The sequence below is a fragment of the Phascolarctos cinereus genome, unplaced genomic scaffold (genome assembly GCF_003287225.1).
Source record: "Phascolarctos cinereus isolate Bilbo 61053 unplaced genomic scaffold, phaCin_HiC Scaffold_4;HRSCAF=312, whole genome shotgun sequence".
NCBI lineage: Eukaryota > Metazoa > Chordata > Mammalia > Diprotodontia > Phascolarctidae > Phascolarctos > Phascolarctos cinereus.
The window spans coordinates 386646722-386935079 of record NW_027555847.1 but is presented as its reverse complement, the minus strand read 5'-3'; the positions used below and the strand labels follow the sequence as shown (position 1 = coordinate 386935079).

At 37.5% G+C, this 288358-nt stretch overlaps 1 long non-coding RNA gene and 1 pseudogene across 2 annotated transcripts; one reads left to right on the top strand and one right to left on the bottom strand.

Moving 5' to 3' along the window:
* Positions 1–67521: 67521 nt before the first annotated feature.
* LOC144456685 (uncharacterized) lies at positions 67522–244254 on the bottom strand. 2 transcript variants are annotated; one of them, XR_013485705.1, is made up of 3 exons: positions 243959–244254; positions 177056–177266; positions 67522–67684 (listed from the first exon to the last, which is right to left on the bottom strand). It is a non-coding gene; the product is annotated as an uncharacterized LOC144456685 (long non-coding RNA). The 2 variants fall into 2 exon arrangements; XR_013485704.1 differs by lacking the exon at positions 67522–67684 and adding an exon at positions 125081–125176.
* Positions 104322–105211, top strand: LOC144456684 (lysoplasmalogenase TMEM86B pseudogene; annotated as a pseudogene).
* Positions 244255–288358: the final 44104 nt, after the last annotated feature.

Genomic DNA, 288358 nt, shown 5'->3' with positions numbered 1-288358 from the left:
TGAGATAAGCTTTCCTTGAGGTCCTCCAACTTATGCCATCTGAAAGAAGAATCTGGTCAAATGGGTGGAACAGGCCTAGAGAAACCTACCTGGGATGATCTGGTACTTTTTTCCACTGAACAATTACATGAATGGACATAGTAGATGAAAAGTTATTTTTCCTCTAATATATCTATGGAATTCTTTCAAGGGCTGAAATGATGTTATTGTTATTAAATCAGATCAACATAATCAAGCATCTAGTAAGCATTTACTATGTACCAGGGACTGTGCCAAGCTCTGAGAATACAAATACAAGCTGAAAGAAAGACAGACTTAGCCCTCAAAAAGCATGGGGGCTACCACACACGAAAAGAAGCTAGAAAACTGGGGAAGGACAGGGTCGAAAATGAAGGTACCTAGCTTGGAGGCAATGTAGACAAGATCTGAGGGGACAGTCCAGAGTGCAACTCTCCCGGAGAAGAACGAAGGCAAGGGTAGCATGGACATTTTCCTTAAAGTATTGATTCTGGAAGGAATCAGTCAATGAGAGAGAAAGAGAGAGAGAGAGAGAGAGAGAGAGAGAGAGAGAGAGAGAGAGAGAGAGAGAGAGAGAGAGAGAGAGAGAACATAGGAGTAAAGGGTACTTCCAATGAGGGAAGTCCAGGCCTGGAGTGAGATTTCAGGGTGAAAAGATGAGGGGGTGCACTGTAGACAAAAGCTGGAGAAGAAAGTACAACTTACAGCCTGGAGAGGGAAAGACATGGATGGCCTAAGCATCCTCCTTAAAATTGAGGTTATTAAACACACACACACACACACACTCACATACATACATACACACACACACACACACACACACACACACACACACACACACACACACAGCTTAAATTCCCTGTGCAGGGTGACACAGCAAGGTGATTGTAGAGGGAAGAATAGAGCTTTTGGCATTGGCTTTTGATAATGATTTTGTGACTTAAAGAGCAAATCCCCGTTGAGTTCAATGACATTCTGATTTCTAGGAGATGGTCTCCACTCAACAGGATCTGAGGTACGTGGAAAACTTCAGAAGTGGCTTCTATGGTTGGTCCAGTAGTGAAGCTCTAGGAATGACAATATTCTTCTTCCCTTTTACTTGGCATTCACTCCGAAAGAAAGAAAGAAAGAAAGAAAGAAAGAAAGAAAGAAAGAAAGAAAGAAAGAAAGAAAGAAAGAAAGAAAGAAAGAAAGAAAGAAAAAGAAAAAGGAAAAAGAAAGAAATGGAAGAAAGAAAGAAAAGATTGCTTTTAGGAGAGCTGGCATGGGAGAAGCAGGAACAAAATAAGGAAGAGATTAGATGAAAAAAGGCTATGGTACCCAGTAACTTCATGCTATCCTCAGGGATCACTGGTTTGGTGTCTCAACCTGACCACTGACTAATCTTTCTAAAACGCCGCATGGTATCATTGAGCAAAGGCTAGACATGGAGTCAGAAGACTTCAGCTCACATCCTGCCTCTAACATTTAAAAACTCTGTGATCACAGGTAAGTCATTTACCCCCTGATACATTTGTTTTTCATTGGCAAAATGTGCATTAAAAATACCAGCACTACCCACTTTAAAGGATTGTTGTCAGATAAAATATTCTATATAAAGGAGTTTTTAGTCAGTCTTTAAAAGAAAGTATTTAATAGAATTTTACACATTATTTATTTTTAAATATGTTCCTTCTCACTTCCCTGGACATCCAGAATTTTCTGTCTGTTCTTATGAACGAAGATTTTTAAAAAAGTTCAAGCAAAACAAATAAATATATTGAACATCTGTGACAATATATGCAGCATTCCATACCCATAGTTCCCTATCTCTGCAATAATAAGAGGCAGGTTCATTTTCTTAGACTTATTAATATTATCATTGACAAGAATTTTATTCAAACCATAAGCCAATTAAATTTCCTTTTAACAGTGGTCCTTTGTTCACATGATAATCCTCACTGTATTTGTCCAAGAGATTCAGATAAAATGTATTCTAGAAGCAGTGGCTTTGGGGGGCATTGCTTGACCTATGACATGCATATCAACCCATATAGCTGTACCCACAACATTGGCTTTAGAGTTTTTCCTTTTAATATATACATGGTTTAAGTGCTTGGACATCCTACTATAAAATCCCTCTTGGGATGGGGGTGAAGGAAAAACAAATAGTAAGACATAGAGAAAAAGAAGAGTGAGAAGGAGGGAGGGAGAGAGAGAGAGAGAGAGAGAGAGAGAGAGAGAGAGAGAGAGAGAGAGAGAGAGAGAGAGAGAGCTCTCATGGTATTTATTATTTGTTGGGCACCAGAGGCTATAGCCAGCCAGAGGTCACTGGCAAGTGTGAGCACCACTCAGCTCTTTTAAAGGATGTGGCCTTTTATTGATTTAAAATGATGGCAACAGATAGCAATTGTCAGGGGTGCTCTTTCCTCCTTGTGGGTGGGGAGAGAGAGAGAGAGAGAGAGAGAGAGAGAGAGAGAGAGAGAGAGAGAGAGAGTTAGTTATATTCATGAATCATGCAAGTTGTCTCCTACCATGCCAGTGAAATTATCTTCTATACACTCCCCATCAATATCATTGACCTTTGTCATAAAATGCAGGTCGCTTATATCTATATCCCATTAAAAGCATCATCTTACAATCACCTCTTCAGTACTATTAAAGTCATGTCAAAAAGAATCATTGACTTATTGTCAAACACATCCAACCTTCTACATTAATGTATCTGGAGACACCTCACTAATCAGCAGGCAAACAATGCAAGAAGCCCATGAGGCCAGAGGGAGTCAGTGGCAAAGAGATGCTTCTGTCTCCCTTTTTACCCAGCACTTGCTGGCTGTACCATTCACTGTTGGAGAGTATTCAACCTAGTCCTTTATCATGGATTGTCTTTGCATGGTCGTTGTATTGTTTTTTTTTTTTTATTTTTATTTCTATATATGTGCTGTACTATACCTATCAGACTATAAATCCCTCCAGGGCCAAGACTACTCTTGTATCACTCCAGGCTCTAGCAGAGTAGACAGTCAATAACTACTTTCAGCTGGGATAGTGCATCTTGAATAAATATATGTGGGCATTATTAAAAAATTCAGCTGAATTTGAGATAGAATCTCCTTAAGAAATGCTTAATGTGTTAGTCCTGCAATCATTCATTCCTTTGTTCAGAAGGATTTATCCAGTCCATGTGTCAGGACTTTCCTCAAAACAATGGCTAAACATGAAAAAGGTAGGATGTAGCATCTACCCTCAAGGAGTTTACAATCTATTTGGGAAAACCAACACAAACACAAATGGAAATCAAAGAACAATACAAGTCAGTAATTGATTAACATCAGATGAACATTACAGGAATACACATTTCAGCAATTCATAGAAATTAGATTACAAAGTGGGTTGGGGTGATCAGGGAAGACTTTAGGGAGAAATGAGACTGAAACTGAGCCTCAATGGAATAATCAATTGACAAATTCTTATTAAGAATTTACTCAGTGTCAGGCACTGTGCTAAGCACTATCATTATGACAAATGTGAAATAAATCCAGTTTTCAATGACCTTACATTCTATTAGGAGAGTCAACATATAATTTACCTTAAGAATAGAAACAAAAACTAAATAAATGATTAATTGCTTAATTGATCTTGTTTATATTAACTGATGAGTTTCAGATACAGAGGGGGAGGAGGAGGAGGAAGAGAAGGAAGAGGAAGAAGAAGAAGAAGAAGAAGAAGAAGAAGAAGAAGAAGAAGAAGAAGAAGAAGAATTAGGAGGAGGAGGAAAAAAGAAAAAAGAAAGAGAGAGAGAGAGAAGATCTGAGTTCAAATCTAGCTTCAAATATTTGATAGCTTTTATCATCTACCTCCCAGGGTTATCATGAGGATAACATTACATAGTATTTGCAAAATGCTTTGCAAACCTTAAAGTCTTATGTAAATGCTAGCTGGCTAGCAGCAGCAGTAGAAGTAAGAATAGCAGTAGTGGTGGTGCTGGTGCTAGTAGTGGTGGTATGCAGGATTTGGGGAATTAAATTGCTTCTTCCTAACTAAAACAAATGCATTGATTATCAGAAGGCCTTTGTGTTTCACCAAAGGGTACCAATCTTTCTCCCCTACAACAGGTAGTCAAAAAATCCTTCTTTGCCCCTCCTTATACCATTCAAGGGAAGCTAGGTGGCACAGTGGATAGTGTGCCAGGCCTAGAGACAGAAATCTCTGAGTTCAAATTCAGCTTCAGACTATGACTAGCCATGTGAACCTGTGCAAGGCACTTAACCCTGTTTGCCTCAGTTACCCCATCTGTAAAATGAGTTAGAGAAGGAAATGACAAACCACTCCAGTATCTTTGCCAAGAAAACCCCAAATGGGATCACAAAGAGTCAAACACTACTAAAATGAAACAACAACCACAATACCACTCAAACAAAGAGACCAAAGATCCAGAGTGATTTGCCCAATGTCAACCAACCAGCAAAACACATTAATTTTCACCCTGAAACTTGGGCCACTGTAAGTTGAAAACTATAAAGCAAAATCAGCCAAACAACTTTTTTTTATCCTTGTAGATTCCTTTAAAACCCTTTAAAAACTTTGATTTCACACACACACACACACACACACACACACACACACACACACCACACACATATACACACACCAGCTTATAAGAAGAGTAATGCTTTTAGTTGAAGTCTAGCAAATGGCTGGATCCTCAGCCCCTGTGAATTAATTCATACCAGATTCCTGGGCACAACAGCAACAAATGAGCAGCTTTATTGACTGCCTCCTCTCTTCAACTGGATGCTGCAGCTGAACTGACTAAACAGTCAAGTATATCTTGTCAAAACACATGCAGTGGGAATCTGCTGCTTCTCTGGGCTGACTCCTCTGTCAGAAGCTTCAACTGGGGGGAGATTCTAAAGTCCTGGCCACAGACAGGATCTTGGGCAAACATTAACAGTTCCATCCCAGCGATCAAATGAAACCCCTTGTCAATTTCGTTGAGGAAAAGCAACATGATCCAGCTGACAAAATGATGTATTTTATGAATAATAAATTTCTCAAGGGCTTCAGTCTGCCTTATTTACTAGACAACCATAATTTGTAATGTTTACTTAAACACTGGCTCTCAACAAAACACTCAGAAGCACTTAGCATCTTGTCCTCAAGCAGTTTGCATCTGAAATCTGGCTGGTTCATTTGATTGTGCTGAAGGCATTCCATCGCCGCTGCCGATATCAGTGATGGCCCCATGGCCAGAAAAGGATTGCTGTCTGGACAGCAATACACTAAAAATAGAAACCTCAATGAGACTGGAACAAAGCATTTTCAGCCTGAAATCACTGCCTGGTGAAAGACGACTTCTTACCATGACCCTAACAGGAGCCGGAAACATTTTCCACCCATTTAGGAAAGACCCAGATGAAACATATAACCTCAGAATTCTTGTTTGCTTGTTTGTTTTTTTCCTTTGTCGTCCGCTGATATACTTTCCTGGTTACTTTAGCATTTAAAATGAATTCAGTGCTATTAAACCTCACTTTTAGGTAGTTTCATCAGTATAGCCTAAGGGGATATAAAACAAGGAGCTTTCTCTGGCAGAAATCCAAATACTAATGGTGTTAAAAATGCCTTCTTATTGCATTTAAGTCATGAGTTAGGTCAAACAGACAAACAGATTTTTATAATGTGTTTAAATAAGAACTCTATTTAGCGTTTCTCTACAAAGCATGTGCTTTTTTTCCTAATAATGAATCAGGAAGGCGATATGGGATTCCACTGAGTCATCCAGATTTAACACCTCAGAGGACCTAAAAATGATGGGGATGAACATGATAATGGTGGCAAGATAAGAAGACATGAAAAGCACAGTAGACCACATAAAAGAAGTCTCAACCAAAATGAGAAGTGCAATAGAGCACTGCCTGGAAGCTGCTGTATTAAGGAAGAAGAATGATAGAGGCAGCTTGGTATTGTAGAAAAGTCACTAAAATTGTAATCAAGATCTCTCTGTCTGTCTGTCTCTGTCTCTCTCTCTCTCTCTCTCTCTCTCTCTCTCCCTCTCTCTCTCTCTCTCTCTCCCCCCCATCTCTCCTTCCTTCTTTCCTTCCTTCCTTGATACAGAATTGTGATTTTTAAAAAATCACAATGGTGGAGAACCCTTAGTGCAGAAACTTTAGCCTAGGGGTGGGGAACCTGAGCCTTGAGGCCATATGTGGCCCTCTAGGTCCTCAAGTGTAGCCCTTTGACCAAATCCAAACTTCACAACTTGGACTCAGTCAAAAAGCCACACCCAAAGACCTGGAAGTTCATATGTAGCCTCAATGTCCCAGGTTCCCTACCCTTGGGCTATGTAAACATGGGCTCTATTAGTACAACAACAAATAGATATTTTGAAAGGGAATGGTTCATAGCACCATAGATGTAGAGTTGGAAGAGAACTGAGAAGCCATTGAATCTAACTCATTTATTTAACAGATGAGGAAACTGAGGTCCACAAAAGGTAAGTGATTTTCCCAGAATCACACAGCTAATATGGATCTGAGGCAGGATTTTTACTATGATCCTTATGACTCCATGTTCATTATTCTATGACTAGCCCATATAGCTAACTCTAAGGCAGACTGTTTGGCCTTCAGACCTTAAATTAGGACCTTTCCAACTCTGGCCTGTATTTCACCAGAATATTCATTTTGGTCATGTTATGGTCTGCAATTCTGAAAGAAAGTATATAAAAATTGACTATGGACTGACCTCAGTTAGAATATTCTCATATATTAGCTGTTTCAAAAGTCTTAATGCAGTTTTAAGCTTTGATAGCTTAGAATATCCTTTCCGGTTCAAGAATGTTGACAGGGTAAAGAAATCTAGAGACAAATGGTAGAGCATTGCTTGGAAATGAGTGCATTAGGTACCATTTTGAATGTCGTCTGCAATGGATATGGATATCCCAAACTCCAGGCCACTGAACGAAGTTTCCAGACAACAGAATATGTTTATTGTTTCTGTTATTGTTTCCCCTTTCTTGCTATCCCATTGTTGGAGGACAGGGTGGGGGGGGGGGAAGTGAAGAAACATAGATTACCTAGATATAATTTGAGACCACATATATGATAAACAAAGAATGCCCTTTCTCTGACAGAATATAAAATGTACCTACTCATTAAAACTATGCAAAGTATGCTTTCACTTTACTTCTTTAATAAAAATGAAAACTCACAGCATGGGAAGAAAATCAAAGCAGAGTCTGGCATAGTCTCAGTGGCTTGGTAAACTGGCAGACATGTATCCTTCCTTTCTATTCCAGAAACTATTTGTATTGTTTAATGCAATGTCTGCTAGCACACTTGGCACCATACAGCTCACCAGAGAAAATTATTTTTAGAATCTAAACAACTCCATCTTGATTTTTTAAAAAATGCAGATAATTTTAGGAGGAGGGGAAACACAGGTACTTTCACGACAATTTTGCATTAGTGGCGATTTCTACCACTAATTCAATCCATAACCCATTTATAACTTATTAGAGAGTAGCAAATAGATTTTAGAGGTTAAGTGACTTGACCACATTCATTCAGCTAATACATATCAGGCACAGGATTTAAACTCAATTCTCTATGGCTCCAATTCCAACACTTTCCACTATGTTATATTATCTCTCATCTAGTTTCACAGTAGGATGAATGTACTAAGAAGAACAGCTGGTCAGTTTGACCCTTCAGCATTCACCCTGCATTCTGAAGCTATATGCTAAGTGGGACAGGCAGGCACATGTGCATTCAGTAGTTTGCTTCTCCTGGAGAAGCTGAGCTTTCCTTACATGTGCACAGAATTCATTTCCTGCCCATTACTGTAATATTCAATCGGCCTAAATTATCCCATGGCAGCATTTGATCGTGCAGCTGCTGGATCCAGATTCATTTACTTTAAGGTTAGTAAAGTCACTGCTTAAATTGCTTAACAGTTGGTAGCATCAAAGTTCTTTTTCTTTCCTTTACTAAGTACTTCAGTTTTAAGGAGTTGCAAACTGACACGGAAAAAAGGTCAGTGTGAAAGAAATGCTCTTATTCATTACTTCCGAACCAAGGAGGTCAATGGGCTTTGTGGATGCAGAAGACAAAGAAGAATTCCAGCCTTTTTTCTTCTTTCTTATTATTTTTATCTGGCTTTTTTTTAGCATATTAGTTTTCAAGGGAAAATCAAAATTATATTAAAAACATGAAGATAGTAAAAATAAATCAAATCAAATAAGGAAACATATGTATAATTATTTTTCTTAATGTGGTTGATACAGATACCATGCTGCTGTTTCTATGTTGTAAAACCATATCACAGATATACTCCTTATGTTTGGGCAAACAAAAGGGTATTATGTATGTGTTCTAGGTGTGTAAATATGGTGATTGTTCCCTTCAACAGAACTGTGCTTAATAGGGGGAAAAAAAATACTGGGCCAACCACCAACTTCTTTAAAGTTTCTGGGCAAAGAAAAACCATGAAACTACTAACTAGCAGCTCTTAAGTCTTTTTTTTTCCTTCTAGGACCCCTTTGGTAGTCTGGTGAAGCCTATGGAGCCTTTATCAGAATAATGCTTTTAAATAATTGAAGGAAATACTAAATTTTGGTGAGAGACTAACTGAAAATAAAGATTCCATTTTATTTTTTTTTCACATCCAAGTTCATGGACTCCTTAAGATCTTTATAAATTATCCATCAATTAAATACCTCTAATTTGGAATCTGTAGATCTTGGGATATCTGGGAACTGATAAAGTAATTGCTATGTCAGGGCTGAGGTTAGTAGTAGTGGTAAATGAAAAAGTATGAGAAAAAGTGCTGAAAGTATGAGGTAGGTGCTGAGACTAGAAGGGCTTGTCATTTGTGAGGGGCTAACTAATCAACAAAGGTCAAAAGAGATAGAAGATATTGACCCCAGGAAGATAAAAAAAAAATATCAAAGGGTATGACATTGAGAAAACAGAGAAGCCAAGGTAGACAGCAGGTCTGGAATTCAGGAAGATAAAAGTAAGATTGAGAAGGATTTTTGTTTTAATAGATGTTAGGTCAAGAAATGATCGAAATTTCAGGAAAAGCAGAAGAAATAAATAACAAGAATTTTTAAAAAATGACAGTAAAAGACATTTAATATATAACTTTTAAATTGGCAGTGTTTTACATCCCTTTTTTTTTTCTTGAGCATGGGGAAATTACTTAACATTTCTTAGCTTTATAATGAAGGGGTTGGACTACTTGACCTCTGAAGTCCATTATAGCTCCAAATCTATGATTTTATCAGCTCCCTCTTACTTGACTCTCACAACAACTTGGTGAAAAATAATACTTATTATTACCTCCATTTTATAGGTTAGGAAACTCAAGCCCAGCAAGGGCAAATGACTTCTTCTCATTGTCTAATTACATGGTCTTCTCACAGCTAATTAAGCATCTGAGGCAGAATTTGAACCCATCTCTCTCCTTATTCTATCATATGTCACTACATCATATGAAATTGAGTTAGAACTGGAAGCGATCTTTGAAATCATCCAGAAGTCCAAAACCTTCATTTTACAAATCAGGAAGTTGAGGCCTATAGAGGCGAAATAATTTTCCTGACTTGCGTGATGTCACATAGCTAGTAAGTACCATACTTAAGACTAGAATCCAGGTCTTCTGACTTCCAACCTAGCACCCTTTACACTATGCCAGAGACTCCTGACATTTCAGGTCAGAACTGGTACTAGACAAATTGCATGGGCAGCAAGGCAGCTCTAAGTAAGATGAGTAAGTGACTATACCTTATAGGGAGAGGAGGTGTCAAAGTAGAAGATGAAGATAAATCCTAGTTGAATAGGCATTTCTAAGTTCCTTTTATGAAAAAAAAAAAGAAAGAAAGAAAGAAAAGAATTCCTTCTAGCCCATCTGGAGCTGTGTAATGGTCCTCTTCTAATACAGCTATTGAACACAACAGTTTTCATCATTATAAATATAATTTCCCTTTCCAATGAGTTTGTGCTCATATACCTGTGACCATCTCCCCCTTATCTCCTTTTCTTTTCCCTAAACTCCACAAATATAGAAAAGCACCTTCGTCTTTGAAATGCAACCACTTCTAAGGAAAAAGTTAAGAAGCAATCATGGAGAGTGATACACAGCCATTGTGCAACTGAAACTATTTTGTTCAGGAGCCTCAGGCGAAAAACCTGCTCGTGGAAAGTTCCATAGGCTCTTTATTATCCACACAAAGCACCAAGGCTGGTAATTTTGAAGGAACCATTAGAAAGACCCCTTACTGTGTTGTACTTCATTGGTCTATTTTAGGACGATGAAGGGTTGAACTCCCTTTCCTGGGATTTTAAAAGTTGAGTTTCATAGAGAGTAGCTCTTTCAAACCAGCTGCTGACATGCCTAAGAATTGATACTTATAATAATACTGTGTACTTTAGAACTGGGAGTTACTCAGGATCGAAATGGTACCATCGCATTCTTCAATGAACAGGGGAAAGAAAAGTTTTAGTAACACTAATCTAAAATCCCTCAGGGCTAAAGTTACTCACTGGCAGTATGCATGAGAACTTTGGTGTCGGCAATGAATCTTTCAACTCATGAGGGTGCTATTCATTGAGCATAATTCTCTATTCTCAGCAGGAGAAGGCATAATAACATGCTTTGCTGTAAGCATTTCTGAGGAAAGACAATACCAACTAAGGTCCATAGAAGCAAAACACAGGCATGATTTAATAGCTTACATTTACATAGTGCTTTATACAGGTTACAAAATCAGGTTGTTCACAGGTCAGCAGTGTGTATGGTTTTACCCCCAATTTTACAGATGAACAAACTGTGGGTCAGAGATTTTAAATGACTTCATTTTTGGTCACATGGCTAGTTAAGTATCAGAGCCTAGAATAAAACATACATGAGTCTTCCACTCCAAATTCAGAAATTTCTCCATTATACAACACTACTATTAAGTAGTGAATTCATGAGAAGTGCTTTTGTACACAAAGATATACTTAAGTCTGTACTTCTTCATAAAGGCCTTTTTCTTTGGCTGGAAATGTCACTGTATGAAACAGATGAATTTGGCTGGAAAATATAAGACAATTAAACATCCTATGAAATACAAACAGCTCTATTTAATGAACAGTGCTACCCAGATTTAAGGGTTAAGATGCTTACTAAATTTTTAGAAAGTGATTTTCATAAAATAACTCTCATCAGGGCTATTGAGCTCATTAGCTAGAGAATATAATTCTTGTAATAGGTGGCATTTAAAGTCTTACAGAATATACCTTAACAAGCTGGAACATGGTGAGAGGAGCTAAATCAGGATTGTGAGAGTTCAGTAGATAAGACCTAGGATAATCAAAGGATTTTGTGTGGGGAGGAAAAGACTAAAGCTCGGCATGATGATTGTCTTCAGATGTCTGAGGGCTGTCATGTCTCAATGGATTTTGACCTGCTAGAACACAATGTTGAATTTAGTAAGATGAAATTTGATAGAGATGAACAGAAAGTTTTAAAACTGGGTTAAACAAGTTGACTCTGCAAGTACAAGATGGTAGAAAGATAACTAGACAGCACTAGTTCATGTAAAAATGATCTGGGTGTTTTAGTGGTTGGCAAACTCAAAATGACCAATAATGTGATAAGGGAGCCAAAAGAGGTGAATGCTGCTTTAGCTTCCAGTAAGTGTTCAGGACTAGGGGATCGATAGTTCTGGACTTTTGTTCCCTGATCAAACTGAAATCTGGAGTTCAGTTCTGGAGTTTAGGCAGAAAGGGGATAACCTGAGTGTACTTTTCCCTGGTCAGACAATATCTGGTTTTCAGGAATGATACTGGTAATCTACAAATTACATAGAGGAAGAAGATCAGGATGGTAAAGGATGTCAAAAATCATAACACATGAGGATTAGTTAAAAGAATTAAGGATGTTTAGCTTGAATAAAGGAAGACTTAGAGACACAGGATCATAGACAGATGTGGGAGGAACAGAAAGGTCATCTATTCCTGTCTCCCTTATTTTAAAGACAAAAATGAGGTCGAGAGGTTGGAACTTGCTCAACAGGTACAGGTAGTAAGCAACAGAATCAGATCAAAATCTAAGTCCAACCCCAGAGTACATCCTGTCCTCAGATATTTGAATAGCTGTTTTGAAGAAGAAATCTTGGGATTGTTCTGCTAGTATCTGGAAAGCACAACTAGAAGTAGGTAGTAGAAGTTATAAGGAGCCATTTTTAGGATTGATAACAAGAGAATCTTCCTAACCATTATGGTGATCCCAAAGAGAAAAGAGTTGCCCTCAGAAAGTGGTGCGTTCTCCGTTCCTGGAGCTCTTCCAGTAGAAGCTTGAAGACTACTTTTTGGGGATATTCTATAGAACAGCAGACCCACGGGGTTAAGACCCACAGTTTAAGAAGTGCTGATGTGGTTGTGAATGGAAAAAGTTTAAGAAGCCCTGCTACAGAGTGTTCTAGTTCTCTGAAGTCTCTCCCAAATTTTGGATTTAGTGATTTATGAAACTGGTGTTCATTGAGGCCAAGACCACATATGCAAAGAAAGTAAATTGTAGATCCAGGATTTAAAAGAAGCTCAAATCCACCGTCAAATACTTAATAGAAAGGGTTGTTCACAAGATCATAGACTAAATGTTTAGGGCTAGAATGAACTTGGACAATCATCTAATCCAAAATCTTTATTTTACAGATGAGGAAATTGAAACCCAGAGAGTTTGTGACTACTTGACACATGTCACACAGGTAATAATAATAGCATTTATATAGCACTTTGATGTTTGCAAAACACTTTACAAACATAATCTCATTTGTACAGTAACTCTGGGAGGTAGGTGTCCCTTGTTAAAAATGAGGAAGCTGAGGCAGACAGTGGTTAAGCGTCCTACAACTATTCAATATCTGTGGTTGTGTTTAAACTCAGGTCTTCCTGGTTCCAAGTCCAGACCTCTATCCACTATTCCACTGGGCTGATAGTAGCTAGGTAGTAAGAAGTAGAACAAGGATTGGCTTCCATCTTCAAAAGCTCTGATTTCTGAGCTGATTCACATTCTACTTTATTTTCTGAAAATTTTATTTATCTTTTAAACTATGTGGGGGTTCTTACTGCTATTCTAATATCTCTGGTGAATATTCAGAATTTACTGTCTTTGTCTTTTTCATTTAAGAATTTTTGGTTCACTTTCTTTTAAATACTAATGTATCCATTATGTTGTAGCCATTTCAGATTGCTTGCTCATTTTTCTCCTTTCTTTTTGAAACATGCTATTGGTTTATCTAATATACTCTACTGACTGAGTTTGTGATTTTATAAAGACCTATAATCAAGGAGGAATGTCTCTTTTCAACAAATAATCAGCTTTAGGAAGAGAAAAGTATGCAAAGACTGAAAATGCTCAGATAGATCTGTGCTCTCATCAATGCAGTTATTCCTTGCAACTATGCCGATCACAATCCAATCATACATTTTCATCCTATGTAAATCTTGCACATAGCTTCCTATAAATTTTCCACAGATGGCTCACCCAAAATGCTAAAGTTCCCTATCCCTTTCTCTTGGCACAAAGAATGCTTACAGAACAGGCACATTGGCCCTTGATAATCTCACTTTTCATTACATGCCCAACTCAATGTTTTATCTCATAGCTTTTTAAAATAAATATATATTTTATTAAAAAATATCTCTTCTTCATAATTTCTCATTGTAAAATTTGTCCATACCTCCTATGTGACTCTCCATTGCCCTTTCCATGATCCTAAATTTCAATTTGGCAAGAACTCTGGTGTTCCATGACTTGAAACCATATGGTATCACTAAAAGAACATTGTGTTGAAAAGATGGAACTTTGTTTCAGGGAGAGGCTTGGGGTCATTAAAAGAACTTTGCAATCCAAAGGCAATACAACGTGCTCTGCTACTTCTGTCCAATTCTGTGACTACTAAATTTCTGCTTCCTTTTTCTGACCAAAATGTGCACATATACATACATATACATATATGAATATGTATATGTGTATATATGCATACATATGTATATGTGTCTATACATACATATATGTGTATGTTGATCAGAATCTTAACATAGAAAGGAATATCTATTCTACAGTTTTTGTTTGTGCATTTAACAGTGTATCATAATCTGGACAATAACTATTCTTCATCCTTTTAGTTTTTGCTGCGTAAATAACTGGGCCAAACTCTTTTGAGTTCCTAGCTCTGAAATGTACCAGGCCTTGTTGCAATTATTACCTCATCACCTATAGGGAATCTGTCTTCAACTTGGACCATACACTCTATTTCTTCCATGACAGAAGTAAGCAAATTTTGAGAGTATGCTTAGCCTATTTTATATGCCTCACTTGACATTAATGATCAGAGAGGGTTATTGATCAGAGTTGTCTCTGTTATATATTTCAAAGAATCTTGTATCATTTTGACATGTTAATAGGAGAAACAACATTGGAAGAAAGACTTTAAGGGGACATTTTTCTTTACCAAATCATTTTTTTTTTTGTTACAGTCAGCTAACAAGAAGCACAATGGGACTTTGTATTCTCTAAAAATTTCAATCAATTTTGTGATGACAAAGATGCAGTATATTATGGAGTATCACTTGTCAAAGTCTGCCTTTTCCTTTCTAATACACTCATGAAGAATGCTTTGGAATGATGTGTGGAATACTCTCACAAAAATTTTACATGCAAAGGAAAATAGACATATAGTCAGGAGATACTGGTGTTTTCTTGGTCACCTTTTTTTGGACAGAATAAAATGCCAAGATGTTTTCCATGCTTTTAGTGTCTTTATCATCCAGACACTATGAGAATCAACTTCTTAACACTCACAGAACAGTGTCATCTCTAGCACTAAATTCTTCTGTGTATATTTGTTCTAACATACTACTTTTCCCACATGTTTTCGTCAGTGTCACTCCTATTAGAGCTAAGCTGGAAGCCATGATATTAAGAATCTAAGTGTGGTGGCTCTCCTCTCCTTAATGATGAAAAACCTGCTTTATAGAGCTTTGTATATCTTAGTCTATCTTTTATATGTTTGTTATTCTATTTCCAGCCTCATCCTTTAAATGCCCTCAGGATGACTTTACTTAGGTTTATGGCAAAATTTTCTTGATTCTTTCACTGCATCTTATTATTTTATGAGTTCATATTGAATCTTCCACAATCCTCCTCACTAAGATTTTCCAAATATGTTTGTATGGTTGCTTTTGTCTGTAATTTATCTGATTGTGAAGTAAGTTAGGATGTATGGTTCTTTTTTTATGCTCTGTGTGTGTATCTTTGCTTGTGTATCACTCAAAGTTTATCTTATATTTCTCTCCTACTACCATCACTAAAGAGTCATCCCTTATAACAAAGACTTTGTTGCCAAAAGAAAAATAAAAAAGAATAATATCAACAATGTATTTAAAATATATTTTAAAAAGTGACAATATATGAATGATCCAAGCTTGTAGAAAGTGAATCTCTACAAAAGAGTAAGGATATTTTCTCATATATTTTCTTTGGGGTCAAACTTTTCTGTAATTTTGCAATATTCATTTTCAGTCTTATGGTGGTTACTTTTTTTTCAGTTATTTAGTCATTCAGTCATTTTCTTAGCTCTGCTTCTTCATTTTGCATTAGTTCATGTAAATCTTTTCATGCTTCTCTGTATTCACCATTTTTGCTATTTTTTTTTTTTTGCAGCACAATAATATACCATTACATTCATGTTCCATGATGTGTTTAGCCATTCTTCGGTTGATAATTATTTATTTTGTTTCTAGTTCTTTTTCAATCATAAGAAAGTGCTGCTAAAAAGAGACATTTCTCATTGTCTAGCATAAATAACTGATTTATGTAGTTTTTCACACAAACTATTGCCTTTATTCTAAGGGACCTCATCATACATTTTGAGGCTCTTTTAAATACTCTTAACTTCCCAGCTTCACAATGTACTCAATTAACATGTTGTACTGTTCTATTCTACCTTAGTCACACAGAGAGATGCTCATAGATTTCCTGATCCTGCCATCATTCACAAGTATTCCACTTCCATGTTCATGAACTCCAAAATTTCTTTATATGATCATGGTTTTGTTTGTTTGTTTGTTTGGGGTTTTTTTGTGTGTGTTTGTTTGTTTTACCATTACATCTTTCTCTATGCCTTATGGCTCCTAACATTTTCCTTTATCCTTATCATGACCTTACTTCTTAACACTCCTCAGTTCTTACAAGAATTTCATGCCTGCATTGTCTATACTCTCATCTCTGCTTATCTTGGTCCCTTCATGAACAGTTCTATTCTATGCTGTACTCCCTTGTTCTTTGTCTGACCACTAATAACATTTTGCCAAACTCTAATCATGGATTACTCCCATAATTCACTTCTGTTGCTCCTATTCATGTTGACACAATGTTGTTGAATGGGACTTGAGAAATCATAAAATTATGTTGATGGGTCCAATGTAAATTTATGTTATGTTATCTCAATTGGTTCTTTACTTCAGCAAAGCAAACATTCTATTCCTTCCTAATTGATTTGCTACTCAAGTCTATACAAAATCTATTCCAAATTTTCCTATCCTTCCTCAAACCTCCCATGGCATCCCCTTACTCACCCTCTAGGGGTGTGCTAATAAATGTTTAACAACTAGGTCTGAAGAAGAATGAGAAGGAGGAGGAGGAGATAGAGAAGAAGAAGAAAGAAGAAGAACAAGAACAAGAACAAGAACAAGAACAAGAACAAGAACAAGAAGAACAAGAAGAAGAAGAAGAAGAACAAGAAGAAGAACAAGAACAAGAACAAGAACAAGAACAAGAACAAGAAGAACAAGAACAAGAAGAACAAGAACAAGAACAAGAACAAGAAGAAGTACACAGAATACACTTTCAAGGTTTAATCCGTATAACAATTCTCTCCATCACTTTCTTATGTCAAGATAATCAACAGAGGGGAGCAGAGCCAAGATGACAGAGTAAAAGCAGGGATTCGTTTGAGTTCTCCCCCAAACTCCTCCAAATTTTAAATGTAAAAAATGGCTCTAAACAAATTCTAGAGCAGGAGAATCCACAAAAAGACAGAGTGAAATAAATATCCATCCCAAGACAACCCAGATGGTTGACAGGAAAGGTCTGTTGCACCAGACTGGGAGAGGAGCATAGTACAGCATGTGTGGTGTTGGCACAGACCAAGCCCTAGAAAAAATGCAGCAGGCCTCAAGGGACTGAATCATAGACAGTTGTGGTGGTTTCCAGACTTCTCAACCCACAAACTCCAAAGACAACTTAGAAGTTCAATGGGAAAGGTCTGTTGGACCTGGGTGAGAGAGGAGCACAGTGCAGCCCTGGGGCAGCAGGGCAGCAGTGGCAATAGCCTCAGGGTCTGCTTTCAGAGCTCTCAGCCCCCTGACAGTAATGGGATCTAACCACTGATTAGAAGGAGATTACATGGATCTCTTTGCTGGCACTGAGACAGGCTTCTGTTGCCTTGCCCATACTCGGATCTGAGTTGCAGTCCTGGGCCAGTGGAGAGCAAACCCTCATTTCCGGGGCAGAAAAGAGTGCATATGGTCACTCACAGACCAGAGCATAGCCAGAAGATGGATAAACACCTCTCCTTAGATCATACCACCTTGGAAGAATTGAAAACTTACAGGTCCCGAAAAGATCTCTAAAAACAGCTGCACAAAACCCCTGAAGTTTGTGACTGTACAATTTCCACCCTAGAAACAAAGCTCTAATTAAAAAAGAGTTTAAGAAATGAGGTAATTGGAGCAAAGAGTGGGAAAAACACCTCAGACTACAGAATCTTACTTTGGTGATAAGGAAGATCAAAACATACAATCAGAAGACAACAAAGTCAAAGCACCTACGTCCAAAGCCTCCAAGAAAAATATGAATTGGTCTCAGGCCATAGAAGAGCTCAAGAAGGATTTTGAAAAGCAAGTAAGAGAAGAAGAGGAAGAATTGGAAAAGAGAAATGAGAGTGATACAAGAAAATCATGAAAACTGAGTCAACAAAAAGACATTTTAGCTGCTAAAGGAGACGCAAAAAATACTGAAGAAACTAACACCTTAAAAAACAGACTAATCCAAATGGCAAAAGAGGTCCAAAAGACAATAAGAAGAAGAATGTCTTAAATAATAGAACTGGCCAAATGGAAAAGGAAGTCCAAAAGCTCACTGAAGAAAACAACTGCTTAAAAATTGGAATGGAGGAAATGAAAGCTGATGACTTTATGAGAAACCAAAAAGCAATAAAACAAAACCAAAAGAATGAAAAAAATAGAAGACAATGTGAAATATCTCACTGGAAAAAATAACTGACCTGGAAAAAGATCCAGGAGAAATAATTGAAAAATTATAGACTACCTGAAAGCCATGATCAAAAAAAGAGCCTAGACATCATCTTTCAAGAAATTATCAAGCAAAACTACCCTGATATTCTAGAACCAGTGGGTAAAATAGAAATTGAAAGAATCTACCAATCACCTCCTGAAAGAGATTCCCGAAAGAAAACTACCACGAATATTATAGCCGACTTCCAGAGTTCCCAGATCAAGGAGAAAATATTGCAAGCACCCGGAAAGAAACAATTCAAGTATTATGGAAACATAATCAGTATAACACATGATCTAACAGCTTCTACATTAAAGGATCAGAGGGCTTGGAATATGATATTCCAGAGGTCAAAGGAGCTAGGATTAAAAACAAGAATCACCTATCCAGCAAAACTGAGTATAATTTATAATTTATGTGTATAATTTATAATTTATGTGTATAATTTTGTAATTTATGAAAAAAATACATTCAATGAAATAGAGGGATTTAATGAATTCTTGAGAAGCCAGAGATAAATACAAAATTTGACTTTCAAATACAAGACTATAAGAGAAGCATGAAAAAGTAAACAAGAAAGGGAAATCATAAGGGACTTATTAAAGTTGAACTGTTTACATTCTTACACAAAAGATGGTACTTGTAACTCATGAGACCTTTCTCATTATTAGGGTACTTGGAGGGAATGTATGTAAACAGAGGGCACAGAGTGAGTTGAATATGAAGGGATGATATCTAAAAAATAAAGTTAAAGGATGAGAGAGGAATGTACTGAGAGACTGAGAAAGGGAGAGGTAGAATGGGGTAAATTATCTCACATAAAAAAGGTAAGAAAAAGCTTTTATGGTGGAGGGGAAGAGGGGGGAGATGAGAGGGAATGAGCAAACCTTACTCTCATCGGATTTGGCTTAAGGAGGGAATAACATACACACTCAATTGTATATGGAAAGCTATCTTACCCTACAGGAAAGTAAGGAGAAAGGGGATAAGACAGGGAGGGATGATAGAAAGGAGGGCAGATTGGGGGAGGGGGTAATCAGAAGCAAACACTTTTAAGGAGGGCATGGTCAAACAAGAAAATAGAATAAAAGGGGGGCAGGATAGGATGGAGGGAAATATAGTTAATCTTTCACAATAAGACTATTATGGAAGTGTTTTGTGTGACTACACATGTATAATCTATATTGAATTGCTTGCCTTCCCAATGAAGGTGGGTGGGGAGGGAGCTAGGGAGAGAAATTGGAACTCAAAGTTTTAAAAATGAATGTTAATTTTTTTTTTACCTGCAGCTGGGAAATAAGATACACAGGCAATGGGGTATAAAAATCTATCTTTAGCCTACAGGAAAATAGAAGGGAAAGGAATAAGAGAAAGGGTGAAGTGATAGAAGGGAGGGTAGATTGGGGGAAGGGGTAATCAGAATACATGCCTTCATGGGGTTGGGGAAGGGGAGAGATGGGGAGAAAATTTGGAACTCAAAATTTTGTGGAAGTGAATGTTGAAAACTAAAACTAAATGAATAAATTGGAAGGGGGAAAAAAGATACTCAACAGAACAATCAATCAATTTCTGATGTGTTAGCATTTTCTATACACATACAGCATTTCATAGTGTAAATGCTCACTCTGAAAACTTAACAATTGCCTTTCACAAGCTTGTATGAGTTGGCTATGGCATCTCCAACTGTCCCCCTACCATGTCAGCTGAAGACCTGGCCTCTTACTTAAGTGGAAAAAAAAAATGACACCATCCACTGAGAGCTATTTCTTCTTCCCTCCTCTTCACTTACATCACTCAACATCTCCTTCCACTATCTCCTCTTTCAAACCTGTCTCATGAAAATGCATTCTTCTTGCCCAAGACAACCCCTCTCAGTGAACCTCTCACCCCACATTGCTGTCTTCTCCAATAGATTGTGCTCTCTCTGTCTCTGTTTCTGTCTCTCTCTCTCTCTCTCTCTCTCTCTCTCTCTCTCTCTCTCTCTCTTCTTCTCTCTCTCTACTAGCTTCACCCAGTTGCCTACAAATATGTGCATGGTACTCCATACATAAAAAATTTTTCATTTGATCTGACAGCCCTTACCAGATATACAGTTTCTCCTCCCAGTCTTGGCTAATCTCTTTTAGAAAGCCACTTATATCAAATGTCTTCACTATCTCTTCTTTCACTCCCTTTCAAATCTTTGGCAATCTGACTTCTAAACATCATTCAACTGAAACTGCTCACTCCAAAGTTATCAATGCTATTTTCATTGACAAATCCAATCATCTAATCTAATACTCATTATTCTTGACATCTTTGTAGTATTCAATTCCTTCCTCCTAATAGATACTCTTTCCTCTATAGGTTTTGATGATATTGTTCTCTACTGGTTCTCCTTGTGCCTGTCTGACCATTCCTTCTCAGTCTGCTTTTCTTGATCTTCAGCCATGTCACATCCATTAACTGTAGGTTTTCTCTTTTCACCCTATAACATTTAGGTAACATTTTCATCAGCTCTCATGTTTTTAATTATCATCTCTCTGAAGATGATTCTCAGATCTATATATCAAACTCTAGTCTCTCTCCTGAGCTTCAGTCCTGCACCACCAGCTGCCTTTTGAACATCCTGAACTGAATGTCCCAGAGCCATCTTAAAATCCACGTGTTCAAAACATAACTCATTTTTTCCTGCTAAATCCTCACCTCTGCCAAGCAGTCCTGTTACTGTCTAGGGCACCTTGATGTTATTTTCAAATCCTCACTCTTATTCATCCCATATAACCAATCTATTGCCAAATTTTGTTGTTTTTCCCCCCTATACTCAGAAATCTCTTGTATATATGCCCTTCTTTCCACACTAACTTTCACCATCCTAATTCAAGCCCTCACCTTCTTTCCTGGACTATTGCAATAATCTTGTTATTAGTTTCCTTGAGTCATCTCTCCCCATTCCAATCAATCCTCTACTCAGCTGTCAGAGTGATTTTTCTAAATTGTAGTTCTAATCATACTTTCCCCATACTTTATATAAAAACAAACAAACAAACAAACAGACAAATGGCTCTCTACTACATCTGGAATAAAATATCTAAAGTCTTATTTTGGGCATTTACAGATCTTTACAACCCAGCCCCTTACATCTTTTCACTCTTCTTACTTTAATTTCCCTCCACACCAACTATGATCATGCTACCATAGACCATTTGCTGTTACTCACACATGATGCTTAGTGTCCTGTTTTTGCATCTCAGCACTGGCTATCCCCCATATTTAGATCGTGCTCTTCTTATTTCTGTCCCTTCGTTTCCCTAATTTCTCTTTAAGACTGAGCTCAAATCTAACCTTATGCAAAAGGTCTTTCATAATCCCCCCAGCTACCAGCTTACTAGTAAATTTTCTCTGAGATGGCCTTCCCTCTACTCTGTATTCACTTTGTGTATTCTTATTTTCATGTTGTTTATTCCATTAGAATCCAAGAAATGACTGATGCATAACAAGCCCATTATAAATTATCGTTGACTGACTGTTAAAATATAATAATTTTCACTTTTTATGTAATATTATTCAGTGATCACTATATTTGGTGCTTATTGTTCCAGCTTTCACAAAATCCTTTCCTGATGCTTCACACTTGGTTGTTGTTGGCTATCCAACAGAAAGCAATCTTGGAGACCATTCTGGAAAGTAGGAACAAATATAATATAGCTAAGCACAGAGAATCCTTTCACCAATAGGCTCTCCACTTGTTGATGAATTATTTTGTTGTGGCAGCCAGTGAAACAAAGAAAAATACAAAATTGTCTTTAGCTCTCTGTAGCCTTCTCCTATTTCTGCTTCTATATCATCTCCTCTTTCCTCTTCTCCTTCCTTCTTCCTTCTCCTTGTTTGCTTATAATTAATTATGGAACATTAATTTTTATTCTATGGCAAGGAAAAAAAAAGTACAAACACTGTTGTTCCCCAACTCAGCATCTCCATCTGACTTTATTCTCCGTGGGGGAGGGATGGAGAGGGAGAAGAAAAGGGGTCAGACTTAGGTCAGCATCCTCATGGCATTGGTCCCACCACCTTCATGTCCAAATGCAGGAATATTACTGGATGAGCCCTTGTCTCAGTTAATGCTGGGCTTGGTCTTGATGGTCACTCCTGAAGGTCACCGCACCCTGGGGCATTGGTGCTGGGGTGGATGAAAAACTTGGCATAAACTAAGATTTCCAAAAATCTGGAGACTTGCTCTTCTGACCTTTTGAAATTCACAAGGTCAGAGGCTCTCTGAAGGACATTCATATCCTTCATCTAAAATGGATAAGAAATGATGCTGAGACAAAAATATCAAGGTCCATTTCCATGTGGCCACATATCAGACTCAGTGGCTTTGAGTCTTCTCCCCTTACACCATTGTCTTTCATTGAACTTCATCAGTAAATAGTAAAACCATTCAACTGAGAGATAGTGGCCAAAGACCCTCATTATTCTTGTGAAGTGATATGGAGTCGACCGGTAGAAAAACAACAGAGGTTGTTTTGAATTACCCAGTTTTTAGATAATCTATAAATGTTAACTTAGTTATTGGTAATCTAATTGTAAGATCTTTATTCAGTGTGGGGAAGAATTTGGACATATTACTCTAGGAACTGAAATGTAGCCATCTTTTGTAATACAATGGAAGGATAGACTAATGGGTTCCTCTTAAAGAGCCAAATGTCAGAGTTGTTTGAATCTTTTTTTTCAAGAATACAAGGGAAGCAGTAGATAAAATTTCATTAAATATTTGGTTATCTCATGGTATTGCTTTAAAAAAAATGTTGCAAACTGAAAAAAGACGACTGTGAGAGTAATTGAAGTTTATATACTAACCTCTGTTGCAAAGTTTGGAGAGGCAGAAAAATACAGTGAAGAATCTGACAAAAGCCTCCAAATTAAATCAACATAAATTTTGTTACTCTGTGACTTTAATGCAAAGATAGGCATAAGCGAGGTCAACAAAAACTGTGTTTATAGTTCATGAGTAAGGAATGAGAAAAAAGACTTGTAAAGTATACAGAAACTTCACATCTATATAGCATGAGTACTTTCTTTTGGAAAAGAAGATAAAATAGCAGATAAACCATTAGTGGATTTACTACTTCTCTTTGTCAGGAATATCTGATGGAAACTAATCTTCAATTATTACACACAACTGTACACACATGAAAATACACATACACACATATTCATCATACCATTTCCTTTCTCAAAAACGTTATCTTCATCCCTATTATCTAACGAATAAAATCTAAGTTCTTTTGTTTAGTATTTAAAGACCTCTATAATCTAATCTTAACCTTCCTTCCAGGTTAATATCTCAATACTCCCCAACATAAATGTAACACAGATTACCCTGGCCCTCACTGCCTGAAGGCTTTCTATAAATAGCTCCAGTCCTCATTGGATGTTGTTCCTCCAAGAATAGTGAGTGGTCTCCTGTATTCCTATTCCACTAACCACTAACAGATAGCTTTTACACATATAATCCTGTGCCAAAGCCCATTGGTATGGGACTCATTGTCAGAGATGAATGCCCTACCCTATGTGAGGGGTGAGGTAGAGTTGTAAGAGAGTAGGAGAGCTCTGCCTTCTTCAGTCGCTTTGGGACTCTTCAAGTTTCAAGTCTTCTTCAGGACTTTTCAAGCTTTGAGTCTTTGGGGGTACTTACAGCTTCCAGCTTTGAGAAGGAAGATAAAAGAGATGAACCCCACTTCAGGTTGGTGAAGGAAAAGACTCTGGGAAAATATGAGTGGAACTGGCAATCTCTTTCATGCCCCTATCTACAATTTGCTACACCAGAGACTGTTGGCAGTTTCCACTTGGGTGAGATTAAGGACTCTCCCAGGTGAGCCAAGTTAACTCTCTCCCAAAGAAAGAATTCCTTCATTCTGTAGTATCTGGTATATATATCCTTCCATGTACATCTTCTCTGATTTCTATTTTCTACTGATTTGAATAAATGGGTTTTCTTTGCTATTCATTATTTGTGTTCATTATAAAACTGGTATTAGAGGAAAAAGAGGTCAAGCTTCAGATATAAAACTTGGGTTCCTCCCTCCCACCAACAAAAATGACAAAGTGACCCAAAGTTAGATTGAACTTGATCATAATCCCTAGACTAATAATTAAGGGTCAGATAAATATAATCCTAGCTCCATACCCTTTCTCCCTGAGGTGGGCAGAGAGGCCTCCAGTCCCAACTTCCTGGTTTCCTTCATAGCAGGAATTAAAGTCTCCCTTGGAGAACAGTGGAGGGAGAAGAGCATAAAGAAGTCCATTCTGCCTCCCTTTAAGCCACATAAGAATTGCCCTTGTACAGGTGAGCCTCACTACACTTGAGGTCTTCTCTGCGTGTAGGCCATCTATCTCTATACAAAGAAATATTTACTTCAAAATGCATAATCACAAATATACAAACTTATTCCTCCAACATGTGAGTGGCACAAGCTTCTTTCTCTCACCAACATTCTACCTTCCTTCACCATTTCAGTCTTGGGACTGGGAAAGGTGATTGGGAGCATAGCTTAACTTGGTTCCTATACAGCATAATCCCAGTTCCAAGTCCAAATCCACTTCAAGCTACAGTGTCAGGCACTCTGGCTTCTCAGGACTTCCATATTGGCCTGGCTGGCTATCTTATCCTCCTATAATCTCAGCTTCAAGGTCTTCATGGCTGGGACTCCTAATTCCTCTCAGGATCACTTGTAGCACCTGAAAATAACAAATAACAAAACAGAAACAAAGACCCCCAGGCCCATTTCTCAGAGTCAGGATAAAAGAGGGAAAACAGCAGAAGGAAGTTCACATGTTCATTTCATGGCATCTGTGCTGTGAATGCAAAGCAGCAAAGAACAGGAAAGTTTAGCAGAAAAGAGAGCAGCAGAAAGAGAGCCAATAGTTCAGTATCTCCAGTTTCAAAGACGTAATCAGTCAATCAAAGTAGACTACTCCTATCACCTGATAGGAGATGCATAGGTCTCCTTGTTAGGGAATCTTGATATACTCCAAAGGCCCCTCAAGGATGCCTCCATGTTATATGAACAGGGAGTGCCCAGACAAGTCCCAGTTCCATAAAAATCATCTGTTGATTCAGACCAATGTCCTCATATCACCATTCACTCACTCATCCACTCAATAAATCAAACATTAGTTTAAGTATCTATTATGTACCAGACACTAGGAATAAAATACACTAACTATACATTTTTCTCCTCAGATTGACTCCCATAGGATATGCATTCCCCAATTCTCTATATTCATCCAACTTTCAACCACTACTCCAAGTTCAATTCAAAATCTACCTCTTCCATGAAACATGCATCATGATCATGTCAGTAGCCAATAAATTCCTCCTCCTGTACCACTCATATATAAAATCATCTACATCATGGTATTTCTTACATGGTTGCTTATTTTCTTCAATTCTTATACTGTTTAACTCTGAAGGTGTGTATATGGTCCCTTCATTTGTTTTATACTCTCAAATAGGACAGGAATTGTATGTTACACTTCTTTGTTTCTCTCACAATATATAATGCCACCAAAATATGAGCTGGATTAATTGATTGATTGATCATCCATTGTGAGGGAGAGAGGAAGGAAAACTTATTTATAGAAAGTGTAGAATACTTATTTCTAAAAATTTAAGCCAACACTGAAGGACAAAAACTGCTGTTATATAATGCTTTGATGTCTTCAGAGGTGATTTGAATACAAGCTTGTCTGTCTTTATAATCCATAAAGACAATGTGGTATGGTAAATACAGCATTCATTTGATCTAGAGGCAGAAAGATCTGCCTTCAAATCCTACCTCAAACAATTTACTACCTAGAGTTCCTGGAAGTCACTTAACCATTTGAAACCCTCAGTTTTCTCATCTATAAAATAAAGAGAGCGGATTCACTGACCTCTAAGGTTCCTTCCATGTATATATTTATGATCTTATGAACGGTCCCTTACTACCTTGTGTCATTCTTTTATCTCCTTTTTTATAATTTTCCTTTCTACTCTGTTAGAAGGCCCATAAAATTTCTTTAAACAATAACCCCAATTCATTTGGAAAAACAAAAGGCCCAGAATATCAAAGGAACTAATGAAAAGAAATGCAGGGGAAGGTGGCCTAGCAATCCCCAGATCTTAAATTGTATTATAAAGCAGCAGTCATCAAAACTGCTTGTTACTGGCCAAGAAATAGGGAGGTGGATCAGTGGAATAGGTTAAATATGCAAGACACAGTAGTCAATGACTATAGTAATCTATTATTTGATAAACCCAAAGACCCCAGCTTCTGGGATAAGAACCCACTCTTTGAAAAAAACTGCTGGGAAAACTGGAAAAGAGTATGTCAGAAACTAGGCATAGACCCAAATCTCACACCATATACCAAAATAAAGTCAAAATGGGTTCAGGACTTAGATATAAAGGCTGATACCATAAGTAAACTGGGAGAACAAGGAATAGTTTACCTATCAGATCTATGGAGAACAGAGGAATTCATGACCAAACAGGAGATAGAGAACATTATGAAAAGCAAAATGGATAATTTTGATTACATTAAATTGAAAAGTTTTTGCACAAACAAAGCCAATGCAACTAAGATTAGAAGGAAGGTAGAAAGGTTGGGAAAGAATTTTTACAACCAGTCTTTCTGATAAAGGCCTCATTTCTAAAATATATAGAGAATTAAGACAAATTTATAAGAACACAAGCCATTCCCCAATTGATAAATGGTCAAAGGATATGAACAGCAGTTCTCACATGAGAAATTAAAGCCATCTATAGTCATATTAAAAAATGCTCTAAATCATTATTGATTAGAGAAATGCAAATCAAAACAACTCTGAGGTACCACATCACACCTATCAGATTGGCCAATGTGACAAAACAGGAAAATGATAAATATTGGAGAGGATGTGGGAAAATTGGAATGCTAATACATTGTTGGTGGAGTTGTGAAATGATCCAACCATTTTGGAGAACAATTTGGAACTATGCCCAAAGGGCTACAAAAATGTGCATACCCTTTGATCCAGCAATAGCACTTCTAGGGCTATATCCCAAAGAGATCAAACAAATGGGAAAAGGACCAACATGTACAAAAATATTCATAGCAGCTCTGTTTGTCGTGGCAAAGAATTGGAAATTGAGAGGATGCCCATCAATTGGGGAATGGCTGAGCAAGATGTGGTATATGAATGTAATGGAATACTATTGTGCTATAAGAAATGATGAACAGGCTGACTTCAGAAAAACCTGGGAAGACTTATATGGTCTGATGCTGAGTGAAGTGAGCAGAACCAAGAGGACTTTGTACACAATAACAGCCATGTTATGCAATGACTAGGATTGTTAAACTGAACCCTTCTCAGCATTATGAGGATCTAAGACATCTCCAGAGGCCTCGGGATGGAAAATGCTGCCCACATCCAAAGAAAGAATTATGAAAGTCGAATCGCTATCACTTATTTTTACCTTAAGTTGAATTTTGTTTCATCTTTCTGATGGTTCCTCCTATTGGTTTTAATTTTTACTTACAACTTCACTAATGTGAAAATATGTTTAATGGGTATGTAAATGTAAAGCCTATGTCAGATTGTGTGCTGTCTTGGGGGGGGGGAGAAAAAGGGAGAAAAAAATTTTCAACTCAAAAGCATATGGGGAAAAAAAATTTAAAAAAACCAATAACCCCAATACAACAACAGTTATAGTGTGTTGATTTGAAATTTACTGTGATTTTGACACAAGATAATCAAACTAGCTAGAGTTGTGGGTAGGAAAAAGGAATTTAATTCAATCAGTTCAACCCAACAAACTTGTTGAACTCATTCTTTGTCTAAGGCATTATTCCAAATGCTGAGCATATAAAAACAATAAATGAAAAATAGTCCTAGCCCTCAAGAAAAAGTAAGTTTTGTCTTCACATAATCAGATTAGTAAGAGCCAGAGAGCTCTGAGGGTTTAGTTACTTCTCCTGTTGAGTTAAGTAGAGATTTTTGTAGTGCATAAAATTTCTGACAGTCATTTCAGAACATTGGAGGCTCTTTTCCTGATTTTTCGTCTTTTTGTTGTGTTGTTCCTTGAAGTTAAAGTGGCTACAAGGCTGTTATGTAAATATAAGTGTGTATGTGTGCATGCACTTACTTATGTGTGAACTTAGTCAATGTGCAAACAATGTCTACCTTCAAATATCCAAAGGAAAACTTCTTGAGTATATAAAATAACTTAGGTCTATAATGAACAAACATATTGTTCAATGTTTTCCTGGTCTGAGTTTTGTGAGCTCTGGATCCTGAGTTTTATCTGAACAATATACATGTAGGTTTGTCTCTGGTTGGAAATCCAGTAGACAGTTTCTCACACCAGTCTTTGTCACTTAGCTGGAAGGATCTATGGATTCAGAGTGATGGAGCTATCAGCCCACTCTTAGTCTATAGTTCTTTCCTGATAACTTTCCTATAGACTAAATTAATTAGTAAAGATATTATTAGTAGTACATAGATGAAGTAATTGTGCATAATAAACATCATAATGAAATTACTAGGAAGTTCTCAGACATTTAGGCATGGGCAAGTTGGCCATCATGACATTAAAGAAAGGTAGAAAAACTGGTTCACATTTGGACAGAAATTATCTATTCTGTTTATATCAAATCAGAGGTAATAAATAGTTCTATTAGTTTTCAATATTTGGCCCCATCTGTATCTCAACTGGGGTGGGGAAACTGCAGCCTCGAGGCCACATTTGGCCTTCTGGGTCCTTAGATATGGCCTTTTGACTGAATCCAAGTTTTACAGAAGAAATCCTTTTATTAAGGGGATTGTGTCTGAGGCTGGATTTGAACTCAGGTCCTCTTGACTTCAGGGTCACTGCTCTATCCACTGCGTCACCTAGCTGCCCTTTCTTTTATATGTATTTCAAAAATATATTTATATATTTTTGCTTTACATGTCCTGGTTTCCCTCTCCACTCCCCCACCCATGCAGAAACCAATCCATCAAAAAATATTTTTAAGAGAAAAATAAAGAATTGAAAAAATGAGCAAAGCCAATCGACACATTGAAAAAAATCTAATGTTATATGCAATATTGCACATCTATAGACCCCATTCCTGCAAATGAGCATAGGGAGGTGTTTTCTCTTTGGGACAAAATTTTTTTAAATGTCGCAATATTCAGTTTTGATTGCTTTATGGCAGTTATTGCATTTGTTATTATAATCATTTTGCGTATATTTTCACACATCCGCTTACTTCATTTTGCATCTGTTCATGCAGTGATTTACATGCTTCTCTACATTTACCATTCTTACCTTTTCTTATAACACAATAATATTCCATTACATTCATGTGTTACAATTAGATTAGCTATTTTTCAATCAATAAACATCTAATTTGTTTGTAGTTTTTTGCTACAGACACATACGCACACAATGCTATTATATATAAAAGTATTAAGACTAGCAAAGAAGGAAGAGTAGAAAGAAGCAATACCACCAAGCTCTGTTCCACACCTACTCAATAAAGACTGAAGAGGAGTAATGTAACAATTCATGATCAGGAAATCCAAGGAGAAATCACAATGGATCATTATTTTAACCCAAAGTCACAGATTCAGTGCCCAGACAAATAACCAGGAATGGTTCTATAGTTCTGTTTCTCTGACATAGGAAAAGTATCAAGTATTTACACCAGGGTGCACACTTACGGTGGGCTTATAATTTTGTTAATCTGTTCCCAGAGCAGAATAATTAATTTAGTCTATAGGAAAGTTATCAGGAAAGAACTATAGACTAAGAATGGGCTGATAGCTCCATCACTCTGAATCCATAGATCCTTCCAGCTAAGTGATAAAGACTGGTGTGAGAAACTGTCTACTGGATTTCCAACCAGAGGCAAACCTACAAGTATATTGTTCAGATAAAACTCAGGATCCAGAGCTCACAAAACTCAGACCAGGAATACATTGAACAAATTTGTTTCCTCCATTAGGCCACTTAGGGCCTATAGAAACTTTATAGCTCCCTCACATAAACTGCCCCTGAAAAACTTGAAGAACACAATATATAATACCCAAAGATTGAATTGACAAGACTTCAAAAAATACAACCAGGAACATGCAAGGCCTCAGCCTTCCTTCCAGAAGTATAGAAAGCCTGGATATGACAAACAAATAAACAAACATACAAATAAAAAAAACCCTATTAATTCAGGAAGTAAAAATGAGTAAACCAAAATGAAGAAAGAAAGGAAGGGAGGGAGAAAGAGAAAGAAGGAGACAGAGAGAGATTCTAGAAGGGCAGCTAGATGGTGCACCAGACCTGGAGTCAGAAAAATATGAGTTCACATTTGGTCTCAGTCACTTACTAGCTGTGTGACCCTGGGCAAGTCACTTAACTCTCTTTGCTTCAGTTTCCTCATCTATAAAATAAGCTGGAGAAGGAAATGGCAAACCACTCCAGTATCTTTGCCAAGAAAACCCCAAATGGAGTCATGAACAGTCAGACATGACTGATATGACTGAACAAGAGAGCAGAGCTTGTCTTTTGCCTCATTTTGTATTCCTAGCACTTAACTCTGTTCCTGGCACATAAGAGGTGTTTAGTAAATATTTATTGACTTCTGTTATTTTAAAGAGGAATGAAGAGTTGGCTCACTATTATGAAAACTATAAATAATAAATCATATTAATAAGAACAATAAAATCATATGATTATATCAAAAGATGTTGAAATTTTAAAAAATCATCATTTCTGTTGAAAATCCATAAAAATATGATTAAATGTATGTTTCCTTAATATAGTAAGTGGTATCTGATGGGGTATGGGCCCAAGCCGAGAGACCTTTGCCCTTTGCTCCAGAAAGAATTTGGCTCCCTTTTGTCTATGGGCCCCAGAAAGCCCTTTACTCTGGTCTTAAACTTTTCCTTATTGACTCCCCTTATTTCCTTGGAAAGCCCTAGCCCCACCTTTTGATCTTATGAAGATGCCTTTCAAACTTCTTCCTTCCAGTTCCCTTCATTATCTATTCCCACTGTCTATTCAATCTCTCAGACCTTCCAATAGGAATTCTCACCTAGACCGTTTTCACAGCCCCCTCCTCTGGCCACCCAAAGTTACTTTAGTGTATATAAGATCCACCCTGGCCCCCATTCAAACACTGAGACTCTCTCATGCCCAAAAGGCTGAGACTTTCTCATGCCCACTTGTCCCCACAGGCATTACTAATGTTCAGATTCCTGAAGAGTCTGGCCTGTGTGGTTTATCTCTCATAAACTTTTTCTCTGGCTGGAAGAAGATTTGAGTTGAATTCCTTCAGGCAGGGCCCACGTGTGATCTTGGGGTTCCAGCACCCCAAACTTCTAGACCTCACAGTATCTAAAACTAAAAACCCTTATTACATGTAATGGAGATAAAGAAGATGTCTTGATGTCTTTCCAGTAAATCAAAGGTATAGCAGGAACAATAGACTAACCTCTGCCCCTAAGCAAATTATGATTTTTCTTGTCCAGAAGTTGACTGTTTTTTAAGGTTTGGTTTGTTCAGGGGTCAAAAGTTTCAGCATTTTGACGGTCTTTCTTGTTCTTCTTTGGTATGAAGTGGTAACAGATTCAAGTATTATCTGATGACCATAACAGGCAATTGAGGGTAGGAAGCTTTACACAGATGAACCAGTTCAGGATGTCTTCAATGCATATCTTTATTGAAATATTCCAAAAATTGAGCTTAACCTATCAGGGAACTAGCCAGAATCAACCCAACTCAGAACAACTGGTATAGTGGTGCTGTACTAGAACAGAATGGCCTCATTAGAGGATGGGCAGTGCAGAGAGAGGTGAGCCAGGTTGCTCCAGTGCTGAAGGTAAGGCCTCTAGAGATGATGATTGCTTTTTTTGAGGTACACATTAGTCCTCAGAGATTAGAGAGTAGGAAAGATCAATGTCAATATGCTTGGTGTCCTTAAGAACTTTTCCTTATTGATTACTGCTACAAAATGTCTTTTTGGCTCACCACCTGTATTGTGCCTGGACACCCTGGCTGAAATTTTAAGTTATCAAAGTTCTACTAAGAGGTTTCTTTGGAAATCAGTTTACCTTCCAAGCAGCCTGGAGGGATTGTATTTTGGAGGATTGGAAGAATTTCACCCTCATTATAAAGGACAAATTCAGAAGTGCTTTTACAGGAAGGAACCAGATGCCTTTGTATTGCTAATGGTCATCTCCATCCAATGGCCTCAGAGAAATCCTGCTGAAAGTCCTTCTCAGCTTCAAATGAGTCATTTTTACATGTGAATACAGAAAGAGCTATTTGGTTTTGAATGGCATTTTGGAAATTACAATGAAGTTTAGTAAGCATCCCTTAGTCATATAATTGTGTATGAACAAAATCAGCTAGTTGAAAGCTTGGCTTTAGACCCAGAATGAAAGAATTCAAAACAAGGCAGATGGAATTTTCTAACAATACTACAGAAGGTATTGTTTGAATTTTTTGTTTGTTTGTTTCATTTGTTGTTGTTGTTGTTCTAATTTGACATTTAACAGGCCAAGTAGAATTTTGTCACTTGGACTTCACTGTGATTCTTTGGTGCTAGACAATGGGGGGGGAGGGGAGGAAGCATTTAGAACAATAATACTTAAATCTCCCTAGGAGCCCAGAGGCATTTCTGGAATTGAAGATATGGACAGTGAGTCAATTGGACCCTAGTTAACTGCTGAGAGCAAGTAGAGGTGCTGCTTCAGTTTATAAAGTTTCCATTCTGATTCCCCAACTGTGAAATGTGAATTGTAACTTATTGTTTCTCTATCTCTGTCTCTGTTTCTCTCTGTCTCTCTCTCTGTCTTTGTCTGTCTCCCTGTCTCCCTCCTCTCTCCTCCCACTTTCTCTCCCCCCTATTTCCAGGAGTGAGTCCATGAAGAACTTGGACTCCAGGAATACTTCCCCACTGAAACAGAAATATTTACTGATGGAACACGGCAAATAGAAAACATTTACTGGTCTAGACGATTCTCTGGCTTTGCTACTATATTGTTTTTTGTTTGCCTTTTTGCTTTTTGTCATCCCTTGAGCATACATATGTGGGCTATCCTGTGTTGGACATTCTTAGTCTTTTTGGTTGTGTTATGAGTTTGAGATATCAAGACCATGTTGGGTCATTCAATGGGCATGACTGGTAGCAGGAAAAATCCAGTATTGGAAAGAATAGGAACTGACAGAAGAGGAAACCCACATCCTGTCAGGATTGTTGGAAATTCTTAGGAATTGTCTGAGTCTTGCTACATGGCCACTCCTGAACTCATTGAGTATGGTAGATCCAGAGACAGTGATACACTGAGCTGAAGCAACCAAACCCAGAAAGCAGACATAGAACTACACAATGTGTAAAACAGTTGAGAGTTTACCTACCAATACACACTAATATGAGAACTATATTATTAATAGAGTGATGAGACCTGGACCCCTAAAAGAAAAAGAGCACATCTTTGAAAGCAACCCAGTGTCTGAATTGTCCCATACATTGCCCAAGGCAACTGGCCCACCCCTGCCCACCTAGATTGCTTAATTAGCTCATTTGACAGTCCTTTCACAGTCACTTTTGGCCAACCCCAGACCACTTGGATGTAGAGACCTCTCCTTAATCACCTAATTAGCCTACTTGATATTCCTTCACTATTGCACCTGGCCCACTCCAGTCTACTTACCATTCCTTAATCCCATCCAGATTCCTTTCACTGTCCTTTTTTTGTATATAAGCATCAGTCTCAACCCCCCCCCCCCCATTAAGTTGCATGTTCACTAGGAACCCTGCCTGCTTCTATTGGCATTGTAATAAAACTTGCCACTGACTGGAAGATGATTTGAGTTTGTGAGTTCATTATAGGTGGACACCACAAAGTAGCCTGACATTTCAAGGTTCCCAGCAACCCCAAACTGCATCACTATTTATAGAAATAAAGTCAGAATTAAGCATTTGGAGAAGAATTAATTGCTACTGGGTAGGCTGAACACTATGATAAAAATGACGATATTACCCAAATTAATTTACTTATTCAGTGTCCTATGCATAAACTATCAAATAATTACATCATAGAATTGGTAAATATAACAAAATTAATTTAAATACAAAAGATCAAGAATCTCAGTGGAAATACTGAGACAAAATAAAGTGAAAAGGAATGGGACCTAGGAAAACCAGAATTTAAACTCTACTGAAAAGCAAAAATGATCAAAATGATTTGGTATTTGTTAAAAATTTGTAGAGGTCAATCATTTGTACAGATTAAGCATACATAATTCAAAATAAATGAAAGTAGAAGACTAGTGTTTGTTGATCCTAAAGATCTAAACGACTGGGGTAAGGATTCCCTGTTTCAATAAAAACTTCTGGGAAGAGTCGAAAGCAACTTGGCAGCAAACAAATTTAGATTAATGCAACATACTATATACCAAGATAAGTACCAATTGATATGATCTAGATAGAAAATAGCACATCTTTTAAAAAAAATACAAAAAAAATTTCTATGGGAAGAGTTTATAACCCTCAAGGAATACAGAGGGTCACAGAAGATGAATTGGAAAACACTGATTTTTTTTTTGCAAAAACAAAACTAATTCAGCTAAGATTAGAAGGGACACACTTAAAAAGGAGGGGGAAAAACACTTGTTAAAAAACACATTTATCTACTAAGGTCTCATTATGAAGATACATAATGAATTCATTCAAATTTATAAGAACAGAAATTGTTCCACAATAGTTTCTTCAACAAAGCATATGAACTAGCAGTTTTCAAAGAAAGAAATTAAAGTCATGGACAGTCATATGAAAAAAAAAATCTTTACCCAAAGGGGAGTTGCATGTTTCATCATAAGTCTTTTAATATTATGGTTCGTCATTGAACTGATCGGAGTTCTTAAGTCCTTCAAAGTTATCTTTACAATATGTAGTTATTATATAAATTGTTCTCCAGTTTCTACTAACTCCACTCTATATGAGTTGATACAAGTCTTCTTAAAGAAAATGACAACTATGAGACAACATACCAAAGAAGTTGGTTATCACCAACTCAGGGGATAAATATATGTGTTTGTGTGTGTGCATACATATATTGATCAAAGGGCTACTAAAGAAAAGATTAAAAAGTAATTGGAAATTAAATAACTTAATTCTAAAGAATGAATGAATTGGAGCAGTTAGGTGGAACAATGGATAGAGCACCAGCCCTGAAGTCAGGAAGACTTAAGTTCAAATTCAGCCTCAGACCAAACACTTGATACTAGCTGTGTGACCCTGGGCAAGTCACTTAACCCCAACTGCCTAACAAAACAAACAAACAAAAAAGAATGGGATGAATCAAAGAGCAAATCATAGAACAATAGGTTACTTCACCAAAGAAATCGATGGCAATGAGACAACATACCAAAATTTGGGAGAGGCACTCAAAAAAGTAATTAGGAGAAAATTACATATGTATGTGTATATGTGTGTATATGTATATTTATGTATAGAGACTTACTCTGTCATAACTGATGATAACAGGGTTCTATGAGAACACATGCATCATCTACCCACATTTAAATGTATAGAATTTATCCTTGTTTAGTCCCTTTTGTTTACTCATGTTTATCTTTTTATGTTTCTCTTGACTTCACTATTTGTATTTCAAAATTTATATGTATCTCTTGTCTCTTTACCAAGAATGCTTGAAAATCATCTGTCTCAATAAAGTTCCATTTTTTTTCTACTGTAATATAAGATTATACTCAGTTTTGCTGGCTAAGTTATTCTTAAGTTTTAAGTCTATATATCTTTATCTCGGGACCCCCTTCTTTAAAGTGATAGCTGAAATATCTTGTGTATGTCTAACTTCAGCTCTTAAGTATTTAAATATCTTCTTCATGGCTGGACGTTACAGATTTTGGCCACGACATTCCTGGAACTTTTCATTTTTTTTATGCTTCTTTCCGTTAAAAAAAAAATGATACATTCTGTTTTCGCTTTGTCCTTTAGTTCTAATTGAGCTAGGTAATTTTTTTATGATGTTTTGAAATATGATATTGATTTTTTTTAACAGCTAGTAAGATGGTGGATAGAGCACTGGACCTGAATTCAAGAGTTTACATCCAGTCTCTGATTTTTATTTGCTTGTGATCCTTAGCAAATCATTTAACCTCTCTTTGCTTCAGTCTGCTCAACTGTAAAATGATCATAATAATAGCATCTGCCTCCCAAAGTTATTGTAAGGATCAAATGAGATTGTACTTGTAAAGTGCTTTGCAAACCTTAAAGCATGAGACAAATCCTAGCTATTTTAATTTTGGTTATGATTATTGTTTGCTCGTGGTTTTCAAGAAGTCTAATCATTCTTAAATAATCTCTTCATTTGTTTTGCTGGCCAGTTGTTTTTAAAATGAAATACCTTACATTTTATTCTTTTTTATCATTCTTTTGGCCTTGTTTTAATATTTTTCTGTTAACTCAAGGAGATATCAGCTTTTATTTGGTCCATCTAATTTTCCAGTGGTTTGTTGTTGGTAAGTTTTGTACTTCATGTGCTAAGCTTTTAATTTTCTTTTCATTTCTTTATTCCATAGCTTTTATTTCTTTTCTCCCTTTTTCCTTCTCTTCTGTAATTTTTAAAAAATAAATACATTTTTAACTCTTTAAAAAAAACTCTAGCTTTATCTCTTTTAGGAATTCTAGTAGAACTTGTGCTCAAGCTGTTTTGTTGTTGTTGTTGTTGTTTTCTTGCTTGTTTTTGAGGCTTTAGTTCTAGGTATTTTTGAATCACTCTCCTCTGGGATTTTATCTTAAACATCTCTTTCCCAATAATAGTTCTTCATTGTCTGATTTGTTTTTTGTTTTATTTGTTTGCTCATTCTTAGAGCCTGTTCCTTGCCTTCAGACTTGTGTTTTTGTTTTTAATTTTTAAAAATGTATTTCCCAGTTCCAAATTTACTCTCTTCCTTCACCCCTTCACCCACCCATCAAGAGAGAAAGAAATGATTCCCATAATACATATGAAATCATGCCAAACACATTTCAGCATTAGCCATGATCTGGGGGAATAAAAGAAAAAAAAACATGATTCAATCTGAAATCTGAGTCCATTGGTCCTCTATCTGGAGGTAAACAGCATTTTTTATCAAGAGTTCTTTGGGGTTGTGGTAAATTATTGTATTGATTAAAGGTACTACGCTTTCACAGTTGATTATCTTTACAATATTGCTGTTACTGTGTACGTTGTTCTCCTTGTTCTGCTAAATTCACGTTGCATCATATAAGTCATTGTTCATATAAGTCTTCCCAGGTTCTTCTAAAACCATCCTCTTCATTGTTTCTTACAGCATTACTGTATTCTTTCACATTCATATGCCATAAATTATTCAGCCATTCTCTAATTAATGGACATCTCCTCAATTTCTAATTCTTTGCCACAATAAAAAGAGTTGCTATAAATATTTTTGTACATATGAGTCCTTTTCTTCTTTTTCTTTGATCTCTTTGGGATACAGAGCCAGTGGTAGTATTGCTGGGTCAGTGGGTATGGAGAGTATCATAGTCCTTTGGGCATGTTGCAAATTGTTCTCCAAAAATATTTGGACTACTTCACAACTCCACCAATAGTGCATTAGTGTCTCAATTTTTCTATTCGCCACCAATATTTGTTATTTTCCCTTTCTGTTATCTTAGCCAATCTGATGGACTTGAGATGTCAAACCGTTCAATTAGAGTTGTTTTAATTTTTATTTATCTAATTACTAGAGCATTTTTTCATGTGATTATTGATAGCTTTGGTTTCTCTGAAAACTGCCTGTTCATATCCTTTGACTATTTATCAATTGAGGAATGGCTCTTACTTTTATAAATTTGACTTAGTTCCCTATATATCTGAAAAATGAGATCTTTATCAGAAAAACTTGCTTTAATTTTTCTCCCACTCTAGTTTTTCTTCGAATTTTGGCTGCATTGAATTTATGCAAAAACTTTAAAATTTTAAGCTATCTAAATCATCCATTTTAACTCTTTTGAACCTCTTTATTTCTTTTTTAGTCATGAACTCTTCTCCTATTCATATATTTGTGAGGTATTTTTCCATGCACCCCTAATTTGTTTTTTATATCACCTTTATGTTTAAATCATGTACCCATTTTGAGCTTCTCTAGGTATATAGATAATTAAAAGCTTAGAAGTCAGTGTCTAGCAGATGTTCAAATTCTAGTCTGAGGAGGAAATAAGGACACAGTGCAAGTAACATGGCTTCTTCCCCCTCACCCCCGCCTTCCTTCCTTCTTTCCTCCCTTCTGTCTTTTCTTCCTCTCTTTTTCACATCTTCCTCCCTCCCTCCCTCCCTTCTTCCCTCCTCCCTTCCTTCCATCCATCCATCTGTCCCTTTTTTCCATTTTTTCACTCTATTGCAGACATTTGTATACATATCATAAATATTTCAATGGAAGACACTACCAGGCCCTCAATCACCAGGCTGAAAATCACAGAATCGTATTTTATTTTTCTCTTTCTCCTTCGGTTTCCCACACATGTAATCAGTTGCTAAGCCCTGTCAATTTTCCCTACTTGGCATCTCTCACATCAATCCCCATCTCTCCACTCACTCTACTATTTCCATAGTTCATGCCCTCACCACTCTTTGTCCTACATTATTATAAGAGATCCTCCTAATTCATCTCTGTACTTTTAGTTTCTCCCTTTCCAATCCACCTTCCACACAGCTTCCAAAATAATCTTCTAAGTAAGAAACAGGTCTGATCATGTAACTTCCCTGCTCAAAAAATTTCACTTGGTCCCTAATGCTGATCAGATAAAACTCAATCTCTTTGTGTTTAAGACCTTCCACAGAATGGCTCCAACTTACCTTTTCAGTCTTATGTTACCTTCCTCCCCTTTATGCATTCTAAATTCCAGTCAGACTGAGATGACTAGCTTTTCTCCAAATTTTACATCCTCCTGTACCCATTAATTCACACAGACTGTCTCTGATGCCTGGAATGATGAGGATGTAAGGATGATGATGATGACAATGATAAAATTAAATATCATTTATGTAGCACTTTGAGGTTTGCAAAGCATTTGATATATGTGATCTGATTTGATCCTTAAAACATCCTGTTGGGAGGGAGGGGAGAGGAGTGGGGAAAAAAGAACAAAGTAAAAAGTGTACAGCAGAGAACAAAAGAAAATCTACAAGGAAGCAATGAAAAGATGGACAGCTCTCAACACAACACATAGTATTTTAATATATAGGCTTTCTTGAAATGGAAATTTATTGCTATATATTTTGAATCTTCTCTTATGTTCTGCTGTGCACATGACATTTTTTTCTTTCCTTATATTTAGTTTTAATATATGTTTACACTTTGTTTCTTTTTCTTTTCTTATGTATTTGTTTTAATAATTTTTTTTTTAAATCCTGTGAGGTAAGCACAAGTAAGATCCACATTTTATGTATTAGAAAACTGAGGTTGAAATGTGAAATGAATATCCTGGAGTTGCACAGCAAAGTAGATGTCTGGTGCCAAATTTGTATTCAGGTGTTCTTGATTCCACATCCAGCCTAATATCTACTTTAACACCTAGATGCTTAGATTAATGTACTCGTTACTTCCTCTTCCCATTTCAGAATGCTCCTAAATATATGGGCATGATGACATTGTGACTAGAGTGCTGGATCAAAGTCAGGGTTCAAATTCAACGTCAGAGATTAATCAGCTATATGACAATAGGTAAATTTCTTGAATTCTCTAAACTTCAGTTCATCTGTAAAATGAGGATAATATATCCTCAAATATTTCTAGAATGTGGTGTTTGAATCTCTAATTTCCCCTCATAACTCTCAATCTTATATTACACATAAACGTACATATGTATGTTATATATGTGTATATATAATATATATGTGTGTGAATTGTTTTTTTCCTGTTTACATGCTGTATCTCACCCCCAGGATAATATAAAGTCCTTGAAACCCAGGACTGTGTGATCATCTTTCATCTTTGTATTCCTATCAATACCTAGTACAGTTTCTGGTACATAACAGATTCTTTTTTTTAGGGGTGAGGTGGAGAATATAACCAAAACTTTCTTTTCCAATTAGCAAGCATTTATTTTCTCTCTCCCACACACATTGAGAAAGAAAAAAGAAAAAACCCTTCATACACTGTAGGCTTTTCATTAATGTTTGTCAGACTGAATCAATTTGTCTGTATCCCCCTTGACCCTACTCTCTTGTCAATGCCTTGAGAACAGAGACCATTCACCCCATACCTCCTTCAGCAACTAGGAAGATCTCTTATATAAGGTAAATTCTCTGTGCATATTTGTTGAAATGAATTGAATTTTTTTTTGGGGGGGTGAGTGTGCAGTGTGGTATCAAGTACTTTAGGCAATAAAAGAGAAATTGTAACTCATACTTATGTAGTATCTTAATATTTTCCAACATGAATTCTTTGAAGTTGCTCTCTACAGATAAAGAAACTGAGATTCAGTCTGTTTAAGTGACTGGTTTAAGGTTAAATAGCTGGTGGGTATTGGACCTAAATTCAAACTCAGATTTTCTGTGATTCAGAATGCCATGTTGCTTCTCAATATGACCAACTGAAAAAAAGCAGGGGATTGGGAATCAGAAGATGCTGGATCTAGTCTTGGCTCTGCCTCTAACAAACCATGTGATCCTCAGATTGCAAGTCCTTTTGGCTCTCTGTGTTTTTTCATCTCTAAAATGATGAATATCTCTAATGTTCCTTCTAGCTCCAAAATGTGTGTTTTAAAATCTCTCTCTCTGTCCCTCTGGAAGCTAACAACCTAGCTGAGAAGACAAACACACCTGCAAACATGAAATCACTAGAAAACAGTCACAATGCTACATATGAATAAGTGCAAATGAACAGTTTGTCTCCATAAATGCAAAAGGGATTAGAGGTCAAAAAAAAGAGCTCCCTTCCTCCCCTCTATACAAATACACACATCTGCATGGCATATCGGATATAAAAAATAGCTTTGTGTCACTAGGGAAGGCAGGTTCTCATAGCTTCAGGAATGATAGGGACTTGAGATACCATCTAATCCAATTTTGCACCCCCCCTTTTGTTTTATATAGATGAAGTGACCTGTCCACAGTTATACAGCTGAAGTGTTACAGCCAGGACTAGAAGACAGATCAGGAAATTTCTGAGCCAGTGACATTCCAGACTAGTCTTGCTGACCAAAAAAAAAAAAATCCCAATCCCTAGTCAAATGCAGTAGAAATACCTCCCTAAATGGATTTCTCCCTGTTTTATTTTTTCTTGGCAATAATATAGCCTCCTGAAATTTCATGGAGTTTAAATATGTTGTAGCCCCCATTTTACAGACGGGGATGCTGAGATCCAGGAAAGGAAAGGGCGTTCTTTAATTTTTGACAGACTAGGAAGTAAGGCTGTCAGCTTCCTGGTGACCTCTGCTATGGCCCCATTGTGTCTCTGTATAGAATAGAACTATAGTATGAAGTGAATGATGTTCCTCTGTGTGTGTGTGTGTGTGTGTGTGTGTTATGTGTGTGTGTATGTCTATGTGAAAATACATGTGTTTCTGCCATGTGTTCCATAGGAATCCCTGCCTGAGGACAGAACGTTTGTTGTTACCATGATGAAATCACTGATAAACTGAATACTCTTTTCAGCCCAAGGCTGAAGGCCTTTGTGGGAGAAGAGACGATGCTGTGCTCAGAGCTACAGGAGCTGACCCCAAAGACCCTGCCAGCTGTGTCCGTCCAGCTTGCTCCTCCATTCGACCTGAGCTCTAGGGAACCACTCGGATGTTTAGTCACCGTATCCCATGGCAATCTGTTTGGGAAAACAGCTCCTGCAAGTGCTGAGGGCTGTGTCTGCTTTAGAAAGCTGCTGCCATCTAGGGATGAAGGGATGCTTCTTCCCTTCACGCTGGTTGTCATTAATGACTGCTGCCCAGGGAGAAGATGCTCTGTTTCTTCTCCCCCTTGCCCCCAACAGCAACTTTACAAGCTCTCTCTCTCTCTCTCTCTCTCTCTCTCTCTCTCTCTCTCTCTCTCTCTCTCTTTCACACACACACACACACACACACACACACACACACACACAAAGAGTCACGCACCCTCATACTGGCTGCAATCAATAGTGGCACCAGGTTGTTAGATTTCTGCCAATCTCTAAGTAAGGGAAGGGGCGGGGGAGGAAAGGGGAGATATCAGAGAAAGAGGGGAAGGGAGAAGGAGAGAAAAGAGAAAGAGACAGGAGAAAGCAAGACAGAGAGTGACACAGATACATGAAGAGAGGAATGGGGAGAGAAAGTGTCTGTCAGAGGTATGAGAATGGGTTTTGATAATGCACTGTGTGTGTGTTTATTGAACCTTTTCACTGTCATCATGCTGGCCTCCATACACTAGCTTAATGAGATCACCTATATCTAGCTACTTTATTATCCATCCCAGCTCCCTCTTCAGAAACCCCCACCACCACCACCAACCCTTTACCTTTAGTATTCCTTATATAAGGAATCAGGAATGAAGGGGCGTAAGGAAGACATATGGAGTTAACTCTGTGGTATTATATAGTAAAGCATCCCTTTCTAGTACAAAATGAACAATGCTGCTTTCAGAAAAGGGAAGGGGAGAGGGCTGGGGGGTGGGAGTGGGGAAGGTGGGCACAGCAGTGTGGAAGGGGTCCTGCTGATAACCATGGGGCCCTGCTGGGAAATTTCAAATCAAATTCTTTCTGAAAGGAAGTGTTATTAAAAGTAACTTTAATCCTTCCAGCCAGACGGCTCGTAAAAGCATACAATTAAGTCAAACAAATGACAAGCGCGTTCTCTCTCCTACCTGTTTCCCCCTTCTGAGAGTAATTACTACAGGCTAGTCTTGTCTCATTTTGTGCAAATAGAGGTAGAGTGTTTCGTGGAGGTGCCAGCTTCCCTCCCCTCCTCTCTTCTTCCCCTCCCCCCTCCTCTCCTCTTGTCGACTCTCTTTTCCTCTCTTCTCTTAGACTTCCTTTTCTTCTGTTCCCCTAGACGCTCCTTTCTTTTTCTCCTCTCAACTCGCCTCTCCTCTCTCTTCCCCTCCCTTTCCTACCCCATCCTGATTCCCTTCAGCACGCCAACTAACAGGCCTGCACATCCAGCCAAGAACAAAGGGGTGAATTTCAATATTTCCTCTTTGTGCAAGGTTAATTGAAAATCAAAAAGTCACTTTTCAAATGTCATATTAAAACCGCCACTGCATCAATTTCCTTTCGGCTCCCATCTCCTCACAGAGAGAAAAAAGTGTTTGGGGGGACAGGGGGAGGGGGGAGGGATACTGAAAGGGAGAAGGGAGAAAAAGAAGTAAGGAAATTAAAAAAAAATCAGAGAAATACACACAGTTGTTTGATTGCAGATATGCTAGCGTGCAGTGGAAAATTGTTTCCCAGAGTGTCCTCAGTCAAAGGCATCCTTTGTATTTGATGTTATGGTGCTTGATTTTTTCAGGGATGGATTGTGTCCTAAATCTGCTGCAGATTGGATCCTCAGATTTTAAGTAATGGATCACAATGTGAGTGCTAAGATGTCTTTAGATTATAAGCTCACACATGGGTAGGAACCAGGCCTTGTATAAATAACTTCAATTATTTTTCCCCAGACTTCAGAGTAAAATGGAGAAGGAAACAATTTTTCTGTGATTTCAATAGAAATGAAAGATTCATCTAGATAGTTGATTCTCCCAAACCCTCTATTTCCTCTTTACCACATTTTGGCCCTGAAATATCTGGTATCTTCTTTCTGTTCTCCAGCTAGAGAAAGGAGTATGCTCCATGCAAACCACAACACTAAACAGACGTTACTGGATGGTGAAGACTGTCAAAGTTCATTAAGATATACAGGCAGAAGCAAGAGGACTTCACGATTTAGCAAGGTGTATATGTCACATTTTCCTGGGTGCCACTGCTGGATGAAAATAGCCACTGGTTCAAATTCTAGTCATATTGTGACTGATCCTAAAGAGTTTTTCCTTGGGGCTCTGTCAGACTCAGGTAAGAAGAAATGTGGATCTGAATCCGTGTCCATAAAACACCCAAACAACCAGGAGATCTATTTAGAAAGAAGAAAAAATATCAGCCAATTACTTTGTTTGTTCTTGACTAAATAACCAAATGATTTCTTCTGCATTATTTGATACCCTAGACCACTTCCACAGAAAGAACAATCAGTCATAACACAGATGCTCTTCTTCACTGGCCCCTTCAGAGATGGCAGGGATTGAATGGAGAGGATGCCCGGCTTGCATGCTTCACCCTAAAACTGATCTTCCTCAGTGCCAGAGGAAGTCTCATGAGCCAGAGAACTTAAGGTGAAATCTCTATCTGGCATTCAATGTTCTTTTTCTCTAGTAGGAGACTTTGATTTTTTAGGCCAGTCTCCATGGTAGCCATGGTAGCTTGAACTTCACTAAATTCCTTTCACCTTTTTTTTTGTAATTCAAAAGCATTTCCTTATTTATTTATTTATTGAGAAGCAGAGAAGCAAGAGAAGCAGGAGCTACCTTAACCCATTAACTATTTATTGTAAAGCTAAATTTCTTGAAAACCAGATGGATTGCTCCTTAGTGAAATATCACTGGCAGCTAACATGTTAAAGCTTCCACTTCATGTTGAATGAACTAATTGCAACTTAATTCAAAGGACTCTGGTGCTTTTCTGGCCTGTTCAAGCTCTACCTAAGGCTACAAAATTGTCACATGTCTCTGACTGGTAAAATATATAAAATACTTGCTCCTTGTATTTTAGATATCTATGGAAATTATCACCTCCCCATGAAAATATTTTGATACCATAACCTATCAATCTCAGGGTTGTTGTTGTTAATATAGTCTTCTACATGAAAATCTTAGTCTAATGAGTCATTAGACTAAGGTGATCCTACAACCTCAGATGCCATACCAGTGGAATGTTAGATCCAAAAAGTACTACCAAGCTAGAAAGGCTTCAGGTATGATGAACCTGGTGATAGATAGTGCCTACTCTTCAATAATGAATCTAGCAAATTTCAGGGAGAATCATCATGCCTACAGTATAGACCCTGGGTGATGATCTCCCCACATCGCCACCTTGGTGACCCATGAAACAGATCAAAACACAAAATGATCCTCAGTCTGGTGTGACCCTTCCCATTTCCTCATGATTGGTAGCAGACTGAGGAAAAGGTGTTGGTGCTAAGAATCATAGATTAATTCTAGTGCCTTCCCCACTCTTGATTATTTCAAATTTATTCTATATATAATTTGTTCATACATAGTTGTATGCTGACTTTCCCATTAGACTGTGAACTCCTTGAGATCAGGTACTGTCTTTCATATTTCTTCATATTCCCAATGTTTAGCATGGTACCTGGCATAGAATAGGAGCTTAATAAATGTTTATTGACTGAGTTCTTAGACAATTGGGTATTCAATTATTTAATTCTTTTGGTATTCAACCATTGGGGAATGGTCAATAAATTTATATTGAAGGAGCTCTATCACATAGGGACTTATATTAAGGAAGATGTAAGTTCAAATACTACTTCAGATACTAAATTGTGTGAGGCCCTTGACAAGTTGCTTAACTTTTCTTAGCTTCAGTTTCCTTATTTGTTGTGGGAAAATATTTTATTACATTGTTCAGAAAACCTTATTATTATATTGTTTGAACTTAGCTTTATGGTGCTAGAAAAATGTCTAACCAAATGCTTATAAGAGAAGTGAGACTGACCTCAGAGATGCTTTTGGGAATGCTTAGATCCCCCCCCGGGTCATGTTTTAGGTCCATCTGCTGCTAATATTTTGGGTTCCTGACATCTGAATGTCTATATTTTTGTGCTTGTATACATTTTGAACTTCCCTGCTCTGGAAATGGCCTACTGCCTACAGACTAACTTACCTCATCTAATGGCTTTAGCTTTTCTGAGGAAGTTAAGATGATATTTATTGGTAAATTTGCACTTTAGTAATAAATTGATCATGCTTGAAGCTTTGTGCCTCAGTTTACCTTATTTCTGACTTTAACACAGCCAATCAGGAAATGTCCTTATACCATTGTCTGAACGTTATACAAGTAACCTCACAAAGAATGGGATGAACTCTCCCATAAAACAGAAACGGATTGCAGAATAGATTAAAAACCATAATCCTACAATATGTTGTTTACAGGAAACACATTTGAAAAAGAGTGACACATACAGAGTAAAGGTAAAAGGCTGGAGCAGAATATATTATGCTTCCGCTGAAGTAAAAAAAGCAGGGGTAGCAATCTTGATCTCAGACAAAGCAAAAGCAAAAATAGATCTATATCAAAAGAGATAAGGAAGGAAACTACATCCTGCTAAAAGGCACCATAGACAATGAAGTAATATCATTACTAAACATATATGCACCAAATGGTATAGCATCCAAATTCTCAGAGGAGAAGTTCAGGGAGTTACAGGAAGAAATAGACAGCAAAACTATACTAGTGGGGGACCTGAACCTCCCCCTCTCTGCACTAGATAAATCTAAGCACGAAATAAACAAGAAAGAAGTTAAGGAGGTGAATAGAACATTAGAAAAGTTAGGTATGATAGACCTCTGGAGAAAATTGAATGGGGATAGAAAGGAATATACTTTTTTCTCATCAGTACATGGCACATACACAAAAATTGACCATGTGCTAGGGCATAAAAACCTCACAATCCAATGCAGAAAGGCAGAAATAGTAAATGCATCCTTTTCAGATCAAGATGCAATAAAAATTATATATAATAAAGGTCCATGGAAAGATAGACTAAAAAATAATTGGAAACTAAATAATCTAATCCTAAAAAATAATTGGGTCAAACAACAAATCATAGAAACAATTAATTTCATTCAAGAGAATGATAATAATGAGGCAACATACCAAAACTTATGGGATGCAAAGCGAAAGCAGTTCTTAGGGTAAGTTTTATATTTCTTAAATGCTTACATAAATAAAATAGAAAAAGAGGAGACTAATGAATTGGGCATACAACTCAAAAAACTAGAAAAAGAACAGGTAACCTCACAAAGACCTAAGGAGGGAGCCATACCTTTTTCTGGCTCTCTCCTTTGCCAAATGGCCTAGTAAAATTCTTTCTAAAACTATTTCAGGTTTTCAGGTTTGTTCTCATGCCTAACATGCAAAAGGGGGACAAGAGCACCTACTTCACAGGTATGTTGTAAAGATCAAATGAGATAATATATGTAAAGTGCCTTGCAAACCTTAAGTACCATAGAAATGCTAGGTAATGTTATTAACACTGTTGTTATATCCTTCCTATTAATGAATCGAAAACAAAAGAAATTGCACGTACCTCCTGGGCAGATAGCTCACCAGTATACCTTGGAGAAGAAAATAAGAGTAGATTTCAAAGTGCACTCCAAAAATCTCCCCAAAACTTCATTTTCTGATACATTTGGTCATCTTGTCTGTTAGTCCACACAATTTGCAGAAGTAGCATCGTAAGATGACTGTAGTTTATATACAAATAGCTATTGCAGAAATTGAAAACATAAAAATCCCACGAAGACCTTTTAAAAAAGATTTTCTGAGGAAGTCAATATATGCCATCATAACTGGTATCACAATCAGAAGATATGGGCAAAAGGAGTTCAATTGTTCTCCCTAGACTACAGGTACTGGTTCATACATCTGTCTGCTAGTGCTAATAATACCTTGACTTGCTTAGATAAGATGAATAAATACTTATTCTTTTGTTAGAATATGGGTGGCAGTAGAGAACAAGAGAAGGAAAGACGTGGTTTAGATTGAATTGGAGAAAAGAAATATGAATGAAAAGGGGAGAGAAAATAGTAGCTTAAAGTGGAAATGAGAAGTAGAACCCTCACACTTGGTGATTCTCAAAGTAAAAGTTGTCGTAGGGTACGAATGGGAAAAAAAAACCTGTTAGAAAATATTTGCTAGGGCCTATAATAAAAAAAAAAAAAGCTAAAGACATATGCAGACCACATGGATTAATTAATTGTAATTCCTTCCCTCTTTGATTATTTTAAATTTATTTTATATATGCTGTTAAAGTTATACAAAGTTCTATATAAGTATCATGCTTATATATCATGAATAGTTTCTTTAAGATGGGTCAGAAAGTTCTGGACATGAGGAGCACTGAACACAATTTTTAAAATAAATAAAATAGATTATCTTTTAACAGACAGGAAACAACTAGTTACAAGTCTGAAACTCACTGCAGAACAGAATCTGCTCTTCGTGTATAACAATATTAGTAACTGGTTAGAAAGGAGGTCAAAACCAACACCATATTAGAAGAAAGGATAGCAGCCAACAAAAGATGCTGACTTCAATGACAAGAGCTCCAGTTCTCTCTACCTAAAGAACCCATTAACTCAAAACAAAGCAAACAAATAACAAAACAAACAAAAAAAAAGACAAAAGTAAAGACACTATATTTCTATCATAATCTGCTAGCAATGTTTACTAAATATAAAACAATCAGAACAATACAGAGACAGAAAAACCCAAGAAACTGCTAGCAAACATTTCCTCTCTGTTTAAAGATGTGATATGCAAGGGTAATATTTGTTGCTCAATTTGCAAAAAAAAAAAAAGGACAAAGGAGAATTATGGAACATGACAATCAGTATCTCCTCACATAATAGTGAAATTAATATGAAAGTAATGTAAGCTTGGTCTCAGGAGCTGAGCACTAATAGTGAAAAAAAAAATATTCATTGGACCCTGGAAGATGTGAAGGACAAAGGCCTTTAGTTAAAGAGCATAGGACATAGCCTCAGGTCTTATGTTGGTCACTTGAGAGACCAGCCTGAGACCAGTGAGTGAAAAAGCCCAGAAGAATGTATTTTCTGGTTGTGTCTGGAATTATAATTGTAGATTTAAAAAAATGTAGTATAGTTGCAAAGTGAGTTCATGGCAAAACCATTTCAGGGGTTGTATTCAGGAAAAGGAGAGAGTGAGTCAGTGTGTGCCAGGTTAAACTGTGGAGCTGTAAAAGAGTCTGCATATGAGAGGGAGTGTAAGAACACAGCTTGGTTTTAATGCACCTTTCTATATAGACCTATACCAAAGAAACTGCTGTGACAAAAAGTTAAAAGGCCAGATTCTGTCCTGTTCAGTATAACTGAATCATGACTTTCTGAGGTCCTCCTAGTTGCATTCCAAGAAAAGATTTAAGGGGGAGAAAGGGCAATCTAATCTCACAACATTCCCAACAGTAGTATCACAGTTGGTTTGGAGACAGGAACTCTTACCTGTCATTTTGGATGGGTAAATTGTGGTAATGTAGAGTTTAGAGCAGCAATCCTGGGAGTTCTACATACATACTCTATCTCTTGGAGAGAAAAGGTTTCCAAAACAATTCATACTACTTCTCCTGATCCAATCTGCAAAAAGATAGCAATCATATCCCTGCCAATTTTCCAAAGGAAGTAGTAGAATATCCTAGTGTTTCTGAAATAATGCTTCCTACCCCTACTATTTAGGCCATACCTCTTCCTCATATGCCAAAGTGTAGACCCAGGTGGCTTCCACTGTTGGCAAAATGAGAACCACTGCTTTGGAATGGGAAGTACTCATGATGGAGGAGGCTGGAGCCCATTGTTAGAATGCTATAGAATGCTAGTAGCATTAAGTATAAGAATATGTGTGGGTGTGGGTGTGTTTGTATACCAATTATTTGCCCTACATTTTGTCCTGACAACTTGAGATGCCTGATGGACGTTTTCAACTACTCAGACAATGGCCTAAAATACTAGAATATGAAAACAGGAGTAGCCATTGAATGGAGGTTTCTAGACAAGAAACAAAGTCCTGACCACATGCACCTAGTGACTATCTGACAAAAGCATGTGCCTCAATATTGATCATAAGGGACATACTATGTCCGATATTTACAGCATGGAACCTTCACTCATCCAGCCTGCTGGTGTTGTTGATTTGGGGCTTAAGACTAGAAAGAGAAGTGGCAGTAGAGAAAACCTCACGCAACCAAATCTAGCTACACTGATTTCTTCTAGCCTATGCTTCAATGTAGGAGGCTGAGGCATATGGTACACTGTGAGCAGTACTCTCACTTGCTGTGAAATGACATGTGGACAATGATTTTCTCCGAGACTAGGTTCAGAGGAGTGGGGCAGAGGCATTTTCCTCCACTTTGTTCCAACGCAGTAGCCCACGCTACTCTCAAATTTCAAGGTACCCAGAGGGGAGAGGTTGCAAGTTTTAAGAATGAGGTACAGAGGCTGAGGGTGGGTGAGTGGGTGGGCGAGGTATGAATCACATCTAAACCTTGAGGAAAGAACTAAGGGAAAATATCTTGAGATCTAAGGTGGAGAACCCAGTGGACAGGTCTTTGTAGTTGAGGCTCCACTGTGGGACAGCCTAGCAAGAAGATCATAGGATCATGAATTTAGGGCTGAAGGGTTCTCAGATGACTTCTATTCAAATGTCCTCATTTTTTCAGATGAAGTAACTGAGGTCCAGGTAATTTAAGTGATTATACCACCGTCTCACAGCTAATAAATGTCAGAAGCAGGATTTGAACTCAGGTCTTCTGAAGTACAGATACAATGCACTTACTAATGTTCCACATCATCTTCTAGAGATGGCTAAGAAGAGTGAATTGGTCCTGAGCAGAATTAAGTATTCAATGAGAAGAGAAGTATGAAGCAACAACAGGAAGAAGTTAGGCAACTTATTAGCCCTAAAAGCACTTTAAAAACAAACAAACAAACAAAGTCATCGCTTTCCCCCCCTCCCCCACCACCCCAGACAGCCAAGTAGGATCTAGACAGCTTTTTTTCCTCTGAGGCTTCCAAGTGTTTATCTCTGACACTCTTCTCAGGACAGAAGGAGGCAAAATGAGTGTGGGGGGGAGGGGAAGGGGGAGAATGTCACTTCGCTGGTGCCACATGCTGGAAGGTCTCTCCATCGCTCAGCTGGGGTTGGCTCCTTGTGGTGGGTGGTTTCTCTGTTGGATCAACCACTCTGCTTGCTGGCCTGGGTCAACCCCCACTTCAGCAGCTGCACTGGCACCTCATCAGGCCCAACAACTTCTGGATAAGGCTGGGCAGGTCACTCTGTGGATGGAGAGCAGCTGCCAAGGAGACTCAGCTATAGCTGGGACGCTGCTATCTGCCTGGGAAAGGAAAGCTGTTCAGCCTCCGAGCTCTTTTGAGAGTATGGCGCCTCTGCGGGATCAAGCTGATATTCAGAGCAGCCTGACTTTGGCGTTCGATTAGTTATACTATGGTTAATCCTATCTAACTCTTCATGACCCCCATAAACCATGCAGTCCATGGGGTTTTCTTGGCAAAGACACCAGTGTGGTTTGCCATATCTTTCTCCAATGGATTAAGGCAAACAAAGGTTAAGTGACTTGTCCAGGGTCACATAGTTATTAAGAATATGAGGCTGCATTTGAACTCGGGTCTCCCTGACTAAAGGCTCTATCCACTGAGCCACCTAGCTAGCCCTTTCGATTAGTAACTATATTCTTTTCCACCTTCAGACACTGACTTGGCTATGTGGCACTACACTCATTCAGCTAAAAGGTTATTGTGCTCTTTTCAGAAGGAGGGCATCACTGGTTCAAAGTCCCTTAGCCTGGACCAGTAGAGGCCTCTTCCCTTTGACACCCTCAGAGCCTCAGCTCTGATATTGTTTTCATCTCCAGACAAATCATGGAAGAGGACTTGCCTTTCTTATTCAACAATCTCTTGTGGCTCACAATTCCCTTTTCCAAGAAAGATTTTCCACCATGCCTTAGTCTGATCTGTTTCAATTCATCCTGCTTAGCCTCCCATAACTTCAATAAAGGTATGAATGCAATCTGTGTCCTGAAGACAACTTCATTGTCTCACTAGCCTCTTCATATGTAATTGATATATTCATGCCTCTCTAACCCTTTCAAGGTGGGGAATGTATCTATTTTGCATCTAAAGGGCTTCTTTGTCCTTTAGCCAATCAGACCTGAAGTCTCACTGAGCAACCCTTGTCACATTCTCTCCTCAGAGAATAATTTGTAGTCCCTGCAAATCCTTGGAAAGAAACAAGGGCATTTGTGAGTGTACAAGATATTAAAATTTCACATAGTTGCCTAGATTCTATGCAAACTACTATGGATCTTAAGCATGAGATTCACCATATATAATCATAATAGTTATGCCACATATATGTATATATAGCCATATGTACACTACTATATAATACATATATGTATGTATATATTTACAAATTAAACAGTTACAAGGCAGTTTTTTCAGTGGTATTGCCCTATACCAATGATTCAAAGGTCTGGGTATAGAAACATATCTTTCTATATCTATATCATCTATGTCTACAGATGGATATTTGTATATTTTATATATTTATGTTTATGTATTATATGTAACACACTCATAAATATATATTTGTGTATGTGTGCATGTATGTGGGAGACAGTTCACTTCTACCCACTCCCCTTGGTCACCTGGAATTCTATTATATCTCAGAGTAGGATTTTTTTTTGGGGGGGTGTATTTTAGCCATGGGGGGGGGACAAGGAGAAGGAGGAGGAGGAGGAGGAGGAGCAGGAGGAAGAGGGGGAGAAGGAGGAAGAGGAGGAGGAGGAAGGGGAGGAAGAGGAAGAGGAAGAGGAAGAGGAGGAGCAGGAGGAGGGGGAGAAGGAGGAAGAGGAGGAGGAGGAGGAGGAGGAGAAGAAGAAGGAGGAGAAGGAGAAGGAGAAGGAGAAGGAGGAGAAGGAGAAGGAGAAGGAGAAGGAGAAGGAGAAGGAGAAGGAGAAGGAGAAGGAGAAGGAGAAGGAGAAGGAGAAGGAGAAGGAGAAGGAGAAGGAGGAAGAGGAGGAGAGGAGGAGGAGGAGCCCTTCACTGTAGTAAGTAGCTTGGGATCAATGAATATTTTGAAGAATTTCCAAACTGGAATCCAGGTTGATCTCCAATTCATATTAAAATCTGATCTCAGGTCATTGTATGTGGTGTGTGCTGAAGATATACAAAATAAACATACAAAATACAATGTATGCATGCTGAATATCTAATGCCTATTGATAAATATGCATATGTCCCTATGTATGCATATATCTCCCATGTTTATATGTGTATATATATCCATGTGTGCATGTATGAACGGGTACTAGTCTTCAACAGACATTGCAGATGGGCAATAAATGACCCGATCCAAGATTTTAATAGCAATGGGAAATCAGCCTGGATTCCATTTTAGAAATTGCTCAGCATTTTCTGGTCCTCACCTGATCTTTGGGGCCAAGAAATGATCTGTGGTTACAATGAAAACGTTGTAAACTGTTTCTACCAGACCCATATGTGTGTCAAAGTTCTGAAATTTATTTTAGTCTATTTACATATGTTAATTAACTTGGGGTGGGACAAGGTGGGGAAAGTAATAGGATGATATCAGTTAAACAGCTCAGCATTTTGAAAACAATTCATAGAATCAAAGATTTTAGGCTAAATTTGATTTAGGATCAAAAATCACTTTTCATTTTATAATTGAAGAAACCAGGGGATAGATAAGTAAAATGATTTGCCTATGATCTCATGTATAGTTAGGACATTAGTGTTACAAGGGACCTAAGAGATCAGCTAGTCTAACACTCTCATTTCACAAATGCTGTAGGACCTTCCCAGAGTCTACAGGTGGCAAAGAGCAAAGCTGGGATTAAATTCAGGTCTTCTAACTGATGGGAGGCAGGATAACATTGTTGTTCAGTTGGTTTAGTGATTGCTCATGACCCCGTATGGGATTTTTTTGGCAAAGATATTGTACTGATTTGCCATTTCCTTTTCCAGCTCATTTTACAGATGAGGAACTGAGGCAAACAGGGTGAAGTGACTTGCCCAGGGTTACACAGCTAGCAAGTGTCAGAGGCTGGATTTGAATTCATGAAGAAAACTTTTGCTAATTCCAAGCCCAGTGTTTTATCCACTGTGCCACCTAGTTGCCCCTGTTTCCTTTTCTATGAAGTCAGGGAGTTAAAGTAGATGGCCACTGCCTTTGCTTCTAGCCCGAAATCTATCTTCCTATGAGCTCTAAGTCCAATGCTCCTTTGACTAAATCACTCTTAGTTGAATTCAGCTGTGCTTCTCTGTACTAAGTCTTAACAGGCCATAATAATGACCTTTTAAATCCATGGCCTTTAAACACTGTCACATATAAGATATATGCTTACTTGTGCTTAGTTTTTTTTAGAGCACTCAAAGCATATTAAAGAAATAATGTGCTAGGCTGGTTCTTTGTGTTCACAAGCTCCTTAAAATGTCGGTGCTTATAGTTTGCACTAATACTCAGCATATGATGCAGCAAATACTTGAGTTCTGGCTGCATAACTAACTAGCTTTATGAACTTGAACAAGTCACAGTCAGGGTTTCTGTTTATTCACCTCTAAAAGCATAAAAAAAAATTACCTGCTCTACTGATTCTCTCTCTCTCTTCTTTTTCCCTTTCTCTTTCCCTTATTCTCTCCCTATTTATTGCAAGTAAATTTTGAGATATTTAAAATGTATATTTAATCCATCCAAGTTTGTAGTCTCAAGTGTCAAGGCGTCTGCTTAATGCTGAGTTAATGCTTGGTCGTGCCAAAGCTTGAAGCTTTCAACGCAGACCCGAAACCAGCTGCAACACATCACTAAAGCTGAGGCTCTGGCTCCAGAGACTGCTGACTGGATTGAGTAAATGCATCATTTTTTAAAGCTTTGTCAGTATAGTCGAAGGTCTGTGTTGAGTGTGAATGGGGATTCTTCAAAAAAAAAAAAAACAAATTAAAAGATGAAGAAAAAGAAGGAGCTGAAACCATTTCCAAAGCATGATCCTGGAACGCTGTCTGATTTCACTGCCCCAGAAGGAAGCCATTTCATTTCTGGCAGTTTCAGCTTCTGATCTACCTTGATTTCTCTCCTTCTATCTCTCTCTCCTCTATACCTACTTGGGATAATTAAACACAGGAGAGTACTTTTTTTAACTTGATGGAAACGTTCATCCATTTATTCTTTTAACAAACATCTTTTAGTGCCTACTATGTTCAAGGCATAATGTAAGCACCGGATATACAAAGGTGAAATGGACAGTCACTGTTCTCAAGGATATTAGTCTGCCCTATCTTCTAAGCCATCCTGATAACCATAGACTATGAAAATTAGGAAGGACCTTAAGAGTTAATTTAGCCCAGGCTTCCTGTGCAAGAAAGACATCTATATTCATCCAGTCCTTGCTTGCACACATAACCATCAGAGATATTGCTGGCCACTTGCCTGATTCTATTGAATAATGAGTACCATTTTAGGGGACTCTCATGCTCATCTTTAGGGATTACATGTTCCATGTAACATCAGAGGGTACAAAACAAAACAAACAAACCACACAAGGCGAAACAAAATAAAAACAAGACCTCTATGTTTCTCAAAGGCGTAACTATCTCAATCTTGTAACTTCACCCTTTTTTTGGAGATGGTAGTTCATCTCCTTAGTATTAAAGTATGGTAGGGGTGGATTTTTCCAATTAATCTCCTGGCTCAGCCTCTACTCACTAGGAAAATTCCATCCCTCTTTGTTTCAATGACATCATACTAGCATAACACAGAACATAATACATTGATCATGCAAGCATGATTTAACTATAACTAGTTTTTACTTTTACCCATGGAAGCAAAGTTAATAAAATTCAATATGTTAAAATAATTACCCTGACAGTTGCATATCTAGGGCTCCTTCCAGATCTAGACATCCTTTAATGAATCAAACCTAGAGCACAATTGCTTTACTTGTACTTGTACCTGCTAACAGCTGTTTCTATCTCAAGCTAATGGGTGACCCAGTGCTACTCTATTCTCAGATGCCTGATGGGTAAAAGATTAAACAGGACTTGGTGCCATAGGTCCTTCTTTTGATGCTTTTCATTATCTATCATTTTGCCCCTGATTTGGACATTCACTCTTACCTTCTGATTGCATCCTGGTATGGCTGACTCATTGGCTACATGTATACTGATAAGAGTCTTCCACCGTGATTATCACAAGTAGTGATGGAATAATGGAGTGAACTCCAAGACAGGGTCAGGCACATAGAGAGATTTCTCTCACACCTTCCATCATGCTCCCCTTGTCCTTAAACCCTCCATGATTTACTGCTTGATCTATATCACTTCCTTTTCTGTTTCCAGCCTCTTTCTGTATACTTTCTCAGTAGATGTAACCTTATAGTTTGCCCCTCCACCCCTATCCTTTTCCTCTCCTCAGTTACAAGTTCAAGGCATGTTCTCACCCCGTTAGTCAGAGTAAATTGGGATGGAAGTGGAAGTGGAAGTGGAAGTGATGATAGGGAGGGAAGAGCAATGAGGATGAAGAGTACTATAAACCCCTCCAATAATAGGCTGCTTACTACTCACAAGGTTATTTCATTCTTTGGGGGTGGACAGAGGAACAATATTTATTGTTTAAAAAATTGTTTCTTATGTTGTGCTTAAACTAGCCTCTTTGTAAATTGCAGCTTTCCTCTAGTGGCTCTTGATCTACCTTCTGAAGCTATACCAAATTAGTCTAATTGCTCTTTCATGTGAACTCTAAAATTGGAATCCACAAACCTTTTCCCCAGAATTTCTCCCTTTGCTGACTTCCCTACACCTCTTATTTCCCATTCCTATGTTATTTTTCCAATAACATATGCTTATAACCTCAGAGTTTTCTTTAATTCACTCAGTCTCCAAGTCTTTTCAATTCTATCCTCAAAATCTCTAATATTTATCTTTGCCAAAACTCTAGCTCAGGTCCTCACAACCTTGAGCCTGGACTACTGCAATTGTCTTAATATAGTCACTGGTTCCAAGCACTGCCTCTAGATGCATCTTTTTAATTTTTTTTCTAATACTGTGATAGCCTCACTTTCCTATTTATAAAAAAAAAAAGCTTTAATAGCCTCCTTTTGTTATTGAAAGAGTATTCATACCTTAGCTCATCTTTCCAGACTCTCTACAATCTGACTCCCAGATTCCTTTGCCTGCCCTATTTCATGCTACTTGCTTTTGATAACTCAAAATTCAAGCCAAATCCTAAATTTGTTATTCCTGAACATGTCTTACTTTTTCCTATCTGCCATTCCTTACATCTTATTCCCTGTCCTAAGAAATGACCTCCACTTTTATTGAAACCCTGCCTATACTTCATGGGGGTAACTAAGATGTCACCTTCCCCTCCATGTAGACTTTCCTGACCCCTCTAATTGGATATGATCTATCTCTCCTTTGAGCTCCCATAGCATTCTCTTTGTAGTTCAGTCATGCATATTCACATACTTTTGTATTATTATTATTAACTTTCTAGGAGCAGAAACTATGTTTTATTAAGGTTTGTTATCCCCCTTAGTACTTAGCACAGCAGTTTTCACTTAATAAATGTTGAACTGAAGGAGAACAATCTTATAGCATTTCAAATGTTTGAAAATAACTATCATGTTATAATGCCTTTCTTCTTTCCAGTTCCTTCAATCCGTCCAATCAATATATGATTTTCAAATCCTTTGTAGGGCATATGATTAGCACAGTACTTAACATATAGTAGATGCTTAATAAATAATTTAACTAATTGACTATGGAAATGCCACATGGCAAATACTCCCGACTGTGCTATAGCCACTACTACTGAAGACTGAAAAATAGAAGTTCTCACCACCAAAGTCCTTGATGTTGCTATTGTCATTCAGTTGTTTTTTGGTCACGTCCAACTATTCATGACCCCATTTGGGGTTTTCTTGGCAAAGATACTGGAGTGGCTCGCCATTTCCTTCTCCAGATCATTTTACAGTTGAGGAAACTGAGGCAAACAGGGTAAAGTGACTTGCCCAGTTAATAAGTGTCTGAGGCCAAATTTGAAATTGTTGAGGAGTCTTCCTGATTCCAGGACAGGCATTCTATACACTGTGGTACCACCTGGCTGCCACACCAAAGTCCAATGGTTCAACATCAGACACTAGGACCTTTCCATCTGACTTGTACCTGAACCCTTCCATATGTTTGTCTCTCCCTCCCCCTCCTCATTAGAATGTGACCTCTTTTAAAGCAGGGACAGTCTTACCTTTCTATCTGAATCCTTAGTGCTTAGCACGTAGTAAATACCTAATAAATACATTCTTCATTCACTCTCTCTTCATTCAGAGCCTTCATTTGTCAATTAACTTTTTCAGAAATAAAGGGTCTATGAATTGGGAATGTGTTCATGGAGAAATGAAGGCAAATTTTAAACCGTGTAGACTCCAACCTCTTAATATGGGAATAAGAGAGCTCACCTTGATTGGATCTGATAACTAGCTAGATTTACCTTCTGACCAAGGCCATGTTATTCATTCCTCAGATTTGTATTCCATGTTTTTCACGGGGATATGAAGTGGAAAGGAGAATCCAGAGTGTCCCAAATGCCTTGGAGTAGTTTTCTGCTTTCATAGCTAAAAACTTAACTAAAACTTTGGGGCACCTTGTATAAGGCAAGAGTCTCCTGTGACAGGAAAGTCCTTCATGTTGCTCCCCAAGATGTTGGCCAATAAGGAATAGAGATAACTCCCTTTCCAAACATAGTATTTTCATTCTTTTCAGTGGCATTAAATTTTAAAATAAAAACTAAGGAAAAGAAACAACAAACCTCTGAGATTAAATAATGATTTTCTCATTTTTATACCCTATACTTCTTATTTTATAGTACCAATATAGATAGTAGATGAAATAACTCCCAAGCAGCTTTCTCCAGGGGAATACAATTCTCCTGACTATCACAGGAATATAATTAACACCACCACTACTATTAATCAACAATTATACAGTATATTGATTGTGCTCTTCCCATCTTCCATCTTGTCCAAAATATGTAACTAGTGGTACATAAATTACCCTCATCTTGTCCTCTTTGCTCAACATAAACCTTTACAGTCAAGCCACTCTCTCCTAGCAGCTTTGTCACAAACGCCCATTTAAATCATAACAAGTTCTGTGTGTGTAACAAAGGAGAGGTACCTCAAGATATGAACTCACTGCATGGGAGGTAGAGGTCTGGAGGGAGGGGAGTGCAGAGAAATCAAAAAGGAAATAAGAGGCCTTTGCATCACATTTTTTGGGCTTCACCCAGCTTGTTCATCCCTTCCAACAGAAATAAGAGAGTAGGAAATGCCTACTCTTTAAAAAGAAGGAAAAATGAAGTTTGGGACAATTACAGATTTTCAAAAAGCTTCCAAAGACAGAGCAGAGAAAGTATAGAGTTGAGGTTAAAAATGAGAAATGCTCTGCAGTGGGGCCAGCCTTCATGACTGCAAAGGATCATGTTTTCTATTAACAGCACAAGGTGAACCAGGGATCATTGGAGTTCTAGGCTAATTTATAATTTACTTGGTACAACACATAGGAGACAGCCTGTTTGGGAGATTGTGCTCAAACTCCTTGGTAATTAAATATGGGGTGTTTTGGTTTTTATAATAGCAATGATGCTGATGCTGATACAGACAACATTTGTCTAGTGTTTTAAATTTCTCAAGGAGCTTTCACATGTTATAGTAAAATTATATAGCTTATATTCTACTTCTGACTTCACCAACACACTGCTATATTTTTATCTCATTTGATCCTCCCAACAGCCCTTTGAGACTGATAGAAGAGGTAGCATGTCCATTTTATAGATGAGAAACCTAAGAAGTTAAGTGACTTGACATGTAGTGACTGTCTATGCTGGGACTTGAACCTAGTTACTTTCACTCATTCCTATAGAGGGAAGTGGCATGGAGATCTGGCAATCACCTCGTTGTCCAGGTAACTATATAGATAGTTTGCCCATATAATTCAAGGAATCAAAAATTTACATAGAAGCCTGAAGTAAAAATTGTCTAGTGTTCCAATTAACCTGTTAATAACCAAATCTCCACATCATAGAGAAGAAACAAAAAGGGAAGTTAATAGGCCTCATTGTTCTATGAAGCCATATCATAGTCCCAGCACAGTCACTGATTGCTAACTATTAGAACTAGAAGGTACTTTAGAGATCAACTAGTTCAAAATCTCACTTTACAAGTGAGGAAACTATGTCTCAGATTAGTGAAACCAATTGCTCAATATCCAGTGGTGTTCTTGTAAATTTTAACAACCAGATCTTTAAAAAAAATCAAACAAAATACACTCACACAACACACTTTTTTCCTTAATAGTATTTTATTTTTTCCCAATTATATGTAAAGATAGTTTTCAACATTCATTTTGGTAAAAAAATTTGAGTTCCAAATTCGCATATTTCCAAGATGAAAATGTTGAAACTGAAAGTTTAACAATTAACTCTCTCAAGCCTGTTTGAACTGGCTCTGGCACATCCCCAAATATCACACAGTTATTATGTGGCAGAATAAAAAAAGTATTCCTAGATTCTGCATGTCCAAATCAAGTGCTTATTATATTTTTAGTATATTATTATCTTATCATATCTCACTCCAAGTGATTCCGTTCTCACTAAAAGATGCAGTAAGTTTTCTCATGGAAGATGACAAAGCAAGAGAGAACAAGCTGAAATAGTAGCAAGAGAAAAGACAGACAAAACAGCTAGGTAGAATGTATGCTACTTGAGGACAGAGCATGTTTCGTTTGTGTGTGTGTGCGTGTGTGTGTGTGTGTGTGTGTGTGTGTGTTTTAATCCTCTGCTCTTAGCATACTGTGCCTGTGTCCTTTATTAACCAAGATGGGAGAATACAGGTGGAGAGTCTAGATGACGGCAAGGATTATTAAAGACTAGGGTAAGCTATCAAATGAGCACAATGCTCAAGGGATTTTGGCAGACATGAATGAAATCTGAGAACAGTACCTTGAGCACTGCAGGTACTGGCAATATTTCTAGATGTCACATCTCTAGAACTAGGCAGGAGGACCTTTTTATAATCAAAGTAAAAATTGGCTCTATTATACAAAATGATCTTGTAGATTGGCTTTGACTTCACATAAGACAATATGGAATTTGTATGATGATAAAGAAGTCATTGGTTCAGAAACAATATGGTGGTGAGAAGGGGAACCACCCAAATGCAGAAGATCTCCTAGGGCATGAGTTTTCTTTTAGGAAAAACTGAAGGTAGGCTGATTTCTGGTGCTCAGAAACAATGATCTGTCTGTTCTGACCAACAGTTGTAGACAGAGCCCTTGGCATTCTGATCCAAGTCTAAGAGAAGATACATTTCATCCATAAAAGTAACATCTCAGGACAGAGGACGATAAGACACTCATTACTGGTCTTCTTGGATTATATTTAAGTGGTTCTAGAACCTTTTCCATACTTGAATTCAATTCAATGTATTGATCATTTACTAATCATCTGTATTCAAGCCAATCATTATGCACTGGAGTTAGAATGACAAAACAATGCAGTATTTGAACTTGGGGACCTTATGTTCTGCTAAGAGGACACAACTTCAAAGGCCTTTACCACTCTTCTTCACTTGACTAAACTTCAAAGTCCTGTCAGTCCAGTCTTCACTACCTTAAGCTCAGCAAAACTATTCACCCTTTTGTAGGCAAGCATGCTAATTATTCCCTTAGTTCCAGAATCTCACTCCAATGCCTGAATCTTCCCTCCAAGCTGTTTGGTATGTAAAGAAATATCATTTGGCCTGTAGAGCCATCTCTTTTTCTCAATTTCAGCAAATACTACAATTATCTTTACTTCATCTTTCCTTTTGGTTGGAAGAAATGAGAAGGCTTCTTCTTACATACCCTATCTAGATAGAAATCTTCCACACAGCTATACCTCTGAACTTATCCTTAATGTAATTTAACCTTAACATACACACCACAACTAAAGCTGATTAATATCTAAATGACAGACCCTATAAAATAGAAAAGGCTTAATGTTTCTGTGAACATTAAAATTCCAAAAGTTCCTTTTCTTTCTTTCTTTCTTTCTTTCTTTCTTTCTTTCTTTCTTTCTTTCTTTCTTTCTTTCTTTCTTTCTTTCTTTCTTTCTTTCTTTCTTTCTTTCTTCTCTTTCTTTTGCTTTCTTTTCTTTTTTTTAAGGAATTTCTATCTTTATTTGTCCAAGCCTAACTTCTTTCCTCAACTCCAATCTTTCATTAACTGCCTATTAGACATTTGAAGGGGATGTCTCACAGATATTTTAAACACAACTACCCAAAATTTAGGGCAGCTAGTTGGCATAGTGGATACAGCAATAGTCCTATAGTCAAAAGGACCTGAATTCAAATCCAGTTTTAGACACTTACTAGTTGTGCGACCCTGGGCAAGTCACTTAACCCTGTTTGCTTCAGCTTCTCATCTATAAAATGAGTTAGGGAAGGAAATATCAAACAACTCCAGTATGTTTGCCAAGAAAACCCAAAAGGGGGTCACAGAGAGTCAGACAAGATTGAACAACATCTACAACTTATTATTTTTCCTCAAAAATGTTCCACTTCTTAACTTCCCTATTATTATTGAGGGCACCACCATCCTCTTAGTCACCCAGCCTCATAATCTACAGTCATCTTTGACTTTTCACTCTACACACACACACACACACACACACATACACACACACATACACATGCTCCACCCCCCCTCCTTATCCAATTTGTTACCAAGTCTTGTTGATTCTACCTTCAAAGTATCTGTCCTTTATGCTCCCCTTCCTCCTCTGACCCTGGTACCACTCTGGTATAGGTCCTCATCATCTCACACCTAGACTATTTCAACAGCTTTTTGATTGGTTTCCTTGCTTTCTAGTCATTGCCCAATCCAGTCCATAGTACACTCAGCTGTCAGATTAATTTTTCCTAAAGCTCAGGTCATTCCATGTTACCACCTATTCAATAAACTCCAGTGGTCACCTATCACCTCCAGAATCAAATACAAAATATTCCATTTGATTTTTAAAGCCCTTCATAACATGTCCTCTCCCTGTTTTTCCTGTCTTCTTATACTTTACTATCCTACATGTACTCAACAATCCAGTGACACTGGCCTCCTTGCAGCTTCTCCACTGAGACCTTCCATCCTATGACACTTGCATTTTCACTAGTTGCCTCTCTACCCATCCCCTGCCCCCATACCTGGAATACTATCACTCCTCAGTCCCAACTCCTACTTGTTTGTTTGTTTGTTTTTAAATCTCAGTTAAAATCCCACTCTCCACAGGAAGCCCTTCCCAATCCCCCTTAATCCTAGAACCTTTCCTTTAACACTGCCTCCTATATATAACCTGTTTGTACATAGTTGTTTGCATGTTGCTAGCCCCATTAGACTGGAAGATCCTTGAGGCCTGGAGACTTGCTTTTGCCTTCCTTTGTATCCTCAGCAATTAACATTAGTGTCTGACACACAGTAAGCTCTTAATAAATGCTTGTTGATCTTTGATCATCTGTTTTTATTGTTAAATGAAAGCATTTGGCACTTCAGAAATATGTTTGAAATTCTCAAGTTTGGCATTGAAGAGACCAAAAAATGTCTTTATATGCTAAAGATTCTTATTTTGGGGTAAGGACTTATGATTTCATCACTGCATCTACCTCTATCCATGCTGATCATCAACAGTTCCATAAGTAATAGTCTTAGAGAGCTATGCATGCCATTGAGAAGCTAATCGACTTGCAAGGGTCACACAGCCATTATACACCCAAAGAAGGACTTGAACCAGGTCTTCCCAATTCCAAGGCCAGCTCTTTATCTAGTACAATACTCTGTCTCTCTTTGCTAAGGATTAAGCTCTAATAAATATATTTGCAGATGGGGAAAGGGAGCCTGAAAAGAAGGATTTCTCTCATACAAAGATTTATTTATTGCTCAGTTAACCTAGGGGCAGCTAGGTGATGCAGTGGATAGAGTACCAGGCTTTGAGTCAGGAAGACTCATCTTTAGTTCAAATATGGCCTCAGATGCTGACTAGCTGTGTGACTGTGGGCAAGTCACTTAACCCTATTCCCTTAAACATTAAAATTCCTATAAAATGAACTGGATAAGGAAATGGCAAACCACTCCAGTATCTTTGCCAAGAAAACCCCAAATGGGGTCATGGAGAGTCAAACAGGACATGACTTAACAACAATAATCAGCAACATAACCAAGGATTTTGTCACCCATTCTTAGAACCTTTGTTCAGGGATATAGAACTGACCTTTAAACCATTATTTTAAGTCTTTTAATAATGGACATTTCTAGTTTGTTCTGAATCTATGCGTTGCAGACCATCTCTCATGAGCTTTTTGCAGTTATTTGATTTCTGTCCCCTCCCTGGCTTCCACAGAGTGTTAGAAAAGTTATCAGGAGGAATAAGTTGTACTGTCACTCCCACTATGCTTTCCTGCTAAATCCGTAGTTATCCTTCAAACCTTAACTTCAAGCCTACTTCCCTTTATTATGAAATCTTCCCTTATTATACCAGTCCATAATGACATATAATGACATTCCGCCACCCAGTTCTCGCAAAGCACATTGTGCCTCTTTTATACATTTATTCAGAAAACAAGAGGTAATAGTCCTGCTTCACTCTGCCTTGGTTAGATTATACCTGGAGAATCATATTCAATTCTGGAGCATCAAATTATCCAGCTGGACAGTATCCAAAGGGAGGTGGGTTGATAATGAGGAGCTGTAAGACCATGCTATAAGAAGCATGGTCAGGAGAAGTGGTACTGTTTAGCCTGGTGGGGAGTATGATAATTTTCTTCATGTATTTAAGGGCTGTCATGTTTAACAATTTTTGTTGGTTTTGTATGTTTGTTTTGTTTTGTTTTGTTTTTGCCCCAGACAGCAGAAACACTTCATGGAAATTACAAAAAGACAGATTTTGGCAGGATGGAAGAGAGGGAAAACTTTCTAATAATTAGAACTATCCTAAAATGAAACACACTGTTTCAGAGGTGGTGGGTTTACCTTCAGTAGAGAGCTTCAGTAGAATCTGGACTGCCATTTGTTGGATATGATTGAGAGGGAACTTTTGTCAAATATGGATTAGATTAGATGATCTCTGAGGTTCCTTCCAAGTTGAATATTCTCTGATTCTGTATTATTATCTCTGGATATAGTCCACTTCACCCATAAACTTCATGAAGACTGGGACCATTGCTTGTCAAAACTTTGTATACCCATCAGTACCCATCCAAGATCTCTGGACGTAAAAGATGTTTAATTCTGGTTGAAATGAATTAGATTGAATCTTGCCTTGTTAGTTTTATTTCTGATTCTTTCCTAACAAACATCATGCCTTCCAGACAAACTAGTCTCTGCTTTGTGTTCCATTCATCTTTCAAAACCTAGTTCAAGTCTCTCCTTCTCCATGCAATCTTCTCCCATGTGTACTGATCTCTCTTTCCCCGTATCTCCCAAAGCACTTATAAGCCATTCCAGATTTAAAGTTTGAATACACACTTAATTCATTAGTCTTTGTATGTTTTCACCAAAAAACAAACAACAAATATCAGAAGCAGAGAGCAGGGACCATATATTATTGCAATATTTCTTTTCTATTTCCTGTAGTAATCAGTAGAAGACTGAGCAACTGAGGATTTACTTAGTTTTTAGTTAATTAATTATCATGCATAGTATGTAGGCCTGCACTAGGTACTAAGAGCAATACAAGGAAATATAAGAAACAATGAGGAATAAATAAAGTGGATTAATGTCAAAAAGTAAAAGGGAGAGTTGGATAAAATGACCTCTAAGATCTCTTCTAGTTCTAAATCTATAATCCTGTCAAGTTCTGTTCTCCAAGAATGTATTATAATGCGATCATAGAGTAGTGGAAAGCTCTCCAGAAGCTGAGACCTAAAATCTGAAGACCCGAGTTCAAATCCCAGGTCTTCCACATACTAACTGTGCGACCTTGAGCAAATCATCTAAGTGAGATATGAGATATGAGAGCCCTATGGAAATGGAAATGACAGTTCTTACTTACATATTATATACTTATATTGACTACTTCCCAGGCTTGTTATAAGGAAAAGATCTCTGCATACTTCAAAGTGCTACAGAAATGTTGGCTACGGTAATTTTGTTGGAGAAATGAGCCACAGGCATGTGAAACAGTTCAGTGACAATGAAAGGCAATATATAATTGAGTATCAAAATGGGTAGGGCAAATATTAATTGTCGTAAGGGTCCTGTAAAGTGAGAGAAGTATGATTAGGGAAGGCATCATGGAGGAGACCGGAGTTGAGCTGGACCATGAAGTTTGGATAGCATATCTACAGCATAGATGAAGGAGACAAGGTAGGATTTGTTATTTATGGGTAATATTATCAACTGAGGCTTAGAGAAGGAATAATAGGAATATGAGCTCAGTGAAACGTAAGTTCCCTAAAAGTAAGAGCTGCCCTACTTTTGTATTGGTAGCCCAGGCAGTAGCACAGTGCCGTCTACATAGCAAGCATTTAATCAGTTCTTGTTGAATTAAATTGAAGGGACCTTGGCATTTGAGAAGAAACCAACAAACATGCTGACTGGTTGACTGATCCACTGATTCCATAGCTACTGCTTCTAGTGGGAAACTGTTGTAAAGTTACTGATCCTGGTTCATCTGGGGCTCAAATGAGCAGCGGCCAAGTTTTCCATTACATGGCTGAAGCCATGACAGTGTGACTCTTACTTCCCCAAGCTACCCATTAACAGCTTAACCTAAAGGCAATTAGGCGGCAAAGTGGAGAGAATACTGGGCCTGGAGCGAGGAAGACCTGAGTGAAAATGCCTCCTTAAGAGCTACGCACATACAATAAAGCAAAATATACATATGCACACATTTGTGTACATTCATGTATGCATGCACGTTTGCATGCACACAATACTTATAAGATGTAAGTATGTTGTACACAAATAGGTGGGCAAATCCATATGAAATATATGTGTATCACATAGAAACATGTCTCACATATGTCACATAAATGAATGTTATATATACACACATGCATAAACAGGCATATGCTGGCATACTTATAATCTTATATCTGTACACGCAAATGCAATCTTTTGTGAAGAAACAATAGCTCAGCTCTCTTCCCTGCAGCTTTTAGAACACTATTACACAGAACGAACAAAACAGAATTGTTGCTATGCATTCATTTGTAAATCAATCCATAGAGAATATATTTGGGTTATTTTTTTTAAATAATGGTAAATAGGCAATGCTATTGGAGTTACCTTTATTAGCATGGGTCCCAGGATTACTCCTGCGTTTATTTTCTGGGGCAGAGCCAATATTGCCAGCTCCTTGGAGGCTGCCACTGGAGGCAAGCATAGTGATGTGTGGCTGAGGGCAATGGGCGGGTTTCCAAGGGCTCTGCATCACTGGTCCATCTCATTGGAACTTCTGTAATGGAGAGAATTAGATGTTATTGAAATGGTTCTGAAAAGGTGTGGGGGGGGGACCTCATCAAAGGGCCTAGGTGTGGGATGGAGGAGGACCGTGTAAGAAATGATTCAAAGATCTATTGAAATCCATGGTCATAGAGGTAGTAAGTGGCCACTGGATGCACAAAGCACCCCAGAGCCAGATGTGTGAGGAAGGTGGGGCTGCAGGGAAGGCTTCATACAGCTGCTCTTGAGGGAAGTCAAGAAAGGCAATGAAGGCAGACCCAGAGGAAGAAAATTCTTAAGGAGATGCTGAAGCAAACATTCAAACTGTGTGTGTGTGTGTGTGTGTGTGTGTGTGTGAGAGAGAGAGAGAGAGAAGAGAGAGAGAGAGAGAGAGAGAGAGAATGAGAGAATAGAACACCTGGCTAAGCAAACATAGCTGCCAATGTCCAGGTATTATATTCATGCCAAAAATGGTCAACCTCCTTGAGAACAATATGGCAAACTCACTAGAGGAAGCTATGGCTTATCAGGAAAAAGCATTACACCTGGAGTCAGGTGACTTGATTTGAAGTCCCTGTTCTGTCCCTAATGAGGTGTGTGAACTTGGGAAAAACTGTTCTTCTCTCTCAGGATGTTTTCTTTTTCTTACTTCTTTTTTTTAAAGAAATGAGGGAATTTGCCTAATAAATCTCTAAAGTCTCTTTTTTATGATTCTAAAAAATGGTGTGGGTCGGTTGAGGGTTTGGAAAAGGACTATTGGGTGTTATGTCTAATGTTAGGTAACTAGACTTTCCAGATTGACTGACACAATTCTAGGTTTTTTGTTTTGTTTGTTTGTTTGTTTGTTTTTTGACAATCTGCAATGAATGGTGAGATACCTGGGGAACTTTCCCAAGTGCGGCAATTTCTAAGACAGATATCCCTAAAAGTAATTTGGAAACTTCCCATGATGGTTCTGTGAATTAACAAATCTAAGCTAAACTGACGATTGGGTAGTTCATAAAGTCCTTTAGAGTATTTTTAGAAACCCTTTCCCTAGAGCACAAAATTTGCTCTTAAAGTAATGATAATGAAGACGATTAAAAATCATTTAAATGGTCTATGGAAAGCATAGAATTCAAAGATCAAAGGTAATTCAAGGAATCATCTAATCCAGGATTTCTTCTATTGTTTTTATAGATGAGTGTGTCATGGACCCCTTTAGAAAACTGATGAAGCCTATGGACCCCTCTTCAGATTTTTTTAAAATCCATAATTGAAGAAAATTCTTTCAGTTAGAGACTAATAAAAATTAATTTTTTCCCAGTCAAGTTCATGAAACCCCTGAATTCTATCCATGGACCCCTTAGAGGTTTATAGACTCCATGTTAAGAATCTCCTTATCTAATCCAACCACTTTGTTTTACAGATGAGGAAAGTGAAGACCAGAGAGGTGAAACACACCACAAGCTCACACCAGTATTAAATAGCAGAGGCAAGATTTGAACCAGATTTGTTGATGCCAAATCTCTTATTTTTCCTCCTATACTGCAACTTTCCCCACTATAAATGCTTGTCTCATGATAATCTTGTGAGGTAGATGGTACAATAGCATTATCACCATTTCATAGATAAGGAAACTGCCATTTAGACTTGCATAACTTGCATAGGATGATGCCACTAATAAGTGTCAGACACAGGATTCAAACTTTGATCTTTTGACTTTACTTCCTGTACTCTTCCCAGTAAACCACTCTGCCTCTTAAGAAAAGGTCTTTCCAAGTGTATGCGCATCAAGCTGATTTGATTCAGGGATACATGTAAAGTATAGACCAGTGGGGCTAAGAAGTTCCCGAAGCTGTGACTACTTGGTTCTCCTGAGACTCTTTCTTTCGCTGCAGCTTCAGGGCTTCCTAATGGGCTACTGACAAAGAATAGGAATCAGCTTGTAAAAATTCTTTCTCACCAGCTCTAACTTCCCTTTGTCTGGCTCTCTGGTCAAAAATATTTTGACTGTAGTGTGCAATAAAGACTATTATTATTTCAGGATTAAAACTCAAAGTAACCTGTAAGCCATCTAGATCATCAAAAACAAGTCTGGTTCTGGTTAGCACAAGAGAATAAAGATCAGGACTGTGCCTTTGATTTCGTAAGTAGAAGGAAATCTCATGTGAGGAAATGTCCTCTATCAATGCAGGCCAACATAGGAAGCTTAGGAATTCTAGTTTAAAAGCTAGAGTTGAGCACTGGCCCTGAAGTCAGGAGGACCTGAGTTCAAATCCGGCCTCAGACACTGGACACTTACTAGCTGTGTGACCCTGGGAAAGTCACTTAACCCCACTGCCTAGACAAAAATAAATAAATAAATAGAATAAAAAGCTGCAGTCTCAGGATCTTAGGTAGTGACAGTTAATTTGTGATTGTATATATTGGGCAAAGGCTGTTTGTTGTACATTGGTTGGTCTTTCTTTCTCCATCCATGAGGAACAATCATCGTCACTATCAGAAGTGCCAACTCCAAGTTTGAAGTCCATTGACACAGAAAATGCTAAGCAAGTCCAGTAAGGCTGGACCTTGAGAAGTCATCCCTAGTTGTTAAGGTGGGGAAGCAAGGAAAGTGTTAGGATAATTTTATTCCCTAGGACCAACCCTTATCACAAGCCTTTCACATATACTTAAGAGCAGAGGACAGTAAGAGAGAGTACTATAACAAGCAAACAGTAAAAGGTAGAATTTTGTCCACTCAGACAAAACATAAAGGTTAGGCTATGATATAAGCATCAAGGATGTGGCGACAGTATCTTAAACTTCTTCTTCCCCTTAAGGTCCCTAGTCTAGAGTTGAACAAAATAGCTTGACAATAAATATTGGTTGACTGAATGATCTAATTAAAACTATCCAAAATTAATTAAAAATTCTACTACTTCCCTCAATCCACTTCTGTGTCAAAACAACAAAAATACTAGGTTAAGAAAAACAACACTGATCTCTTTTGCTTTATTACAGAGACAAATTCAAATCAATTCAATAAGTATATTTATTTTAGATGCCTACTGTGTGACAGAGATTGTACTAAATACAGTAGATACAAAGACAAAACATAAATAGTTTCTACCTCCAAGAAGCTTTCATTCTCTTGGGCACATGTGAACAAATTTCAATATGAAATACATACAAAGTAATATGATGTAATTTCAAGAACAGAAGAATATCTTCTTCCTCAAATACTCCTTCCTTGCAGCTTCCAAATTGTTCTTCCTTAAGTACAGATCTGACCACATCACTTTCATGATCAGGAAGCTTCAATAACTCCCTAATGAATGTAAGCTAAAATTCAAATTATTCTATTTGACATGCAAAAACCCTTCATCTACCTTTCTAGAAACCTTGACCTCAAGGAGATTACATTGTAATATACTGGTCCTATCAATTATAGCTTTAAATGTTAAACAAATCATAACACATTAGCAAAAAGAAAAATCTAATTTAAAATTTGTTGTAGTGTATAGACATAGCTTTGTAGGGACAAGTCACTGACAGAGGAAGTGAAAAGTAAATTTAGACAAAGTAGTTTACAATTCTCCAAGGAGTAAATGATCCCAATGGGACGGTAAGTTTGTTATCACTACCCTCCACACTGGTACTCTGAGGAGGACCTTTAGAAACCAACCGTATCCACAAAGCCTTTTTTCACAAATAAACCAAAATCACGTGGCACAATTTTCCTTCCATGGCTCTAGGACTAGTCCCTGGTGCTATTCATGTTTCTAATATAACAATGTCAAAGCATTTACTTCAGAAACAGACATATAATGAGTCTCTATCACTGATATGCCATCAGTGAGAATATTCCTATTCATTCCAGTGAGATCCTTTATTTTGGCAATGGCAAAAGGTACCAGGTAGGGCATTGGTTTCAAGGGGACTTTGGATCTGGCAGAGAAGAGATCCTGATCTGAGCTTCACAGATATGAATGGCAGAGCAGACTGAAAGTTTCAGAGGTCCACAAAGTTCTGAGAGTGGAAATGTTAATACAGTTGGAACTTAAACTGGACTTGATCCAACTGGACTTCAAGAAACTCTGACTCTGAGTTGGTCCACAATCAAGTCACATACAGAGTTCACCATGAATGTGGAACAGGTGAAGAAAACACAGGAGTTCGGTGGATTTTACTTTTTAAAAAGTAACCTATTAAAAATGAAAACAAGGTAGAGGCCTTTGATCTGGACTTGAAGCTCCAGGAAGCTAATATCAGAAATGGGATTTGAATTACATAGTTTGAGAATACAGAGTTTGTGACCAAATTCATAATCCAAATCTGTTTTTTTTTCCTCCTTGCTCAGCCCAGTGCACATAAATCCACAAATCAGTTTCCTTTATGTTATGACATATTTTACATTAAGCCATTCAAATCTCCCAAATTATATCATTAAATCAATTACATAAAAACAATAACTAAGCCATTGATGTTAACTTTCTTTATAACCAAAGTTAAGGGGAAAGAACTGAAGCTTGAATAACTCTCAAATTTACACCTATGTCGTTGAATGTTAAACTGTCCTTTTCTTTCACTATTTTTTTCTTATTTTAATTCAAGAATTAAAATTGACTGTCTAATATTTCTATATCCATAAGTTTAGGTAATTCAACATAAAAGGAAAAATGCTTTATCATCATCTAGGAGGATATTGTGTGGTTACATTTTGTTTTCCTTAGTAAATTATACTTGACACCCAATGGTCCACGAATATGGGGCTGCCAGCCCCATCTAAGCATGCTTCTGTCTGCCACAGTTCCACTGATTCCCTTTAGGGAAATCCCAAAGGTGTTATTGACCTACACAGCTGAAGCTCAGATAGAGGAATAGAAATATATTCTCAGAACTGGAAGGGCTCCTGCATCCTAAGCCACACTTGAACAAGAATTCTCTATAGCATCCAGATTAAGGGTAAAAAAAATGGAAACAATCACAGATGAGGTGGAATTATCACAAAAAAAAAAAAACAAGAAGATATCACCTACTACTGAAGAGGCTAAAATAGAAAGAGCACTGCATTCAGTATCAAACTTGATTACAAATTATGACTATACTACTTATATAACCATTGAAGTCAGTCTAAGTCAATAAGCATTTATTAGTTACTTACTATGTATTTAGCACCTACTCTACTAAATAGTAGGTCTACAAAAACAAACAAAAACAGTACCTGCCCTCAACTACCTCACATTCTAATAGGAAAGAGAAAACATAAAGAATTATGTAAATACCACTTAGATGGAAGGTCACCTGAAAAGGGAAGGCATTAACAGCTAATATTGGAGTAGGTGAGAGTTGAGCTAAATTTGGAAGAAGGTCAAGAAAATTAATAGGCTTCAATAAATGTATAGAGCATTCCAGGCACAAAGGACAGGCATGGCAAAGAAACAAAAAAGCTATGAAGTAAGCCAGTATTGCTGGATTTTAGTATGTATGGAGGAAAGTAAAATATGAGAAGCCTGCAAAGGTAGGACTGATGCTGAATGAAGTAAGCAGAACCAGGAGAATGTTGTACACAGTGACAGCCACGTTGTGTGATAACTAACATTGATAGACTTAGCCCTTCTCAGCAATGCAAGCATCTAAGACTTCTCCAAAAGTCTCATGATGGAAAATGCTATCCACATCCAAAGAAAGAACTATGGAGTTTGAATGCAGATCGAAGCATACTATTTGCTATTTTTTTCTTCTGTTTTGTTTTGTTTCCTCTTTCTGGTGGTCCCTCCTATTAGTTCTATTTCTTCCTTACAACATCACTAATGTGAAAATGTTTAATAGGAATGTATATGGATAGCCTATATCAGATTACACAGTCTTGGGTGGGGGAGGGAGGGGGAGAAAAATTTTAAAATCAAATGTTTATGGAAGTGATTGTTGATAAATCAAAATAAACTAATAAAAACATTTTAAAAATAATTTTTCATGAAACACAAACCTGATCATGTCACATACACACACATCACCACTACCACCACCGCCACCACTCAGTAAACTCTAGTGACTTCTTATTACCTCAGGTGCAAATACGGAATGCTGTGTCTGGCATTTAAAGCCCTTCATAACCTAGTTCCCTCCTATCTTTACAATCTTTTTACACCTTACTACCCAACACATTCTCTTTGATACAGTGACAGTAACCTCTTAGCTGCTCCAAGAACAAGACACTCCATCTCTCGGCTCTGGGCATTCTCTCTGGCTGTCCCCTATATCTGGAATGCTCTCACCTTTTACAGGAAGCCTTCCTGAAGGCCTCTTAATCTTAGTGTTAATTATTTCCTATTTATCCTGCATACAGCTTTCTTTGTATCTACTCATTTTGCATATTGTCTTGCCATTAGATTGTAAGCTCCACGAAGGCAGAAATTGTCTTTTGACTCTTTTTTGCATCCCCAGTGATTAACACAATGCCTGGTACACAACAAGCACTTAAATGTTCATTTTACTGAACTGAATTGAAATTGAAGGACAATAAGGATTCTATGAGTTGAAAGTGATGAGGGAGTGCATTCCAAAAATGCAGCTAGTGGCACAGTGGATAGAGGGCTGGGCCTGGATTCAGGAAGAGGAAGATTCATCTTCCTGAATTCAAATTTGACCTCAGACATTTACTAGGTATATGATCTCAAGCAAATCACTTAACCCTGTTTGCCTCAGTTTTCTCATCTATAAAAGTGAACTGGAGAAGGAAAAGGCAAACCACTCCAATACTTTTACCAGGAAAACCCCAAATTGAGTCATGAAGAGTTAGACACAACTTAAAATGAACAAACAACAACAACAACAACTAGTATTCCACATATAGGGGGATTATTTGTGCAAAGGCATGGGAACAAGAAATGGAGGGTCATGTATATGGATTACCAGCAAACCAATTTGACAAAACCAGAGGGTACAAAAGAAAAATAATCCCAAATAAGACTGGAAAGGTAGGTGGAGATTATAGATTATGAAGTGCCTTTACATATCAGGCTGAGTCATTTGTATGTTATGCTAGAGGCAATTGGGAGCTATTTAGAGATGTAGGGAGGCTCAAAGAGATCATGGATATAAAGTATTTTGCAAACTTTAAAGTGTTATATAAATGTTAGCTATTATTATTATTATTAGTCTCCAGTCTGGTGATGACTACATTCCCTGAGCCTTCTGCTACACTCCTACTGAGTTCAAGCAATGTTTATAGAGCAATACAGGGGGTGCTGATAAATGTTTAATAATGATGCTTTACAGGAAAAAAAAAAGTATGCGGCATACACTTCTAAGTGTAATCTGTGTTACCAACACTTTCTTAAGTCTACAAAGCTAAAAAATAATAAACTAAGCACTGATTTGCCATACTGGCTTCAGGTATAAATGCCTATACTGTCAGTAACAAACATTTATTAAATGCCTACTATGTTTCAGACACTGGGCTAAGCTCTAGGAATACAAAAAAAAAAAGGCAAAAACATAGTCCCTGCCTCATAGGACCTCATAATATAATGAGGAAGACAACAGGTAAACAAGTATATATAAACAAGTTACATACAGAAAAAACTGAAAGTAGTTTAAAAAAGGAAGAAACTAGAATTATAAGGTATTGGGGACCATTTCCCTTAGAAGTTGAGATTTTAGTTGGAACTTGAAGAAAGCCAGAGAAGTCAGTAGATGGAAATAAGGATGGATGTTATTCTAGGCATGGAGGACAGACAGAAAAAATAAGAAAGTTAATTTAAAAATCATCTCTCACAAGCCAGTTAGGACTGGCTTTGGCACACCCCTGGAACTACTGAAGATATGTGTTCAGTGGGATGTCATGGACAAATTGGTACTTATGGAATATCAATTTGAGATCTTTGTGCAGCATGGATTTAAGGAATCATTTTGGTGGTTAATGGACTAATTAAGGGGCTGTGGTAGGAGCAATGCCCTAACCATTGCCCCCTTGTATATTAGCATAGTTTTTCCTATACTACTTCACTTTGTGATCTCATAAACTATGACTATGTGACCCTGAACAAGTTACTAAGAATTTCAATATGCCAAGTGAGTCCTTAAGACTCTAAGTTGTAGAGAAGGTGATGCTCTGTAATAGTAGAGGGGATTTCCTTACTGGGAGTTCTTCATGCCAATGAAATCATAGGTACAGACCAAAATAAAAAATATATAACTATAAGCACAGTGGATCAATAATGTCTCCCAGTTGTCTATCCAGTAATATTGAGTACTTAACCTGGTGCTCAACACCATCTGTAATCTATCTCTAACTTTCTTTTCCATCCTTATTTCAGAACATGGCACATAGTCAGCACTCAATAAATACTTATTGAATTGAATCTCACATTATTCCTCCTCATATATCCAGAGCTCTAGCCAAACCTGACTAAATCCTATATCCTGAACATCTAGTTTTCTGCCTTCTCTCTTCTAGGTGGTTTCCGTTTCCCAGAACACCCTCCTTAACCCATCCTTCAAATTCTACTCATCCTCTGGGCTCGAACATCCATTGCTCCATGAATTCTTCTTCAATAACTTCATTCAAAAGTGATTTTTCTCTTCTCTAAATTCTCCTATTACTTTTTATGACTTTGGTGTATTGGAGGAGGGGACAATTGGTCAATTTAGAAATCACTGTACAACCATCAAAATATTACAGGCTTTGAGCCTAAACAAACCTTAGAGGTAGATCTTCTAGTTCAACTCCTTAATTTTGCCAATGACTTATTCCAGGTTAAGTGACTTATTCCAGGTAATAAGTGGCAAGGGTGTATGGTGTGTTCAGAAGGACTCGCACCTCTTGTGTGCTTTTGAGGGCTGCTTATCCACCTTTGGTGTCCATCTGACACCCAACTCTTACTTGTGACTCCAAGAAGTTGTAGCATGAACAGTGGCCACACCCCAGTAAAACCATCTCAGAAGACACACTAAACCAGGTTGAGGGTTACCAATGGGCCTCAAACCTATCAATGAGTTAGGGGGATGTCTACCCCAAGGATGTAAAGACTTTCCCCAGCAGAATGGGTAGGTGAGAACAATTTGACCTAACAGCCATAAAAGTGACTGAAGCAGGCACTGTGGAGGGCTTAGAGCTTGGTCAGCCATCGAAGACACCAAGGTCATCCACTGCATCCTGGACCATCACCAGTCATCCCAACTTTTGTCTTGCCACTGGACTTCGATAACTTAGGAAGAGAGAGTGAGGCTGATAAATCTGTACAGCTCTGCCTCACTTGAATTCAATTCATGCATCAGTCAAGATACCACCTGTGATGTCACCGGTCCTCTTCAAAAACAAAGAATGAACAATAAGTGGCAAAGACTGAACAGAAGGGCAGGTCTTTAGCTTCAGATATAGGTCTTTTTTCTACTTCAGAACACTTTCTGTTATGTAGGCCAGCCCCCCAACCCTAAGCACACACACAATTTTATGTCCCACATAACCATTTCTGAGGCCCTATCCTTGTTTCATACCACCCCAGATCCAGCCAAATAATATGCTCTTGAAGTCTTTGCCTGCCTGAAATTATTGTATTGTTTTCTTCCATCTTCAACCAAAGAAATAAAAGTTTGTTAAGTCTCAAGCATATTGGCCTAAAGCAAGACAACTTGCCTTTTCAAGAAAGTTCTAGGACTGGTCCTCTTGTGAAAACACCTGCTTCTCCACTGAGGTCACTGTGTATCGCAAGGCCACCAGTGAACAGTTTGTTTTTGTGTTCATTTCAAAGGGGGGACAAAGGAACATAACAACTGAGTAAACCTTTCTCTCTGCTTTAAGCTTCCTGACCTTTATTAAAATAACAAAACAGTTATTCAAAGGACACAAGGATGAATTAAAGGTAATTTTCTCTTTGCTTCCATTTAAGGAAGGAATAACAAGGCTACCATTTTTGCAAAACTGTTCTGAGATAATGTTTACAAAGCACTCAGTTTTCTCAGGAGGAAAGGGTGTTAGGCATTGATTCTTTTTTTTTAATGTCTGTATATCATGAAGTTCGTGTTAACAACGAAAATATGTAATGAGTAGACACAGAATCAATATGTGAGTTAACAGCTGCCTTGAAAAGATATCATGGAGTGAGGCAAAAAAGTGTTAACTTGTGGGCCAGAAATTTGTCCAGGCTCTGCCACAAAAGTAGCTATATGACCTAAGGTAAGTCACTAAGTGTTTCCGAGTCTCAGTGTCCTCATGCATCAAAGGAGAACACTGGACCAAATGCTATCAAAGATCTCTTTGAGCGCCAACATTCAATTACTTTGTGACTCTTTTCACCTTTTGGCCCTCTTCTGAATTATGCCAGGCACATCCCATACTTTTATACTCCATCTCCAAACCCAATGGGAAAAAAGTAGAATTTCCTGAAGGCAATATATATACTTCTATATTTGTTTAGAATTATGTGTGATGTCATTTTAAAATAATTTTATTAATATCTTTTAACATTACCTAAATCTCTCCTCCCTCTTTCTTCTTCCCAGAGATCCATTCCCTATTAAAATAACAACAAAGTTGTTTAAAGGGGGAAAAAGAGAGAGAAAGGAGAGGAAGAAAAAATATAAAAAATTTTAATATATTACAAAAAAAATCCCGAAATACATGTGTGTGTATACACGTGTGTCTGTATTTTTTTTTTTTTGCCTCCTGTATGCCTTCCACATCTGCCAAGAATTAGGGGAAGTGTCTTCTCATATCTCTTCTCTGGAGCTTTTCTATTTTCTTTGTAATTTAGAATTATATGTTATATAACTTTGTTGGTATACATAGATAAACATAAATATGGATATATAAATAGAAAAACATATACGTGATACACACACACACACATAAAAGGACCTTGGGATAAGTTCCTTCCTCCCTTGGGAATAGAGAGAGATGAGTAATCAAAAGGACCTTGGGGAGGTATCCAAGACTGGTAACCTAGGTTTTCTTGATCATTCAGTGATCAAGGACATTTTAGTTATTTCTGTTCTGCAAATTTGCTGTAAGCTAGTGGCAATTTTTAGGTAGGAAACAGGAACAGAGTGGGCAAAGCTTTAATTGATTTTACTTTTTTACATAAAAAATTCAGTAAAAAATGGATAAACCAAAATAATTTTAAGCAGTAAAATCAATCTTATCACCATAGTACAAGGCCAGTCAAAAATCAGGAAGCAGCCTGCTCTGGAATATTTATAGGACATCAGATTAAAACTTTCTGAAGATCTCAAAGTATCATTACTGTGTTTTAGTAATCTTGGTAGCCTCAGGTTAAAAGCAAAACCAACACAAAATGCAAAATTAGAAAAAAAATCAAAGCCCAGAAAAAGAAAAAAAAAGTCATAGCACCATATAAAATATAATTCAGATGTTCAGTATTGGGGGATAGATAGCACAGACAAGTCAGAGATGTCCCTGTTTGAAATTAAGGACTAGGTCCATGTTATGAAGAGATATTACCTCTTTCTCAGCACCTATAGATAGCCTCATCACACCTACTCTAAAAGCATACTTCAGTGAATAGACCACCAGCCCTGGAGTCAGGAGGACCTGAGTTCAAATCCAACATCAGACATGTACTAGCTGTGTGACCCTGGGCAAGTCTCCAACTCCAATAGCCTCAAAAAAAATACTATTATTGCTTTGCTTTACATAGATTTTTGTTTCATTTAATGTCTTTTTACTTTGCTTTGTTTTCTTTCATTTTGTAGGACTAATAAGTTTCAAGCCTAAAGAGACATCAATAACTTCTGATGGTCTTTTCTTAGTCCTCTTCCTTCTTGGGATCACTGATGTACTATACAGTGTTGACTAGTATCTCCGCCTAGCTACTCTTTCCTCTCCGGGTTGTCATGAAACCAGCCTCTCCTCATTATCCTCTTACCAATATGATTACGTCATCTCAATGTCTTTTGCTGAATTGTCATTCATATTATGTTCCTAACTATTGGGACCTCTAAAGACTCCATCCTGGGCTCTCTTATCCTTTCTGCATCTCAACTACTCAGTGTTGATGGAGCCACATTGATTAGTAATAATGCCATGATCCTGGAAAGATGGGCTAAACACTTCCACAGCATTCTCAACACACCATCATCAACCAATGCTGAAGCCACTGACTGTATACTTCAGGTTAAAATCAACACCTGTATAGCCAAATTTCCAACTGAAGAAGAGGTTTCGACTGCCGTTACGCTCTTCTCCTGCGGCAAAGCACCTTGTGCTGATTCTATTCCAGCTGAGATTTACAAGGCAGGGGGTCCAGTGTTCATACAAATGCTTCCTGAAATGTCAAGAGAAGGTAATCCTGCAGAAGTTCAAGGATGCCTCCATTGTCCATCTCCATAAAGGTAAGAAAAACAGGTTATCCTATTTGATTGGATTCTCTGCCACTTGTGCTAATTTTTGCCTGACAACTAACACCAAGAAAACAGAGATTTTCCACTTGCCAGAACCACACCATCAATACGTGGAACCACTGGTTACATCAAATAAAAGGATTTTGAATACTGTGGATAAATTCACTTACCTTGTTAGTATACTTTCTAGGGACGTGCACACAGATGATGAAGTTGATGCACACATTGCCAGTGCTAACTCAGTGTTTGGGAGGCTCCAAAGGAAAGTGTGAGAGAGAATAAGTATTAGGCTATCTACCAAACTGAAGGCCAACAGAGACACTGTGCTGACCTCATTGATGTAGACCTGTGAAACCTGGACAGTATAGCAGTGCCATAACAAGAAACTGAACCTCTTCTACTTGAATTGTCTTAGGAAGATTCTGAAGATCATCTGGCAAGAGAAGGTACCATACGCTGAGGTCCTTTCTCCAGCTGAACTGCCAAGCATCCAAACTACGGCAGAGAGCACGACTCCAGTGGGCTGGCCACATTGTTCAAATGCCAAATATACATTTGCCTAAAAGACTATTTTACATAAAACTCGCTCACACAGAGGTCAAAACAAGCAAAACAAGGACACTCTGAAGGTCTCTCTGAAGAACTTTGGAATCAACTGTGAGACATGGGAGATAACTGGCACAGGACCACCCAGCGTGGTGTGCCCACATCAAAGATGGTGCTGTGCTCTATGAACAAAGCACAATTGCAGTAGCTCAAAAGAAATGTGAGATGCCAAATTTAGAAACATCTCCACTCCAAATGTTGTGCCCAATTTGTGGCAGAGCCTTCCAAGCTCATGGTTGTCTAATCAGCCACAGTAAGACACACCGTACTTTGACCCCAAGATAAAAATGTCATTTTGGCCCTCTTTGAGCACAAAGGACAACAACCATATTCTCTATCCTCTCTATATTATGAGATGATGACCTCATCAATTCTCAAGCACTTCATTATTATTCTATGCAAAAAATTCACAGATTTATGTATGTATTCCCAATATTTTTCCTGAGAGTCAGTCCTGCATTAACAGTGGCTTCTTGGACTTTCAAATTAGATGGCATGGAGACATTTCAAGTTCAACACATCCAAAACAGAATCTTTTCCCCAAAACCTTCCCTATTTCTGTCAAAGACACTACCATTCCTCCAGTTTCTGGGTTTTCTAACTTTGGTGTTACCCTCAATTCCTTACCCTCCAATCAGTTATCAAATCTTGCCATTTTAGTTTCACAAAATCTCATCTGATGCTCTCTTTTATTTACACAGCCATCACTTTAATTCAGGTCCTCATCACCACTCTCCAAGAATATTGCCATGGACTCCTAATTATCTTCCTGCTTAAAATCTCTCCCTACTCCACTTCATTCTCCACACATCTAGAGAAGTGATTTTCATTAAACACAAATCTATCCAGGTCACTTCCCTACTCAACAAACATCAATGGTTCCCTATTGCTTCTAGGAACGAAATTCTTTTTTTTAGACTTTTAAAGACCATCGAACTTCATGCCAACACATCTCTCCATATATGTGGAACAGTAAGTGACAGTTTAGTTCTATTGTAGTGTACAGGAAGATGAGAAATTTTTTAATACTCATAGCACCCTATATTTAAAGCTGTAAGGCAACTTTGAAGTCATATGCATTGAAATAGAAGTAATGTGCTTTCAGCTGGCAGAGGATGCTGATATAATGCAGACAGACTCCAGGGAAGGTTGGTTCTTGCAATGAAGGACACTAAAGGGACTAAGCCAAGATGGTAGCTTAGAACAACAGCTTAACATGCTTAAGTTCAGTGAAGGGTAAAACAAGCCTTAATTACTCACTAGTGAATGTGATTCAGACCAACCAAACAAGACTGAGAGAAATAAGTCAAGGGCACGAATGGAATTCTAAGGGGCCTACAAAAGTAGAGACCTCCAAAAGAGATATAAGAGATTCCTGAAGGGAGAGGGTTCTTGTGGGGCCCAGTAGGATCTTTCCTTCTGCATTTTGGGGACAAATGTAAGGGGGGATCCTGAAGTATACAGATTAAGCACAGTCCAAAGCCTAAAGAAATTATCCCACACCTCCCATAAAAGGAAATAAAAGGATATAATGTCCCAACCAAACAGAGAAGTGGTGCCACTTCAAACCTATTTTTAAATTAAATTTGAATGCCTTTGTTTACCATTAAGACCAGTTTGGAAGCTATCACTCAGTAAATCTCTTCCTCATTTCCAACAACATCCATGCCGCATAGACCATTTTTGTTGGTTTTTGTCTCCCTAAATTAGTATAATCTTTGAGCTGAGAGAAACCTCAGGGATCATCTGCCTATATCAGAATAGGAATCCATTCTACAATACTGCTGACAAATGGTCATCAAACCCCCACTTGAATAAATCAATTAAAAAAAAATTTATCAGGTACCTACTGTTTGAAAGACTCTCTGCTAAGTCCTTGGAATACAAATGGGCAGCTAGGTGACACAGGGGATAGAGTTCTGGGCCAGGAGTTAGAGAGACTCAGTGAATCATTTAATCACTTTCAGCTTCACTTCATTCATCTGTATGATAGTCATAATAATAGTACCACAAAGGGTTGATTTTGTGAGAATCAAATGAGATAAATGTATGTAAAGCACTTTTCCAATTTTAAAGTACTACATAAATGCTATTATTATTATTTTTAATTGTTGTTTTTATAACTACAGATGTTGTTGTTGTTTACTCATTTCATTAGTGTCTGACCCTTCATGACCCCATTTGGCATTTTCTTGGCATAGATACTGAAGCAGTTTACCATTTCTTTTTCCAGCTCATTTTACAAATGAGAAAACTGAGGCAAACAGGGTTAAGTGACTTGCCCAGGTTCACACTGCTAGTAAGTGTCTGAGGCCAAATTTGAACTGAAGTTTTCCTGACTCCAGCCCCAGCACTCTACCCAAAGCACCACCTAGCATATTATATATGTTAAGAGACATTCATTTTTTTTGCTTATCATATCACACTCTTAAATCATCCTAAGGTTGTGTATACTACATCCCACAGACATCTTTTCACATGAAACCTTAGGAAGCAAACCTCCCCAAACTAGTATTTAAGCAGTTTGTTTTTAGTTTAATTTAGTTTTGTTGTTTGAGAAACAGGACTGTATAAAAGAAAACATACTGGATTTATAGTACAAAAATCTGGGTTGGACTCCTGACTTTGAAACCTACCTATATCCATGTGACCTATGAAAAATCATCTAGCCTTTCTGGGCCTCAATTTCCCTATGTGTAAAATCAGGTTACAAGGACTAGATCATGCCTGAAGTCCCTTTCACTCTAAATCTATGATTCTACTTGCAGGACTTTAAATCTATCCCTATTAAATTTCATATTGGATGGAGTCTATTGTTTTAGTGTATCAAGACATTTCTGGATAGTGTTTATGACCTTCAGTGCTCTACCTGCTAGCTTTTTTATTTTTATCTCCAAATTTGATTATATGATATATATGCCTTCATTACGATAATAGTTGCTATTTGTGTAGCATAGTTACTTACAAAATATTCGTATACATTATCTCATCTGATTATCCCAATGACCCTATGAGGTATGTAGGTCAGATAATTCTAAGATCATTTCAAGACAAAGAAAATGAGCCAAAGACAAGTGGCCTGATGTCATACTAGTAAAAACTAGTAGTGACAGCATTTGAGCCTAAGTGTTCTGACTCACAGTCCCTTGCTTTTCCCACTATATCATAGATGCCTCTTGATCTAGGTCACTAATGAAAATATTAAACAGAATGGTGTGAAGGACAGAGCTTTTGGCATTCCAGAAGAGGCCTCCTTCCATGTTGACATGGTTCCATTTAACAATCACTCTTTGGGTCTGTTTGTTTAACCAAATGTAAATTTACTTAAATTCACTGACATCCAATATACATCATTCCACTTTGTTCATAAGGAGATCACAAGAAAATTTATCAAATATCTTACTGAAATATAGTATGCTATGTCTAGAATACCTCTTTCATGTATCAATCCAATAAGGTTGTAATGAAATGAATGTGAGTCTACCTGACATGACTTATATGAACCATCTTGATGCATAATAATAATTAATATTTTCATTATAAATACTTATAATCCATCCCATTTGAAATAAAAGTCATTAAACTATATAGTTTGAAGAATCTACCTTCTTTACTTTTCTGAAACTCAGAATATTTGCCCATCTCGAATGTTGTGACTCCTCTTCCATTCTTCATTATTTTTCATAGATCAAAGAGAGAAACTAGTAATCATATCCACAAGTTCTTTTGACATGAGGGAAACTTTTCATCCAAGTCTAGCTTCTACTCATTTTCAACATTTTTTTTTCTGAACTTCCAAAACAAGTGTAAAATAAGAGCTAAATAGTTCTTTCTTCTTTACAACATTCTCTGTCATCATCCCATCTACCCAAAGCAATAATTCAATCCTTTGATTTCATTTTTGCCCTCATCATAGCTAAAATATCTGGTTTTGTTGCCCTTCGCATTTATCACCATTGTTGACTCATCATTAGCTAACTTAATTTGCTTCCATCTTCCATGAATATATATTTTGGTAATTAGTTCCTTCTATGGCCACATCAATCAATCAATTTATTTACTCCTACTATGTAACAGGCTCTGTGCTAGGTTCTGGGCATACAAAAGGTAAAAGTTCCCTCTTTGCAAGGAGCTTGATTTTTATCAAAGACAAGTTCACACACATTATGTCATAAATATAATGTTAATAAATGCAAATATTTGTTAAATATTGACAAGGCTGGCACTAAGAATTAGTGGGATGGTTTGGAGTGGGGAGACCAATTGGGATGATTTGGCAACACAACAACCCTTATCAGAATTGTTTGTCTTCAGTATTTTAGCTTCGAGAGTATCCCATTACTATTGGACCCTATACAATCCTAAACCATGAGATTCTATCTTTTCTTTGAACTTTTTAATTTTCACTCTTCCCCATTCCATGGTGTACATATCCAAACCCAACAACACTTTATTTTCTTTATTATATCATCTGGTTGTTTTGTTGTTGTTAGTTACACACATATTCCCATGATATGATTTTAAACTCATTTGTTATACATTGTAAATGGACAGTAAAATCTTCCATACTTACCTTTTCATTTTGTATGCTGTTATACACACTTCAAAGTACTCAATAAATGTGTTGTATGCTTGTCTAAATGAATAAAAGAAGATATTTGGGTAGAAATTTATAATAACTTGCCTCCTCAATTTAATTCTACTAGAAAAAAATTGCAGAATCACAGAATCTGAGTTGTAAGGGACCTTACAGATTATCTAATCCAAGAAATAGCTTCACAGAAATTCTCTCTACAACATCCACCCTGCCTCCAATAAGTGGTCATTTGTTCTTTCCTTGAAAACTTCAAGTAATGAGAAACCAACTACTTCCAGAATGAGCCCATTTCACTTTTGTATAGCTCTAAATGTCAGAGAGACAGAGACAGAGAGAGACAGAGAAAGAGAGAGACAGAGAAAGAGAGACCGAGAGTATGTGTGTGTGTATGTGTGTGTGTGTGTGTGTGTGTGTGTGTGTGTGTATACACACATTTTCTTCCCCCTTTCATCAAGACTAAGTCTATCTCTATACACCTTCTACCCAGTGTTTCTAGTTCTGCCTCTGAGGCCAAGTAAAACAAACCCAATCCCTCTTCTACACAGAAGCCTTTGAAAATACCTGAAGAAAACTTGTAGGTCTCACTGTTCCAAGTCTTTTCTTTTCCAGGCTAAGCATGAGTTCTTTCAACTGATCCTCAACAAATTACTGCATTTTTTAAGCTTTATTTAGCTTTTGCTTCAAGTAATTAGATACTGTGCTATAAGATGTAAGGATACAAATTATAGAGATAAATATCCATCTAGATAATGAAACAAAATTGTTGATATTAATCAGTATATAGGTAGATGGATATAAATTGAGTCCAGAAAAGCAAGAGTTGTAATAAGGATTTAAAATAAAGCAACACTAGAAACGGATGCCATCAAGAGAGAGAAATAAACTAATGACATTTTGTTTAAATGCACTGCAGAGATCATTGATATCCATGAATGTAATTTATATCTATAAGTCAATAGAAATAGATATTTCAGCTGAGATAGACATCCATATATTCATATCAATATCTCCATACTAACAGAAATAGATTCCAACAGAAGATACAAAAACATCTAGATATATACGTATAGATATACATACTGTATACACACACACACACACACACACACACACACACACACACACACATATATATATATATATATATATATATATATATATATATATATATATATACATACATATATATATATATTCAAGATATCAATAAGCAGGTCAAAGTTCCCATGCAATCAATAGTGAGGTTGCGCCCATAACTGGTCACTGAACTTCTAGACTGCACAAACTATGAAGACTGCCTCAAAAATAGATAGATGATAGATAGCTAGAGAGATGATACATAGATAAGTAAATAAGTAAATGGAAAAAAAGTAATGAATAAATTAATGAATGAACAAGGAGACAGATGTTTAGATAGATGGATGGATAGACAGACAGACAGACAGACAGACAGACAGATAGATAGATAGATAGATAGATAGATAGATAGATGGATACTGAAAATTAACACTAGGTCCTCATTATTTTTATTTCACAAGCCTTATCCCATTGTTCTTTTATTAACAATATTCCTGTACCACCCAGGTATAGTCCTTGATTATATTTTTGTTATTTTCCTTACTTCCTAGTCTCTGCTCTCTCTATTTCTCTATATTTCTTAGTCTCTCTGTGTGTCTCTGTATCTCTATCTCTATCTGTCACCCTCTCTCTCTCTCTCTCTCTCTCTCTTTCTCTCTCTGCCTCTCTCTGTGTCTATCTTTCTCATTTCATTGCTCAATGAAGATAATAGTGAAGCTCACATTCATACTTATCACCACCTCCCTCCCTTTGTGTCATATTCTCTTTTAGTCTGAATGATACACATATGTGAAACTCCTTCTCACTAAGTATTATTTCTATTTTTCTCTTTTATAATATTCTGGGATTGACTCCCCATCGATGTGTTGTGCACATCAATGTATGTAAGTACTTCTCTTAGGTCTTTGGTCTAATTCTTAGCTCTACTAATAATGCATGAGTGTGCCTACCTTTCCACAATACTTTCAAAATTGATTCTACCCTTCGCAATTGATATATTGTCTAAGGATATATACAGGCAGTTTTCAGAAAAAGAAATCAAAGCTACCAATAGTCATTAAAATTATCAAAATCTCTAATAGGTAGAAAAATGCAAATTGGAACAACTCTGAGCTATGACCTCATACTTATTAGTTGGGCCAAGATGACAAAAATGGAAAATGAAAAATGCTAGAGAGGATGTGGCACTGTTGGTTTGGGCTAGGAACTAGTCCAACCATTTTGGACACTATAGGACAGCTAGGTGACTCAGTGGATAGAGCACTGGGTTTGGAATCTGGAAGACTCATTTTCATGAGTTCAGAAATAGCCTCGGACATTTACTGAGTGACCCTCAGGTTCTCATCTGTAAAATGAGCTGGAGAAGGAAATGGAAAACCATTCTAGCATCTTTGCCAAGAAAACCCGAAAATGGGGTCACAAAGAGTTGGACACAACTTAAATGACTGAACGACAACAATCAAAGAGCCATAAAACTGTGTATACACTTTGATCCAGAAATATTGTTACTAAGTCTATAAACCAATGAGATCAAATAAAGAGGAAAAAAAGATCCATACAATAGGAAAAAAAATATTTATAGCAGCTCTTTTTGTGGTATCCAATAATCGGAAATTGAGGAGATGTCCATCAATTGGGGAATGGCTGAACAAATTATGATTTATGAATGTGCTGTAAAACTGTGTTGTAAAAAATGATGAAGGTGATAGTTTCAGAAAAACCTGGGAAGACTGATGAACTGATGCAAAGAGAAGTAAGCAGAAGTAGAACAATGTGCACAGTAACAGCAATATTGTAAAGAACTCTGATAAATACAATGCTCTACCACAACTTCAAGACTCTTGTTGAAAAATGCTATTCACCTCTAGAAAGAGAACTGATAGACTCAGAGTATATACTGAAATATATTTTTTTCTGCTTTTTTTTTTCCAGAACATGGCTAAAATAAAAATAGGTTTTGCATGCCTTCACATATATAATGCATATCTTTTTTCAGTGGGAGGAAGTGGTGGAAGGAAGGGAGAAAATTTGGAACTGAAAATAATAAAATTTTTAAAAATTAAAATAAACAAAAATTGACCACCCATCTTTTGAAACCTTTGATCATCTATTAGTTGTGTAATGAAACGTTGGGGTTGTTTTAATTTGTATTTTCCTTATTACTAGTGATTTAGAATATTCTTTCATGTAGTTAAGTATTTGTAATTCTTGTTTGGATAATGTTTTGTTCATATCTTTTGACCTCTTATCCAATGGAGAATGGTTTTTGTTCTTACAAATTTCTGTTAGTTGCCTATATATATTGGATAGCAAACCTTTGTCAGAGATATTGAAAACAAAGATATTTTTCCCAACTAAGCAACTTACTTTCTCGTTCTAGTTGCATTAATTTTGTTTGTGCTAACCTTTCAATTTCATGTAATCAAAATTATCTATTTTTTATAATTGGCTTTGTTTTTTATTTTGGTAAAAATAGATCTTCTACCTTTAGCTATAAAAGGAATATGACTAAATAATATCATATTTTATGATAGGATCAGTAATATTCGGGTCACATAACTGGTTTGAATTTATTATGGAATATGGTAGAAGATGCTGGTAAGAACTGTGATCATAAACATCCATGGTTCCAAAGGTACTATGATGAAACATATTATCAATCGCCTGACAGAGAGGCGATGAATATAGTGTATAGAATGAAATGTATTTTTTGCATATAGCCAATGAGGGAATTTGCTTTGCTTGACTGAATATTTGTTACAAATAATATGTTTTTTTCTCTTTTCTCCCCCACCCAATGGGGTGTGGAGTGGGAGGGAGAGAAAATAGATTTCTGTTAATTAAAAACAAATTGAAAATAGAGAGGTGGAGAGGCTACAGGTGAAGAATCTTGCACGTACTTTCAGATGAGATCCCTATATTATTCATTTTGCTTAGCTGGCTTACTTTGTAATGAGACAGTGTTCTTAGAGTATAAGTATAATCTAGAAATATCTTTATAATGTGAAAACAAAACACATCAATAAAAACTTTTTAAAAACATGGTTTCTTATTTGTCAATCTAAGTGGGCTGATGGTTCCTTTCTCAGAAAAATGCTCTTACATGAATAAGATAAAATACATAGGATTGCAAAGGAAGTTGAACTTTATAGAACATAAGGGTGTCTTTTTTTTTTAAATTTTCCTATTCAAGTTCACAGATCTCCTGAAATTCAGTCATAGACCTGTGGTCTTTGGGTGAAGAACCCCTAGTTTAAATCTCATTTCTGTTGGTCTATTTTCTAGTTTACTTACTAGTTCTCATCAAATAGAGACTTCTTTCCTAGATAATTTATGTTTTGGGGTTTATCAATAAACACTGAGAAGCTGAATTATTTTATTTCTGATTCTTCTTTGTCTATAGACATGTTTCTTTTCACTTCCAATGATAGACTACAATCTATGTAGAGTAGGAATAGTTGAAAAATCTAAGAAGGTTTAACTTACGGCAGGGGAAAAAAAGATGTGGGGTGGGAGAAATGTACGTAATTGTCAAAAATTTGAACTACTATCCTGTGGAAAAAAGAAGAAATTTGCTCTAAGTGGCTATTAAGATAACAGCCAATGGGTGGAAGTTATAGTGAGATAATTTTTAGTTCATTTCAAGAAAGATTAAAAATATAATCAGAAGTACCTAAAAATGGAAGGCCCTTCCTTGCAAGTTAGAGAGCTGCCCATCAATGGAAGTGTTCAAGTGGAAGAAATATTAAATCAGATATGATGAAAAGGGAATATCTATATTAGTTACTGTGTTGGATCATCACCAGGATTGGCTGTATGGCCTAGTGAACAGCCACTCAGTTTCATCCTTTGTTTCCTGTTAACTTGTGTTTCCCAGCAGTCATGGAGGCACTAATTATTTCCTTCCTTTTTACTTTCCCTCAGTAACCTGATAACTCACATGAAGCGAGGTTAGAAAGAATTTGAGCATGGTGAAGCAGTGCCTTCCTGATGAGTAGGCCTCTATCCTTCAATCTCCCACCAAGGAGAGTATGATACCTTTTCCAGAAAGAAATGGCTTTGGGAGGGGGTGTCCAAAAAGTGATGTTACAATCATTGAAACAGCAGCTTGGAGCTGTGACTTGAATCACAGAGTTGGTTGAATGGCATTGGATCAAAAAGGAAGTCCCGCAAACCTTCTCCTAAAATTTAAAGCCATCTGAGCCTTTTCTGCTTTGAAAAATCTCAGGGGATGTAGGCTGCAATAAATTTTTCATTTCCTGTGAAACCTGAAGTTCTGCCTAGGACAGAAGGGAGAGCAAAAGAGGAAAAGTGTAGCATGAACATCTATTCCAAACGACTTACCACTCTCCAGTGATATTCTATTACAGGTCAGGGCCAAAGAGTTCTCCCACCTATAGAGGAGAACTGATTTTGGGACACTTTGATTTCAGAATCTTGATTCTGTGGACTCCTAAGCAATTCTCAAACATTCTTGCAGTGCTTTCTATCTGCCTATCATTACGGCAGGCATTAAAATCAATCTATGGAGGAAATTTTTTTCTAGTCTTAAGCATAAATAAATGGCAGCATATATTCTCCCCAGACTACAACACCATGGTAATAGAGGTGCCCACAACTGTTCACTTTAAACCCTAATAAATAAGGTCTCCTAGGTCAGGTTCCTGTGAGTGGTTTAGTTGAGTGTGGAAACCTGAGGTAGCATGATTTAGAGGAAAAAAACAAAAAAAAACAATGGATCCTGAGTTAGGAGACCTGCATTTTCACCTTAACTCTGCCACTTACTATCTGTATAATCTTAGGCAAGTCACTCAGAATTGCAGAAATCTAGAATTCTGTAAATCTAGCAAAAAAGGACTTTGGTCTAGATCCAAAATGAGGGGCCTAGTCTCCTCATTTTAACAGTGAAGGTACTGAGACCCAGAGAGGAGTGAAATGCCCAATGTCATAGCAGTAATAAGCATAAGTGACAGAATTTGAACCCAGATTCTTCAAAATTAACCTTATATTATTGCCATTGAACCATGACTGTCTTCCCCTCATTCCCCCTCCAATCCAAGTACTTTCCTCAAAATGATCTTATAGGATAAACAGAATAAAAAGATCTATCAGATCAAATATATACTGAGGAGATGTGATATAGGTCATACAATGAACAAAACATTGAGGGACTGATTTATAGGGTATCTAAAGTAGGGGAAGACACCAGGGTCAGGGGGGAAAATCATCAGACCTGATTGATAGCAACCACAGGTGACCTAGAGAAGATCAGTGGCTATCAGCCCATATGCCTGATCTCCCATCTATACAGATCTCTATGAGGGCCTTCTATACATGAATTGAGGGCATCCTCAATGAAGATATTAGGAGAGAACAAGCCACTTTTCACATATGATGGTTGTCATCCTTCATTCTTGAAGAGGACCAAAATGGCATCACTGTGCCAGAGTCAAGTTTCAGTGTGTCCGACTGTGGCTGATCAGACTAATACAAGCTACCACAGGTCAGGCACAAATAGTCCATGTGAACATTTGGGATGGATTGTCTAAATTTGTGCATCTTGCTTTTCGTCTAAGCTATTTCAATTCTGCTTTGCTCATAGAACACAGCACCTTCTCTGATGTGGGCATGTCATGCTGAGCAGTTCTGTGCCACTGTCTCCCATGTCACACAATCAACTCCAAAGTTCGTTTTTTTTAGATAATATTACATTTTTTAAATTTTTTAAAATTTATTTATTTTTGGTTTTCAACATTTACTTCCACAAGATTTTGTGTTCCAAATTTTCACACCATCGCGCCCATCCCCTCACCCCAACATGGCATGAATTCTGAATATCCCTTGCCTTAGTCTCTCTCCCTTCCATCTCTCCCTCCCTTCTCTTATCCCCTTCCTCTTCTATTTTCCTGTAGGTCACGACAGATTGCTATACTCCATTTCCTGTATTTCTTATTTCCCAGTTCCACGTGAAAAGGTTTTTTTTAAACATGTTTTTAAAACTTTGAGTTCCAAATTTTCTCCCTTCTTCCCTCCCCACCCACCCTCATTGAAAAGGCAAGCAACTCAATATAGGTTATACATGTGCAGTTATGCAAAACACTTCCACAGTAGTCATGTTGTGAAAAACTAACACTATTTCCCTTAATCCTATCCCCCTCCCAGTTATTCTATTCTTTATTTTGACGCTCTCCCTCCTCAGAAGTGTTTGCTTCTGATTACCCCCTTTCCCAATCTGCCCTCCTCTCTATCATCCCCTGCTTCTTGTCCCTTCTCCCCCTATTTTCCTGTAGGTAAGACAGATTTCAAACCCAATGAGTGTATGTTATTCCCTCCTTAAGCCAAATCCTATGAGAATAAGACTCATTTATTCCCTCTCACCTTTCCCTGTTTCCCCTCCACTGTAAAAGCCTTTTCTTTCCTGTTTTTTTTGTGAGACAATTTAACACTTTCTACCTCTCCCTTTCTCCTTCTTCCAGCATGATCCTCTCTCACCACTTAATTTTATTCTCCAGATATGACCCCTTCATCTTCAACTCACCCTATGCCCCCCACCTCTATCTCCCTATCTATCTATCTATATCTATATCCATACATATAATTTTTGTTTCCAACTACCCTAATACTAACAAAGGTCTCATGAGTTACATCATCTTTCCATGCAGAAATGTAAACAGTTCAACCTTAGTAAATCTCTTATGATTTCTCTTTCCTATTTACCTCTTCATGTTCCACTTGAGTCCTGTGTTTGAAAGTCAAATTTTCTATTCAGCTCTGGTCTTTTCATCAAGAATGCTTGAAAGTCCTCTATTTCACTGAATGACCATTTTTTTCCCTGAAGGGTTATACTCAGTTTTGCTGGGTAGGTGATTCTTGGTTGTAATCCTATCTCCTTTGCCCTCTAGAACATTATATTCCATGCCTTCAGGTCCTTTAATGTAGAAGCTGCTAAATCTTGTGTTATCCTGATTGTGTTTCCACAATACTTGAATTGTTTTTTTCTGGCTGCTCATAATATTTTCTCCTTGACCTGGGAACTCTGGAATTTGGCTACAATATTTGTAGGAGTTTTCTTTTGGGGATCTCTTTCAGGAGGAGATCTGTGGATTCTTTCAATTTCTATTTTGCCCTCTGGTTCTAAAATACCAAGGCAGTTTTCCTTGATAATTTCTTGAAAGATGATGTCTAGGCTCTTTTTTGATCATGGCTTTCAGATAGTCCAATAATTTTTAAATTCTCTCTCCTGGATCTATTTTCCAGGTCAGTTGTTTTTCCAATGAGATATTTCACATTGTTTTCTAATTTTTCATTCTTTTGGATTTGTTTTACAGTGTCTTGATTTCTCATAAAGTCACTAGCTTCCAATTGCTCTATTCTAATTTTTAAGGAAGTATTTTCTTCAGTAAGCTTTTGGACTTCCTTTTCCATTTGGCCAATTTTGCTTTTTAGGGCATTCTTCTCCTCATTGGCTTTTTGGACCTCTTTTGCCATTTGGGTTAGGCTATTTATTAAGGTGTTATTTTCTTCAGTATTTTTTTGGGTCTCCTTTAGCAAGCTGTTGACTTGTTTTTCATGATTTTCTTGCATCACTCTCATTTCTCTTCCAGTTTTTCCTCTACTTCTCTTACTTGCTTCTCAAAATCCTTTTGAGCTCTTCCAAGGCCTCGGACTGATTCACATTTTTCTTGGAGGCTTTGGATATAGGAGCTTTGACTTTGTTGTCTTCTTCTGGTTGTATGTTTTGATCTTCTTTGTTACCAAAAAAAGATTCTATGTCTGACCTTCTTGTGAGCTTTGTCATGATCCCAACCAATTACTTGAGTTTAAACTCTTTTTAAGGTAAAGATCTGCTTCCAATGTAGAGAATGTGCTGTCCCCAAGCTTTGAGGGTTTGTACAGCTGTGTTCAGAGATACTTCTAGGGACCTGTAAATTTTCAGTTCTTCCAAGGTGGTATTATAAGGGGCAAGGTGTTTACTCCTTTCCTGGCCTGTGCTGCGGTCTATGAGTGACCACAAGCACTCTTTTCTGTCTTGGAACTGTGAGAAGGATTTTCTCTTTACAGCCACTAAAAGCTCCACCACACCAGCGCTCCTCCTTGCCCCAGGACTGCCCCTCAGAACTGTGACCCAGATCCAAGCATGGGCAAAGCAAGAGATTCCTGCCTTAGCATTGGCAAAGAGATCCCTGCAATCCCTCTCTGATCAGCCATATGATTCCCCCTCAGTCTGTGGGCTGGAAGGTCTGGAGGCAGCTGCCACCCCAGGGCCACACTCAGGAACTGGGGCTGAGACCTACCTTCTCTCTCACCACAGAAACAGACTTTTCCCACTGATCTTCTAAGTTGTCTTTGGCATTCATGGGTTGAGAGTTCTGGAAATTGCCACAGCTGCCTGTGATTCAGTCCTCTGAGGCCTGCTCCAGGTTTGCTACGGCCTGCACACCCATGCCAAACTATGTTCCTCTCCCAGCCTGGTGCAATATACCTTTCTGATCAACCATCCAAGTTGTCTTGGGCTGGAAATTTGTTTCATTCTGTCTTTTTGTGGGTTCTACTGCTTTGGAAATTGTTTAGAGTCATTTTTTAATAGGTACTTGGAGGGGTCTGGGGGAGAGCTCAAGCAAGACACTGCTTTCACTCTGCCATCTTGGCTCCACCCCCTCAATTCCAAAGTTCTTAAGAGAGTCTGAGACTGTCCCTGTATCACTTTTTTCTGACCACCATGTGAATCGTCCTGCATGAGTTCTCCATTAAACGGTCTTTTTGGCAAATGCACATTTTGCATTTGAACAACATGGCCAGCCTATAAGAGTTTTGCTCTCTGAAGTAGAGTTTGAATGTTTGGCAGTTTAGTTCGAGAAAGGACTGGTATCTTATCCTGCCAGGTGATCTTCATAATCTTCCCAAGACAATTCAAATGGAAGCCATTCAGTTTCGTAGCATTGCACTGGTATACTGTCCAGGTTTCACAGGCATAAAACAATATTCAACAATTGACCACATCTTTACCTAATTGACTGAAAGTTGTAGGGATTATAAGATTCCATTATGTTCATTTGTCGAATATGAAAAGCACTCTATTCAGCACAACAAAATAAGTTCTTTTATAACAAGTATTGCTAATCTTTGTATCAAGATCATTCTACATTCCTTGGAATATATAAAAATAAATATAGTCCTAGTTGGTGGCCCTCTGATAACAAACATCAGTCAAGGTATAACACAGGGAGAGATGCATGCTTGTCAAAAGTATTCACTCTTATGGAAGAGATTCAATGCAGAGTATTGATCAAGGAAGGGTTCTTCAAAAATGCTGAGGTCCAGGGTTAGCTAGGTGGTGCAGTGGATAGAGAACTGGCCCTGGATTCAGGAGGGGCTGAGTTCAAATCTGGCCTCAGACACATAACACTTACCAGCTGTGTGACCCTGGGCAAGTCACCTAACCCCACTGCCTAGCTAAAAAACAACAACAACAACAACAACAACAAATGCTGAGGTCCTCTCAAAGCTCCTATTTACTGATGACACTGGGTTAAATTGTGTGAAGCTTCAAGATATTGTTGATCCTCCTGAAAGGGATCCTCAGACAATCAAAGGAGTTAAGACTATCCATCCACACAGAAAGACCAAATGGATGAAGAATGTCCATTGTTCAGATTTCAACATATATCTGAATGGACATCCTATAAAACTTGTCCAATATTACGTATATCTGGGAAAGACAATATAGCTAGACAATAGGCTAGGCATATACAATTACTGAGTATTCTATAGATAAGGAAACAGGCTGAGGAGCACAATGACTTTAAAAGTTCACCTAGCCAATAAAGGTCACAGACAGGACTTAGCCACATGTCTTCTCAATTATTTATCCAGGACTCTTTCTGCTATGTTATACTGCCCTGCCAATTTAAGTCTATTTCATCATTTTAAAAATATATAGCTGTTGGGCTAGATAATATTTTAAATAACTTCTAGCCTCAAAGTTCTATGAAAGCAAAGATGTCAGTTAAACATTAACTAACTAATTAATTAATGTATTAACTAAGACTGGAGTGATTTAGCTTCAGGACTGATTGAAAGATGGATAAAGGGTGGCATACTAGTTAGAAAACAATGGAGGAACTTCCTCCCTAATTACATAGAATAATGTATGTTGGAGGAAAAATATGACTGGTGGAAAGAGCGTCTTAATAGATGTCAGAAGACCCAGAATGTAACCATTACATCACCAAAAATTTCCTCTATGCATCCTTGGACAAGTCACTTATCTTCTATCAATCTAACTTTCCCAATCACAGACAGAAGACAATAAAGACTGCCTGTCTAGCTCTTTCATAGATGTGCTTTATCAAAAGTGATAAGAGGTTGTAATATCTAGGGGCTAGAAGAGACCCTAGAGATTATCTAGGCCAGTCCTCTCATTTTACAGATTATGAAATGGAAAAGATTACGTAGCTTGTCCAAGGTCATACAGGCAAGAAGGAACAGAATTAGGGTTTGAACCCACTTCTTCTAATTCTAAAGTCAAGATTATACCCATTGTTTATAGATGTAAGATTACATGTGTAGTGTGTGCCCTACATGGATGAGCCAGATTTACCAGAAACTATGTGTTAGTAATCCTATAAGACACAGTGTTAGATTTCTTAGGACAAGGACCATCTTATCTAAACTTTATATGTCTCTCATCCTGCAACCAACTAGTGTAGTATTCTGCACACCTTAGGTACTTAATAAATGTTTGCTGCATAACAAGGGAATATTGTATACTTCGACAGCAATATTGTTTTAAGAATGATTTAGAGCCACTAAGTCATTTTGACTATTACAAATTCACAAAATAAAAATAAAGGACATATGAAGAAAACTACTATGTGCACACAGAGAAAGAACTGATAAAAATAAGTATGTATAGAATAAATTTACATATATACATATATATACACACATATATTATATATATACACATACATACATACATACATATACACACATACATTTTATATATATGCATACACACACACACACACACACACATACCTATTAGTAGCCATCTCTAGATCAGGGTTGGGGGAGGGAAGGAAAAAAAAGAAATTTGCGTGATAACTTTGTTGCATATCTGGGGAAATAGCAAGTTGTACATGGTATATTTGCAGTTTCATGTGCAATCATCTTTTTATTGTATTATGCTATGGAAATGTTTGGTTCTGTGAATTAAAAATAAAATAAATTTATGTTACAAAAATAAGTAAATAAAGATCATGAAGTCTGAAGGGGAAAAAAAAAACAAAAGAAATAGAATTTGAATATTTTATATTCCCACCAGGAAAGATGATCAAATGAAACAAGCAAAATTAATGAAAGTCGGTGTTAGATTTCCTTCCTATAGATACTCTTTTTTAAAATGTAGAGCTTTACATGTATTTCCGTTAAATGTCTTCTCCTTAGATTTGTTCCATTTATGAGCCCTGTGACAATGCAACCGTATAAAGCCTAGACTACCAAGGTTAGCCAATGTGGGCAGGCATAGGTAAAGTCTGATACAAAGCATGATACATTCAAGCAAGTGATTATGCAGCTATGGTTCACTGTTCTTACCCTAAATGACACAAGCTTCCTTGTACACTGGACTTTGGCTGGGTTTTTATCCCTTGTCCATAGTAGATATTTATTATGTGTTTTCCGAAGGAATAAAACAAAAACACCCGTACACTAATGTATATCCATTTGAAGTCTGATTTTTGGTCACTTAAAACTCTCCAGTTTTGATTCTGGCTCACCCTCTTATAATTTATTATATTTCTTATCCTTTTCACGCCTACTAAATAATTACTTAGGATCACCTTAACTAAACAATCAATCACAATCATTTATTAAACATCTACTATATAGTTGATGCTCTGCTAGTTGCTGGAGATACGAAGACAAAAGTGGAACAGCCCCTACCCCCAAGAAATATAAATTGTAATGGGGAAGACATACACAGGTATGAAATATAATCCCCAACATTTATCATATCCTTTCCACAATTCTTTGGTGCTCCCTCCAATTCTCAGGTGCTTAGTGATTTCAAACCTTTCCCCTATTCAAAATTAATCCCGGCAAGAAGTAATCTACAATGATAAAAGTAATAAGAAAAGAAATAAAGGAATGAATGAATGAATGAATGAATGTAATCTACAATGAGGTATAATTTACTGATATCAGTTTAATATATTACTCTTCCCAAGAATACATATATTTTAATGGATCTAAACACATTGACTGGTGAAATTATCTATATCCGAAAGTGAGGAAACTATTAGGGCAGGCAATAAGTCCTTCCCATAATTCCTGAAATCATACCGTGTAAGCTAGTTATAGAAGGGCTGCTCTCACCGTTGCTCTAGTCTAATTGCCACACTGGTGCCAGAGCCAGTCTGCCAGACTCCCAGAGGACTGAGAACCTTTGAAACTGGTTTCTTGACTTCTTTCCAATATGTGTTTCTTGAATGGCAAAATGCAGTGACAGGTAGCAGCCCTGTTGTGCTGCTGATGTTGTTGGTGTTCTGCAAGTTTCCCTTGGGACAACAGTCTGGTTTGTGACTTAAGACTTCATTGGTCCTGAAAAATATGGCCATAGATTTCAGGCAGAAGCTGTCCTTTCTCTGTTTAACTGCCTCAGTTCTCTACTATGCTGTGCTAGTGTAAACATGTTTGCTGAAGGCAGAGGCTTGTTTTCTCTCAGGCTCAGGACACAATGAAAAGTGGAATGATAGTGGGGGGCTGACAGGATATAGAGCAGACTTTGGGAAAATCCACTGAGGTGGTTGATCAATGCAAATTGGGTAGGTGCTGGTTTAAATTTTGTCCATTTTATGGACAAATTACAGAATTCACAGCCAGGTGGGACACATTTGAAGATTATGATAGAAGTTTACTAAGTGGTAGTTTTTTGAGGTATATGGTCTCTGCAATGCCCGATAATGTTAAATACTGCAAAAATATACTGCAAGAATAGGTAGACAGATAAATTATAAAATCTCAGAACTTGGAAAGAACCTCAGATGACATTTAATCCAAATTTTCTCACAGTGTAGGATCTTCCTCTACAACATTCTCCAGTTAACCTTCTGCTTGAAGATTTCCATTGACAGAGAGCTCTCTTTCATACAAGGCAGCCAGGGGTATGTTAGTAAATGTTGAACAAGTGGCTTGGGTTGTGTGGAAAAATGTGTTGCACACACTTTTAAGTTTAATCTGTATTATAAACACCTTTTTAAGTCTAGAAAGACACCTAACAAAACAATAAACCCTATATGTAGCCTGGTGATTTCTGAGGTGCAAATGCTCACACTGAAAATTTGACAATGGGTCCATTGGAGCTGCTCCAGCACATGTTTGAAAGGCAGCCCACACTAATGTGAGACAGCTCATTGTTAGAAAGTTCTGCTGAGTAGCAAAACTGCTTCCTGATAATCTCCATCTTTCACCTACCCTAATCCTAATCTTGCCCTCTGGTATTTCATAGAAAATCTGCTTCCTAATCAGTGAAAAGTCTCCAAATATTTGAAGTTATTTCTTACTCCTCCTCTGCATGTTCTCTTTCCAGGCTAAATGCCCCCACTTCCTTCTTCCTAGGATAATAGGTTTGCAATTGGAAGAGTCTTTAGATGGCATGGAGTTTAGCCCCTTCATTTCAATCATAAAGAAACTGAGGCTTACAAAGGTTAAGCAACTTGTCCAGGATTATATAACTAATGAGTTCTTGAGGCAGGATTTGAGCATTGCTTTTCCTGACTCTATGATCCTACCATTGTATGATCAGGTTCCTAGACATCTTCCATTTTGTCTAGATAGTACTCTAAGTAGTTTGAGGGCAAGATCTGTTTCATTTTTGTCTTCATATCTTCAGCAGCTGGCACAATAACTAACACGGAGTAGAGGGGAGAAACATGAAAAGGGATTATTACTAGAGTTCCAATTTAGAGACCAGAATGTCTAAATCTACTGGGTACAGGAGGCTGTACCACATACCATGATGGATTTAGTCACATGTTCATTGAAACACAGAATTTGAGAATTTGAAGGGACCTCAACAATCTCTTAGTCCAATTCAAACATGAAAGTAACCCCATGATAAGATCATTTTCTTTATAGTCATTCTTGAATTCACAGAATATTTAGTCAGAGGAAACCTTAGAGGTCCAACCTCATTTTAGGGTGAGCAAACTGACGTTAGAGAGGTGGAATAATTTGCCAAAAGTCATACAAGTATCAAGTGACAGAGCTGAGACTAGAAACAATGTTTTCCTGAACCCCAGACCAGCTCCCTTTCCAGCATGCCGGACAGACTCTTCCTCATATTGTGCCTAATAAGGTGGGTTGGTGAAAGTAAGTATTTAGTGAGTGGTAGGTATGTTGTCTTTACAACTGAGAAAGTATCATCCTGAATCCATGTTCTCTGTGCCTCAGGGGAACACAGCTAAATTCATCTGAACACCAATCAATAACCCAGTGGTGCATTCAGTGGCCAAGACAGTGTGTACTCATCAGTAGAATCCCTTGTCTCTGTCAAAACTAGAAGATTCAGGATGGATGCCCAAAACAAGAACTAAAGGCAGAATTTCAACTTAGTGAGCAACAATAAACACCAAAAGTTTTCTTTATAATAGTTTCTAAATCTTTGAGTACCATAAACAGGAAAAGGAAAACTTTTCTAAGAACTAAAACTATCTAATAATGAAACAGATTGTCTCATGGGCAATCACTGAAAGTACTTAAGCAGAGGTGAGGGATGTTGTAGAGGACAGGTCAGACAACCTTGAAGGACCTTTCCAACTTTAATATTCCAGGATTTTAGGATTCTAAAGGCCCCACACAAAGCTGATATTTTAGCAGCTATAAAATGATTGGGCATTATGTTTAAGAGGGGTTTTGCCAGCTCCATATAAATAATGATGATGATGATGATGATGATGATGATGATAACTAGCATTTACATACTGCTTCAAGTTTTCCAAAGCACCTTACAAATACTATCTCAATTTATCTTTTCAACAGCTCTGGAAATAGGTGTTACAATTATCCCCATTTCACAGATGAGGAAACAGAGAGAAGTTAAATTGCTTGTCTAAGATCAAGGAGCTAGTAAGTACCTAAGGCTGGCTTTGAGATCCAAGTCTTCCTGACTTCAGGTCCAGCTCTCTATTTACTTCACACCTAGCTGCCTTTACATGGGACCATATAAGCATATGTGACCTGGCCACTGATATCTAATCTTCTTTGAGTGCATTCAATTTTGAAAGGCAAAATGACACAATCAAATATGAAAAACATCAGAAATGTAAGAATACCTCAAAGGTCCAAGCTATGGCAACTGATGCTGTACATTCATATAAATAAGAGATGGTGGTATGAACATTTTTATTTATAAAGCAAAATTATAATAACTGCCCTTAATTTTGTTGTTGTTTCTCAGTCATTTTTCAGTCATTTCTTACTCCTCATGACCCCATTTGGGCTTTTCTTGGCAAAGATACAACAGTGGTTTGCCATTTCCTTCTCCAGCTCATTTTACAGATTAGAGAACTGAGGCAAACAGGGTTAGGTGACTTGCCCAGGGTCACATAGTTAGTGTCTAAGGCCAGATTTGAATTCAGGAAGATGAGTCTTCCTAACTCTAGGCAGGGCACTCTAACCACCTCACCACCTAGCTGCTCTGCCTTTAATTATTTGTATTTAAAGTACATTTGTACAAATAGGAGTAATTTTAGTAAAAAAAAAAATTCTCAAAAACTGTACTAAGTACTGGGGGTTAAAAGTTAAAAAAAAAAAAAACACTTGCTTTCCACATTCTAGTGAGGGCAAAAATTAGATGTATGTAGAAAATCAAATGCAAAAAACATACAAAGCAATTATTTTGGGGGGGTGATCATCAGCAACCAATCAGCAACTAATTTGTTTTGTTTTGTTTATTTTTCAACATTTATCTTTCAATTTGTCTTTACCTTTTCATTCATTTATTCATTTATTTATGCATTTATTTATTTTTACTTTTCAACATTCGCCTTTACAAGATTTTAAGTTTTAAATTTTCTCCCCCTACTTCTTCTCTCCCCTCCCCCAGACAGCATGTAATCTGATAAAGGCCATACATGTACAATTATATTAAGCATATTTCCACTTTAGTCATGTTGTAAAGAAGAATTAGAACCAGAGAAAAAAACCATGAGGAAAAAAAAAAAGGAAAAATACTTATGCTTCGATCTACATTCCAACTCCATAGTTTATTCTCTGGATGTGGATAGCATTTTCCATTATGAGTCTTTTGGAATTGAGAACAGCTAAGTCTATCAAAGTTGGTCATATCACAGTGTTGCTGTTACTGCATATAATGTTCTCCTGGTTCTGGTCACTTCACTCAGCATCAACTCGTGCAAGTCTTTCCAGGTTTTTCTGAAGTTCACCTGCTCATAACTTCTTATGGAACGATAGTATTCCATTACATTCATATAATACTCTCCAATTGATGGGCATCCCCTCAATTTCCAATCCTTGGCCACCACAAAAAGAGCTGCCACAATAGATATTTTTATACATGTGGGTCCTTTTCTCATTTTTATGATCTCTTTGGAATACAGAAATAGAAGTGGTATTCCTGGATCAAAGGGTATGCACAGTTTTATAGCCTTTTGGGCATAGTTCCAAATTGCTATCCAGAATTGTTGGATCAGTTCACAACTCCACCAACATTGCATTAGTGTTCCAATTTTCCCACATATTCTCCAACACTTATCATTTTCCTGTTTTGCCATGTTGGACAATCTGATAGGTGTGATGTGGTACCTCAGAGTTGTTTTGATTTGCATTTCTCTAATCAACAGTGATTTAGAGCATTTTTTTTTCATGTTGTTATAGATGGCTTTAATTTCTTCATCTGAAAACTGCATGTTCCTATCCTTTGACCATTTATCAATTGGAGAATGACTTGTATTCTTACAAATTTGGCTCAGTTCTCTATATATTTTAGAAACATGGCCTTTGTCTCTCTGATTTATTCTTAACAGTCAAGACGTTATTTTCCCTTTAAAAGCCAAGATTTCCAGGCATCAATAAATCACTTAATGGCTAATAAGGAAAACATGCTAACAGATCCCCTAATTGAGAAGATCATGTGAAGCACTAATGGAATCAGCAGGGTCTTTAGTATTGGATGCTTCTGCTATGGCTATTGAAGCAAAGGTTGCCAGACAGCATGATTAAAAGTATGGCCATGTATGCAAATCAGATGTATTTTTGATCTTTCAAAATTGATATTTTTTGTTTTTACATCACCTTCAATTCTAAATAAATCCCTTCTCTTTTCCCTACCCAGAAAACCATCCCACGCAATAAAGAATAAAAAAAGTATGAAAGAAATAAAGAAATTATACAAGACTAAGCAACACGTCAGTTGTTTTTGACAGTCTACAATATTCCATACCCATTATCCTTCACCTCTGCAAAGAAGGAGTGTGTGTGGGCATTTCCTCAACTCTTACCCTTGGTTATTCTAATCATACTGTATTCATTTATTTTTCTTTTCATTTATACCGTTATAGGCATTGTATATTCTACATTCTGGGTCTGCTTACTTCATTACTTCATTATGTATCAGTTCATATGTTTCTTCCAATTCTTTTAATTCTTCATATTTGTCATTTCTTACATTTCTATAATATCCCATTACAATTGTGCACCACAATTTTTTTAGCCATGCCCAAACAGATGGGTTTTCAACTTGTTTTTTGTTTTGTTTTGTTACTGTTTTTCACTAACATAAAAAAGTACTGCCACCATAAAAAAAAAATGCTCCCACCTCCAATTTTTTACATCCTGGGGGTATATGCCTAGAAATGGGATCTTTGGGTCAAAAGATACACACACACACACACACACACACACACACACACACACACACTCCAATATACATAGAGTTCTAATGGTCCGAGCCTGAAGTCATGAAAATTAGAACCTAGTTCTCATTTTGAGGTCACAGAATTCTTGAGGTATCTGGACAAACATGGAGGATGGTGGAAGGGAACCTGGGAGGAGAAATAGTCCAGATCATCTGCTCATCCGGAAGCTGGTGCCTTTCTTTGCCTCCTGTGCCCTCTACTTCCTCCTCTGGCTGCCCCCAGATGAGCCCAGCTGGAACAGCGCCCTGACCAAATGCCTCCCCATCCTCTGTCTGGCTCTCTTTGTACGTGACACTGCCCCATTGGGGCCCTATGGCCAATTCATCTGGGTAGGTCTCCTCTGCTCTGCCACAGGGGACATTCTCCTCACCTGGCCCAAATGGGTCCTCTCTGGCATGGTGGCCTATGCAGTGGCTCATCTCTTCTATCTCAGGGCCCTGGGCTGGCTCCCGATCTACCAGAGCCTTCTGGGGTCTGTGGTAGTCATCTTCCTCTTCTACTTTGGGGTCCTGCAGCCTCACCTCCCTTCTGGCCTGAGTCTCCCTGTGTTTGTCTATGTCACTATCCTGGGTCTGATGCTGTGGAGGGCACAGGTCCGAGGGAGACTTGCAGCACTTGGCGGCCTGTTCCTCAGCATTTCAGGTGCCATCCTAGCCTGGGACACCTTCATCCAGCCCCTGCCTTCTGGCCGTCTGATCATCATGGTCTCCTACTACTCTGCCCAAGCCCTGATGGCTTTGTCAACAGTGGAGAGCAGGGACCTCCAAGTTGACTGAGCTCAACTAGCCCTCCTCACAAAGATGACAGCCTCCAGGGAGGGGATGACCCCATGTTGGGGTCCTAACAGACCAGTGACCTGGAGCTCGTCTATCAGCAACTGAGACAATCAAAATAGACTTGCTGTAGGAAATGGCACTTGAAATATGGCAAAATAATATCTAAATTAATAATAATATGTGACATCCTCAGATATGCTGATAGATTTGGTGTTTTATTATTGTAGTCATGTTATCCATCAATACAGAAAGAAGCCAACCCATGCAGTACATCTTGCATGAATCTTGATTCCTGACTTCAACATTTTATACCGTGCTTTGTTTTTTAAAGCGCTTTCACACAAAGGTAGCATAGTGTAATGGGGATAGTATGACACAGGACACTTAGGTTCTAGTGTTGGCTCTAGTTTGTTGTTTTATGTGGGCTAAGTCAAATGATCTTCCAGGTCATTAGCTTCCGTATTTGCAAAAGCAGAGGCACCAGATTTTTCCTTGGGTCACTTGCAGCTCTTCAGATCTCTGAATCTCCTGTGATCTTCACTGTTAGGTGAGGAGGGCAGGAAGCCAAGACTCAGAGAGGTCAACTAACTAACTTGCCCACAATCACTCAGATATTGAAAAGCATCCAGAATACACAGACTCATCAGTTTTCTTGATCCAAATTAATAAAATCACACTTCTTGGCAGTCTAACAGCCCATACCAAGTCTCCCTCCCCTTTTTTATAAAAAAAAAAAAAACTTTCTAAGGTGAGTCTCACATTCAATTCCTTCTGTCTTCTGTCAGATATAGACTCACTAGCTCCAAAGAACTGTAATTTTTCTGCTCTCCCTTGCTTTGTCCTCAGAGCACATGCAGAAGAAAGGAGCTGGCTGAAATACAGGCAATCAATACGTGGGGTTAGACAGCACTCTGTAAGCCAATCCAGAGCCTGAGCAGATCTCCTAACGTCCTCAACCATAACCTTGGCACATGAAAAGCGGTTTCCATTCCATTTTACCAAGGTCTTGGTCAGAGATCAATTGCCATTGTAATTATATCATATATCATAGGAAGGAGGATGGCTGAAAGGGCAGGCCTTCATACATATCATTAGCATTTAAAGAACATGAAAAACAAATTGAACATTATTCCTCATGTAACCTTTTTTTTTCAGAGCAAATAATTTCCCAAATTAAAATGAATAAATTAATGAAAGTGCCACGTGTCTGGGATAAAACCAAGTTGGTAATCTTGGCAGGCCCTTTGCAGAGTTTAGCACATTGTACTTCTTTTCCAAATCATTACAGCATCTCATCAACGGGAGCTTAAATCCTTCAACTAGCTCTCAAAATGAATTTGATCTGAGCAGCTCAGGTCTTGTGGATTCCTAGGGTTACTGACTAGGTGAGACCTGTTTTTGTTTTAATCCCTGTCTCAGCTCAGAGAGGATTAAAGCCTATAATTCTCCTATCCCCATTTAATTGAGAAAGGAAGCTTGAAGAGGCACCTACTGGTACACCCTACCTCGAAGTACAGCCTATTCAGCGTCTACACAATACTACTAGCCCCCTGCTCTCAGAGTAACGAGAAATGAAATATAATTTATGAGTGGGTATTTGAGAATTCCCATGCTAAAACTGAATGGATATGTTCATTATTCCATCTTTTAATTATAAGACCTTTCAAGAATTTTTTTTGCTACCATGTCATTCTCTTGCCCCTCCTCCCAGGGAAAATAATATTTCCTGAAACTAAGTCCTCCAAACCGGACACTGGTTTGATTTAGATTAAACGTTAAAAATCCAAACTTTTAGTAATTTGTAAGCATGTGATATGGGATGCAGGGATACATTGTGGAGGGGATCCATTTTAATTCTCTGGTTATGTATACTCAAAATGGTGGAGGTTTGCATTTGTGTGTGTTCCAGACAGTGGAACTTAAACATAGAGAGATAGATAGATAGATAGATAGATAGATAGATAGATAGATAGGTAATTTCAGATTTGTATCATAGAAATTGGGCTTACAGCAGGTAGGGAAAGAGGATGTCCTTTTTAGAGGCTCAGAAGTTAATGGGACAGTGGAAAAAAAAAAGGAAAGAGTAAAAAAGTTAGCAGGACAAATGGAGACCCAGGAGGAAGGCATATCTAAACCATCTCAAGGCATTCATAGAAGGAAAGTAAAGAATTGAATGTGTTGGGAATAAGGGCCATGACACACCACCTAATGAAAAACAATTAGGTACACATGATTTTGAGGATCTTCCCTAAGAGTTTGTTTAAAGAAAATTTAGGGTGAACTTTAGTATAGGGATAATCATTAGGAATAGATGCTCCCCCCATATTAAGGTACTTTTCTACCCATTTATGTGTAACACCAGCTTTAACAGCATTTTTAAAAGAGACTATAGATATTGTTCTATATTTTGAAATGGAAATGGAATCTTGGACAGTTATAATTTAACTGTCATTCTTTGAGGAGTCTAAGAAGAGACTGAGAATTTAACTACTGTTTTAAAGAGACTTTTAACTGTGATAACTATACAAAGTCCTAAGAAAAAAGGACTAGCAAAACTTATTTTAGGAGAAACATGAGGAAATTCTTGAGAAAAGAATTAAATGATATCCTGAGAGAAGTGAATGTGGAACTCAGTTTCCAGAACTGAGAAGGCAAGAGTTGTAATGATGGCTAAAGGTGACTCTGGCTATGATTTTCTCACAGACGATATATTGTAAATAATTTATGGGGGCAGCTAGGTGGCACAGTGGATAGAGCACCAGCCCTGAAGTTAGGAGAACCTCCATTCAAATCCAGCCTCAGACCAAACACTTGACACTTACTAGCTGTGTGACCCTGGGCAAGTCACTTAACCCCAATTGCCTCAAAATAAATAAATAAATAAATAAAGAATTATGAGACAGGAAAGATCTGGGTTCAAGTACAGCCACTGATAATATACTGGCTTTGATCCTGGGCAAGTCACTTAGCCTCCCAATGTCCCAGGCAACTCTGTAAGACTATAAGATTGCAAACAGTTAGCACTTAGCTATAGATCTGTATTGTTGACTCACTGGGAATTCCCTACACCAATGAAATTACACATACACACTTACATTTTTGACATTGAGTCATTTGAATCATGTCTGACTCTCCAAGACCCCATTTGGGGTTTTCTTGGCAAAGATACTGGAGTGGTTTGCAATTTCCTTTTCCAGCCCAACAGGGTTAAGGGACTTGCCCAGGGTCACACAGCTAAGTGTCTGGTGCCATATTTGAACTTTATATGTGAACATAAATATATATGCATACAATAAATATATTTACATATGCATATATACACAATTTATATAAGCATAACTGTATATATATATATATGAACTATACTTTTATATATAAAATAATATAATGCATCCTATATTATACTACATATAATACATAATACACAGATATATGTGTGTATATATATGTATACATGTATGTGTGTTTCTATCTATGTACTGTGATTTCACTGGTGTAGGAAATTCCCAGAGGGAAAAGTCCCTCAATAAATTTAGATCTTAGGAACTTGCTCTGCAATCTAGAGTCTTAAAGCTTGAGGCACCAAGACTCTCATTGATTTACCTGGAATCATACAGCAGTATATGTTAGTGACACAATTTGAATAGAGATCTTCCTTACTAGAAACATTAAGATTTCTCTATCCAGTGTACCACACAGCCTCTCAGTGTGTATTTGTATGTGCATGCACACACATGCATACTTTCATTAATGTAGGGAATAGACAATTTTCTGAATCCATCTATTTTCTTTTCCCTTTTAAGTAAACATGCAAATGTACTTTTTTCTTGCCTGGTGTGTGAAAACAAAGAAGAAAAGAAAACGGGAGTGTGTGCCTGAAATTTGCTATTCAATTGCATTGGTCTTGGCTAGAAAAGGGAGGAGAGGTAATATAGGATTTGTTATTAAAGATCTCTGAATTTAATGAATCAGGAAAGCTCAGAGTTCAAGGTCAAGAAGTGGAGTACCTCAAGTGGAGATTCATTTTTCATGACAGTTCAGAACATGCTGAAAGGTGAAAGTCTCAGAACCAAAGATATATAGGCCTTCAGGATCAATGCTGAGAGGAGGTAGAACTCCTGAAAATCTAAGTGATATCAGCAAAGTCTCACACTTAGGGTTGGATCTTTCATGCCACGTTTGAACCCAACTCTATTGTCAGTTATTATAATCTCTAGTTGCAGAGGTGCCTGAAGACGCCTATCTCTTGTCAAAATACCTAGCATGTGAAGTCCACAAGCAGGCTGTTCTTCGACTGTAGGTGGCACAGGACCTATCCCTCATGAAGTCTCACCTCTTACAATCCACCTATTTTCAAAATAATCGATGTTGCTCCTGATAGATTCATCAAGTTGCTTTTTTGTGTAAACAATTAAGAGTCCATGTGGATACTTCATTGTTTTGAGTTCAATTTTAGCTACAGTGAGGGAAGAGCTGCATCCCCCTTGTATTTGTTATGTTCCTACCCACTACCCACTATCTCACTAGTAGTGTTACACTTAGGGTCATATGAAGCAAGTTGGATACAGCAGCTCAGCTGGGAGAAATTCTTGGTTTCTAGTATTTAATGACTATTAGCCTTTTTAGCAACTCACTTCATCCAGACTCAAAAAGAACTTTTGGTCCCTTGCACTGAAAAGCAAACTCAATTTTCTAACAAGTATTGCTGGTTGGTCAGTGTGCAGAGAGAGATTTCACCTCTGGGCTGGTTAGCAGAGCAAGTGTTTCTATTTTTCATTTTTTATGAATTTTTATAGATTGTATTTTCAGGCTTCAGGCAGGTTTTTTTCTTCTCTCCCTATTTAGGAGGATTTATTCAACTTGTTCTATTTGATTTTTTCAGCTTGTTCATCCCTTAGAGTGAACATAGAGACATAGTGGCCATTTGTGTATATGGGGGGGGAAATGAATACTGATGGGAAAAACCCAGATTAGATTTAGAAAAATAATTATAACTTTTCTGCCATAGGTTCTGGTATTTGAAAAAACATCTATTCAAAGGAGGCAAATTCACTATTTTTTTTTTCCTGCATGTTTATCTGAATGGAAAGTGATTGTCTAGGTAGAACTGACAAAGAATTCAGTGCAGTCACTATTTAAAGTCATGATGCTAATACTTTGACCTTTGTGCCAAAAACTGGCCTTAAATTAATTCAAATAGGGTATATTTTAGACACTGGTATTGGGGTTGGTGAGGAGGGAAAAGGCTTTCATAATCTGCCCACCCTAACTACACAAACTCAATACCTAATCTGCACCAGAGCAAGGCTAATCTCACTGTAGGCCTCTCTCCTCTCCTCCCCAATATACTAAGCTCATTTTTACCTGTGCACCTTTTCACATCATAGAATGCTTTCCCTCCTCTACACTGCCTATCTAAATATTATCCATTTTTCAAGGCCCAGTTTATATACTGAGTCCTGCATGAAGCCTTCCTTGACTACTGCAGCTTTTAATGCTTTTCCTCTTTTCTGAATTTCAAGTGCATTTTCCACTGCACCATGGATGTCAACACTCAATTCCTTATTGCCTCACCTGTTTTCTAATGGTTTGGTGCAATATGATGCCTTATTTCCTCAACTAGATAGTCAGTTCTTGGATGAGAAAGTCTCCATCTTTTGTATCTTCTCTAACCCCCATAGCACCTGCAACAGCTCTTGAAACAAAGCTGATAAATGATTTCTGTCGCTGACACCCCAGTGCCAAAAGGGAAGTGATGACACATGTGTCAATGGTGGTACAAGGAGTCACAGGATCAGAGTCTGAATCCTGGCTCTGTCACTTACTGCCTGTGTGATTGTCAGGGCATCATTTAATTTCTCTGGGTCTCACTTTTCTCAAAATGAGGGAGATGGACAAGGTGATGTCTATATCTTTGTCAAATCTATGTTTCTGGGCTTCCAAAGGTGGTAGCTGACCACATATACTTTCAGAGGTTTTGCTGCCTCACTTTTACAATAATTTAAAATGGTGTCACAATGATCTATGATAACTCCAAAGGACTCATGATGAAAAATGCTATCCACTTTCAAAGAGAGAACTAATGAACTCAGTGAAGATTGAAGCATTTTTTTCACTTCATTTTTTTTTTCTTGCTTTTTTTGGCAACATGGCTAATGTGGAAATATGTTTTGCATGACTACATATGTATATGGAACATCATCATTCTTACCTTCTAAATGGGTAGGGGAGAGGCTGGACAGAGGGAGAGAATTAGAAAATAAAAATACAAATAAAATGCTATAATTAAAATAGTATTTAAAATATCAGAGTCATCCAACAAGGCCGTAGAAGAAAATGTGGAAGGAATCATAGTGATTACTTCTTCCTCTGCTCTCAGGAAATTCTTTGGGCAGAGAAAGGGAAAGAGATAGAGACAGAAGAGAGACAGAAATAGAAACAGAGACAAAGGTAACCAAGGAGACAGACATGCCGTGGGCGCCTGCATCCACGGCTGTGTTTCCGGTCGAGTATGAGAGAGATAAAGAAATACGTGGGCCAGGTGGGTAGCAAGTAAAGAACCGGCTCCGTTTATTAATCTGAGGGCTAGGGTTTTTATACCACATTTGTGGGAACAGAACCCAGAGTAGCAAAGGCAAAAGTATCAACAATTATTTTTCTCATGGGAACAGTAACCAGGAGGAGTCCCCCCTTGAACCGTTTCCTCACCTCAAGGTCCTTCGTTCTCAGGAGAGACAGAGCAAGGGGGGTGGGAAAGACCATGTATCTGACTTAGGTAGCCATGGGACAGAGGACATGCAACAGGTAAAACCTGGCATGGCCCAAATCCTCTGACTCGTCAGTGCTGGCCCTTGACACAGACAGAAGACAGACAGACACACAGTGACAGATATATTTAGAGACAAAGACAGACAGAAAGACAGACACAGGACAGACTCTGGCAGTTTTAAAATCTATTCTTTCATATCACCCTGTCACTAAGGAGGAATAATATGATCGAGCTGTCTTTAATATTGATTTCCTACATGTCTTTCCACAAGTGAGAGAACTTTTGTGAATGGCTGTTACATCAGGTGAGGGACCACTACAGAGCTGAACTACATAGTAACCTTAATTCCCCAGACTGGTCACTGCACTGTTGAATGGACCAACTTAGTTTTTTTTAAAAAAGCTTCATTTATTGTGAGTTATAAATACTCTTTGTCACTGTACCTAATACCTGAAATTGAGAACTTCTGGCTATTATACTTCTTTTACCCCCAGTAAGGCCATAGTTTGAATGGAGAGGGTAATATCAAAGTGGTTTAAGGACTAAGATGGCCTCTTCCTGTGTTAAGAAAGGGCAAAATCTTATTAGTATCATCAGATAATTTTTAAAATAAGTTTTCTTGATTTGTTTTGAATTTTGAATTTTTTTAGAGTGAAGTTCCATTGGTTTGCTTCGCATTTCATGAATGTTTATCATATTTGCAGATGACAGAAAGCTAGGAGGGATAACTCACAAACTAGATGGTAGACTCAGTACCCAAAACGATCTTAAAGGCTGTTGCATTATTGGGTCAAATTGAAGAGGATAAAATTTGGTGGGTATAAATGCAAATTCTTACATTTGGACTCAAAAAATCAACTTTGAAAAACATAAGGAGGAGATACATCTAGAGAACACTAACTGACAAAGCCCTGAGGATTTTAATGGATTGTAAGCCCAAAATGTGTCAAAAATGTGCTATAACAAGTAAGAAAATTAATGCAACCCTAGGTTATATTGAGTGAAATATTGTGTCCCAGCATAAGAAAATAAGAGAGTCTTGCTGCAACTGATTAGTCCTGGGTACCTAATTTTAGGAAGGACACCGAAAAACTCTAGAGGAAGCAATCAGTATTATAAAAGACCTCAAGATCATGTTATATGAGGAATGGTTAAAGGAACTGAAAGAAAAAAATATTAGTGTTGTGCAGGGGTAGGGGTGGGATGGGGATGGAACGTGATAACTGTCTGGAGTAAGGAAGACCGGAGTTCAAATCTGACCTCAGACACTTACTAGCTTTGTAACCCTAGGCAAGTCATTTGATCTCTGTTTGCCTCAGTTTCCTCAACTATAAAATGGGGATAATAATAACATCTACTTTTCAGGGTTAACATTTGTTAAAATAAACTCAAATACTTCACATTGTGCTTGGTACATACTAGGTGCTATGTAAATGATTTATACGCACACACACACACACACACACACACACACACACACACACACACACTGCATCCCATTCTCCTTTTTGAGTAATGAAGGGCTTTCCTGTGAAAGGTTAGGGGGATTTGTTCTGTGAAGTTTGGATTCAGTCAAAGGGCTACACTTGAGGACCTAGAGGGCCACATGTGGACTTGAACCCACAGGTTCCCTACCTTCCCTACCTCTGGTTTAGACTTACACTTTTTTTACACAGAGGATAGAACAATGGATAGAAGTTACAAACAGACGATTTTTCTCTTGATATAAGGAAAGACATCACTTCATAACAATTAAAGCTACTTAAAAGTGAAGTGGGCTTCTTTAGGCAGGATTAGGTGCTCCTTCATTGGAGATCTTCAAGCAAAGATTTAGATAACTGCTTCTTAGGTATGTAATAGAGAGAATTCTTTTTTTTTTTCATTTGTTTGGTTTTTGGGTTTCTTTTTAGTCATGAGTTGGACTCAATTGCTTCTGGGGTACTTTCTAACTGAAATTATGTGTCCATGTCAGAATCCAAGATTCCAACAGGTAAATCGTCCCATTACACAATGTTACAAAATTAGAGATAGTCTACTTCATATTGTCACTTGCACTCAACAGACACTTAAAACAGCTGAGTTAGAAATATAAAAGATATAAAGACAAAATCAAGAAGAATCTAGGCCTCTTGTTTCCATGCCCAAAGTTGTTTGTTTAATCCTCCCTCCTTCCCTCCTAAGAACAACATGTCTTCATAATATCATTTTGCCCAGTGTGTCAATGAGATGCAAATTTCTCTATTTCCCTACTTATTCTCAAATTTTAAATGCATCTTTGCTCTCAGTGATGTAGATCAATCATACAGGACACAGCATGCTGGGTGACTTGCCCATATCCTCCAATACATTTGCCATGGAGGGGAGGGTCCACCTAATCTCTTGCTTTCTCAAAGATCTACCGCAGTGATTCATTGTGACATGGGAATGAACCTGGTTTCTCAAAGGTTGTAGCAGTGAAGCATTGCAGATAACTCTTAGCTGTTCTGATAGCTCTTACACTGTTCTGATAGTATTTACCACTGTGGAAAGTTGAGTGCAGGTCTTGCAATAGACAGAGTCTGCTTTTCAAAGAACAGCCCAGCTAAGTAGGAAGATGCTCATCACTAATAGACTGGCCACTTGGTAATAAATTCTTTGGCCATTGCAACCCATTAATCATTTTCTACATATTTATTGTATACTCAGATTGATGTCTTTCTACATGATCTTACTGATGTAAAAGTCTAGTATATAACTAGAGTTATTTGGACCCTGAATTATAATCGTTCTGAGTTTGTCTTCTAAATTCAACACCCAGGGTTCCAAATCAAGGATCATGTTTCCTCAGAGTAGCAAAGATGCAGTACTTTATTGAAAAATTCTCATATCCCATGAAAACCTTATCACCCCTTGATGATATTTCAAAAAAGCCCTCATAAAATTGGGATGATCACAGATAGCTCAGAACAGAGAGCAACTCTTTCCATGATATATGATTTTCTTGTGCCTCTCTCTCATAAACTCACAACTTCCTTTCAAATTTCATTTCAAAGCTGATTTTTTTCTTTGTACACACCACTCAATTGTTCTCTCCTGAGACTACAATTTATTATTTAACTTGGTTACTGTATTATTTAAAGAAAAAAGCATTTTGCAATATAGCCTGTGTGGAGGACGCAATACAAAGTACAGATGTATTGATTGCACTGTAGCTATTAACTACTATGCTGAAAAAAAGAAAAGAAAGGTAAGGCAGCGAATCAGCAAAATACTTACATAGCCCACTGTAGAAATAAAAAAGGAAAGTCCAAACAAAAGTCCCAAATATGGTCTTATGATTTCAGGCAATTTATTTAAAGCCTTGCCTATGTGAACATTGACATGGAAGTAAGATAGTAGCACCAAGAACATGACTAAACAGTAAAATACTGAATCCTGTGAAGTTGTAACATAATCAAATTCACACTATTCAAAGACATATTTATGCAAAGTGAAGTAATTACTTCTTGTTCAATGGCAATATATAATTTGATTTTGAATAATGTGACCATTTCATAGGATTCATTGCTCACATTAATTAGGGACTCAGTCATATATGGAACATAAGAAAGAATGGGCTTATTTATACAATCTACTGCCAAGTTACTAGACTAATCTTGTTTCCCAAAATATCCTCCATCTAAATCTTACACTACAGTATGATTCATTTATTTGTCTTTCCACTAATATATCATTACCATTCCATTGTCTCTACCTTGTTTTATATTATACTAGCTGCCTAAGAGCTCCTTTCTCTTCCCTTCTTCTTACTCAAAACTTATTCATCATTTAATATCCAGGTCTAATCCCTCCTTCTTCATGAAGACTGATCACTTGAGACCACAATAACTTCTCCCTTCTCTCATTTCTATAGCATTCATTGTAACATTCACATGACACTAATCATGTTGACTTGAGGTATCCTATATATCTTTGTATATGCTACACAGCCTTGTCAATTGGAAGCATCCAAGAAAGGTTAATGGTCAAGAGCAAGAACTCCAAACAGGAATATCTATTTGCCCTAGCAGTTAGGGATCTGGGCATCAGTCATAAGCAGAGAGAAGAAACAATGGTTCAAGTAAAGCCATGGTCAATCAAGGAAATAAAACAAAGAGTTGTCATGTCAACAATGGTCAGTAAAAAACAATGCCAGTTTTATGCACCGAAGTAGGCATAACAACAAAAATTTCAATTGCAATAACAACACAGAGGGATAGGATTACTTGATAACAGATTAGAGTTGGAAAAGTCTGGAGAAGAAGATAAGGTATAACAGTACAAGATTATCAGTAAAGTGAGTTTGCTGTGCTCAGCGCATACTCCAGAGCACTATTTTTTTCATGCCAGACCAGCATGTGCCCAGCATTCTCTGCTCTGCTTCTTAGAGTAACTCCACTATCATAAGTTCTGGCAATATTCAGTGTTTCATGAGATTTTCTAATTTTATTAAGGTATTTTTAAATTGCTATTTCTTTGCCACCACCACCACATCACAATAGGGGTGGCCACAATGCTGTATGCATAAATACTTAGTAACTATGTTTAATGAAATATTTTTCTAACACATTGTAGTCAGTATACTTGTATCAGCTTCGAGAGAGTAGTCGTTTCAATGTTGTCATGGATAGATGGAAAATTAATAGATTATTAGAACTGGAAGTGACCTTAAAAACTTTAATTATCATTCTGATTTTAGAGGAAACTTCAAAGTACATGGTGAAGTGACCTACACAAAGTTAAAAAAATTTGTGAAAAACTTGAGACAAGGATCTAAGTGTCTGACTCTAAAACTCTTTTAACTACAGCCTGCAATGGAGAGGGTGAGGAGCTCTCCACCCATTTATACTTCCTGTACCTATTTTTTTAGACGTATAGTGTTTGCCTGATTACTAGTATCCTAAGGGCATGGTGGTGGACTCTCATTGCTTTACCCAAAACTTTGCTGACCTATCCTTTATACTTCTTCAAATAATGGTGAAAGTGGCAGGCCCTTAATTTTTAGGATACAGGTTGGAATTTATGAACAGGAAATGAAAGTAAGAAAATTTTAGGCAGAAGAGGGCAAGTTTTAAAGACTATTGTCAAGGTCTAATTTTAAGAATCACAAACAAGTAAAGAAAGTAGGTAACAAGAAGCAGGCACAGGCAGAACCAGGAGAAAAGTATTTAATGAAAATTGGTCATCATGTTACTCAACATGTATCAACAACACAATATGGCAAAGACATTAATTTGAATTTAGTCTGCATTAAAAGAAGCATATCTAAGAACAAGGATTCCATAGTCTTGTTGTACTCTGTAGTTGTCAGACCATATCTGTAGTGTTCTATTCACAGTCTAGATAATCACCTGGATTTATTGTAGTGGTTTTTTTTTTCAGGTATGAGTTTAACTAGATGTCCATTGAAAGAATTTTCAAATCTGACATTGTGTGATTTAATAATTATTTCAGGAGAAACTAAAAGCTGTGAATATTCAAAACTTTACTTCAAAACTTTCAAGTATGGGAAAAATCCAACCTGTATTTTCTTAATTTTTCTTTGTATAAAAGAACAAATCAAAACTTTATTATGGTAGGAAACTCAGTTTCTTGTATAGATAGAAAGAAAATGTCTCAGGTAAGCTCATCTTTCATGGCCTTCCTTAAGAAGTCCTCCATGCCAACTTCCTCCTCTTCATAAAGATTCTGAGTTATTCAGTTAATAAAGTTTTTATTAAGTATATATTATGTGCCAGGACTGGAGGAGATATAGAGGAAAGAGAGGATGTGTGATAAAGTGGAAACACCATTGATGAAAAGTGTCAGAAGATCTGGGTTAAGGTCTTGGCTCTAACACATTAGCTAAGCAACCATGGGCAAGGTACAACTTCTTTTAGGCTCATTTATTGCATCTATAAAACGAGGAAATATTTGCACTATTGATTTTAAATTAATGTAGCAGGGAAAGTATATACACACATATATATTATATACACATCTACATACATACATATATGCATTACATATACATATATCCATACATATACATTCTGCCCTCAGAATAATGTATTCAGAAAGCTCACACTGCATTTGGAAAGAGAAGATTAATATACAATAAAACAAAATACTAATAGGCATATAAGATGATATACAGTGGTGTCAAAACTAAGATCCCTGCTCACCAGATATTGGCTTAATGTTATCTTTGTTGTATTGTACTTATATTTATTTTGTTAAATATTTACCAATTATATTTTAATCTAGATTGGATTGTAGTTGGCTGCTTGCCTCAGTAGGCTGTGAATTTGATACTTCTGGATACTACACTGTTTTCCACATCATATGATATAGTGTCTTGCACATAGTAACCTCTCAAAAATAATTATTTGAGCTAATTAAATAAAATATATGAGAAGTGGGACATAGAATAACAGTAACTAAATTTAATATGAATTTATTAAAGGTAGAAAGCAGTGAGATTCATATATTGGCAAAGGCTTCAAAAATGAGATGGGACCTTAATTTTCTACCACCTCCCCACACAGAAGCCTCTCTTCCTTTTTTTTTTTTTGGAGGGGGGGAGAGGGCAGGCAATCAGGGATAAGTGAGTTGCCCAGGGTCACAAAGCTACTGAGTGTCTGAAGACGGATTCTGAACTCAGGTCCTCCTGACTCCTGGGCTAGTACTCTATTCACTGCAACACCTAGCTGCCCCAAAGCTTCCCTTTCTAGAGCATGGAGTAGTACAAGAGAGCTTCACACAGATATAAGTCATTCAAAAGAATAAGGACAAAGGTGGTAATAGCCCCACTTATACTTCTTTCAAAGTATGTGCAGCGCCTTGATCAAAGGGAATTGTGTAAACACTTTCCTTAAGCTAGAACCCTGTTCCTTTGAACTGCCTGTTATCTGGGGTTTTTTGTTTGTTTGTTTTGGTTTGGTTTTTTTGCTGACCCTGGTTTTGTCCTCAGAATCTCAATTATGTCTGCTTTCATGGATCCTACTGATTCCTTGTTGATGACTATGTTTGCTTGGTCTCCAAACACTTCTCTTAACTCCACCTCTGTCCCAACCCTGTATTTACTCACATAATAATTTGCCTCCCTGACTATTCAAACGGCCCTGGTCTTTTTTAAATTCAAACTGTAACAACTTTTTTTCCCAATCCAAGAATCATCCTGCAACATGGTGCTGCATGTGTCAGCACTATTGATAATTTCAGCCTAAACTCAGTAAAAGAAAATGGGATCAGTAAAATTTTGAAAGAGGAATGAGATTTGAATTATGAGAGAGGGGAATAGGATATAAGTCCTAAGTGAAGGGAACAATATGATTCAGGGTAAAAAGGGAGTAATGAACATTTTTCATAGCTCCCTCCCACCAAATAATAAATAACAGCCTGAGTGCAACATCAACTTACTAGGGTTCTAGTTTTAATTTCCTACTATCTAATGACTACAATATTGTACCCCTAAGTGCAAACAGCCAACCCTTTCTTTCCCTTCTGGAGTTTCACATCCTTGATGTTCTCCCAATAGCTCCCCAATGAGCATTCTGTTACTATGATACCCCTTGCCTAAGTACACATGAGTAAGGGCACAGCATCATCTTCTAAGAGCTCCATTACTGTCAGAATCACAAACCATAAACTCACCATTATATTTTTTCTGTTGAAATGACGTCAATTTAAATATGTGCATACATTATGGCTCCAAATAATTTATTGATTTCAGAAGAAATGAGGCCCTTTTCTAATTTGTACAGATACAATTGAAACAATAAACTGAATGAGAACAACAAAGTGGCTAATTAGCTTAATGATCATTTAATTTTACTTTTGGTAATGGATGTCTTTTTTATTTAGACTAATAAGATGTAAATTATAACCAACTAGTTTTAAAACTTACAAGTATCATTTGGAAGATCTGCACAATGAAGATAACCGTAAAGAAGGGGCCATCCTGGGTCACTGATTCTCATGAGGTCCAGCAGCTGTTCACCAACAATGAAGCTCCTGGCTGGTTCTGACCACAGTGTATATTATCAGCTGGTGAAAACAGGAAGGGGAATTATTGTCTAAACTCTGACTGAATGCCCTCCTCCCCAACTACTGGCCATTTAGGCAATTCAACAAAGAAAAAAATGTCAGATTGGTTATATGCACATTTTCTGCCAGGCCAGATAGTTTCAATCACCATTACAAGTAAGTCCCTAAGTCAGCTGAGTTCTAGGATTTGCAGGATGAAGATGAAAGTTGCCAGATATATCAGAAAACTGCTTGACATGCCAAATGACACTGGAGATGAATAGTGTGTATCATAAGATAGAGAGCTAGAAAAGAGATCAGGGGGCCCCGAGAGCAATGCTCAAATTTTACAGATCAGGAAACTGAGGCATAGAGAGGGGAAGTGATTTCCCTAGGGTATCACAGCTAGAAAGAACAGAGCCATGATTTGAACCCAAGCTGTCTGATTTTAGAGACCCTTCTCTTTCCATTACATCGGGTTGGCACTTCTATACTGGCCTGTATCTTCTGCTTCGCTGTGCTCTTCTCACCCTTATCAACTTCTTGGTTCTTGATTATTTGCCCAAATGCCACTGCTAAGACCCTGTTGACTATTGTGGCTCATTGGTCTACTAGATGAGCACATCACATATAAAATACTGACAGATATTATAACCCAGGTTGTGTGCAAAGATTAATTTATTGGATGTCAGTAGCCAAAGTCCTTACTTTCACATGTTTTTAACCAAAGGCTAGACACTTTAAAAAAAATCCTGATTCCTAGTACCCTTATGGTTCTCATTCCTGCTCCCTGTCTCCCAATAAGGAGAGTGTGGTTTAGGCATTTTCAGTTATGTCTGACCCTTTATGACCCAATTTGGGGTTTTCTTGGCAGAGATACTGGAGTGGTTTGCCATTTTTTTTTCCTCCAGCTCATTTTACAGATGAGGAAATTGAGGTAAATGAGGTGGTCACAAAACTAGTTAAGTGTCTAAGGACAGATTTGAACTCAGAAAGATGAGTCTTCCTGACTTCAGAGCTTTCATTCTATCCACTGTGCTGCCTAGTTGCCCCAAATAAAGAGAGTATCATTTGTTAAAATAGTTCATCTTTCATACAGTTACCCTTGGGTACTTTTTTGTTTTTATTTGTGGTTTTTCGTTTTGGTTTTTTGTTCCTATAAAACCTTCTTCCCAAATATCTAGATAATCCTTTGTTTCCCTAATAAACAACCCACTCCTAATTACTGTTAGCCCTTTTATTCTGCCAGTAATCATATCCTTGGTGGTACAGCATTCTGGAAAGGTTGGAGGGGACTAGGTTATGAGGGGCTTTGAAGGCTAAACAGAGCTTTTTCTATTTGATCCTGGAGGTAAAGGGAGCCACTGGCATTATAGAATAGGACAGTGACATGGCTAGACCTGTGTATCAGGAAAATCATTTTCATGGCTGAATCTGAGATGTACTAGAGTAGGGAGAGACTTGAGGCAAGCAACAGCCACCCACCACCAGACTACTGAAATAGTCTAGATGGGAGTGGATGAGAGACCACCCTCCAGCAGAGTGGTGGCAGTGTAAGAGGAGAGAAAATATCCAGTGTACTAACTAACCAAGACACAAGCTAAAGCATTTAGCTGAAGCAATCAAGATGAAATTCAGTTGGAATAAATTTGAAGTCTTACTGTTAGATCCAAAAAAAAGGCAGCTTCACAATTACAAGACTGTTAGAGTACAGGGGCAGAGGCATGGCTGAATAGTAGTTTTTCTGAAGAAAGATCCAAAGAATTTAATGAGCTGCAAGCAAACTAAATATGAATAATCATTGTGATATGGCAGTCAAAACTAATGAACTGGCTGAATTAAAAGAAGTACAATATCCAAGAACAGTGAAATGATAGTCCCTCTCTAATATACTCTTGTCAAAGATCATCTGGAGTGTTGTTTTCAGTTCCGAGTATCAGAATTTAAGAAGGATATTGATAAGTTTGAGAATATCCAAAGGAGAGCAACCAAAATAATGAAGGGCCTTAACAACATGTCATGAGAACTGGGTGAGGGAACTGGGATGTTTAACATGGAGAAGACTCAGAATGAACCTAATTGTTTTTAAGTATTTGAAAGGCTATCATGCAGACACTTGATGAGGTGTACGTTTGGCTTCAGAGGACAAACTCAGAAGCACTGGTTGAAAGTTATAAAAAGGCAAATTTAGGCTAAATGTCAGGGGGGGAATCCTAATAATTAGAGCTATCCAATATTAAGATTTAAGAGATGGTAGTTTTCCCCTCCTTGGAAATCCTCAGGCAAAGGCTGAATGATTACTTATTGGGTATGTAAAAAGGCCAAGGTCACTCACTGCATCCTGGACCATAGCCAGTTGTCTTGACTTTTGTCTTCCCACTGGACTCCAATGACTCTGGTGGAAAGTGTTAGGCTGGTGACTTTTCACAGCTCGCCTCACTGAAATCACCCTCATGATGTCATTGGCCCTCTTCAGAAACAAAGCATGGACAACAAACAATATAGTGGGAATTCCTTCTTTGCGCGAGTTGAACTATATAGCTGCTGTATAGCTGAAGTCTTTTTCAATTCTTACATTCAATGATTGTATTGTAAAGTCTTCTACTCACTTAAAGATTTCCTATTTTTTTCCTACATTTTCCTATATTTTTAATAGATAAATTAATAGATCTAGTTATTAGGCTTACTTCTATTTCCTTACTTTGCCTTATGTCATTGGATTCTTAACTGCATTTTATGTGATCTTAACATATATTCTTTAGATGTCATACTGGAGAAGCATTTTTAATGCTACATTTTTCTCTACTGAAGATGTTGTCCAGTAGAAAAAATAATCTCAGAAAGTCTTCTCATTCCCTTCTTAAAATTTCATCTAGGGCAACTTCAATAGGCAGACATGTTAGTCTCATAAATATTATATATTTATGAAAAAGCAGAGATATGTATTTCCTGAGAAGGGTGAAGAACACTGACCTACATATTGCTTTTTATTGGGTTAATAATATTGTCTATGATTTATCACTAATTGTTTGGTAGGTTCTCTTTTAAATATCTTGAAAATTGATCCCTCCACATTTCTTTTTTACCTCAAGTATGGATTTCTTGCAAATGTTTTTGATATGATCCAGCTACTCCTACCAATTTAATTTTAAATGACTTTTACACTTTTTCATATTGGGTGCTGAGATGTTAGAGACCAAATGTGTTATTCAACTCTTGCTAAACGTGATAATAAACTATTATAGAAATGGAGGCAAATCTGTTACATTTTGCATCTATTCACTGTCCTTCCATTTTCAATAATACATACTTTTAGAATAATCTGGCTCAGTTAGGTCTCATGCTACCTTCCTTGCTGATTCACTTTCCTCTCAATTATTTTTCAATCAATCAATAAATATTTCTTAAGTGCCTAATATATGCTAAGCACTGTGCTAAGTCCTGAAGATACAAAAGGAGACAAAATAAGGTCCATGCCCACAAGGAGTTTACATCCTAATGGGGAAGACAACACACAAATAAGTATATACAAAGTAAGCTAAATAAAGGAAGCCAAATTAACTCTTCATGATGGAAAGCACAAGAAATAAGGAGGGGGTTCAGAAAGGCTTCTCGTGAAATGTATGATTTTAGTTAAAAATGATTTTAGTTAAGACTTAAAGGAAGCCAGGGAGGTCAGTACGGGGATCTGAGTAGAGAGAACATTCGTCACATCAGGGACATCCAGAGAAAATGTACAGAATCAAGAGATAGAGTATTTTGTTCACGGAATAGCAAGGATTAAACATCAAAGGAATATCACTGGATCAAAGAATATGTAGCAGGGATTAAGGTGTAAGAAGACAGGGGTGAAGGAGAACACAGTAGCAGAAGGCATCACACAGGACTTGTGGAAGAGGGGAGAAGAGGGAGCTCCTGGCAATTGACCTCAATTTTTCATTATCTGAATCCTTCTTATACTTTTCCGTACTGATTATATATACATACATACATATATACATATATATACATATATATATATATATACACATATGTATACACACATACATACACACACACACACACACATATATACATGTAAAATCAGTTTTCATTCTGTGTAACTCTGGACAAGGTACTTAACCTTTTGGGGTCTCAGTTTCATCATGTTCCTTCCAACTTCAAATACTTTGATCTTATATCTACTGACTATAGTTGTTCAAATCCTTTGTTGCCTTTTTCATCCCTAAATAGCCTATTTTTTTTTCATTTCAAATATCTGACCACATAATCCATGAGTTCATAATGGCCATCATAATTCATTCCATTTGCTCTTTTTCTCCTTACCAAGTATATACTGATAATAGACAACAAATAAATTTCTTGCTTGATTGAATTGTCTATAAAATGCATTAAACAGTATATACCAAAAACTGTGCTAAATATTAGGGATAGAAATAGAAAAACAGGATAGTCCCTGCTTTTAAAGAGCTTATAAGCTAATTGAAGGAAATAACACATATGGCAGGACTCAGCTATAATGTGAATGGAAAGACCTGGAAGTCCTTAGGAGGCAATGGTAGGGCAGATAACAATACCCAGGGATCTGGAGGTTTCAGCAACAGGACAGATGGTTAAATCTTACAGTCTTTAAGGTGCAGTGGCAGGGAAGATAGTAAGGACTGGTAAGACCCATCATCTTGCTTTAAGGATTACAGTTGATGACTCCCTGCCCATTCAAGTGGCTATGTATGTCCACTCCTCTGCTGAGGGATTGGAAGGGCCCATGACCATGACCAATTGAAAGGAAGGAGTTGTCCTAAGGGTTGGAGTGGAATGTGTGCTCCAGATTCTGGTGTGGGGAAATCTGAGTACCATCCAGCCCAAATGTGGATATACAGGAAGGAGATGTGGGCAGGAAGGTTTTTTTGGGGGGGTGAGTAACAGTACATAAAAATCTGAGGAAGGAGAAAGCTCAAAAACAAGGTGAAAGGATAACAAGTGCAGCCATACACCTATAATGTGCAAAACACTCTGGTAAGCATTATCCCTGTGTTTGTTTAAAATTTTAACAGAATCTTAACAGGATCTGGATTTGGAAGTGACCTCAAAGGTCTTTATTTCTCCAGGAATCTCCTCCAAATTATTTCAGTAGGAACAAATAACAAACATTTCTAGCTTGTTTCAAGATGTTCCTTCAAAGTCTCCCCTTCTCCCCTGCTAAAATTTAAATTCTGGGACCCAGAACGAACTGGGCCCTCTTTTTCTTTGTTTAATAGAGAAGTATATCTCAGGTGATTAGCACTCACTTGTTTTGTGGATTCCATTAGCATAAGAACTGATTTTTTGGATTAGACCTTCTAGGTCCACTGTCTGAAATGGAAAACGATTCACAGAATTTCCTGAGTTCCTGAAAAAAGAATAGATAATGACCTAGGAAATCTATTTGAACTATCATTTACAAAGCACTTTGAATTTCTCTTGGTATAATGGGCCAAGATTAACACAAATATCATTACTACATACAGTGGTTCTGTTCAAGAGCCTTTCATAGAACATTTTCTTCCTGAAACCTCTCTCTTGAACAGTGATTTTCATTTATGAAGCTGACATAAGTCTAATCAAGATGAAGCCATCCTGCCTTGCTACTCATTCACTGCTCCAAGAAATTTCACCCTGGAAGGTACTGAATGAAAACTTAAAAAATACAATAACAGACATTATTTCCATAGTGGCAAAAGATCTACTTGGCATTGTGTAGTGCCTGCCCCTACCTCTTAGTTCAGAGAGCTTCCACAGTACTCATGCACTCTGCAATGTGGGATCTCCTTAATAGAATGTTAGCATCTTCTCAGGGCCATCAGCTCCCAGGTTTTAATCAACAGCTACTAAATTAGCATGATCTGTGTACCAAAACTCTTTGCTTAGCACTATGGGAGCATTATTACGTCAAATACATAAGCTCTGCCCTCAAGGATTTTTGGCTGTAGAACATCAGCTGACCTCTTTAAAAAAAAAAAAGTTCTCCATAACTTTAGGAGATTTCCAGCAAGCAAGATGCATTTCAAGAATAATTGAGACTCCTTCCTCTGCCTACTGGAAGGCATTTTCTGGAGGAAATGAGGAGCACCTGGTACCTATGATTTGATTGATGGGGAGTGTTAACTCAGAGACCATAGTCATATCCACCGACTTCCAAGTCGGTGAAACACTGAAAACATCTTGGTGGTGTGTGTGAAGGAAAAAGACAAAGTCTGAGCCCACCTATTGCTCTCTGTCAAGACTTTACACAGAAATACTGACTGTGCTATAATAGGAAATCAGCTTGCCAAAACATTACAAGAGGCAGGAGCTTCCAACTCACTGAAACTCTACTTAAGTTATTATATGCTTGAGTGGTCTGGAGAACAACAGATAGCTATGTAATTAATGCAAACCATGTCAACCTCCCTCCCTTCCCTCTCGTCTCTGTCCAGGCCATAATGAGGTTCCTCCTGACACGCAATCTAGGCAATGCGCTGACAAACTATCTTGTTGTGTGAAAAAGGCAGAGAAAATTCAAGAACCGTGACAACTGTAGAAGGCAAGGCCATTCTACACTAGAGAATTTGGGTCAGTGCTGTCCATGCAGGAGAACTTCTGGATGTGGAAGAGAATATCTGCTTGACTGCAGCTCAACTTTTAGGTCCAATGGAATTTCATTTTAGCCCTTAGTAAGTTAAAGTTGCCATCATTATTTTTGAGAAATGACCTCTCTCTGTATCTATGTTACTGACCCATAGAATATATTAGAAGTAAGTACTTCTCCAAATGAGTGAAATTAAGAGTGAGTCTTTCCAAAAACAAACAAAGAAAGTAAAAAACAATGTTATACTTTTCTACCAATAACTGTGGAGGGTTATTTTTCTTTGTGTTGGACAATGATGCCCAAGGTAGCCATTCCATTTCAATGGGCAGATACATTTAACTGTTGATTATGGGATTTTTCGAGCTATTGGGTGGAGTTAAATTATTTTAAATTCAATAAACATTAGTGAGCACTTACTATGTTCCCAAGTGTTATTCCTGGTCCTATTTGAACATTCAAGAGAAACAGACGACCCATTTCCCCATCTGAAGGAGCTTACGCTTTAGTTGAGAGGATAAGAAAGATACACAAAGCAGTGAAAGAAGATGGCAAGACAGCATTATGGTTTTAGTCCCAGAACATGTGATATAAGCTATAAGGAATACGGGAGGTAATAGGACTGAGGAATCAATACAAGATGATATGTAAGGAAAATATGCAACACTCATTTTAGCTCTTGTTTTCATATGGAAATATTTGGTGATGATGTTTAAGTTCATATTTTTAAAATATGAGAGAAAAAAAGATTCAGTGTAAGAGTAGTGGAGGAGAGCCTCATAGAGAAGAAGGGTCTTGAACAGAATGATGAAGGATTCTGAGATAAGTAGGCTTGTGGTTGTTTTATAGCATCGTGTAGCCAACTTTGGCATAATAATAGGCATAAGGCCTAAAAATTCTTCATCTGCCAAGACAGATGTAGATACACCCTCGGCAAATGATTCACTTCCTACTTGGAGGAGAAGGGGAGAATTAAGTACCTTCTTTGTGCCAGGCACTGTGCAAAGTACTTTACAAATATTATCTCACTTGATCCTCTCAAGAACTCTGGGAGGTAGGTGCTGTCATTATCCCCATTTTACAGATGAGAAGACTAAGGCAGAAGTTAAGTGACTTGCCCAGGGTCACGTAGCTAGTAAGTATTTGAGACCAGTATTTGAGCTCAGGTCTTTCTAACTCCAGGACTAATGTTCTATCTACTGTTTTACCAGCTGTCCCAGTTCTCCCAGGTATGAAACACAAAATCTCAGATAGTCCCTAAGTGTCAATGAGGTCATTAAGCTAAGACAAGACAGGAAGAGAGCAAGTGAGGTTGCTGAAGGAATTATGTGATATCATTTCCAAGCAACAGAAGCTGTTTAAAACATTTGAAGAACAGAGGAACAAATCACCACTCAGTGTACATAGAGTGGCCACAAAATCCTGTTGCCTTCAGACATTTTTGGATTATCAGAAGGAGGGGAAAGGAATCAAATCAGCCTTTAGTGACCTCTTGCCATATCTGAGGGAGGCTCTGCATTACTCCAAAGACGAACTGTCATAGCTTTTAATGACATGCTTATCATTTATTGACATTTAATTTATATCTGTGCATCTTCATAAATCCCTTGCGTGTAAGGGTCCTATTTTGCATCTCTCTCCATGCTTGACACAGTGTTGAACGTACAGTAGTTGCTTAATGTTTACTAACTTATTTTAAATTAATGAAAGATGCACTTTAAGAATTCAGACCTCATCACTCAAGTTGGCACCCTGACTTCTCTTTCTGGATCTGACTATTTCAGATTCCATTTCTAGCAGAAGCTTTTTTAACTCTATGCTCCATCAAAAGATCATAGGAATTTCAGACTCTGTTTCTTCTTATTTGCAGCCTCCATCTATCCCACTAGAATTAGTGTACTGTCTCTCCATCATGCAGCAATACCTAGCTGGAAATTTTATATGGCATTTTTTTTAAAGGCATGGAAAATAAAGTTGCTGCTATGGATGTAGTCAAGAGTGGCACATTTTCAAACTGAGTGAATTTGTTTCATGTACCCCACGCTTTGGATTTCATCACTTACAACATGCAACTTGCTAAACACAAATCTTCCATCCTCTACAAGGCACTAACTATCTGAAACCACAGGCTCAGATGAGATGGAATAAATCGGATGGAAGCAATCTCAATAAAGCTGTGGAAGCTCACCCTAAGGTGGTATCTTATGCAAATGAGATGAAAACAAAATTGGGCCCTTTCTACCCCCACTTTTTTTGTTGTTGTTTGTAGTGGAAACAGGGCTGGTTTGGTGTCTGGAGAAAACTGAATTCAAATCCAGACTCTGCCACTTGATAGCTTTGTGACTTTGGACGAGTCAGTTAAATTCTCTGAACTTCAGTTTCCTTATCTACAAACTGGGGATAATACACTACAGAATCTATCTTGTGGGTTGTAACTACTTCAGAATATTCACACCAAAGGATCAGAGCTATAAGGGACTACAAAGGCCATATTGTCCAACTCCCCTCAGTTTTGTTTCTGTTTTTATTTTGTTTTGTTTTTACACAAGGGAACTAGGGCTGAAAGAAGTTAAGTGACTCGCCCTTGGTCATAGAGCCTAAAAATTAGGTCATAGAGAAAGAGTCAAGATTTGAACCCATATATTTCTGATTCTAAGTTCAGCACTTTAACAAGATATTACCTCATGAGGAACTCATAGAGCCGTTGTCGAATTGCTGTACAAAAGATCCTACGTCACTGAATTATTGAAAGTTTATCATATCAAATATTTCAACACATGTAAAGTGAAGAATAACATTCAATGCTCTGGACTATTAATGGTTATTATGATGGATGCTAAATATTATTCTTATTATCATTGCTATTTGTGAGTTTCCTAAGAGTATAGAGACTATTTCAGGATAAGCTTTTGATGATGCAGCAGGTAATAACTTTACAATGGCAGACTAGAGAAAACAAAGGAATCCTCTGCTATTCCCTCTTCTGTAATTCTCTCTCTGCCACCCTTCTACATATATAAATCCTACCCAATATTTGAGGGCCTGCCCATATTTCATCCATCTCCTTCATGCAGCCCTCCCTGACCATCCCAGCCCTAAGTGATTTCTTCTTCCTCTAAATTCTTCTAACACATCCAATTGCAAACAGTGTACCCTTCAATGGTATCCTAGCCTGCACACATCACAGTCCCCTGTTCTGTCATCTACTGGTTTTATTTCCTTAAACTAGAATATAAGAAGGCGGATGGGGGGTGGGGGGTGAGGAGTGGTTCACAATGGCTCATTTTTCTATCCCTGCCACAATTAGCAGGGTGGTGAGGACCTAGAAGGTATCCAATAAACATTTGTTGTTTGATTGACTAGTTGATTGCAAAGAATAAGCTTTGCTTAAATCTCATGTTCTTAGTCTTTGGAAGCAGTAGAGAATCCAAATTGGGAACTAGCTATAGATGACTTGCAGACCTAGCCTTGTGGTATTATAACCTTGTAGCTGGTAAATTTGGCTGATACAGTCTGGGACCACTAGTTGATCACAAAGAGAGCTGCAAGCATTAGACTGACTATACTACAGCTAATTCAGTTGTCCCCAAGTACAGACATTATGCTTTATCCACATTTAACAAGTTTATTTGATGATTCAATTATTTCAAATGACTAAATCACAAAGATAAAAAAAAAAACACCTCTGCCTATAGAAACCATACATTTCAGGTACCAAAACACAGGTATATGTTTTGGAAGATTTTGGTTTTTTACTTAATTATATGCTTCATTTTATTTTACACTGTCTTAGAAAGAGTTCTACTCAGCTTTTTTGTTATCTTTATGTGTCCATATACCTAAGTATTGTCTGTACCTATCACATACGGCAAATAAAAGCATTTAGTAAGATGAACACATTAAATGTGTCCTGACCAGACATGGATGGTTACAATGTATGAAGCTGATGAAAGAAGAGATGGGGCAAAAGTAAGCTTTCACTTTTTCAGAGCGTCTATAAAGGCCTTGCTCAGCAGAAATCGGAAATCTGGAGAACAGCTTGCTGCCACCACGCTCTAAGCCTTCCTCATCAGTCATGCAACAATGTTCATGGTAGCAAACACTCTAATTAGGGTTATGAACAGACTTCCATAACACTCTGTGATCACTCCCTCGTAAATTTCCAAAAAGTTGTACCATTGGCTGACATGTTTTATGTTTGCTCCACTGTTACGACTTCCACAGAGTTAGGGAGGAACTTCCAAATAGAAGGGAGGGTTGGGGGAGAGAAATGAACAGATGAAAACAACTAATGCCAGTCTGTTCCTAACCATGTGTCTGTCCTACAGGCTCAGTTTTTTGATCGATGCTGGACTGACTGTCTACTTGACTGATAAAACTCCAAATGACTATGAAGTTCCACAGGAAATCCTTTGGGGTTAGAAAAAGTGTTTTGTGTAGTGTGATAGGGCACAAGCAGAAAGGAATGGATTTTTACAGGTGACCAATAGAAAGAGCACTGTCACATATCTTTGTAACCCTGGGTAAGTCATTTAACCTCTCTAGCTCATTTTCCTCATCTATAAAATAAGGGGGTTTGATTAGATGTCCTCAGAAGTCCCTTTTAGCCATAAATCTATTATCCTAAACCCCTCTGTCTATATATATATAGATATATATGTGTGTGTATATACATATGTATATAGATGTATGTCTATACATACATATGTTATACATATATATAATTTGTACATATATCTATTAACATACACATATAAATCAGTATATGATCTGAAAACATACTATTAAGCTTAGACTAAAGAATATGTTGAATACACTTTAAAGAATAAAAGAGAAAGTCCCACTCTAAGACTAATACCCAACAGGTAAAATAGTTTGTTATTTGGTATGTTATTGTTGAGTCTTTTTAGTTGTGTCTGACTCTTCATGATCCCATTTGAGGTTTTCTTGGCAAAGATACTGGAATGGTTTCCATTTCCTTCTCCGGCTCATTTCACAGATGAGGAAATTGAGGCAAACAGGATTAAGTTACTTGCTCAGTGTGACATACGTAGTAAGTGTCTAAGGCTGCATTTGAACTCAGTTCTTCCTGACTCCAGGCCTGGTACTTTATCCACTCAGCTACCTAGCTGTCCTCATTAGATAATACCTGCAACTAAACGAACAGAGTTTCTAACAAATGCTAAGGGGCACTGTTTTCAAGTAGTTGGCTGGCTTTATTTTCCTTGGCCTTTGTAACAACGTTATTTGATATAGTTAATATAAATTGATTTCCAAGTGATTAGCAATCTTAACTAAATAGAGATTATTTTAACATATATGTACATATGTGTATATGTACATATAGGTATCCGTATGTGCATGTGGCACACACATTCATCACACACTCCAATGCTATATTTTCTTAGTAGTCTTTATGTCAGATACTTTCATGTGGATGTCAGATGTCTAAAAGGAAATATATCTAAAATAGTGTTCCTTATCTCCTTACTCTGTCCTATCCTTAATAAATGCTTCCTGAAACCTTTATTTCTATAAATGGCACCAATAGCCTCCTTGTTCCCCAGGCTCCTAAATGAAGACTTTATTAATCAAAGAGTGAAGCTTAAATAACCCAGTTAAAGTTAGACAGGTGGTAAACAGAGCTAGGATTAAAACTTCAGCATCTAAACGTGGGTATATTTCCATTTTTTTTTCCCACTGAGAGTGGGTTTCCCTATATGGACAGGCTTGAAGGGTAGCAGGATATAACATGAAAAATTTCAATGCTTGTCAGCATGGAAGTTTTAACCTGCTCCATTTTTCTTACCTGAGCCTTTTTGCCACTCCTTAAGTACCTTGGTGGCCCTCTACTGCCTGGGGCTCACCATATTTTTAGCAGACTTAGTATTCACTCCCCACCTGGTATTAGTACTACTATAGTTCAGAACTCCTAACTCAAGTGATCAACCAGCACTAGCTGCCCCCAATAGCAAGGATCACACACATGCATAACCATGTGTGGAAATTCACCACATTTCTATTTTATTTACATATTACATGTGTCTTTTAAATCCTTTATGAGTCATATTTCCTTAAATATCTCACAATACACGTCTTCCCCTTTTAGCATTAATGAGTTTTTACATGACACAGTATTTCTTTACTTCTGTTTCAATGCCTTTTAACATGTGCAACCACGACCTCCAATTGAGGACAACCTTCTTAAGATCAAAGACCATGTCTTCTCCCTTCTTTGGAACACCATATAGTAACATGCACTGTTTGTATGAAGCACGACATAAATGTAAATACTGTTGATAAGTTGACTGTCAACTTGTAGTTTAAAAAATATTATGTATATTATCATATAATTACAAGGGGTGATAGGAGGTGCATGAAATATTCTTCACATGTGTTTCATTCCTTACCACATAATTTTCCAATAGCAAATACGGAATTTATAAGCATTTTCTTCTTTGTCTGTTTGATGTTCTTATATTTCTAGCCAGCTTGGTGGTTCAAGGATACAGATTTTCTTTTCACATATAATTTATTTGCATTGACTTTGGTCACAATGCTGTTTTGGGGGGTTCTTGGTTTTGGGTTTTTTTTTAATCAAAAACCAATTAGCCATTTTTGAGTTATGCCATAGCAAAAAAAATACATTTTTTCTACTTTAAAAGCAATTTCCAGCTTTGGGGTTTTTTTTGGCTTTGTTTTCTTTTTGCACATGGGTAGCACACTGCTACACTGTCAAAACTTAAGCTGGACATGTTCTAGTAATACTTAAGAAAAAAAATTGTGTCCTGGTGAATTCTATAGAAAAAAAATACAAGGAAGCCAATGAAATTCTAATAACTATTTTTCACACGTGCAATATGAAATTCAGTTCCATTGATTTCCTTGCTTAAATGGAAATTAAAAAGAAATAATGGACAGACTTTGCTAAAAGCTACCATGATTATTTCATTGTGGGCTTGTGTACGTGTATGTTTGCATACACATACACACATGTTCAATTCATGATGATCCAGATCAGATCTGATTTCCTCTGTAAAATCTTCTAATGCCACACAAAACTAAAGCTGTCACTCTTTAATTTAAAATTCCATAAGAATTTAGTCTATACAATTGATTTGACAATTATATTCTACCATGCAATGGTTCTTCTAGTGTGCCTCAGATTCTTTGTTTAAAATTTTGGTTGTTTATACCTATTATGTATTGTGTTGAATTTTCACAGAAGTATATTGTAAACTCCTTGAAGGAAGACAACATTTCTTATGCTTCATTGTATCGCATACTGCACATAACATAATGTCATGTACATTGTAGACACTCAATAAATGTTCATCAATTCACTTTAAAAGAAATCCTAAGCAAAGAGTTTGATTCATTTAGCTGCATTGAACTGTATTGTCTAGTGGTATAGTAGATAGGGCACTGGGCTTGGAACCAGGAAGATTAATCTTCCTGGGTCCAAATCTGGCCTCAGACATTTATTAGCTGTGTGACCCTGAGCAAGTCATTTAACCCTGTTTGACTCAGTTTCTCCCTTTAAAATGAGCTGGAGGAGGAAATGGCAAACTACTCCATTATCTTTACCAAGAAAACCCCAAATGGAGTCAAAAAGAGTCAGACAGAATTGAAAGGACTCAACAAAAATTGTATTTTTCACATTGAGGAAAGTCTCCTTGACTGGAAGAATGTAAGGATGCATACAAAAGTTCCTCAGGAAATCACGATAGTGAGCCTGATCTCAGAATCATACTTTAAGAGGAAAAGAGAACTCAGTGGTAATATCATTCAAACCATATATGATCAAGAATCCCGTCTATGAATCCTGCCTCTGTTTAAAGACCTCCAATGAGGGACCCCCACCTCCTGAAGCAGTCTATTATACTCTCGATATCACCAAATTCCCTAGTCAAGTCCATCATATCTCATCTATCCGTTCCTCTTTCAAATATCATGAGTCACTTGTATAGTTCCAGGCTCCTGTGTTACATGGAGTAAAGAATTTTATTTTCTTCCAATGAATTTTCTCACTGCTTCTGAGAGGGAGCAGTGGATAGAGTACTAGGCCTGAAGTCAGGAAGATCTGAATTCAAATGCAGCCTCAAAAACGTCCTATCTGTGTGACCCTGGGCAAGTCACTTTATCTCTGTTTTTCACAGTTTCTGCTACTGGAAAAATGGGGATGATAATAGCACAATGCCGACACAAAGTATGTGCATAATAAATGCCTGTTGTCCCCACTCACATACTCCCACCCCACCCCATCCATATCACTGTTACTTCTGTAGCACAAAAGCAGGAGAGAGGGGAAAAAAATCACATTCACAAGATGCCAGTGTGGGTGGGAAGAAACACAGTGGCATGCTTTGGCCTTCAATGTTAGGAATGCCTTTTCTGGTCCGTTTTCTGGATGTCACCAATGCTTATTATTTTATGGAAATTATTCCTCTTCTTTGCTATTAACATGCACTCTATGTACATGTCACATAGCATGATGATTTCTTATTAGCTTGCTAGTTATGAAAGGAAGTGGGGAGTTTCTAGCGAGAATGAGATAAAGGTGTCAAAGAGATCATCTAGCACCTGGGAGTAATAGGTCCCCAAGTGAGAAATCATATAGCATCGCTATTACTCTAAATAATAATGAAATTTCTCAACTTTTCTATAATAGAAGTAATAAATGAAACAAATGTCTATTTAAACAGTATTTTTAAAAATATGTTAAGAGAAAGGGAAAAGAATTTAAATAATTCAGTCTCAGAAAATAAAATTAAACAAGTCATGTAGGAACTCTTAAAGATGTATGGGAAAGGGAGCAAATAAATTTACAAGTGAATTCTATTAAACATTCAAAGAACAATTCACTACGATGTTACCTAAATCATTTGCAAAAATAAGGAGAAAAAGTATCCTTCCAAACTCCTTCTATGATATCTAAACCAGGAAAAGACAAAGCAGAGAAAGAAATCTACTATACACCAATATAACTAATGAACAAGATACAGAAATACTGAATAAACTGTAATCAAAGAGGTAGCAACAGCACAATAAAACATTATATACCGTAACCAGACTGGATTTATACCAATAATGAAGTAGTGGTCTGACATTAAGGAAATTGTGAACATAATAGATCATATTAATAATAGAAACAATATAAACCACATGGTTTTATCAATAGATGAGAAAAAAAACTTTAGACAAAATCCAAACCTGTTTATATGTATCTTTAAAAAACATTAAAATGGGGTATATTGACCATTCTTTATATAAAACAAAGTGTTAGAGTGCTTTCTAATAGTCATAAGTAAGTGTTATTGCTATAATTAGCATTTCTAGAATGAAAAGGCAAGAAAAAGAAATTGGGGGAATGAACATATGTAACTTGGAAACAAAAGCACTGCTTTTTGCAGGTAACATGATGGTTTACTCAGAGAACACTAAAGTGTCAACTAATTGAAATAATAATATAAAACTTTTCAATAATTCAACAACCACCAAAAAATTCCTCAATTTTATGAGGGTAGAGGGATGAGAATGAAACTAAAAATTAAGGGGAAAAAAAGAAAATAACATCAAAAATCACTAAACAGAATAATTAGCAAAAAGAAGAAGGAAGTTCCAAAAGAAACACAAACAAATATGACAGTGTTAGTCAGTCAGTCAGTCAATAAGCATTTATTGAGGGTCTACTATATGCCAGTATTTGGTTTAATAACAACACTAATAAGTATGTTTCCCAAGGTGATTAGGGGAAAAGAAAAAAAACATATATGTTCTAAAAATTTACAGCAGCTATCTTTGTAGCAGCAAAGAACTTGAAACTGAGGGGATGTGCATCAATTGAGGAATTGCTAAACAAATTGTGGTATATGACTGTGATGGAATACTACTGTCCTGTAATACTACTGTGAAGGTTGATTTTAGAAAAAATATGAAAAGATATACATGAAATAATGAAAAGCAAAATGAGCAGAACCAAGAGAAAAATGTATACACTACCAGCAATATTGTTTGAAGAATAATTATGAATGACCAAGTTATTTTTAGTATTATAAATACTGAAATCAACTACAAAGGACCTACAAAGGAAGATGCTGTCCAACTTCAGAGAAAGAACTGACAAACAGATATATGCATAACATAGTTTTACATATATTTACAAATCTGTGCCAGGTGGTAGCCTTCTCTAGTGCAGGGAAGGGAGGGAAAGAGAAAGCCAATTTGAAACTTCAAATACAACAATAAAAAATAAAATTAATTTTTAAAAATTCTTAAATAGATAAAACGAATCTAAAACATTAAAAGTAAAACCTGGAAGTGGGAAAAACTACATTTTTATATCAAAATATTCATGTATGTTGATGTTTGCTAAGTTTTAATTAAATATTTTTGGAAAAAGTGAATGTTATAAAATTGTCTCTCTTTTAAAAGCCATTTAGAATCAATCAGGTATTGATTGTGCTTCCTCTCCCCTCATAATTGCTTTCTCATGTGAAAACTGGGGACGCTCACATTATCCTATATCAAGACATTGAAAAGTTGCATTAAGAGAATTTGATGGATACTTTAAAAAATCTTTTAGATAGCAGCTTTTTGGAGGGAAGATCTGTGTCATTTCCTTCTTGTATTCCCAGGTCCCTAATATCATATGTTTGTTATTGTTGTTGTCAAATTGAATTGAAGTCCATTTTAGTCATGCTTATTGTTTGACTTGTTTTAGGCAATGACACTATCTTTGCTATAATATGAACTACCGAAAATTTCCTAATTTAACAGCACCTCCAGCTAAAGGACAAAAAATGACCTATGGCAATGATTATGCCATAAATAAATTATTTTGCTTGATTTTCCTCTTAATGGGAACCAGAGCTTCTGTTTTGATTGGTCAAGCTCCACTGGGTTCTCCATTCATCAGAAGATTAAGTTCAAGGTTACATATATTTGCCTCTGTCATTTACTAACTTTTGATTAGAAATATGTGACTTAATCTCTTTGCACTTTAATTTCCTTCCCCATCTCTAAAATGGGCATTATGGGAAAAAATGGTTGTGTTAGGTAAATATGAGCTAATGTAATGAAAATGAGTTACTAAGATCATAGAGGCAGGGCAATCAGTTGATGAAATCACAGAAGCAGAGGTGGCTGTCATCAGGGCTAATGGGGGATCAGCTTCTTTCCTACTCTGAAACTTCCTGAAGGCACTTCAAAAAATCAAAATATCCAAGCCTTAAAGGCTGTATTTTGTTAATGTGATCTTTGTGAAGTTAGGTAAGGTGTTGCCCATAGGAAAAGCTTGGTAAAATATATTTGTGACAAAATAGTGCATCCCTGGGGAGTCTGATAACCTGAGTCTTTCCATTTATGTTTGTACTTAATATTATTCTGTATTGTGCATGCCTCTGGGGAACACATTGTGCATTAGAATACATTGTAAACTGGTTGAGGTCTCAGGCACATAAGAGAGCAAAGGGCTGGGCTGGTTGACCTCTGTCAAGAAGTCAACAACAGGGGGCAGCTAGGTGGCACAACAGATAGAGCACCAGCCCTGAAGTCAGGAGGACCTGAGTTCAAATCCAACCTCAGACCAAACACTTGACATGTACTAGCTGTGTGACCTTGGGCAAGTCACTTAACCCCTGATTGCCTCACTTAAAAAAAAAAAGAGGTCCACAACAGCTGAAACCTTGACAATAGTTTCTGAATGCTCTTTCTCTTAGTGAAGCTACTCTAACAGTACCCTGGATATGACTATTCTATCAGAACAGTGGATTTTAGAAATTACAGTAATCTGACAAAATGGATTAGAAGGAGACTATAGGTAGATAGAAACACTGATACATGTATATATGTATATACATACATACTTAACTATCCACATACATGGACATATATACACACATGTGGTTCCCCACCCACACCCCAAATGTGAAGGTAAATGTCCTGGGGACAAGGAATAGAAGAAATTTTGTCTCTGGGTAAAGAAAAAAAAATGCTCTACTTTATGATGTAAACACAATGGGTAAGCAAAGCATGTACCTCCCGGCAATCAGTAACTGTTCAAAGTCTCATAATGCATTCATTGTCCACAAAAGCTGCCACTTCATAGGACTTTTAACATGCAAAATCTTTATCTGCATGTCAAATCAGTGTCCAAGCTCTTCCTGATACAATAATGCATTTTTAATATTAACTCAGAATGGTGATAGAATGGGGGAAATACATCTTTCTTCTCGTGATCCCAAGGTGATTTTATAGGCCTATGGAATATCACGATGATGTAGTTTTAATAACTTCCTTAATATGCCTTTCTTTGCTTTCAGGCAGAGATAAGTCTGGAAAAAAACACATTTTGCGTAAATAAAAGCAAAACAAAAGGTATTCAACTCTGCATCATGGCATTTACCATCTCTATGTGACTCTGTACATATATATGCACATCCGTATATAATATATACGAGAATTTACATACATACATCTCTATGTTGGAGGTATCAACAGTGAGATGATTATAACTGCTTGCATTCACTCCTCTGTGCTGAGATTCTCCCTACAGATTCAGAGTTTCAGTTATACATAAATGGGATTTTTTTAAAGAGAGAAAAGAGAGAGAGAGAAGAGAGAGAGAGGAGAGAGAGAGAGAGAAGAGAGAGAGAGAGAGAGAGAGAGAGAGAGAGAGAGAGAGAATTATAAAGTATTAGGGCCAGAAGGGAGCAGAGAGATTAGCCATACCAACCTCCTCCTCCCATTTCTGCAAATGAGGAAACTGAGACCCAGAAAGGTTAAATAACTTCCCCAACATCCCTCAAAACACTGATGACAGTCAAGTCTTAGACCCCAAGTCTCCTGTCTCTCAATCTGTGATTTCCTTATTAGGCTAAATTGCCTCTCCCAAGCAACTAAAGGCTTAGTGGACAGAATCTGTCCAATAACTTTAAACAATGATATTGATACCTGCCCAGAGAAGCCAAATTTCCTATGTGAAAAGATTTGGGTATCCAGTGGTTTCCTTATTGCATGATTCAGGAGGGAACACAAAAGATATCTTTAGGTTGGGAGAGAAGGTGGGTGGTGGGAGAGAAGGTGGGTGGTAGGAGAGAGGAGATACACAGACAAATCCTTTCCATTCTCTAAGCAGGTTTCCTTTCTTTAGAAGGTCACTCCCTAGGTATCCCTTGGGGTGTTATAAGCTTGTGTTTTCCAACAAATGGACAAATAACTGTTCTCTGACTGCCTGTAAGGTAGAGGACAATCAGGGCTTTGGTGTTTGTCCAAAGGTCAAAGCAATGGATTGTGAATAGAACTATTTTGGGAGGTGCCAAGTGTGGGTTTCACAAAAGAGTCACTGAAATCAAGGTTTACCTTAAGGAAAAGAACAGTAACATCTTCATCCCCCATATTTACTAAAACTCCACAGTGCTTAGGAACATGGGATTTTAGAATAGAAAGGACCATTGGAAATGATATGGTCCAAACCCCTAATTCCACAGATGAAAAAACTGAGGCCCAAACAGCAATTCATTTTGCTTCAGGTCAGAGATATAAAGTAGCAGATACAGGATTAAGTCCCATGTCCTGTGGTACCAAATCAAATGTTCTATTACACTATGAAAGGTACAAAAGATATGGCAATCTCTTTGCATCTTGCTCTTCACTTAATCCAAGTAGAGGCAGGCACATTCAAATTGGCACCTGTTTTCACTATTCTACCAGCATTAAGGTTTACCCTTAGCAAAATATTGAGATAAAGAGTTTATATTCAGAGGTCTTTCACTTCTTTTTTCTAAGATATATCTTTCCTAATTTCACCCCCACCTTTTATCAGTGTCTCTGTATCTTGTCTTTTATTGCACCCAGGAGTCTTTCTTATAGAATTCAGAGCTGATGTCATGTGTCAGGGAGGAACCAGATGAGAATAATGTCTCTAGTGGATGGATTTGCATCACTCAACTCCTATAGTGTTGAGCATCTCAAGAGTAGGAAAAGAACAATTTGATAGTTATAGGATTTGATTAAACATAGTGATGAAGTAAATTGAGGAGGTACACTTAGGAGGAGTTGTGTATAGGGAAATATGGAAAGGCAGGGGGTTGTTATCAGTGACAGGAATTTCAGAGTTCAGTATCATGGAAGCATAACAATTTTGGGTGATGGTGAGGTCTAAGATGTGTGGAAAGAATTTTTTATGTTGTTTGAAAAACGTATTAACCATTACACTGTTTAAATCTAACTAAAGACTACGCCCAAAATGTCATCCAATAACTCTCTAGTAATGCTGGAGATGGCTACAAGGAATTTTGGGTATCAACAAGTCCTGAATCTATTGAAAACATTCTTGTTTTGGATTCTCCCCCCAGATCTTGTTTTGGGTTCTCCTAGGCTTGTGCTTTGGGTTCTCTTCAGGTGATTCATGTGTGACTCATGTACAGAAACCTTTATCAAGAGCCTATATAATGTAAACATTAGAGAATAGGGGGATATGGAGGGGAAGCCACCTTTTCTTTCTGGCTCTGGCTACCAAATGAGTTTTTTCAGGTTTTGAAGCTTGTTCTCACAAGCAACAGATGTGACCATTTTTGTAGGTGCCTGAAGTCAAACACAGGTATTGATTACTGAAGTTGGTGAGACAGATTAACTTAGAGATGAGAATAAAAGGAACATCATGGATACTGAAATCCCCAAGGAGAAGTAGAGTTGAGGTGCCCTGGGTATTGACTTCTTTGGAAAAGGAGAGAAAGTGACCCAGGGGCCAACAGATAAGAACAAAAAGGATATGGACAGAGTGACAGAAATAGAAAAAGTGAACCTCACAGGAAAGTTTGCTGAGTGATAATAACAGAGAAAGGGTCTGGAAATGACAGTGGAGGATTAGCAGCTTGTTTGTTGATTCTTCTTCCTGGTCTGTTGTGTTAAGGGACATTAGAGTAGGAGTGACCAGTAAGAGGGGTTGGGAGGGAGGAAAGTGTTTGTAAAGAACCCCCAGATTTTTGTGAGTACCTAGAAATGGAAAGAGTTTGGGAGAAATTGATGTGGGAAAAAGGGGAGTTTGTTAACAACAGTTGGGTGGGGTTCCCTAGTGAGGAGAGTAGAAAGAGTTGGCTTAGGATAGATAGTGGGAAAAAGATCAGAGAGGAATAATAATAAATAGTAATACTGATAATAATTGACATTCTTATAGCACTTCAAGGTTTTGCAAAGCCCTTTATATATGTGTGTATATGTATACATATATGGTATATGTACATATACACATGTATGTATATATATACACATATATGCATATGTATATATGTGTGTGTATAAAAGCTCATTATGTATATATGTATATGCATGTGTGTATATATGTGTGTATATGTGTATATGTGTATATATATGTATGTGTGTGTATATATATAGGATGTGTGTGTGTGTGTGTGTGTGTGTGTGTGTGTGTGTGTGTAGTCTCATTTTACCTCACAACAGCCCTGTTAGGTAGCCTTTTCTTACAGATGAGGAAACTTTGAACTCAGGCTTTCCTGACTCCAAAAGTCAAGTCCAAGGCTCTATCTACTGTGTCACTTAGCCATTACTATAGTAATAGCAATACTCCTAAAATTCAAGAATGGTGTCTAATCCATCTATAGATTTCCTATTATGTCTGCTTTGTATATAACAGATGATCACAGATAAAAGATATTCAAATACTGACTATGAAATGATATGATGGAAAGTATACATTCGATCCGAAGTTTGATAACATAGGTTAAATCCAAGTTCTGTACCTTCAACACCTGAGTAAAGCATATTACCTCTGTAGGCCTGTTTCCTCATGTATAAAATTAGGGGTATTTGATATAGATAGATTACATGGTCTCTCCATAACCTGAATCTATGACCCTATGACTGGATAATCTTGAATGCCTCTTCCAACTCTAAATTCCACGAATGAATGCATTACTTTTGACTTCAGAATAATAAAGGCACAAAGACAACGTAATATTTTGTAATATATCCATTAATTTATTGAACTAGTAAAATTGATGAACTGCTTGCCAGGATCAAGTGTAAACACATATGAAAAAAATTTTTAAAAATGGGGAAAAAATCTCCTGGAAAAAATCTTTAATAAGTATGCTTGTACATTGAGATCCATATATGTGTACGTGTACATGCATACACATACACATGCACACACACAGCTATATATATGTAGCTAGTGAGCACTCTGGCTCCTCTGAGCCCACCATGCTTGAGAGCCATTAATGAATCCCTAGTTTCTTTTCTCTTATCAGTGTGGCCAGTCAAAAGGGAGAGAGTTCCTCTTGACAAGGAAGTGCAATTTTCGGTGACAATATTAGGCTCATTTTGGGCAGGAGCTGCAATTCTTCAGTTCCATCACCTTCAAAGATTAGGTTAAAAGGTAAGAAGGAATGACTCAGAATAATTGTATTGCTTTACTGTGAACTTTAAGATCTTTTAGTAGAGGAGTTTTACAAGTAGTGATAGATAGTCCTGGAGAGAGAGAGGGGAAAAGTACATACCCTGGAGGGAAAAAAATGTGATGCCTGACTGCATTTCTGCAGAGAAATAAGACAAACCAGCTTTGTTTTTCTTCCTCTTCCCTCCCCAGATCTCACCTCTTCTTAGCCACACTTCTGAATTTCGATACCCTGTCTTCCAGGGATTAAAAGTACTTACAATATTTTCTTTTCTGCCTTCACTATATCCTTGGATGTCTTTTACAGAGCATCTCCTTTATGCCCTTCCCATTTTGTAATTTGGAGAACTCTAAGGAAAGTGTGGTGACTGGCCTAGAATCACTACTTCATTGTGAAATAATACCCCACTCTCAGTTTCTTAAGGCTAATCAATCATTAAATAAATTAATTAATCAATAGGCATATTAAGTGTCTACTATGTGTAGACATTGTCACCATTCTTGTATTTCTTGAACTCCTATTATGTGCTTAGTTTGTCCCTCATCTCTATTCCCATTACTCTGTTACACAGCTTTCTCCCTGCTTCTATTCACCTTTCATAATGATGCCAGAAGAATCTTCCTTACATTTAGATCTGATTATAATACTTTGCTGAAAATTTTCAATGGCTCCCTATTGCTTACTGATTAAAGTCCAAATGTCTCTTCATGAAATTTAAGGCTCTTGGCAATCTGGTACACTCCTACATTTCTAGCTTTGTCTCATATTGTTGGCTGCCATGCATGCTACATTTCAGTCAACCTGAACTATTTTCTTCCTCTAAAATATATCTCCTATTTTTCAGTCTCCATGCCTTTGCTCAAGCACTAAAAAATTTTCCCTATCCCTGAAATATTTACCCTCTCTGACTTCATCTTTTAAAATTACTTCCCATCCACAGCCAGTCAACAAGCATTTATTAAGTGTTTAGTATGTGCCAGGCCCTGTGCTAACCACTGAGAATACAAAGAAAGGCAAAAATATGGTTCCCAACCTCTAAGATCTAACACTTTAATGGTGGATACAATAGGCAAAAATAATCCTGGATATGACATGTATAGTGTGAATGGAAGTTAATCTTAAAGGCAAGTTGCTATCTTGCAGAAGGAGGGTAAGGGAAACTCCAAGGCAGTGCTAGAAAGGACGAGCAAGTGTTGGGGTATGAATGATAGCCAGTACAAAGGCATAAATAGAGAAACTGAAGAAGTGTCATGTTTAAGAAATAGCAAACAGGCCATTGTAGCTGGATCATAGCGTGAGCAGAAGCAAGAAAGAAATAAGACAACTAGAAAAGCAGGAAAGAATTAGGTAGTGAAGGACTTTAAAAGCCAAAGAGCAGATTTGATATTTTATCCTGGAGGTAAGAGGACATGAGCTAATCAGCCAACAAGCATCTACCAAGTACCTACTACTGTCAGGCACTGTGCTAAGCACCACTGTAGTGTATTGTGTAGGACAGAGCAGAGGTGAGGCGTGTGACATGGCCAGATCATTGTCTTAATAAAATCGCTTCGGTATCTGAGTTGAAGATAAACTGAAGCGAGGAGAGGCTTGAGGCAAGAAGAGCAACCAAAAGACTATTGTAATAATCTAGGTGTAAGAGTTCAGGTGTTGGGTGATAAGGGCCCACATGAGGTCTGGCTTTGTGCACGAAAAGAAAAAGACATACATAAAGAGATGCTATGAAGTTAGAAATGACAAGACTTGACAATAGATTGGGTATATCGAGTGAGTTCTGGTGAGGAGTAAAGGATAATGGTAATGTTTCAGACCTGAGTGACTGGTAGTGTCCTCCAGAGTAACTGGGGAATTAGTTTAAAAAAAAAACCAGGAAGGTTTAGAGATAAAGATAAAGAATTACATTTATTTGGACATGTTAAGTTTGAGATGTCCAAGAGGTAATTGGTGATGAGAAGTCAGAGCTAAGCAAAGAGAATAGGGCTGGATAGAAATATCTGATAATTATCTACATAGAGATTATAATTGAACCCACTGGAGTAATCATCAAGAGAGGTTGGATAGAAGGAGAAGAGAGTCCAAGATAGACCCTTCAAATCAACTCCAGTGAGTAGGAGATATCCATTTTTAAAAGACATGACCCTGAAAAGATCCAGCAAAGACTGAGAAGTGATCATACAGTAGGATTAAAACCAGGAGAGAGAAGCATCATGAAAACCTAGAAATGAGAAGATACCTTAGAGAAGAGGGTGACTGATAAGATCAAAAACAGCAGAGAGGTGAAGAAGGATAAGAAACGAGAAAAGGCCAATAAATTTGGCAATTAAAAATCATTGACGACTTTGAAGAGAATAGTTTCAGTTAAATGATGAAGTTAGAAGCCAAAAAGATGAGACACTAGAAGTGACTGGGAAGAGAGAAGGGGATGTACTGAGGTTAGAAAGTTTTGGGAGGAAGTTTAGCCATCATGGGAAGGACAGATAGGATGGTAACTCCTAGGGAGAAGGCCATCTTTCCTCTCCTTTTCCTCTCATTTTCTATGTAACTCTTTATACCCTGGCTTCTGGCTATCTTTCAACCAAAACTACTCTCCAAAATTATCAATGATCTCTTCAGTGCCAAATATAATAATAGTCTTTTCTCAATCTTCATCTTCTTGACCTTTATGCTACTTTTCACATAGTCAATCACCCTCTTTTCCTGGATATTTTCTTCTCTTGAGAGAGTAGATACTACTATTTTCCTGGTTCTCCTCCTACCTGTCTGACTATTCTGTCTCAGTTTTCTTAACTAGATCTTCCTCTAGGTTATGTCTACTAACTGGTTGTCTCCAAGGGATCTGTCCTGTCCTCTCTTTTCTTCTCCCTCTGTACAACCTTATTTGATGATCAACTCTCACCTCTATGCAGAAGATTCTCCCATTCATTTATTCAACCCTAATCTCTTTCCTGCCCTCAAGTCTTACACACCAGCTGCCTATTGGACATTTCACACTGTATGTCTTACAGACATCTTAAACTCAACATGTCTAAAATTGAACTCATCATTTTTCCCTCCAAACCTTCCCCTCTTCCTAATTTCTCTATTACTGTTGAAGATATCATCATCCTCCCAATAACTTCCATTCACAACCTAGGTGTTATCCTTATCTCCTCAAACTCTCTCACACATCATATCCAATCTGTTGCCAAGACTTGTCAATTTTACCTTCATAACATCTTTTTGTATATTTTCTTGTACTTCCCCCCTCATTCAAGCTCCAGTAGACAGGTGCTGATTTTAACTTTGGTCAGTGTGCCAGAAGGTTCCCATGTTACTATGTCAGAGTTACAGAAATGAGGGTTTGCCCTTAGCCTATGTTTCTCCCCTCTCTCCCCCTCCCCACCCAGATATAGAGATGCATAATGGAAGGCTTCTGCTCAAAACCTTCAGTCTGAACTTCCTCCCCAGTATCTCTGGGCTTTTGGTTATATCCTTGTGCCAAATGGGCCAAAAAACAAAACAAAAATGAACAAAAACCTTATCCACTTTAATTTCTTCTTGGATTTCTCAAATACAAATTGGTCAGGTGCTCATTTCAGATCTTTAAGACATTTAATAATCATTCAAAATATCCATGCTGTATGATTTCACTCACTTCACAATTTTGCTGATATGTCTTCCTTTTTTTTAATAATTTGTTAAGAAACTTTGTTCTAATTTCTATTTATTTCTGTTTCTGTTTGGGACAATCTGGTTCTGTTTTGTTTCTGCCAGCTTACTCCTGAGGGAGTCTTATTTCATTTTATTTTAAATGAGCAGATTCTGAGTAGAATCTAGTACAGAAAGACTCCTACTTTCACATGGCATTTTTCATGGATAATAATAAGTCTTTCATAAGTTGTGGCTCTGAGGGTGAGATAGAGAGACTCTCTTTTGGGGAAAAGGGGACAGAATCTTCTTCAGTGATGTAGTTGAGGTCTGGAAGTTAACAGTGAACACTATGATAGTGTATTTTTTAAAAAAACTTGAAGTATTCAATATTAAATTAAACAGGATAAATTACGTTCTTCTCTACATTGATGAGCAGGCTTTCCTTTTGAAATCTCCAGAGTTAGTTAAATGCCAGGAAATCAGCAAGCCCTAGCCAAGAGAAATTTGATGAAAAAAATATTCTCTAGCCTGTTTAAAACAGAGTTATTGTTGTTGTGTTGTTGTTGTTGTTGTTGTGTTGTTGTTGTTGTTGTTGTTGGGTGGTTTTTGGAAAAAGAAAAGCCCCTACATATTCTAATTGAGTGCTAAGAGCCTCAGAACTGGAAACAGAATGAGGGAGGAAGGAAAGAAAGAAGGAAGGAAGGAAGGAAGGAAGGAAGGAAGGAAGGAAGGAAGAAGGAGGAAGAGGAGGGAGGGAGGGAGGGAGGGAGGAGGGAAGGAAGGAAGGAAGGAAGGAAGGAAGGAAGGAAGGAAGGAAGGAAGGAAGGAAGGAAGGAAGGAAGGAAGGAAGGAAAAGAAAGGATGGAGGGAGGGAAAGGAAGAGAATGAAAAGAAGGAAGGAAGGAAGCAAGCAAGCAAACATGCAAGCAAGGAAGGAAGGAAGAAATTTGTTCCTCTATCTCATGTATCTGTTTTCCAATGAATATGCTGGGCAGGGGGCAGGGGGATATTTTGAAAAGAAGAATTGAAAACCACATTAAATAATTGTTCCAGATCACTAATAATAAGAGAAAACAATGACTCTAAAGTTTTACATGTTTTTCACCAAATTTGCAAAATGACAAAAGAGGATAAAAGTCAACACTTAAAGGGCTATAGAAAGAGAGGTATGTCAATGCAATGTTAGTGGAGTGTTGAAGTGGTCAAATCATACTGAAGAGCAATTTGGAATCATGCTATGATATACTACTGGGCATATACCACAAGAAGGTCAAAGACAGAGAGATCCCAGATACATAAAAATATTTGTAGCAAGATGTTTAAGGTAGGCAAGAATTGGAAACAAATTAGATTCCCACAATAGTTAAATTGGGGTTTATAAATATAATTGAATTTTACTGTATCATATGAGTAACTCAGAGAAGCATGGGAAGACCTACCTAAACTGATATAGCATAATTAAAGCATACAGGAAAAAACAGTGATATATAATTACTAGAAAAATGTAAAAACAAAAACTAAAATAATGAAACTGAATGTACTATAATTATGACAACAAGTCTAGGCCCAAAAAGAGAACTATAGAAGAACTGATAGAGCCTGCTAAATCTTCACTTCTTTGTAGGGTTGGGGGGAACTATTGAGTGGTAAATTAATTATTTATTATGTGTCAGATACTGTACTAAATTCTACAGACACAGAGACAAAAATGAAACAGTCCCTACCCATAAAACCATATGGGATATATCGAAAGATAAAATCAGGTATTTGGGGGCTGGAGAGTACTAGCAGCTAGGCGATCAGGAAAGGAAATTTAGAAGAAAGACATTTTAAAAGAAATGAAGGATTCTAACAGTTGGAGGTAAGGAGGGAGAACCATTAAGGAATGGGGAAGGTCAGAGAAAAGGCATGGTGATCAGAGATAGAATTGTCACTTGTGGAAAACATCAAGCAGGCCAAATAATACATGGAGGGGTATACTGTGCAAGAAGATTGGAAAGATAGGAAGGGAAGAAGTTGTGAAAAGCTTCAAGTGTCAAGCAGACAAGTTCATACTTGATCCTTGAGTTTAATAGGGAAGTACAGGAGCTTATTAAGTGGAAGGGCATTACTTTGTCATATGCGTATTTTAGGAAAATCATTTTGGCAGCCATGTAGAAAATGGAATACAGTAAGAAGACTATGGGTATGGAAAATCACACAATGAAATGTCAGACTCATTTGATGTGTTAGATTTTCTGAACTGCTTTTTTCTTCTTTTTCTTTTTTAAAATTCATATTTATAACTTTGGCTTGCTGAGTGGGGAAAAGGGAAGAATATTTTTGAAAATTAAGATGACAAAAAAGAGTATTGACAACAATTTAATGAATTACAGAAAACAATAACAGACTTGATAAATATTTATCTAACTGATTAACAAAAAGCATGTACACAATGTATGTATATGCACATATACATATATATATGGTCATACATGTATATATAAATATATATATATATATACACACACACACACACACACATACACATACATGCACACATGTGAGGCCTCTTATTCAAGGCCTCTATCAAGGATACTGAAGGCAAGCAAATTGAGAAAGCTTCACAATTAGTGGTACCTATTCCAAACAATGCAGGAGGTGGATAGACTGCACAGTAGATTTTAGAATTCCATGTATCGACAACCAAGTGAGAATAACTGATCAAACACCAAGGGTGGCACCTTAATGTGCCTTGTTCACTTATTTTAGAAAGTATGATTCACATATACTTTTGTTGATGGCACTAGTGACTGTACTGATCTAGAATCTGTTTTCTCTCAAGGGAGATACAGAGACATACCACATCCTATTACCTTCTTTGGCAAATCAACCCACTGAGAGGTTTCCCAGCTCATGCAAAGCCATTCACTAAATTAGGTCTATAGTAGCTATGGAAAATATGTTTTTGTTTTTTATTTTTTTAATCTGGCAATGTAGAGATATGATCTCTAGCTATATTCATAGCCATTGGATTAGAGTACCATGAGATTTTTTTCTTAACATTACAAGATTGAATTTTAAAAAGCAGAATGAGATTACAAAGGATTTGGGGATAGGCTTCTAAGACTATTTCATCGGTAGCTTTTAGAAACATAGACTTTTCTTAATGATGTATGATGTGTATAGGGAATAACCAATACCAGAATGAGGCCAGGTGCAACTAATGGACTAATTAGACTACATGTCCGAGGTGCCTTCTAGCTTTCAAATTCTGCTGCTGTAATGTTCATAGCTACTTTAGCTCTCCTATTTACAAATTTACATATATATTTTTATGCTAGTTAAAGGCATGTTGTAGGTGCAATTTGATTCGGTTTTCCCCTTGGGTTTTAAGTTCCTGAAGGGTGGTGATATGTTCTTCAAGATCTTACCTATCTCCATAGCACTTCTTATAGTCCTCCCCACACAGTGGGCCATCTGTACATGTTTCAACTGACAGACAGCTATTTGACAATCATTAGACACATAATATGAGCTAATATTTATATGGCACTGGAAGGTTTACAAAAACTGTTAGTTACATCATCACATCTAATCAGCACAACAACCCTATAATATAGCTACTACAAGCATTATTTTTTTTTCCATTTCTTCAAAGAAGAAACTGAGAGTCAGAGAAGTAAAGTGACTTGTCAACAGTCCTATAGCCAGTAAGTTTCAGAGACAGGATTTAAGCCCTAGTATTTTTAAGTCAAATGCTCATGACATTATTTCATACAACTTTTCAGTACTGTAACAGGGAGTAGAAAAATAACTTAGTCATTCTGCCTTCCACTTAACAGTATTTATAATGACATCAGCTTAGTATTTAAGTAATTCATTCCAATGTCTTTTGATATCTAGTTGAAAGTAATTGAGTGATGACTTGATACATTCCTTAAAGTCATGTCCTTTCTTTAAATTCTCCAACAATAAGTTGAAAGAATGTTAAGGGGTTTTTTTTAATTACTATGCTTTAATTTATGTAGCTACAAATCCAAAAATAACAAAATAGCTGAAGAATAAAAATCACAGGTGACCCAAAGGAAAATGGAGGTATGGATGCTGGACTGAGGTAGGTCATAATGTGTTATGATTTTCATATGAAGAGTGGCATATAAGACATCTAGTAAAATATACTGTTATGAAGAAGGCAGGTCAGTTTGGTACACAGAGTAAGGGATCATGAAAGGAATGCTACATTGACACTCACAGAATTTTTAAAAGAGGCAGATGAAGGACTCTTCCATTTTTAATACATCTACTGTTGAAAATTTATGGAAAGATAAAGACAAGCATTTCACAAGATAAGAAGCCATAGGTGAGTTGGGATCTGCATTGATGGAGGAATTAACCACATTAATGAGGTAATGGATTCATTAAAATACTAAGATATACTTATAAGACACCAATGGGTTCCTTGGACGATTTTTATGAGCTAAGGCTCCATGGTATGGTATGGTAGATGAGAGTGTACAGCTTGGAGTCAGGAAGAACTAGATTCAGTTTACCCTCTCTGATCCCTACTAGCTGGGTGAACCTGTGCAATCACTTAAATTCAAAGTGCCTCAATCATGTGACCACTAATTTTTTTTGATCATGTACCCTATTAGAAAAAAAAAGAAGTACATATACCTTTGTATATTTTAAATTTATAAATCATTGTGTATGTAATCAATAATGTTGCTCACTTCCCCCTCAAAAAAAAAGTGTGTGGGAGAACCAGATGGGATACATAATAGGATTCTGAATCACCATTCATTTTCTGGAGCACAGAACTACCCTTAAGTGATGTCTGTCAGAAACACAAGGTAAACTTGGTGGCTAGGTGGGTGGGAGGGTGGGAGTTTTCCTAATGACACTAAGCATTGCTGCTGCTCTGGGCTCTTGAGTGGCTTTTAACTTTTAACTAGCCTGGGAGGTAGGGGAGGGAGTTTGGGAGGTTGCCCAATAGTGGAAGATATTGCATTAGCTGCGCTGTTGGACAAAAGGGATGAGTAGTTATGGCTGGGTTTGAGACAAACAATACCCATGACTGGCTAAAGCAAGAAGTATAAGGGTCATTCCATCTACCCATCCTCTAACTAACTGATTGTCCTTCCTTGGTCCATACCATAACCCTCAGGAGGATTTAGGCTCCACTTTGGAGACCGGCACTGCCTTAAACAATTCCCTAATCCTTATAAATTAAGTTGTACATGGAATAAACTATGTTATATTTCTGAGTTAGTGAGGGGATTTCCCGTGTTACACAGAGCCTTCATGTATTCACAGGTATGCTCCCATTGCACTTTGCTATCAAATATACACTCTCTTCAAGTCAAGAAAGTTCAAGAAGAATCATGGGTATTTTGTATTTAGGGTCAATATCACTTTTGTGTTCATGAAGCTATCTATTCCATGGCTAATAAATTACATAAGGTCCTGGTAAACCTAGCAGCAATGGAAAAATCCCTTTTGTATACTTTAAAGTACAAGCAGAATTTGAATTCATTCTTTTAAAAAATACTTCAATAATCTGCACATTAAGAGTACCAGGACAAAGAACAGGCAATGGGGAGGGGGAGAGAAGGACAAAAATAAATAGAAAGACATACTGGCCACATAGAAAGACATGAATAGAGAAAGACTGACAGAGAGACAGAGGGGAGAGGAATATAGAAGGAAGGAAGGAAGGAAGGAAGGAAGGAAGGAAGGAAGGAAGGAAGGAAGGAAGGAAGGAAGGAAGGAAGGAAGGAAGGGAAAGGGAAAGAGAGTGAGAGGGAGAAAAATGAAGGAAGGAAGAAACAAAGAACAAAAAGGATTCCAAAATAGCCAACCCATAACTTTACATAGTTTGCACATCTACAGCCTGACATTATAGCTTTCCTGCCAGGGTAGTGAAGTTAACACTTAATTAGTATGTGTACCAAACAAAAATACAATTCTGTGCAGCACATTTTTTTTTCATTTCCCCCCACTGCCCCACAAATAAATAGACTGGTTTCTACCCAAAATATTCAAGGAAAAGGCTGTGCTTGCCTGGAGCAGGGGCCAGATGCTTTGACTTCCAGCTTTCTTCCATCAAAGCTGTGCAGTTTGGAAATTAAAATCTACAGCAATAATGAAACATATTAAAATGCATGCAAAGTCTTGAGGGCTTATAATATGCTAAAAACTGGCAATGCATGTTTACATCCATATATCAACTTGGATGTGCTGAAAAGATTTAAAGTGTAAAATATGCAAATATGTGTCATATTGTCACACTTGGTCTCTCTAATGGAACTCCCTTTCATCTCAAGTCTCCTTAATTTCATGAATATTACATGGCCCTCACACCTTTTACTCCTGCTGTTGCTAGGCTGAGAAGATTATGAAAATATGTTAATAGTAACTTTCATCAAATAAAAGTTGCAATATTCTAAATAAAGAGTTTTTTTCTCCTCCTCTTAAAATACAAATGGTAGAAGGTTTCAAGCTATTTTGTTTCCCCATGGGAGAGCAGATAACTATAGGTCAATTAAATTAATGAGAAAAGCCCATAGGAATGGCAATATTTGTGCATACTCATGGCTAGCCACACGTGCAGCTGAGATAACCAGACAGGTGTGTGGTGGGATTGAAAATGTGCTTGAGGGATGGAACTATTCCTTGTTCTAAGGGAACCAAAGGCTTATGAAAATGGACGCTGGAATTATTCTGACCTGGATGAAAGTCAGTGGATTGGTATTGAATTGATGAAGTTGCTGAGGGAATAGGAGGGCCAGACGAACCTCTGAGAAGTGTCACATACAAAGGTGACAAGGAACGCTGGGGTGAAACATGATTTCCTTTTCCTTCTGGGCTCCCAGTTAACCAAAGAAGAAGAAAAAAAAAAGCATATCTTGTCCACTCCTAGCTTATTATCCTCAGCCTTTCTGAATGACAACCTTGTCCTACTATCCTGTCATCTGCTGCAAGTCTAATTCTGGTAACAGTCAGGCAACTGAAAAATTCTTGACTTGCTTTGCTGACAGTTTCATCAGTCAGAAGGTAGTGGAATAAGCAATAAGTGGAACTACTCCTTTGGACATAATTCTGACCAGCAAGAAGATGTTGCAGTGACAGCAACATTGGAAGGAAATGCCCATGTCATCCTTGAGCTTGTGATATAAGAAGAATATGCCAGGTATAGTCAGATCCTAGACTTTAGGAAAGGGCATTCAAAGGAATGAAAGGATAAGTCTAACGTCCTGGCCAGAGAGGTTATAAGAGGAAATTAGGATCATAAAGGATGATAAGAATGATAGGAAGAAGTGGGATCAAAGACGGGAAGAAAAAAGGGAGGAAGGACAGGAAAGGAAAGGAAAGGAAAGGAAAGGAAAGGAAAGGAAAGGAAAGGAAAGGAAAGGAAAGGAAAGGAAAGGAAAGGAAAGGAAAGGAAAGGAAAGGAAAGGAAAGGAAAGGAAAGGAAAGGAAAGGAAAGGAAAGGAAAGGAAAGGAAAGGAAAGGGAGTACAGGAGGGAGGGAGGGAGGGAGGAAACAGATGCTAAGTAGACAACTGTAAACAATCACAGTGAGAAATAAAAAGGAAGTATCTAAGAAACTAATTTGGCTACAGATGAAACTCTCTGATAAACTGAATATATATATATATATTATTATAAATATATTATATATATATATATATATATATATATTGAAGAATGGAAATACAACCAAGGACAAATATAAACACATAAAAATGTCAAGATTAAAGGAAGATTTGGGGGGGAAACCCTAAGTCCAAAAAAAAAAAAGCATCATTAAAGCTATGTTTGGAGCAAGAAGGAAAAGAAAAAATAGACCCACATATTGGGATACATAGCATATTATGATCAGAGATTATGGGTTTAAAAAAAAGGCCTACTGAATTCCTATTTTTCTTCCATATTTTATAGCAAAAAATAGTTTTAAGATGAGAAAAAGAAAATATCAATATCAAACACAAACTCCTCTGTTTGGCATTTAAAGCTCCAGATTAGCTGTCTAGGCCTGTTACACATTTCTCCTGTTCATGTACTCTACAATCTAGCCAAATGGATCTTCTCACGGCTCCTCACACATAACATTCTAACTGCCATCTTCATGCCATGCACTGTCTGTCCTCAACGACAGGAATGCATTCCTTACTTCTGTCTCTCAGAAGTCCTGGGTTCCTTTGATAAATCAAAAGACCAATTAGCCAGCAAGCACTGACCAAACACCTACTATATAACAGACATGGTATCAAGTGTTGGATATAACAGACAAAGTGAAATGGCCCCTGACTTCACAGAATTATACTCTACTGGGGAAAATGTCAGGCACACGTTTTAATATATACAAATTATATTTATAGTAAATATAAGATGTTTTTGTAAGAAAGGCACTATCAATTGGGGAGATGACTTGAGCTGAGTTTTGAAGGAGAGCATTCCAGTGGTCAGGCATAGCCTATGCAAAGTTAAAGAACCAAAAGAAGGAATGCTACATTTAAGGAATAGCAAATACGCCAGTTTTACTGGACTATGAAGTGCATGAAGGGGACTAATGTGTATTAAGCCTGGAAGATAGACTGGAGCTAGTTGGTGAAAGGCTTTAAATGCCAAATAGAGAAGTCTGCTATTTGTCCCTTTTGGATACTGTCTACAAGAGGGAGCCACTGGATTTTGTTGAATGAGGGAATAATGTGGTTGGATCAGTGCTTTGACAGTGGCACTTTATTAGCTCTTTGGAGGATGAATTAGAGATGGGAAAGACTTGAGGCCAAGAAAACAACAAGGGAAGTACTATAATAGACTAGTTGAGAAATGCTAATGGCCTGAATTATTTTGTTGGCTATGAGTATTTAGAGAAGGGGATGGATATTAGAGATATTTGGAGTAGAATCAGTCAGACACGACAACTCAATGAACAAGTGGGGTAAATGGAGAGTAAGGTGTCAAGTATGCTTTTCAGGGGCCAAACCTGGGTAACAGGAAGTATGGCTGTGCATTTGACATTCATGGGAAAATCTGGAAGAGGAGTAGTTTTTGGGAAAAGACAGTAAATTCTATTTTGGATATGTTGAGTTTGCGTTTCCTGTGGAACACCCACTTGGAAATTTCCATCATACTGTTGATGATATAGGATGCAAGAGAAATTAAGGCTGAATACATAAATCTAAGAGTCATCCCTATAAAAATGGCAATTTAACCTTTGGGAATTAAGAAAGCCACCAAGAGAATATGGAAAGAGAAGACAAAAGGGGCTAGGACAGAGCCTTTGAGTATACCCCCAAACAGGAAATGTGATATGGATGCTGATCTAGCATAAGAGACTGAGAAGTATCTGCCATACAGGAATGAGGGAAATCAATAAAGAACAATGTCATGTACACCTAGGAAAAAAAGGTTTCAGGAATAGAGGGTGATCAATAGTATCAAATGAGATAATGAATGCAGCATATTGTATAATATTTTAAAAAGCTTTCCCAGGACCTAAAGTACTATATAAATGTTAGCTAACAAATACAAGTCATGAATAAGGGTGAAGACTAAGAAAAGAATATATTACTTGGCAAATAATTGATCATTGGCAACCTTGGACAGAGCAGTTTCACTTGAATGATGACTTTGTAAGGCAGTTTCCAAGAGGATCAGAAGAGAGCAAGGAAAAATGGAAGTAAAAGCAGCTAGTGATGGAGGCTTTTTTAGATTATTTTTCTGTGAAAGGAAGAAGAAAAAGAGGATAGTAAATAGTAGACATAGTCAAATAATGGCTTTCTTCTTTTTTCTTTTATTTTTTTTAAGGTTAGGAGAGACCTAAGCTTGTTTGCAGTTATCAAGGAAGGAACCCAAAACAGGGAACAATTTTTGATTAGAGAAAGGGAAAGGATGGTTATTGGGAAATGATCAAAAACTGCATATGTAGAGAGTTTCCCAATGCCTTGGCATTGGGAAAGGTCAACTGTTTATCAAAGACCAGAGAAGAAGAGAGAAATTATTATTTCAAGGTGTTCCAAGATACAGAGCAGGGAAGTAGAATTTGCTTCAATACTTCAGGATCTGTCATTTCCATAGTATGCCATTCCCATCACATTTGTAGACCAAAACCTCTCCACATCACAAAGACTGTATCGCTATTTTTTTTACTCTAAAAAAATTACAACCATCACATGACAGCCAATTCTCTGATGACTGAGTAAACAGGTACAATTCTTGACAACATCTCATATTTTGTACTACTACTCTAAGAGGAAAGCCCTGGGTTGTACTCAGCTTATAAAAAGTCCGTTAGAGACTTTTACATCATCTGATAGACAGCCTCTCTAATGCTAGCTAGTCTGGCTCTTGGGTGACAGTCATATATTTCATCGTCAGAGTTTAACTTGAAGTCTATCAAGCTTGCTTAAGATCTTTTAGACCTTGGTCTTTGCTGCCATGGCCCTCAAGAACTCAGGGTGGCTTCCATGTAATGAGATTGGTGGATTACTAATGGAAGGAGTTAAAAAGTAACAAAGATAACTGTAAATTCTACATTTATAGTCTTGAAAATTAGACCTAAAAGTGTAGGAGACAGTATGAAACAATGGAAAGAGTACTGGATTTGGAATCAGGAGACATCAGTATGAGCTCTAGATTTTTCCACTAACTAGCAGTGTGACCTGTGAAAAATCTCTTTACATCTTCAGGTCTCCATTTCCTCATTTGTACAAGAGGGTCATGGTGATACTAATGGTTGCAGTGGTGGTGGTAAATTAGATGATTTTTAATTCGATCATCTTCCAGCTCTAATAATATAGGAAGTCTTGATAGGAAAGCTTTAGCTTGGTAACAATCCATGGCAAAAACATTTGGAGATATTACTTGCTCTCAATATTTAAAATATGCCACAAACACTACAAAAGCTAATACAATTTTAAACTATGGTAATTAAATTACAATCTCTAGTTAGAGTGAAGTTATAATCCCACTCTACTATCCAAAAAGCAGACTATTTAAATATATGTATGGCATTAGTACCATTACAAGAGCCATTTAATAAAAGTAGAGTATATTCACAAGGGAATGTCCAAAATGGCAGGTGGAGTCCACAGACCACGTCACTTGAGGAATCATGAAAAAACAAGGTATTTTTAACCTGAAGAAGAGAAGACTAAGTGCAGACAGGACAGTGATCTTCAAATATTTAAAGAGCTTGTTCCATCTTTCTCCAGAAGGCAGAACTAAAAGGAAGCCCTAGAAGACAGAAGTAGGTAAGCTTTGACTAAACACAAGAAAATAGGTTCTGATAACTAGATTTATCCCAAAGTGAAACAGGTTAATTTAGTTAACTGATGGTGTTCAAGCAAAAACTAAGAGAACGTCAAGAATACTGAAACTGAAGAAAGGAGTCTTAAAATGCACATGAGGTTAGAGGCATAAAGGAAAGCAAACCATGAGACGATTTGGGCTTGAATCTCAGGTCTGTGTGATCTGGGAAAAATCATCTGGCCTCTCTGGGTTTCATTTTCCTCATGTGTAAAATGAAAAAAAAAAAGATGGTACCTGAAACAACCTGATTTTTTAATGCCCTTTCCTTTTCTGCATCCTATAACATCTATGATTCTTTTCATCTCTAAGGTTCCATGACCATATTATTCCTTCCACTGTACATTTTTCTCAGGTTGGATTTTGATCATGTCATCCTTCTGGGTCCAATGCAGGCTCCACCAGATGCTTCTTCATGTCCCTGGCAATAGCATCATCCTCAGAGTAAAACTGGCAAATATCTGTAACAGTCAATTTCCACTTGTGAAATTTCTACTTCTTGATATCTGCCTGAATTAAACTATGAAAGCATGACGCACTTTGTGGCTCCAAGTTACCTCATCCCACAACCAAAGACTTGAACAATATGTTTGACTTCAACAACGGGCTCTCTTGGTCTTCACTACTTTATTAATGAAGATGATTTTGAAACTTAATAGAGCTCTATTCACACCTATAACTTTTAACTTAAAAGTTAATTAGAATTAGAATCATTAGACTAATAGGCATAGGAAACAAAGCAATTCTTTATAACCCCTCTATATTTCTTGATATTGCTTCCTTAGTAGACCGTGTCTGGTTGTAGCTAGGTTGTGATGTCTGAGGCTTTAAGCAACTAGATACAAGGACTGGGTGTTTTCTATCCATCCACATGTTCTGGCATTGTCAACAATGCTAATAGACAAATAAATGAAATACAGTCATCATGTCCTTCATTACTGTATACATTTTTTTTCTTGAGTTCCACATGTAAGAGTCCTATCTCCCCAGCAAGTCATCCCATTCTATCTCATTCCATCCAAAGCCCCATACTACCTCTGCGACCTTGGACAAGACATTGAACTTCTGCTAACTTCATTTCCCTCATCCATAAAATTGAAAGGTGGAAGGGCACCATACAATCCAATTCTAAATTTATGATTTCATGATCCATTTGGGACGACTTTAACTATTAAGAAACACTTTCTACACTGAGCTAAAGGCTGTCTTCCATAAACTCCTGTAGAGGACTTGTGCTGAACTGTAAGTTTCTCCACTCATGGTGTTGTCTTCTATCTGCATGGCTCCAAACCAAGAATTGTGATTGTTTTTACACTCACAGAATTTGGGACCCCGATATTCATGGCTAACCTTACCACGGGCCAGAAGAATGCTGACTCTGAGTGTCTCTGCTTCCCCTACATTTAGCACTGCTATAAAAAGGAAAACAAAGAGCAGCATGCTTTTAATACGGCCACATTACCTGCTGAGCCAACCAGCCCACCCCCCTTGGTCATAAAGCAGGCCTGCCCAATGAGGGTATGGCAAAATCTCTCAGTTATCATCGTGTAACTTTCTCAAAGTGTTCCTTTTATTATCTGTCCTAAAGCTCATCTATTTTTAACTGCCCAGATTTATTATAAATGGAATAGCACAGCTTATAAGGTCAGGCAACCCTTGATTACCGCTACAGTAAATCAGCCTAGATTCATTTTAATGAGACACATCATTTCAGAGCCTTTTTCTTTCTTTCTTTCTTTTTTTTTGTGAGAGTTCATCTAAGCACAAACTTTTCAAAGCCCAGTGTATGGTAATTGGTTGGAAGGTTCTTCGTTTTATGTCTCCTGACCCTGCTCCTTCTTATTTTCATATGCAGTGAAGCGAGAGTCATCCTCAGAAACCAAAGTGGACAGATCTGTAACGAAGATCTGGAATTAAAAATGCTCAAGGTGTCAGGAGACAGAACAGGTCAGAGGCTTTCATGTTCATTTCTGTCCTACATCATCCATCACCACGATGTGCAAACAAACAGTAGCCTTTCCTGGTCAATGGGACTCACCACCAGCAGTAGGAACAGAGCAAATAGCAGCAGGCCTGTGTCTACACAATGGCAAAACAACCAGGTGAAAAGTGAAAAAATGCAGTCAATCAGTTGTTTGTTGTATCTCCCTTATGCCAAACAATGGTGTTAATATTTTCTTTTTTCACTAACTTGACTAAGCTGAGCTATGGCACATCCAGGACTAGCCTTCACCAATGTGTAAACCAAGTTAGGGCAAGGAATGGAATTTATTCATTCACTCATTTAGCAAATATCTGTTCACAAATTCCTTAATTTAAAACAATATGCTAGATGCAGTGAGATACCTAAAGATGAATAAGACGATACTCTTCCCTCTAGGAGCTTATCATCAAGGAAGGGAGATATAGTCTGAATCTTACAGGCATTCTGGGAAGGAGAATATCTCTGTTTGTAGGGGGAATTTCATTGAACCTTGAAGAAATTAGGCAGGCTGGGAGGTGGACATGGGGCAGGGGGAGGGAAAAGACATTCTAGTTAGAATAAATAGCCCAAATAAAGATATTAAGGCTGGAAATCATGTGGTATATTCTTGGAAATTATTAGTCTAATTTGGCTGAAATGTAGGCTGCAGAAAAGGGATCCAGGTTTAAGTAAACATGCCCATCCTTTCTTATTTTTAAGTAAATTATAAGCTACTTGATGATAAGGGTGGTTTCATTTTTGTCTTTTTACCCTGTGTAATTATCATAGTGACTTGCATATAACAAGAATTTAACAAATATCTGATTGTTGACATAAATTAAAATAATGTGGATATGCCTACATGTAACTATTAGCAAAACATTCTATATATATATGACACTGTAACACACTTAATTAACATGGTGATTAGCTACACTGAAAGGAGACATGGTCTTAGAACCATCATGACTATAAATTGGATGTTTGACCAGTATGGTTTCTTAGACAGTTGGAGTGACTGAATGAATGGATTAAAAAGCATTTAATTCCTGCCCTCAAGGAGCTTACATTGCTAATATGGGGATTCAACACATATAGAGGAATGACGACCATGGAAGAGAATTTTGGTCAGACAGTCACAGAGATGATAGGTGGGACCATAAAGCATTTGACTGCCACACCCTTTTCATAAATAGCAGTAGTACTGATTTTATTAATAATCCAAAACAATAATTTGAAAGTGGGGATGGGTGTGGGTACATAGATAGTAGCATGGCAGATGACAGAACATTCACAGTAAATAGCTTCATGATTTAAGATTGGTGAAATATAGTGGGTTAAGCAAAGTTGTACTCACATCCACTCACTAATCAGTGCAGCTCAATTACTGGGTTGACTTCCAATTTTGAATGGATTAGCTGGTACTAGTGACTAGGGATACATGGAGAGCCAGTCTCTGGACTGGCTCTTGTTCTAAGTAGAAACAGAGGGAGGAGGGTTGCTGAATAGACAACACTAATGGATCTTGCCCACTTGCTTTGCTGTGGATATGATCAGAACAGATTATTTCAAATGCCAGTAACAGTGATAATGGTTATCAGGATCTTTTTTTCCTCCTCTACAAATAGCTGCCCCCTTGCAAGTCCAATTTCAAATTACTGTTTTTCCTCATGGACAAGTTCAAAGGCAGCTCTTTTTTCCTGAATGCTATTCAAGCCTACCTCCACCCAACCTTCAACTTGAAACTGGGGTCCTTTCAACAAACAAACTCCATACATGAACAATTCACTACGATGTCAAAGTGATGTGATTAAATTCTCAAGCTACCCTGACAGGATAGAAATTAATAACATGAAACAAAGAAAGTTTAAATTACTCATTAAATTCTATACTGTAGACTTGGCTGTACCTGTTGACATATATACATACCCAAAAGTTTACCTCATTTTCAATTGCTAAACAAATTATCTTTTGTTCCCTCCTGTTTGTCCCACCCAGATCAAAGAATGCTAGAGCTAGAAAGAGGTTCAAAGAGTGACTTTTCCAAGATAACACAGTATATCCAACATGAGAGCTCAAGAGTACTGAATCTCTAGAGAATGAGTACTAGTCTAACCACTATTCAGTGGGCCTTCTTCCTAACCTCTGTATCTATAATCTATTAACACCTTTTTAACTAGTTTTTCTGTCTATATGTCTGACCATGCCACTCTCCTGTTAAAAATATTCCATGGTTCCATATTGTCTCTAGGACAAAATACAAACTCAATCTACTGTTTAAAACTCTTAGCAATCTGGCTTCCACCTACTTTTTTTAGCCTTATTTTTCATTATTACCCTTCATTCACTCTGCATTATGGCCAAACAGAAACACTACTTACTCCCAAACTCAACCTGTCATCTCTCACCTCTGTTCATTTATGTTAAGTTGTTCAGTTGGCGTGAAATGCACTACCACCTTGTCCTTACCTTTCCAAATCCTTCTCTTTCTTCAAGGTGCTACATTTTCTCATATGCTATCCCTTCTGTGAAGTCTTCCCTAATTTTCCTGGCTAAACTTGTTTTCTTCTTTCCTCAAAGTTCCCTAAAGCATTTTGTCTAGATAACTCCTTTTCCCTACACCTATCACATTCTCTCTTATGCTATATCTACATATGTAAATGCCATTCCCTCTCCTAGAAAAATACTACCTTTTTGAGTGAAGAGACTGCATTATTTTTTCCTTTTTATGCCCTCAGCACCATCCACTATGCCTTATGTGTATTAGGTGCTTAATAAATATTGGATTGAATTGATATGTCTTTCTCAGATTGCAAATGCCTAGGCCACAGAGACTGTGACTATGCAAAGCTATATGGAATTTAGTGCTTAATTAATGAAGGATCTGCGGTGGTAGTGGTAATGATTATAATGAATATGAAAGTATTCATTAGCCTACTCAGGTAGAGCTCTTAATAGCTGACCTCTGAGGTCCCAATTCTGAGATGTTATGATTCTATGAAGTCTTGCTTCCATTTCCTTAAACACATCTACATACTCTTCTCAGTAGACTGAACAGTCTGTTGAACGTCAGTCCCTCTTAGCATTGAAGTGGAAATTGCAGGGTAAGGGGAACACCAAATAGTCCATTTTAAATTCTCTGTGCATTTCTTGATAGTAAAAATGACTTATTAAGGAACAGCTGACCAGCATTAAGGGTGGCACAAGGAGAGAGGGGGGAAAAATCAGGACCCTGCCCACAGTTTCAGCAGAAAAGAAAGGGAAACACAGATTGGCCTTTGAGGCAAACTGTTCTTCCTGGGGTCCTATCTCCTTGTACTTGGTGAAATACTGAGACTCTTCTTCTCCTGCCCTGTTCACTTTTAGTCATTCTCTTGGTAGAGAACTGGCTTTGTTTTACTAGCTTTTGTCTTGACAACCACCTGGCCATGGCCCCCTCTGATTATGTTCCACACAGACCTCTGACAAGAAAAGACATTTAGCAGGGGCTATGATTTCTATATAACTCTTCCCAGCTTTGAAGTGCTATCATTCATGTGCAAAGAAAAGATACTTTCTTCTCATATAAAGGTATAATATGTCCACATAATGAAGGGAATTATAAAATCAGAGAACATCAGAACCACAAGAAAACCTAGAGATTAATCAATCAACAAGCATTTATTAATTGCTTACTATATTCTAGGTGCTGTATTAATCACAAGGGACACAAGAAAAAAACTTGGAATAGTCTGTGGCCTCAAGGAACTTACATTCTAATGGAAGGAGCATAAATAAGTAAGCATATTCATAATATAAATAGAATAAAAAGAAGGTAGCTTGGGGATGGAGTGCACAAGGTTCTGAGTGTTCAGGAATGGCTTCACTTATAAGGTGATTCCTGGGCTTATTTTTGGAGGTGGACAAATTTCAGAATGGCAAAGGTGAGAAAGGAATAATTTCCAGTCACAGAGAACAGCTAGTACAAAGACACAGAACTAAAAAATGCTGTGCATTGTATGTGGTACAATGAATTGTCTTGTATTTTGTCACACAGGGCACTGAGAGGATATATAATGTATAAGTTGACTAGAGAGGTAGAAAGGATCCAGGTGGTAAAGATGTTTAAATGCCAAATAAGGGGGTTATATTCCACTTTGGAGGTAATATGGAGCCAGTAGTATTTATTGACTAGGAGAGCAAGTCCTAGACTTTAGGGAAACTGCTTTGGTGGCTTTGCATAGGATGGGTTGAGTGGGGAGAAAGAAAGACAAATTAGTTATCGCAATTGTCCAGGAAAGAGGTGACTAGGCCCTGAATTAAAGTGGCTGTGGGAGTGGAGAGGAAAGGTCAAATTTTAGAGTGGTTGTGGAGACAGAAATGAAAAGAGTTGCCAACTGAATGATTACGAAAGGTGAGAGAGAATGAACAGTTTGGGTGACTGAAAGGATTACAGGGATGGTGGTACTGACTCTAGGCACCATCTAGGGAAATTCAAAAAAGGATTGAGTTTCAAGCAAAATAATATGAGTTTTGTTTTGTACCTATTGAGTTTAAGAAGACAATCAGAGAACCAATTTGAAATGTCTAATAGGCAATTTGGTAATGTGGAACTAGAGCTCAGGAGAGAAACTATGGCTAAATATAATGACCTGGAAGATATCTGAATGATAACTGAATGATGACAACCGAATCCAATGGAAGCTGATAAGGGCCTCAATTCCATTATATATCATTAATGTTTTCATTTCTCACATAGGAAAACAGAGGCTCAGTGAGGTGATGCCACTTGTCCACAATCATACAGCTAGTTAATGATTGACCTAAGTATAGAAACTATGTCTCCCATCTTCTAGCATAATAAACTGGGTTATTAGTGAGAATTCCAGACTTGTCCTTTGAGTTTAATCAGATACCACTGAGGTCTTCATCACTTACATCCATTGAAAACGTTTTGGCATTTCTTTTTTCATAATACCATGGTTAATCTCTACATAGTGCTGCATTTTAAGGAAGACATATTAGAAATGGAGAAGTCCTAGAAAATGTTAATTAAATTGACAAAAGAAATTGGGTGGCAGAGGAAGGTTACTGTCTAATGAGAGACATTTTTAAAAAGTATTCTACAATATAGAAAGATATGAAAGATTCAAAAATTGAAATCTATAAAATGATGAAGGAAACAGAACAGATAAGAAAACCACATAATTATTTTTAAATCAACAAATACAGATTAAGTAACTATTATGTGAAAAGTTCTGTGCTGGGTATAAAAAGACAAAACCTCCTGCCTTCAAGAAGTTTATAGTCTACTAGCAAGATATAACCCACACAGAAATAATTGAATACATAACAATTACAGAAGGATACAGAATTAACAAAGCGGAGGATCAGGATAAGAGTTGGGTACCAAGCTGGCTCTTCGTGGAAGTTAAGGATAATAAGTAACAAAAGTAAGGAGTTAGTGCATTGCAAGCATAGGGATGGAAGGAGAAATCTGTGAAAAGGTACACAGACAGGATATAACTTTAGAAGTCTGGTGAATAACTAGTAGGCCACTTAAGCTGCAACACAGAATTCTTAAAGTGAAGTCCATTCAATTTTGAACTCATCAATCAAAATATGAGTTCCTTGAGAGTAAGGACACTCTTTTGTCTTTCTTTGGAATTTCAGCACTTAGTATAGAGCCTGGCAAATAGTAGGCACTTATTAAATTCCCACTGACTCGATGACTAATTTGAAATATCTGGAAGAAAGCTAAGAGCCAGGTTCTGGAGGTTTTAAATGCCAGAATGAAGGATTTGTATTTTATCTTAGAAGCAACAGAGTCATTGACAATTTTCTGAGTGAGTGACATGGTCAGACCTGTGTCTTTGGGTGAAGGATGGATTGAAGGAGTCCAACAGCAGGGAGACCAATGAGAAGACTTTTACAATATGACATGGTAGAGGTGATGAGTGACTAAATTTTGGTTGTTACTATCTTGGGACAAATAAGAGGAGGGGGTGGGATATGTGAGAAATATGAAAGTAGAATCAGCAAGACCTCAGGACTGATTGGAGGTAGAGGGAGGGTCAAGGATTAATCTGAAGTTGTGATTCAAGTTGACCTGAATAAGGACGGTATTCTCAAAATAAAAGTGAAAATTTAGAGAAGGAATGAATTTTATGGAAAATATGGGTAATACAGCTTTTGGTTCACGCCCAGATCACTTAAGATTGAGTCAATCACATGGAAGACACCAGGGACCTGCGTCTGGGAAAAGACATTCTGTGTGGGTGGGAGTAGCCTCTTTACATTAGCTGCATAGCCATAACTGTCTGTATCTGTAATTCTACTTGACTAAGGCAGAGTCTCTCTCTTTTTCTTGGATTGTCCAGGGCTGAAGGTCTTGTTCACCTGTAGTAGGAACACTATGTAGTAAGCTGGGCAGGGAAGTGTCACTTCCTCCTCCGTTGTGAAAACTTGAGGTTTTGTCTCCTTTCAGTTGGCCTTTTCTATTCTAGATGCAGAGAGCAGATTTACCTAAGCCTGGGAGCTCAAATAATGGGGACTTTGGAGACCAGGATCCTAGGCCCAAAATTACAACTTGCCCAACATAGAAGCCTTGAAAAGTCAGAGTACCAGGATGCAAGTAGGGTGTGTATGTGGCAAGGGGTGGGACGACGGTGGGAAGTGGAATTTAACAGGACTAATGTTATATAGGAACTGAACTAATCTATGATATGAAGCTTCCTCCCCTCCACCCAGTCAAAGGGAAGTAGTGGAAGGGTGAATTATGCTCCTGGGGTATGTGAAGAGAAGGTCTATTTGTTCTTAATACATTTTTGAAGTAAATATTTCTTTGAAAAAGCTAATCTGACTGTTAAGTGGCAAATGGAACTGGGGTATTTGGGGTCACTTAAAATTGGGACTTAAGAGACTAGCAAAGATGAGAGACTCCCCCAACCCAATGAGTGCACTGGAAAACCCTGGGGAAGCGAAAATGTAATACAATTGACCTCCAGAAGGTAGGGACCACAAAATCACTGTTACATATGTAAAAAGGCTTTAGATCATTCCAGATAACCTAAAACTCAGGCAGTCACATGCGGGATACCAGGGATCTGCTTTTAGGGGAGGACATTACGAATTAGTTTCTCATGTTAGAACCTCTATCTTAGGTTATTTTGATTTTCACCAAAGACTTGTAACATATATAATAAGCTTTATTCTGGATATATTGAGTTTGAGATGCCATTGATTTATCTATAAAGTGATGTTCTGCAAGTAGATTTTTGAAATGCAGCTACAATGCAAGATACATACTACCTGGTAATGCACATTTGGGTATTATCTTAATAGAGATAATAACTGACCTCTATGGAAGGTGTTGAGATCATTGGGGATATAGAGAAAGGAAAGAGGTGGGTCAAAAACAGAACCTTGGTGGATACTGATGCTTAATAAATTGAAGATGGAAAATGGTCCAGCAAAGGTGACTGAGAAGTGGTCAGACAAGAAGGAGAACCAGGAGACAGCTGTGACACAGAAACAAGTAAAGAAGTGAGTGGGCAGAAGTGAGTAGGAAGAAGAGATCAGCCACAAGCAGAGTCTGAATATTAAATGCTTAAGAAAGGTCCAGAAGAAAGCTATCCAATTCAATCATTAAAAGGGAACTGGTAATCTTAAAAACAGTAAGTTCACTCAAAGGCTAGAATTGAAAGTTAGATTTCAAGGCTGAAGAAAAGGATTTGTTTTCAAACTGTATGAAGGCATGGATAGATAAACAGAAAATAGAAAATGAAGAAGAAAATAGTAAGTGCTTAATAAATGCTAGTTGACTGCCTGACTAACCATGACGTTCAGTACTCCTAATCCTCCTTGATGTTCCAGACCGTGGTCTTTTTTTGTTTGATTTGTTTTTTTGTAGAAAAAGAAAGAAAGAATGACGATCAAGTAAAGAAGCTCCTTGAAGACAAAAGAAAGAATGGGATGGAGGGTACTAGGGAACTCACAGCAGATGCCCTCTCTTTTCTGAGAAATTAAAACCTCTGTTCAAAGGGAGGAAGCAGTATAGTGTAAAATGTTAAAGGATTGAAATGTCTGGAATAGGCACTGTGAAAAAGGTGACAGGGCCAATTAAGAAAAAAAAAAGAGATTCTGTACAGTAGTGAGGACCCATTTGATGTTAGATGATGTAAATTTATAGTGTTCTCAACTGACACCATTTCATAAACTCTCTACCATGAGAAAGTATATTTCTCTTTTCAGTAGCAGGAAAAGAGAAACAGATAAGATAAACAGTGGTGGCTACTTGGGATTGGTTTTTGTAAAGGCATGATCAGTGATGTGAAGAAAAAAAAAAGAGGCAAGAGATTTAAGAGCAGGGGATACCTGTGAAGACAAAAAGTAAGGACCATGATCTGGAAGAGCAGAGAATATTATAGGTACTGAAGGTCATAATCAGTCAAGCAGTCAACTAGCATTTATTAAACACTTACTATGTACCAGGCACTGTGGTATGCACTAGGGATACAAAGAAAGATAAAAAATAATCCATAGTCTCAAGGAGTTCATAGTTGAATGGGGAGGGAAAAGTCACGAACATCTATGCACAAACAAGATAGTCTCATCTTTTGCAACAAGCCTTTCCCAGGGATGCCTTCTCATTTGAATTTTACCTTATTTTTCATACTTTGTTTTTTTCTACCACTTTGGTTTCTAAACACATCTCTTGCCCCTTGCCTACCCAGAGAGTCATCCCTTGTTAAAAACAAAAAGATTTTTAAAAGAAAGAGGAAAAGATTTCACAGTTGGATTAACACATCTCCCTTGTCTGCCTCTACATGCAATAATCCACATCCCAAATACCTTACCTCTGCAAAAGTGTGAGAGAGATAGATTTTCTCAGAACTTCTGTGGGGCCGAGTCATCATTTATACAAGGATTATAAAATATTCAGCTTCCTTTCTTGTGTTTGCTTTTGTTTCCCATTTATATTGTTATAATCATTGTATCTATCTTTTTCTTCGTTCTACTTCACTATTAGTTCATATAGGTCTTCGTAGGCTTCTCTGAATTCTTCATTTTTGTTGTTTTTTATGACACAGAACTACTCTCTGATATTACTATGCCACAATTTGGTTAGCCATTCCCCAATATATGGCCATCTACTTTATTTTCAATTCTTTCCTGTCACAAAAAGTGACGCTATGAATATTTTGTTGTATATGAGTTTTTTCTGACTTTGACCTCGTTGGGAGGGAAAACTGACTTTTTTAAACTGGCTACTGTTGCTAAAAAAAAAAAAGGCAAACAAATGCATAAAAGAATAGACATCAATATAGTCTACTAACACATCCTAGGGAAATTCAACTGTCATAAACCAATCATCACAATAAAAAGGCCAAAAAAGCCTAGAAAGCATTTTGTTAAACTATACTGTTTTGGAACATTAACCTATTTGTAAAAATTTTGGGGTGGAAGACAGTAAAACATCACGAGTTTCTCTCTCATCTCATAATAGAGGGAAAAGCAGTAGGTAGAAAAATGGGCAGGGGGAGTAAGACACTCTGGTAAGTAATTCACATAAAGCAAATCATTCTGAGGATGCATAAGGATGAGACTGAAATTGAAACAATGAATACAATGTTTTAAACAAAAGCTCAGCAATGATTTCTACAACAGGCTCTACTCTCCTTTGATTATAGTTGTAGTCACCATATTTTGATGTTGAGATGACTGGGTCTCAATATTCTACATGAGCAAATAGAAGTGGAATTAAAGAAAACTAAGATGTGTAGACAACATGGATTAGATCGAGTACACATAGGATGATTGTGCTGGTCGATGACAAAATTATGATTGAAATTTTAAAAAATTTATCTGAAGATATTTGAAAAAAGAGAGGCTATCAAAAGCTTAAGGAATCATGGCCCTTATCAAAAAGATGTGATTAAAAAATTAATAACTACTATCTATTTGGCTTATTTCTTCATGTTTGTTTGCTTCCTTTATTAATGCCTTTGATTTTACAACAGAGTAATTTCCTAATATCTTCTCATTGAGTCCTTACTTAAAACAAGAAAAATAATTATGCAAAACCAAACAACAAAAAATTAATCTATCTACAACTCACCATATCCATTCACCACCACTCTACACCAAGAGGAAGTAGTTGTGATTCAGTATTTTTCTCTGGGAGAGACGGTTCTTTGAATTAACTAAAATTTAGCTGTTAGTGTTATTTTCATTTAAATTACTATAGTCAGTGTATATTCTTCTCCTAATTCTGCTTATCTCATTCTGGGTCAATTCATACAAGTCTTCCCATGATTCTCTGAATCATCATGTTTATCATATCTTATTGTACAATGACATTTTATTATATTCACAGACCATATTTTCTTTAGCTATTATCCATTCAATAGCAACATATTTTGTCTCCAGATTTTTTCTTCCACAAAAGTTGCAGTTATGTGTATTTTGGTATACTTGGAGTATTTTTGTTTTTGATCTCTTAAGTAGATATGACCTGTAGTAAAACAAAGTCCATGAAAGTACAGAAATTACTTTTCTTTCATAATTACAAATTGATTTCCAGAAGAGCTAAACAAATCCATAGCTTCAATAACAGTATATTAGTATACTCATTTTCCTACAATCCCTCTAATACTATTTTTGGTTTTTTAATCATCAAAACTACTTTAATTTTCATTTTTTATTAGCGGTTTGGAGCATTTTTTTTATATGACTGTGGATATTTTGCAATTGTTTAGAAAAGTGTTTAATACCTATGGACCAATTCAGGAATGGCTCTTGGTTTTATAATATAATTTCCTATCTCTATAAAAATTTTATGAAAATAATCTATATGTATATCAAAAAGTGCTTAATGAAAAATATGAGAAGGGAACAGACTTTTGCAAGCAGTATTCTTTTTGTAAGTCACATTATTAGAGTCACCAAATTGCCTCAAAATGTAGAGAATACAAGATCCTACTCATCTTACTGTTTTGTTGATTAGAAACATATTGGATCTGGTAGAACATTATATTCCTCCAACAGGTCTCTTCTACATATGTCAAAACCATGTGAGATAGCTTTAAGGAATAAAGAACAAAGATAAGACTGTTCAGTGACCCTAATTATCAATATCATGTAAGGAATAACACAATAAAATGTATGCTAACCAAAATATTTATTACCATCATGTAGGATTTTTAACATAGAGTCCAAATGGAAAATGAATTCCCTATGGTCTCATCTGGTCTCTGACCAGCACAAGTGTTATCTGTACTGATTATATGAAGCCCTGGAAACTTGAAAAGTCAACTAAGTAAGTGAGATCCATAATTACTCAAATGCATTTGGTCTAAATGTGCTCACTGGAAAATCAAAGTGGATAAAGAATGTTTATTGTCAAAAAAAGGAATGTTTACCATCCATCCTATCATTTTCAGTGTATTTTTATTGTATTTATTACTTACAATTTTTTTATTATTTCTTGTATATGAGTTCTTTTTGTCTTTGACCTCACTGGGAGAGCAAACAGACTTATTTAAATTGGCTACTGTTGCTAAAAAAAAAAAAAAGGAAACAAATGCATAAAAGAATAGACATCGATATAGTCTACTAACACATCCTAGGGAAATTCAACTGTCATAAATCAATCATCACAATGAGGAGGCCAAAAAATTATTATAATTTGTATTAATTACTTAGAATACAAGGGATAACAAATAGAGCTGGTTTATCATTACATATATCCTGGACAGACAGTTCAAGTGGCCAATGAAAACTGGACCCAGAATAAAATAGGGAGAGGAGAGCCTTTAGGAAATGCTTTTAATTATCTCAATGTTTCTCTTTAAAACAAATGGTAATCATTGTTTTCTTTTTTCTGCTTTTCCTTTTCTTTGTTCCTTAGTTTTCCTTTTCTTTTTTTTTCTTTCCTTTACTTTTCTTTTTTATGACTAGCATGCCTACATTGCTTAGGCTGAAAGTGTAGCAGCCACTCATAAATCAAGTGCCACTATTCATCAGTACAGGAGTTAGAAATTTTGTTGTTGTTGTTGTTCAGTCATTTCAATTGCGTTCAACTCTTCATGACCCCATTGGGGGTTTTCTTGGCAAAGATACTGGAATAGTTTGCCATTTTCTTCTCTAGATCATGTTTTGGGTGAGGAAACTGAGGCAAACAGGTTAAGTGACTTGCCCAGAGTCATACAGTGAGTATCTGCAGACAGATTTGAACTCAGGTACTGAGTCCAGGCACAGTGCTCTATCCACTTGAATCACCTAACTGCTCTAAGTTATAAACTACTCGTTTCAAACTTCAATCTATTTATGCCTCTTCAAGAAGGCTGGTGATTCCCCTTTTCCTTAGGGCTCAATATGGTATTGGTGCTAGATTAAGTATAAACATTTGATTCCCTTAGCACACTGTAGCACAGAACTCCTGAGTTCAAGCAATCCACCAACTTCAGCCTCCCTGGTAGCAGAGATAGTAAACAAATGCCAAAAGGCCTGGTCCTATCTTTGAAACATCTATGTTTTTTCCAGTGATGCTGTACACCTACAGATCATACGCAGTTTCTACAAAATTCAAGCTGCATATCAACAAAAGTACAAAAGAAAGGTATATGGTGGAAGTGAATAGGCTGCATCTCATTAGTAAGGATGCAAAGAGAAAGCAACAAATAAGAACATTTAAGAGGTGTAAGACCAGAAAAAGAGGTAGGTCTGTTATGTCACAGGAGTGAGCAATAATCAATGATGATTTTGCATGCTCCAGTGGCATCCCTACAGTATCAAAAGATCTGAAGGAAGTCATTTAGCAACTTTTAGTTGAAAATGTATAAGGACATGGATAAGAATTACATAGAAGAAGACATGCACGGGCTAAAATATGCAAGGCTACAGAGATTCTCAGTATCTGTGAGACCAAAGAGCCATGTAAGAATGTACATCTATTTTGTTAATGTCCCCCGGGTCTTAAGATAGCCTTTGGTTATAATTTGAATGAGTTTTTTTTTTCATAAAATGTAGCATATGAAAAATTTTAATGAAATAATTCACTAAATAATAACCCCATACATTTTATAACACAAACACCTTCAAAATCCAATTATTGAGCATCTCACCTTTTGAGTGGGTGAAAAATGAGAAGAACTAGAGACTTGCTATTTGAACTTTTTAGATGTAACTAAAGTCTCCATCACTTGTGACCATTAAAAAAATGTCTTGGCATTTATTTTTCTCAACAGTTAGAATAAGCAATATCATTTTTTTGGCCACAGATAAACAAGTATAAATATAGTTTTGTTTCTCAAATTCCTCGTGAGTAGTAATGAAATAGTTTTACTTCCTGTCCTAAAGCCTTAGTTTTTGCTGGGAAATCATTAGACATAATCTATAGTTTCCCCCTAAGAAAAACTACATTTTAGCATTAGTGTAGTATGGCCAGGCAGTTGTTTCAGATGACTCAAAATACATATGACCAAGTCCATTGGAAATATAGCAATAGTGCAACCAGGACAAGTTGTCAGGGCATATGATATGCCATGGTATTGGGAAGAGTGGCAGGGGGGCAGTGGGGATAGTGTCTATGGAAAAAATAATCACGGGAATGGAATGAGGATCAGAATTACAGCTCAAGTTTTGGTACTTGGCAACTGTATGACCTTGGACAAGTCACTTAATCTCTGAGCTTCAGTTTTGCTATCCATAAGTGCCCTCATCATTTAATAACTTTATGTGAGAATGGCTAGAATATATAGGCTACATAATGTGATCCAGGCTTAAGGTCAACATATGAATACAATATAATATACATCATCAGAATAAGAAGGGCTGCATGAGACCAATAAGGCTATTAACTGGTGAACCCAATTTTCATCCAAATCCCTGTCTCTTCTGTCTAGAAATTAGGGAAAAATGTGTGTGTGTGTGTGTGTGTGTATATCTGTCCATACACATATGTACACACATAAATGTAAACACACATGCATGCACATATATAATATACAATCATATGTGTGTACATATAGATATAGATATATAGATATAGATATAGATATAGATATAGATATAGATATAGATATAGATATAGATATAGATATAGATATAGATATAGATATAGATGTTGATATAGATATAGATGTTGATATAGATATCTTGTCCAACTGGAAAGACTGCTATCTCTTATACAAGGACAGCCCCAGCTGGGTTCAGAGATGCTCCTCTCTAGGAGATCAGCCACTAACTTAGTTCTATTTGTTTTGAGTCACAGCAGTTCTTCAGGATGCTCAGCTGAGATGGGTGGGAGTTGGTTTCTCCATAAGCAGGAAGCATTGTTGGAAGCATTGGAATAAACATTTAACATAGATTCCAAATGGAAATTGAATTCCCTATGATGTCATTTGGTCCCAGTGTTATCTGTGCTAATTGTATGAAGTCTGAAAGCCAGAAAAGTCAACTAAGTAAGTGAGATTCATAATTACTCGAAAGTATTTGGTCTAAATATCCACACTAGAAAATACAAGTGGATAAAGAAGTATATTGTGGGGTTTTTTTGGGTTTTTAGGGCAATTGGGGTTAAGTGACCCCACAGTCACACAGCTAGTACGTTTCAATTGATTGGTCTGAGGCTGGATTTGAACTAAGGTCCTCCTGACTTCAGGGCCGGTGCTCTATCTACTGAGCCACCTAGCTGCCCCCAAGAATGTATATTGTTTAAAAAAAAAAAAAGGGAACGGCTACCATCTTTAGTTCAATGGACAACAAACAGAGCTGGTTCATCATTATATATATCCTGGCCAGACAGCTCAAATGAGTAATGAAGAACCAGGCCCAGAATAGAAAACAGGGAATACCACTAAACACAACTTTTACTTAGAGATATATCAACATCATCATGATTTGCTACATAAAGAGGTCTCCTTAAGTTAGGAAGATTTGGGTTTAGATCCTGTCTCTAATGCATAGATTGACTGTGGTTAATTTGGCCAAGTCACTTTAGCCTCTCAGAGTGCCATACGGCTCTCTAAGGTGAAAAGTTGAAAAGCAGATGCTGTTTTTCATAGGTAAAGGAACTTTCCTCACTGGGAGCTTCTTTTGTGGATGAAATTATGGGTATAATTTTTTAAAAATAACTGCAGAATTCACAGGACAGACTGAGTCATTTGTGGAGGAATTTTTAGAAGATTTATGATCTGTTTGGCTTTGAAAGAAATGAGGGACATGGATTGACAGAAAGGCCAAGGGGTGAGAGTGATTTAGGGAGAAATAATGATACAAGACTGAGAAATAGAAAGGCAGGTGTCCAAATTAGTCACGTGTACAAATGATAAGCCTTTCCTTAAGTCCCATCAGAAAGACTAACTCTCACTAATGTGAGAAATTCACAAGTGACATTCTTTATTCAATTAGTCCTAGGATAGGCCTGGAATCATCTCAGTGCTCTAAGTCACTAGAAAACTCAAGTTCAGCTATGTAGATAACTTTTTGTTAGGCACAGTATCTTCTCTACTATCTAATTATTTAAGGAAGCAGAAACATAAACAGCATCTTTTTAGGGTCCTTTTATCACTGGCTGTGTATATCCACACAACTGGTTTGACTGTCTGTTAAACTGAATAGTCATCTTGAACAATTAGTTTAATAGGTTTAAAAAAATAAAGTCATGGCCCTGTAATTAATTTTTTAATTAAACTGAATTGAATTGAAGAAATTTTATTTTTCTGAGACTGAATCTTCCTTATCTCTCCCAAGCTCAACTGATGGGCATAGGAGCTTTGACTTGCTCCATTTCTGACCTTGGCTGATTCACCCCTCCTTAGGTAATTGACGTCCTCTCATTTCCAGGGGTCTATGCTATTGGTGCCAAACTTAGTGCCGACATCCAATTGACTTAGTGTATCATACCTCAGAATTACAGAGTTCAAGCAATCCACCAGCCTCAGACTTCCTGGTGTGTTGGCATGTAATACAATGAAAAAATTAAGGTGCGTCCCTGTAAGCCTTTCTTTTAATTAAAATATTTTCATTTTTGTTTTTCTTTAAGATATCATTGTAAAATTAAGTAGAATTTATTATCATAGATACAACCTGAATTAAGAGGAAGAATAATATTCTGGAAAGGGCCTCAGATTGGGAATCAATGCTTAGGGTTTAGTTCTGGCTCCACAGAAAAGCAGATAGCATGCAGGCCTTGAGGTCAAACTCTTCCTCAGGACTTTGCTACCTTTGTTACCTTGGGGCAAATCACTTAACCTCTTACCCTAGTACATACTTCAAAGGGTTCTTAGGAGGATCTAATAAGAGTTTGTACACACACACACACACACACACACACACACACACACACACACATAATTCTGCAACCAATTCTTAGAACAAGTTAACTATTTATCCCAATGCTTCCAAGAAGTATGATTTCATCTTCTGAGTATACTTCTTGCTTATGGAGAAAACAACCCCCATTCATCTTAGCTGAATATTATCAAGAACTGCTATGAGTCAAAACAAACAAACAAACAAAACTAAGTTAGTGGCCAATCCTAGAGATGAGCACCTCTGAACCCAGCTGCAGTTGTCTTTGTATAACAGATAACAGCCTTTCCAGCTTGACAATATAATAAATACAATATTATATGTGTCTATGTATAGATACATATGTATAGATATACACATGCATATATACTTATGTATATATATATATATACATATTTATGTATATATATATATATATATATTGGGTATTTTTGTATATATATATATGTGCATACATACACATATGTGTACATATATTTTTATAAATAGGTGTGTGTGTGTGTGTGTGTGTGTGTGTGTATGTGTTGTGAGGCTTAACAACAAAAAATCTAAATGGGACTTAGTGGAAGAAATTCTGGTTATCTGAGGATATTGAGTGCTTTGTTCATTCAAAAGGGTCAAAATACTTGCATCTGTAAATCTAATCTCATTTCTCCCTTCCTGTTCCCTCTCCTTCCCCTCCACCTCCATTTATTAGACTTTTATTCAACAAGATGACTAAAGTTTCTGCTGGCCTAAAGTCTTACACTTACAGGAATCCAGTCCTTCTACATGCCTACCAAGAAGATTTTTGTCCAACATTGAAATAGATACATATCAAACACTTGGCTCTGAGGAGCAATAACTTGTAACAATGGACATCTTAGCATTTCACTAGGTCTGGGTCATCTCATTAGTCCTGTGACATCCTGGCAGGTCTGCCTTCATTGAGGGACAGTTTCTCTGACAAGCCATTCCCTGACCACATATGTGAGTGTCTTTACTTGTCCCCCTAATAATCTCTTTCCCTATACTTATCAGACTTCAGCATTGCATGCCAAGTTTCTCCCAATATTTTACTTACATTTTCACGGTTGTAGACAGTACCTTACACTATATTTGCTTCTCAGTTGTGCAGGTCATTGAGTTCATCATCCACCATGGGAGTAGATAGTCACTGAAAACCTTAGAATCAAAAAATTCTTTCCTGACCCACTTCTGTTTTGTCGGTGCTCAGGTACTGGCTGTTCCCAAAACTGTTTTCATCAATAAGGTAGACTCCTTTGTGGACAGCTCTGCAACAGAAATTTAGGATTTTCAGTATTGACCATCAAGCTAATTATTCAGGTTGAACTGCATATACACATACATGTCAAGAACAATCAGTTAATAGCAACAAAAACACAAGTTTTCTTGTAATGATTAGACATGATATCAGGTATTCCGCTAAATGACAAACTCTGTTACCAGTCCTAAATTCAGCTAAATTACTGTCTCTGTGTATTTATGTATCTCTTTGTCTACCTGTCTTCCTGTCTCCCACCCTCTTAAAACCACCACCCATCTCTTGGTGATGGTGTCTTTCAGTATTTCAATCAGACCCAGTCCCCTGGGAGACTACCTGGATCTTCTCTGCTTTTTCATTTGAATAGAAGGCTTGAAGAGGTTCTTGCCTGACAACACTTAGGGTGGGTAAAAGGAACTTAACACAATCATGGACACTGCTCCATTCTTTAATGCCTTTGAGTGGTTTTTTTTTCCTTTTTTTTTTTGTGAGTTAACATCTCTTTCATTTTGTCTATTCCCGGGGCATTCACATTTTCTGAGCTTCTTGTTTTACTTCTCAAAATTTATCACAGAATCTCAAAGCTAGAAGACCTCAGCCATTTAATCGAATCCACACCTGAATAATAATTAATTTAATGTAACTTAGCTAGCACTTATTAATTATTGTGTCATTCAATGAATTAAGCACTAAGGATGATCACAAAGAAAAGAAAAACTACTCCTGCCCTCAAAGAGCTTGCATTCTACTGTGGGAGAATAAGGAGTTATCTAAAGACAGAGGAATTTCAGAATTATTGACTATGACTGTGTCACATATAAGTGTTGATGAAATCAAAGGCATGGTCATATTCCTTTGTGACTGAGGTGAAGTGACAGGGTTAAAACATCAAGATTTTGATTGAGAAGGCAAAGGCATTTTAGGGAACAACTTCATATAAACTGAAGCCTCCAAGTATAAGGACAGGGGCTGAGGGGAACAGGAAGTTTGTGATTCAGGTACTAAATTCATTGGGAAAAGAGGGGAGGAGGACCTGGGAACTGGTAAAGAATTGCAACCAGGATTTGCATAGGGTGGATGGAATAAACTCCAAAGGAAGAGAAGTTGCTGGGTCATGATGGCATAACTGAAAGAAATAGGAAGAGATATTCATATATTTCTTAGTGAATCGGGAGGCAAGGGAGAAGGCACCTTCTGTATTTACAATGAGGTGCTTTACATAGCAAGTGACACTTATTCCTTTCCTTGGAAAGGGTAGTTGGGGATACAGTGTATTCTGGGGACAGACAAGTTTCTGTGATTGCAAGAAGATGGAGAAGCTTTTAAACAAAGAAGCCTAATATGGAAAACAGTATCTTAACAATGTAATGGGGGGGCAGCTAGGTGGCACAGTGGATAGAGCACTAGCCCTGGAGTCAGGAGGACCTGAGTTCAAATCCGGCCTCAGACCAAAACACTTACTAGTTGTGTGACCCTGGGCAAGTCACTTAAGCCCAACTGCCAAAAAAAAAAGTTTTAAAAAAAATTTTTAAAAAAACAATGTAATAGAATTATATAGAGCATCATCGAAAGGGAGGATAGAACAGAATTAGAATACAGAATGGGTGGGGTTGACAGGCATAGATTTTATGGAGCAGGAAATGTTAGCTGGAGAAGGGAGCTTCCATCCAGTCAGTCTATGTTTCTGCATCACAGGAGTGGAGCTATGGGGCAACAGATTGATGCTGTCTTCCAAGAAGAAACACTACTGTTGATTTAATTATCATTCCATGAATAAGAGATAGTGGCAAGGGTACATTGTGCACCTGCAAATGTAGAATAGCTGGACCAGTATTCAGTACCAGGAACTGTATGGCGCTGAGTTTGGGACTTGGCTGGTAATAAAATGTTGGAATTTGGTCAATTTATCACCTCTTGGATGATCAGCCGAGAGCAGTTTTGCTAGTGTCTGATACAAGGTTGAGTTGAATATTTCCCCTGAATCAGGGGACAATGCCTCCAGAAGGTATATAGTCTTGGCATGGAGAAGCAGGCATGAGGCAGCTAAATGCCAAGTCCTCAGTTTTGGCCTAGTGATCTTTTCCAGGGGGCAAGAGGTTCCCCAACATTTGGCTATTTAGCCTTTGTTTAAAAATGTTCAATGAGAGGTAAGTCATTATTTCAAATGCAGTCTTGCCCCTATGCCATGCCATTTAATGATTCTTTTGTTAGGAAATGCTTTCCTGTAAGAAGCTCAAATTTTCTTCTTTGCAACTTCTACCCACCTTGTTCTGCTCTCTAGGACAAGCTAAACAAATCTAATGCTTCTTCCATTGGGCCTTCAAACACTTGAAGCCTTCTATCAAGCTGTACTGCTTCCCCAATGTCTTCTCTTCTCCAAACTTAACAGTCGTAATTCCTTAAACTGATCTTCATAAGTCATGAACTCAAAACTCTCTGAATTCAGTTTTGTTGAACTCTGTCTTTGTGATGAAAAAAGCTGAACAGCACTGTCTAAAAGAGGTTCAAGTAAGGCTATGCTAATATCATATACCCTAGAACAATCCATCTGTTAGTCTAACAGTGGTTTTACTTTTAAAGGAAAGGAGCTGGAGGAAACATAGCTCATTGCTAATTCATATCCACCTTACCATTCAATACACTCCTGTTCTTAAGTTCTCCATAGCACATAGTCTGTTCTTCCCTCATAGATTGATCCATGACTGATGTAATCTACAGCACTCTCCGGGTCAAACATTACCTATTATTGAGTGACCTGCTAAAGGTGGAGCAGATTTAAGGGCAAACTAAAAATGTTACTCCCAGGAGGTTTCTGTCTGTGCCTGAAATGACTGGACCCAGTTACAAGACTGTCCCACATTTATGGGATTGTCTCAAAGCCTTCCTTTTGTATGGCAGGCTAAATGCCACGTCTAAAGACTAAAAGTTGACATGCCCAAAGCAATACAGATGAGTTTATAAATTATATGAATTCTACAGATAAAAGATAATAGAATGTTAGAGCTGGAAGAGGCCTTGGAGATTCTCTATCTAGTTCAACCCTCATATGTTTCTATTTGTATGTCTATTCCTACAAATAAGAATATATTCAGTTAATTGTTGACCTCTTGTCTGCCTAACTGAAATCATTAAAAAAAAATGCTTGAATTTCAATTGATCATTCCTTTCTCTGAACTCACTGTTCTCTGAAAATTTACTTCCTATAACTCTCATTTGGCTTAATCATCTACTTAATCACTGCTGTTAAAAAATGAATAAATAAACTGTACTGGAACTTCATGAAACATTATCTCAGAGAGAACTTTGCCTACAAATGTCTAAATATAAGATTGACTCACAAATGTTTAATAATAAGGTTTTTAATAGATTTTGCCCAATCAAATACTCATAACTTCCAAATTACGAGAGCAACAAGCTCTCCAAATATACAGACCTAGTGAAACAAATCAAAACCATGAGGGGACAGGATGAAAAACATATACTTCATCCTATATGGCACTGGCTTTGCATCAAGGACAGTCTACGAAGAATAGGCTTACACCCAATATTTTTAATTCAACTACAAAAGTTAATTATTCTGTCCACCTATCACACAATTTACCAAACATTAAGTATAAAAGCATGATGGTAGAACAGCAACTTGTCCGAGGATTGCTTCTATTTGAGCTCCATTGAATATAAGATAAAAAGAAGAAAAAGAAAAACAATATTAACACTATTGAGACCTGTGATTTCAACTCAAAATGAGAAAACTCCCTCCAACAATGCAAGTTGACAGCAAATTTATAGCTTGTAGTCTTAGATAGTCACCTGGGGCCCTGACAGATTGAGCATAAAAAGCATTAATGATAATAATAACAATAATCACAATAATGATAATAAATATTTGACAGAATGCTTTGAGGTTTACAAAATGTTTTACATGTATTCTCTTTTTTGAATGACATGCTGAGGATCTGATTTCAGTTCCAGCTAATCCAAAATATCAATAAGAAATGGTATTAGCTAAGTAGTAGTAGAAGTTGAGATAAAGTAGAAGTTTGATGCTAGCTATCAAATTACAGAACAGTTATTTCACTTTTTTAAAAATCAGATTTTTTTTAAATTATAGAAGCATATTTGCTTTAAAGTGAAATTTGTAATTTGAATGCTATAATCCTTGTTTTCTTCTCCTGCTCCTCTCTACCCCCACTCCCTTCATAAACTTGATATCATTTGCCCTTCTATAGTCCTCTGCGACCTCACCTGTCCTGCATGAGTTCTCAAAAATAATTGCTAGCAGTTCTGTTATTCCTTCTTCTGGCTGCTTTGGCACTTGAGGCTGAATTTTATAGGGCCTTGCTGATTTGAATATGTTCCAGGGATGCTGGCATATTTAACATTTTGCTTCCTTTTGACCTCTCTCCATTTTTGTGGTAACTGTCATTGTTATAGTTCTCTTCCTAATTGTACGTACTGAAACAACACGTTTGCAACTTCTTGTACCTCCAAGAATCATATTTCCTGGCTATTCTGGGCCCAATATTCACCCTTGCCCAACCTATGGGGAAACTGAGACCTTCACAGGTGAAAACAGTCTAAAATGAGAAAAGGTTTAAACCAGCCAAGTGATCATTAGATTATCATCCATTAAATTGTAAGTTCTTATCTGTTTCCTCTTTTTGTATTCCAAGCACATATTACTCTGCCTGGCACATAGTAGGCTCTTAATACATGTTTAATTGATTTACTAGGGCAGCTTGGTGGCACAATGGATAGACTGCCAGGTCTGGAGTCAGGAAAACTCATCTTCCTGAGTTTAAATCTGGCCTCAGATACTTACTAGCTGTGTGACCCTGGGCAAATCACTTATTCCTGTTTGCCTTGGTTTCCTCATCTATAAAATGAACTGGAAAAGGAAATGACAAACCACTACAGTATCTTTGCCAAGAAAATTCTAAATGGGGTCATGAAAGTCAGACACAACTGAAAATAACTGAACAATAACGATTGATTAACTAAATCATCAATGCTTTGGAAACAATATAAAATTTAGAGGGGAACATCTACTACTATGTTTAATGCTGTTTAAAAACCCCTTGGGGAATCAAAGAGGAATTTACTATCTTATTAGAAGCATAAGACAAACACACAAGAAGCAAGTATCAAAGGACACAAAGCAGTATACAATTAAGTGATTTAAGAGATCATGCAATTTGGAAATATAAGGGAATTTAATGATCACCTAATGCAAACTCCTCATTCTTCCAATAAAGTGATCAAAACACTGAGAGGTTAAGTGACTTGCTCAAAATTACACAGCTAGTCACACTGCAGTATTAAAACTCAAACAATCTAAATTCAAGGGTCTTTCTTTTACACTATGCCACCTCTCTATGAGAACTAAAATAGTTGGAAAAGGCTTTGTAAGTCTGAAAGTATTTAGCCACTTATTTCTGCAAATCCTTGAGTTTTTGTCTGATTTGAGGCATCTACTCTTTAAACTAGTTCTGAGGCAAGAGCCCTGCTAAAACTTTGGAGCATGAAAGAAGGATCCCTCAATGAGGAGGGGCAGAATGGTAATTAAAACAATACCTAAGCCAACATGGTCTCACTCACCATGATTGATGGTGATGAGTCTCACTAACTTTTCATCAACCCAGTTTTGTAACTGTGACCTTCTTTTTCTCCTAAAAGATTTGCATTTCACTTTACTATCTGACTTCATCTCAAGTACTTATACTTGTTTTGATCACTTTTTTCTCCACCTATATGAAACAATGCTGATTTTCCTTTTTCTGTTTTAAATTTGAATTTTTAGGCTTTGGTCACCCCTGCTCATGCTAGTTCTCTTACAGAGGAAAGAGGGAAGGAAAGAAGGAATAAAAAAAAAGCATTTATTAAGGACTTACCATGTGCCAGGCACTTATCTCATTTAATCCTCACAATGACCCTGGGAGATATGTACTATCATTCACCCCTTTTTATACCTGAAGAAACTAAGACAGAGGAAAAGTGACTTGCCCAGTGTGACAGAGCTGGTAAGTCTCTGAGGGCTGGATTTGATCTCAGGTTTTCCTGACTCCAAGCCCAGGTTTCTATCCATTATTCCACACAGCAGTCTCTAATCAGAGAAGCAAGTGTTAGAGTCTGGAACCTTTTACTATCCAGATAGCATATAAATACGCCTTTAAGGTTTTTTTCCCCCAAGATCAAAGACATTTAAGATATGAAAACTAAAAATAACAGGAAAAGAATTATGTAGGATGACAGGCTCCACAGCCATACACTGGAGTACAATCTCATACACTTCCAGGGGATTATAATCTAATTCCCCTTAAATCTCTCAAATTTCCCCACATAGAGTCACTACAGATTCATGGCCTCACTAGTAAACATTAGTTGATGGAGCCATTTTCCTACTGAGTCCCCTCCTCCCAACCCCCAGCTTCTATTTTGAAGTATCCTGGTTTAGCCACAAGTCTTAGGACATCATGGTTATAGTCTTCCATATGGTTTCTCCTCCCCAATGGCAGATTCAGTTTGCCTACCTGACAGTCCTCATTCATTTTGCCTGTATCTACCTGCCTCAAAGCCCTAGTGACCTCAATCTTTATATGTGTGTGTATATACATATATATGCATGTATGTGTGTATGTGTGTACATGTATATATGTATATGTATGTATACATACATATATAGTTTTTTGTTTAAATTAAAATTTTAAATTTAATTAAAATTTTAAATTTAATTTTTTTTTCAAATTACATGTAAAAACAATTTTAACATTCATTTTGTTTTAAATTTTGAGTTCCAAATCCTCTCCCTCCATTTCTCCCCTCCTCCCTCCTTGAGAAGGCCAGCAATTTGATATAGACTAACATGTGTAGTCATGCAAAAGATATTTTCACATTAGGCAAGCTGTAAAAGAAAACATAGACAAAAAAGAAAAAAAGAAAAATGAATAAAGAAAAAAAAGTAGGCTTCAATCTGCAATCAGACTCCATCAGTTCTTTCTCTGGAAGTAGATAGCATTTTTCACCGTAAGTCTTTCAGAATTGTCTTGGATCACTGGACCAATGGGAATAGCTAAGTCATTCATAGCTGATCACTGTGGAATATTGCTATTTCTATGTACAATGTTTTCCTGGTTCTGCTCAATTCACTTTGCATCAGCTCATATCAGTCTTTCCAGGTTTTTCTGAAACCATCTGCTTGTGATTCCTTATACACAATAGTATTTAAGGACAATCATATGCAAACCTTGTTCAGCCATTCCCCCATTGATGGGCATCCCATCAATTCCTAATTCTTTGACAACACAAAAAGAGCTGCTAAAAATATCTTGGCATATATAGATCATTTTCCAGTTTCTTTTTATCTCTTTAGGGTAGAGACCTAGTAGTAATAACAGTAGTAGGGCCAGGTCAAAGGATATACACAGTTTTATAGCCCTTTGAGCAGTTCCAAATTGCTCTCTGGAATGGCTGGTTCAGTTCATGGCTCCACCAACAGTGCATTAGTTCCTCAATTTTTCCACATCCCCTCTGACATTTATCATATTCTCTTTCGGTTGTATTAGCCAATGTGACAAGTAGGAGGTGGTATCTCAGAGTTGTTTTAATTTGCATTTCTTTAATTAACAGAGATTTAGAGCATTTTTTCATATGACTATAGATAGATTTGCTTTCTTTGTCTGAAAACTGCCTATTCATATATACTGACCATTTATCAATTGGGGAATAATTCATATTCTTATAAATTTGACAACATTCTCTATATGTTTGAGAAATGAGAGCTTTATCAGAGAAATTTGTTGTAAAAAAAATTCCCCTAGTTTCCTGTTTTCCTTCTAATCTTGGCTACACTGGATTTGTTTGTACAAAAAGGTTTTTAATTTAATGTAATTAAAATTATCCATTTTACTTCCTGTAATGCTTTTTATATCTTGTTGTGTCATAAATTTTTCCTTTATCCAAAAATTTGACAGGTAAGATATTCAATTCTCACCTAACTTGCCCCTTATGTTGAATTCATGTATTCATTTTGACCTTATCTTGGTATACTGTGTGAGATGTTGTTCTATACCTAATTTCCGCCAAATTGCTTTCCAGGTTCCTTAGAAGTTTTTGTCAAATAGTAAGGTTTTGTTCTAAAAGGTAGGATCTTTGGCTTTATCAAACACTAGATTACCTTAGTAATCTAGTAATTTACTACTGTGTATTGTATATGTAATCTATTCCAGTGATCCACCCCTCTATTTCTTAGCACCAGACTGTTTATAATTACCATTTTGTAATACAGTTTCAGATATACTACTGCTAGGCCACTTCACATTTTTTTTTTCATTGATTCCCTTGATATTCTTGATCTTAGTTCTTTCAGATGAATTGTTATTTTTTTCTAGCTCTATAAAATAATTCTGGGCAGTTTCATTAACATGGCACTGAATAAGTTATATAATTTAAGTAGAATTGTCATTTTTATTATAGCAACTCAACCTATACATGAGCAATTACTATCTCCCAAATTGTTTAGATCTCACTTTGTATGAAAAGTTCTTTCTAATTGTGTGCATATAGTTCATGGGTTTCTCTTGGCAGGCAGACTCCCAAGTATTGTATATTGTCTACAGTTATTTTCAATGGAATTTCTCTATCTCCTGCTACTGTACTTTGTTGGCAATATGCAGAAAAGCTGATGATTTATCTGGGTTTATTTTATATTCTGTGATTCTGATGAAGTTGTTAGTTATTTCAAGTAGTCTTTTAGTTGATTCTCTAGAATTTTCTGAGTATACCATCATATTATCTGCAAAAAGTGATAGTTTTTATTTAAAATCAATCAATCAATAAACAATTGGTAAACTCCTATGTGCCAGGCACTGTCATAAGTAATGGGGATATTAAAAAAAAAAAGCAAAAGCCTGTTCCTATCCTCAAGGAACTTACAATCTAATTGAAGAGACAACAAACAAACAAAAAAATATGTACAAACAAGCCATACACTGGAGAAATAGGAAACAATTGAGAGAGGAGAAACTAGAATGAAGACAAGTTGGGAAAGATGGCATATATCTATGTCTATATGTATATATGTATATATATATATATATGTATGTATACATGTATGTGTGTATGGATGTATGTATATACACACACATATGTAGAAGATGGCATTTTAGTTGGGACTTGAAGGAAGCCAGAGAAGTGAATAGTCAGAAATGAGGAAGGAGAACATTCCAGGTATGGGAGACAACCAGAGAAAATAACTCCGGCTGACACATGGAGTGTCTTGTTTGATGAATAGCAAGGAGGCCAGTGTCACTGGATTGAAGAGTAGCTGGTAAGGAATAAGGTATAAGAAGACTGGAAATGCAGGAGGGGGCCAGAATATCAAAGGCTTTAAACATCAAACAGAGGATTTGTATTTGATTCTGGAGGTGATAGTGAGGCACTGGAGTTTATTGAAGGGTGGGTGGGTGGGTGGGATGGACATACACTTATAGGAGTGGGGAGAGACTTGAGGTAGTTAGACCCACCAGCAAGCTATTAAAATAGTCTAGGAATGAGGTGATGAGTTTAATTTTGGACATTTTGAGTTAAAGAATACAAGAATGAAGGGAGATGGTCTTCTTATCATCAGAAATAGTAATAATTTAATTCATTTTTTTGTATTTCCATATAGAGAATAACAAAGAATAAGTAGGAAGGAAGTATTTATTAAGCACCTACTATGTGCCAGGTACTATGCTAAGTGCTTTAGCTTTTTTTTTTTTTTGACCCTCACAACAACGTGGGAGGTAGGTGCTGTTATCATTCTCACTTTACAGATAAGGAAACTGAAGTACAGAGAGGTTGAGTGATTTTCTGAAAATCATACAACTAGTGGATTTGAACTCAGGTTTTCTTGACTCCAGCAGGTTCAGTATTTTATCTGTGGTGGTAACTAACTGCTTCAGTTAATGAGGAGGCAAGGAGAACATTTGTCTCAGACACAGAATGAACATGAAGGTGGACAATGTGGATTCAGTTCAACTCAACAAAAATTTCATTGGATCATAAATTTAGAGTAGAAGGGAGCTTAGAGGCCATCTAATACAAAACCTTAATTTTACAGATGAAGAAACTGAAGCCCAGAGAATTTAAAAGACTTCCCCAAAGTCATACAGGTGGTAAGAGGAAGGGGTGGATTTAATAACATGCTGGGAGTGTTATCTAAGGATCATGTATACAAATGTGAAAATGCCAAAGGCCTTTACACCTACAATTTTAAATTTAGTAATATATTGGTCATTTAGTATCTGATACCCACCTAACTTTGCAGCTTTTTCTCCCACTAATCTCACTCACCTCACATAGACAAATGTTGTTCTACCTTCTACTTCTGTTCCCCCTTACTTCCCCTTCTCTCCATTCACAGAGGCTTCACACCTAGGTCAGGCCCTCATTACTTCTAACTGAGCCACTGCAATAATCCAACTGCTCTCTCTCTCTCATCTCCCCTCACTCACTCCAATCCTTCTTTTACTCAGGTGCCAAGCTCATTTTCTAAAGTGTAAGTCAGACAGTGTCACCTCGCGTTCCTCCCTTCAATGACTGTCACTGTATCCCTGTTCCCTCAGGATCAAATATAAACTCCTATGTATGTCATTTACAGCTATTTATAACCGGCCCTCTTTCTAGATTTTCAGCATTCTTATACCTTTCTCCCCTCCACAAACACCCTCCCATCTAAGTACCTTATCACTGACTGTCATCCATGCCCAGAATGTTCTTTCTGCCTTTTCAACCCTCTCTTGGTTTCCCTGGACTTGCTTCAAGACTTAAGTCCTAGCTTCTGCTGGAAGTATTTCCCAGTTCCCCAAGCTTCTAGATTTGCCCCATTTTAGGGGAAAACTACTTTTATGTATATTGCCTATAACTAGTTATTCATATTTTGTTTCTGCAAATGTGAATGGGTGTTTAAGTGGGAGATCTGTTTTTGCTTTTTTTTTTTTGTACACCTGGTGCCTGGAACAGAGTGATTAAGAAATGCTTGTTGACTGAGTAATCCCTACATAAAATTCAATGAAATGAATCATAATTATGAATGCATAAACCCTCTACTACAGCCAAACTGAGGAAATTTGGTATACTAGAAAGAGTACTTGCTGACATAACATTCTGAAGACCTTGGTTGCAGATACCAACTCTTCTATTTATAATCTTACTAATAAAGAGATTTCCAGGCTCTAAAGTGAGTCTGGTGCTAGATGAATTCTAAAATCTTATCCAATTTAAATTGTTATGTTATTATGATCTATTATTACTATTATTCCACAAAACAGGATCTGTTTATACACACAAAATCAAAGAATACAAGGGTTGGAAGAGACCTCAGAGGCCATCTACTCCAAAATATACCAGAATCCCTTCTACACAGTGGTAAATAATACAAAGCAATTCAGCCTATGTTAAAAGATCTTAAATACATCTACCTCCAAAGGTAGCTCATTCCACTTTGGAACTCTAATTGTCAAGAAGATTTTTCTTAGAATGAGTCTCAATGTGCGTATTTGCAAATTCTACCCTGACTCCTCATTCTGCCTTTGGGTTCTGAGCAGAATAAGTATAATTTTTCTTCCACATAACAGTCCCTCACATCCTCCAAGGCAATGATCATTTTCTCAAAAAAACGTTCTCCAGGTTAAATAATCCGATGTCAAATGAACAATAATGATGTTGATGCTAATGCCAATCTTCCACAGTCTAGAATGTCAGAGATGAAAACAAAAAGGGTGCATGAGCATACAATGACATCAACACTTCCTGCTATTTCAGCCTCTGGAAAGTAAGCCACCCTCTTCCACACCCTCAGTCTCCTCACCCTGTCCCTGCTCATTCCCCCTAGGTCTGACACTTTTGCTGGTATGGAAAGTTATGCACATATGCCACTGGTCCCAAATCTGTCACTTTCCTCCTCTAGGTCCTGGTAATCTCTCACCCTATCTGCTAGACTACACATTTCCCATTATTCAATACCCAGCAGGGAGCCCTTTTTTCTCCTAGTCTTTCTGGAATAGGGAAGGGAGGCATACAACTTTTTTACCAAACTTTCTAAAATACATCATTGATTTTATAAACATCATTGAGCACATACTATGTACAAAGTACCGTAGATACATGGAACATTGTGTCATGGCCCTTGTCATCTAGAAACCCAGTGTAGTAGGAGCAGATGGGACATGTACAGAAATAATGGTTACTCAAGATGGTCAGTGAGAAGAAACAAAAGAGAGACATCAAGAAATACTATGAAAGTTCAGAGGAAGAACTTTGTTTTTGGGAAGATCAGGGAAATATTCACAGAAAAAGCAGCAACTAAGTAGAAATAGTATATTCCAAGCATTAGGAAATGCATAATCAAAGGCAAGAAGTATTAGATCAGGATGTGTATTTTGGGACAAGAGACTAGCCCAAATTGGTTGAAATTGAGGGTTCATGAGGTAGAATAGTGAGATAAGTTTGGAAGAAAGGGGCTAGATACTTCTTGAACTTGAATTCCTTATTAAAGATATTGAACTTTGTTGACAGCACAATAATCATCACAGCTGATTTACATAGAATATTAAAGTTTGCATATTAAATTTATATATTTTGTCTCATTTTAACTTTATACCAATTCTTCAAGTTATGTACCAAAGGTGTTATTTATTACTTTGTTTTACAAATATGGAAATGGAGGCTGACAAAGATGAAATATTTGTTCATGTTCCTAAAGCTGTTCATATTCAGAAAGTTAGAGATTATATCTGACCCCAGTTCTTCCAGATCACAAATTCAACAAGCTATGTGCTTATGTGCTAAGCTGTTTTGTCACGGGAAGTCATGGAATATTTGGAAAAAAAACTGGATTTGAAGGTAACTATACAATATACGTGTGTATATGTTATCATATGTGCACATGTATAAATATATGTATATATACACAGAGAAATGGAGATAAAGAGAGACAGAGATAGAGACAGAGAAAGCGCAACTAATATAGATACTCCCTAATGACTTATTCAGTGGTATCTGAATCTCTGAATCTTGAGATGACTTCTTCAGCTGATGATTATAAGTCCCTGTGAAGACATCCCTATTGCATAACTAGTATACACTGAGAGAGAAAAAAAATTAGCTGTTAAGTCAAATACATTTTTTTAACTATCCTCATTGCCAATCAACCAATTTTTTTTTCCCCTGGGAGGCAGCTAGATGGTTCAGTAGATAGAGCACAGGCCCTGGAGTCAGGAGGACCTGAGTTCAAATCTGGTCTAGATGTGTGACCCTGCGTAAGTCATTTAACCCTGATTGCCTTGCCAAAAAAGAAATTTTTTTTCCCTGAGCATTAAGTATGTGCCCAGGTAGTATATAAAGTAGGAAATACAACAAAAATATGAGACAATGTTGGTTCCCTGCAGAGATTTAAAATATAGTTGGAAAGATAAGACACAAAAAAACTAGGATTGGAGCCACTGAGTATGTGGACTAGACCAGTGCTTTCATTGAAATCAATAACTCCTAGGTAAAGAAAATTCCTCTACAAGGGCAGGCTGATATCTTCTCAATAATTTATTATCTCAGAGAGTTACCTAGAGCACTGGAAGTTTAAGTGACTTATCTATTCACACAGCCTATATGTGTCAGAAGCAAGACTTCAACCCCTGACTCCTTGCATCTAAGGCCAGCTTTCTATCTAGTATTCTATGTCATCTAGATTTTTTTTTTGGCAAGGCAATTGGGATCAAGTGACTTGCTCAGGGCTCATACAGCTAGTGTCAAGTTCTGGCTTGAGACAGGATTTGAACTCAGGTCCTCCTGACTCCAGGGCGAGTGCTCTATCCACTGTGCCACCTAGCTGCCCCTTCTAGATTTAAAAGACAATGTAATATAGCAATAGAAATCCTACCCCAAGACAGTCCATGATTAATTTCTGGATGCTATCATTCACGGAAAGGCAGAATCATTATTTGCTGGGAGGACTACAGGAAAGAGGTGGGCCTTGAGCTGGACATTAAAGGTTGGTAGCATTAAGATGGGAAGAGAAGTATAAGCAGAATAATAGAAGTAGAGGAAGTCTGTGAGCAAAGGCATAGAGCTAGGAAAGCATGATGCATGGTCATGGGACAGTGAGTAGACCAATTTGGTTAATCTCCTAATTAGAATGGGTAATTGAATGCTGACAGTAATTATTTTAGTCATTTGTAACCAATAGTTGAATATGTAAATAGGTTCAAGAAGAAAATGAATATATTCTCAGAATACCATTGCATCTATCACCTACTCCATGAAGACTTCCATAATCCTCTTGGTCAGTAAGGACCTGCCTAATTGTTGAAACACTTGGGTATTAACATTACCTCACTTTCCCCATATGTATCAATCAGCAAATAATTGTTAATGCCTACTATGTTTTCAGCTGGCAATAGATGTTTCATGGGTTACAAAGAAATGAAGGGAAGATTTACTTAACCTCCACCCTTACAAAGCTTGTACTTTAGATAGAAAAAGAGAGGTGTGACTATGGACATTACACATACATATTAATATGCATGTGATACATATGTATATTGTTATATATATATATATATATATATATATATACATATACACCTACACATGCATATATACGTGTTTATGTGTATACATGCAGACGTGCACACGTGTGTATACACATGTATGTGTATAGATGTACATATATATCTCATGTTATCATATGCTAAGTGAGAGAGAAGGTACAGACAGTACAAAATCCAGACACTTAAAGAAGACAGCAAACAAGGACAAGTCTTTTTGTAGGATTTAAACTAGACCTTGAAAAATGGGCAGAATTAGGTAGCATTTGAGCTAGTCCTGGGGAGTGGAAGGGTTGAAAGAATACAGAAAAGCCTATTCTAATTAACAGAATTTTTATCAGGTATAGATCATAATATTCTACAGCTTGTTTGCAAGATTCTACATACAACAGGATATAATCAGCTAGTCTGGAGATGATAAAATGGTGGGATAGGTTTTGGCACTTCCAAAACTAATTTTGAAGAGACAATCTTATTCTTCCCTCCAGCCTCCTTCTACTTTGCTTTTATTATAACATTTCTCTAAGCCTGATTCTTTTCAGACACATGGACACAAAGAAGGTGGCTATATGGTCTAGAGGCTTTGGTTCAGAATTGTTAGAGGGAGAAAGAAAGTCTCCCTACTCTATTCTTATTATGAGGGAACGGACTGATCCAAAAAGGTATAGGGCACAACAGAACTTTGGGGCTATGTAATTGGGACAAGTCTATCCTTCATAATGCTATAGTCAAGGAGAAGCCATTCTTTTTCTGTCCTTAAAGCACAGGAAGGGGAAAAAATATGTATTTTCATAAGAGTTCACATAGAGAATCAATTTCATTGTGCACTTAGCAAAGCAGGGAAGAGAAAAGCTGCATGGGAATCTTTATATTTTGCTGGTTCTGTGAGTTGTACTACATCAAAGGGCAGTGCATTATCTGCATTATTGTACAACTTTCTAACATCCACTTGCCCCTTAGTTAGCCCATTCCTTCCAATAATGCTGCTTGAGAATTATCAAAAGAGAATCTGGGTTTCCAAGATACATTCATCAAAGAATCATAACATTCAATTCAATTTAACCTTCACATACACATTATTGAATAAGCTGTTGTTCAGCTGTTTTTCATTTAGGTCATTTGACACTTTGTGGCCCCATTGGGAGCTTTCTTAGCAAAGACACTAAAGCGATTTGCCAGTTCATTTTACAGATGAGATAACTGAGGCAAACAGGGTTAAGTGACTTGCCCAGGGTCATACAACTAGCGTCTGAGGCCACATTTAAACTCAGGAAGATGAGTTTTCCTGATTCCAGGTCCAGCATATCATTTACTGCACCACCTAGCTACCCTGGGGTATATGGGGTGTTCAGGAGGACTAACACCTCTGGTGTAAGGGCTTGCTGAATCCTTTTCAGGGTTGCTCATCTACCTTTGGTGTCCACTTAATTCACCCAACTCTCACCTATGGCTTTAAGAAGCTGCAGCATGTGCATTGGCCATACCTTAGTAAACCATCTTGGTAGATAAGCTAAACCAGTTTGAGGGTAACTAACTGACAGGCCTTAAATCTGTCAGTGAGTTAGTGAAGCAGCCTCTGTGAAAGGCTTAGAGCTTGGTCGGGCAAAGATGACCAGACATCCACTGCCATCGCCAATCATCTTGGCTTTTATCCTGCCACTGGACTTTGAGCACCCAGGAAGAAAGAGTGAGGCTGATGACTTTGTGCAACTCTGCCTCACCTAAATCCAATTCACACATTAGTCAAGATATCACCAGTGATGTCACTGGTCCTCTTTGAAAATGAAGGACAAATAGTAACTGAACAAGGTATCGTAAACATTCAGATAAGACAAAGGTCTTTGGCTACACAGAGTTCATAATCTGTTACGTTAACAGATAATCAAAGAACTCAGTATTACAGTTTAAGTGCATAAAAGAGTTTTGCAATAATGAGTTTGACAAAATCCTAGGGGGAAGGGGTTGTTGCTGGTTAGGGGGATAAACAAAGTCATCCTACAGGAAGTTTCTGAGTGGGGTTTAAACAGTGAATGAGAATTTAACAGGCTAACATCAGGAAGGAGGATAATTCAATTAAAGTGAATAGCATAAGCAAAGCAAGAAATACAGAAATTTCAAGTACTGCTAGGACCCAGGGCATAACTTGGTTTGGCTGGAGTATATGGAGGGGCATAAAATACTCTAAGGGAAAGTTAGCAACAGTAGTGGAGTGCCTTTGAACTTTAGTTGGTAGGTAACATAAAGAAACTGACAGCTTGTGAGTAAAGGCATGAAATGACAAGATCATAGGAATGAGAAAAATGTATGGAGGACAGAGGATGGAAAAAGTACTATGTTGGAGTGGGAATCAGGAAGCTCAGGTTCTTGCCCTTCTTTTACCACTCATTGGCTGCAGATGAGGAGACAGGCTATGTGTAGCCTATGACTGGTCTGAGGTCACAATACCAATAACAGAACTGGAACTGATATTCACTTCTTCTGATTCCAAATCCAGTGCTGCCATCTATATGATATTGTTTCCTACATATCTTCACCTACAATGACACCTAATGAAGCCTTTCTCCCAAATGTAATCAGCCAATGGTTATGCATTGAAAGCCTATTATGTGCCCAGTGATGAATCCCTAGATGTCTCCAAACAGTGGCCTGTCACCACTGGTATTTCTAGGCTTGGTGGGAGGAGCTGGCTTCATATGAGACTCCAGATCATTTCAAGAAGCATTTCTTAAAAGTGGCCTATATGTATAATACCATACAATGGACTATCAATACAAAGGCAAATATGAAAGAGAGACCCTGCCCTCAAAGATTCTGCATACCACTGGGGGATTCATCATGAAAATAGTCCAGCTCATTTAAGCTCAGATAAGTAGGAAATAGAGGAAAAAAGTAATAACAACTGTAGAAATCTTCTTGTACGAAGTGGCTTCTGAGCCATATCTCAAAGAAATCCAGGGCTTCTAAAAGACAGAGCTGAGAAGAAGCCACAATACAGAAACACAAGGAGAGTACATCTTCATTGTTGTACTTCCCTTTCCTTTCTCATAAGCCTTGGGTCCTCTAGGAATTTAAAATTTTTTGCTCAAAATGCATCCCTACAATGAACCCTTCCTTCTTTACTATGTCTGTTCTTCTCATTTTATTTTTCTTCATACATGTATATCATTAATTGGAATGTACGCTATTTAGGAAATACTTCAGTTATGCTGATGCATATGCTATAGATACGGGTGGTGAAAGGTAATCACTGATGAAAAGGCAAGGATGTAGATCTATTGACCAAGTGGTTTTTCCTTGAGGAATTGCTTTGGGCTCATGATTCAGCAGAAGAAAAGAATGAACCTTTCAACTGGAGGCTATGGCCACCAATCTTGGGTTAATGTCAACATGCATTATGGAAATAATATGGCTGCTCCACCTTCGGGAGGCCTCACATTCCAAGTTGTTTTTCCAAAGATGTCTTAATGCTGTCCTATATATACACTTTCACCCACCCCCCTCTGGCACTAATAATATGCCTTTACAAGGAAATAAGCAGAGATTGAGAGCAAGTCTATGAACATGGAGCAGAATAAAATTACATGACCCACACAGGGATGGCACCCTTGACCTTAATCTCATTAGAATCAGTTTCTAATCAACTGAGCTGATACCCACAGCTGAACACCTAGTGGGAAGGAACAGATTAAGAAAACTCCAAGGCCAGTATACATTTCACAAGGCATTAACCTGTTTGATATCTGCCCTGCCTAATATGGTGACAAGAACATTGTGGTCAGTCAATCAATACCCAAGTAAATGACAAGACAGACGTTTTTCTTTCTTAAGCAATACAGATTAATTAGAGTTTCTTTGGGGCAGAGAAATGATAAGGTAGGGTATGGTACAACAAAAAGAGCAGTGGATTGTAATCTGAAGGACCTGTCTTCAAATCCCAGGTCTGCTACTCAGTACCTATGTGAGTTTAGCAAATGACTATCTCTTTGGGCTTTTGTAAACTGTAACATGAAAGGGGTGACCTAATGGTCCTTCAACCCCATTTCAAGCTGAGCCTGTGATCTATTACTTGCTGATGAAGGTTGATCACCTACTTCCTTCACCTAGAAAGCTTTTTTTCCCCCTTTTCTGAAAGCTAGCTGATTATCCATATCCTACTTGTCCTTTAAATCTCAGCTCACGTCTGCTCTCCCAAGTATCGTTTCTTATCCTCCCAGCCTGAAGTGATTTCTCCTTTCCATTAAATTAATAGCAATTAACTTTTCATGGGTTTATTATCATCCTTGATAAACTATAACTGCAATTCTTTGTCCCTACCTCATTCAACATATAACATTTTTGAAAGCAGAAAGCACTATTTTATCCCCATCAAAAAGCACAACTGCACATAACAAGTTCTCAACAAATATGTAGTGATGGACTTCCGAGATAAAGACAGGCTTATTAGATTATGGATCAAAGAGGTGGAGGTAGTATGGCACAGTGGACTAAACAGCAGGCTTTGGAGCCTGAGAACTTGGGTTTGAATTTCTGCTTTGCCACTTACTCCCTATGGTACATTAAGTCACTTAATTATTCTGTACTTCAGTTTCCTCCTCTGTAAAATAAAGGATTGGACTGTATGAGGGCTTCTTTAGCCTTCTTTTTGACAGCCTGGTAAAGTCTTTAGACTCCTCAGAATTATGTTTTTTTAAAATGTCTAAAATAAAACAATTACATAACAAAATATACAAATTATATTGAAATATAGTTATTAAAGTATATCTACATATACGTATGTATGCAGTCACATGCATTATATATGTACAAATATATTAAATGTATAAAATACATACTCACATTAATACAAATATATGGAATATACACATGAAATGTACATATATGCATATGAAATATATATGTAAAGTGTTTAAATATATACACATGCATGTGTGCATATATACATATATGTGTGTGTACATGTACACATACACCAACTTCACAGACCCCAGGTTAAGAACTTCTCAACTAGATGGCTTCTAGGTTCTTTCCAACTACAAATCTATCACTAGATGACCTCTAAAATTTCTTCCATCTATAAATCTGTGATCCTATAACAGATGGATTAATTGCTTGCAGTTCTGCATTCCCCAACAAGGTTCTGGAGGTTCTTGAAGTAAAACTGGGGAATCAAAATCCCAATCAGCCCAAACCCATGAAAACAAACTCCCCAAAATTGGCTTGCACAACCTTCCTAATTCAAGCCACTGAATTTCACACAGCTCAAAAAGGGATTTAATCCCTTCTTATATGCCAATACCTAATTATAAACCTCTCTAATTAGTCAGGAAATAGGACTGCTGCTTCTTTATGAGGAGAAGCTGTAGGTGCCTCCATCCTCCAGAAAAGATGGCAAAGTGAGTTGAGGTAGTTAACTCAAATCAGTTGGTCTTATTCCATGAAGCTTATTTCCCAGCATCCTCTGGCTCTATTGCATTTTTTTTTTATCGGTTATCTTCAGTTTACTTTGTGGTTCTGACTTCACTAAAGCTCCCACTTTTCGCTGCAGATCCCTGCTTCACTGTAGCAAGTCTCTAAAAGTAGGAACAAGTGCTATGTAAAATAGGCCTGTGATTTTGCATTAAATGAATCTTTAGAACTTCTCAGCCCTTTAGGGCAAGAAGAAGGGAATTTTTCTTGAGGGATGGGACAGTGTCTTAATATTCCAAACAGAAGTTCTTTGTGTTTTTTTTCCACACTGTATTGCTTTATTTTTTTTTCCTCTGCTTTATTTTCACTTGGTTTCCTTTCATATCCCAGTTAGCAATGGAATTGACCAGAACTAAGAACAGCCCTAGAGCAATAGCTACAGTTCCACTGAGCTTGTCAGATACTGTTTGACCACTGATTATCACCCTGGGGATATCGCTTCCTTTATAAACTTTTTGGTGCATTCCCACTGCCAGAGAAACATTACCCTTTCTCTCTCTCATGGGGGCATGGCAGAATTGTTTGGAGGAAGCATATGCTTTCTAAATTTTATTTTATTTTATTTTGTGTGCTATTCTAAAAGGTAAGATGAAAGGCAGGTCATTGCCTTCTGTAGTACTGAAATCTGAACATCATAATTATTGATGGGCCCAAGCAGGGGTTTATTTGGAATCATGCGTCTGGCAAAGGCTTATACTGAGCATGTTAGATAAAGTCCAAATGTAGTCTTCTCTTCCCTCCTCCCAATCCCATCCTCCTGCCACACACCACGCTAATTGCTCAATTCTATACCAGAGGGGGAAGGTTTGGATAAAACAAATGATGGCACTATGTGTAACTAGCAGTTCAAGATATATCTTCCCATCTCTAAGTAATAAAACCTCAAAAATACTGAATTTTTCCAAGTGCCTGGTTGCCTATTTATTTGTTTTAATATGTAAAGCTCTAGAGTTCCTTGATTCATATCTCCTTTCACCAAACAATTCGTGGAGAGTCACACAGGAGATAAGAGTTGGGCTTGGAAGAAGCAGGTCAGGAGATGAACTAAGGCCAAAGGATATATAAGCACCAAAGGCCAGAGTTAGGCAGAGAGGTCATGTAATACAGAACATTATTTTGCCATTTAGGTAGCAGGGTCCTTTAAGCCATGGAAAGCAAAAGTTGGTGCTTAATCTTGCCCCAGACCTCTTTCCTCCTAAATCTAAACAATAGTGAAATGTACTTTTGCATAGCTCAGCATAGCCCATACCTCCAAAGCAAATGGATAAGAAAGCTTGCAATATAATTGCTTTAGGTAATTATGTTTATACCAGAGACCAGGACACCTGGTCTGGTTTGTGTGATCTCTGATCCATAATAATGGGGTGCTTGGGTGCTTGTGCTTGTACTTGTGCCCCAGTTTCTCCCTAGTCTCAGAAACACTGTCTCTTACAACCATTCCCCAGCCCAAGGACACTGTGCCTAGCAGTTATTCATGCATGGGCCTCAGCATGACCCTTACCTCTCTCCCTGGTATAGCTACACAGAGCTGGGCTGCTCAGGCCCCAGCCCTCAGATCATATCTCTGGAAGCCTCCCAATTCCTCAGTAAGTTCCTGTGTTGTGAGAAATCTTTCCCTAGTTACAGAGCATTCTCTCATCAAGACAGAGGGAGAGGGGTGTCCTTGACCAGCCCAAGAACTCTTCCTCTTGCTAGGCTTCAAAGATCCATCCCCCTCCCTGTCCTGTATACTCCCTGTACTTTCCCATCCATAGCCCCCAAAGACACCTGCATCTTTGGATTACCTCATCAGTGTTCCTCGCATTTCTTTCCCATGCTCTTTTCTATACAAACCCTAGCTCGACCCTGATGGCTGCTGCTTGATTTGGATGCGCCTACCCCTTGCTGCTGCACACTAATAAATCCACATCTTAAATTACGTCTGGGTTTCACTCGCTGATTTCTCAGTACAACAGTCAAGCATCCAAATAGTGAGGGCCACGATGTAAAGGAGCAATCAGTGATCAGATGTCAGTCTCATCTACTTAACAGCAGTGTATACTAAGACTTCAGGATTCTTTTCTTTAGACAATGCTGGATACATTATTATTTCCTGAATCAACTCCCTCAAACTTGGAACATATGTATTTAATCACCATATCCAGCCTCTGAACACTATTCCCAAGCTCCCACTTGTGGTTTATATTTTAACCAGTTAGTTCTTGGGCTGTTCCCTTAGGATGAATGAACATAGTCCCAAATCCATAGTTAGCATTCAGGCATTTGGTCAACAACCATTATTGAGCAGTTGCTGTGTATACTAAATGCACAGAAATATATGTCTTGGAGCTGGGGTTAGACTGCACTAAGCTTTATTATTGCTATCTAGCTAAGGATCGTTCAGGACACCAATAAACAGTTTGTCATTTGACCAGAACAAAACAGAACACAACTACTTCCAGAGACAAAACAGCATGAGAGCCATAGCAGTCTGGGAAATTTTCATAGAAGTAATATTTGTAGTGCATCTTAAATAGGCAGGATTTTGCTAAGCAAATGGAGAAAGGAAATGATTGTCAGAAGAAATATTCTGGGCTGAGAGAGACAGGAATGAACAGGGAAATCACCAGAGCAGGTAGGGAGCAGTCAGGATGCAGCACAAGATTCTTGCTGGGCAGCAGTGGGGGGAAACATTGAATAAGTAAGCCTGGGCCAGATTATAAAGTGAGCAAAGTTCACAAAATCAAAGCATCAAAGGATTGGAAAGGATCTTGAACAGTCACCTTGGTTCATTCACCTCTCTTTAAGTAGGATAATACAAAAACCATCCCAGCAAAAGCAGAATCTAGCCTATTTTTAAAACCCCTCCAAAGAAAAAGATTTTTCTCCAGTCCAAACCTAGTCCTTTGGGTGGTGTCAAAACCTATATTCTGACCTGCATGCCTTGTTCACATCCTCGGCATTATTTCTTAGTGGTCTTACCTGAGCTGAAAACGTCTTAAGTTTTTTTCTTTTTTTTTTTTCCTGGCCTGGAAGTAAGAGACATAGATTCTAGTTTTGCCTCTGACACTAACTACTTGGATCCCCAGCTCTAACAATCCATGATCTTTCTTTTGTTCAGCAGGTTTACAGTGTGCCACAATTGGGGACATTTTGCATGTAAGTATGTTGTTGCTGTGCTAAATTCATTCAACATCCATTTTGAAAAATATTTATTGAATAGCTACTATTGCAAAAGCTTTCAGCTATCAGTGGGGGAGGAAAAGAAGTAGGACACATAGTCACTGTCCTTAAGCACATTATATTGGAATTGAAGAGATCACATCCAGGAGTGCAAAGTAACAATATTTTAGGTATATACTTAAATATATCTACAAATTATACAGGATATGTAATATATAGATTATATTCTGTATTATATATTATTTACATAGATCTGAATTCTATCATATACTAGTATGTAACATATTGCATGTGTATATAAATTATACATATATACATATGTGAGAGGGGTGTCTTTAATTTCTGGTTTGTTAAAAGTAAATATGTTCTAAGTGCCAAATGGGCAGGAAAGAAGCAATGTGACAGATTTTTTTCTTAGTATCACAGTTTTAATTTTTATCCTGAAGATTATACATGATATTGTGAATATCTGTTACATACTACTTGCTTTTCTTTTTCCAATTACATAATAAATTCACTGTGTTGCTGTCGAACCAGACTTCCTCCTAGAGGTAGGAACAAGTAATTCCATGTAGGGAAACAACATGAGCAAAGGTGAGAGGTAGGAATGCACAAAGTGTTATTTTGGGGATAGTTAAGTAGCTGTGGCGAACATCAAATGAATTAATTAAGCAATAAGCTTTCAGCAAGTGTTCCAGACCCTAAAGATACAAAGACAAAAAATGAAACAGTCTATACTCTCAAGATTTAATTCTACTAGCAAGAAGAAAAAGAGTTTATCTATAGATATGCATACAACTGGCACAAAATGAATGTAAGGTGACATTGGGGATGGTGGGTAACGTATATTATTTAAGTTGTCTACATTGGTCAACTTGAGATGGAAGAGAGAAGCAGGGAGATCAGAAGGGCCTCACACAGGAGATAGCATCTGAGCATTTGAAGGAAGCTAGGAATTCTAGAGAGGGAGTGGGGCTGTGGCAGTATTTCCAGCAGAGTTAATAACCAATGCAAAGATTTAGAGGTGAAGACAATGTTATCTATGAGGAATAACAGCAAAGCCAGTTTGGCTGTACAGGATATGGGAAGGATATTAATGTAAAATAAGGTTAGAAAGGTAAGTTGGGCCATATCTTGGTATGAGGCAACTCTGGGTTCTTGAAGGCCATGCCAGTGGAGAGTGAGGTCAATAATAATCAGAACCATTAATAATTACTACTTTCATCATAGCTACCATTTATGTAGTGCTTTAAGGTTTGCAAAGTATATAACAATATTATCTCATCCTCACAACAACCCAGGGGAATGGAGGGGTGCTATTATTATCTCATTTTACAGATGTGGAAACTGTGGCTGAGGACAGTTAAGAATTTGCCTGAGATCACATAGTTCTGAGACTAGATTTGAACTCAGGTCTTACTCCACATCCAAAGCTCTATTCACTGTACCACCAGGCTAACTCTAGATCAAGGAGGTTCTATCAAGCTTGAAAGGTTTTGGGTATAAGGAGGCAACAGCTTTGATGTGTGTCTTCCAAGGACCATCCTATCTGGGTTCTGTTGCTGCAAGATTAGTCACAGGCATTTTTTTTCCCCTGCCACAGCAACTCATAGAGAATTTATACTAAGTTATGGAATATTTTTGAGTTTGGTTTAGAGAGACTACCCATGTGGATGGAATCACAATTCCTTAAAGTATTAGAGTTAAGTGACTAGATCCCTATGCTGGAGAAAAGCACTCATGGGGAGGAATAGTGGAACATAATGTGGAAAAGTAGAAGGAGGTCAGATTTGGTAGTATCCTGAATGCCAGATTAAGGAGTTTCAAATTGTTCCTTATATATAAGATGGAACCACTGACATTTTTATTTCTGTACAGAGGAGGATGTGATATAGTAGTATATCAGGTAATGAATCTGGCAGTGATGTACAAGATGAATAGGAGTAAATAAGACTAAGAAGACAGGAACTGCTTAGTTAGGATGCTATTGTAATAATCCAGGCCTGGGGTGAGGAAGCTCTATTAAGCAAAACTTATAGTCTATGTATAGTTCTGCTTAGGTACCTGGCTCCATCACTTCAACAAATAATTTCGACTTGTTCAGTTACATTATACTTCACCAACAGCTGCCATCCCTTTACAAGCTTTGTTTCTACTTTCTGGCATATTGAGTAGTATATTGGGTATACATAATTCCTTCTCCTACTGATCCTCTCATCTGCCCCCAAAGTGTAGATTCTGCGACTTTGGCTGGTCTTCGCTTCACTCAAGTTTCATTTAAAAAAACAACAACAAAAAGAACATTCTCAGTCTTTGCTGTTGGGGAGAATCTCTTATTCAGCATAAGATAATGCACGGTTGCCCTGTTAACTCAGCCTTGCAGAAAACACTCCTGTCAGTTGGCATGAGCTTCGCTCCTTTCACCTCCAGCAGGTGGTAAAGGCATTTTGCAAAGGAAGATTCCAAATTGGGTTAAGTACCCAAATAGGCAAATGGCTCGGCTCTCCAGGGTGAGGAATTGCATTGATGCTAACCTTTACAAACCCTGGTTCTGTGCCACCAAACAAGGAAGCCATCAGGAAAACTGTAATATAGAAGGAACTTGTCCTTTGCGCCTTCCCACCTCTCCTTTTTGTGTTATTCTCCTGCCCTCCTGGCTCTGTGTCCTAGGGTATACCTGTGTCTCCTTACTCTCAGATATTATGATGCCAGCTAAGCTCTTAATTTAAGTGCTAAGATAGGGTTTAGCGTATGTTCCTTCTCAAGAGGGATATCCCAGAAAATACCAAAGCCTATTAAACTTAAAGATATGGATCAAACTCCATGCTAGGCCGTGCTCCTTAAATCAATTCACATAGGAGACTACCTGATCTACTCAAAAAGCTGTCCCTGACACCAACAATAATAATAAGAATAATATCTAACATTTATATATCACCTACTATGTGCTAGGAACTATGCTAAGTATTTTACAAATGTTATCTCATTCAACACTCACAACAAATCTGGGAGGTCAATGCAATTACTTCCCCCATTTTACAGTTGAAGAAATTGAGGCAAACAGAGGTTGAATGACTTGCCCAGGGTCACAAGGCTTATAAGTGTCTGAAACCAGATCTGAATTCAAGTCTTCTGGCCTGACTCCAGGCCCAGAGCTTTATCCTGTGCCACCTAACTTCCTAATTACAGCCACCAATTTATAGATTTCTTTTGCATTTACCCCACCAAGGCACTGACACTAGGAAAGCCAGCTAATTAATTTGGTATATGGATATTGGCATAGCTCATGGCTTCCCAGAAATCAGTGGGACCTCTGAAAGTACAAAAGGGAAGTATTTCTAAGGGTTTCAGGTTAGAATAGGTGCTTTTTAAAGGAAGGTTTTTTGACTTACTGAAATTCTCGAGTTTACACTGATGATCAAGCACGGCCCATGCCTCTTTCTTACTCAAGAACTGAGCCTCCTGGGGCAGCTAGGTGGCTCAGTGAATAGAGCACTGGCTCTGAAGTCAGTAGGACCTGAGTTCAAATCTGACCTCAGACCAAACACTTGACACTTACTAACTGTGTGACCCTGGGCAAGTCACTTAACCCCAATTGCCTAAAAAAAAAAAAATCGAGCCTCTTAGAAATTCATAAATTTAGAGGCAAAAGGAAAATTAGAGATCTTTTACCCTGACCTCATTTTACAAAGGATAGAACTGAGGACTACAGGAAGCAACTTACGTAGGATCACATCATTTGTAAATGAAAGTGACAGAATTATGTCCACTGATTCCAAATCTTGATTTCTTTTCACTGCATTATGCTGACCTACATTCATGTTAACTTCCCTGACCCCTCTAACCTTCACAAATCTCCCTCTCTGACAGAATGCTATAGCATCTATAGCCTGCTGACATAACTTAGCACTTAACCATATTCTGCCTTATATGTTTTGTTGTGGTTTCATATGCTAGCCTGGTCTCTCTAATTCAGTTATGAATCCCTTGAAAATAGGAACTATTTGTCTCTTCCATACAGCATTTACCATAATCACCATAAGTAGGTGATTACTTGTTTTGTTAGCTCCCTTCCCCTTATGTTTTTTGCTATTCACTTTTGTTTTGATTTAATTCAGCAAACTTTTAGAGGTCTAAAACAAAGAGCTGATGGCAGAATGATGCCCTAGGGTGGGTCCATGGCCACCAGTTCTCCAACTAGCTCAATGATTTTTGAGCTCCCCAGCTCAGCTTATGAGGTTGAATAGCATTCACAAGATCATCTGTGTTTCTCAGATCTTCTCTTTGGAGATGGCATCACTTTCATCTTGGCATCAGCATAGAAAGCAGGGGGGGAAAGGACTACAGACTTCACAAGGGCTCAAAATAATTAATGAAAGACAACTCCCTTCTTATTTAAGTATTGGCTCTTGTCAGTGACACATGCCCATGGGGATATTGATGTGGTTCATTTGCTGATGTGCTGGGAGATAATTTTTTTAGCTTCTCTCTTTCTTACTGAGCCAAAGGAAGAACTGAAGGGATATCCTGGCCTAGCTGGTGATTTTTTTTAAAGAATGTTGGTGTTTCCTTGTTACTTAACAAATCATAGAGAAAAGCTGGGCTCAAGCATGAAAGAGGCAATTTCATGATGACAAACCATTCCAGAGGATAAAGTTCAGTGAAGTCTCAGGAATTAAGTCCCAAAGAAGTCACACTCACATCTGAGCTCCTAAGGCTTGTGTTTTACTACAGAGCCCAACAGCTTTTCCAGAACCAAATGAATGAGAGAATACCTCCCTATCAATTTAAAATTATCTCAGCATTCACATCACCTCTCTCTCTCTCTCTTTTCAAATGTTCTCCTTCTCTTAATACTTCTCTCACAAAAGTATTTTTCTTTATTAACCCCACATGCTTAGTATGGTCTGCCCTAGGTCCCTAGACAGCACCCAAATTGGTGCTCTTCTTACAGTGAGTTCTCAATTGTTGTTATTGTTAAGTCTTTTTTTTTTTCATGACCCCATTTAGGGTTTTCTTGGAGTCATTTGCCATTCCCTTCTCCAGTTCATTTTACAGATTAGGAAATTGAGGAAAACAGAATTAAATTACTTTCTTGGAGTCACACAGCTACAAAGTGTCTGAGGCCAGATCTGAACTCAGAAAGATGAGTCTTTCTGACTCTAGGCCTGACACTCTATGCACTGAACCACCTAACTGCCCTTTAAGTTATCAATAAATGCTACTAACTGGCAATCTGACTTTCTGATTCTCCTCATCCAACATTTTGTTAATATCTTCTACTGTATGGTTCTATATCCAGCTTTGTAGACACTTATTAGGAACTTTGTCTTTACCTCTCTCCTATCTCTTCATCATTATCTTTATTTAAACCTGACCAGCTTTCAGTCTATATTGGCCAAAAAAACCCAAAAAACAAAAAAACAAAAAACAGAAGTGTCATAATCTGCTTAATTGAGGCAAAACAACAACAACAACAACAATGCAATGATTTTATTAGTCAACTGTGGAGTGCTTTGCCTCAATTAGGTAATCTACATTGGTCAAAATAACCAGAGAATTTCTCAGATCCCAATTGTTATAGGTCTGTGTTGACAATCTCAGCAAGTTTCTTGGAGAGAAAGTACAGTATGGTGGGAAAGGATAAGCCTGGGCATCAGGAAAGATGGGTTTAAATCCTGTACCCAAAGCTTGCTTGCAAATCACTTTGTGGCTTTGAACAAGTCACTGTTCTCCTTTTGGCTTTGGTTTTTCCTTCTGTACAAATGTGGGAGGAAGTCTTCCAGTACCAACAATCCAACATTCTGATTTCTGATATACTAAATTTTCTCCATAACACAGAAAGAGAGTGAGAGAGAGATTGAGAGAGAGAGAGAGAGAGAGTCAATCCTCTCCAGCAGCCCCGGATTTCAGTATTTCCCTCAGGTTGAGGCTTTGCTCTTAAGAATCTAACTTCAAAGCTTTTGCAAGTAGAGATTTGCAGGTCATCCAACTTCAAAGCCTAATACAGATGATTTAACATCATTAAGCAGGGCAATTGAAGAAACAAAGACTCGGGCTCAAGACAAAGCAGCCTTTCATGGCATCCAATTTATTGTTTCTCCTGTTACCCCCAAGCCCCAACTTCCTAAGAAATTTTACACTATAAAGACACATCCCAAGAGGTAGAAGCTATCTAATTTTCCCTTAACTTGCTACTTTGCTTGATTTCCCTCCTAAACTCGCTTTCTCCCATTTAGCAAACAGTATATCAAATTTGATACATTCCAACAAACATTTATTAAATGCCTACCATGTGCAAAGCACTATACAGTTATAAAATATTTTATTCAGGGTGTCCAAAAAGTCTTAGCATAGTTTAAGATTTAATAGCTGAAAGATTTTAATTAATAAGTTTTAAGCTTTAACAACTTTTAAGTTTTAGGTTTTAATAGCTTAAAACTGAGCTAAGACTTTTAGGACACCCTATTATATAAGATTATTATAAATGTAGCTCTGAAAAGGAACTTAAATATGAACTAGTCCAACTCCCTCATTTACAGATTAGTAAAATGAGGCTCACGTAAGGCCCGATATTTCATTGACCCTCATTTAAAAAAAAAAGTTAGCAATAAATTGAGGTCTTTGGTCTCTCTAGGTTACCAAAGACACCATATGAGGGTCACAGGGCCCTTTAAATCAAGGTGTATTTTTCTTCTGGTTGACCTACAATACATCTTTGGGACCTCCCCTGGAAAAAGTAAGGCAACCCTGATTGGCAGGCTGATTGTCCTTCAGGTGTGGCTGATTATGCCCCTCTGTGACACTCAAGGATTGCCAGCTGCTCCAAGAAAGACAGCTGCCTCCAGCAATCTTGACTCAACAAGGTTTTCACTAGCTTAGTCTCCTGTAGAACAGTTTACTTCACACTTTGGTAAAGGGAAAAGCAAGGACATAAAAGTCATCCTGTAGGGAAGACCTTAGTTCAAACAGCCTTCTGTTTATGGGGTAAACAGAAGCTAGTGCCCCTGCTCAGGCTAGTTAAGGAGCAAAAGCCCTGAGGGCTGTGAGTGATTATTTTACTCAATTATACTCTTCCAAAATGGGGTCTCAGGAAATGGATGGATTCACTGAGAGATGCTGGTTATTAAATAAGACAATCCAACATTAATTCTCCTCTGTATCACACAGCTAGTAAATGATGGAATAATAACTGTAGATCTTCTGAGTACAGAGGTAGTAGTCTTCCAATTAGACCACAGCTACCTTTTCAGCAATTCATCCATTTTCCAGTGATGACAACTGGTTGTTGTTGCTGAAGTTCCAGCCTAGTTCACTGCTTTAGAGTCATCAAATAGAATTATGCCCATAGTTCAGAAGATGACTTGGTATCTACCAAGTTCTGTGAGACCTTTCTCAATCATTCTCTTTCATACGCCAATCTTTGTCAAATTTCATTAACACTAGTACACATTAAGCTTTTTTGTTAATATTCATGTTATGACTTTTTTTAACATTCACTGATTCATAAAGCCTGAAGTCCAGCTGGAGCCTGAAATGAGAGAAGTTAGGAACAACTTCTTCTTCTGACAACAAGAAGTGAATTGAATGCAAATTATATGAAAGTCAACTATATCAGTCAGCATGCATTTACCAAGTGCTGTGCTGTGTGGGTTCTAGTCTTGCTATCTGACACATTCTTGGGCAAATACTTAACTCCTCACTTCCCCAGTTAACTCTCTAAGAAAATAATTTGTAGAAGAGTTATTGATCAGCATTGATGGTAGAAGTTTTCACATACTAATCTGAAAAGCATTTTTAACAGCAACCCTATGAAACAGATAGTATAAATATTACTATCCATGTTTTACAGATGTGGAAACTGAGACCTGGAAAGGTTGTCACTTGTGCAAGTTCAGACAGCTTGCTAGCAGTGAAGCTTGGACTCACTTCAGGTCTTCTGACTCTCAATCCAGTGTACTTCCTATCACAAAACTTTCAGCCGAATGACAAAGACAGAAAAATAAGAGACAGAAAAATTCTTTAAATAAAATTCTTTTGAGGAAAAAGAATTGTCAGCTTCTGAGTTTTCTATACCACTTTCTGAAGGAATCACATAATGAGGAAGCAGAAAATGCAGAAAAAAGTCATATCTCAGGGGCTTAGGAAGCCTAGAATCATTTCCATATTTGTGGAAATACAGTTCTTGAGACTAAAGCTAATATCTTAGGAGACCTCTAATCTCCACAAGAGACAAGAGACAGGATACCAACCTGGTATCTATTACCAGCACTGTTTGTCCAAGTTATAATGCTTCAAGGGATCAATAATTTCACCTGTGTGGTCATTCTCCTCAGTAAAGAAAATTTTGTCTTCTCCAATGACAGCTTTTTCTGGACCATTTTTGTCCACATTTTCTTCTACATCGCTTGGTATCTTATGGGGACTAATAGAACTTAATCTGAACCTCTGCTATTCCTCACTCTTGCTCTAGGCACAGACTGTGTCCTTTTCTGGTAACATACGTCCTTACTTACATGTTCTAATTCACTTTCTCCACACCACTTGTCATATTGTAGCCTTCTTATGCCTACCATGCATCTTTATATTGTCTTGTGGTGTATTTGTTATTCCAGGATTCAAAGTCTGAGAATACCGGTTAAAGAGTTGGGCTCATCATGCCTTGTCACTCTGGCAACTGTTTTGCACAGTTAAACCTGTTTAGGAAATGGTGATACATGTCATATGTCATATTATTTTTACTTTTAGCTATTTTTTTCTTTTTTCTTTTCTTTTATTTCTTTCCTTCCTTTCTTCCTTTTTTTTTTCTTTCTCTCTCTCTTTCCTTCTTTCTTTCCTTCCTTTTTTTTTTTTTGTGGAGGACAGGAAAACTTTTTTAAGTAGCTGCTTGGAGATGCTATAATCCCAAACAGTACTTTCCCTTCACCTTGGTCTTTTCTTCAAATCTGGTACTTACCTTGACCCAACTGCTCTTGCCAGCATTTTTACTTATAAGATCATAGGATTTAGATTCGATAACTCAGAGATCACATTGCCCAAGCCCCTCATTTAATAGAGAGGGATGGAGAGGCCAAGAGAGGTAAAAGCTCACAATTAGCCCAGTGCAGAGCCAGACAGAAATCCTGATCCTCTCACTCCAAATCTAGAGCTTTTTTGTCTTACTAAGCTGTGACTTTTGCCATTTCATGTAATAGAAATAAATATAAAGTCTCACATTTGGGTCCCCCCAAAAAACAAAAACAACAACAGCAGCAGCAACAAAACTTCACATGCACATTATTGAAGGGGCATGGCTAGAAAACCATATGCCTAAAAAGGAGGCGGGGATGTTAGCTGACCACAAGTTCAATATGAGTCAATAATGTAATATGGCAGCTGAGAAAGTTAAAGTTGTAGTATGTGACTGTGATGAAATACTACTATGCTATAAGAAATGATGGGTTCAATGATCTTTGAAAAACATAGAAAGACTTGCACAAAACAACAGTGAAATGAACACAACCAAGAGAACATTGTATACAGTAACAGCAATATTGTTTTAAGAAGGACTTGGAGTGATTAAGTTTTTTTGACTATTATAAATATACAAATTAACTATAACAGACATCTGAAGAAAGATGCTATCTGCATTCAGAAAAAACTGATAAATAGTATGTATAGAACAATTTTATATATATGTATATGTGTGTGTGTGTGTGTGTGTGTGTGTGTATATATATATATATATATATATATATATATATATATATATATATCCATATCCATTTGTGTCTAATGGTGGCAATCTCTAGAGCAGAGAGGGAGGGGGAGGGAAGAAAAAAGGGAGAAAAAGAAATTTACACAATAATTTTGTTGTATATTTAGAAGAGATAGCAAGTTGTACATAGATTTGTGACTTCATGTGCAACCATCTTTTCTATATTATGCTGAAGAAATCTTTGTTTTATTCCTTAAAGATAGAATAAATAAAAAAACAAAGTAGAAATATTTTTTTCCTACCCACATGTGAACTTTAACATTCTGGAAATGAAAGGTGGAGAAGACCCACTAAAAACAACAACAAAAACAAAACAAAACAAAACAAAAAACATTGTGAATTAAGAGGTCTACAGGTTGCCCAGGTCTAGGATGGTGATCTACCATGGTGAGACCACACGTGGAGCATCGAGTTTATCTCTGAGCACCACATTTGATGAAGAATATTGACAAGCCAGAAAATGTCCAAAAGACTGCGAAGGGCCTACAATTCATACCATACAAGCATTAGCTGAATGATTTAAAGATGGTTAGCCTTGAGAAGAGAGTACTTCAGGGATACTTCTCTTTACATATTTGAAAAACTGTCATATGGAAGAGAAAGTATACTTAGGAATAATGCATGTAAGTTTCAAAGAGGCAGAGACTCGAAACAATAAAAAATTTCCTAGCAATTAGAGCTATCCCACAATGGAACTTAGCTAGGTGGCGCAATAGTGCATAGAGCACTGGGCCTGGAGTCAGGCAGACTCATCTTGAGTTCAAATTTGACCTCAGACATTAGCTGTGTGACCTAGGTAAGTGATTTAACCCTGTTTGCCTCAGTTTCTTCATCTGTAATAAGAACTGGACAAGGAAATGGCAAATGACTCCAGTATCTTTGCCAAGAGAACTCCAAATGGGGTCATGAAGCGTCAGACAGGACTGAAACAAATGAACAACACAATGGAATGGTGGCTCCTTCTGTAAGGGTGTTCCTTCTCACTGGAGGTCTTCTAGCAAAAGCTCAATAGTGTGTCAGACAAGCTGCAGATAAGCAGAGACAAGAGGCTTTTTAGATTTAGGTTGTATTAGGTAACCCCTAAACTTCCCTTTAAAACTGACATTTCGTGAATGTTGGTGGGGCAGGCAGGCAGAGTGAGTATTATTACTTCTCTTTTTATAAAGGTGGAAATGCCATACTAAAAGCTTATACTGTTTCCCTCCTAAAGTTACCCATCCATCTAATAAACAGATTTTTGGTGCCTAGCCCAGTGGTCTTTCTACCATATCAACTATATCTTGATGTTGAAGGGAATGGGAGATGTGTGCATAGAAAATACAGCAGAAAAATGTATTTGTTGATTGATAAGCTACTGTAAATTTTCATTATCTAGATTAATATAGAGGAATACTAGTTTGAATTAGAGGAAAAATCTAAATCTAAATCAGAGACTATTTTTTTACAATGCCACATTAATATTTTCAAATATCTACATCAACTTCATCGAAGTTAAGTACCTAAATTAGTTATTTGGAAATTCAATTCCATAACCCATTTCCATAAGCTCTTATTAAGTTACTAATGTGAGCACTATATAGATGGTGATACAACAGTAAAACAAAATAAACAAAAAACTGTCAAAGATTTGCTGGTAAATATTTGACAATCCACTCTCATATAGACATACACTATACACACACACACAATTTTAAATGTAATCTGCATTATGAACATTTTCTCTATCATTTTAACAAGTCTAGGCAATAAACAAAACAAATCAGGTTCTGATTTGGAGTATTTGTTGATTTCTGAGGTGTAAATGTTCACCCTGAAAATCTGGCAATCACATCTCAGTTCAAGCTGACTCCTCCTACATCCTCCTGAACTTTGATCCTGAGAAGTTTACATTCTATGGTGTCTATGTTTTTTTTCCCTATTTCACGTATTGTTTACTCCACTAATTGGAATACCAAATCTTTTTTTTTTTAATTTTTATATGGTACAGCAGTTAACAACAATTGAATCCTGTGTCCCAGTGATAACAAAATCTGAATTAGTGGTGCTTAATACAGTGCTCAACAATAACTAAATAATGTTAAAAGAGTAATGATTTGCAACCAGAAAAGACAAGTTTGATATCTAGCACTATCACTGAAACTCTCTTGGCCTGAGTTTCCTCATCTATAAGATAAGACTAGAATCAGGTGTTCTTAGCTTTTGTTGTGACATGGACTCCTTTCGCAGGCTGGTGAAACATGTGGGCCCATTCTCAGAAGCATATTTATTGTCCACACTCAAAATGGAAGGAAATGGCAAATTTCAGTCAGATGTTAATGAAAATAAAGGCATTTCCCCCCATTCCAGTTCATAGACCTCTTGAAATTTATTCACGGTCTCCCTGAAAAGTCCATGACTATCAGGTTAAGGAAGTTTAGGTTAGATGATTTCTAAGGTCCCTTCATATCCAGATTTCTGATTTTATGATCCTAAAGGAGCTTCATTATCCATTTTAAATAGCTATACTTTTGTGAGTTTAACTGACTGGGTCCTATTTTCTAACCACCTTCAGAGAGGAAATTTCATTTTAGTGTTGAAAACAAGCAGTTTTCCACAAGAAATTTCTGCAGCCATGTTTAATAAGGCTGAAGCACTCAAACTGTGAGAAAAACCATGCCAATCTCAAACTGCTGCTGCCTAGCGATCTACTCAGTCCACCTGCAGCTCACCTAACACTTAGAGACTTTCTTCTTTGGCCTGTTTGGCAGTGTCTATATCTGCACTGGCCAGAGGCCCAGACCTCAGCTGTGACCACAGCCTTCTTGTTACTGATGTTGCTTGTTGCCTGTGGCTGTGATTTCAATAGCCAGGCCCCTAGTCCATCCCCTTCACTCCTGATCAGGTTCTGGACTGGCAGAGGCCATGCTGCAGATGGGGTCAGTGTGGCTGGCCAAGTGGCAGCTTGGAGAAAATGCAGATGGTGGCACACAATGTTGACAAGTACCCTGAATCCAGATATGATAGAGGCTGGGGGAAATTAAACCTAGCTGTTTAGGGAGCTTGGCAAACATCTGCAATGGCTACGAAAAATAAAGTTTAATCTATGTTAGTTTTACTAGTAAAGCCAATTCAAGTACATATACCAAAATTTAATGATTTTAGCAAGATTTTCCCAAGGGCCACATGCAGGTGTATGAAATAGTAGGGCCATGTGCCTATTTGCATATGATTAACATATAATTTGCATTTTCTACATAGACTCTACAGTCTATTCTCAGGCAGTTTTCAAGTAAAAATATCCTATGGTTATTCCTTCTGGCATTTTCCTTTAAATCCTTCTTATTTCCCTTTCTTTACCTTCCCCTATCCCAGATCCTAGAAATGGTAGCAAGACACAACAAAGAGCCAATGCTGACATACCACCCATCTTCCAGGCCATGACATGCCCAAGCCAGATAGTCAGCTTCACCATTTTACCTAGTCATTCAAATTACCAAACTATTCATTCTACACAATGCATAACTAAGCCATGGCATAAATAACCTGATGACTTTAGCCTATATAAGCATGAGAGGGGAAGGAGCTCATAAGAGCCATCAGAAATCTTCTCCATCCAATGAGTGACCCATTTATTGAATGTTATCACCATTGGGAATTTAGAAACACTGAGAACTCTAGAGACCTGAAAATTAATGATTACCATAAGAAAGGAAATGACAACCTCCAATGACTGCTAATTGACTATAGCATAAAAACAGAATCACAAAATCTCAGATGTTTAAAATAACTTAGAGGTCACCTAGTTCAGGCAAGAATAGGAGTTCTTTCTATAAAATTATGGACAAATGGTCATCCAGGTCCACATGAAGATTTCATCAACTTCTTCCCAATTCTAAAGCAGCTTTTTTCACTTTTGAAAATAATCGGAAGTATTCTATAGCCTCAAACTAACTTTTATGGGTTCCATTAATATACCTTGAGGCCTAATATTCTACAGTCAGACCAATTTATGAAAGGCATTTTATCAATCCCAGGCAAAAATCCAAACCCTCAGCCTCACTTTCAAGGACTTTCATGGTCTGGTCATACAATATTATCTATCCAACATTGTCTCCCAATCCTTTCCAACAAATATTCATTAATTCAGTCAACATTCCTGAATAGGTTATGCTAATTCCTTCCACTATGCCTTCATTCTGCGTTATGTAGATCACTGGACCCAGCCCCAGATGACCTGGGTTCAAATTCTACTTCTATCACTGTTGGGCTATGTGATTATGGATTTTGCTGAGATCCAATTTCTTTACTGCTATAATGGAGATAATGATACCACTAGCCACCATACATGTCTATTGTGAGGTATGCACTCTGTGCACTGTAAAACAGAATAGAAATGAGATCTATTTTGTTATGGTTCTTGTTCCAATCTGCTCAATTATCCTTCTCTCATCCTTCTTTCTAACTGTATCTTACCTGCCTTTAAAGCTCAAGTCAAACCTTATTTTCACCAGAAGCTTTTTTCTAACTGTACCAGCCCTGTGATCTGCACCTTTTCTAAATTCCTGAGGTACATGTTATTTATGCCATTTGTTTGGGCACTAATTCAGCCTTGCATCATTATGTAACTGGTATCTTTATATATGTTTTGTGTCTCTCAACTAGATTGTAAACTCCTGGAGGGCAGGAGTCAAGTTTTACATTACTTTGGTTTCCCTCTCAGTATAGAAGACATAGTATTACTTAATATACATAGCAGATGTTTCACATGAGATAATCTACTTAAGACCCCACCACATCCCACACTTTCTGAGACAAGACCACAGTGAGTATTCCTCTCCTCCTTTCTAGTTCCCCCATTAGAATATAAGCTCAAAAAATAACAAATACATCATTTTCACTAATTCTTCATTCATTCAAAATTAGATAGAGTCCCAGTGAAGAACTAAATTGACTTGATTGAAAGTAAGTACTTCAGACATTCCTTGCTCTTGTAAAGACCTTAGATTAAAAAGGCCAATGTCTCCCACTTCATCCAGTGCCACCTCCAATCATCCTGATCTGCAGCCAAGATGGCTCCAGAGGAGAAAGTAAGGCTGGTCACCTTGTACAGCCCTCCCACACTTATATTGAATTCACTTGCATGTTATGCATGTCATCACCTCCCTGATGTCATGGTCCTCTTCAAGAATGAAGGACAAACAACAACAACAACAACAACTGATATAACCAGCCTCACTTAAGGACTTTATTAACCTTTGCCTTAACCAAAAGGGAGAAATGGGGATGTTACTTTTTGTATCTTGTCCTGGGAATGACAACCAAATCATCCTTTCCTTAAGCTACCATTAAGAGTATGATAATCCATTGCACTATGGTTCCATTTGGTATCCCTATGCTTCTAAATTGTAGGCTTGCTAGGCTGAATCTCCCTTCCTCAACCATCATTCACTCTTCCCACATATCCATCTATGTCAATTTCATCCTCTAGTGCCCCATCACATTTTTCTCTGTCCTTCCATTGGGTCATTTGGAACTCATGTTCTGTTGTTAACAAACTGTCCTCACCCTGGAAATTTCTTGATAAATATTGTGTACTTAGTTCTATGTGTATGTGCTGCTTCCCCCCGTAACCTTCTAGAGTATACAGCTGTTTCACTTCATTTCTGAATCTTGATATAGCACATAGGAGGAGTTTAATAAATGTTTTCTTAATTTAAACTGATACAAATAATTAAAATCCTTCCCAAATTCCTAAGGCACTTCTTTTTCAAATTTACACCTATGTACTTGACTATATTATATAGAGAGACCACATGCGGAGAAATATACCTAGAGAACACATATGGCCAAGAAATACACGTGGAAGAGTTCATAAGTAGGGAACCTATGTGGTCAAGGCACAAACACAGAGGCATAATTCCCTCTTCTGATGCTATGAGGACTGCTGACATCTTCCAGTGGTGTCATCACAAGTCTCCTGCTGGTGTCATAATTTCTGATCAATGGCCTAAGTCTTGTAGACCCCTTGAGACACAGCTCCAATGAACCACTGCTGGAGGCTGCTCTGCTTTGCACATAGTTTCTGCCATACACTGCTCCACTAAGGTACATGGTCTTTTCACCTCCAGCTTTTGGCTTTGCTACAGTCCTTCCTTATCTCTTCCTTAGAGAAGAGGGGATGCTGCCATATTCTTTTAACTTAAAAGTCGATACATAAGATTTCTCAAGATCTTTTAGAACAGACAAATAAACTCGTGTTCTGGGATCCACAGAAGCCTCCCTGTCTTGTTCCCTTAGAGTCTCTACTACTAGTGAAGACTTTTATCTCCAAAGCGAGAGATTCTCAGCCCAAGGTATGAAGCTGTTTAGAACAAAGAATAAGATCAGAATAAAAAATAGGGTAATCCCAGCAAGCTAATGTCCTTAGGATTACACTTTTCTTTGGACTCCTGTTCCTGGTCAAGGGTTTCAGCATCTCAGTCACAGACCTCTCTCTGGCTCATGGTGAGTATTAAATAGATTTCACAATTTTCATCTCTGAAAGTTAAACTCATGTTTTGTGCTGGTTATTTGTCCCATAATTACGAAACAACTTTGCAACTGAAGATTGCCCCTATTTTCAAGTAGTAAGTTTCTTCTGTTCTTCAATGAATGGGTAAAGAAAAGGCAGAAACACAACCAAGCCCAGGGAACAAGGTCATTGTCTCAGGTACATATTCCTGCCTAAATACATCCCTGGCCTTTTCCTATGAAGACAGCAAAAAAACATAAAGACTTTGAGGCACTTCTTTTTACAAACACACAACATAGGGGATCACCCCTCCCCAAACACACAATATATCCCCACTCTCTCTTCCTGAATTAATTTCTCAGAACATTTATATAATTCGTCAAGATATTTTAAGAATTGGAAAATAGAACATTCTATGAATTGGTCCATTTCTTTTTTTTTGTTGTAATTTTTTTTTGGTGGGGGTGGGGAGGAGGAGGGAGATTTTTTATTTCACCCTGAACCACAGAGCTCTATATTTTAGCCATTTTTTTCTTTAATTTCATTTCAAATAAACGAACAATTATTAAGCATCTAGTATGTATTAGGCTAGGCACTGAAGTTTCAAAGATAAAAGTAAAAGGATCTTACATCTTCGTAGGTATAAAATATGAGCACAGGTATATAAGTATCCAGTTTACACAACATAATTCGAAGGGATTTCAAAAAAAAGAAAAAAAGAGTGCTAATCATTGAGCCGTCAAGAAAGGCGTCTTCAGGAGGTGGTGCCTGAGGAAACTAGGGATTCCATGAGGCGAAGGTGAGGAAGGAATGCCTTCCAAACACTGGGGGGATGTCTGTGCAAAAGCATGGAGACTGGCAATAGAATGGCAGAGATAGAGACCAGGAGCAGAGAAAGAGAAAGTATGAAGATACACAAACAAACAAAGGCCCTAAATCTTTATTATAAGAGCTATTGTCTTACCGTGGCTTATGCTTTTTTTCTTTCTTGCCCTCTTTCTTTTTTGTTTTTTCTTTCTTTCTTTTGTAGGGTTGAATTCTTGAGAAGTATAGAATTTTAAATTTATCCTGATCCCTATCCCAAGTTTTAGTTCATTAGAAATGACCCCTCATCCTAGCTGTTTTTTATTTTTCAATGAATTAACAGAATAATCTGGCTCTTCCTTTCAGATCCGTATCAGTCAATAAATTGATACATTTGTGATCTATGCCTTCATCCAGGTCACAGATAAAAAGGACAAAAGATCAGCACAGAGAACAAGAAAAACCTATCTATAAAAGATGACAGATGAAAAGGTGGCTCACTGGGAAAAGAGGCTAAGAAGAGGTGTCCTGGTAAAAAGAAGTATCAGAAGATTCGCTGAGGCTTTTACAAATAACCTGATATCAAAAGTTAGACTTTCCTAAGAAACATCTGCAATATATAACGGATTATTAAATTATGTCCCTGGATGTAGGTTCTCTCAGTTCCAATCTATCCTTCACATTTATCCATGTCCTTCTTGAATATATATTGTCACCATACCACTACCCAAAGACTCCCCACTTCTCCGACATAATATGGTCAAAAAGTCTTAGCCAAGCTATCAAAGATTTCTAAGAGCCAACTCCAGACCCCAATATATTCTGCCCCTACCTACAAATCACCTATCCTAATCTTCTCATTATCCCACTATCTACATACCATACTCATTTTCAACTCTATGATCTTTTTTTATTATTATTTTAATTTCCTTCATTTATCAATGTATTTAGCAGACACTTTCCCCTCATTTTGAGCTGGAAGAAAATACAGCTTCCTACCCAAGTTGCTCACCTTTCCCTCCCTTTCAGGCACAAACAGAACCAACATATACATATGTTGGCAAGGACAAAAGAACAGCTTTCCTTAAAATTCACAGGGCTTCCTGCCAATGTTGAATGTGCAGTGGTTTGTGGCACCGAGACTCATGTTGTTATGTAGGCTGTAGAATGATGGCATTCTCAGGGTAGCAACGTGCATCACGCTAGCCACAAGAAGCATACTGAGTTCACTTGGGGAAGTTACTATGCTGGTAGTTGACCAAGAAAGAAATAGGAGCTGCCTGAATAATTTAAAATGCTGCAGGTGAGAGACTACCAACCAAAATTTGATGCTTATGACAACAGCAGCAGCACCAGCAATGGAAAAAGGAGTAAGTGAGCCTGTTAAAGGAGAAGTGAGTAAGCACCCAGGAGACTCCCCCCACTCATAGTGCTGAACCTCAAGAGGGAAGGAAGCTGACCTACCTTAATGATCCCCTACTCTACTGCCTTTTCTTTTTATTATTATTCTTTAATAAACTTGTTCTTTGTTAATGCTTTGAATTTTTGCCTTCAGGGGTTTAAGGCGTTTAAAGACATATGAGACATATTGCTAACATTTTCAGGGGAAAGTAACTAAGGGTTCAAGCCATATAGATTATTATTACAAGTAATATTGATAATGTACAATAATCATCATAATAACATTTATATAACATTGCAAGAATTGCAAAATACTTAACTATCTCATTTTATCCTCACAACAAGCCTAAGAGGTATGTCTTTTTACTATTTTTATTTTACATATGAAGAAATCAAGGCACAGAGAGGTTAACAAAAACAAAAGAAAAACAAAAACCTGGTATCAAATCTAGTCTTTACATGCTCCAATTTGTACATTGGAGCCATAATTAAAGGACATGGGATTTAATCCCAGTTATGCTACTTCCTACCTGTGTAGGCCAAGTTACTTCTCTATTGGTCTCAATCTCCCCTTCTTAAAAAACATAAGGAAACTGTCCTAGATGATCTCCAAAGTCTCTTCCATTTCTCATGATCCCATGAGCAACACATCTACTAAAATGTGACTGCTTTCACAGCAAGGGATAACTGAAGTAGGCAAAGTTTGTCTCTATTTCCCAGTCAACACTATTTGGCTCTCATACTTTTAATCACTTTGTCCTCACTGTGTTTTACCCTACATCTTCTAGGCACCCACGTGGACCCCATTCATGATAATTCAAAAGAAATAGTTAAATGATGGTTTGAAGCTAGGGGGAGGAGAACCTTAGAGATCAACTAGCTCTAATTTATTCAAATGAGGAAAATAAAGAACAAGAACATTACCAACTTGACCCAAATAACACAATATATAAATAGCAAAGCCAGGATTAGAACTCAGGTGTCCTAAGTGCCTAGTATTCGAATAGTTATTTCATCATACCAGACTATTTCTTAAGAAGCTTAGTAAAGATATTAATTAAATTCTACTTGAGCTACATCTTCTACATGAAGCCTTTCTTGAACCCCACTCTGTTGAAAATGCACTGCCTCATTATCTTCATTTTTAAAACATATATTTTGTTTATTTGTACTGATATTGTTTCTCCCTGTAGAATGTAAGCACCTGGAGGAAAGAAAACTGTTTTATCTTTATATTCCAGGCATATAGTAGCTGTTTAATAAGTATCTGATTGATTGATGCCAGAGACAATTGTTAAATGTTAAACTGTGCATAACACCATTGCAGAAGTTTGCCACATACCCTGACCAGCTATGCTTAATCTTTATCAACTTCTATTATGTCTGGATCTATATCCCACCATTGGCTGAGAAGAGCTAAGTCATTCACAGTTGATCATCACACGATGTTGCTTTTACTGTGTACAATGTTTTCCTGGTTCTGCTCATTTCACTTTGTATCAGTTCATAGGAGTTTTTCTAGGTTTTTCTGAAATCCTCCTGTTCATCATTTTTTATTGCACAATAGTATTCCATCATATTCATATACCACAGCTTGTTTAGCCATTCCCCAATTCCTCATCCATTTAATTTCCAATTTTTGCCACCACAAAAAAAGTTGCCATAAATATATCCAATCAATATTTACTGATTATGGAATGTCAAATACTGTGAAGCAAAAAAAAAAAAAAAGCAAACAGCCATAATCCCTGACCTCAAATAGCTTGTAATCTAATTTAGGGGCAAAACCAAGACACTTAAAGGAAAACTAAACAAATGCTAGGTAGCAGATAAATCTCTTAAGTTGTGTGATACAGAAGAGAATAGTTGTAGGAGGAGGACAGTAAGAGGGAGAGAGGAATAAAAGAAAGAGGAAGACAGAGAGGAAGAAAGACAGAGAGATGGAGACAAAAAGAGAGAAAGAGAAGAGAGATGAAAAGAGACAGAGACAGATAGATGAAAGAGAAAGAGAGAGAGAGAGATGCATGATGCCCAAGATGAGAAGAAAGTTTTTGGAGGAAATATGACAGAATCATAAAACTTAAAAGTTTTCAGAAGTTAGGAGTCATCTAGTCAGGCTTCCCACATATAAGTTATGTTTGTAATGCATTAATCAACATTCTTTGAATTCAATTATTCAACAGATTGCAAACCTACTTTAATTTAACCCACATCTCACCATCTTATTTAAAATATGTTGGAAGACCATAATAAATCCCTTTCCTCAAGTTATGGTAACTTTATCTGAAACATAGTCTTTTCTACAAACCTTTTTCTACAAACCTCCTTAAAAATAGTTTTATGATTCATTCTTAGTTAATCCATTTAAGCTCTTAATGATAACTGCATTTCTTTCAAGAATTCTCAAAAACTATTTAATGATGTGTTCTGTAATCTTCCCCAGCATTATTACCATTTCCCCAGGATTGTTACTATGATTTCCAGAATACACCCTTTTCCCCTTGTGGGACACTAGAGCAACATTTGCAAATCTCTAATATTCTGGAACTTTAAAAATTCATTTCCCATTCTTTCTCAATGATTTCTAACAGTGGATCTAAAGCTGTGTCTCAAAATTTCTTTTAGAACTCTTGGATGTAATTGATAATTTTGTGTATGTAATTCATAATTTTGTGTATGTAATTCCATAACTCTTTTTCTTTATTCTTTTTTTTATTTTTTAGGCATTTGGGTTAAGTTATTTGCCCAGGGTCACACAGCTAGTAAATGTTCAGTGTTTGGTCTGAGACTGGATTTGAACTCAGGTCCTCCTGACGTCAGGGTCAGTGCTCTACCCAATGCACCACCTTGCTGCCCCATAATTCCATAATTCTAAGTTCCACCATTCTTCACTCTGGGAGAGACACTATTATTGCTGTGTAATGTAGGAGAAATATTAGTTATTCCACTTAGTCAATAACTATTTCAAATAGATCTGAATTCTAACTGGTAAATGATCTCTGCATATCAATTTGGTTTCCTCCATCAACATTCAAAGAATAACTCCCATCTGGCCTGGGAATTTTCACTTGTCTTTTCAAAGACAGTTGTACATGGAGGAGAGAAGTAAGACCAGTGTCATTGCTTTTTTGATATTCCATTGGCTAGAATGCCTGTCTCCTATTGCAAATTGACTGAAATTCCTGCCATCTGTTATGGGGAACCTCATCTAAACGTAAATTATAATAAATACACTTCTTAGAGGGGAAAAAAACCTTTAAACACTCTGAACCTTGGCACATTTTGTAGGACCTGAAGATTTCTGTGTAGTCCAACTCTTCCAGCAACCAAATAAATTTTTGATGGCATCAAACATGAGTCAGTTTTCTGAAGGCAGCTAAGGTTGCTGTGTTTATAGGAATTACAGGGTCAATTTAGTAATTCAGATGGCAGTATGACATAGAGAAAGACTGTGTGATGTAGTGATAAGATACTTCTGACATTTATTAGCTCTGTGAATATACATCTATCACTTAACTTCTCTGAATTTCAGTGTCTTCATCTGAGACATGAGGATAATAATACCTATCTCACAAGGTTGTTGAAAAGTTCAAATGGGATTATGTACAAGTTGTAGCTGAACTTCACCTTCACTTTATATGAAGTGAAGGGCTGAGAAGTGAAAAGATCATCAGTAAGAGAATCAGCTAGGAGTAGAGATCCAGAAAAAGAACTCATCCCATTCTATTTTACTCACTGTGTACAGATGTAATTTGCCACTCACTCATTTATTCATTTATTAATTCAAAAAAATTGACAATTAGATAATTAGACAAGATATTGTCCTAGTTATTATGTGAAATGGTGAACAAAATATGGTCATTTAATGCCCTTAGGAAAGTTACAATTTTTAAGGGGAGATAAAACACATACAAATAACTATAAGGCAAATCAGAATACCACAGTACAATATGAAGTATCTTGTTAGTTCAGAGGAGAGGGCACTGCTTTCTGAAAGTAGGATAAGGGAAGGCTTCATAAAGTATGTGGTATTTCAGGGGTAGGAATTGGATAGGTGGGAAAGAGGAAAAAAACTGCAGGCAAAGGGAATAAAGGTTTTTACTATATTTTCAGAAGACTTCCCTTCTATTTCTTCTCAATCTATTGATTTATAGCATGCCTTCCTTTCAACCACCAAATTCCTAGAGGAAAGAAAATCTACACTCATAGACTTCACTTCCATACCTCCCACTACTCTACTTCTTGCAAAGAGGCAATGAAAGCTAAGACTCATCTGAATATGTGTGACCTCTTCACATTTGCCAAAGATCTCTTAATTGCTGAATTCAATTTTTCTCAGTTTCTCAGTTCTCATTCTTCTTGACTACTCTTTACTTGTTTACATTGTTGACCTGCCCCTCTTTCTGGATTCTTTCTCATCCCTGGTTTTTTATGTTCCTGCTCTCTTATGGTTCTTTTCTCAACTGTCTAATTGCTCCTTCTCTGTTTCCCTTCCTCTGTCTCTGAATTAATATACCCCAGGACATTAGCCTGGACTCTCTTTTTCTTTCTGTACTTTATTCTCTTGGTAATCTTATCATTCTCCCCCTCCCACGTACTCAATCCTCCTCTTTATGAAGATGACTCCCAAATCTATAAATCTCATCCTCATCTCTCTCTTGTGTTCTAGTCCCACAACACCACTTGCATTTTGGACAAGTGAAAATGTCAAAACTGGAACTCTTTCGTTCCTCATAAACTCACTCCTCTTTTTACCTTCTCAATCTCTCTCAGTGGCACCACCACCCTTTCAGTCATCGAGGTTCACAAATTTAAGGGTTACCTTTGGCTTGTCCCTTTCCCTCACCTTCAACAGCCAATTAGTTCACAAGTACTATTGACTGGACTTTCACATCTTTCACACCTGTCATCTTCTCTCCACACAGTCAGGCAGCCACAACCTTAATTGACTGCCTCATCACCTTGCACCTAAACTATTGCAATGGACTCCTAATTGGTCTCCCTGCTTTCTGTCCTGCCCCCACCCCAATCTCTTCTCCATACAGCTTCCAAAAATATATTACTGAAGCAAAGATTTGACCATGTTTGTTCCCTATTCAAAAAAGTTTTAGTGACCTCCTACTGCATCTAAGATAAAATATATGCTGTCCTAAAAGTCTTAGTGCTTAAAATGGCACTGCAACTTTTGAGACACTTCATGTAAGTTCTTCTATGTGATATTTAAAGCTACTCACTGTCTGGTTCTAACATATCTTATGAGACATTCCATGTTATCCTTTCTTATCCCTATACATTCTATATTCCAATTAAACTGGCTTCCTGAACATGCCATTCTATCTCCTTCTAGTCCTTTAAACAAACTGCACTTCTTTCCACACCAAATGTTCTCATTTCTCACTTGGCCTTCTTGGAATATTTGAGTACATTCAAGACTCAATAGCACATTTCACAGAAGGTCTCACCTGACTTGCCCCTCAACCCACCCTTGTGTTAGTGTTCCTCCCAACAAAATACTTCGCATTCGTTTACCCAAAAGAATGTAAGCTTCTTGAAGGCTGGAATTATTTTTGGTTTTTGTCTTTGTACCCCCAGCATTTAGCATGGGGCTTGGTATGAAGTAGATCCTTTTTTAAATGCTTGTTTGTTTGTTTTTCACATTGAATCAAAATTAATTTCCTAGTATTTGTTTTTTTATTATTATTAACAGAAGATTAGGTGAGTTAGATTGATGCAGGCAGTCTACAATGTACTGCACACCCAGTCCTCTGTTAAACACTATAGGGGATATAAGAGGAAACTAATTTCAATATCTGTTTACAGAGAGCTTGCAAAGTAAGGGTATAATCTTTCTCTTTGGCCTTGTTTATAGTTTGGTCAGATGATATGAGATCAAGGTATCCACAGCATTTGATATCTTGTAGTCTATCATCAGACTTGAGGGCCATGAAAAAACTCTAGCATCAAGAAAAATGGAAATGCTCTGTGTGTGTGTGTGTGTGTGTGTGTGTGTGTGTGAATGTATATATGTATATGTATATGTATATGTATATGTATATGTATATGTATATGTATATGTATATGTATATGTATATGTATATGTATATGTATATGTATATGTATATGTATATGTATATGTATATGTATATGACTATATGTATATACAATCAAATCCAATCATCTTGACATTATGAAGTTAATTTAGCCTACAAAGACCCAGACTTGGAAAATTCATTCACTTTGCCAATCTATAGTAAACAATATAAATTTCCAGGTTCTCTATTTAATATTGAAGAAATCAAAGTGAATAAAACAATTTTCAGTTTAACTCTGACTTTTAATATAACCTCTTCCTAAATTATCAAGACAATAGACAATAATCACCTACATTTTTCTGAAGAGGGATGAAGTTGAAACATGTCCCATGTTGGTTTCTTTACTTTTTGTATGTAGAAATGGTCTGAAACTTTATTTGGATAGAATAACAGATCAGCTCAAGCATTAGAAGTATATATTTCCATTTGAGGGAAATGCCGTCCAGAAAGCAATCATCTAGAGAGTTAGCCTCCTCACTTAGGTCAAGTGCAATTGCTAGGAAATGCTAGTATGAGCAAAGGGGGAAATTTCTGTGTTTCAGAAGCTCAAGAAACAGTTTTTCACACCAAAAATGTCATGTACTAGATACCCCTGACTGGTACAATCAAGCAGAAAGTCTCCAAGATTATGTGAACCTATTTATCCAGGTTGTTAAGGAGCCAATTGAAAACTTGTCAAGAGGCAACATCAGCCCTCATAATCAGACTGTGGACTATTTCAGTGGTCAGTTGAATTGTCAGAACTGTTGAGCCTCATTATCATCATCACTGCCATCATGATCAAGTGGGAGAAGGTAGCACTGGTCCAATGTGTTTAAGGCAGGGGCAGCTTTTGGGTGTGTGTGTGTGTGTGTGTGTGTGTGTGTGTGTGTGTGTGTGTGTGTGTGTGTGTGTGTAAAATGAAAGGAAAGAATAAGGGTAAAAAGTGCTTTGGGCTCTGCTTATTTCCACTGTGTGCTGCTGAGAATGAAGAGTTCTTCCATTTTTTGACGTTCTGGTAGCAAGAGAACTCAGTCCCCCCCATCCAGTGGAGCATAAGATAGAGTACAGAAGGCTAAGTTCTCAGCCTGGGCAGGAGAGGTGGAGGAAGAAGATTTCTAGGAGTCATCCACAGGACTGCTAGACATGCCTAAATGCAAGCTACTCTATTACTCTCAAAAGTTACACAACTATTTGCCATCCATGCAACTGATTTCTCAATAACTTCAGAAAGAATTTGTCTTGAAGTCCTGTCAGGTCTTTCAAGAATAAATAAAGAACTATAACTATTTTAGAGACTGACAATACAACTGTTGATTCCAACCCTAAAGTCACTTCTAGAAAAGGGAGTAACAGCTAAGCACTAGAAAGCTAGATCTACAGTCATATCATCCCAGGTAATCTTTGGTTGGAACAAAACCCTGGTTTAACTAAATTGCCAATTTTAACCTTTCTTATGACTTGCTCTTGTCTCATATCTAAGTGGTATGGAAAGGGCTGGTCCCAGATAACATTGGGAAATGGATAAAGCTTAGTTTCAACTTAATCCTTAACCTTTGCCCTGTGTCCTCCTTTTTGTTACCCAGAATTTTCATACACCCAAATTTCACAAATTCCAGAGATTCTCCATTGCCTCCAGGATTAAATATAAAATCTTTTGTCATTTTAAGCTTTCTCACAATGGTCCCTTCCTAAATTTCCAGTCTTCATGTGACACTTGACACCCTCCCCACCCCCCATTCCCCCTCCCCCGCCACATTCCAGTTCTGCCATACTGGCCTACTTCCTGTTTCTCTCACACATGTCATCTTCCCCTCCTGTGTCTTTGCACTGGTCGTCCCCCATGCCTGGAATGGTCTGCTTCTCCACTGGTGCAGCTTAGAATCTCCGGCTTCCCCCACGATCAGCTAAACCACCACCTTCTGCCAAAGGACTTCTGCAGTCACACCTGCTGCTAGTGCTTCCGCTGACCATCCATCTACTTTGCATGTTTCTTATGTGTACTGAACAATATACGTGTTGTCTCCCCTACTAGAATACAAAGTTTTTGAGAGCAAGGACTATTTTTTTTGTTTCTTTTTTTATCGTGTTCCCAACACAGCACAGTGCCTGGCATGTTGTAGTAAATGCCTGATAAATGTTCAGTGATGTATAAATTGGTTGAATCATCTCTTAGTTTTCCATAGCCTTCTATTTTACTCCCTTGCACTTCTTATTATTATCTTATCTCCTTAACTGAACAAAGCTCACTTATCTTCTGCCCCACTCTTTTATGGACTTATTTTTGGTATGTGACTTCTCAGGTAATCAAAGCTGATTAATTCATGCCAGAATGTTAATGACTGATAATGGGCTCATATGTTACTCCTGCCAGGAAAACTTGCATTTTAGGAAGACCCTAATGGTAGGTTTCATGTTCTGTTGCATGTAGCATGATAGAGAGAATTTGGGAAAGAGCACTCTTTATATTTATTAAGTCATTTTAGGATACACACACACACACATATGTGTGTGTGTGTGTGTGTGAATACTTTTTGTTTTTAAATTACCTTCACTTATGAGTATATGCCTCTGCTCTCTCCTACCCAGTGAGTCATCCTTTATGCAAAGCATAAAAAGTTCAACAAGATAAATTGACATGTCAAACAAGTATAATAGTATATACATTGTTCTATATCCACAGAGCCCCACCTCTACAAAATGGAGGTACACTTTCTCTCTTTTCTAGGGTCAAAAAAGCATGGCCAGAATAATACTACAGTATTCCCTATTGGTTGTCTTTTGTGGTTATCTTTCTTTACATTTTCATTTTTGTAATCATTGGGTATATTATTTGTTTTGTTATCTGTGCTCTGTATATAACTCTTCCCACACTTTTCTGAAATCTTCACATTTATAGTTTCTGATGATTCACAATATTCAATCATATTCATTTACCATAACTGCTTTAGCCATTTCCCATTCAATAGACATCTAATTTACTTCCCGTTCTTTCCTAACACAAATATGTGTTATGAATATTTTACTACACATGGATTCTTTCTGCCTTTAGCATCCTTGGAGGTATATGTCTCACAATGGAAATTTGAGGTCAGTGGATACAGATACCAAATCATTTTAAAAAGTCCTAGTTAGAGACTGGTAAAATGGTAGAGTTAATGTGTATCCCTTTGCTACATATAGACAATAATAAATATCATTTTAGGAGTTCTTAAAAAATTATGCAACCTATCCAACCTCTGGCCATCCTATTTTCTGTAGAGCTCAGACGGAAATAAATTTAGATCTGACTCCAGTGGGGAAAACCACACTCTTCTTCTCTCCTGGGGGTAGGAGTGGGTGGTAGGCATGGGAAAGAAAGAGCTGTGGCATAAGATCATTTGTTGGGGCAGCTAGGTGGCACAATGGATAGAGTACTGGCCCTGAAGTCGGGAGGACCTCAGTTCAAATCTGGCCTCAGACCAAACACTCGACACTTACTAGCTGTGTGACCCTGGGCAAGTCACTTAACCCCAATTGCCTAAAAAAAAAAAAAGATCATTTGTTCATTCATTATGTATTAAGTGATTAAGTGTCTACTGTGTACAAAACACTGTACTAGGTACTGGGGATCTGAATCAAAAAATGAAACAATCCTTGCTCTTAAGAAGTTTACATTCTATTGGTAGAAAAGACAGTATGTGCCTGAGTTCACTGCTGAGCAGGGGCTCCAATTCCCTAATATTAGGAAGATAAGAGAATACTTGGAAGTGAGATGTGAATTCCAGGCCATAGCAAGTGATCAAACTTTCTGTTTTCTATAGGACTGGTAAAGAAAAAGGCTGTCTCATATACACACACATGTGCAGTAATGCAAATATGAAATGTATGCATACACATATCTATGTAACTCTATATGGACAAATCTACATGCCAGCAAAATCTTCACTCCCTTGATGACAGCACTAATGCATATTTATTTCCTTTAGCAAAATTCTGATGAACTGACATTTCAAGTTCATGCAAACAAATTCCCCACAGGACGAATTTATTATTTGTATCATTATTAATATTACACTTGGATCCAGGAATAGCACCTTCAAAAGGTTTCTCCATGCTTTGTTGTATTCACGCACGTGCGTGAGGATGATTTTGATTAGCAAACCTGCACAACTCTCCTAACTTTCCTTCTGAGCTTGTGCAGTTAAAATAATTATAATAAAATCTATTAACTGCTTGTTACTGCAGGGGGAAAAGGCACCGCATCCAAGCTTCCATCTGCAACCATTGATTCTGAAGTGGTGAGTGACAGTTCCCTACCGCCTAAGTAGGTTATAACAAGTTAGCTTCAGGCTTCAACAGCCAGTAGAGTGCAGAGGAGAAACGACTGGCCTCCAAACTTGTCTGAAGCCTCAAGAAAGAAAGAAAGGGGGAAAAAAATCCCTGCCAATAACTGCAGAGTCTGTTCTCACATTCAGCAGCAGGAGCTTTGTAATTGCCAGCTCTCTTTAATTCCCACTCACACCTTGGGGGGACAAGGCAGAGAACTCTCTCTAACAGATAGTAATAAAACTATTATTCATCTAATCATCCACAAACATATGTGTTTCTTTTGTAAAGTCTATGTAGCCTTTAGACCCATAACAAACAGATACACTAACACATGCAAATGAAAACACAATAGTATGTGAAAAACGGAAAAGGTAAACCAAAGGAGCAGCTGTTTAGCAGAGCAGACACATGGAAGCAGCTACACTTGTATGCTGTAGAGGTACTGCACTATAATAAGTTCTGATCACACACACACACGTGCAATGCATATATACACATACATGTATACATACACGCATGCATGCAATGACTTTGAGTACGCAAAGAATAAAGTGAAAGCCAGAGGTCATCAATTCAATGGAATCACCATGTTGGCTTCATTTATCACAACTTCAAATTAGAATGCATTTGATCCCATATTGCCCCTCAGTTGCCACAAGGCTGTGCTTCATTTTTCTGGCTACACAATCAAAGATGGGAGGACACAGGAATATCTTCCAAGTGAAAGCTGTTTGTATTACTAACCCATGAGGAGAAATGATTGAACTCTTGATTCATTTCCTCTTCTCACTTTCTTTGTATTAAAGACAGTTAATCAGTCCACAAGCATTTATTAAGCACTTCCTATATTTCAGGTACTGATGATAAGCACAGAGGAGTCAAAGAAAGTTAAAAAAAACATAGCTTGCCCTCAAGGAGCATACATTTTAATGTGGTTGTTGGGGAGAGACAACATGTAAAAACATTAGGTACACAAAAGATATGCACAGTATAGATGAATGTAATCTGAAAGGGGAGGCATTATCACTGCTGTGGATAGAGGCAGGTAAGGAGGATGGGGAAAGGCTTCCTGTAAAAAAAAAATATGGGATTTGAACTGAGACTTGATAGAAGTCAGGAAAACTAAGAGACAGAGATAAAGAGATACAGAAGTCCAGGAATGTGGTGCAACCACTGCAAAGCAGAGACAGGAAATAAAATGCCCTACTGGAGAACTCTAAGTAGGCCAGTAAAGCTGGCCCGTGTAGAGAAGGGAAGGAAGGTGAAAGAAGGCTAGACACACCAGGGACTGCCTAAATGTCCTGTCCACTTATCTACACACTTTCCCTCCCAGGGCCTCAGTTGGCTCATCTGTAAAATGAAGGGATTGAATTAGATTACCTCCAAGGTCTCTTAAAGCTTGAAATCTTTGATCTTATAATTGTCATCAGAATCAGTCTATAAGTCTCACAAAGAAACAAATTCACTACTTTGTGGTCATACATCATGTTGGAACCCAAATAATATCACTAAACTTGAACAACTACCTTATTCAGCTGATTTGGTTCCAAAACACTTTGGACTTTTTCCAAAAATTAAATCCACCCTCAGGGAAATGAAGATTCAATACTAGTGAGATTATTCAGAAGAATACAGCAGAAGCTTATAGATATACTTGGGGGTGATGTGTGTATACGTGTGAATATGTTTGCAAACAAATATATGCAGCAACAAACATTCTCTACTCAAAAGGGAAAAGAATATCATAGAAAGTGAACTGGTTCAAAAAAGCAGTTTCCTGAATAATTAAAACAAAACTCTTCATGATTCCTTCAACTTCCTAAATATTTTGGTTAAAAGTATTATTGAGATTTGAATTATCTCAATAATGTCCTCAAGCTTGTCCTTTACACTTGTAGATACATATTCACATACATTTAACTCATCAAGTCGTATTTTCGGGTTAAAAGTTCTCAAGATTCTTAAAAAAAATTTTTACAACCAATTACCATTTCTATACTGTACTACTGCACTGCGGTAAATATGACTTTACAATAGGTCAGTCAGCAGGAGAACTTTACCAGCAGTGAGAATGTTCATTCATTTTCCTGAAAATTTGCAGGTATCACCAGGCTAGAAATATTCTGACTTCTGCATATGTGAGAAGAACCTGTGAAACAAAGGAAGCTCACTATCATTTAACTAACATCCCTCTGTGAGTATGGGGTATGCTTCCTTTGCAAAGTAGGCACCCAGAAGTTTTCATTTCTAGGCCTTTGTGTCTATTCTGGGATTTGGCCTTTTGAAGTGCTCAGGGACCTGGTGGTGGAATAACTATTGAACATTTTCTTCACATCTGATTCAACTTTCTAGATGTTGTAGCTAAAACCCAAGCACCAACTTCTTGATTTTCTGAAGTTTTTGATGAGTCTGGGTAGGTTCTGCCAGAAGGGCCTAAGTAGAGAATAATCTCTCGTAAGCACTCTCTATTCACTTTGCAAGGGGAACAGATTTAGAAGTCATGAATATGATCAATAGGCCTGAGTCAGTTGTCAAAATAGTTTGTAGCAAGGCTTTGAAAAAATGGGGCATAAGAGACGAAAATTCATAAGGCATCTGAAAGTAGGACCTGGATAAGGTGCTCTGGTGAGGAGCCCTGGGCATTCTGGGGCATCGGGAGAGTAATGAAAATCTAGAATAGTGGCCACTAGAAGGAGAGATAAACCTGCAGAAATTGAGCATAAGAGACATGCTGGCAGAGCACTAAAACCAAACGTGCCTAACCAAAAGCTTTTTGTTTTGTTTTGTTTTGTTTTGTTTTGTTTTGTTTTGTTTTGTTTCCCAAGGATCATCCATAATTGTAGGTACCTCTGATGAAGTGCCACAGAAACATATAGTGTTAAACCTGGAAGGGACATTAGAAACTACTTAATCTGCCCTTCCTGCCCCCTCTGTATCTTCCTCCTCTCCTTTCTCTTTCCCTTCTCCTCCTTTTCCCCCTCTCCCTTCTTCCCTCCTCTCCCTCTCCCTTCTTCAACTCATCACCTTTCTCCTCATCCTCCTTCTCTTTCTTCTCTTCTCCTTTTCCTTCTCTTCCCTCTTACTCCTCCCTATCCCCATCCCCCCTCCGCCTTCTTTTTTCCCTTCTTCTTTTCTCTTCTTTTTCTTCTTTCCACTTCTTCCTCCTCCTCCTTCTCCTCTTCCTTTTCCTCCTCCTCCTTTTCTTTCTTCTATAAGAGAACTTCAGCCTAGTGAGGAGAATTGCTAACCTGGAGTGACTAATATTAGAGTGACTAATATTAAGTTATTGTTAGCATAGAGACAAACTTTGGCTCATCTGACTCTCAACTTGTCAACCACATTGTCTCTCTAAGTCAGAACAACTTGTCTTCAGTGCTGACCACCAGTTCTTAATTTTGGGGAGAGACTGAAGGAATAACTTCCACTTCTAGAAACCTCAAGAAGCAACATGGAACAGGTTTGCCACCAACTTGTTATAACTCCATAGCTCCTTCCTGGGTCACTTTTCTCATCTGTACACTGACAGAATTTCATTAGATGACCCTTAAGGACCCTTACAGTTCCAAGACTCCATGATCTCTATGTTTTACCTGAAGAATATAAGTAGAATGCTTCTAGTAAACAAAAACTCTTTTCCATGCCAGACTCCAGCTAGATAGGTCGGAAAGGCAGAGAACCTTTTAACAGAGCAATATAACAGAATATAAGGGAATGAAAAGTATCAGAAAGAGAAAAAATCACCAATGAAAAATACCACAGAAAGGACAAGGAAGAGGAGGGTAGGAAAAAAAGGCTATTAGAATTAGCAATAAAATCTTTAGTGGTCTTGGAAAAATCTGTTTCAGTAAAACATTGAAGACAAAAGCCATATTACAGGGATTAAAGGGGAGAATACATGATAAGGAGGGGTAAAAAGCAAGTTTCTTCTATTCCTTCTTGATGTTTAGCTATTGGGAGGGGGGGGAGTCTGAAATTGTATGAGAGGAAGAATGCTACACAGAAATAATAGTCTGGAGGTAGAATGCTGACCACTATCACCTCAGTTATAGAGTAAATCATTTCTCCTTCTGGAACCCCAGTTACCTTATCTGTAAAACAATGATGTAGAGTAGATGAATTCTAAGGGCCCTTCCAACTCTAGGATTTAGGACTATGAACAGTAGCTGAAGGGAATGATGAGTTATTGGGAACATCTTGTTTAAAGCTTTGGGAAAGTGAAGAGTAGAAGTGAGGATTTAAGATATGTGAGAGAGAGAAAGATAATGTTTACAGGCTGTATTGGAGTTATGAGGATACATGTAGAAGCTATAACTATGGCAAGGAGGAAAGCCAATTCAAACCTTTGGAACTGCAGGAAAGTCAGAAAGGATGGCTGAGTTATAGGGAGGATTAAACAAATTGATGATGAAAATTGAGTAATTTAATATCAGATGATCTCAAACTTCTCACTTAGAGTGATAGTATTGTGAGTTTGGAAAGAGAAGAAATGGTTTAAAACAAAGAATATGGAAAACGTGGTTTAAAATTCAATAAGAGATGAATAAACATATTGCTATGCAGAAGGCAGGTAAAGTTAAGGCTATATTTTAGTCAACTCAATCATCATGGCTTTGGAGACTTACTGAGTTAGCTAGGTTTGGAGGTTAATAAGGTAGGAAAAACAAAATATTCATGGCACGAGATATTAATGGGGGAGGAGAGGAGCTAATTTAAAGAGCTGACTATGAATGAATGAATGAATGAATGAATGAGTCAGGCAATGAAAAAAATTTAGGCAGTATATCTATTAGAAATTAAAACAATGTCCATTAGTTGAGGAATGGCTGGGTAAGTTGTGGTATATGAATATAATGGAATATGATTATGTTGAAGGAAATGAGGAAATAAATGGTTTCCAAAAGATATGGAAACATTTATATGAATTGATGCAGAGTGAAGTAGAACTAGAACAATTAATACCAAAACATCAATATTGTAAAAAACAATCATTTAAGGATTTTTATAAATTGATGAAGAGTGAAATAAGCAGAATCAGGAGGAAATTTCTGTAAAAACAACAATAATTTTAAAATAAACAACTCTGAAAGCTGTAAGAACTATGATCAATATAATGACCATTCATGCTTTCAGAGGACTGATGATAAAACATGCTAATCATTATAGAGGTGGATAGGTAGCACAGTGAATAGAGCACCAGGCCTGGAGTTAAGGAAGAACTGAGTTCAAATCTGGCCTCAGACATTTTACTAGTTATGTGATCTTGGGCAAGTCACTTAACCCTGTTTGTCACAGTTTTCTATTCTGTAAAATGAAGCCAGAGAGGGAAATGGCAAACCACTTCAGTATGTTTGCCAAGAAAACCCCAAATGGGGTCACAGAGAGTCAGACATGAGTGAAATAAGTCAATAACAACAACAACAAATGCTATGGAGTGGCAATATATTTAGGATGCAAAATAAGACTAGGGGGCAGCTAGGTGGTGCAGTGAATAGAGCACCAGCCCTGAAGTCAGGAGGACCTGAGTTCAAATCTGGCCTCAGACCAAACACTTAATACTTACTAGCTGTGTGACCCTGGGCAAGTCACTTAACCCCAAGTGCCTCAAAAAAAAAAACCCTATACATACATATTTTTATACACATATATACATACACACATGCACACAAATATATTCATTTATATAGCCATCAAGGGAATTTGTTTTGCTTGACTATTAATGTTTGTTAAAATAATTTTTTCCCCAATGCTATGGAGAATGAAAGGGAGAGAAAATATATATCTTTTAGGTTTTTTTTTCCTTTTTTCAAAATAGAGAGCTGTGTGTAGAGGTTGCTACAGATGTAAAATGCTGCATGCAATCTCGGATGAGGTCACTTTATTACTAGTTTTACTTAACTGTTTTACTTTGTTACAAGAGACCTCCCACAAGAAAGGAATAATCTGTAAATATAATGCAAAAATAAAATACATTAATAAAACTAAAAAAGAAAAATGAACCACTTAAGCAGCATAACATAGTGGAGAGCTAGACTCATAGTTAAGAAGCCCAAGCCTGAGGTAAAGGCTCATCTCTTTCACAACCTGGTTGTGTGACCACGTACAAAGCATTCAACCTCTGTGTTCTAGGTAAGTCTCTTAAGATAACAAGTTGCAGAGAAAGGTACAACACGAATTGGTAGAGGAAGTTTCCTCATCAGGAAATCACAGGTCTAGTCTCAATCTCTGTTCCTACATGTCAAGCACTATACTAAGTACTGGGGATACAAATATGAAAGTGAGAGCTTCAGCCTGCATTTTGTTCTTCAGTCAATTCAGTCATGTCTGACTCTTGAGACTCCTTTGGGGTTTTCTTGGCAAAAACACTGCTGTGGCTTGCCATTTCCTTCTCTAGTTCATTTTACAGATGAGGAACTAAGGAAACCAGGGTTCAGTGACTTGCCTAGGGTCATATAGCTAGTAAGTATCTGAGGCTAGATTTGAACCAAGGAAGATGAGTCTTTCTGACTTCAGTCCCAGCACTCTATCCACTGTGCCACCTAGCTGCCCTCAAGAAGTATTCTAATGGGGAAGACAATACTTGAGGAGAGTGATGGAAAGAGAAGGATGTTTAGCTTTGGGAAGGCACAGGGATGATGAGTGGAGCAATAGATAAGATGACTACTTTAGGGTTAATACAGAGTATAAAGGGAAATGAGTCCAGAAGAGAGTTGAAAGTCTTCGAGAAGGAGAAATAGAAAAACTGAATATCATGATGAGAGTGAAGAACAAGTATGGTAATAATAAGGGAGTGGAAGAGGTAGAGATACAGGAACTGTGGACACAGCAAAGAATTTCTAAGTTTAGCATCTTGGACACAGAACAGTTTCAAGAGACAGTGAGGTCACTTAGAGAGTTTTAACAATCCTAGTGGGAGTCTGAGGTTGACTGAAGATGCAGTCGTAGAATTTGAGTCAAAACAATTGTGCAGACAGTGTTAGAAGGTCAAAAATATGCATATGAAATTTTCCAAGGATAATGGCAGTGGGGAAGAAGAAGACTGTGAGACAGATGCCAAAATCATAGAGTCAGGAGAAGTCACCAAGAGATTGCTGGATGACAACTTAATCTGTAATGACATCTATATCCAGTTGCTTCCCATCTCTTTAGATAAAGTCAGTTTTATATTTTCTGAGGTGTTAGGTGCTTATTGTATTCAATATATGTGTTCATAATTTTCAGGTATAACTTTTTGGAATAGTACAAAAGTTACTAATCTTTCTGGTTTCTTGATCCCAAATCTTATCTTTAAACATTATTTGCCATCTGTCCCTGTCCTACTTTCTATTTGAAATGCCTAAATATTGATGCAAAAATTGATTAAATTTGTAGGCTATTGTCAACCTTGTCACAAGCAGTGTTATGCGAAATACTGGGACAAAATAAAACAACTGAATTTATTTATATACAATAATTTTAATCTTTGCATTAAAAACTTTAAATGTGATATGATCTCTTTTGTTGCAATTACTTGTTTTATATGATTTGTTATTTAGTTCACATTTTGATCCTCTTTAACTTCTCAGGAAAAAAAGACTTTTATTGATCAGTCAACAAACATTTATTAAGTGTGTAGTATATGCAAAGTTCTAGGTAAACAAAGAAGGATAAAAGCAGTCCCTTCCCTCAAGGAGCTCCTATTCTTATGTGGGAGACAACATGCAAATAACCATATATAAAAAGATATATACACGATAAATAGGAGACAATCAACAGAGGTAAGAGATTGGGGGGCGGGGGCTTAGAAAAGCCTCATTAGCCTTCATTTCCTATGTACAGAATGAGGGATTTGATCTAGATGGCCTCTGAAGTCTCTTTCAGATGTGGATTTATGACCCTATGTCCTCTCTGAGGAGAACTTACAACTTATCCTAGTCACTGTATAAATTACTACACGCATACGTGCAAATATATTATTTGGATATATGGATATACTTAGATATGTACATTTGGGCATATCTGTTTATATATATATGGATATATGTGTGCACATGTGTACAAGTTGAAAGAAAGACAAAAGAGACAGAAACTTAATAGAGAGAGATAGAGGTGGAATTTTGAGCTTTGAAGATCTGATTGTTAACCAGATACATGTGCACCTACCCAACACCCAATCTGCAGCAGCACACTATCCATCAAGTGTTCTGGTCAAGAGCCAACACAGGTGTCTTTAAATTGGAGAAGCCAGTGGGGCAGGTCCTAGTAGCCCTAATGGATTAATTCCCCAGTTGTTTCCATTTCAAATTCCCAAGTATCAGATAGTGAGGACAGGAGGTACGGTTAAGGGTGTTGGTCATATTTTTCAAAGGTATTGAGCTGGCAATTCTGGCCTCTGTGATGAAACTAAGCAAGTGTTAATCAGGACTTTGCCTTTTTCCACTGTCACAATGGCCCCATTATTTACTAAGTTGTGGGAGATATGTTCATTAGCATAATATTAGTGAATGTGAGGATCATGGTTAGAGTCCAGGGCCCCCTAATTCCTAGTCCATAATAGTCTCCATTCCACCACCTCATGTGTGTAATGAATTAGCCAGAGTACATCAAACTTAGCAATGTAAACAACAATGACACAATGGGGAAAAATCATTCAAACCCATCTTTTCATATCTTCCATCACAGTTTCTTAACCTATAGGTTGCAAAATTCTTTACATATAATACAGATAGACAGATCGTAGACAGGAGAGAAGAGAAGGTGGGAATAACCCTTTATATAATGCCTACTATGTGCTAAATACTGCACTAAGGGTTTTACAAGTATCTCATTTGATCCTTACAACAATCCTGTGAGGTAGGTACTATGACTGAAGTACCAGAAACTAAAGTAAACAAAAGTTAAGTGGTTTGCCCATAGTCATATGGCTAATAAGTACTGGAGGCCAGATTTGAATCCAAGTCTTCCTATCTCCAGCGCCACCACTCTATCCACTATACCACCTGCCACTAGATAACTGTATATGATAGAAATTGTTTCTTTGATAATTATATATATCTTATTTTGTGCATCAGCATTTTGAGAAAAGGTCCACAGGCTTCATCTTACTGCCAAAGGGATCCTACACACACACACACACACACACACACACACACACACACACAAAATGTGTCAGGTGAAACCCACCACAACACACAGGTTAAATACAAACCAAGGCTGAAAGACAGACATCAAAAAAGACTTATTTATTTACTTCATTCCAGAACCACAGGATGATAAATGGAAATGGGAAAGATCTTAGAGATCACCTTCACACGGTAATGAGGAGGAAAAGAAGGCTGCATCTCGCCCAAATGAATAGTGAAAAAAAGGGGCAAGGGGAGCATAGAGGACACATTCCATAGGAAGTAACAGCAATTCTTCCCATTCCTATTTGTCCAGCCCAATGACCCTCTTCCAATTTTCTTCTTTTTTTTTTTCCCAACATGAGCACAAGAAGAAAGGGTAGAGAGAAAGGAGGAAAGCAGGATGCAGATATACTAGGCAGGGAGAAAAGAACTAGTGGAGGAGGAAGTATTTGGAGGTAATGCACATAGGCTGTTCTAAATGAGATTAGTAATTAGTTTGTAATGCTTTTTGAAAGATGTTCAGATGAAAGGGACTCTGAGTAAGCACCCTATTACCATGATTTTAGGAAGCAGGGGCTGAAAGCATGCTCCTCTGTAAAAGCCTTTCTCTTGGCTTTTAGCTGCATGTCAGACTGAGGGAATAAAGGCCACATGTTGGGACTATGGGAAAGACATCATTTGCAATGATCATAAAACACATACTGAATAACCAAAGACCTACACGAAATTTAGTCATTCAGGATTAAGGTATATATAGACTTAGAAGTAAAGATGTGTGGAGTGTGGACTAAGCTGACCTCCAAGTCCCTTCTGCCATGAGAATTCTGTTATTTCAATAGCATTTTACAGCTTACTCAACAAGCATATTGTTCAGATGCTGTTCTCTTTATGGACATGTTTTTCTTTAGGGTATTCTATTCTGGAATGAAGCATCAAGTTCACAAATCACTTTCAAGAACTTAGATTATTAGAAATCATTTCTTTTTACATAGAAAAACGAGAGTCCTCTAGAAAATAGGTCCTGGTATATAATTCAATTCAATATTATATGTTTATGGCCTATCATGTAAGTAGTTCTAGCCCAAGTCTACTAATTGTAAAACCATTTAATTCTGACTCCAATGATCTAAAGACTGCACTTGCTATGGGGGAATTTAAGAGACGAATTTGACACAGGTCCTACTTTTTCAGATTGAGTTGGGGGGAAGACCTTAGATAAAGTTGAAGAACACCGTCGGGATGAGTGCCAAAGTAAGTGGTACAGGCAATAAGTGTTGGGTGGTCACAGAAGGTTACGCTAAAGAAGTCAAACTTGTGCAGGCCTTTGATGGTTGGTAATGGGGGGGGGTAGGGGGAATGTGGCAATTTGCACATATAGGAAAGGAAATTATGTATATTCAACACATGGGTAGAAAGTAAATAACCAAAGAGATAACTGGGAGCAAGTCATTGGGGGTTGGGGAATAGTAAGGATATATGTTATAAAGCAGTGTGACATTAAGTTTAGTTCATCACATTGTATCCAGATGATGAGGAAGTTTGGAAGTAATACTAAGTATGAGGGGGGGGATGCCAAACCCTTACACAGGACCTAGCAAGACAAAAAAGCAGAGCAATAGCCACTCCTGTGAAAAAGAGGGTTTAGATTCCATCATAGCACTGTCGACAGCCTAGAATTGTCCAACATTTCTGGTCCTCTAATATTCAAGGTGCATCTGTGCAAGCAAAATAACCTAAAGGAATGAGGAATTCCCCAATCAATTCAGAGAAAATAACAACTGCAAACCCCAAATCTCGTTACTTAGTAAAAACAGACTCCTGAACCTGAAGTGATCATGTTGACAGATAATGCAGCCAAAATACAACTTTTTTGTTTCAACTGCAGGTTCACTTGACCCACATACATACAAGCAATCACCAAGACCTGCAATTGACTTTAGCCAATGGGGATGTTGTGTGAGGGAAAAGTAAAAAAAAGAAAAGGAATAAGCATTTCCATAACACCTACTATGTGGCAGGCACTGTACTAAGTGGTTTACAAATATTATCTCACTACAAATATTATCCTCACAACAAACCTGGGAAGTAGGGGCTGTTATTATTCCCACTTTATCACTGAGGAAATTGAGACAGAGGTTAAGTTGCCCAGGGGTCACACTGCTACTATCTGAGGCCACATTTGAACTTAGGTTTTTCTGACTCCAGGCCTAGAAATCTATCCACTGTACCTCTTATCTGTCTCAATGTGAATTCTCAAATGATGACAAGTCCTTAAAATAAGAGGGTTCCAGAATTACAAGTTATGTGAAAAAGAGGAACACACAAGGTATTAAAAATTGGAGATTCTTTCCATTCTGCTTTTCTTACTGGGTAGGCACTAATTGGACTAATTAGTCCCTACTGGAGAGGTACCCACTGAACTCAGCTTCCACTGCTCTACTGGGTAGATATTAATTTAATTTATTTTCTTTCCATCCATTGCTATAAATTGTTCAGATCTAATAGTGTTAATGAAAATGAAATTAGACATTGTGATTGAAAAAAGCCTCCTGCCTTGACAATAAATGTGTCCTCTCTACCTTCATACTTATTTTTGGTAACTGTGGGAGATCATTATCTGGCCAGAGAATTCAGTTCTGTCTACATTATGGAAGATGCTTTGGTTCTCATTTTTAGGGATATTCACTTGTAGGAAAACATATATTGAAAAAGTCCAAGAAGACCCACTTGAGAAGTATTACATGCTATATTAAGATGAAGAGGAATTTTGATTATACATACTTAAATTAACTACAAAGAACATAAGGAAGACAGTATCCAGAAAAAGAACTGATAAACAGAAGTATTTATAGAATGATTTTGCATATATATATACATATACATATATATGTGTGTGTGTGTGTGTGTGTGTGTGTGTGTGTGTGTGTGTGTGTGTGTGTGTCTCTGTGTGTACATATTTGGGTCTAATGGTAACCATCTCTAGGGTGGGGGGAGAGATGAAAAAAAAAGAAATTTACATGATAACTTTATTACATATTTTAAATTTAAATTTACATAAAAATTTGCAGTTTCATGTGCAATCATCTATTTTTATTATACTGTTATGGAAATGCCTGTTTTATTTCATAAATTTAAAATACTTTTTGAAAAGAGAAATTTTGTCATTTATTTGACAATCAAGGATATCTCAATATTTTCCCTAGGGAGTTAGGTACATAGAAATAGCATTTTTATGTTGGTTTCCCCCACCAAATGACCAGTACATACTTTAGGTAATGCTGGTGGGCCTTTGCTCTCAAAGAGGACCAATGACATCACAAGTGTGATGTCTTGACTTGCACATGAATTGGATTTAAGTGAGGCAGAGCTGTGCTAGTATATAGGTATATGAATGTAAATATGTATATGTATACATATGTACATATGATACATTTTCACCCTGTGAAGGAAGTCACGAGAATTGCTTGGTGATATTCATTCTACTCTGCTGGAGGCGTTAAACCTTGCATGGATACAAGGAAGGGGATGTGTGCTTATTTGCGTATGTGCGTCTATATATCTAGCTATCTACCTATCTATTGTCTATTAAATCTATTTCCTATGCATGCACTGATACAAATTTTAAAAAAAAGACAGGAGGTAGTGACTGCATTTCATTTGCCATGTCTCAGACTCACTGAATCACAGAATCTTAGAGTAAGAGAAGGCCTGAGAGGCCATCTCAAGTGGAATCCAATTTATATTCAACTAGCATTTATTAAGTGCCTACTCTATGCAGGGCACTGGGAATACAAAGACAAAAATAAAACCGTTCCTGACTTACAGGATCTTATTATAGCCTAGTGAATGATACAATGGGCACACAAATAACTAAATGTGAGGTAATTTCTTAAAGGATATCCTACTCAAAGTAGAAATTACCTTTATGATATCCTTAGTGTGCTCCCCCCAGTATCTGAAAATTTCTACTGCTTCAAAAGCTTCCATTTGCGCATAGTTTAATCCCTATTTCAACCTACACAAATTTCTCCTTTCTCTGAAAGAACTGTTCTTTTATAATTGACTATACACAATTATATAGCTTACTGTGCTTTTATTTCATAGATACATGTATGCCTGTATGCAGTTATCTATGCATCTATGTGTATGTATATATGTTTTATGTATGTGTGCGTGCATACACACATACTTTACAGGTTGTTAAAAAAACTTAGTTAAGTTTTAAGCTATTATACCTTTAGGTATGTGTGTGTGTATGTATGTGTGTATGTAAATACAAACACACATATATAATATATATACCTACATACAGACAAACACATATATGTTTGAAAGTAGCGATCACATGATAAGTCTATCCTCTTCGGAGCACACACCAGTTGCTTAGTGGTTGCTCATTAAATATTGGCAGATTGATTCTTCACAGTTCAGAGGGTGCTAGGTTGGGTAAGAGATGGCTGTGGCTATACTACTGCTAAAAAACCCAAGAGATGTTTCACTGTTTGGCTGCTTTGCTTCCTGGCAAGAGCAATTGTCTCTTTAGTCTGAGGAAACTCATCATTGGCTTCCCTTTGTGAGTTTACACCAGTCTAGTCTGCCACTTGAATTAGAGAATCAGTATCCTTGAAGGAAATAGCATGGCATAAGGACATAATACTATACTTAGATTCCAGAAGACCTGTGTTCAAATCCCACCTCTGACTCTGGCTCTGACCCTATACAAATTACTTGATGTTTCTGAGCCTGATTGTCTCATCTGCAAAATGAAGATAATATCTACTCAACCTACCACAAAGGATTATTGTGAGACTTAAAACAAAGTAATGTATATGAAACTCTTTCTAAGCTTTAATTTTCTAAACTTTCTAAGCTTTATTCACCATCAAAGAGACTTCATTTCCCTCCAGATGACACAGTCACTTTAGTTTGGGTCACTTTTTTTGGCCCACTTCTCCCACAATGTGATTTGCTATTGAGTATCACATGGAGGAAATGGTCATACTTGACCTGCTGAATTGCCCAGGAAGGAAAATTTGATCTATCATGGTGACAGTTCCTTTAATAAAAGATGGTACAAGACTTGCATTTATAGGACTGTAGGATTTATATGAGGAAGGGCTCTTAGAAATCATCTATTCAGATGCTCTCTTTTTAAAGATGAGAAATTAAATAGATGACTAGATTTACTTAACATCACACAGGCTGAAAATAGGCGTGCTAGAATTTAAACCTAAGTTGCTCCACCTCCAGTAACATTTCCATTAAACCACAATAAACTACTAAACCACCCATACAGTAAAAACAGATATCTCTCCTCGTAAACTCTAGCCACAATCATGAATTCTTTCAACCTTATTTGAGGAGGCAAAGGAACATTATTTCTTGGTTTTCTCATCTACAAAATGGGAATTTTCCCCTTTTTTCTATTTTTAAGATGTGTAAAGTGAATGAAATGAACTAGCAAAATCCATCACACTGCGCATCACATTGTATTAGGATATATACCCAGAGAATCTCATTATTTTAAGGTGAACATAATTTTTTAAGGTGAACTTACTTTTTAAGGGGCACATTTATCGTCCTATTTCTTGTCCGTCTCTGAACATGTTTACAGTTGTAAAGAATTGCTAATTTTACTCATCAAACTAATGAAACTCAAATTTAAATAAAATTACTTTTCTTAAGATAACTAAACTTTCCTTAAACGATAAAAAAAATGTTCAAAATGAGATAGAAAATACCATCTTTTTTCTTGATGTGTTAGGGCAGACCTGCACAAAATAGCGCCCCTAGGCCACTCCGGGCCCCCATTTGGAGAGGACCAGGACGCTCCTGCTTATCACGTGACCTGAGGCAACCAACCACCAGCTGTCTCTCTCTCGCGCGCGCGCGCGCGTAACCTATCACGTGACCTGCATCAACCAACCATTGCCGTTCTCTGTAGTCTGACCTGTCACGTGACCAGCGGCAACTACCCGCTTTTGTTCTGTCTCTAACCCATCTGTGCCTGCAGAGGAGGACGAGTTGTGCGGTCTCTGTCTGCGCGGGCCGCCGGGAACGTCGGGAGCGCTCCATTCCCTTGCCAAGGCTGAGCCATCCGTGTTATAATGAAGAGTTGGGAGGAAAAGTTTACGGTTATAAAACACTGCTTGTGGTATAATACATCTAGAAAGCTTAGGCTTTAATATTTTCCGGCAGAGTTGAAAAAAGAATTATAACCAGAGGCCCATCTTTCAAGCCAAGGGTTAATGGCATTTCTGAAAATTAAAACATTTGCAGTATATTCAGTATGTCCAGAGCACACACTTTAATCATTTGCTGCTCCTGCATGAAGCAGACTCTTTCTGTGGAGAAGAATGCATGGCTCACTTCAAAGCACCAGAATCCAATAGGATTTAAAAGGTGACATGATAGATGGTACATGGGGAAGCATGGCCCAATGCTCAACCTCACTTAAAGGTGGTTGTGTTTTGTTTTTTTCTCGTCATGAACTGTGTTGATGTGCACATGTGATTGCTTTAGTGTAGTCCCATATCAGTTACCTACAGAATGAATAAAATGAATGAATAAAACATCATTTACTGATCACTTACTGTGTGCCTAATACTGTGCTATGCATTAGGGATTAAAAAAAAAATAGAAAAAGGAGACAGTGCCTGCTTCCGAGGAGCTCACCATATAATTGGGAGAAAGACAAGGTACATATAAGAGGGTACAGCTGTAGGGTACATGGAAAGGCAAGAGGTCCTAAAAGTACAGAGGCAGGAAAGATGGTTAGGTAAAAATTGGGAGCCATCTCGAAAAAATGAAAGAAATAAAAACACATGAACTATTACTCATTGAAATTCCTACAAAAATCTTAATTTCGCTCATTTGCTGAATAGTAATAAAGTAGATGGCTCAGGAATTGCAATCCACAAATCAATAAGAATCTAGAGAGTACCTGCTCTGTGAACAACATTATTCTCTGTACTATGGGGTACATCAAAGAAGCATGAGATGTGGCCCCTGTTTATTAGGAACTCTCAATCTAGTGGAAATAACAAGATTAAAATCCTTTTTTTTTAAGATTAAAATCCTTTTAAAAAATTAGAGGACAGGATAGAAACCAATACAATTATATGTCAAAATGCTATAATGATGAGGGTAATAGACTAGCCTTCAGAAGATCTGCCATGAAGCGGCACTGCTAGGAAAAGAACCAAGTCAGAAATGACATGATGATGACTTCATTGGGGGTAAGGGAGAAGTGAATTGTAGAAGTGCAGAAGACAGACCCATGATTAGGGGGAGGGTGTCAATAAGTTTCACAGAGGGTTCCCATTTTATCTCTGCTATTGACTGCCTTATTCATTTTGAGCAAATCACTTCACACCAAGACTCAGCTTCCCCATTTGTTAACTGGGGATAATAGTGTCTAGAACATAGTAGGGACTATATAAATGCTTATTCTCTGGCTTTCCCTTTCTGGGGTGGTTGTAAGAATTAAATTGTTGTTCAGTTGTTTCAGACTCTTTGTGACCCCATTTGGGGTTTTCTTGGCAAAGATACTGGAATGGTTGACCATTTCCTTCTACAGCTTCTTTTGTAGGTGAGGAAACTGAGGCAAACTGAGTTAAGTGACTTGCCCAGGGTCACACAGTTAATAAGTATCTGAGGTCACATTTGAACTCAGGAAGATGAGTCTTCCTGACTCCAGGCCCTGCACTCTATCCATTGTGCCACCTAGCTGCCCAAGAATTAAATTAGATTATACGTACACATACATGCATGTATATGTATATGTATATGTACATATGTACATATACATATACATTTATGTATCACTTTGTAAGGTGAGCCAATCTAGTGTAGTCAATAGGAGTCAGGAACACCTGGTCTGAAATCCCACCTCTGACACTAGCTGTGTGATGTTAAACTCATTATGTAATCCCTTGGGGCTTCAGTAATACAGAGATAGAAATGCCTGAGGGAACTACCTCAGAGTTGCTGTGAGGCTTAAACTAGGTAATGTACATAGAGGGCTTTGCAAACTTTAAAGCAGTATATAAATATAATGTTATTATTTGTACTTTAAGCATCATAATAAATGTGAGGCAATACCTTGTAAGGCAGACAAGAAGAAGAACAATCATTTTGGGTTGGGGTGATCAAGGAAGTCTTCATGGAGTAGGTGATACTTTCAAGAAGGTACTCTAATACTGTTACTGGGTCCTTGGCCATTATACACAGGCATATTCAGATTCAGGGGACAAATGAGATCTAGAATAAGGCTGAAGGGAAGTGGTTGGGGGCAGGATGTAAAGGAAAAATCTAGGCCATATTTGAACCTTCAAACACCCCAGTGCAACAGCAGAAGACAAAAGGTTCATTTAACACTAGAGAACTTGTTACTGATTATTGCAAATCATTGAAATTAAGCTGATAATATTTAAAGAGGAAAAACTAAAAAAGGCTTGTTATCATATTGATTTTTTTTAAACGTTAGAAATTTAAAGAAACCTCCACAGTTTCAAATCTCCACCTTAATCCCTGATGACAATATTTCCTGTTATTGGGGAAGAGTGGCTGTGAATTCCTGTTAAAGAGATATTTTTATTTCTTTTTCTGTTCTACACAGATACACACACACACACACACACACACACACACTACATACGCACACACTATTACCCCAAATAGTGACTAACACATTCTTCCTGTTTTCACTCTGAAATGAAAAGATCATTCATGCCACAGAGCTTATGCGTATGGACTATTTAAATTGTCTCCAGTTGATATAAAAAATATCATTCTTAATTCATTTGGCATTTCATTATTTTAGTTCATCTAAATAAATGAATTCTGAAAGGTTACAGTGGAGATACCTATCAAATATCTTATCTAGCAATGAACAGAATAATAAAAAAAGGAGACTGTGTACCTTGCAAACTCTAATCTAAATGTGTCATTAGCCAGGGAACAAGTTGTTAATGTCACCCTTGAAGTCGACCTTGTCAGGAAGAAATGTAGACAGTGACTGCACAGCCTTCTGACTGAGCTGTCTTCTAATCTTCCTCATCATCCTTCTCCTGAGTTTTTTAGTGCATCATTGGCCTATGGTTCAGCATCACAACATTCCAAGCATCTCATGGGTCTCACGACATCACCCCTGCTACTGACCCTTCTGGGAGGTCAGAAATTGAAGAGCATCCTATTGGAAGTATTTTGAAGAGCTGTGGGAGGAAAATGGCCATTTACAGCTAAAGGAATTTCATTTATGCCGAACAAGTGTTTTTTGCTCTGGTTTATTTTATGAAATCAGGCAGAATGGCACATATAGATATATAGAGATATGTACATCCTATATATCAATGCGTATGTGTACGTATATGAGCTTTCCCATGTATATGCAAAATTTTTATGAGAACATGGTAATAATCTGTACATATCTATAGCATCTTCAATAAGGAGATTGGTAAGGAACAGGAAAAATCTTGTAGGTGATATTCCACAGAAGACCCACATTGCTATCATCAAACAACTGATCAAATGATGCAAGGAACACTAGAACCAACCAAATTTTGGTTGATTTTTTTTTTTGGCTAGGCAATGGGGTTAAGTGACTTGCTCAGGGTCACGCAGCTAGTAAGTGTTATCTGTCTGAGGCCAAATATGAACTCAGGTTCCCCTGACTCTAGGACCTGTGCTCTATCCACTACACCACCTAGCTGCCCCTTGGTTTATTTTTTTAAGCATTCTATTAAGGAGAACAAAACAGTACTTTAAAGGCTCTCTTCCAATATGATGCCCATCCGTAGATCATAATTATTCAAGGGTCCTTGAAAGATATAAAAAAAAATTTATTCAATGATTATCTGAACACTGGAGGCATGGAACATGGAGACATGTACTTCACCAAAGGTGTTTGTCATTGTCACAGAGGAAATATGCAGAATCCAAGTTGAAGATCAGTTTTCTCTTCTTGCAAAATCTTTTAATCTAATCTCCACAACATGCTTTGCATCAAGTCATTCTCTCTCCTAACATGAGTGTTACTAGAATGCAGACCCACATCACCTCTGATGCACACTATGCAAAAGCCTCTTGATTGGCCTCCTGTCACACCCATCTTCTATGTGACTGAAAAATGACATTCCTGAAACACAGGTCTGACTATGTCACTCCCCTTTTCAGTAAGTTCCAGTGGCTTCCTATTGTCTCTAAAACAAAATCAAAATATCTGCATGGCATTTAAACCCTTTTTCAACCTGGTTTCAACCTACCTTCCTAACTCTAATACTTATACTCTCCTTCATACATTCTACAATCCAGCCCAACTGGCTTTCAATCTATTCTTTCCTCACATTTCAACTACTTTATGCTTCCAAATTGGCTATTCCTCATGTCTAACATGTATTCCTCTTCAGATCTGCCTTTTACAATACCCTGCTTCATTTAAAGTTCAACTCAAATGCTCATTGTTCCATGAGGTCTTTCCTGATCTCCCTAAACACTAGTGTTGCTCTGAAATAACCTTGCATTTATCTTGTATATATTTGTGATAATACGTGTTATTTCTACCAATAGAATATATGCTCCTTGAAGACAGGAACCATTTTTTTTTTCTGTCTATCCCCAGACTACAATATCATTCCTGGCATAGAATAAGCATTTTATAAATGCTTGTTGACTAATTGATCAATGACATTGTCCTCTAGATGCTTTTATTTGTGGATGACATTGTTTTAGATTCACCCTGAAACACTTCAGAGCCTCTGGGAAGAGATCTGAGAACACTCAAAAGAGTTTGAGATAAGCATGAACACATGGGGGGGGGGGAGGCAAGTGAATATGAGGTTTTCATGTGTTAATAGTGTTGTTTAGTTGTATCTGACTCTTTATCTTGTGGACCATAGCATGCCAGTGCTATCCATGGGGTTTTCTTGGCAAAGATAGTAAAGTGATGTGCCTTTTCCTTCTCCAGTGGATTAAGGCTGGTGATTTTGCTCAGCCCTCCCTCACTTAAATCATGACATCACCTTCCTGATATTATGGTCCTCTTTGAGAAAGAAGGACAGACAACAACACAACAACAAGGCAAACAGAGGTTAAGTGACTTCCCCAGGGTCACACAGCTAGTATATGTGGCTAGATTTGAACTCAGGTCTTCCTGAGCACAGCACTAGCACTCTATCCACTGAGCCACCTGGCTGCCTCCATTAATAATCTTAACATCCAGTAATCTCTTAACAAAATTTGTACGGTTTTCTCTAAGTGAATCAAAAGGAACAACTTGTTTGTCTGGGAAACTAGAACGCATCCCTGGGAGTTTTAAATAGCAAAGCCCCTAGTGAGAGTTCAAGACCAGTTTCAAAACCAGATCCAGAAACGAAAGAAGAACCCCTGGCCCTTGGAGATATTTGCTCCTCTCCTTCCACTCCATTGGCCTTGTCACTTTGAAGAAGAACTACTTGACTAGCAAGAGACATTGCTTCCAAGTGGAACAGACATTTCAGGCAGACATGAATACAAAGAGGTAGCCGCTCAGGATGAGAAGAAGCTCCAACGGGCAAGACCCCTGACAGTGCAGAAGAGAGTTCGCCATGGAATCAAGAGAGAGCTAACCCTGGCAAGGGAGATAGAGTTGAGCTTTGGAAAGGAATGTATCCTGAGAATCCAGATGGCTACATCCATAAGGAAAGCTTTTCAGGGACTCCACAGGAGAAAAGGGGACTCTGAGGCCCCATAGTACTATAATTATGGAGTAATTTGGCTAGGTGTGTTCCCTACATATTCTTTTTTGTCCTATTCTTTCTAAAGACATTGAGTATATTTGTTCGGGAGTGCCCTCCAGGTTTATGGGAAAAACATGTTGTTACTACTGTTGCAATCCACCCTGCATTCAGACATCAAACTGATTTTCCTAAAGCAAAGGTCTGACCACTTCACACAAACTGCTCCCCACCCATTAACAAACTCCAGCATCTCCTAATTGCCCACCAGAAACAAATGCAAAATATTGTTTGATATTCAAAGCCTTTTATAACCTAGCCCCTTCCTACCTTTCCAATATTCTCATGCCTTATTCCTACCACATAGTCTTTTATCCAGTGACACTGGGCTCCTTGATGTTCCACAGGCAAGACACTCCATTTCTCAGCTCTGTGTATTTTCTCTGGTGGTCCTAATTCATGGAATGCTCTCTGTCCTTCCCTCCAATAACTGATCTCCCTGCTTCCTTCAATTCCCAACTTAAAATCCCATCTTCTACAGGAAGCCTTTCCCAACCCATCTTAATTCTAGTAGCTTCCCTCTCTTAATTATTTCCAATTGATACTGTCTACAACTTGTTTGTACACAATTAATTGCTTGTTGTCTTCCCCATTAGATTGTGAGGTCCTTGAGGGACAGGACTATTTTTTGCCTTTTTTGTATCTCCAGTGCTGAGTACAGTGCCTTGAACATAGTGGCTGTTAATAAATGTTAATTGACTGACTGACTGAATTTTAAATGATGTCCCTAGTATTATATCCCTAGTATGACAAGCAGTTAAGATGGACAACCCACAGAGCTAGTTTTTCAGGTGTTTATTTTTTTTTTAGTAACAACATGTTATTAGTTGTATGTCTATGAAGAATTAAAAATAATCATTGTGTAGCAGATTTTTAAGAGGCAAATGGTAGGTATGAATGGACTGTGATACACAATAAATAAGAAAAACAAAGAACTAGAACAAAAGATTTTATCAGAAAAATTGTGCTCAAAAAAGCAGAATGACCATGTGACAAATGTAAACAACAACTTACAGATAGATCATGTACTCCACTGGAATCCTTGTGAGTCAGGAGAGAGTGAATAAGGCCCCCAGTATATTCAGTGGACCTCCTATAGCAAACAAAAATGATAATCAAATAAGATGGGTAGCAAGCTGCAACATCAGAAGAACATAGTGACAAAATTCTAGGTGCATTTCAATAATTGGTTATGATTGTAAAACTCAAATGCAGTGGTTAACTTTGGAAAACCAAACCTTTAATATTGTATACTAGGGGAGAAACTAGGAGCTAGGATTAGATTGTCTGGACTGAGCCCAAATATGACTAGGTTGCAGTCCTGACCCTGAAAATAGTCATGTGACACTGTGGGAATGCTTAATTGTTCTAGGACTTATTTTCCTTTCCTGTAAAATGGTGAGAGTAGACTAGGTGGCCTTGAAGGTCCCCAGCTTTAAAAGAGTATGATGATTCAATAATTCTCTAGTTGGCTGGCTACATTAAGCTCCTGCAATGGGCTCCCTACTTTATTTTGCCTATAACTTAGTTTTGGGGAGTTTTTTGTCCTAGAAATCATAACCCTAAGTCTATGTGTCCATATGAAATTAATGCATGAACTTAGGTCCACATATGCATGTGAAATAAATATCTTTTGATTTGGATTTTTATTTTTTTGTGTTTGAGGAAAGGGCATAAGTGTTAAGTTTGTGACCATTTCAAAAGAACAGTGTGGTTGATTTGAGCAGATTGTGAAGTACCAGTTGTGAAGATGACTGAAAGAAATGGTTTGATCCAGAAGTGTAGTGTTTCATTTCCTATGTGGTTCTGCCTTCTGGATTGGGCTAATCTTGGGATGTGTAAAGCCAAATATCTCCACTTTCTTCCTTCTCCAAAAAGAAAGTTCACTTTGAAAAGTAGAAACAAAAATAAGTAAAACTTCAGTGCTTTGAAGTTCAGTTCATCAGAATCTAACCTAGTTTACTAAAGAGAGGGCTAATTTTAGGAATCTTCTAGGGCTAGGGGCTTTGGTTCTGATTAAAAAAGAAAATTCCAATTTTTACCTTACCCAAAGTGCAGAAAGGCAATTTTTTTTTCTCCTAGTGATTGTAATCCCTAAATGTCAGGATAAAGTCACAAAATGACTTTGGGGGATTTTTCTCCAGGAGAGAGAATTGTGAGGACAAATAGAGGAACAGAGAGCAGTAGGCTGTATTTCAGAATGGAGAAATCTCCAATCCAGCAATGTGCTAGTTTCAGCTGTGGCACAGTTGCCCCCCATTTAGAAGGACACAGAATTCATTCTGCAGAACCCCAGAAATGTGAACAAGGAGAGCAAGAAGCAATCGTCATCAAGAAAACAGTGAAACGAATTACTGTTTGGCACCATTCAGACTGGTTTATTGACCGCTAAGTTCACATCTTCTCTGAGTAGTTTCATTTATGATCCTTAATTGGATAAAAAAGAGGCCATGTCTGTTTTGCAGGAAAAAGGGAGATTCATCCTCCAAAAGTTGCTTTTAAAAATAAAGCAGCACAACAACAAATCTACCACTCTGGCCATACTTTTTTTTTCCCCAAAGCATATATTCTTCATTTTAAGATTTTTTTTTCATTCTCATCTACAATGTCTAAAAAGATAAATCTCTCCAACTGAAATTAGGCTCCACCTGCCCATCCTCACAACCAAAACCTCTGGAGGCAAGTGAATTCCCCAGCTGGTGCAGCTGAGACATTTCCATATTAGCAGAAACAAAACAAAACAAAATACACCACTAGTAGGTTGGCAGAGGCCAACAGCTATAGCTTTGCAGAATTCCTGGCGGGTTCTCACCCCTGGCCCATTCAGGAGGATTAATAAATCAGCTGTCAGATTCTACAGTTCGGACATGATCTATAGCAAGGGTTGGCAACCTTTTCTGAGGTGTTATGCCAAGTCTTCATTTATTCACTCCCATATGAGTTTGGGTAGGGGTCACTGAAAGAGAGGGTAGTAGGCAGCTTCCTGCAGATTTCCCCACCCCCAAATCCCAGGAGCTGCTTGAATGTGAAATTTGTCTATCTTCAAAGATTCTCTTTGAAAATGCCACTATCTTTAGGTTCACATCTCAGCCTACGGGTGGTTATTACCATTAACATCATATCTATCTTAGTAGGAATTAGTTAATAGACAGCTAAGAGCAAGAAAATAACTCTGGATAAGCCCTAGAAAGGGGTGGGGAAGGGGTAGTAGACTGACAGGAGTGACGAAAAGGGCTTTAATAGGGGAAATGGGAAGGCTTCAGAAAAAACTACACCTGCTTTATGATCTTGTCAAAGGCTACCTTTGGCTGTACCATGCATATTAAGACCTAACTTTAATTGTACTGTTCTATCTCAATTGAATTTATTGATTTTTATCTGGCCCAGATTTCATCCCAGGCCATTTTATGGGAATGATTGGGAGGAAAAATACAATTCTAAGTAACTATGGGATGTGATACCCTAAGGTCTTCACAAACTGTAAAGCAGGTTTAAGTGTACACTGCTGAATTGAGGCACTTGCACTAAGATGTCCCACCATTTGCCATAATCCACTACTATATGCTGGCATCAGAAAATTCCACAGTGGAGCTCAGATTATATATTTATTGGCCAACACGTTAAAGAATGGTCTCTACTATTAACATTGTGTCAAATGTATCAGGCAATCATACATCTAAAATGAAAGTGAAGGAAACAGGCTCATAGCATCATAAACTTAGAATTCTCTCTGCAGCAAAAGAAATAGAGGCTCAAAAAGATTAAGTGATTTAGCTAAAGTCACATAGGTGTTAAGTATGTGATGGTTCTGAAAAATTACATATCAAAACATCTTCATGACATGTGTACTTATTAATTCAGCACTCTTAATGCATAAAATTAGCATAATCCATGTCTTGCCCTAATCCTGACAGATACACAGACCTGAGAGTTGTATACAAAAATGATGTTACTTACCTGATAATAAATGAGAGTACACTTCCCATCATTTTTCCAGTAGCAAAGATGAGTATGTGCTAATCTGGCCATACCTAACAGAATCATGTCATGTCAAAACCGGAAGAGACCATAAAGGTAATCTAATCCAAACTGTTTTTGAATCAGAATCTCTTGTACAAATACCTTCCTAGCATTTTCTCCCCTCTACTTGAAGATTGCCAGGTGTGGTAAAGAAGCCAGCTTATCTGAAGTACTTCTATTTTGAAAACTGTCTTCCAATAGATAATGGTAAGATATTTTGCTTTTCTATGCCCAGGAAGGTGTAACCCAAGTATAGAAGCCACCTTGACCTAAGAGCACCTTGGTGACGCTTGCAATGTATTTTTCCCCCTTTATTTTTGTAATCACAAGATATCACAATTTTGATACTCATAAAAAGTCCTGACAGTGACTATTCTAACATGTAAGATTTCTGTTCCTCTTATGGAGCGTAATAGTTTGTGGGAACATTTAAGGAGCTTTATAGAATCTGTCTCCCAAAGTGATCAGTTTGTCTAATAAAATGATGAGCAATCTTGCCTAAAGGACCAGACCAGTCATTCCAATGGGAAGTACACTACCTCTTGAGGCAAACCATTCTACCTCTAGACAATACTGTTAGGAAGTATTTTTTTTTCTCATATAGCACTGAAGTTCCCCTACTCCTTGCAGGCACCCAGAAAGCTATCTCACTTTCTAGGTATACTGTGAGTCAGAATTTTCTCTGAATCATAACTCATGAGATAATTTTAGTTAGCAAAAGAATACACAGTTCAATACAAAGATATTTAATGAAAGTTAACAGAGTAAAAGGAACAATAGAATATTCTCCCCATAAACCTTGTACTCACTGTTGCACAAATATAAGGACCCTCTGAGAAAAAAGGACATTCACAGAAATCATTCATAGGGCATATGCATGTGGGGAAAACATCTTGGCCAGGAAATATACATGGAATGAATAAAAACATTTATTAAGCACCTACAATATGTCAAGCACTGTGCTAAAGTGCAAAGAGTGAAAATACAGAAACAAAGATAGTCCTTGCCCTCAAATTGCTTACATTCTAATGGGGGAAACAGCAGACAGAGGGAAGGTGGGGGTAGGAAAAGCCACTTTGGTCCTAAAACTTAAAGAGATGGTGAGTGGTACCATAGAGGATTATATTGACCCACTGTGTCTCAGGCCATTGCCAGTCATCTTCACCTGTGCCTTGCTACTAGATTTTGATGACTCTGGAGGAGACAATGAGGCTAACTATTTTGCACTGCTCTGCCCCACTTACATCCAATTCACGTGCAAGTCAAGATATCATCCTCATGATGTGATTGGTCATCTTCAAGAATGAAGGATGAACAACAATATTGATATATTTTTTCCAAGAGCAATGACAGAGTCAATTTTATCATGGTTCTAGAATATTGCCCCAGGAGGGCTGCAGCAGTACATATATTTAACATGAAGGTGATAATTAAGAAACCAGTAGAGAGTAAAATGAAGCACATCTGGGGCTTGCCTGGAAAAAAAAAAGTGACAAGTGGGCTGAGGGCTTTAGGGTTCCAAGGCAAAAGTTCTGGAGATGGTTAAAACCTCCAAAGCAGGCTCTCTTGTACAAGTGGAAGGGAAATTGGTGAAAAGATGGTCATGGAGTAGGGAGTGAAATTAAACATGGCTGTGACTTGCCTGGAATAGTAGGTAAGGCAAGGAAGTCCCAATGCTTCTAATATGGCCAAATAGCCAATTTCTTCTGGTGATGTAATTATTCTACTGACTGTCCTGCTAGGCCTGCTTCCCTCTAGGTATCACATCTATTTTATTGCCTTCTCTGTCTCCTGTATTGTTGTTCTTCAGCTATCCAGCTATGTTCAGGGCACCATCCATTGGTGGTTCTGTGGAGAGTAAGCCTGTCTCTTACAAAAGGAAGCTATTGTTCTTACAGTCAGATTGTTTTGGTCAATAACTATGAACCACTTCAACTTAGCAAAGTGGTACCAGGAAGTCAGAGATATTTATGAAAGGGCACATCTGTTATTGGAACTACTCTCTCCTTTATGGCATCCTCTAACACCCTCAGTTCCATCTCCTTGCCTTTAAAATAAATCGTGGACTGTTTTGTCTCTGGTCTTTTTGTAGGCATATTGATCTTAAATCTACCTCTCAAACTTCCATTCATTGCTTCTATCTAGAATCCCAGAAGGTTTGATTAAAATGAACCTTAGAGATAATATCAACCAGTCTCCAAATTTGAGGGTTGCAAGAGTGATGTAACTTGACCAATTTCACATCAAAAGTTAGTGGCAGAGAAAAAAATCAAAGTCAAGTTTCTTTGACAGTACAGTAATAAATCTTTATATACTAGATGACAGTGATCATGTTCCCCATAAACCTTCTCTTCTCCAGTCAAAATATCTCTAGTTCCTTTGATCAATGTTTCTATTGCCTAGTGTCCTTACCCCCTACCACCCTGGTTATTCTCCCCTAAATGAGCTCTAATTTTTTTCCATATCCTTTCTAAAATGCAGTGCCCATAATGAGAAACAATATACCAGATATGGTGTGAACAAGGAAGAATATGACAAACTCAGGCCTTCCATCCCTCTTAACTCTCTGCTTTTATTAATTCAGACAAGGTCACATAATCTTTGGGAGCTTGCACATTCCACTATCATTCATTCATACTGAGCTTGAGGTCCACTGAAATCCAAAATCCATGAATTTCTAACAATGAATCTCTGATACATTACAAACTAATTCTTTCTTATGTTGTGGGGTTGTTTTTTTTTTTCAAAGAGATTTTCATTTGCCTTTGTGGCATGCCTTTGAAGGATATCTGCCTAATGTTAGTAGAATAGAGATCTCACCATGAGCAAACACAACTAGCCAACATGAAAATCAAAACCAGTATTATGACCTTGTTAGCATATGTATCCAAGTCAATTATTCATTGCAATAGGAAAGAACTACCCTGAGGAAAATCTTCAAAGATACATGACATGCATTTGGGAATTCAGACATATGATGAGCACTGAATTAGGACTGTCCATAGACAATCCCTGTGAGCTTAAAAGTTGCATTACAAAGGGATATTAAAGGAGTACCATTTTAAAAGAAAAGACAGTGGCCAAAAGGCGAAAAGTAAATACCTTATCACTGCCTCATTATGACATAAATGTCATACATGTTGGTCATGGTATGATAAATTCAAAGTTGGAAAAATTCTTAGAGGTTATTTTGTCCAACCTCCTCCTTTTCTACATAAGGGAATTAGGCTCAGAGAGATGAACTAATTTGCTCAAGGTCATACTGGGGTAGTTAAGTAGCAGAGGCATAATTTGAAACCTGGTTCTTTTACTATAAATCTGTTTTTTCCTACTGCAACATGTAACACATCATCTCTAATAGAATAGCATCTTCATTTGCCTTAGTATTCAAGGATCTATCAATGAATTAATCAATAAACATTTATTAAGTACCTACTATATACCTGGCACTGTGCTAAGTGCTGGATCTAAATCTATTCAGAATCAAAAGTTCAAAGTACTGTATTTATGTTTGTTATTTTTCCCCTTCAGTTCACTTTCATAACTTAAAAAATCCCTTGAACATAAATTTAGAGCTGCAAATCAGCTTAAAGACCATTAGTTCAATCTGCTCATTTTGAAGATGAGGAAATTGAGTCTGAGAGAGGTTAAGTGAATTGTCCAGGGTCACATAACTAATATGTGTCTAAAAGAGGATTTGAATTCAATTCTACTAGAACTCCATCCACTGTGACACCTAGCTGACTGGATTAATTGATGATCTATAGCCCTGACTACTCACTGACTTGTTGAAAAGAGCCACAAATACAAATAGATTGAATCTATTATAACTGAAAGCCAATGAACAAAGGATTATCATTATACCTTGGTTATGTTGGAATTTTCTTGCATTGAAGATTCAAGGAAATAAGCAGGCCTCCAACCATTGCTTAGGTGGTTTACTTGGGATCATCATGTTTTATATACTGAAGGTATCTTTGGTCTTTCAGAATTTTCCATTTCATTAAAGGAAATTTTTAGAAAGCAATAGCTGAAGCAAAAATATCAGGGTGGTTACCATTTTTAGAAAAGTATCAAAAGGTGAAAATTAGATACTTTCACTTTACATGGGCAAGTTGGAGGGAATTGGTCTAAATGCTAACAAGAGTTCCTCTGAAAGGGGGGAAAAAAATCTGAGAAACATGTTGGGCTGCTAAGAGAATGTATCCTGACAGCTCATAAATTAAACTCTGTAAAAAGCCAGAGAGCTATGGTCACTAAATAGATATATGCATATACTGTAGTTTTAATCCACTTACAAGACTTGATTTGGATTATTTTCTTTGGGGAAAAAAAATTGAAGGAAGACTGGGCTCCTGCATACAGCCCCTCATCTCTATGACAAAGCTAGTACATCAATCTGTGTTCATGTCACCTTCTGGGGCTCGTGTTTTCATGTTCCATTAGGTGAGTATAAGTGCTTCTAAAACATATTTCTATGACCACAAAGGCAATTATGAGAGCTGAATATTTCTCTTATATGTAGCACATATACACACATATGCATGTACACAAATACATACATAGTACAGACCCATGCACATATACCCCCTTCTCCATGACAAAGTTTTACAGACCGACAAGTCAGCCATATATTTTTCCCTTGACACAGAGGCAGCCTGGGCCAAAGCTTTCAGAAATCAAATGTGAACTCATTTTGAAATACCAGCAGTGTTTGAATTTTAAATTAACCTATTTACAATGAAACTATGCCTGCTGATTGCCATCATCTTCAGGAAAATTAACAGTAACGATCATTGGTGTCATAATGCAATTTCCCCCGCAAAAATCACATAGGCTTCATTACTGTTTACATAAATTGTCATAAATACCAATTATGGCTGAACATAAAATGTAATGCTCTTTTTTTTTTTTTAATCATAATCAGACAATTGTTCTTCTAATTCATATGCTGGGGGAATAGGGTTTTGATTCAACCTTTGTTGTGAAGGAAATGTTTTACTGGTAGTTAGTTTGCCTCTAAGTGCTAGTTGGATTATTGTCAAATCTCTCGCTTTCCATTTGGATCCTATAGTCCTTGTCTTCTGTTCATTTTGTCCTCTAGTACACAGAGAAGAACATGGAGGCATGCTAATGGCAGATGGGGAGATCTACACAGCAAGTGTCCTCTAGACATCAGCCATGAGGTTGCTTCCGGTGGGATTTATAACCGCATTTGGTGTAATTACGTGGAAGCCCCCATAAAGGAATAATGCAATAACAAACGTGTTAGAGGAGCACATTTGCAGCACCAATTTCAGCTTCTCCCATAGGTCAGCAGAATGAATAGCCAGTAAAGCCAATACTGCGTTAAATGACTAATTTTCCAACAAATAGGAGCTACGGTGCTGGTGGGCAGCAATGGGGGAAGGAGGAAGATTCAGAACACCTATAATTTTGGTGTCCAAGAAGGTGAGAAATTAGCCAATGGAAGTCTAGTTAAAGGAAACTTTTCTCTGAAGGTAAAAACACTGCCTTTGTCCTTTTCAATGTCATAAGGCAACATTCCCCCTCAAGACAGGAATCATTACAATTTCTCCTAATACAGTGGCACCTTTTATTCTTTGGATTTTGTCTGTTGACCCTTCTCCTCTCCTCTCTTGCTCTGTGAAATAAAACATAAAGATTGTAACTGTCCCTCTCCTACCTGTACAGGTCCAACCCATGAGGATGAGAATTCACATAGCCAGTCATCCATTTATTTCTCTTGAGAGTGCTAGCATTCTCTTCTGGCTCTCTGTCTCTTTTTGTCTCTGCCTTCTCTTTCCTTCCTTCTCTTCCTCTTTACCTTTTTCCTTCCTTCCTCTCCCCCTACATTCTCTCTCTCTTCCATCTTCTTACCCCTTACAAACTCACATATATATGGCTTATCATATAAAGTAGGTATTGCAGTGAGCAGAGTACTGAACCTAGGGTCAGGAAGACCTGAGTTCAAATACAACTTCAAACACTAGTTAGTTCTGTGACCCTGGGAAATTCACTTAACCACTGTCTGCCCCAGTGTTCTTATCTGTAAAGTGGGGATCACTTTAGCATCTATCTTCTAGGGTTGTTTTGGGAGTGAGTTAATGTTTGTAAAGTGCTGCACAAACCTTAAAATATCACACGAATGATAACTATTCTTATTCTTTTAACTATTATTAAGATTCATATTGGTATATTTTATATTTATTTTAGTCTAGACTTCTAATTAAATACTGGTGGGGATGTCCAGGTGTGGAAACACTCTCCACTAACTCAGATCAGCAATTCCTCTGTAACAATACCTTAGGAAGTTCTCTAGGGCAATGAGTGGTTAAATAACTTGCCCATAGTCACATAGTTTATAAATGTCAAAGGCACCACTTGAACCCACATCTTCGTAACTTAAATATATCTCCTTGTCCACTATATCATATGGCTTTCATAAGAAATTTTTTTTTTTATTTATTGCATCCCACTCACAAATTATCATTAAGCTTTTAAAGGCTGCACAAAAGAGCCATGGCAGATTGGTCTGGTTCTGCTAGAGTCACAGAGCTCAAACCTCAGGGTGATGCCCAGGCTATATACAATACACAAGGGCTAAGATTTCTGACCTGAGAAGAAAAGGGAGGCCTGGCAGAAATGCCCCCAAAGTCCAATTGGAATTTAGAAAAATGTGGTGAAATTAAGAGACCCAGCCTCATTGCTAAACTAATGGAAACACAAAGGTAAACAAGCAACACCAGCAGGGAAGAGTAAATGAGACTTTTACATTGTTTTCATCTTTCATAATCTCCTACCTTATCAGTAACAGGGTGAGACATTTAATATGGTGTGATCATCATTAAAAGGGGGTATTTATCTCATTGCAATATGTTTAACTCTCAGAAGGAAATTGAGAGGGGGGGAGCATATATGAACTATTTAATGAAACACCATAATTGCAGCTTCAAGTGATTGTTTCTCTTTAAAAAAAATCTGATGTTGGACAAAACCTGTTTCAAATCCAGCCTGGCTGCACATGGAGATTGTGCATTTTAAGAAGTCTCTACTGTGTTCTGACTTTGTTTAATAATTTCTAATTATGTTCTACAACACAAAATTAAATATTTCCATCTCCATTGTGTGCACTTATTCATGAGCTGGGCATTAATCGTAAAACAATGTATCTTGTTGTTTATTTATACCAGATGTGAGTATTTATGTTCAGGGTACCCAGTTAGGTCTTTATTTGTATACTGAGTTGCCTGGTTTTGCATGAAAATGGTTTTTAGGCCCTGGAGTTCATCTCCACTCTTGAGTTACAAAACTTTTTCTTCTCCTTTTTTTTTTTTCAGATCAAGAATTTATGAATAGCTAAAAGATTTCTGCTATGGTTCCCCTGCTCTCACCAGAAGGGCAGCTGGAATAGTTTTGGGGACCAACAAAATTCTATTTGGGATTTACTTTAGAGTTTATGTAAGGGGTTCTTGCAAACAAAATTCTGCCCCAAACCCTGGAGAGGGTAGCTTCTGAAATATATTTGCATAATGTAAATATTCTACTTATTTCTTTATGGGCTTTTTTTTTCTTAAGTCATGGATTTATTCAGTGCTGAAAAGACTGTCAGAGAACTTGTAAGCCTTCCTGTGTTTGTCACTTAAATGCTGCCTCACTTACCTCAAATCTACATCTGACCACTTAACCAACTGCTTTTGGAGAATGTTATTTTTCCTCCTCATTGTAATGGTCAACTTTGGCACAAGATATTTAATATGCAGGAAAGCAAATACAACTGAGGGGTCAAATTTCAATTCAAAAACCACTTATTTCGCATTTACTGTGGGAAAGATCCTGCTATGTGCCATGGAGGATACAGTGACAGAAAAAGATTCACATCACTGCCCTCTGCAGAGCCTCAAGTCATAGGATCACAATATTATAGATTTAGAGTTGGAAAAGTACTTAGCTATCTAGTCATAGGGTCATAGGACCACAGACATAGAATTAGAGGGGATCTAGGAGTCCATCTAGTCCAGTTCTTTCCTTTTACTGCTGAGAAAATTGAAAACGAGCATTAGAGTGACCCCACCTCTAAAAGCTAATGTGTAGCACACCTAGATATAAGACCAGGCCCTTTACAGTATTATTTCCATGAGTGGAGATGAGAGTAACACACAAAAGACTGTGATGAATGTTTTGTATCTAAAATTAGGGAGGAAGAGAGAAAGAGACAGAGAATTTTTGACTAGAAGAATTTAGGAAAAACTGCATGGAGGATGTGGCACCTCAGCTGAGTCTTAAAGGATGAGAGAGATTTCAGAGGTCCGAATATAAAATGCTTTGTAGTCCTCAAAGAAGTAGATAAATGCTAACTATTATCAAGGGCCCCTCAAAGCTCAAGGCCTGGCATAATCACACTGATTTGTGGTATGCTACGGAGTAGCTCTGTGCAGTTTCATGCTCTGGATGCATATGATGCTTTGAGATCCTCAGAAATCTTAGAGCCAAGCTGGAAGCAATTGATATTTGCCCTCCCAGGTTCAACAGTCTCTCAAAGGAAAGAGCACCTATCTTCTGAATGCCCCTTTTTCCTGTCCTCTCTTGTGGTCTCCCTACCAAGTATTCAGGGAGCTTGCCACAATCTGCCCTTTAACCTCTGTCACAGAAGCTCCAGACAACTGAGTAATGAATCATCCTATTTCAAAGGACAGATCACAGTGCAACAAGGACTTTTGATTCCTGAATGCTATACTCATAACAGCCCTAATGATAATCTCACTTTAAGGACAAGGACTATAAAAAGGGAACACTATTTTTCTCTACATAATTCATTTTTGGAAGGGAAAAAAAAAGAGTACAGAGCCTTTTTACCTCCAAGTCTCTGGTCTGATTCCAGACCTAACAAGACTGACCAAATGTCACTCTAATTAGAAAGCAATAAAAGTTCCAGAGCAAAATGAATTCCACGGTCTGAGCTCTGATCCAAGTGGACATTTGTCTTCATTATGAATCGAGCATACATTTGGCTCACTGGGTACTTCTGTCTTTAAAGAGGCACACTCATTAATGAGTATGAAGATTGAAACATTTGCCCTGTTGTGGGCACCCTGGGGCTCGCCCCAGACATGGAACTTCAGCCTCAAGGTGGCTCCTCAGCCTTTGCTTCACTGGCCTTCCAAGTTGGTTTCTTATGATTGTTCAAAAAAGAAAAGGAAAGAAAAACAGTCCTGACAGATTGTGGAGGTGATAAAGTTCCTGAAAATTAGAACAGCTAATAGGGTAAAAGTCTATTATTGCTTGAAATCTCCTAAGGTTTCATATATTTTTTTTTTCTCCCTTGCCCGCATTCACTCTCTTTTTTTAATTGAAATACAAAATTCTGTAGGGGATATAGCCAATTGAGTTGGTAACAAGTTGAGAGCTTAGTTGTGCAGCTTATTTCAGTCTTAAGTAATAGATTTTTTTTTCTCCTGCCTCCTGCCATGTTGCCTGCCCAGTGGGATGAGTATCATTAGTTGTCTTGGTTTTGCATTCTAGGGGAATTTTAAAGCCACTTATGCACTTGGGCTCAAAGTCCACTAACAGAATGGAAGCCTCCATAAGTATTTACTTTCAGCCCTCTCCCCTCCCAATCAGCAGAGTCAAGGAAGAGTTTAAGTGATTGTTTAGGCCTTATCTCTTCTGAGTGCAGGGCTTGGATGGCTGCATGGGATGTAGCAAAGATAAAGGCAGAGAGGTGTCAGTGACATTGATACCTTGCAATATTAATGTCCCAGCCTACAGTCTCAGCCTTCTTTCCCACACTTCATTAGATGGACCTTACATTCCAACCAAATTGGCCTACTCATGGTCAGAATAGTGAGTAGAAACATGCCTTGTGTATACCAACAGCCAGGTCTTTGTCCTTCCCTATTCTTGCAATGCTGCTTCTTTGTCTATCCAAATAGCACCTAGCCTTTATAAATCCTAGCTCCTTGGAAGCCTTCTTATCCTTCAGTGACATTTGTCCTCTGAGTGCCCAGAGGAAATGGTATCTAGATGACTCATTAGGAATATCACATATCTTCTTGTGTACTCTATTAATGTCTATGGAAAACATAGTGGAAAGAACACTGGATTTAGAGACAGAGGACGTGGTTTTAAATTGAGGCTCTAAAACTCAATTAACTATATGAACCAGTCATTTCACTTCAAGTTATTTAACTTCTCTAAGCTTTGGTATCTCTATATGTAAAATGAGGATGTTATGCTAAATGACCTCTCACATCATTTCCAGCTTTAAATCCTATGATCTTATAGTCTTAAGCTCAGCATATGTCTTATCTCCTCAAATATTTCATTATCTCTTCACCCTCAGGTGCTATTCATTATGCTTTTGAGCTTGATCTCAAATTATCTGGCAAAATTGTTTGACCTGTGGAGGAAAAGTGGGAGAGGAACTGTATTTTTTCATTTGGTGATGTGTGACTCCATATTAGAACTAGCCTCCATTTCAATATAGATCGAGTAAATCCTCCTTTTTGAGTTCAACCCCATTCAAGTTTGATCTGTTAGGTTCAACATGGAGAAGAAATAGGTTGTCCACTACAATCGTAGGAGAAAGAAGTTGTTTTGCTCTCCATGCAGGGGCAATTTTAGGGAAGAAAAGCCACATTGTCCTGCCTGAAAGGACAGTTACAGATAGCTTTCAAAATAACAAAATGTTTTTCTTAGGACTTAAAATGTCTTCTGATTGCCCTTCTATTCAAGGGACATTACTGCAGAACCTTCCCATAGCTTTATGTATTCTTTCTAACCTGGTACTTCAATTGTATTATTTGAGTCATTTATTTTTGCCTAGGCAGAACACAGTAAGTAAACACTTAAAACTATTTGTTGAATGAATGAATGAATGAATGAATGAATGAATGAATGAATGAATATTGTAGTGAATACAGAAAAGACTTGATGGAGATTTGGCGGAGGAGAGAAGAGAGAGGAGAGAGAGAGAGGGAGAGAGAGAGAGAGAGAGAGAGAGAGAGAAAGAAGAAGAAGAAGAAAAGAAGAAGAAGAAGAAGAAGAAGAAGAAGAAGAAGAAGAGGAAGAAGAAGAAGAAGAAGAAGAAGAGAAAGGAGAGGAGAGGATCAAAGGGGGCATCAGAAGATATAGATTGAACCAAGCCAATGGATATAGTATCCAGATCTGAGGCAGAGAAAGTAGCTTTGGATAGAGGTGAGGATAATCTAAATGTCTTTATTTTATGGGAGAAGGGAGCATGTATATTACAGAAGTCTAGGGTAAAGAAACATAAAGAAAGAAAGATACTGATGTTGATAATCTCTCCAAGCTCCTTCAAGATCCATGATTTGGTGCCATAGGTATGAGTCTGGTTGCTCTGCTGGCCCTGTCATATGTCACGTGGTGCAGGCAGTGATGAGGAAGGGACATGAATAAAAACAAAGCAATAACTGTTCAAGCAGGAAGCAATGACCTCAGTCCTGGCAGGACTAGCTCCACCAAGCCTTGCCTGGACCTGCTGCTAACTCCTTGCATCGACTGAAAATTGGACAATTTTCTGACTCAGGACTCTAAATTATCCTTCTGCTTTGATGCTTTTCTAATTTGCTTGTTTGGGTCCTGTTTATGTGGTTAGTGGCTCTTGTCAGAGACACCTATTAGCCCAGGGGGAGTTAGGTTAATACAAAATTTAAAAGAGAAGGATTTTTGCCACCTTCTCTCCTCTCCTTCTTTTTCTTTGTTATTTCAGGAGAAAGAGAAACCTTGAAGAGGCAAATATGTAATAAAATGAGGTTACAAATATTTATGAAACCTTGATTAAGATTGATTAAGATTGTGCAGATCCTCTATAAGTTAAGTTTTGGCAGGGAAACATGAAAACATTCTACCACTTGCTGGACTGCCTCTTTCCATGTAGTCCCACTTTGTATGGAACAATCCATGTGTTTATACTCTCCTCCTAAGTCATCTCCTTTCCTCCAATCACCCATCCTCCACCCAGATACTTACCCTCTCTTGCTTTTCTGTCCACTTTGACTTACCTTTCACCCTGCCATCAGAATTATTATTATTGTTATTACTATTAATTATTTTACTCTAGATCTGGTCATGTCATTTATCTCTCAAAAATCTTCTGTGGGTCCCTATTTCCTCTTGTAATTTTCAGACTGCTCTGACATTAAAAGATGTCAAGAACCTAGTTTTACCTTTCCTTTCCAGCTTTCATTAACATTTCTCCCATTCACAAATTCTGTTCTGTAGCTAAAATAAACAGCTCTAACCCCTAAGCACCTGTAATTTTTCTCACTCTGTTGCCTAGACCCAGAATGCCCTCCCTCTACCTCTTTGGCTGTTGAGCTCCTTTCAATCCATTTTAGGCTCATCTAAAATACCATCTCCTCCAGGAAGAATTCCCTGATCCTCTTCAGTTGGTAATTACCTGTCCATCCTCTCCTCTGCAATCTCACATAGTAGTTTGTTTTGTCACTCTCTGAGATACAAAGTATATCATGTTATGAAAAGTGATCATAACAAATGCTCCTTTGAAGAGCTTACTGCAGTTTAGAAGACAGATTTCACATATTTGTTGGTGACTTTATTGAGAGTGGTGATGGACTCCCTACTTGAATTACACATCCTTTCTTGAGTCTAAGAGTTCAGTAATTTGTGCTTTTCCATTCAGTGTATAATAGTCTATTGACAGTAACTAAAATAGTGGGAAGCACCAAGGTCATGGTACTATAAAAGAATGTCTCAAAGAGTGTCATGTTGCCCCCAACCCAGAGAGAAAATTGTGTACTACAGGAATAGTAATATGATCTTGTTATTGTTAGGACAGCTATCATCATTATTCTGATGGTTTCTTTACATTTTCAGAATGTCTTTTGAAAAACTCCAGGGGATCAATGAGTTTTCTTACCTCTATTTTCGAGTTTTTGCCTGAATTTTAACCTCAGGCAGCCACCTACAAAGTTGTGCTGCTGATCATAAGAGATACTATGCAGAGAAAATGTAGATGGAGTTCTCAGCATATCCCTATTTCCACTCCTGGTTGGTGATGGTCCATATAATGTCCTGGAGTGGGTATCTAATGAAGGATTCTAGTCACTGCTCTGCTATAAACCTCAGTTTCTTTATCTATAAAAGGGGACTAATAATACTCTCCTCATTCACCTCTGTGCTTAGTGTAGGGCCTGGACAATATAATCATGTCTGGGATTATATTCTTTACTTACTACCTAATGTACACCTCATAAGGTCTTCTTTTTTTTGTAGCCACCCAAATGACTAATATACAGCATTCACCTAAATGCTTGCTGAATGAATGAAAATTAGAAATATATTAATAGAATTTTAGAGCTAGGTGAGACTTCATTTTACAAGCAAGGAAACTGAAGGCCTGAAAGGTTAAAATACTTGTCCAAGGTCACATAGCTAATTAGTGGTTGAGCCTGAGTTAGTCCTGCAACCTTTCTGACTTCTGATTCAGTTGCTTTTTTTTTTTCTTCTCCGTGACACTGTGGGCTGCCTCCCAAAATCAAACCAAATAAGCCTTTAGGATCCAATCTATCTTCCAGCTGTCTTCATTTTTCTTTTAAACTTGGCACCAACTTCTTGTTCATTGGACCATCTGAAACTTTACTTTCTATTGTTCGAGAGAATTGTCCCTAGCATCATCAACAAAAATGACAGAGATATCTATCCATCTGCTCACTCATCCATCATGGGCTTCAGTGCAGATATTTACATAGCAGAGTGTCACTGTGGGCAGACATATGTAGAGAAAGAGAGAAGGAGGAAAGGACAAAAAACAATCCTAGGTTTTTGTGAACCATTTGTCTTATAGTATGCAATACCCAGTAAGCATTTTGTATATAGTAGGTATATCCATTAAGGCCTAGATGATACTTCTAGTCATAGTGTATTAGCTATTATGAATGGAACCATTAAGACACAACACGATCTGAACTCCTGTTGAGATGAATGAGACATTGCTAGGTAGCTACCTGTGACTTAGAAATCTGCAATATTTTATTAGGTATTATTATACAAAGAGTATAGCAGTGGGATTCTCTTCCCAAGTACAAAATATTTCTGAAGCTGGTCATTTTAGTCCAAATTGTGCAGATATTTATAGAATACCAGAGTTGGAATGGAACTCAGACCACTAAGTCCCAATCAAGAACACAATTATGTATCTTCCCTGACAAATTGTCATCCAACTTCTGTTTAAAGACCTCAAGCAATAGAAAAACCTCTACCCCTTTCAGAATGACCACATTTCATTTTTAAATAACTCTGATTTTAAATAACTTATGAATACCCCCCCACTTCGATTGAACCTAAATCTGCCTCTATCATTTCAACCAATTACACCAAATTCAGTCTTCTGGAACCAAGCAGAATATGTTGGTTCCCTGTTGTACATGACAGCCCTTCAGATATTTGAAGACAGAGAGTAATTATGACTCTTGTCTTTTGTTCTCCAGGCTAACTACTAACTATTCTTCAGTTGTTTCTTTGTTTTTCCCCCAAGTGATCCACATGTTGCATAGTTACAAATCCCCTTATCATCTTAGTCACCTTTTTTTCTGGATGTACTCCACCTTTTTAATGTCTCTTCATACCAGCAAGATTGAAAAACTAATAATGGTCTCAGGAAAAAAAAATAATACTAAAGCATATATCCCTTGTGTCATGGGGGAGGGAGACAGCTTGCAAATATGAGGGTAGAATGTTATAGACATTGTCAGGCATGGTCACTCTATCAGTTATTGGAGTTTGGAGTTTTGTTTTGTTTTTTAATTTTTGTTTTTGATTAACTCTTTCTTTGCAACAGAAAATTCAGTTTTTGAAGAGGATGGCAGGATATAGCTAGAAATGACTGTGATAAAAACAAAAACAATTGATAAAATCTCTCTTATCTATTTATCCTATTTACTTAAAGATATGAAATGTATAACTGAACACAATGTACTAGATGTGGTCTGACCATGGCAGAGTACAGGGAAACTCTCACCTCCCTCAGTTTGGAAACTATACTTCTGTTAAGAGATTTGCCTCTAGTCAGGCAAATCACTTTGGTTGGTTGTGTCCTAGGTTAAAAACACTCTGCTTTTCCTCTGCTTCTCCATCTGTCAAAATCCACTGGAATTCTTAGTGGTATAGCTACAGTCCTGCCTCCTTGATGAAGTCTTCCATGATTATTTGAGCTCACAATGCTATTTCCATTCTAAAAATTCCTATGGAAAGTATAGCCTAGCCCAAATAATTTAACCCTTGATTATACACAGGATATGCTAAAAGTTTTAGTCTGTGTTTGTGTGTGTGTTTTGCATTGTATTATTCTGCCATTTCTCCCCATGCATGTGTGTCTTATCTCCCCAGCTAATCTGTAGGCTTCTTTAGAGACCATGTCTTTTTCTCTTGCATCTTACTACAAAACCTAGCAAAGGGCTATATATTCACATTCTTTAAAAGCTGTTACATTGACTAAGGGATGGATTGCCCACCACAAAACATTGACATTAATAAAAGAAAGACCAAGAATAGTTTCAGTACCAGATATCTGATATCTCACTGATGGGGTATGGGCACAAGCTGAGACCTTGCCCCTTACTCCAGAAAGAATTTTGCTCCCATTTGTCTGTGGGCCCCAGAGGGCTCTTATACTTCATTCAACTGGCCTTTCCTCATCTTTTATTCTTATTCTGATCTTTCCCTATCTGTCTAAGAAGCTGGTCCTTGCAATCCTAAGGAAGAAGCCTAGTCTTTGATCCCACCTTTGATCTCATCAACCTCTTCCTTCCAGTTCTTTGTTACACTGATAAAAGCCTGGTCCTTCATTGTCTATTCCTGGGTCACCCTATCCAGACACTCCCATTCTCCCTAAACTCCTCCCCCAGTCACCCAGCTCCTCTTCCCTGCTCCTGCTCTGGTCACCCAAAATTACTTGAATGTATATGAGATCCATCCTAGCCCCCATTTAAATGCTGAGACTTTCTCATGCCTGCTCATCTTTAGGGACATCACTCATGTTCAGATTCCTTAAGAGTCTGGCCTGTATGGTTTATTTCTAATAAACTTTTTCTCTGGCTGAAAGAAGATTTGGGTTGAATTCATTCAGACAGGGCCCACATATCGTGATCTTGGGGTCCCAGCACCGCTAAGCCTCTAGACCTCGCCATCGCGATTCTGGTACACTCTGAAAAAAGTATTGTTGTCACATGTTCAGTAAGATTGTCAATTAAATCCACTGATTTTGTTAAATACAGTATATATTGGGTAAAGGGAAACAAATATCTCCCTCATGGAGCTTACAGTCTAGTAGAGGGATAGGTATGTATACACAAATAACTAAAATTCAAAATAAGACATGATAAGCATTTACCTTAGAGGATTGTTGTAACAATCAAATAATATGATATAGTTTGTAAAGTGCTTAGCACAGTGCCTGGTACATAATAGGCATTTAATAAGTCCTTTTTTTCCTTCCTTTTTTCTTTCCTTTCTTCCCAGAAGACAGAAGTGTAAAAAAAAAATAATTCTAACGAACTCATCAAGGAAGAAATCATGTTTTAGAAGAAAAGAAGTTTGACAATGAACACAAGCTCTTCTCATAGAACACATGCTAGTGAGGAGAAGAGCGATGTCTTGGCTCTCAGATGGCAACTTTAATTCTGGTCACCTGCTTTTAAGACATGAACACACTTCTACACAAACTCTTAGGTGATGGCTTTTAGATCCTTTCATGCTACACTGGGTGATCTCCTATTTGAAGACTTCTGGGACTCAGAACTCTGCCAAACATGTCATCTATGCCAGGACTATATCAGCAGTCACCACGAAAACAAATGGGTGCTTCTTCCAGGGCTGAGAGCTTAAATGTATGCACGAGTTTCCAATCAATGCTTACTTTCCATGCAAACCAGCTTTCCAGGGCCCATGCAAAGGCCCAAAGTGTACCCACAAAATATCTTGAAATCTTTACCTAAAATTACTCTTACCCACATTCATTAACTTACTCCCTAGTAACAATGAACTGACTCTTAGTACAGTTACTTGCACATACTTGAGTTAAGTAAGTTTTCTCTGCTTCTGAAAACTCTGTCCTCTAGAAATGATTGATAAAAATATCCTCCCCAAAGCATCAATAAAATGTATTTATTCATCTGTTTACTTAAAAGCATACAATGTGTCCTGTATGAATGAATACAATGCACCTAGATATGGTCTGAGAGGGTAGAGAAATGAGGGCCTATCACTTCTTTTACAATTCAGAAACTAAAATTCTATGAAAAGATCTGCCTCTAGTCAAAACAAACCCTGCTCACAATATATTTTGTCACAAACACCTGGGGACCAGCTTCTGCATCTTCTATTCCACCAATTAGTAGCCTCCAAAGAACTCTTTATAGCCCAAAGGGTAACTCTCAATTACAGAAGGCTGCCCCTTGCTTCTGCTTCCCATGCATAGTTGTCTGCTTTTCAAGTTTAGGAGTACCCAGAATCTAGCAAAAGGCAGCAAACCATGCCAGGGTAGCCTTGCTTCCTTTCTTACCTTCCCTTTAACTTCCTTTTCTGTCTCTTCATTTTTTTTTCTGATTCTATCATTTCTTCACTAGTTTCCCTCTTTTCTGTTTACCTATTTCTTTTCCTCTGCCCTTCCTGCTTTGCACCGTAGTCCAAAGTGTAGGATGTTAAAGAATTGTGGGAAGAACTGATTATGGTTTGAACTGCATTGAATCCATAGAATTCAAGAGCCCTAGAATTAATGGGAACCTTAAGTATAATCTGGTACAGCCATGCAACAGGTCCTAATGACCAGGACATAATGGAAGAATCTTTTCTACATAAACAATGATGGATCTAGCTTTTGCCTGAATAGGAAGCTCACTTCTTCACAAGGAAATTCATTTCACTTGAGAACAGCTCTAATTATTAGAAATGTCTTCATTATACTGAATTAAAATTTACCTCCTAATAAATTCCACTTATTGTTGCTAACTCCACTCTCCAAAGGTACACAGAATAAGTTGGATGGCTCACCTTTGTAACAACACTATAACTTGAAGACTGATATCACATGTCTCCCCACTAGTCTTTCCTTGTCCAGGTAAAACAGTTGCTAGAAATACTTTTGACTCTATATGACTATATGATATATACCTTTATTTTTCACATGGCATTATTTTTATACCTGGTCACACTTCTCTATGTGAGCTCCAATTTGTGAATATCTTTCTTAAAATATGAGGACATCATCTAGAGATGGTTCAGCAGCACAGAATATGGTGGAACTCTTACCTATCATACTTTGGAAATTGTACTTCCATTAATGTAGTCTAAAACTGAATTAACTTGTTTAGCATCAATGGGGTTCATTTGATCACCTCAAATTAATAGTTTTTTTTACATTAAATTTCATTAAGCCAGATCTCTTCTACTCTATATGTGTGCAGTTATTTTCCCCTTACTAAGGTCTTTTCTCTATTGAATTTCGTCTTGTCAGATTCAACCAATCTTTCTAGCCATTGAGAGCTGAGATTTGAATCCTATATCTGTAATCCAATGTAATAGCTGTCACTCCCAGCTTTATGTCATGGGAAAGTTTGATATGTACACCCTTTATATCTTCATCCAAGTCTCTGGATACAAAAGTTCAAGGCATAGGACCAAAGTTTGAGCCATAAAGTGCTCAACCTAAGAACTTCCTCTGGGGTGACATCAATATCCGATATCCAATATGTCAAAAGATTTATGATCTCATTGATGTTGCTATTTCATCCAATGACAATGCCATCTATCCACACTTGGAAATCTATATGCTCCATTAAATTCACCACATTGCACCCACCCATTATGCTCTGAATCTTCCTTGAATTCTCTTGATATTACCTCCAGTGAGATAATATTTATAAAATATTTAACACAGTGCCTATCATATAGTAAGTGCTATATAAATATTAGTTAATAATAATGGTATTGTTATTGTTAAGATGCCAATCATGCTATAAATTACAATTTTGACATTCAGTTGCTGACTTAGCAATGAACCCCCTTACCTATTTCCAGTCCACATTTTCCATCTTGTCCCTAAAGATATTGAGAGACTTTGCTACGTGGGTCTTTTTATCACCATAGCTTACCCCACCCCAATTCTTTTTCAAACCTACATAGAGACCCTAAGAGTTACCTTTTAGATCAGTCTACCTAAGGATAATTGATACAGGGATCTCTTCGTTCTGCAGATTATCCATTTTAGCCCTCAGCATGCTCTACTTTTTTATGATGACTTAATTTGTGTTAGGAGGGTGCTGTATCCTCAGCTACAGTATTAACTACTTGAGGGCAGAGACTGGCATTGATATATAGTTTGCATCTCCCTTAGTGTCTAGTACAGGACTTTTCACATCATTACATATCTTGATTACAAAGTTGGAGAGAACTGTACTTTGGGAGATTTTTTTTCTGTAGGATCAGCAGAGAGTCATTCTATAAACTGCAACAATTCATAGTCTGCTTGGATATCGTGCTTCAGTTGCTTCCTGCTTCTTCCCACCTCTGAGGTCAGGGGTGAAGAAGTTATGTATTTATAGCTATTTTGAGAATTGAAGGAGAAATGTTGAATTAATCAGTCAACAGGAAGCAGGGCATAGACTAACTGAACAAGCTTTAGACTGACAATCAGAAGAGTGTTCTATTTCCATCACAACCTAGGACACTTGATAGTACAACACTTGGCCTGGCTGGATCTGTCTGACTCTTCATGCAGGGCTCTATCTGCTATTACATGCTGATTCTTAAGTGGCCACCTTTCTAGTCGAGGTTCTTCTACGAGTTAGTTTTGTGATTTAGGGCAAATCACTTTATCTCTTGGGGTCTCAGTCTCCTCATCTACAAAATGAAAACGTTGTATAAGGTGGTTTTGGAAATGCCCAACAGAAATAATCTGCTATGATATAGAAAAGCATATATGCAAAGTTATCATCCAACTCCTGTACCAGGGCATTGTTCAAATTCAGTGTTTCGACTACATTTGGAGGTCCTGTAAGGGCAGATATGTTATGGTTCTACATACAGTAGATGTGGCAAGAGAACCTGTTATTTTGTTTGTTTTTCACAACTACAATTGTTAAAGATTCACAAGACTGGCCCATTTTGTGCATAAGCTTCTTAAATTGTATGATATCAAAGGTACCAAAAGGTTCATAGCGGAACATGCTCTCTCTCTCCTTAACATCACTCAGAATATCTCCCCCACTGGCCTGTCAGGGAATTTGACATTGCTAGCAATAACATCACTCCTTAAGGGCCTTCTTAGGGAGCCATGTTTTTTAACTGGGTCAAGGATAATGTGTTCTCCCAGGAGGGGTATCACATTAGCTAGTTAACACATTAGCAGGGGTTAGTTTGTCTGATTAAGCCAATACCACCCACTGTCCTGTAGCAGAGAGTAGAGCTGAGCCCTGAGGGAATGGGATACAGAATGGTTATGTTTTCATGGGGGAGAGGTGACTGGAAGAATTAGGCACTATCCAGAGATGATTAGGCATTACAAGGATCAGGGACACTTTCTGAATCCTAGGATCCTGAGGTTCAGAGATAGGATAGTTCAGAAGGGATATCAAATGGAACATGATGGAAACTCCAATGATATACCCACTTACCTTTTTTCCCCCTATGGCTCAGGCCTACTAGTTCCATATGTAGTTCTACATGGTAAGTTAAAAACACCGAAAATTAAAGTCCTTTAGATTTTCTCAGTAGAGTTAAGCATCAGAGAATTAACCTCCCTTTCATCCCAGAGGTCCAGTGTTTCCTGTCTATAAACACTGCTGAAAATGTGCTTTAGTTTGCATTTAATTAAAATATATATATATATATATGTACATATTTCTAGGATATTTTTGTAGCAAGAAACTCATCAATTCCCCATATTTCCTAATTTCTTTGGGCCCTCGTAAAATTTCATGTGATAGACCTAAAGCTGTAAGATGATAATATTGAAATGCAAGTCACAAGCTTCAATTAGGTACAATCAGAAATCATGCGGTGACTTCATTAAGTATCATTAAGAATGATCAAAATATTGCTCTTAGGAAAAATACATCAAAAGCATTGCATTTACACATTGATTAAACAGGATCTGCAATTTCCAAAATCTGGTATGAGAAAAAAGAATGGAGTAAATTAAGTGCTCATACCCTACTTAGCAACAAGGGAGTGCTTAGCAACTGGCAAAGGAAGAAATAAAGGGAGATGGTGGAAAACAAAGTAGGATCAGCCCCTGAAATGGAGGAAAAAATAAGAAATGACAATGGAACTAATTGGGAATGGAGGAGAGGTTGCTGTCTTGGGTGCAGTCGGCAACACCAAAGTCAGCAGGATTCACCAGAGATCGCATTGAATCTATGAGAACAACCAAACTGGTGCTTCCTGAGGGAAAGGTACACCCAGGGCCCACCCTCAATAAAATTGTAAAGTCAGTCAAGTTTATCTTTGATACCTTCCCCCCATCCTGTAGTGGATACACTGCTGGACAGAGAGTCAAGAAGACTGGGACTCCTATCCCCCTTCTGACACTGATAGTGTGAGCTCTGCTCATCGTGAGCATCTGCTTGTCAAGCCGACAACCAGGGCTTCAGTGCTAAAATGCTGATAACATGGAATAGGATTATGAGCCCTAAATGGAATAATACAAGTCACTTTCTAACTCGAGGCCCTAGACGAATGTCAGTTATCAAACGTCTTTAGGGTCTCTTGGTTTTTTAGCATGCCCCTAAGACTATAAACTCTGTTCTACTCACATAGGGTCTTGTGGTCATTTAGCCCTGCAAACTTATCCCTTTAAAATGACTTAAGTTATGGGTGCCACCATTTGATAGCATTGTTTCTTTAAGAAGATGAATGGGGTATGGCTGGCATAGAACTTCCTATAAAAGAAGCATTGAATTAGGTTCTGATTAAAAGGTAGTTTGGGCTAGGTCTGACTCAAACTAGTCTGGTGGTTCAGACTTGGCATTAGACCAAAATTAGACACAGCCATTCACCGTTTAATAAAGAGGCTTATCTAACATGAACAGGATGCGGTTTTGGTTGAGGTAGTCATGGCTCCTCTCCCCTTTGCACTTTCTCCAGGGTTAGGTCTGGTCAGCAGTCAGGATCATGCCTTAGGAAGCCCCAGATTCTACTGCTTTGGGCTTTTATATGTAAATAACATGGAAGCTATGTAAAGGTTTTGAGCCTTAGTCCTCTGGATCAATCAAATCTTAAGGACAGATCACTGCCTTCAGGAAAATATTCCTTATCCTATGTCAATTATGGGGAGAGGAAAGGAAATAAAAGCATTTACATAGTGCTTATGGTACGTCAGGCACTGTGCTAAGCTCTTTACAAATGTTGCTTTATTTGAATCTCATAACAACCTGGGAGGTAGGTGCTATTATTATCCCCAGTTTATGGTTGAAGAAATTCAGTCAAACAGAGGTTAAGTGACTTGCCTGCGGTCATATAGCTAATAAGTATCTGAGGCTTGATTTGAACTCAAGTCTTTCTGACTCCAGCCCTAGTACTCTATTTACTGTACTACCAGCTGCCTCTATTTATGTATCAAAATCATAGCTTGTATTGACATTTTATCATTCTGCCAACTCCCATATTAAAATTGGGCCTATCCTTTTGATTTCTGCTGTGTGTTTCCTCTGTGGCCTGGCACTTAGCTCTCTGTTTCATCCCAGGTTAGAACCGAAGGTCCAGGCCTTTTCTTATGCTTAGATTCTATCTGCTGCTAGTATTTCCAGCATTTGGCCGCTGGTACATAGTTCTTCCTATTTATTTACCATGGATTAGCAGTAATAAGCTTTTTCTGTAAACCCAAATAGACTGGGCCCAAATGTGTCATAAGGAAAAATGGGAGCATTTATATTAGAGTAAGGGGAATCTCCTGGGAGCACTTATTTTGGAGTAGGGGATCAAATACTGTAGCCTTCAAATCTCAAAGGTGTGAAAAATTTCTCATAGTAGAATTTCATTCAGCATGACTGGGTGATGGGGGATATAGTAGGAGCTCCAAAAACATCTATTTAATTGAATGAATGAACAGGGGATCCTGACCATGGACCCTCAAATCACACCACAGAGGCTCACTTTATGGATTCAATTTATAGACTCACCCTACCAAGACAGGTTTTCAACAACTCCACTGGTCAAATGGTAACTCCAGGTCATAAAGTGGTAAACTCAATTAGCCAAGGGAGAGAACTCAGATTTAAATGAGATCCTTTCCACACCCTAAACCCAACCCTACTCTAACCTGAATTATCTGTTGTGCCAGATTTTCCTCCTTTTCAACCCTGATATTTCTGTAAGACCATTTTGAAAGAGTAAGATGTGACCACTATAAAAGACTTCAGAAATAACTCTGTCCAGCTTCCTTATTTTACAAATGAGGAAATGGAGACCCAGAGAGTCTGGGCATAAGATTACAAAGAAAGTTAATTATGGGGACAGAATTAGAACCCAGACCTTCTTCTTTCCAGGCCACTGCATTTCTTACTACCCTTCAAACAGCTCAGCTATGGCATGCTTGAGGCATACTGTCTGACCTAGCTTGATATTCTGTCAAATGACATTCAAGGTTAGGATGGTTGTCTCCCTTTCAATTCATATCTATGCTCTGGCCCCCAGCAATCATGGGACTTCCCATCTGGTTAAAAATTGCAGTCTAGCAAACAGGCTAAAAGCTCTTCTTTCCTCATAGTGGTGTTTGGATTCTCTCACTAGTGTTTCAGTAAATGTCCCAGTCTGCTGAATGTTAAAGCAAGTTTTGGAGCCCAGTCCTCAGAGGCCAGCAAACCACTTACTACTGCCAAGAGTATGGGGAATAGGGGTGTACAAGAGAACAACAAAGAAAAAAAATGTCAGAACTGATTGATTAAAAGAGTTGGGAGGCACCTCAGTGAGGACTGGTCTAGCGCTGTGGTGAGTGAGGTCAGAGAGAGCTATTTTTAAATTATTTGGTATTTTCAGAAATTGATTACTTGGTGAGAACATTAAGAAGTAGCTCTGCACATTTATTTAATGGGCCAATGCCTCTTGTACAGGGCTGGAGTCGTCACATTCAATCTCATGTACTCCTTCTTAAGTCATGTTTTCTTTTGGAACATGTTTATTTATTACACATGCTATAAGCATAAACTACACTCAGGAATAATAAATAATTCCCTAAGTGGGATTTTGCCAGCACCAACTCTCCACTTATCTTTCCCCTTCGGTGTCCTGAGGATGACAGATACCTTTATTAACATTATTTCTACAGGACTTAAAGTACACACCTTCCTTCTTTCCTAACGTGTACATTGGGGCTATCTTCATGGACCGGCAGAGTAGGGAGTCACATATGTGGTAGGCAGGGCAGAGAAGTGGAAAGATATTCAATACCCAAAATATTTCTACCAATCATCTACCACCACTATGAAATCCTACCACTACATATTAATTCCTGGTGGGTTAATGCATTGTTCTCTTCAAACTTCCCTTTCAAAAATGAAAGCATGCCTATAAGGGGTAAGTCATTAAACTATTATCAGTCATTTATGCTTCAACTGGTGATATTTCCTATCCCAGACAATTAAAAAAACAGCCATTTCTAATATCAAACCCTCCTTTTTATTTCCTAGACTATTCTAATGAAGACCCACTTTCTACCCCTCTTACCTCTCCCTCTTCCTCAACTCCCCACACATTGAGAAAGGAAGAAAAATAAAACCTCTATTACAAATCTGTAGTTAAGCAAAACAAATTCTTACATTAGCTATGTCCAAAAACCACAACAAATTAATAAAGTCTCAATCTGCACTGAGTCTATTGCCTCTCTATCAGGAAGAAAGCAGCATGTTTCATCAAGCATCCTGTAGAATTGTGATTGCATATATATATATATATACATATATATATATATATATATATATATATATATATATATATATATATATATATATATATATATATATACATATATACATGTATATATATATATATATATATATATACATATATATATGTATTTCCATATAGGAGTTATGATGTTATATATATATATATATATATATATATATATATATATATATACATATACATATATACATATATACATACATATATATATATATATATTATATATATATATATATATATATATATATATATATATATATATATACATGTATATATGTATTTCCATATAGGAGTTATGATGTTATATCATGTCATGTCACGTTATGTTATATTCTACAAAGTCACCACAAACACCGAATTTGTAAGCCTCTGGTCACATTTAGCACTTTCCAGAGCATCCTCACCTACAAGACAGTGAAATACCTCTTTCTTTTTCTGGATGTATGGTATGGTTAATTCATTAACATTGCATTCAACAGCTCTGTAACTCATGCATGGATGAAGCTTATCTAACACACATACTTTCTTTATAAGAGACAGCATCTTTTGTTGATCTATTTGGTGTATATCTCTAATAGTAGCATCTCTGGGTAAAAGGGTGTATACAGTTTCAATACTTTTGGGGACATAGTTCCAAATTGCTTTCCAGAATAGTCAGACCAGTTCACAATTCCACCAACAGTACAGTAATATACCTGCTTTCCTAGAATCTCTCCAGCACTCATCATTTTCCTTTTCTTTCAACTTTGTGTAAGGTGGAATCTCAGAGTTGTTTTAATTTGCATTTCACTAATTAGTGATGTATTTTTTTTTCATATAGCTATTGATAGTTTGGATTTATTCCTCCGAAACCTGTTCATACTCTTTGGCCCTTTATCAATGGGGCAATGGGTCTTATTCTTCTAAATTTCAATCTGTTCCCTATATATCTATGCAATAGGCTTTTAACTGGTTTCTTTGAATCTATTCTGGACCCATTCATATTCATTCCCTCTGGCATGACATTGTACTACCATTCTTTTAGTCTTTCAAGATTTGTAATCTTGGCATTATACTCAATTCTTCACTCCCCTTTACCCCATATATCAAATCAGTTCCTAAATCTTCTCATTTCTATACCCACAATATTTATTGTAGCTAACCTATTCTCTCTACACATTCACAGCCACCATCTTAGTTCAGGCCTACATCACCTGCCATCTGGACTATTGAAATAGACTTTGAATTCTTTTCTCTGTGTCAAGTTCCTGGATTCCAGTCCATCATCTACAAAACTTATGAAGTGATTTTCCTTAAGTAGAGAGCTGACCATATCACTTCCCTACTAAATAAATGTCAGGGGCTTCCTACTGCCTCTAGGATTAAAAAAAAAAATGAACTTGTCTATTTGGTCTTAAAGTCCTTTACAACCAAGTCCCAACCTATCTTTCCAGTCTAATTTTGTTTAACTTATCTTCCCATACTTACTTATTTAGGCAAACTGGCCTTCTTTTGGATCCTCATACATGTCACTCCATTTCCAACCTACACATTTTTGTTCTGAACATTTTCTATGCCTGAAATACACTCACTCTTTGTCTTTACCTCAGAAATGATCCCTCATCTCCTTCCAGATGCAGTTAAAGCATCATCTTCTAAATGAAGCCTTTCCTGACCTCCTAACTACTATTCTACATTCTACCCTCTCTATCTTGCATTTGAATCCCAAGTATTTGTTTTTTCTCTTTTTTCTATATACACACAACATATAGGTATATATGTCTATATATACCTATAAATGTATAACATACAATATATAATATATAATATCATGCAATATGTAATATATAACATAAACAATATATTATATATAATATTATACAATATATAAGATATATGTATGTATACAAATACAATGAATAGATCCCCATTTTCAAGGGGCTTCTGTATATATGTATGTATGGATATATGAATCCAGTGTCCTCTGATGGAGTAAACTTTTTGAGAACACGGATCTTTTCATTCATTGTTTTTGTATTCCTAGAGCCTACAACAATGCCAAGAACATGGCAGGTTCTTAATAAAAACCCAGTGAATGAATGATGATACATTCATGGACCTAAATACAAATGTTATTACCTCTACACCTTCTCATTCTATGAAACTCTTTGTTGTGTCTGTCTATAAATCTTCTATATAAGAGCTCCTCACCCCACCCCCTACAATGTGCCAGTAAGAATCATTCTATTGTTTTTGGTGTTATTTTAAATCTCAAGAAGAGTAATGTAGCCTTTATACTGTCCATCCATCATGTTTCATTCTTTCTTTGTGAACAGTTCTCCATTGCTTCTTTTCATACATGTCTTCTATAATGTCTCTCATTCATTTCTTGATCAAACATCACCGATGGTAAAATGGTGTGGTCTACTTCAACCTACCATGGATCTTTCCAATGCCCATTGAGTAGCTTGTAATTATGTTATTTGAAAATCAATGTCTCATGATTCAAAATTATATGATATATGCAGGAAAACACTAGTTTTAAAAAGGTGAGCTTTCATTGCAACAAATGGTTTGGGAGCATTGAAAGTACTTGTTTCCCAAACTGAGTCAGCCAAATTTCCCTTTCTTCAACTATAGACCAGCTTATTGCCTATTTGTAAGTTATCTGTCTAACACACACACACACACACACACACACACACACACGTATATGTCTATATCTGTCTATCCATCCATCTATTCATCCATTTAGCTAGCTAGCTAGCTATCTCAAGGGGCTTTCCATTTATCTGCATTTTAAATTCTGGTCAGTATGTGGTTGTCATTATTTTCATAATTTTTGTTTCTACATTCACACAAGTGTATTTAGAATGGGTAGCTAGAAAAATACATTTCATATTTCTTTGGATTTCACTAAATGGACTTTAAAACATTCTAGGACTTGACATAACAAGTACCATATCTTACTGGAAGAGAGGCATTTAGAGGACCTCATCACTAATAGGAAACTCAGATTTTCAAATTTTTAGTTTACTAAACAGTTATTAAATGTTTGCCATGCAGTAATCACTTGATTTTTTTATTCTTTTTTTTTTCATTCATTTCAAAGGACATCATCTAAAACACGGAGAAACTTTACCTTAGGTGAGCATATGTCTTCCTGTTTTATACTTCACTTGATGCCAATACTCAGTGGATCACTGAATAAAGTTATTTCTGTAGTCACATCTGTCGTATAGTCTTGCATAATTTTAATGTACATATGGGAGCTACCTTAAGGACAGCCTTCAGGGCTGATTTTTTAAAAATGAGTCATTCTTAAAAACCCAATAAATAATAAAAATAGTGGAATCTTGTGTTCTCTAAACCTAATAGGCAGCTAATTAATACAGTGTGCATAGAGTATTAGACTTGGAGTCAGAAAGTCCTGAGTTTAAATTTGGCCTTAGACACTTATTAGCTGTAAGACCCTGGGACAATCATTTGACCTTTGTTACCTTAGTTTCCCCATATATTCTGCATAGGAATAATAGTTTCGTTTACTTCCTAGTGTTGTGAGTAAGGATAAATGAGATAACATTTGTAAAGTGCTATAATAAATGCTGGGCAGCTAGATGGTGCAGTGAATAGAGTGCTAGGCCTGGAGTCAGGAAGATACAACTACCTGAGTTCAAATCTGGCCCCAGACACTTACTATATGACCCTGGGCAACTCACTTAACCTTGTTTGCCTCACTTTCCCCACTTGTAAAATGAGCTGAAGAAGTAAATGGCAAACCACTCTAGTGTCTTTGCTAAGAAAGCCCCAAACAGAGTCACAAAGAGTTGTATGTGACTGGAACAAATGAACAACAAGAACATAATAAATTTTAGCTACATTTATTATTGTTATATCATCATCATCATCATCATCATCATTATCTGCATTTCAGTAGCTTGAATGAGTAAAGTTGTGGCCTACTGTAGAAATGCATCTGGGAAAGTTTGACTCCCTTTTATGTTTCCATAAAAAATATCCTCTATATCTACACCTTAAAACATACATAAAAGTTTTATAAAGATAATATGAGTCTGTAGTTGATGAGGTCCTCTCACTTAACTTTTGAGGTTAAAAAAAACTTTGAGTAATTTTTCTGTTTTTATGGCATTGTCTTCCTCTTTGAGATGTGTTAAGAAGCAATCCCCAGTGATTCCTCCAGCAATCATTTCTTCTGCATACATTTGATCAGATTCACCTTCTTGTCCCAATTTCCACTTCTTATATGTGCTTCCATTTCCTCACACACCACATCAAGTAATAAAACTGTAGAGTAAATGACGTTGTGCTTTTAACATCTCCAATAAAATTACTTCATTGAACAAAAATAAAAAATTAAAATTAAAAATCCATTTCCTATCTGTTGCCCAAATTTCCTTTCTGTTCCAATTTTAAAATAATTTTAGCTGTCTAAAAGGAGAAATCATTGCTTCAGAAGAAAGTAGGTTCCCCTTTACTCAGCCTTTGATCAGAGGCTAGAAAACCATTTGGTGCTGATATCATTAGGGGAGTTCTTTGTAGTTAAGTGCTGAACTAGATGGCATCTGAAGTGCCCTCTGACTCTTAGGTCTGTTGATTCTTTGATCTATACATGCATTAGGGATGATTAGGCTTAACTGGATCTTGAACCAAGCATGTCATATTATTCTAGTCAAATGCATCTCTCTCTGTGTCTCTCTCTGCCTTTTTCCTTCTTCCCTCCCTTCTTCCTCCTCCTTCCTCTCTTTTTCTGCCAAAGTGATAATTCTTATTATAAATCATCCTATTCAATAATGTTTAGCAAATGAGTTCATACTCTTAATCAACTGTTTCCATGTCTTTCAGTTTGTGAAGATTAAGTGCCTGCTGGCTGACGTGGTTTCTTTGTTCTTTTGACCTCCTTGTTGTGATGACTATTTTGTACTGGTTAAACCTCTCTAAGAAATACTAATAGTCAATCAATATTTTTACTTTCATAAAGTAAATTGTACTTGTAAGTAATGTGGGTTGAAACTTCTGTAATACCTTTTTTTTTATCCTTTTTTTTCTAGTTTGTGTTTGTTTTTACCTTTGTTCTGTTATCTGTAACCACTTATTTTCTGGTAAGTTCAGAAGGTTTCATTTTTAATATTGTTGCTAATGTTTACCACATGCAGCACTTTTTCCTTCTCTTTCTGAAGTCTTCATGATGTTCTGAGGGGTTGGAGTACTCTTCAAACTTTTGGCTTTTTTCATTGTCTTGATCTCAAATAATACTTTCCAAAGTATTTTTTGTTATTTGTGTTTGTGGGTTTTTCTTTCTTTCTCTTTCTTTCTTTCTTTCAAGGTCCTACCCTGCACCTACTTTCACATCAAGGTAACTTAGTAGGAAAGTATATGTTGATTTAGTTTGGAAAGTATTGTCAAATTCTTCCCAGCATTTCTCTACTTTTTCCTCTGGAATGGATGTTGTCATATCAGCTGTAATTATCTTCATGGTCTGTTTGCTCACATTCATAGTGAGCATTGCAAGGTGAAGTGACTAACTGTTTTACAAAATGGTGTTTCTTGTTCCCTTTGGGCACAAAATGAAATCCATTCAGTCAGCTCCTTTATTTGCCTCTCAAAAAACAAAATGTGAATTGTCTCTCCATATATTTAGCTGCAGTTTTATGGCTTTTGGTTTAATTTGTAATGGGAGTGTCAATATGTATGTGGTTTCATTATGCAAATAGTGTATCAACTTATTGATAATGGTACCTTGGTGCAGTAGAAAGCTCTCTGGATCTGGAGTTAGAGGACTTGGGTTCAAATTTTGACTCTGCCTCTTATGAGCTGTATGAGTTTGGCCAAATCTGTTAAATTTAATGAGCCTCAGTTTATTTATTTGTGAAATGGAAGGGTTGAACTAGTAGACCTTTATGACATTCTGTAATCCTAAATCTGTGATCATCTGGTCATGAATAAACATTGCACTTTAAAAATACATATTTGTAAATGGCTGGAAATTGTGATTCTTAGCATCCTTCTTAATTTCCATTTTTTGCCTCATCAGTACAGAAATGAAAGGATATGTATAAGATTAAAGTCCATTTAATTTTTTTTACAGGTCACAGTAATGAAAAAGTAAGAAAAAAAGAAAAGAGAGAGGGAGGGAGAAAGTGAAAGGAAAGGAAAGGAAAGGAATAGAAAGGAAAGGAATGGAAAGGAATCCTCACTTGGGGCCTAACTTCTAGTGATTAGCCCTTTTGTAGTTAACTAGACCGGTTCCCAGACAACGACACTGTCACTAAGGCAATATAAAGCCTTTCATATCTGATATAGCTTATGACAGCCTTTGTTCTGCTTCAAGAAAACAACGTCACCCCCCAGGTCCACAATAGGGCATTAGGCGAGAACCTAGAGATGGACAGTTATCTTCTCCAAATATTACCATCACAATATTTCCAAATTCCTTTCACAGTTAGACCTACAACCTTACATTGCCATTCAAAGACATCCATAATAAGACTCCACCTAACCCAACCAACCCTAATTCTAACCATTCCTCAACCCAATTCTTTCATTCCAGTCAGATTGGTGTATTGCTCAGAAATACTTTTATTCCCACCTCCCCTTGTTGCCTTTGCCCAAGTTCTTTTTCCACTAGAAATGCCTTTGCCTCTTTATACCCACTTATCTAAGCACTAAATGTCTTTCAAGCCTCAACCTACTTCCCACTTCCATAAAGCCTTTCTAATAACAATGGCCCAAAGTGACCAATCCCCTTTCCTGACACTCCCCTTCCCCCAACCTTTGCACATATGCTTGATACCACACATTTTGGCACCCTTGTGTTGTACTCTCATTATCTGACTGGTCTTTCCACCTAGATTAGTGTTATTTTCTTTTCCATTATTCCTTCCTCATCGGTACACAAGTGGAATGAATGAACAATCAACGTATCATTCTGATATTTGGTCTATTTCATTCATGAATAACCATGACCAAAATGAAAAAGGCTTACTCCATGTGCCCAGAAGCTCTCATGCACTTCTTTAGTTTCAAACTCTTAGAGCCTAGTTTAACCAAGATAAACAATAGATGCCAATAAATACTTGATGAATATAATTTCTCAAAACAGCCCTGCATGGCTAAGGCTATGATCATCTCCTTTTGCTCTTAACTATAGGTAAATTGTGGCTTTATGGTCACAGATGAGTAAAGTCCACACTACAGAGTAAGGAACACCTCCTCCTGGATTATTACTGTAGATCCTGTTCCAGGGTATACTATTTGAACACATTTCCTGGGGAGTTGTAAGAAGGTCTTTCAGGTATTCCATTTCCTACCTTTTCTATGCAGTGAGGAAATAAGCAAACATCAAATAAAGGGGAGGGGAACACCAATTTATATAGTATCTCATGAAAAATACAGCAGCTCACTAGGTTCACATCCCTTAGTGATGTCCTCCGTGTATTTATTGTTTTTTAATTAGGCACTTTAAGAACCCACTGGCTCCTTGTGTTTTATCCCGAAGACAACTGTAATCCGGAGCTCCTGACACCACCGTATTTATCTGTAAAAATGATTACATTGTGGCAAAGGCAGCGAAGTGATTGCACCCGGGAACAAAACCACAAGCAAAGAGCTGGGCTCGAAAGGCGATGCTTCTCGTACAGACACAAACAGTGTTAGCAATTAGCTAACAGGGCAACACCAATTAGAATAAACCCAGTGAAAGGCAAGTAGATTTGATATTAAAGTCTGATATACTTGAGATTTCCTCCTTGCCGCAGTCCCTTTTTAAATTAAGTCTTTGCCAGGTGATTAACAGGAACGCCGGAGCTTCAAAAGAATGCGGTTCCTTGTTCTCTCCCGCTCCACGGGCGACTTGCTCACTTTCTCTTTGGTCCAGATGGAAAGCTTTGTTCTCTCCAAGTTGGTCAGGTGCTGCGCGCGTCCAAAAAAGGGAAGCTCTGCTGTGCTAGGAGCGCCCGGCACCTGTTTAAAAAGCAATGCCGCTCTCCCGAGCCCGTCTCCGAGCTGAAAGCCTCAACATCAAAAACCTCCCTGTGCCAGGCAGCTTGGCTATTCCCCAGGCATTTTCAATCTAGTTCGGTAAAACAAAAATTGCATAATTTGTCATTATTTTCAAGGAACGAGATGTGGCTTCCAGAATCCCTTTTGAGTTAAATACAGTGACTGACGCTAAGCGTAATTACTGTGAATGTCAGTGCTTTCTTCTTCTGACTGACTTCATTGAAGAAGGAAAAAAAAATACGAAACATGAGATTGATTGTATGTAATTTGATCCCACGTTTGTTATTGACATATTCATTGTATACATTTTGGGATGGATGGTGGCAAAATCCCTACTATCTAGTCTTTTGTGAGAGAAGTCGTGCAGTCTAGTACGAACAGATAGTCCAGGAATTGGAAGGCAAGGAAACCACAGTTCTGAAACTAATTAGCCCTGTGGCAAAGCAAGCCACCTAATCTTGTACCTCAGCTTCCTGATCTGTATAATGAGGATACCTGCTCGAATCGTATCACATGGAAAACAAGACAGCAGATATTAAAGTATTTGCAAAGTTAAAAGTATATCAGATATGTAAGATGTTGCAATAAGAAAAAAGAATAGAATTAATGTCTTCCATTTAGACCTGGATCGTACCATTCTTTCTGCGTTCAGAAATTAAACATCGAGGTATGAGAGGCAAGGAGAGTAACAGACCCCAAAGAAGGGCATCCTAAATCTCCCACCCTAACTGCAAAGAAAAGCACCTAAAAAAAAAAAAACAACCCTACCATATTTTTTGCGTACAGTTGCCTTTCTGCTGCCACTTGGTTACAACAATAGAGGAGAAAAGTAGGCCCATAAAGCGAGATTGATTGCTGGGAAGATGATCAATTGCTGCTGTGAAAGGGGGAAAAAACTGATAAATGTTTTTTTTTCCTCCCTTCTCAACCTTTCTCTAAAGCTGCGGAAAATGTGTCGTGCATAAAAAGTATGCAATTTTCATGTAATTAGAGGAACACAAGATGAAAATGAGTTCCATCAGAGCAATCAAGGATGGTAATGTGGCATGTATTTGTCAGTGCCCATTTGTCACAAAAGCAAAACCCAACAAGTGTTATATATTTTATTTCATTTTGACTCAGGAAAAAAAAATGCTATTTTGCTTTGGCCAAATCTATAAATTTCCATAATCTGCTTTTTGAAAAAGAGAAGTTTTAGAAGTATAGATTAGATCACTTTTCCTCTT